Raw genomic sequence first — 252,613 nt, forward strand, 5'->3', positions numbered from 1 at the left:
ACACCTACTCTCTGAGCTGGGTTTTAACGGATAAATAGGAGCTTGTAGGTACTTCAGGAACAGGAGATAGTGCAGGTGGGAAGAGAGAATGAATGGAAACAGAGGTAGGCGGGTCTCTGTGAGTTCGAGGCCAATCTGGTCTACGGAGCAAGTTCCAGGACAGCAGGGCTACACAGAGAAACTCTGTCTCAACTCCCCACTCTCGAAAAGTATGTGTTCAGAGTGTGGGTGGGGAAGCCTAAGAATGCAGGAGCCAGGATGCCAAGAGCCAGATTGTTACAGGGCCACAAGCCTTTAGCAGAGGAGCTTCCATTCTCTTCAGTATCACTTAGGTCACATACACACTGAGCACCAGGCATTTTCTTCGACTTCTCCATTCCAGTGGGAGAAGCAGCATGCAATGAGAGGTGGGTGGGTGGGGGGATTGCTGAATTTAAGAAACCAAAAGACAGCTGGGAGGTGGTGACACATGCCTTTAATCCCAGCACTTGGGAGGCAGAGGCAGGCGTATCGCTGTGAGTTCGAGGCCAGCCTGGTCTACAAAGCGAGTCCAGGATAGCCAAGGCTACACAGAGAGACCCTGTCTTGAAAAAACAAACAAACAAAGAAACCCTCTGTAGAATTATTTGTAACTGTAACTTCTGTTTTTCCCTCTCCTGCATAGCAATCCCCAGGCCTCTTTCCGAGTGTCAGGAAGTACCAGCACGCCAGGCCAGCTCCCACCAAGATCAGATCATTGGAGCCTACCTGTAGCCTGGCACCAGCTGTGAGCATCTGGAAATCCAGCCTCCTCCTCTTTTAGTCACTAGCTGCAGGCAGCTCCGAATCCAGGGTCTTTTGCCCAGGCTAGCCTCAGTTTGCTATATAGCTGAGGAGGACTTTGAACTCCCAAGTTTCTTTCTTTTCTTTTTTTAAAAAATTACTTATTATGTATACAGAGATCTGTCTGCATGTAACTCCTGCAGTCTAGAAGTGGACACCAAATTTCATTGTAGATGGTTGTGAGCCACCATGTGGTTTCTGGGAATCGAACTCAGGACCTTTAGAAGAGCAGGCAGTGCTCTTAACCTCTGAGCCACCTCTCCAGCCCCCACTTCCCAAGCACTGGAATGACAAGCATTGGGCCCGATACCTAGCTTGTGTTGCTTTTTATTTAATGAGGCAGGGTCTCGTGAGGCTGGCCTGCAATGCACTGCATAGCTGAGGAGCACCCTGAGCTCCGTGATCCTCCCACCTCTGCCTCTCAAACCAAACGCTAATGGTTTTTCTTTCCTTTGGGCCTCCCATCTCTACACTTGAATTGGGTTTTAGATCTTGGGCCATCAAGGCTCACGCTGAGCATGCTTTTGGCAAGGGTTGGTGTATTAAAGAGATGAACATCATGACGTAACCACAGAACTTCTGTGGCTAATGGAGATGGCGTTTCTTGGCATTAACATGGCTGGTTTTATGCCAAAAAGCCAGCTCCTCCAGGAAAAAACAAACAAACAAAAGGACCACAAAGTTCCAGCTTGCCAATGTAGGTTTGGAAGGGCTTTGTTTTGTAAAGATTGTATCATCAAGACTCTATGAACCGAGGCTCTCAGGCTTTAATGAAGAAATCACGACAGGCAGTGGTGGCGCATGCCACAGAATGGGCTCCAGAATAGCCAGGTCTACACACAAACAAATGAACAAACAAGAAGTCACAAGGAGGGCTGGAGAGATGGCTCAGAGATTGAGAGCACTGGCTGCTCTTCCAAAGGTCCTGAGTTCGATTCCCAGCAACCACATGGTGGTTCACAGCTATATATAATGAGATCTGATGTCCTCTTCTGGCCTGCAGGTATACATGCAGGCAGAATACTGTATACATAATAAATAAATAAATCTTAAAAAAAAAAAAAAAGGAAGAAGTCACAAGGGGCAGAGGCCTAGAGAGATGGCTTAGCAGTTAAGAGCACTTATTGCTCTTGCAGAGACTCCAGGGTCAATTCCCAGTGCCCACATGGTGGCTCACAACCGTCTGTAACTAGTTCTAGAGGCTTCAACGCCTCTTCTGACCTCTGCAGGTTCTTGCATGTTTGTGGTGTACATACATGCATCTGGCTCATATATTTACATAAAATAAATAATTTTAGCCTGGTGTGGTGGCACACACCTTTAATCCCAGCACTCAGGAGGCAGAGGCAGGAGGATCAATGTGAGTTCGAGGCCAGCCTAGTCTACAAAGCAAGTCCAGGACAGCCAAGGCTACACAGAGAAACCCTGTCTCAAAAAACCAAATAAATAAATAAATAAAAGAAAAAGAAAAAAGAAAAAAGAAACGGAAAAGTCCTCTGAACCGAGTGCCGGTTCACGGTCACTCAAACAGTAATGCCCCTGGAAACATCCGTGTTCCGCTCAGCTCCCAGGGGATGCAGGCTTTTGCCACAGGTTGCAGTGGGCTCTGGGAATAGTAGGTGGCCGTCCAAAGTGACAACACTGCTTTGGGGCATGAGCTCTGCCCATTCTACAATATTCTGGCTCTGCTTTATCCTGTGTGGTGAGGCTGAGCTGGGCTTGTGTTGCTCAGGATTCCTGTGGGGTAACATAAAATCCTTGGGCAATTCACAATTATTAAGTCATTCAAATTTCATAGCCCATTTGAGTGCCAGCCACATCAGAGGGATTTTTAAAGGACAATGAAATGTCTCTGCACAAATGAATCATAATGGGTAAAGTGTACCAAAAAATTGTTGCGTGCCAGGGGATTCTGCGTAAGTACTGTGTGTTTATTCCCCACACTCCAGGAGGTGGAGTCTTTTTCACAGAGGAGGAAAACCTAGGCTCAATGAGTCTGAGAACTTTCTCTAGGGGCTGGAGCGATGGTTCAGGGGTTGGGAATGTGTACAGCTCTTGCAGAAGATCTGAATTCAGTTCTCTGCACAAATCTCAGGTGGCCTCACAAAAGCTTGTTAACTCCAGCACCAGGGGATGTGATACGGTCTTCTGATCTCCGTGGGCACCAGCACTCATGTGCACATACATACCCTAACACACACACACACACACTTTAGTGAAAATAAGAGCCTTCCATAAATACATACAGACATATTTTTGTTCTTTTTTTTAATTTTAATTTTAATTTTTTTTTTTTTGTTTTTGTTTTTTTTTTTTTTGTTTTTTTCGAGACAGGGTTTCTCTGTGTAGCCTTGGCCATCCTGGACTCACTTTGTAGACCAGGCTGTATTTTTTGGTTTTTTGAGACAGGGTTTCTCTGTGTTGCCTTGGCTGTCCTGGACTCGCTTTTGTAGACCAGGCTGGCCTTGGACTCACAGTGATCCTCCTGCCTCTGCCTCCTTAGTGCTGGGATTAAAGGCATGCGCCACCACCACCTGGCTTCTGCACATAAATTTTTAAAAATGAAAATAAGAGCTTCCGGGCTGGAGAGACTACTCAGCAGTTAAGAGCACTGACTGCTCTTCCAGAGGACCCAGGTTCAATTCCCAGCACCCACGTGGTAGCTCATAACTGTCTGTAACTCCAAGATCTGACACCCTCACACAGACATACATGCAGGCAAAACACCAATGCATATAAAGTAAAAATAAATAAATTATTAAAAAAAAAAAGAAAATAAGAGCTTCCATGAATACCATGAATTACTTTCACAACCCCAAATGTCTTCAAGATTTAACCTACATCCATGATCCTTCATAAACCAGGCTCATTTTTTTTTTCTCTATGTAATAGTCCTGGCTATCATGGAACTCTGTTTACTAGGCTGGCCTCAAACTCTCAGCAATCTGCCTGCCTCTGCCTCCGGAGTGTGAGTGCTGGGAATAAAGGTGTGTACCCCTACTGCTGGTTTTTTTTTCTTTCTTTCTTTTGAGACAGGGTTTTTTTTTTTTTTTTTTTCTATTTTAGCTCTGGCTATCCTGGAACTCATTATGTAGACCAGGCTGACCTTAAACTTGCAGAGATCCACCTGTCTCTGTCTCCTGAGTGCTGGGATTAAAGGTGTGTGCCTCCACTCTGGGCTTCCAGGCTCCTCTTTTATTTATTTATTTTTTTCTTTGTTTTTTAGTTTTACGAGACAGGATCTCTCTGTGTAGCCTTGGCTGTCCTGGACTCACTTTGTAGACCAGGCAGGCCTCGAACTCACCATGATCCTGTTAGGATTCGGCTTCAGTCTGCCTACCTGTGATGTCATTGCTTACCTGCCACAAGGGTGTGGCACTGCCCAGGGCCATATAAAAGGACAAACCATCCAAGTGTCCCCCCCCTCTACTCTCTCTTTTCTTACTCTTCCTGTCTCTGTCTCTCTGGGGTGCCCCTCCCCACTTTCCTTCTCTTCCCGTGCTCATTTAATAAACTCCTCTATAGCATAATATCTGGCATCTGGTACCTTTATTACCTTATTATCTTATTGCCTGATATCTTACTGCCTTAATTATTAACTAAAAGACCCACCAGCCTCTGCCCCCCGAGTGTAGGGATTAAAAGGGTGCACCACCACACCTGGCTCAGGTTCGTCTTTTAACCTTCCTAGCCACTTTAGTCTCATGGCAACAAGGTTCTCATCCCACACTCTCAGGTGTGCTCCTGCCACCTTCATTCTGACGGTAGGGTCTGGGGAGTCTTAGGTCATCACCTATTAAGTTATCTTGATTGCTGTCATAGAAAGCTCTTAGTGGCCAGGCATGGTGGTGCACACCTTTAATTCCAGCACTCGGAGGCAGAGGCAGGCTGATCTCTGTCAGTTCTAGGCCAGCCTGAACTACAAAGTGAGTTCAGGACAGCCAAGGCTGTTACATAGAGAAACCCTATCTCGAAAAACCAAAGTAAATAAATAAATAAAAAAAGTGGACAAGGTGGTGAAATCAGATCTTTTGTTTTGTTTTGTTTTTTTGGAGAGAAGGTTTCTCTGTGTAGCCTTGGCTGTCCTGAACTTGCTTTGTAGACCAGGCTGGCCTGGAACTCACAGAGATCCACCTACCTCTGCCTCCAGAGTGATAGGATCAAAGGTGTGCACCACCAGGCCTGGCTGTGAAATCAGATTTTTAAATGATTTTAATGTGTATAGGTGTTTTACCTGGTATATATGTCTGTGCTTGTGTGTGCCTGGTACCCATGGAGGCCAGCGGAGGGCATTAGATCCCCTGGAATGGGAGTTACAAAAGAGTGTGAGCTGCTCTTTTGATTGGGAATTGAACCTGGGTCCTTCCTCTGGGACAGCAGTCAGTGTTTATAAGCCATGAACCTCTCTTCCGCCCCTAAATCAGACTTTCTTGCCAGTATTTGTCTCTGACGGGAGAGTTGCTGTGCTGAAGGCAAGGTGTCTAACAGATCCCTCCACTTGGAAGCCACACAAATTACGTTTTCAGGTCCTTGAGACGTAATTTCTTTGCTGGTGAATGCGGTGTAATGCGCACTTTACAGTGTCCTCAAGGGAATGAGTTAGCCTATGAAAAATGCCTGCACATAGTAGGTGTTCAGCGTTAGCGGCTCTGTAGGATGTGGAGGTGTTGAGAAGGGTCGGATTCCCTGTACGTGCAGTACAGCTGCTCTGCGAGCACGAGACCATGGTGGCAGGGGCAGCTCTGTAGGAAACCATGATCCAGGGACCGTTGCCCTAGCCCTGAGGCTCACGCTTTTGGATGAAAGGCGGGCGGGATCTCCATGACTTTGCTCTCTGAGCTTCCCAGGCTTGACAGCCTGAGGTCAGAATCTTAGCTAGGCTTTAACATTATTTTGCCCAAGATCTGTCCAGCTTGAGAGCGATAACGCTTTCAAAAATGCTTAGCAAAGGCCAGGCACATCCTAATTGCATGATGCGAGTGGCTATCATTACGATTAAGAAGAGGAAGGTAGCTCAGAAAAGAATAACAATTAGGCAATTACCAATCTGTTGTCAGCCTAGTGTAAGCGGGAGAGGTCAAATCGTTCTGCTGGGAACAGATTTTGACTGGGACAAAGAAGCCTTCAATTGAGCCGGGCGTGGTGGCGCACGCCTTTAATCCCAGCACTCGGGAGGCAGAGGCAGGCGGATCGCTGTGAGTTCGAGGCCAGCCTGGTCTACAAAGTGAGTCCAGGATGGCCAAGGCTACACAGAGAAACCCTGTCTCGAAAAACCAAAAAACTCCAAGATCTGACACCCTTACACCAATGCGCATAAATTTAAAAATTAAATAAAAATATTAAAAAAAAAGAAAAAAGAAGCCTTTAATCTCTTTCATCCTAGAGGGAGGGAGCATCTGGGGCTTCCAGGGGTGGTCATGAATTATGTATTAACTACATGTAAAGCTTAAAAAAAAAAAAAAAAAAAGGCCAGCAAAACCCAAACAAAATCAACCCAAGGAGGCCATGGTGGTGAGCACCTGCCATCCCACCCAGTACTTGGAAGGTTTTGGCAAGAGGATCAGGAGTTCGAGGTCATCCTCAGGCACATAGGCAGTTGAGGCTAGCCTATGCTGCTTAAGACCTTCTCTCAAAAAACAAGCAAGCAAGCAATCAAGCAAACCCAGAAATATCAACCAACATCCCCCTACACACACACACACCTCATGCCAGACTTTTCCTGAGTGCATGCTGGGTCTTCACGTTTGAAAGTTGAGCATCGGGCCGGCCATGGTGGCACACGCCTTTAATCCTAGCACTCGGGAGGCAGAGGCAGGCGGATCGCTGTGAGTTCGAGGCCAGCTTGGTCTATAAAGTGAGTCCAGGAGAGCCAAGGCTACACAGAGAAACCCTGGGATTGAACGTGTGCGCCACCACTGCCTGGCTAGAGTCTTCATTTATAAGAATGGGTATTTACCTATTTCTTGGGACTACATGAGTTAATGAAGTACTACTCTGTGCATAGTTCAGAGATGCCTGTGGCTCCTTTTTAGTTAAAGTTACTGTGTGCTGGGGACAATGCTATTGAGGGCAGGTGTTGTGTGCAAAGTGTGAATGGAGGTGGGAGGAGGTGACCTTATCAACAAGTGTCATCCAAGCCCACTGCGGGTTGTAGCAAAAGGCTCCTCCAGTCTCCAGGAAGACCTTGGGAAGACATGCACCCTAGGTCAAAGCGTCCTAGGTCAAAGTTTCCGGTTAAGGCAGGTCATTTTGCATCCTAGACGGTCCATCATAAAGAAGGTGGAATTCAGATTCTGAATCCCAGCTGTTTGACCTTGGGGCAGTCACTTTCTTCTCCCAGCCTCCTCTGCAAATGGGGTTTCGTTTCGCACTTTGGGCATCAGAGGACGACGTGTCGACATAATGCCCGTGACTCGCAACGTCAAGGGCGGGAGAGTGGCATCTGTTATGTTAATAGTGCCTGCGGCGGGCGGGTTCCTATCAGTCTGTTTTTGCTCTGGTTTAGCGGTTCGCTGTAACAACGACTCGGTTTCTCTCTCCGCTGCCTCTCGACTCTTGCTGGCAGGTCTCGGCAGACCGCAGCCCCGGGTGCCGTTACTATTGTTCTTCGAAGCTGGGCCGCAGAGGAGACCCGGCACCGAGCCGCGGAGGGCCTCAGCATCCCGGCATCAGCGATCTCTCCCGAGAAACAGAGTCAGTTCCAGCGGCGCTCACGAACAGCGGCCGAAGACGCCCCCGAGCGCTCCCGAAGAACCCCGGCCGCTCGCAGTCTCCGGAAAGAGCCGAAGGAGCTTTCCTCCCTCGGCCTGCCGAGCCCTTCCGAAAAGGGCCGAAAAGCTCCGAGCGGCCGTCCTGCCGGACTGCTGGAGGCGGCCGCAGCGCCATGTTGGATGCTCTGCTCGTTGAGTGAAGAAAATCCGTCCGCATCGCCCGAGCCCCGCTACCGAGAAGGGCGCCGCTTCCCCCGGGGAGGGGGACAGAGACCCCCCCGCCGCCGGCCCATGAGGATATTGCCGTGAAAGGTCCGGTCTCTCCGCCTCCTGCCCCCGCCGGGTCCGGCCCCCCCCTCCCCGGGGTCGCGTTGTCACGGAGACCGGCAGCCGGTGGTGCTGGCCCGCGGGGCGGCTGCTGCTGCCGGCGGCGGCGGCGGCGGAGGCGGCGGCGGCGGCGGCGGAGGGCGTGTGTGACCGGTCCCGGCCCCCTCCTCCTCCTCCTCCCAGCCTCCCCCCGGCCCCCCGCTCCCGCCGCCTCCCCGGGTCTGCCCCCATCCCGCCCCTCCGCTGCCCCCGGCCCCTGCACCCCGGCGCGCCCGGTCCCGCTCTGGGGGGGTTGGTGGCTTCGCTTTGCCATGAGTTTACCGCAGAAACCGGCTCTGAAATCAGGCTCAGCGGCTGCAGCAGGAACCGGACCCGGCACCGGAGCGGCGGCAGCGGCGGCGGCGGCGGTACCGCCTCCTCACCCGGCGGCGGCGGCGGCGGCGGCGGCAGCGGCAGCGGCGGCAGCAGCGGCGGCGGCGGCGGCGGCCCCTCCTCACCCGAACATCAGGGCCCTCCAGACCCCGGCGCCCCAACAGTATCCTTTTCGCCTTCCAGCGGTCCGGGGCGACCCTTGGTGGGAGCCTCCTTGCCTGCCGTCACAGCAAGGGAAGGGACGGGCTGCCGCTCCGCTCCGGGCTTGGCCCGGGCTTTTGGGGTGCACCGCTGACAGCATTGCTGGGGACCCGGGGACCCTCTGCGGTACCGTGGACACTAGCTCCCCTGGGCCATGCCTCTGCAGCTCTTGTGGATCTGGGGGAACCGTGCCCTTGCTGCCCCCTCCCTTTTATTGGGCTGAATTTGCTGGTGCCTGGGACGGGCCCTGCAGGCAAGGCTTTTCCGACTGTTGGGAGGCCCTGCCTTCAGCGGGGCTCGGTGGCCTCCCTAATTATTATTTAGAGTACATAGTGAACTTTATTGGCAAATTCCCTGTTCGAAACGAATCAGCTCGTTCCTGAGGTAAGTTGGGTCTTCGGTCTACAGTGCAAGTGTACTAAAAGCGCTCCCCCTGGCTAATGGTTTTATTTTATTTTTTAAATCAATTAGAGTTGTGGTTTGTGGTGGAACCGGCTAAGGAGGAAATGTTATATTGGACTCTTCCCTGTCTTTGACCTTTTTAAAGGAAGAGGAAGTTAACTCACATTACCCAGCACCCCCAGAAGTCTTCCAAGACTTGTGTTATGCAGTACATTTTTTCTTAAACGGCTTTAGTAAGTTTACTCTTCGATAGGCCTGATGTCTGGAGGGTACCAGCCCCCTCTCCCCAGTAGCCTTAGTTTCGAATGTGTCTCGTGATGTAGAAGTTGGTGACTAGGTGTTTTAGTCGCAATAAAACGTCGAATTTACATTCTCATGGAGGGTTTGCTCGCTGTGTTTTTTTTTTTTTATTTATTGTCTCTCTGTGTAGCCCTGGCTGTCCTAGACTCACTCTGTAGACCATGCTCGCTTTTCTAACTCATAGAGATCCACCTGCCTCTGCCGTCCGAGGGCTGGCATTTAAAGGTGTGGGCCACCACCGCTTAGCAAGCAAGGTGTTTGTTACCTATCTGAGACTTAACATTTCATCATTCGCCCTTCTTCCCCACATCCCTTGTACTTGTGAATAATCAGCACATGATTGTTGGATCTCCACTGCACTGTGTGTGTGTGTGTGTGTGTGTGTGTGTGTGTGTGTGTTTCACTCTGTGTTTGAATTTTGAGAGATAGTAGCCGTGTTCAGCTGGTGAGTGAGTGGGGGTGAGGGCCTGGGATCATTTCTGCTTGTTTGATTCTTGTCTGTCTCGATTACTTTGAGAAGGGAAAAACATTTCCCTTCTTGGGTCACCTCAGGTCATTGTTTTCTGTCAAGTGTCCTTTCTGTGTTCTTTAAGTATTGTTAGTCCACATCTTTGAGTGTACTGATTTCATAATATTTTGACCCTGCACGATTCTGTTCAGTTACTCGCCACTGCATGTTTAGTGTACATGGAAAACCCAGTTAGTTACTTCTGACCCACATGCACGGCTGGCTGCTGGCCTGCATCAGGGTAGAATTGGTCGCTTCAGTCTACCTAGCTTTGCTTCATACTTAGTTGAGATTCCGTTCTAATTTTAGGCTTGTTTTTCTTGATGGTCTGTGCTTGTAGGCTTCTGTCTCGGGACCAAGAGAGGTATTCATTACCTGCCTCTTTAAGCTCCTAGGGAGTTAAACCCGAGGAAGCGCATGGTATGTGGCCTTGACTACAGCAGAGCAGATTGTATGTGACAGCACTTGGTGAAGTTGGTGGCTTCTTTGGATACAAAGTGGGGTGCCGAGTATCCCAAGTGTGCCTTTTCTCCTCACAGTCGAAGGACTGGAAAAACTTAAGGCTGGTTACAACTTGGGAGCAGTGGCTGGTGCCTCCAGTTTTATCTCCTCTTTAAGCTAGGAGATGCAGCTGGTAAAGATGAGTACGTTTGAGGTGCTCTTTTCAGAGGAGGTCATTGTCAACCCTTCGTGGCGATACTGGCTCCAACTTTGCTGCTTTAGGGTTGTGTTTGCTCCATGTCATGGCACCTGACAGTTTACACTTTTGGTGTATTCTACAATTCCTGCTTTACACTTGGCAGGATTACATTGCTGAAATGTAAGTATTTGTCTATAGTAAAGGAAGGCTAGAAGCTTCCCAGAACACATCAGTGGTAAAATATTGTCACCTGGTAATGGAAGAGGTCAGAAATGGATTGTAGTAGAGCAATTCTGCTTTTCAAGTTGGAGGGAACGTGGGAATTTGGGCTTGATGCAAGCGCCATTGCGCAGGAAGTTGGTGCTGTTGAAGCCCTGGGGCTGAGGTTGGCTCTGTCCATGGCTCCACTGCCTCAAAGTATGCGGGTTCAATGCTGCAGATCAATTAGCTCAAGCAGTATATTAGAAAACGCATAGGAACGGGTCGCGTGGCCAGATGTCCTTCATTTGTACCAAGTGTTCAAGTGTCCTTCGAAATGAAGTGTTGCAAGCAGGGGATTTGAGTGTAAACGCGAAGCTGTTTCTAAGCAGGCATCAGTCAGTGTTGCACTGCAGGACCCTCGTGGCCAGTTGAAGAAGAAATGGCCGCCTGGATGGCTCCTGGCAGGGCGAGGTCTGGGATAGCGGGCCTGGAAGGAGAATCACCCTAATAGGAAAAGCACTAAAAGCAAGGAGAATATACTGAGAATGCCCTAGCAGAGACCAGCTGGAAGCTTACACCTGGGGAGAGAGCAGCTCGGGAATTTTTGTCATGAGATGCTCAGCCTCCCCATTGAGGTTGAGGGGGCTCTGTTGAGAATCTTGATTTTCCTGGCTGACCAAATAACTGACATTTTGATCAAAAACTGTCCTGTTGAAGTTCTTTGGGGACTTAGAGGGTCCCCCATTAAAATCCCAGCTCTTTAGGTTGAGACTGCCTGCCCACCTTCCAGAAAATTCTGGATAAATGAACTTGAGTTAGGTGCCCTTTTGAGCAGAAAGAGTTTTCTGTGTGTTAGGAGTACAGTATTCTCTCTGTGTGTGTGTGTGTTGGGGGCTTCAGGGTATGATTTCTCTCAGGGCTGCTGACACTTCTGGGGAGTCATCTTACTGTTTTGAAGCAGCCAGTTAAGACAGTAGAAACAGAATTAGATGGAGACCTGTATCAACCAGAAGAGGACTTGTGTCTCTGGCTCCTTTGTCATAAGTGTTCTTTCTGTCTTTGCAATGTTCCTGTTGCTTTTTTTTTTTTTTTTTAATTCTCTTTCATTGGCTTTAAGTACAAGGCCCTGAGTTCGATCCTCAGCTCTGGTTTAAAAAAAAAAAAAAGACTTTAGGCTGGCTTTACTGGGTGAAGCTTGTAATAGTACCTCCTGCTCTAGAAGTCTACATGCAGGCTTCTGTTTAATCTTTCCAAGACTTTTAATAAGGTAGGTGCTGTCTGTTACACAGACACAGGAACTGATGTGTAGGGACCTTAGTTACCTTTCCAAGGTTACCTGTGTTAGTGGAGGGTGGTGTCTGAGCACACTAGTGACCAAGGCTGAAGCCCACGGTACCCCTCTCACTCTGCCGAGTGAGCAGCCTGCAATGGGGCTGGGAGGAAAAGTGAGCAGCCTGCAATGGGGCTGGGAGGAAAAGTCAGTGCTCTCGCTGCATTTGAGAAAAGCTATGTCGAGTGATCTAGAACACAGCTGTGGCGTCCAGGGGTCTAATTAGTTCACAGCCACACACTGCTAGACAAGTAGACTGTCTCCCCATCATTGAGCCTAACAGCAGAAAGGCCCTCTGTTAGGTGGAGCTCATGTTTCTGCTTGTCCAGGAGTCAGGAAGGCCTCCAGCGGAACACCATTACAGCTAGCAGCTGGGATTCTGAGGCTGCCGTCGTGGCCCGCATCGCTCCGTTCCTAAGCCATTCATTCATTCCATAAAGTGTCAGATCTTGAATGCTGGGAGGCAGAGGCAGGCAGATCTCCCAGTTGGAGACTAGCCAGGGCTACACAGCAAGACCCTGACTCAAACCAAACACATTTTGAGGGCAGGCAGATCTTCATAGATGGGAGAAAGGGAGAGGGAGACAGGTGCAACATGGGGATAAAGGAGAGCCTCCCAGGTGCCTAGTTAGAGCGCAGCCTCAGGCTGGCTGCCTGCTTACAGATTGGGTGGGGTTTGCCAACCCAGACTTTCAGCCACCTCAGGTTGCTTTTCTTTGTTTGTTTGTTTATTTATTTATTTTTGAGACAGGGTTTCTCTTTGTAGCCTTGGTTGTCCTGGATTCGCTTTGTAGACCAGGCGGGCTTTAAACTCACAGACATCCACCTGCCTCTGCCTCCCCAGTGCTGGGAGTACAGGCATTCTTTTCTGTATTGAAGTTTCTGATAACTCTTCAGAGTGGTTTGTTCTTTCTTATTTATTTTTTCTTTTCCTTTCTTTTTTTTTCAGAGTGGTTCTTTAAAATGATGGACAGTGGTATTGTACATGTGATGGAGAGAGTGATGGCATTTTGCCTGTCTCTTAGGGCTCTAGTGTAGCTTATGACTTTACTCATTTTCTTAGCATCTCCTGTGTCCCAGCCTGGGGATAGGTATAGGGTTGAGATAACCTTCACCCTTAGAGAGCTTGGTCCCAACAGCCAAATAGGCAGGATACAGTTGTGGTAAGACTTAGTGACCCCTCTGCTATGAGTCTAATCTAGCGACAGAGGAGTTAGAGCTTCCTGGAGAGAGTTAGATCTGTGAGGAAGAATTAATCCTTGTTCTGGAGCTGCCCCGCCAGCTGGCTTCGCTTGATGTCTGCCTCTCCCCAAGTTGTGGGCAGTTGGAGGAAGTACTGTGGGAAATGGAGTTGTTACAGATCCAGAGTACCTATGAGATGATAGAGCACGCATGTGCTTCACTGGGCCTTCACTGTCACCATTTTGTTTTTTTTTGGTTTTTCGAGACAGGGTTTCTCTGTGTAGCCTTGGCCGTCCTGGACTCACTTTGTAGACCAGGCTGGCCTCGAACTCACAGCGATCCGCCTGCTTCTGCCTCCCGAGTGCTGGGATTAAAGGCGTGCGCCACCACGCCCGGCCACTGTCACCATTTTATCCTGTAAGACATTATCGTTCTGAGGCTGGAGCTGCGGCTCAGTGATTGAGAGCACTGGCCATCCTTGTTTGGAGCCTGCGTATATTCCTAGCACCCAACTGGGGGCTCACAACTGTCTGTTACTTCGGTTCCAGGGGATCTGGTGATGTCTTGTGACTTCCACAGGCACTGCGCGCACATACACACACACACACACACACACACACACACACACACACACGCACGCACAGTACACATAAAATAATAAAAGAAATATAAAATAAATCCTTAAAAAAGACCATTACCCTTCTGATATTAGACTTTGACTTTGAAATGTTCTGTTAACCTTAAAAAACAAGATTAAGCTTGATAATATTCAGAAGTGTTGGGTTTGAATTTGGCAGGGTTGTGTAAGACAGAGTCTTGTCAGCCTGGTTGGCCTTAAACTCTCTGTCACTGAAGTTGATCTTGAACTTCTCATTCTCCTGTCTGTCTGCACTACTTTTCCATTTTAAAGAAGTGTTATATTGGAACAGTCACGTTAAATACCTGAAGTGAAGGGCTTGTGACCTTGAGTCCAAGGGCTGGGATTTTGAGGATGTGCTTGCAGGTGTGTTTTGCTATTACAAGTATAGGGCAGGGCTCACATGGACCAGGTAACGACATTTTTTTTGTGTCTGGTGGACAGTGACATGCTTCTGTGGCTGCTTACCTGTCTTCCAAGAATGCTAACATGGAACCAAAGGAAGATAGCTTGCTCATATAAGAGACCTCCACTTGGGAGGCAGAGGCAGGCGGATCAATGTGAGTTCGAGGCCAGCCTGGTCTGCAAAGTGAGTCCAGGACAGCCAAGGCTACACAGAGAAACCCTGTCTTGAAAAAACAAAAACATAAACAACAAACAAAAAAAGAAACCTCTAGGTTAGGGCTTCCTACTAGATTGAGCCAGAGACTGACGTGCCTGTGACGTCATGCTCTGTACTGAAGTTGGTTGTGGTATGGTTTGAGAGAAAAAAATAAGGTTGCCTCGGTGACAAGGCTCCTCTGGGCGATGACAGAGTTAGCTTGCTATGAAGTGTGAGGGGAAAGTGAGTTCTGGAATAAACTTATGATGAGACTTGTTTTTCTTTGGGGATCCTATTTTGATCTGATACAGTAAGAAAGGATTTCCTGATTATTAGCCAGGCAGATTACTTGAACAGTGCCGAAGCACAGCTGAGATTGCCATGGATGAAATGCCGCAGGGTCCCATGCGGCTTGTGAGTTCTCAAATGACTTCAGTTCTTTGGCTTGCTGCCAGTCAGGAGGAGCATTTCACTCCCCTGTAGCCTCAGCTGAAATCGGAGATAGTTCAGTCTATTTTAAGTGCATTTGAAACTTGTTAGTTTTTGTGACCTTTATTAACTAGTAGCTTCTTTGTGTGTTTGCGAGCCCGCTGTGTGCTTCCTGACTCTTAGGATGTTAGCGTTTGTTATGCTACAGAGAAGGATGTATCTCCTGTTCACCGTGGACTTGCTTAGTTTTAGGGCTAGTGTGCATGGCATCTCAACTTACTTTCAGCCGTCAGGGTTGTCCTGAAATTGTCCTGACACATGATTAAGTTGAGAGTCTTGTGTGATTTCCTTGTGGGATGAATAGTTCTGGCCCCGTTTATAAACCTGAAGTTGCTGAGGTGGGTTTGTGGCTTAGATAGTAGGGTTGAGGACTACGGTGTTCTACAGAGGCCACAGGCTCACTGTGTAGACTAGGCTGGCCTTGAACTCACAGAGAGCTGCTGCCTCTGCCTCTCGAGTGCTGGGATGATGAAAGGCAGTGTCACTGTGTCCTGCTTCAGCAGAAAATTAAAAAAATTAGAGACGGGAGTAAAAATGAAATACACGTGTGTTTTCTCACTTGGCCTCAAAAGACCTCCGCCCTGTGTGATGTTAGACTTTGGCTTCGAAACACTTCCTGCCAATCTTAGAGTGCAAGATTTAGATTCCGAAGGGTTTTGCTTTTTGGGTTTCGACAGGGTCAGCTTCTGCTTAGCCTTTTGTGCTGGGATTCCCATGTGTGCCACCATCCCCAGCTAACAACGGGCTTTCATAGAGGCTGGCCACTGAGCTGCCTTCCTGGGGTTTTATGTTTTGTTAATGTACTTGTTTCAGGGTTGTGTATCCTTTCAGTCAGTACACAAGCGAGCTTGGAATGGATTTGAATTTCAGTGGGCTCAAATTCTGTTAGCTTGTTTGGAAAATAAAGCCAGGTTATCTAAAGTTTTACATTTTTCTTCTTTCTTTGTACTATTCATTTTTGTTTTGTTTTGTTTCTTGAGACAAGAAACTGTTGTAGCCTTGCCTGTCCTGGAATATATTATATAGATCAGGCTGGCCTCAAACTCACAGAGCTCTGTCTGCCTCTGCTTCCCAAGTGCTGGGATTAAAGGCGTGTACTACCTTTCTCTGCTTCTTTCTTGGAATAGTTGAAATAGGATTTTGATATGTTTTCTAAGTTGGCGTCACACTCAGGGTGATCCTTCTGCCTCAGCCTTTATGACCAGCTTCTCCTTGATGTCATACTTGGTTTCAGGAAGTGCTATTGAGAAGGGGAGGGAAAACTTTGAAGGGCTCTAAGAGACAGGGAAACAGGGCTGAGGTGGGGACAAAGAGAAGTTAGGAAGGGTGAGGCACTTGAAAATAGTGTAGAGGAAATTTGAAGACTGGTCAGATTTGGGGGTGGGGCACTTGCTGCCAAACCCCACCTGAATTTGGTCCCATGTCGTGAAGAACTGACTTCCATAAGCTGTCTTTTTATTTTTTTTGTCTTGTGCATATGCATATACAGAAACACGCAGCAAATAAGTACTTTTCTAAAAGTAGAAAAGAACCCTATGAGCATATAAAGGGGGAGGAAGTCGCCCTCAGGCACAGTCATAGGGGAGGGGAGTAAGGGGAAAATGGGAGGGAGGGAAGAATGGGAGGATACAAGGGATGGGATAACCATTGAGATGTAACAAGAATAAATTAATGAAAAAAATCTTAAAAAAAAAATACAAAAGAAACTTGCAAGCTGGGTGTGGGGAGTGGACACAGGAGGATTAGAAAGAAATTAAATGAATCTTGGCTGCACAGTAAGTAGAAAGCCTATCTGAGATACATAGGGTATTGTCTCAAAGGACCACTACCACCTCCACCACCACCACCACCACCACCACCATGATCACCACCTCCACCGCTACCTCCTCCTCCACCACCACCTCTACCTCCACCACCTCCGCCACTGCCACCTCCACCACCTCCACCATGGTCTCCACCACCACCACCACCTCCACCTCTACCTCCACCACCTCCACCACCACCTCTACCTCCACCACCTCCACTGCCACGACCTTCACCACCACCTCCATCACCACCACCACCACCTCCTCCATCACCATCACCACTATGAGAAAACAACTCAAACGCAAAGGTGAGTATAAAGGAAAAGGGGTCAGGGTCTGGACGAGCAGAAGGAAATGAATTAAGAGTAGGGACTGCTATGAATCAAGCACAGCATATTCTGAGCTGTAAGAGTTTTGTCCAAGTGCTTGAAACATTGGAGTCTAGCAGGGGAATGCTTGAGAAAATGGATCTAGATTCTGAGGGGCTTAGAATGAGTATGAAGAAGTTAGGGTTCACCTGTGTCACGCCGTGTTAGAGATCAGATCTGGGGTTCTGCATACGCTAAGCAAGGGTTTTTTTTTCCTTTTTTTCTTTTTAGTTTTTCAGGACAGAGTTTCTCCTGTAGCCTTGACTGTCTTGGACTTGCTTAGTAGACCAGGCTGGCCTCAAACTCTGAGAGATCCTCCTGTCTCTGTCTCCTGAATGCTTTATCTCCCATGTGCCACCACACTCGGCAACTAGGCAAGGGTTTTACCACTGAACTATATGCCACCCCCAAGGTTTGAAACATCTTAATATTTTATTTGTGGTGTATTGTGCCTGTGCGCACATGGAAACCAGAGAGGGATGTTGGCTGTCTGGCTCTGTCACCATCCTTTTGAGACAGCTCTTTTCCTGCTCTTTTCCCCACAGTACTGGGGCTACACATAGCAATGTGACTGTGCTTGGCTTTGTATGTGCATGTATGTGCATGCATGTCACTATTCCTTGCTTTTTATGTGAGTTCTAGGGATTTGAACTAGATCCTCAAGCTTTTAGTCACGGTGCCATCTCCCTACTCCATATTTTTAGAGTTTTGCGTGAGCATGTGTGTGAGCGTGCAGGTGTGTGCACATATTTTGTGGGTATGTGCGTGTGAGTGCAAGTACCAGAAACAGGACTTGGAGCCCCTTAGAGCTGAAGCGACAGGTAGGTGAGAGTTGCCTGACCCGGGCACTGGAAGCCCCATTCTTCACAAGCATCAAATGTTAGTAATAGCAGTGCCATCACTAGTGCCACACGGAAACTTGTGTGGCTCTGTGTGTGTGTGCGCGTGTGTACGTCAAAGGACAGCTTCCAGGAGTAATTTCCTTTTCTTCTGCCAATGTCTGGTTTGTGGGAGTTGAACTGATGTGGCTAGGCCGGCATGGCAAGCGTCTTTACCCACTGAGCTGTCATGTTGGCTTCTTCAGTTATTTATTTGTTTTTTGAGACAGGTTCAAACTAGGTAGCCCTGCCTGGCCTGGAACTCGGTACATTCACTAGTCTGGTCTCAGACTCAGAGATCTGCCTGCCTCTGTTTCTTGAGTGCCAGAATTAGAGGTGTGTACCACCACACTGTGCTTGCTTTCAGTTTTAAGATCTAATGAACATGTGATAGAAATCACTCACTCAGAGACTACAGTCAGTAGCTCTGAGCCATTGAGAACCATCTCAAAGTTGTTCAGCCAAGGAAACAAGTTTCCTTATGTGTCAGTGAGTGTTTGCCTGCCTGCCTGTCACTACGTGTGCAGTGCCCATGGAAGCCAGAAAGGGTTGAAAGATGCTATGTGAGTACTGGAAATAGAACCCAGGTCCTCTGCAGGAGCAACAAATACTTTTATTTTATTTTTTTGGTTTTTCGAGACAAGGTGTCTCTGTGTAGCCTTGGCTGTTCTGGACTCACTTTGTAGACCAGGCTGGCCTCGAACTCACAGATCCGCCTGCCTCTGCCTCCTGAGTGCTGGGATTAAAGGTGTGCGCCACCATTGCCCGGCTGCAACAAATACTCTTAACCACTGAACAATCTCTCTAGCCTCATCACTACAGTCTTAGAGCATTTTTATCACTCACAAATGAAGCAGGTCACTAGGCCTATTTTCCTTAGTTCTTCTCGTCCTAGGCAATTGTTAATCCTTTTGCCTGTATATATTTACTTGTTTCTGGACTTTCTAATTATATTAGGAATGACATGAACTGTCTTGTCACATGTGTCTGTGTCTTAGTATGACACTTTCAAAGTTGATCTGTGTTGGAGCATGTGTCATATGTGACGTCTTTCCCATTGTTGAGTGATATTCTGCATGCCCCATCTTCTTTATCTACGTTTCCTGCTGGTCGATATTCGGGTTGTGTGAACCATTTGGCTATTGGATAATGAATAGCCAAAAAGTCTTTTTAGGTTTCTCATGGGTATACACCAGTAGAACAGTTGCTGGCTTCCATGAGGTTAACTTTGGGTTCCCATTTTGAGGAATTGACAGTTTCCTAGAACATACACACCACTGTTCTCTTGTAACTGTGTGAGTTGCAGTCTGCCTTTGTCAGGTCTTCCCACTGGCTATGCAGCGTCTTTTCAGTGTGATTTTGATTGCATTTCCCCAGTGGCTCAGGAACCTAAGCATCTTTCCATGTTGTATTTATTGGTCGTTTGTTATTTGTTAGAAATGATCTGCTTAGCCGGGCAGTGGTGGCGCACACCTTTAATCCCAGCACTCAGGAGGCAGAGGCAGGCGGATCGCTGTGAGTTCGAGGCCAGCCTGGTCTACAAAGTGAGTTCAAGACAGCCAAGGCTATCATAGATAAACCCTGTCTCGGAAAGCCAAAACAAAAAAAGAAACGATCTGCTCATCTTTTACCCAGTGTCTTAGTGTTCTGTTGCTGTGAAGAGACAGCGTGGCCATGACAGCTCTTGCTCACAGTTCAGAGGTTTAGTCCATTATCATCATGGCAGGGAGCCTGGCGGCATGCAGACAGACATGGTACTGGAGAGGTAGCCGAGAGCTCTACATCTGGATTAGCAGGCAGCAGGAAGAGAGACTCTGGGTTGGCTTGGGCTTTTGAAACCTCAAAGCCCATGCTCAGTGACACACTTCTCTAACAAGGCCACACTTCCTCCAGCAAGGCCACACTTCCTAGTGCTTTCAGAGTGCCACTTCCTGGTGAGCAAGCATTCAATTTCATGAGCCTGTGATGGCCTCCTCCACACCCCCCAGGGTTTTCTCTGTGTAACTTATCATTTCTGGCTGTCCTAGGACTCAGTTTGTAGACCAGGTGGCCTGGATCTCAAAAGATCTGCCTGCCTCTGCCTCCCAGGTGCTGGGAGTAATACCATACCATACCAGGCGTCCATTCTTTCTTCTGTATGTGGTGTTCCCCCCACCCCCCTCCACTCCCAGAGTTTGTCTGCCTACCCTGGCTGTTCTGGGCTAGCTATGTAGACCAGGCTGGCCTAGAACTAAAAAAAGATTGATCTCAGGTGGCCATTTTTATTCAGACTACCACACAGTTTTTTTTTTTTTTAAAGATTTATTTATTTATTATTATGTATACAGTGCTCTGCCTGCATGTACACCTGCAGGCTAGAAGAGAGCATCAGATCACATTATAGGTGGTTATGAGCTACCATGTGGTTGCTGGGAATTGAACTCAGGACCTCTGGAAGAACAGTCAGTGCTCTTAATCTCTGAGCCATTTCTTCAGCCCCCTACCACACAGGTTTTAGAGGTTTTTATTTCCCCCCTGTACCCTAGGCTGGCCTAGAATGTGAGGTCCTCTCCTCAGCCTTCTAAGAGCTAGGATTACAGGTGTGGGCCACCCTCTACTTTTAAAAGATTTTATTTTATACTTATGTATGTATGTGTGAGGGTACCTGAGGAGGGTGCCAGATCACCTGGAGCAGGTAGTTGTGAGTTACCTGATTGCCAGGAACAGAACTTTGGTACCCTGGAAGATCAAGAAACAAATGCTTTTAACTGCTGAGCCATCTCTCTGGCTTCCTTGAGGTTTTCGTTTTTTCTACATTCTGAATTTAAGGCTTCTGTCAAAAACAAGAATTTCAGAGGCTTGCTCCTGTTCGGTCTTCCCATGTTTTGACTTTGTGTACTCAGGAAGCACAGTAGAGGCAGATGTGTTCAGGGCCAGCCTGGGCTACACAGGGTGTTTGAAATCGATCTGGGCTGCCTAGTAGCTGCTCTTTCAGAAAGAAGAAAAGGAAGAGAGGTATTTTAATAACTTTGCAAGTTTAATAAAACATGGGTTTTATTTTAGTCAAAGATTTTTCCACATGCAAACAAAGCCTCTTCCATGACTCGATATCTGCATGTTAGAGCAGCAAGGTTATGCCTGCTTTTCACTAAGTCTCAACTGATACATGCAGAAGTGGGTCTTCATTAATCTGCAGAATTTTAATGTCATCAAGTACCTAATGATGAAAAATTTTGAATTCTTGAGGCTTAATAGAGGCAGATGATGCTCTCATTACTACATTGTTGAATAGAGTTTGGAACCAGTTCAGCTTCCTGAGGTAAATGCTGTTTCTAAAGCTGACATGAGCACTTGACCTTTGGCTGATTGTACTTGAAGCCGAGTGATGGTATGGGCAGTGGTGATTGCGTCTTGACTTTCTTTTTAAAATTTATTTTATGTGCATTGGTGTTTGCCTGGATGTATATCTGTGTAAGGCTGTCAGTTACAGACAGTTGTGAGCTGCCATGTGGGTGCTGGGGATTGAACCTGGGTCTTCAGTGCTTTTAACTGCTAAGCCATCTCTCCAGCCTCCCATTCTTTCTTTAAAAAAAAAAAAAAAAAAATTCCAGAGGGGTCTGGAGAGGTGGCTCAGTAGGTAAGAGGGTCTTTACCTTGGGTGCCTCACAACTGCCTGTAATGCCAGCTCCAGCAGACCCTACACCCTCTCCTGGCTTCCGTGCACCCACACACACATGTTTTATACATACACATATCTAAGTACAAAAATGAAGATAGATATTTTTATGAAACCATAAAGGTTTGATGTTTGAAGTGCGTTTGAGAGCTCTATGAGCTGGTTTCGTGTTTTACTTATTTTTATTTTATGTGTACAGGTGTTTTGCCTACATGCTTGTCTTAATGTATTATGTTTGTGCCCAGTGTCCAAAGAAGATGTTGGACCCTTGGAGATAGGGTGGTTGTGAGCTGTCCTATACTGTGGGTGTTAGGATTTTACTCAGGTCCTCGGCAGGAGCAGCAGTGCCCTTAACCACTGAGCCATCTCTCCAGCCCCTGAGCTGTCAGTTTTTAAGTTGGAAGAGAACTTCAGGGTTTTTGTATTCAGCTTTCCACCTCCTTCTTCCCCTTTGCTTCAGAGCCTTAGAGACTGAGGAAAGGTTTCTTGCCTAAGCATCACGTTTATGTAAATTCTAAGTGGCTTGAGAGCTTTTGTAACATTGACAACTTCCTAATTGGGTAGCCTCCCTTTTCTGTTCTGCGCCTGATTTGGATAGCAAATTGTATGGTTACCCCACTTAGTATCTGTTTTAGAACTCAGACACTTGGAAGCCTTCATTCTATTTCTAGATGTTGTTAAAATGCTTTGTGAGATAGCCTTTGCCCAATAAATTGTATTTAATCATTTATTTGATTTTTTTTTTTTTCAAGTTGTAAAGGTCTGTGGCATCAGCATGTGAACTTAAGTAGGAGCAAATTCTTGTTGACTCCCACTTTTAAAAAGGACTGTTGAGGGCTGGAGAGGTGGCTCAGCAATTAAGAGCACTGGCTGCTCTTCCAGAGGTCCTGAGTTCAATTCCTAGCTTACTACACAGCGTCTCAACCATGTATAATGGTATCAGAGCCCTCTTATGCCCTGCAGGCATTCATGCAAACAGAGCCCCCATATACATAAAATAAACAAAAAGCTACCGAACTAATTTTGTTCATTTATTTTATTTTTTGGTTTTTCGAGACAGGGTTTCTCTGTGTAGCCTTGGCCATCCTGGACTCACTTTGTAGACCAGGCTGGCCTCGAACTCACAGCGATCCGCCTGCCTCTGCCTCCCGAGTGCTGGGATTAAAGGCATGCGCCACCACGCCCGGCTGTTCATTTATTTTTATGATATTTATATATGATGTGTGTGAGTGCTGGTGTGTGTGTCTATTATCCATGTGGAGGCTGGAAGGTAGCCTCGGGGTCTTGACTTCCAACTTGTTTGAGACAGGAACTTTGTGTCAGACAGGCCAGTCCGTAAGTTCCTGGGATTCTTCTGTCTCCACCCCTTTCCCCATACAAGCAGTGCGGCAGTTGTGTGAGTTCTGAGAATTTGAACTCACGTCCTCATACTGGCTTTACCTGGTGAGCCAGCTATCTTGCCAGAGACTGATTTTTGATTTGGAGAAAAGTTGCTGAAGTACTAGGAGGCTCTCCTTGGCCTTAAGTTATGTCCTGTACCCACTTTGTTAATCTTAGTGTCTACATAACGATCATATGGTTATTAAGAGCAAGAAATTATGGGCTGGAGAGATGGCTCAGTGGTTAAGAGCACTGACTGCTTTTCCAGGGGTCCTGAGTTCAATTCCCAGCAACCAAATGATGGTTCACAACCATCTATAATGTGATCTGATGCCCTCTTTTAGCCTTCAGGTGTACATGCAGGCAGAGCACTGTATACATAATAATAAGCAAATAAATCTTTAAAAAAAGGAAGTTAACAGCAGGTGGTAGCACATGCCTTAATCCCAGCACTCAGGAGGCAGAGGCAGGAGGATCTCTGTGAGTTTGAGGCTAGTCTGATCTACAGAGTGAGTCCAGGACAGCCACACAGTTCTCTCACAGTGCCTCTGCCTCCCGAGTGCTGGGATTAAAGGCGTGCGCTACCATGCCCGGCCTATGCCCGGCCTCTGCCCAGCCTCTTCAAAAGGAGCCTAGTTAGCTTCTCACATAGTCTAATTAGGTCAGATTCAGTCCTGCTTAGGTCCTGGACTTGTGATCTTCCTGCCTCAGCCTCCTCAGGAGCTGGGGTTCCGGGCCAGCACCCCCAGCCTTGGGCTCCAGTTTCTTCAGCCCTCTCCCCTGTACTTACCCAGGTTTAGCTTTCATAATGTCAGTACTGGTGAAATTTTTTCCCCCCTGAGACAGGGTTTCTCTTTGTAGCTCTGGCTGTCCTAGAACTTATTCCGTAGATTAGGCTAGCCTTGAAATCAGACATCTGCTTGCCTTTGTCACCTGAGTGCTGGAATTAAAGGCGTGTGTCACCACCATTGGCCACGTTTTTTGTTGTTGTTGTGGTGGTGGTGTTGTTGCTGGGAATTGAGCTCTGGACATTACATGCCAGGCATCTGTACTACTACTGCACTGTGCCTGTAGCCCTGACCTTGACTTGTAGGACTGTTACCGGTAAGTTACTTTATAGGATGCTCCTCAGTTTCTTTGGTTAGTTTTTTTCTCTTGAGAGTAGTGAGGTGAGGCGCTCCTGCTCAGTGCCTCTTCCTGCAGTGTGGTGGCGATTTGCTGATTAAGTGGTATGTGTGAAGTGGCTTCTGCAGAGGCCTCCCTGCCAGTCCCTGTGCCCTGTGGAGATACCCCAAGATTGCATGTAGTGTTTTTCCTGTGACCCCATCTTTACACTTACATTGGTATTGCTTGATTATAACTTTCTCTTGCCCCTTTTCCTTCTGTATTGTTGTTCAGTCTTAGAACTTAGGAAGCGTGCTTGTATTTAGCTATTTGTTTGTATTGCCCTGGCCTTTAATGTGTTTGCTTCTGAGGGAAAACCTACAATCACTGTTGTTCTGTTGCCTGGATTGTCTCTGCTGTGGCTTGAGGTGGTCCTGCATGTCTGCACAGGTTCCTCTGACTGGTCAACCTTGAGAAAAAGCTTTACTTTCTGGCATTAAAGATGCCTCCCAGGGGCTGGAGAGATGGCTCAGAGGTTAATAGCACTGCCTGTTCTCCTAAAGGTTCCGAGTTCAATTCCCAGAAACCACATGGTGGCTCACAACCATCTACTATGAGATCTGGTGTCCTCTTCTGGTGTGCAGGTGTACATGCAGGCAGAACACTGTATGTAATAAATAAATACGTCTTTGGGAAAAAAAAAAGAAGCCTCCTAGATTAAAGATGTCCCTTACCAAGCTGGGTGTGGCTGCGTACTCCTTTAATCCCAGTACTCGGGAGGCAGAGGCAGATGGATCTCTGGGGTTCAAGGCCAGCCTGATCTACAAATCGAGTCCAGGACAGCCAGGGTGACACAGAGAAACCCGGTCTTGGAAAGCAAAATAAAAAACGATGTGCTTTACCACATTCTGCTTCTACTTGAATATTCTCTCTCTTTCTTTCTCCCTTCCCACCTCCCTACCCCCTCAAGATAGGTGGTGGAATTAAAGGCTATGCCTTCTGCTTGAAATCTTGTCTTTTTTTTGTTTTTCAAGACAGGATAGCTCTGGCTATTCTGGTACTTATTCTGTAGATGAGTCTGGCCTTAACCTCACAGAGATCTTTGTGCCTCTGCCTTCCAATGCTGGGATTAAAGGTGTGCATCACCACCACCTGACTTCTACTTGAAAAAAAAATTTTTTTTTTTTTTTGAGACAGGGTTTCTCTGTGTAGCCTTGGCTGTTCTAGACTCACTTTGTGAACGAGGCTGGCCTTGACTTCACAGTGATCCACCTGCCTCTGCCTCCTGAGTGCTGGGATTAAAGGTGTGCGCCACCACTGCCAGGCTTTATCAGAATTTTGAGAGCATAAGGTAGCTTGTTTGTTCTTCAACGTCATCCTTGGGCAGCAAAAGCATGGTGGTGTTAACAGTTGTTTGGCTGAAACACATAATTTATTGTATAGCTGATTTGCTGTTAATACTTTTGGGGGGAAATCATTGTTTTTCTTTTTTGCATTTGTGTTTGTGTTTGCATCTGTGTGTGCATGTGTGCACTCACCTGTGTGGACTTTTAGATACCATTGTGCACGTGTGAGATTGAGTACAATCTGCAAGAGTTGGTTCTCTTCTCCCACCGTGTGGGCTCCAGGATGCAACTCAGGCTTTGGGGCAAGAACCTTCATCTGCTGAGCCATCTTAACAGTCCTCGTTTATTTATTTAGCCTTTTGGTGACAGGGTGTTACTATACAGCTTTGGCTTGCCTGGAACTCACTATGTAGATGAGGATGCCCTAGAACTCACAGACATCTGCCTGCCTCTGCCTCCTGAGTGCTGGGGTGCCGACATGGTGCTGGGGGCTGAGCTCTGGTCCTCTGGATGACCAGCAAGTGCTCATGTTCTTGTTAGAGTTGTTTACAGGAGTGTTAGGGTTTGGTTCTAGGGCACCTACACCTCACTGTATGTGTGTGCATGCATGTAGAGGTCAGAGGCATGTGTCTCCTCAGTCACTTCACCTCCACCTTCTGAGATAGGATCTATGACTATACCTGCTCTCACCGACTAGCTTGCCTTTGGGGTCTGCCTGTCTCTCACCTCCCTAGGCTGCACTTACAGATGTGCACAGCCAGGCCTGCTTATTATTCCGCTGACGCTTGGTCTGCGCTTAGGCCCTCATGTTTGCACTGCTGGTGCTTTACCGACTAGGCCATTGCCCCAACCCCTGTAGTATGCTTTTGGAGTTCATCAGAGTGGTTAGTTTTCCTTATAGGAGATTTTTACCCACAATTTTTAAAGCAGAAAATTGTACTTTGGGAATTAACTACCCAAATTACTCTTTTACTCTCCTGACCTGCAAATGTAAAAATAATCCTAAAGGGATGGGAATGTAGCTTATGTGCTGGAATGCTTGCCTGAGTCTGAACCCTGTCTGGCACCATGTGAATTGCTTGTGACAGCACACTCCTGGGGAACGAACGAAGGAAGGAAGGTCGGTTGGTCGGGGTTCAGGGTTACCCTTGTCTACAGAAGGGGTTAGAGACCACGCTGGGTTAGGTCAAGTGTGGAATGGGTCTGTATTTTACTTCTTCCTCTATATCTTCTAAGTAAATGGATGTTTAGCGTTTTAAACGTCCATTGTTTCTTAAGGCATCTCTCTTTCTGTCCTCTCAGTAACAGGCTATTGACCATCAGCCCATGTGGAATATTGGGGGGACTTGGCCCATGCACCATGCACCGAGCTGTATCTCCAGTTTGTGTGTTTTTTGTTTTGTTTTGTTTTGTTTTTTTTTTTTTGAGATAGGTAGCCTTGGCTGTCTTAGACTTGCATTATAGACCCGGCTGGCCTCGAACTCAGAGCAAATCCACCTGCCTCTGCCTCCCGAGTGCTGGGATTAAAGGTGTGTGCCACCAGGCCCAGCTGCATCTCTAGTCTGAAAGCTGGATTTTGTTTTGTTTTGAAGCAAGGTTTTACTCTGTAGCCCAGATTGTCTGGAGCATGTAGCTAGGCTGGCTCTGTATAGGATGCTATTTGCTCAACTTCCCAAGTTCATTTTTACAGTGGAAGTCATTTGAAAATTAGACTTTTTCCAGGAGAATTAAACTGCTCATTGGTTGTGCATGATAATGGAAAATTATGTGATTTTTGTGTAATCCCTGTGCAGGGGCCATGCTGCCCTGTATCAGTCCAGTTTTAGTATGTGAGCTGCTAAAGGGAGAACTTTCTTTCTTTGAGCTCTCACTCACAGCCTAGGCTGGCCTTGAACTCACTAAGGTAGCCCTGGCTGGCCTCAAGCACTTACCTTACGTTCTCTCGAGTGCTAGGATTATAGGCACAGTGCTGTCTGTCTGGCTTCAGAACTTCTTCCTCCATGAATCCATTCATTTGTAAAATGACGTGTGTTTACTACTCCTTTGAAAGACTGATGTGAAGAGGACACAGTGGAAGCTCCTGATGCATCTTGGAGCTATAGCCTAAGTTGAGTTTCATACTGAATTTTTGGTTTTTCTTTTACATTCTTAGAATTTGAGAATTTGAAAGTCAGCTCAGATATTACCTGAAGTAGCTTTTTCAGTGAAGTTGGATTTCGTTTGTTTGTTTCGAGACAGGGTTTTTCTGTGTAGCTCTGGCTGTCCTGGACTTGCTTTGTAGACCAGGCTGGCCTCAAACTTACAGAGATACACCTGCTTCTGCCTCCTGAGTGCTGGGATTAAAGGCGTGCACCACCATGGCTGGCTCCTGAAGTTGTTTTTTATTCAAACTGCTTAAAAGTGCTTCAGAGATAGTAGTGGAGGAAGCTTTGTCATAATTGTACATAGCTCTTTTGAAAGGTTTTGTGTGTGTGTGTGTGTGTGTGTGTGTGTGTGTGTGTGTGATTTAGTACATGAGAGGACACCATTTGGTGTTGGTTCTCTTTTACCAGGTGGGTCTTAGGGATTGAACTTCAGTTTGACTGGATGATCCGTCTTGGTAGCCGTGGAATATTAATACTTTTGAACTTTAAAAATATTTTAATCTTTGGCTAGAAAGATTGCTCAATGATTAAGAGCATTGGTTGTCGTTTCAGAGGACTTTTTTCCTCCCGAGACAGGGTTTCTCTGTGTAGCCTTGGCGGCCCTAGGCTCACTTTGTAGACCAGGCTGGCCTTGAACTCACAGCAAGCCGCCTGCCTCTGCCTCCCGAGTGCTGGGGTTAAGGGCGTGTGCCACCACGCCCGGCAAAGACTGGGATTTGAATCCCTGCACCCACATAGTGGCTCGTAACTCAGTCCCAGAATATCTCATGTCCTCTTCTGACCTTCCAGGGCACAGGGTTCACAGACATACATGCAAGCAAAACATCCATACACATAGTAATAATAATAATGACGATAATAATAATAATAGCCTGCGGGCTTGGTGGCGCACGCCTTTAATCCCAGCACTCGGGAGGCAGAGGCAGGCGGATTGCTGTCAGTTCGAGGCCAGCCTCGTCTACAAAGTGAGTCCAGGACAGCCAAGGCTACACAGAGAAACCCTGTCTCGAAAAACAAAAAACAGAAAAACAAAACAAAACAAAAAAAATAATAGCCTGTAGAGAGGTTAAGTGGTTAAGAGCACTGGCTGCTCTTCCAAAGGACCCATGTTCAATTTTCAGCAACCACATGGCAGCTCACAGCTGTTTGTAACTCTAGTTCCAGGGAATCCCAGTACATGCAGGTAAAACACTAATGCACATAAAAGAAAAAGATAATGATGATAATGATAATTAAAAATATTTTAATTGATGGCCATGGTGATACATGCCTTTAATCTCAGCACTCAGGAGACAGAGGCAGGTGAATTTCTGAGTCTACAGAGTGAGTTCCAGGATAGTCAGGACTACACAGAGAAACTGTTTCAAAACAAAACAAAACAAAACAAAAAAACCAAACCAAAACAAAAAACTTAAAAAAAAAAAATCAACTTATGAGGCTGGTGTGGTGGTGCACGCCTCTAATCCCAGCACTAGGGAGGCAGAGGCAGGTGGATCACTGTGAGTTTGAGGCTAGCCTGGTCTACAAAATGAGTCCAGGACAGCCAAGCCTACACAGAGAAACCCTGTCTCGAAAAACCAAATCAACCAACTAACCGAACGACCCCCCCCAAAATCAACTTACATTTCTAAAATTGTAAAGCTAAAGATAAAAATTCTGAAGCTGTGTGAGTTTGGGTAAAGCTCATCACTTTAAAAAAAATATATTTAAATTTTAATTTATGTGCGTTGGTGTGAGGGTGTCAGATCTTAGAATTACAGACAGTTGTGAGCTGCCATATGGGTGCTGGGAATTGAACCCTTTGGAAGAGCAGGCATTGCTCTTAACCACTGAGCCATCTCTCCAACCCCCAAGCTCATCACTTTTTAGAGGTTCTGTTTTGCTATCTATAAAACAGGGAAGAGAGTTCATGGCTCCTTTTCAAAGGCTTGTAACTAATCAAACATTTATGGAGAGGTTACCCCCAGCCACGGTGTGTGGGTGTGGGTGTTATGTGTGTATCTGCCTACGTAGATTAGGGGTAGGCATTGGGTGGCTCTCGTCGATCTGTCTTCACCTTTACTTCAGGCGTCTGCCTGCCTTGTCTGCCTCTCATGGCCATTGTTTGGTACTAGGGATAGTTTCGCGGTGCTTGGTGCTTCGTTGGCACAGGGTTCTTTTTACTCAGCAAAGGAAACAAAACAAAGGCCTATTAAACAGTAGTTTGTACTTACTGTTGAAGGAGGTGTAAGAGGAAACCCTGCCTATAGGTATCAGGTAGACAGTTGAGAAATTTGAGGAGTTGGCTCCACTGGGAGTTGGCAGAGCTGAGTCTTGGAGATCATTGAGAGCTAGAGGACAAGGAGCATGATTTTAGTTTCCAGGACAGCCATCTACTGGTGAGTGAAACGCCACCAGCCTTCAGAGCGTTGCTTAGCACTAGAGATGGTGCATGGTGAATTTGCCGTGACCAGAAGACCCTATAGTGGAAGGCTTGAAGGTGTCACGCGTGGGGCAGTTTGGGAGGCCTCTTTGGCTGTCTAGTTGTATAATCTGTGCTTTTCTTCCATAGCAGTTGGGAGGTTATTTAGATTTTATTTTATTTTATGTGCATGATGTTTTGCTTCCATGTATGTACCTCATGCATGCCTAATGTCTGCAGAGGTCAGAAGAGGGCATTGGATCCCCTGGGCCTGGAGTTAAGGGTGGGTTTTGAGCAGCTGTGTGTGTGCCGTGACTAGAACCTGAGCCCTGCAGGAACAGCCAGTGAGTGGGTGTTCTTTGATGCTGCCGTTTCTCCTGCCCCCGACCCATGGCTTTTGAGACCGGAGAATGTTGCAGTCGTTGAACAAGTAAAGAAGATGTCGACTTTGATTGTGTTCATTCTTTGAGAGAAGACCGACGGATTCAGTTTAGGGTACGTTGGGCTTGAAGGGAGCGGAACATCGGATTCCTTCAGTACGTGGAGATAACTGAAGGTGTTTGCAAATGAGATGGAACAGATGTGTGAGCAGAAAGGGTTGGAAAACAAGTCTGTGATGATGTCAGAACAGTGGGTGGACAGAGCAAGGCGCTGTGGCTGGCGGTCTGAAGATGAGGAAGCTGCTGCAAGTCAGGGCACAGCTATGAACCCCCCAGAGGCTAGGTCTGGCCAAGCTGCTTCATGGAGTCTTGACAGTCATGAGACTTTATAGGAAGCTTAACACAGGTAAAGACTGGGGACTGACTGGAGAGCCACTAGGCCTTGTTTGCAACTCTGAAGCCAGTTTCTTTAATAGTTTTGTCTAACTGTGTCTTCGTTTCTACAATCACCTTATTTTATACTTAAAACTTTAAAAATAAATTATTTGATCCTGGGCAATAGTTATATATCTACATATAAAAGTTTGAGACAGTGTCTCACTATGTAACTTTGGCTGGCTTGGAACCTCTGTATAGACCAGGCTAGCCTCTGAACTTAGAGATCTGTCTGCTTCTGCTCCCTAGCACTGGTTATGTATGCTAGCAGGTGAGGCTGAACTGACCAGTTCCAAGAAACAGGGCCTATCCAGACTCAGTTGGCTTCCTGCCTCATGGTTGATGGCTGATTTCTAGGCCTTTTTAAAAATGGGGTCTGTGGGACTGATCCTGAACTCTGGGGCTCTTAGGTGCTCCTCTTCCCACACCCTCCCTAGTAGCCGGACAACAGGTGTAAATATCTGGATAAACCATTGTGTATGAAGTCAGTAGGAACTTCTCAGTCATTCTGTTGGAAGGGGCTGTGGGTTTGGAGAGGGAATCTTAAAACACAAGTATTCTTAAAGATGACCGTTTTGGCTCCGAGAAGTGAAACTGAATGGATCATATTCAAAAGCAGACCAAGAGAGTTTCTTTGAGTGGTTCAGGGTGCTCTGTGACAGAAAGTGGTTGTCTTGAAAAGATTAGCAATTCCCATCTTCCCCGCCTGTTTTCAGTTCCTCTCTTTGTACTTTAAGTATTGCAATGGCCTTGGCGTCCGTGTGTGTGTTTCTGAAGCTCATTTCCTTGTGTCTGAGAATGCGTGTTTATGTAGAGCTCAGGTTATTGCAGCTAGAGGCAGGCTTCTGGTTGTAAGGTTGATTTTTGAATGTTCAGTCCACAGATCTTCAGAAATGCTCTGTCCTTTGAGCCACTAACCTGATTTGGTGGATAAACACGCTTGGAAAGATGAGACTGTTCACAGCATTAGAAGAGCTACTCGCTAAGCTTGATGCTTCTTGATCCTTAACTAAGAAAAATGGGGGTGCCGACAATAGGCGGTTTTACAAGCCCAGGAAGCTGACCGCGTGTTCAGCAATGTAAACAATGGCAGCTGTCTTTTGCTGGCTTCTCTGTTGTCCAGAGTGTAATGAAACCACTTCTCAGCAATGGCTTCACCTGCTGACTCATCTGCCAGCCACTGACCGCTCACAGCACCCGACATTATTTCATGTCGGGATTGAGAATAAAAAGAGCCAGAGTCTTAGGGTTGGAATAGATCCGGAAAATCCTTTATTCAGTCTCCTCTCACATGGCCTCCGCTGTGTCCTCTCTCAGACCATAGCTGACTTAGAATTAGCACTCCTGGGCTTGAAAGCGCCATTGGAGTCTCTGATGGAGCCAGAACTTCCAACTAGGACCCTGGAGATGAGGACTTTTTAGTCTCGTCAAACAGTGGCAAAAAAATCACTCAGTAAAGGAGAAGCACATGGTTAATGCCTCTTGTATACCTCAGGAGGACTGTGGGATGAAGTAGAGAGTGACCACTGCACCTGAAGAAATATAAATACAACTAGAAAATTAACTTGAGAAAGGAGTAGAAAACAGTGGGACATTTAGAAATCAATAGTTATTGGCAATGAATGTATAAGCTTATTTACCTGGCAATTATTTATTTATTTATTTTTTGGTTTTTCGAGACAGGGTTTCTCTGTGTAGGCTTGGCTGTCCCGGATTCGCTTTGTAGACCAGGCTGGCCTCGAACTGACAGCGATCCGCCTGCCTCTGCCTCCCGAGTGCTGGGATTAAAGGCGTCCATCCATCCATCCATCCGTCTATATTGGTTTTTCTAGACAGGGTTTCTCTGTGTAGCCCTGGCTGTCCTGTGACTCACTCCATAGACCAGGCTGGCCTGCGGCTCAGAGATTGGCCTGCCACTGCCTCTGCCTCCTGAGTGCTGGGATTAAAAATGTGCCTGGGGGAAAAAAAAATGTGCCGGGCGTGGTGGCGCACCCCTTTACTCCCAGCACTTGGGAGGCAGAGGCTGGTGGATTGCTGTGAGTTCGAAGCCAGCCTGGTCTACAAAGTGAGTCCAGGACAGCCAAGGCTACGCAGAGAGACCCTGACTCAAAAAAAAAAGTGCACCACTACCTAGGTTTTTGTTTTTGCTTTATTTGTATGGCTGATTGCCTGGATGTTTATCTCTGTAGCACATACACACAGTATGTGAGAAGGACTGAGGAGGATATCAGGTCCTCCTGTACCTGAGTTCCACGAGTTAGGAGCTTCCATGTGGGTGTTGGGAGTTGAATGGGATCCCCTGGAAGAACAGGCTTTGCTTTTAATCATTAAAGCACCTCTCTAGCTCTAGGTATTTCTTTTTCTTTTTGAGGCGGGAACTCATTGTGTAGCCCAGAGTAGCCTGAACAAGGGACCCTCATTTTCCCTCTTGCTGGCTTACAGGTAAGCACCACTGTGCCCACGTCACCTGATCCTTAATAATGCTTATTAAAATTTATTAGCCCTTGATCAATCCTTTAGATTTTTAAAAAATTTTTGAGTTGTAGCCTGTGCTATCATCAAACTCCCCTCCTGGCTCCTCAGCTTCCCTGGTTGGGAAGTACACTTGTTGCTTTGAGTTTTACTGCGATTTAGGGCTGCTTGGTAAGTTGTCACTTCCAGATCTGAGTGCATTCAGAACCTCTTCTGTGCCCACATGGAGTCCTGGGTCAGGTTGTAGATTTTTAAAAAAATAATTTATTTAATTTTATGTGCATTGGTGTGAGAGTGTCAGATCACCTGGAGCAGGAGTTACAGACAGTTGTGAGCTGCCATGTGGGTGCTGGGAATTGAACCTGGGTCCTTTGGAAGAGTAGCCACTACTCTTAATCACTAAGCCATCTCTCCAGCCCCATAGATTTTTTTTTTTCCCGCTTTTTTTTTTTTTTTTCTTTTCTTTTTGGCTTTTTTGAGCAGGGTTTCTCTGTGTACCTTTGGCTCTCCTAGACTTGATTTGTAGACCAGGCTGGCCTTCAACTCACAGAGATCAGCCTGCCTCTGCCTCCCAAGTGCTGGGATTACAGGTCTGCACCACCACACCCAGTCCCTTTGCTTTTTGAGACAGGTTCTCACTGTGTAGCCCAAGATGGCAGTGAACTTGTATCTTGATTTTGTCTTTGTGCACGCTTGTGCTCATGTGCACATTGTGTGTGTGTGTGTTTAGTGCTGGGCATCACACCCAGTGCTCTGCATATGCCAGGCAAGCACTTTGCCCCTGTACCACACCCTTAGCCTCCTGGATCAGTTTTACCTCATCAGTGATTGATGCTCAAGATTTGGATATTGGCTTTTGTCTGAAGATAATCTGTGTATAATGAGTATCTGGCATTGGAGACTAAAGCAAATACCCAGTTTCCTTTCCCCCCGCAGGGCAGCTGAGTGACTGCTGACCAGGGCTTTTATTTATTTATTTGTTTTGTTTTGTTCCTGTAGATGATAGAAGAGAAATTGAACCATTATGTTAAAAATGTTTAGTACATACTCATCTTGACGTGCTGGGGATGGGCTCCAGGAAGGGGCTGACGAAGCTGGGCGAGTGCTCTACGACTGAGCAGTTCTATCCTCAGATGCCCTTCATAGTCTAAGGGATTGTTTCTGCAGTTGATTACAGATCAGCTGGTTTTGAATCCCCTGCCCCTCTCGTTCCTTAGGATTACACCAGGGTCTCGCTCTTGGTGGGCAAGTACTGTACCACTGAACAGTAGTTTACCCGCCCATCCAGCCACCTGCCCTTCCACACTTCCTTCCTTCCTTCTTTCTCTCCTTTCTTTCTTTTTCTGAGACAGGGTTTCTCTGTGTAGCTCTGGCTGTCTCTAGAACTCTGTAGGCCAGGCTGGTCTCAAACTCAAGAGATCTGCCTGCCTCTGCTTCCCGAGTGCTGGGATTAAAGGTGTGCACCGTCACTGCTTAGCCAGATACTGCTTTTTTTATTTTATTTTATTTTTTGGTTTTTTGAGACAGGGTTTCTCTGTGTAGCCTTGGCTGTCCTGGACTCACTTTGTAGACCAGGCTGGCCTCGAACTCACAGCGATCCACCTGACTCTGCCTCCCGAGTGCTGGGATTAAAGGCGTGCGCCACCACGCCCAGCTCAGATACTGCTTTTTAATCAGAAAAATGAATGTACTTTATTTTGAAAAATAAAGCTCAAGTTTGGCTCTGTAAGGAAGGGTCTGTGTTTGTAAGACAGATTAAGTTATATTGATTGTTACAAGAGAGTAAAGAGGATTTAAAATAATATTCATGGAGGTTCAGCAGGGAAGTGAGGGAGAGGAAGGCTTCCACGGTCCAGATTCTGCACTTGTTTGTTTTTCACTTTGGGTTTTAAGTGCTAGAAACATTTTGTTCAGTGTCAAGAGTGGGTGCTAAGTGTGCACAAGGCCCTGGGTTTGATCCCCAACCCTGCATTTCCACCCCAAAACAGTAGCAGAAAACCTGCTTGTTTATAAACAGAAACTCAGCTCACTGAGCGTCCTGCTCCTAAGCTGTGGGGTGTTCTGTATTTTACCCTAGCAGCCACACCAGTGCTGACACAGCTAGGAAGCGGCTGAGAGTTGTACATCTCATGGAAGAGACAGGAGGGCTCTGTGTTTTAATGACATGGCAGCGAATGCAGTGTTTGTGAGACACAGTCTGTTTAAGAGTGTCCTGATCGTGCTGTCCTGCCTTCCAGTTGGGGCTGCAGCAGAGCTGAACCAAAAATGGCTGCTACTGCAGTAAGGGTTGGTACAGGAACCCTGCAGCTGTGTTTCCTGGGATGAAGCAGGAGGAGGCGCCGAGGGGACAGTGCCCTGGGTCAGGCTTCTCTGAATCATTATTGTTGCCGGAATGGGGATTGCTTGAGGGAGAGTGTGTAGCAGATGCTGCAGTCAGGAGGAAATGCCACTAGTATTGGGATTTATAGCCTCAGCAAGGGACCCACCCCTTCTCTGCTGCAGCAAGAAAACTCAGCAGTGTTGGCTGCAGAAGCCGGCATACCTGTCTTGTCTGGCAGTTGATGACAGCAGTGTTCCGAATGATGCAGATTAGTCGGTGAATTGGGTGAGATGCAAATGGTTATTGAGCACCATGTGAATGACAAATGTGGCAGAAATAAAGAGGTCTCTTCCATGCAGCTTGGGTGAGGACTACGACCCCAGAAAGAAGCTTCAGGTGAGAGGTGGGTGTGGTTGGTGTGTGCCCCTGGGCCACTCCTCAGGGCTGGATACACTGCTAGTTCAGTAGAAGTGTTTTTGCCTGAGTTCTTGTACTTTCTGTCTGTGACTAGACACAGGCACGGTGTAGGACAGCTAGAATCAGCTGCTTAGTAACCAGGAAGAAATGCTATGTCTCCGTGGGCAGTAAGACACTGTCATCACTGAAAGAGAGAAAGAGAACGAGAGAGACAGACAGACAGACAGAGGAGAAAGAGAGATAGGAGAGAGAGAAAGCTTTTTCTCTTCTATTTTTGGTATGTGTGATACGTGCATGTATGTGCATGTGTTTGTGCCTGTGTGTGTGTGGGTCAGTTTCTTGGCCAGTGCCTTTGTTTATGGCTCTCCAAGGTTTTGCTGGGGCCACTATCTCTGTGCAGAATGGCTCTCAGTAGTTCAGATATTTCCTTAGTAAAGACTTCTGTGGCACAAAACCGTACAGCAGCAGTCCACACACTGTCTGTGCTATTCTCACTTCCCAGTGGGATCCCAGAGCTGGTTTTACAGTGCAACATTCTTACGCCACTTACTAGAATTAAATTGTGTGTGTGTGCTGTTGAAGGATCAAATCCACCCGTGCTCCATGGTGGAGCTGCTGCCAGCTGGGTTTTATGAATGCAGCAGTTAAAAGTGACACACTGATTGCGTTCACTTTTCTCGGTGCCGGGTGTAGAGAAGGCACGTGTGTACAGTGTGTACATTAGCTCAGGCCACAGCCCAAAGCATCCAGTTCTGTGAAAGTGACCAAAATATATTCATGTGCAAAATGTCAAGATGAAACCCAGTATTTTGTACACATGATAAATGGTTATTAAAAAATAAAAAGAAACCTGGGCTATTGTCCTTTAATCACAGCACTGAGGAGACAGAGGCAGGAAGGAGAATCTCTTGAGTTTGAGGCCATCTTGGTCTAGTTAGTGAGACCCTGCCTCAAAAAAGTTAAAACCAAACCAAACCAAAAATAAGATCTGGTCTTCTATATATGCTTATTAGTTATAATTATTTAAAATATGTGTTGCTGGCTGTCTTAGTTACTGTTCCATTGCTGTGAAGACACACCGTGGTCATAGCAACTCTTACAAAAGAAAGCATTTAATTGGGACCTTGCTTACAGTTTCAGAGGATTAGTCCATTGTCATCAGGACCAGAAAGCTTGGCTACACACACAGCAGCTGGAGCAGTGTCTGAGAGCTTCGTCCTCATCCACTGGTAGAGAAAGGTGGGCAGGCACTCTGGGCCTACCTAACCCAGGCTTTGGAAACCTCAAAGCCCAAATCCAGTGATACTCCTCTCCCAACAAAAGCCACACTTCCTAATCCTACTCAAACATTCCACTGCTAGGGAGCAGACATTCTAATATGTGAGGATATGGGGCCTTTCTTATTCAGACCACCACCCTGTGTGACCCTTCTGCCTCTATCTTCCGTTGATGGGGTTTTAAGTCTGTACCACTACATCTGAATTTTTGTGGTTTTGTTTTTGTTTTTATTTTGAGACAGATCATTCTCCATAGCCATGGCTGTCCTAGAACTCATTAGACCAGGCTGGCTTTGAACTCACAGAGATCTGCCCACCTGTGCCTTTTGGGAGCTGGGATTAAAGGCGTCTACCATCATATCTGGCTCTTTTTTCCTTTTTCTTTTTTTCTTTTCTAAATGTGTGTTCTAGGGGCTGAGCTCGGGTCCTTGTGAATGCAAGACAAGCCCTTATTGACGAAGCTCTCTCTGTGGCCAGAATCTATTATTGTTCTCAAGCGGCTGGATAGCTGACTGTGCTTTAAAGCACGCTGTTTCTGGAACTGTGCTGTGCCTAGTCTCTAGTCATGAGTCTGAACCTGGAGCTGGGGAGTTCCAGATCGGCCTGGCTGTGTCAGCTCCTCCATCCTAAAAACCTCACACATTACTTCTCTTTGGATGATTTTACAGCAGTAGTTTGGTTTTAGTAGCTGTTAACATGCTTTTATTTTTATTTACATAAAGAGTTTTATGAAAGCTTTAAATCTTTTAGAGAAATAAGTGGCCATCTTTCATCATAGTCTGTGCCTTTTGTGTGTTTGCTTTGCTTTGCTCTCCCAGAACTCAGTGTGTCCACCAGGCTGGCCTCAAATTCGTGGAGCTCTGCCTGTCTCTTGTGTGACCACGCCCACCTTTGTGGCTGCATTCTATCGATGCTCTATGGTTTGTAGAGTCTGGCAGTCTGGCAACGACTTTCTTACTTTTATGGTTCTTTAGCGGGTTGTTAAGTCATTGTGCAGACTGGGGTCATGGATCTTAGGGGAGGAGCTTGTCGCTGCACATGCTGCTGCCCACAGCGCTCAGTTCACCTTTGTGAGCTCTACAGATGCCTAGGCAGTATTCTGCCTTCCAAAGAAAAGCACTTATAACACTCTTGACAGGCCAGCATTTAACAAATTGTAGGACACTTTTCAAAGTATGAAAAATATTTAATTTCTTAAAAATACCAAGTGAAGTCCATTAACACTTTCTTAGACTGCAGTGGTCTAAGTAAGTAAGCTGTTACGGTTGTTTTCTTTTTCTGAGACAGAATTTTGCTGTGTAGTTGAAGTTAACCTTAAACGTGGAGTAACCCTCTTTAGTGATCTTGCCTCAGCCGCCTTTGTGCTAGAATTACAGGTGTGAACAACCAGATGTTATGCACTTGCAGTGTCACCATTTGGGAGGCTGCAGTGGAAGTCTGGGAAGTGGAGGGCACTAGGCTACAAAACTCAGTGCCCTTCCTGCAAAAAAGGCAGATTAATTTGGAGCTGCAGTTACTGGCAGGAAAAGATCTCTGCTTTAGAAAGTTAGAACAGAGCCGGGCATGGTGGCGCACACCTTTAATCCTAGCACTCGGGAGGCAGAGGCAGGTGGATCGCTGTGAGTTCGGGGCCAGCCTGGTCTACAAAGTGAGTCCAGGATAGCCAAGGCTACACAGAGAAACCCTGTCTCGAAAAACCAAAAAAAAAAAAAAAAAAAAAAAAAGTTAGAACAACTGTTGTGAGTTGGGCATCAATTTAGGTCTTAAATATTAAATGTAATTAAATTATTGGGGCTTGTGTAGTTATTTGGGTAATTCTTATTCTTTATTCTTTTCTTTTTCCCCTTGATTTTTCTAGACAGGCTGTGTGTGTGTGTGTGTGTAACAGATTTCTGACTGTCCTGAACTCATTTTGTAGACCAGGTTGGCCTCAAACTCACAGAGATCCGTCTGCCTCTGTCTCCTGAGTGCTGGGATTAAAGGTGTGGCCTGGATCCAATGCTTTTTTTTTTTTTTCCTTTTTTGTTTTCGAGACAGAGTTTCTGTGTAGCCTTGGCTGTCCTGGACTTGCTTTGTAGACCAGGCTGGCCTTGAACTCACAGCAATCCGCCTGCCTCTGCCTCCCGAGTGCTGGGATTAGAGGTGTGCTCCACCATGCCTGGCTTCTAATACTTTTCTTTTCTTTTTTTTTTTTTTTTTTTAGACAGGGTTTCTCTGTGTAGCCTTGGCCATCCTGGACTCACTTTGTAGACCAGGCTGGCCTCGAACTCACAGCGATCCGCCTGCCTCTGCCTCCCGAGTGCTGGGATTAAAGGCGTGCGCCACCACGCCCGACTCTCCAATGCTTTTCTTAAAGTTTATTCATTAAGCTTTTTTTTTTTCATGTGTGTTTGTAGCACATGTATACTTGTGGAGACGAGAAGACAGCACTGTGGAGTTGGTTCCCTTTTGTGTTTATCTGGTGAATGAAGGTGCTCCGAGCCACCTTGCCAGCCCTTGTTGCAATAATACTTTGGGAGTATTGAGTATTAGACTGACATAGTATTAATCTTATTTTTCAGTGGGTATGCCCTTTAACTACGTTACTATTGAAATAGGGTTCGTTAGATGACTTAAATATTCTTTTGGAATCTTTTGGGACCTGATGTGCAAAACCCACACTTCATGCCTGACATCTTACAGTTTAAAACATTCATTGCTGGTATGCAGCTAATCGAGTTGACAAACTGGTGGCCACTGGCAGCCACTGCCCATTTTCTTTCCATTATAAAGACAACTTTCTTTTCCTTTTGTGGTGTTGGTGGGAATCAGGCAGACCGTCCCACACGTGCCAGGCAGGCACTGAGCTCTGTCCTGTTGTGGGCTTTCTTAATTTAGCAGTCTTTTTCTATGGGGCTTTGTGCAAGTCAGTAAGACTAGCGTTATTTGAAATCTTTTGTTGTTTTCTTTTCTTTTTCTTTTTCTTTTTTTTTTTTTTTTTTTTTTTTTTTTTTTTTTTTTTGGTTTTTCAAGACAGGGTTTCTCTGTGTAGCCTTGGCTGTCCTGGACTTGCTTTATAGACCAGGCTGGCCTAGAACTCACAGCGATCCACCTGCCTCTGCCTCCCGAGTACTGGGATTAAAGGCGTATGCCATCACGCCTAGCTTGTTCTGCCAATTTGTATCAGCTAACAGGCAGAAGGAGGGCAGGGCAAGAGTCACCATGTGTATGCAGAACACCTGACAGAGCCTCTTAGACCCTTTTGTTTTTATTGAGAAAATTGGGTAGAAGCAGAAGTTGGGGCAACTAGCAGATTCGGGGAGAGGCGTTTGTTGAGAATGCACACCTAACAGTGATAGGTTCATCAGATGCGAGTCAGTGGGTGCCTGAGGCCTGACTCATTCTTTGCTCATGTATAGACTGTAGTCATGTTCTGCAGCTTTATAGAGATGACAAAGGCTCATGCAAGACCAACAGTTTCTTTCCAGATAAGCTTTAAAAAATTTTTTTTGGTCAGATACTCTTATGAATGAAATAGTTATACAGTGGTTCATTAAAATGGAAACAAAAGAAGCCTCTTGTGTATCTGCTAGCTATTGAACAGGGTTGTGAATGAAGTCGTCTTTTGAGATGTAGTCTGGTGAAATCCTTTTCTTCCAGCCCACATGCTCACATGTAAAAGAATTTTAAACAGTGTAATTGAGTCATAACCCAAATAACAGAATTATATCTTAATAGTGTATTTGGTTCAACCTTATGGTAGTTAGTAATTCACCACTTTGCTAGACTGTCAGGGAGCAGTGAGATGCCTAATAGTTCTGGGTGCAGATGCTTTTCAGCTTGTGCTTCTCAAGAGGTTCTCGCTGCCTGCTTTCCCTCCCACCCCAGTTCATAACTGTGAAGTTACTATTTATTTCTGGTCTGCCTGATTTTCAAAAATGTAATAGATTTTTTTTTTTTCTTTTCCCGAGACGAGGCTTCTTTGTGTAGCCTTGGCTGTCCTGGACTTGCTTTGTAGACCAGGCTGGCCTTGAACTCACAGCAATCCACCTGCCTCTGCCTCTTGAGTGCTGGGATTAAAGGTGTGCGCCACCACGCCCAGCTAAAAGTGTAATAGTTTTGAAATATAATTTTCCATTGTTTAAAAGATTTATGCTAGATAGGTATATATAAAAATGAATTATAGTCCTCATCTTTGTGTTTGCAGTGCTGGAGGTCACACTCAGGGCACTTGCTGGGCAAGTATTCCACCACTGAGCTAAGTTTCCCCTAGCAACCAGGTCTCACTGTATAGTTCAGGCGAACCTCTAACGTCTCTTCCTGTTTCTGGCTTCTGAGCCTGGGCTGGTCTATGCTTCCATCTTTGTTTTTCTTTTTTTCTTTGAGACAGGGTTTCTTTGTGTAGCCCTGGCTGTCTTGGAACTCACTCTACACTAGGTTAGCCTCGAATTCTCAGAGATCCACCTGCCTTGGTCTTGGATCCCTTGGCTGGGATTAAAAGCATGTACTGTTCAGCTTATGCTTCCATCTTAATGGCTTCCTCTCTCTTTTCCTTGAAGTAGCTGTACCGTACCAACCAGTGGTATGTGACACTGCCATTTAGAAAGCAGAATTTGTGCTTGACCTTAGCTGCTTGTAAAATGGGGCCAGCAAGATGGCTCAGCTGGTAAAGTTGCTTGCCACCAGTCATGACAACCCGAGTTCCATCCCTGGGATCCAGATGGTGCAAGGCCTGCACTTGTAAGACTCACTGAGCTATGGTCAGGTGTGGTACACTCTTTAATCCCAGCACTCAGAAGGCAGAGGTAGGCGGGTCTCTGAGATCGAGGCTAGCCTGGTCTACAGAGCTCCAGGGTAGCCAGGCTACATGGAGAAACCCTAACTCAAAAAACCAAAACCAACGAACAACCAACCAACCAACCAAACAAACAAAAAAAGCCCTGGGTTCAGTCTCTAGTGAGTTCCAGTCCACCCATACATGGTCAAACTGTCACTTAATTTAAAAGCCAACACATAGATATCAGCAGATCTTTGGTGGGGTTGTTAGCATCTGACATCTTCCAAGCTTCTTTCAGCCTCCTGAAGGTTCCTGTCTACCTTAGGGAGAGACTTGGATGCTTCTCTGTTCGAAGCTTGATTAGTCTGACCCCTCATCCTGTGATCAAGGACTGAACAGACATCTCTTGAAGGAGCAGAGACTGACTTTGCCCAGGGTGTGTCTGGCTTCGTCGGGAGGGTGTGGAGGAGCTGCTGGCACCTGAGCAGGCAAGGAGCAGAGTGGGCCAGTGGGAAGGTTTGTGGAGGGATACAGACAGCCTCCGGCACAGGGTCAGTGACCCACCTCCTCTAACCAGGCCACAGCCTCTTCACCATTCTCACTCTAAATGTATCCTGGATTAAACCAATTTACTATGTGGGAGTGGCTTACACCAATTTGCATCTTGGCACCACCTTCACCATCTCAGGTGTCACTCCTAGAAGTGACTGAAGCTGTCCTTTACGTTCCTGTCATTGTTTTGTTGGCGTGGTCTGTGGTCTAGGCTAGACTCAGCAGTGCTTGGGCAGCTGTCTTGAGTGTGCTGAAGGAAATAGTTTGTTGAAAGCTTTGTCCTACACCATGGATTTGAGAAAAAAAAGTATCTGCTGGAGGGTGTTGGATATGTTTCTAACCCTGCACTGCTGTTTAGACCATCAGAAAGCTGTAAGGCAAACAGGTCTCTGGGAAAGCCTGCTGGGAGTGTGCTGTTGAGTGTCTTGTCTGTGTGGCAGACTCTTGCTTCATTTTAACCCTCCAGAGAACTTTTTCTTCACAGAAGTTTGTCTTCTGCTTTTAAAGTAAAATGTCTGGGCTGGAGAGATGGCTCAGAGGTTAAGAGCATTGTCTGCTCTTCCAGAGGTCCTGAGTTCAATTCCCAGCAACCATATGGTCCCTCACAACCATTTATAATGTGATCTGATGCCCTCTTCTGGACTGCAGGTGTATGCGTAGGCAGAATACTGTATACATAATAATAAATAAAGTAAAATGTCCACTGCAGGGTCAGTTCCTGTTTTCACTTCAGTACCAGAAAATTGAAGTGTGATTGTTGGTGCAAATACAGATATTTTGATACCCTACAGAGTAGATACTGAGGCCTCTGACCTGTCTTTCTGTCCTTCTTCCTTTCTCTTTTTTGGTTCTTTCATTAATTAATTTTTTAAATATATTTTTTTGAGATGGAATCTTATGTAGCCCAAGGTGGCCTTAGATTGCCTAGGTTGACATCGAACTTTGGATTGTCCTGCCTCAACTCCCTTAAGCTTCACGCCTTACCTACCACGCTCAATTTTTGGAAGTGCTAAGCATCAAATCCTAGCTTTCATGTCAGGCAAGTACTCTACCAACTGAGCCACACCCTAGAAGGGTTTCACAATGTTCTGCTTTTGGTCCAGTACATGAGAGTGAACCCGAGGCCTCCTTCATGCTAAGCAGGTGCTCTTCCCCTGAGCTGTGTCCTGCCTCCTTTCTTTCCTTTTTCCTGTCTTTCATTCATCAAGGTTTTAATTGTAGCTCAGGCTAACTTGAGATGTGGGCTCCTCTTGCCGCAGCCTTCTGAAAAGCTGGGCTCACAGGCCTGCCTGGGCTGTGCTGGCTGGCAGGTATTGTCACTGTTGTTTTTGTTTGGTTCCCTTTTACTCCACAGTGTCTTCTCTTATTGGAGCCATTGTGACCCCGGGCAGATCAAAAAAAGGTTGCTCAGTGGTTAAGAGCACTGGCTACTCTTCAAGAGGGCCAGGTTCAATTCCCAGCAATGACATGTTAGCTCACACTTGTCTATAGCTTCAGTTCTAGGGGATTCAACACCCTCATACAGACATATGCAGGCAAAATACCAATGCATATGAAATAAAAATAAAAATTTCATTCACTCGTTCTTTTGACATAGGGTGTCTCTATGGAGCTTTAGCTATCCTGGGACTCACTATGTAGACCACGCTGGCATTGAACTCACAGAGATCCTCCCACCTCTGCTTCTGGGGTGCTGGGAGGAACCTCCACACCTGGCTGTTTATTTATTTATTTATTTATTCTCTGGCTATTTATTTTGTACATTTTATTTTGCTGTTGAGTCTGTTAGGAGATCAGAGGACAGCTTGCGAGAGTCATTCTCTTTCCACCATGTAAGTCCCGGGGATCGAACTTAGGCTGTCAGGCTTGGCAGCAAGTGCCTTTTATCCACTAGGCTGTCTCCAAATCCACTTTAAAAAAAAAAAAAAAGATTTACACACATTACATTGTGAACCACCATGTGGTTGCTGGGAATTGAACTCAGGACCTTTGGAAAAGCAGGCAGCACTCTTAACCACTGAGCCATCTCTCCAGCCCCCCAAGTCCACTTTTGAACTGAGTGACTTATGTTGCATGGCCTGGGCTTGTGTCTGGCCTCTGTCATCCTCACCTGGGCTTGCCCTAAGCTGAAGTGAGAGCATCGTGAACCCAGGGTTGCTGCTGATACAGCACAGTGACACTCAGTTCACAGGCGAATGCAGCCTGTTGGAGCAGCCCCCAGCTGATGTGCTAACTGCACTGGGAAAAAGTGTTTCGCACATTTAAATTGTGTTACTTGCTGACAAGAAACTGTTCAGTATTGTTGGCCTGGACTACACTAATTGAATCACAGTTGAACCTGAATTAGCACAAACTGGGATAAAAGCATCTCCTGTCTCACCAGGAGTATTTAAGCACTAGGTGCATGAAAGCGCATCAGTTAATCTGTGGTGTGAAAAAGGTCCCTCCACTTTCTCTTCCTCGTGTGTGTGTATACACACACACACACACACACACACACACACACACAATAAACCTTATATATACAATAAACCAGCCAACATTGTCACATGCTCGGTGTTCCCATTCTGCTCTGCTTTCTCACTGTGTGAGAAGACAAGTTGTTGGAATTCTTGTTCCTGCTTAATTAATAGTTGCAGTTTATTCTTCGATCTAAGGAGGTTTCTATCTTGAGCATCCAGAGTGTGTGGCGTGGATGCCCTGTGGTGGAAGGGAATCTCCTAGAAGGTCCTAAATGCTTGTGTTTCAGCCTGTTTCTGGAACACAGGAATTCATTCTAGGTGGAGGCAATAGAGGAAAGTGGCTGCGGGCGTGGCTGGGAGTGGTGCGTGGGTGACCTGAGTTAGCCGTGGCTGGGAGTGGTGCGTGGGTGACCCGAGTTAGCCGTGGCTGGGAGTGGTGCGAGGGTGACCCGAGTTGAGTCTGTGCTGAATGTCACTGGCCATGTGACCTGGGGAGAACTGTGTAACCACTAAGCTGTAATGTGGGTGCATTAACCGTATCATGTGTGTGTGTGTGTGTGTGTGTGTGTGTTTCTCTTTTATTTTTCGTTTTTTGAGACAGGGTTTCTCTGTGTAACAGCTTTGGCTGTCCTGGAACTCGATGTGTAGACCAGGCTGGCCTTGAACTCACAGAGATCTACCTGCCTCTGCCTCCCAAGTGCTGGGGTTTTTGTTTTTGTTTGTTTGTTTGTTTGTTTGTTTTTTGTTTTTTTTTTTTTTTTGGTTTTTTTTTTTTTTTTTTTTTTTGGTTTTTTGAGACAGAGTTTCTCTGTGTAGCCTTGGCCATCCTGGACTCACTTTTGTAGACCAGGCTGGCCTCGAACTTACAGCGATCCACCTGCCTCTGCCTCCCGAGTGCTGGGATTAAAGGCGTGCGCCACCACGCCCGGCGGGGTTTTTGTTTTTTGAGACAAGGTTTCTCTGTGTAGCCTTGGGTGTCCTAGACTCACTTTGTAGACCAAGTTGGCCTTGAACTCAAAGGGATCCACCTGCTCTGCCTTCTCGAGTGCTGGCATTCTTTAGGATTTTAAGTGACAGACGTGACTGTTGCCTGGAGAGAGTACGCTCCCTCTTCTTACCCAGCATCCATTTTCATGACTAGAGCAGACTGAGATGGAGCAATGACCATTTTATCTATCTATCTATCTATCTATCTATCTATCTATCCATCCATCCATCCATCCATCCATCTATCTATCTATCTATCAGCTTGGCTTCAAGTTTTCGGATTTGAACCCCTCCCTTTGTGCCGCTTGGCTCTTAGTTGAGGTTTTGAATTAGCACCTGTTGAGCATGTTTGAAGCAGATTACTTGGAACATTGACAACCAAACCAAGAAGCTTATTATTACAGTTTGAGCTACAGTGTGGCTCTTCCCCAGTAAAGATGTTATTTTTATTTATGACACGGTGTGTGGCCACCCTTGGAGGCCAGAAGAGGGCATCCGATTCTGTGGGTCTCTAGTTACAGACCATGGTGAGCTCTCTCATGTGGGGGCTGGGAATCAAGTTTTTTTTTTATCAGTGAGCCACAGCTCCAGCCTCGTCCTGCCTTCCCCACAGCTGTGGTTATGGGGTGGAGTTGGGCTAGTTAAGGTTGTTGGGCTGGGGCTCACTGGGCTTATGCACAGATGGCTATCATTAAGGTGGTGGGAAGGAAGCGCTTCAGGGCCACGTGCAAGGTGCTGGCCATGCTCTCATGTAGGACGTTCGGGGGCAGGATGAGCAGACAGATACGCTCTTGTATCAGAACCATCTGCGCTGTAGTTTCAGGTTTGTGACTTCTAGCTGTAATGCTGGCAGGTAGGCATGGGAAATGTAACACCACCAGCTAAACAGGGCAGTGTGTGCGTGCATGCTCCACTAGAATCCACTGTAAAATAGCCTGCAGGGCCCCCTCTGCTGCCTGAGGGTTGAGGTGTGCACTGTGGTCAAGCCTATGTAGGAGGGGAAGCCTGCTTGTACTTAAAACAAAAAAAGGACTTATTTATTTACTATATATATGAGTGTCCTATCTACATGTACACTTGCACATGCCAAAAGAGGGCATCAGATCCCAGTTTAGATGGTTGTGAGCCACCATGTGGTTGCTGGGAATTGAACTCAAGACCTGGAAGAGCAGACAGTAGTGCTCTTAACTGCTGAGCTATCTCTCCAAACCCTTACTTTTCTTTAGATATTTAAATTTAGCTTCTAATGTGTTTCCATATTTCTAAGAAATGTAACTGTCATCGCACATGTTTGCACCTGTAAGTTGAGGGAATGGAATCTATCTTTATATTAGTATCTTTAAATCACACTCTAGTCTCTCCTTAGTAGCTGCATTTGTGTGGGGCTGTGCTTCCTGTGAGCCTGTGATCCCAGCTCTTGGCAGGCTGATGCAAAAGGATGGCAGATTGCTGAAAACTTACGTTGTAGGGTCCAAACCAAAACCAAAATCAAATAATTTACGGCTACTGTGGGAGCTCCCGCTTTGAATGCTAACAGTATGCTAATAAATGCTCCCATTTGTTGACTATCTACTGTGTGAGCACACGGGAGCAGGAACACCAGCAGTTCAAGGACATCTTGATACCCAGTGACTTAGATGCAGCTTGGGCTAAGTGAGACTGTCTCAAAAACACTTGTCTATCAGTGGACAGTGTAGGAAATGTAAGCTTGGCAGTGGGTTTGGAATTGCAGTTCAGGTCTGACTTTAAAATACACATTTCTGCCCTTATACTTCAAGGCATCTTGGGTTATATGAGTTAGTGAGACTTCTGTACAATACTATATAGTCTTGAATGCCCCATCAGTCAGTTAGCATGTGCATGTTTAAACTGTTGGGGTTTTTGTTGTTGTTGTTTTTTTTTTTTGAGACAGGGTTTCTCTGTGTAACAGTTCTGGCTCTCCTGGAACTCGTTCTGTAGTCCAGGCTGGCCTCAAACTCACAGAGATCCACCTGCCTCTGCCTCCCAAGTGCTGGGATTAAAGGTGTGTGCCACCACTGCCCGGCCCATCTTGAGTTTTGATCTTCTGGGCATATTGTGGAGGTTATGTGTTAGTGTTTATATGCTGACTTTTAAACATGGGATTTGCAATGCTGCCAGCTTAGGGGCTGGTCTCATTCCCTTCATGAGGCTATGAGTAATGTATCAGAGCAGATCTGAGTAGATGCAGTGAAAGGGACCGGGAAAATGAGATCAGTTGTTAATGATTAATAGAATCTACATCTTGTCCAAAGGGACAGCGTCATTTATCTAGTGTGTATATTGTAGTTGGCACTGCTGTGTAGAAATAAATTCTGACCAGTATGATCTTTGTAGCTGGGATGGTGAACTAGTTAACACTTGGATAAATTTTCATGCTTCATTTTATCTTTAAAATATTTTCAAAAGTTTTAGCCCTTGCTGTGTGGCCCAGGCTGGCCTCAAACTCCTCCTGCTTCTGCCTCAGCATCCTGAGGCGTGGGAAAACTCAGCACCCCCTGCCCCATGTGACTGACAGCCTGTATCCTGCTGGTTTTGTCTTTTTTTTTTTTTTTCCCCGAAACAGGGTTTCTGTGTAGCCTTGGCTGTCCTGGACTTGCTTTGTAGACCAGGCTAGCCTTGAACTCACAGGGATCCACCTGCCTCTGCCTCCTGAGTGCTGGAATAAAAGGCGTGCGCCACCACCGCCCAGCTTCATTGGTCATCTTTTTAAAAAAATACTTATTTTATTATTATGTATGCAGTGCTCTGCCTGCACGTACACCTGCAGGCCACAAGAGGACATCAGATCACATTACAAATGGTTGTGAGCCACCATGTGGTTGCTGAGAATTGAACTCAGGACCTGTGGAGGCGCAGTCAATGCCCTTAACCTCTGAGCCATCTCTCCAGCCCTCATTGGTCATTTTTAATCATTTTAGAATGTCACTAATTTTAGAAGCAATCAGCCTTTAAAGGATGCTGAGATGTACAGTGTAGACACTCTCTGCAAAGATACAGGAGGCGGGCTCTGGGGATTCAGAGGCTGGGGCAAGTGCTTCCTGTCTCTCATCTTCCCTGGTGCTTGGTCACAGTGTGCTTTTTTTTTGTTTTTGTTTTTTGTTTTTTTTTTGTTTTGTTTTTTCAAGACAGGATTTCTGTGTATAATAGCCCTGGCTATCCGAGACTCACTCTATAGACCAGGCTGGCTTCGAACTCACAGTGATCTGTCTGCCTCTGCCTCCCGAGTGCTGGAATTAAAGGCGTGCGCCACCACTGCCCAGCTACAATGTGCTTTGTATGATGTGAATTTTTCCTCCAATGGTGACAGTAAGATTTAGGAAAACCCTGAGTACAAGTACAGGTACATGTCTGTAGAGCTTTAGACTATGGTTATAACTTTAGTTTTATTTTCCTTGTTTTTAAAATGCTTTTTATATTTTGTTTTTAGGCAGGGCTGATTGGCCTAATATTTGTTGTGTAGCCCAGGCTGGCCTTGAACCTGGGGTAGTTCTACATCAGCTTCCCAAATGCTGTAATTACAGACATGAGCTACTACACCTGTTTAAAAACACTTGTTTACCATGTAAAGACCATTGTCTCATTGTCGGTCTCTTACCATACTGCTGTATTCCAACAGAAATGCTGTTATGTGCTTAAGGCTGGACAATTGAGCCTAGAACTGTATATGCTACACAAGTGCTCTACCACTGAGCTGTGGTCTCAGGTGCCCCCACCTCCCTTTTTAAAAAAACTTTAAATGAGCACTAAGTTGTCCAGACAGGTCTTGAAATTGTTGTCCACCTGCCTCAGCCTTCTGAGCACTCACCAGGCCTTGCTGAAATACTGTTTTATTTCACAGGTCAATACAGCTTCATTGTCATTGGACATGTGTAGGAGGTGAATGCATTTGTAGGTCATGAAGCCTTAAAACTGATCTTGCAAACTGCATTGGCTTGGCTTTCTACTGTTGCTATCACAGAAGAAAATTGATTGTGAGACTTTCAGGGCTCACTTCTTTCTCTGTCCTTTTTATCCCTTTGCCTTGTGTCCCTCATTCAGGATCTTTTCCACATCTCTGCTGTAATTTTGTATCCATTTGATACCAGAAGGTGGAGTTCACTCTTTCTTCAGTGACAGAAGATTTTCTAATTGCCATTGGCCAAGTAACCATTAGTGTAATTTAACCTGAATTTACAACCTGATTTGTCTCACAAGTGAATTGTCATGTAACTGACTTTAAATTGACTATATGCATTCGTAAAATCTTACGGAGAGGCAGCCTGAAGATTTCCATCCATAAAAAGACAAATATGAGGCAAACCACCGTTTCTCTTCTTCTTCTTCTTTTTCTTTTCTTCTTTTTTGTTTTTTGTTTTTGAGACAGGGTTTCTCTGTGTAGCCTTGGCTATCCTGGACTCCCTTTGTAGACCAGGCTGGCTTTGAACGCACAGCGATCCGCCTGCCTCTGCCTCCCGAGTGCTGGGATTAAAGGCGTGCGCCACCACCGCCCGGCTTCTTCTTCTTCTTTCTTCCTCCTCCTCCTCCTCCTCCTTCTGGTGTTCTTTTGAGACAGGGTTTCTTTATGTAGCCTTGGCTGTCCTGAAACACTCTCTGTAGACCAGGCTGGTCTGGAACTCAGAGGCCTGTCTCTGCCTCCCAAGTGCTGAGATTACAGCTGTGGACCACTACGGCCAGCTACCATTTCTGTTCTTAACCTAATAGTAGAGAATGAATTTTTGCTTTGCTTGCAGTCCTAAAGGAAAGGACGTCTCTGCATGCTACCTGTACACATGCAAAGGTTCTCCCCCACTTCAGTAAATGTGGTGGCAGCTTTGCCTTTGTACTACTTGATGAAGATCCAGTATTGATCAGAACACTTGGTATTCACACCAAGGCTTGCTTCCTATTGTAAAAGTACTAAGGATAGTGTGGAGATGGCATTGGCTGGCTGTGCAGCTACAGCATCGAATCCCTCCCTTTTTAAAGAGTTTTTTTTTTAAAAAAATATTTATTTATTTATTGATTGATTGGTTTTTCGAGACAGGGTTTCTCTGTGTAGCCTTGGCTGTTCTGGACTCACTTTGTAGACTAGGGTAGCCTCCAACTCATAGCAATCTGCCTGGCTCTGCCTCCTGAGTGCTGGGAATAAAGGCGTGCGCCACCACGCCCACCTTTAGAGTTCTATTTGCTGTCCCATCAAGCAGAACTGATGAGGTTATCATTCCTGAGTCCTCCACAGAGGTAGACGAAGCACATCTGCTTTTTCTGAATGAAATGGTGAGTGGGAAACAGAAATACAGTTCCTAGAACTCTAGTGGAGAGAGACAGTATGGAGCCTTTCTTGCTGGTCCCTGTTAATAGACACACCCAGTATCTGTGCACGTGGAAAGCTTTCCAGTGTCCATTGACCTTCAGCAAGGCAGTTGAGATGTCCGCACAGAAGCAGATCCATCCTCCATGTCACTTGCCCTTTTTTTGTTTTTCTTAAACTATATACTGTGACATTGAAAGGACTTGTGTTCACCAAAGAGACAAAGAGTGCTTTCATGGTGCGGCCTCTGCAGAGCCGGTGTGCAGGGTGCTTATTGGGCATGCACTGGCCCTGCTGCTCACCACCCCCACCTCATTGTTTGCACTCCGCATCTGTGTCAGTTTGGGAAGTTCACCTCTTTATTTAACAGTACACAGTTGCAAAAGGGAAACCAAGTTCCTTGAAATAAATGTAAAGTGAAATCTTTCCTGTTATTTGGGTAAGGCACCTTTTGCATTGAAGTGTCACACTGTGAGCCTTGGTCTTGCTAAAAGTATCTTCTGTTACTTAAAACTCAAATTTCTTGTTTTTTATGGCTGCAGCTTTGTAAGGCATTGCTGTGCTTAATATTAATTCATGAAGTACAAGCATTGGTCACCAGTGTAAGTGGTATTTCAGTTCAGTTTTGGAAAAAAAAAAAAAAAAAAAAAGACGTGTGTGCATCTGGGCATTGAGTACAGGTGCAGTGGAGGCCAGAGGCTTTGGATCCCCTTGAAGCTGAGGTTCCAGGTTAGAGTTCCAGACTGCCCAGTGTAGGTGCTGGGAACTGAACTTAGGTCCCCTACAAGAGGACCTTTAGCTCCGAGCTCTGGCCTGGATAGCTCATGTTTTTATGTTATATCAGATAATGGGAAGTGGAGAGCTTATCTTTTAAAAATTAATTTTTGAGACAAGGTCTTGCTAGGTAATCCAAGTTGGCCTGGACTCAGGATCTGCCTCACCTGAGTGCTGGGATGATAGCTTTGTGCCACCAAGCCCAATTTAAAGATTTCTTGTAACAACGCAAATATGGTTGGGGTGGAGAATGCAACTCAGAATCAGGTGTGCTGGGTCTGGCCTGTAGTTCTAGTTTGGCATGGCGAGTTCCAGGCCAGCGTAGACTTCGGGGTGTTTGGAGCCAACTGAGGCTGTGTAACAGGACCCTGTCTTTAAAAAAAAAAAAAAAAAAAAAAAGGAAAGAAAGAAAGTAAACCAAATCAAAACATCTAAACAAAGAAACAAACAAACAGTCTGAAACCTGGTGGCGTGGCTGGCACTTCCCTTCGGATGGGATTATAATAGAATACTCACGATGGGGATTCACCTCCATGTTACACAAGCTAGTGTGGAAATGTGTGTCTGAAGCCCAAGGTAAAAATTGTTCTTCTGTCACTGGTTGTCACATTGGGCCTCGTTTTGATCGTTTTGCTGGAGAGAAACCATGTCTTGGACCTCTCAGTTGATCTAGTGTTTTCTTCCATGCCTTCTCTGTGCCAGCTGTTGACCGCTGCCCACAGTGCATCCAGCTCTTTGTACTAGGTGTTACTGTTTGCTGTGTTTTTCATGAATATCCTTAGAGTTTCTAGACACCAGCTGTAACTCCTGTGGCAGTCACAGGCAGTAAGGGCAATAACCGAAAAGCTGAACCAGATGTGCAGTAGGCACTGCTGCCTGAGGGAGGCCGCTGTGTTGTCAGGGGCTTTGTAAGTCTGTCTGTTAGTCTGGGACTGGTCTGTCCCATTTACAGTCTGGGGTTGCCTGTACTCACTCACAAACTGAAGGGTTTGGAGGGCTCAGGGGATCAGAGATCTTGGTCCTGTCAAGTTGTACATGGCCAATAGAAACACTTGGTAGCATGGCTGAGGCCTGGGTTAGCTACTCAGATTTACCACTGCTAAAGAAAAGGAAGAAAGTGGAAGAATGGAAGAGCAGCCTTCTTTGCTGGAGATTTGAACTGCTCTGAGGGCTGGGAGGTATGGGAAGACCCCAGGGGTTCAGGTGAAGCAGAATGGCTGCCTGAGTTGCCGCCCCAGGCAGACAGCACACACACACAAAAACTCGCCGTTGCCGCTTCATTCACTGAACAAGCCTCTGCAGAGCACGCTAGTGGACATATCAATCAGTTATTTTCTATAAAGAGCATTAATGAGTAAAATCATATTTCATTTCTCAAACACACAGTGGCTCTCTGTCAGCGTGAATGAAAAGCCTTTTGGATTTGGTTTGATGACCTCATTGCATGACCATTTTTGAGTTAATGTGGCATGGCATCATTGAACGGGGGCGGCTCTGATGCTTTTGCTTCCTGGAAAGTTGCTTCTGGCCCACTCAGCTAGGCTTTTCTGACTTGGAGGTACTGCAGATGCTAGAGCCCTGAGAGCACAGGAAGTTCCTGGGCAGCTTGTCTGCTGTGCAAGGACAGCGACAGAACTGTGTCAGTAGTTGCAGTAGGCTTGTTTTTTTTCTTTTCTTTCTTTCTTTCTTTCTTTCTTTCTCTCCCTTCTTCCTTCTTTCCTTTCTTTCCATTTTACTGGTAGATGCACTGATTTTGCAGATCAAAGAAAGGCTGGTAGGCTTGTGGGCACCTCAGGTCTTATTATGGTTCTAGGCACCAAATTGTACTGGTAGGGAATTACGTGATTTAGCCACATTCGTTCTCCAAAATGGATGAAACACCAGCAGCAATAAAAAGACATTTGAGTTTGCATCTAACTTTTGGGTGTACACGTGTGCCGTGTGTGTGCACGGGTGTGAGAATGAGACTGCTGTCAGCTATCTTCCTGAAGCACTCTTCACCTTCATTTTTGAGACAGTCTCTCACCAACTGCAGCTTGATGATTCGCTAGACTGAGGGCAGTGAGCCTGAGGTGCCTGCTGGGTTCCATCCCAGGCTCTTGGCTGCTGCTCCGCAGGTTGCTGAGGGTCAGTGTTTGAGGCCTCTTGCTTGTGTGGCATTTCTCCAGGTACCCTCCCCCTCCCCTTTTGTGAAACAGTGAGATAGGGTCTCTCTACATAGCCCTGGCTGTCCTGGAAATCATTGTGCCTTCTTGAGTGCTGGATTAAAGAAGTGTGCCACCACACCCCGGTTGCCCTTTGTTCTTTGAATTATGGGTTTACTGTGTTCCAGGATAGCCTAGAGGAATTCATAATCCTCTTGCCTTGGCCTTTGATTGCTGGGCTTCTGGGTGTGTGTGTCCTCAGTAAGCTCTTACACTTAATGTCTTTGATGAAACAGCACAAGCTATTAATTTTATTAAGCCCTGACTTTTGAGTATATACAATCTCTTTAATATTCTGTGCGGTGGGCTGGGTGTGGTGGCACACTCCTTTAATCCCAGCACTTGGGAGGCGGAGGCAGAGGCAGGTGAATCACTGTGAGTTTGAGGCCAGCCTGGTCTACAGAGCGAGTCCAGGACAGTCAATGCTAACACAGAGAAACCCTGTTTTGAAAAACCAAAAAAAGAAAAAAAAAGAAAAAAAAAAAAAAAGAAAGAAAAGTTCTGTGCAGTAGTCTGGGAGTTACATAAGGCACTGTTCAATACTGCTCTTACCTAAGATCACATACACCTGGCCATTGTGGTTCACACCTGCAATTCCAGTACTAGAGAGATGGAGGCAGGAGGATTTCCTATCCAGTCCAGCCTGGGCAACATAGATTGCATTTTAGCAAATCAAACCAAAACAATTCATCGTCCCGCACCCCCGTACCCCCAGACACCCTTTTGGCTCTGTGGCTTCCTCTCTCTAGATTACAAATGAATGGGCTTAAATAAACCGTTAACTGGCATGGTTGGGGTTGGCTTAGTCACCCTGATTTACTATTGTAAAACATTTATCATAGCAGTTCCAGCTAAGAAACAAAAGATAAAGGGGCAGGAGAGGGCGCTGGGCTAAGAGCACACCCTGCTGCAGAGGGTGCTGCCTGGAGCTCACCTTCAGGGAACCTCGGTCCTCTCCTGGCCTTCTAGGGCTCCCACACATAACTGGCACACACTCACAAGTACAAATAAACCTTAAAAAAATCTTTAAAGGAAAATAAACAGTCGTGCCTTAGGGTGGGGACACAGAGCTGTGTGAGAGCTGGCACTGAGTTGTAGGCTGGTGGAATCAAGTCAGCTCTGAAAGCACCCCACAACGCTCCATTCCGAAGCTCGCCTGTGTCTGAACAGATACCAGGCAGCGCTGACACGTCTAGATTTTTTTTTTAAGTAGAGAGGTGAGCTCCACTTAAAAAAAAGCAGCATGTTAATAAAATACCTGTTGAGATTTTTTTTTTCAAGACAGGGTTTTTCTGTGTAGCCCTGGCTGTCCTAGACTCACAGAGATCCTCCTGCCTCTGCCTCCAGATTAAAGGCGTATGCCACCACGCCTTGTTTAGATATTTTAAGAATTATAGTTAAAGTTCATTTTACTATTTGGTTTTTGATTGTGTGTATGTTCACCTGCACTTGAGTGCAGGAGCCAGAAGAGGGGATGTTGGAGGTGGTTTTGAGCTGTCTGGTGTGAGTGCTGGGAACCGAACTCAGTTTCTTGAGTGACCTGTAAGTGCTGAGCTAGGTCTCCAGCCCCCTTGCTTAGTTTTTAGACAAGATCTTTCTGACTAGTCTTGGCTGGCCTCCCTTTCTGCTCTGGGATTGTAGCTGCCACACCCAGCTCCTTTTTTGCGGGGAGGGCTGGTTTTCTCTTTTCTTTAATTGCTTGGACTTGATGTAAGGCTTAGGTTACATCACTCGGTTTCTATTTTACTGTTTTCATTCTTTTTTTCTATCTTTTTTAAAAAAATAGAACTGTAGTTTTGTTTTATATAGTCTATAATTTGTTGATAATTTGAATATAAAAATGAAGTTAGCATTTTTTATTTGTAGCATCAGAGGAAGAGTGTTTGTTCCTGTAACACGGCTCTCTAGCAGCCTATAATTACAGTCTTCTGGCTAGCAGAGGAACAGAAAGCAGAGGACTGAGTGGCTCAGCTTCTCAGGCAGAGAGAGCACTGGTAACCAGCTCCCTTGAGAAGGCTTCTCCCATCGTGAGAATTAGTCTTCCTGAAAAAGCGTTGGCAGTGCAGAAGAAAGCACGGCTTATTTCCATCTGCTGAGTGAACTGTGTAGCACAGTGTGAAGAGTTTTATTTCAGCTCAGCGCCCTTCTTTCCGAGAGAGCTGCAGGATAAATGATCAGAAGTCCTGGAACTTGTTAGGTTCCTGCTTTCTACAGTGTGTGTGTGTGTGTGTGTGTGTGTGTGTGTAGTGTGCTTTGTGTAGCATGAATATATACACAATGGTATGTGAATGTATAGTGTGATGTGTGGATTGTTTGTAGTGTGTGTGCTGTGTAGTGTATATAGCGTGTGTAAAGTGTGTGCTGTGTAGAGTATATAGCGTGTGTAGAGTGTGTGCTGTGTAGTGTATATAGCGTGTGTAAAGTGTGTGCTGTGTAGTGTATATAGCGTGTGTAGAGTGTGTGCTGTGTAGTGTATATAGCGTGTGTAGAGTGTGTGCTGTGTAGAGTATATAGCGTGTGTAGAGTGTGTGCTGTGTAGTGTATATAGCGTGTGTAGAGTGTGTGCTGTGTAGAGTATATAGCGTGTGTAGAGTGTGTGCTGTGTAGAGTATATAGCGTGTGTAGAGTGTGTGCTGTGTAGTGTATATAGCGTGTGTAAAGTGTGTGCTGTGTAGAGTATATAGCGTGTGTAGAGTGTGTGCTGTGTAGTGTATATAGCGTGTGTAAAGTGTGTGCTGTGTAGTGTATATAGCGTGTGTAAAGTGTGTGCTGTGTAGTGTATATAGCGTGTGTAAAGTGTGTGCTGTGTAGTGTATATAGCGTGTGTAAAGTGTGTGCTGTGTAGTGTATATAGCGTGTGTAAAGTGTGTGCTGTGTAGTGTATATAGCGTGTGTAAAGTGTGTGCTGTGTAGTGTATATAGCGTGTGTAGAGTGTGTGCTGTGTAGTGTATATAGCGTGTGTAAAGTGTGTGCTGTGTAGTGTATATAGCGTGTGTAGAGTGTGTGCTGTGTAGAGTATATAGCGTGTGTAGAGTGTGTGCTGTGTAGTGTATATAGCGTGTGTAAAGTGTGTGCTGTGTAGTGTATATAGCGTGTGTAGAGTGTGTGCTGTGTAGAGTATATAGCATGTGTAAAGTGTGTGCTGTGTAGTGTATATAGCGTGTGTAAAGTGTGTGCTGTGTAGAGTATATAGCGTGTGTAAAGTGTGTGCTGTGTAGTGTATATAGCGTGTGTAAAGTGTGTGCTGTGTAGTGTATATAGCGTGTGTAAAGTGTGTGCTGTGTAGTGTATATAGCGTGTGTAAAGTGTGTGCTGTGTAGAGTATATAGCGTGTGTAAAGTGTGTGCTGTGTAGTGTATATAGCGTGTGTAAAGTGTGTGCTGTGTAGAGTATATAGCGTGTGTAAAGTGTGTGCTGTGTAGTGTATATAGCGTGTGTAAAGTGTGTGCTGTGTAGTGTATATAGCATGTGTGTATAGTGGGGTGTGTATGGTGGGATTTGTGTAGAGTGCTGTGTGTAGTGTGTATATGTATGCAGTGTGTATGTGTACCGTGGCTGTGCATTTGGATAGGGTGGTGTGCATGTTGTGTGTGGCTTGTATGAAGTGGCTCCTCTAATGTTTCAGCTCCGTCACTTCACAGGCAGCATTTGCAGTGCTTTGTGTGGGGGATGTGGGCAGTTTATTTAGCTGTTGTGTGAGGTTGCTAGTGTAAAAACTGTCTAGAGACCGATATAGTCTCTTTAGACATTTTAATGACTAAAACACAGGGTGTGTTTGTTTTGTTTTCGGTTTTCTAAGCTGGCTGCTGGGGTATAAAGAATCTCCGAATGATTCAGACTTTGGCAACTTAGAGTCATTCTTAAAAAACAAGCAGAAACTGAACCTACCACTTTTGTTTTGGTTTTTAGAGACAGGGTTTCTCTGTGTAGCCTTGACTGTCTTGGAGTCACTTTGTAGATCAGGCTGGCCTCGAACTCACAGCGATCCGCCTGCCTCTGCCTCCCAAGTGCTGGGATTAGAGGCCTGTGCCACCACGCTTGGCCACTTTTTGTTTTTTCATTCTATTTATTTTTAAATATTTTTAAAAATTTATTTGTTTCATACACATGAGTGTGTTTTTGTGTGTGTGTGTGTGTGTGTGTGTGTGTGTGTGTGTGTGTGTATCTATGCAAACCATGTCATTTCTGGTACCTGTGAAGGTCAGAAGATGGAATTGGATCCCCTAGACCTGCAGTAAGGGATAGTTGTGAGTCAGCGTGTGGTCCTGGTGACCGAGCCCACACAGCTAGTGTTCTTAACTCCTGAGCTGTCTCTCCAGTTCTTTTTTCCTTTTTAAACAGTCTCACTGTATAATCCTGGGTGGCTTATGACTCTCTCTGTTGACCATTTTGGCCTTGAACCTTTAGTGATCCTTCTGCCTCTGCCTCCTAAGTGCTGGGATCACAGCTACAAGCCATCACATCTGTTGTTAGCTCAAAGCTTGTCTTCCAAACTCTCCTCAGTGAACTAGAAACATTATACAAGAAGTATTATTTGTTATGTAGAGGGAAATTTTTTCATTTGGGGTTTATGCTACAATAATTAAAAAAATAAAGAATTAGCCAGCTGGAATCAGGTTATAGGGTTGTTGGATATTTTAAAATATGAAAGTCAAATAATTTGTATCTGTTGTAAAAAACACATACTCCAGCTATTTAATAGCATCATGCCAAGACATGGCTGTAGTCTTGTCACTCTTACAGAAGTCAGACTGTGTAAGCATTTCTCTTCCAAAATAGTGTCATACCAGCTTGGACATCTCCTGTCTCCTAGTTTGATGTTGAATAAAATGGTTGTCTCTGATCTCTCAATGCAGTGTCTTCTTTGTGTTCTGAATATTTAAGTGAGTGCTAGAGAACCTTTTTTTTTTTTTTTTAAATTATTATTTTTTTAGAACCGGTTTTTTAAAATGGGAAGCTGGTGGGTAGATGTGGAGAAATTAGCTCAATTCAAAAATTTATAGAAGCAAACATACAGAAAACAAGGGGACCCTTGAGTTTGCTCTTTGTGTGGTTAGAACAGACTTGAGCATGGGCAGCAGTTTCTCCAAGTTATCCTCCAGCGGAGGCAGCCCTGCTTTAGCCTGAGGGTGCTGGGCGGTGGAGCAGGAGCTGCCAGCACTGCTCATTGGCTTTGCTTTCTTCGCTGTATTGCCTGCACTAAGGTTTGAGAACTCTAGCCATTGTTTTCATTTCCAGTGGATGTTTATCATGGGAACCAATTTTGGAGAAATTGAGCTAATCATATTAGGAAATTTGAAGTACTTGATTTTCCAGCTTTGTGGGAGGAGTAAGTGTAAGTATACAGTGCCAAAGGTTGCGGGTAAAGAGCGTGGGCCATTGGCAGAGCTTTCTCTTACAGCTAAGCACTTCCATTTGAATTCTCTCCTCCTTAACTCGCCTTCCAGAATTCCTAGAGGACCCGTGCAACAGCCTCTGGAGGATCGGATCTTCCCTCCCACGGTCTCTGCAGTCTACAGCACGGTGAGCATCCCAAGTGTCTGTCATACTGTCTGCTTGAATACCTGAGTGCTTGGTATTCCTGCCATGTGCTTCAGGTGGAAGGTTGAACCAAGTTCCCAGTAGAATTAGATGCACATTGTGTGACCTGGTGACCTCTGCTCACCTCTGTAATCTAATGAGTAGAGGTGAGGTGAACATTGTATGAGGGTCCCTTGGAGTTCCACACCTGCCCTTTGCTCTCTCCATAACTTCTGGGTTACATTGTTCATATTGGGGACATAGCCCAAGTCTTTGTGCATACTAGGTGCTTAGGCACGCTGCCATGGAGCCATGCTTCTACTGCCTTGGAAATTTGTTCTGTTAATTTAATGATATGGCCTAATGGATGTTTATTATTAGGCTTATAATTATTACGGTGGTATTACAAACCCGATTTCACAATCACTAAAGACACAGACACCTGATAGGCTTATATTACTTGGGGCATGGCAGATACTACCGGCTCAGCTACCTTCCATTGTCACCCAGCCTCTAACCCATGCCATCTGCTTTAATCATTTTCATGTGGGCTACCTCTCATCCATAATTTTATAAATGCTTGCTTATTCTTGGCTGGTTTTCTCCATTCATGCCGATACACCGATGTCTCCTCTCCATGCTAACCCAGTTGTGCTGGCTCTCTTCCTCCCCCAACACCTGTCCTTCCTCCCAAGATGCTTCTCTTCCCAAAACCCTTGAACCTTCACCATGCCTACCTTCCTCTGGCCCTGCCCGGGTATCAGCTTTTATTGGTCAAACAGGAATAATTCCTTAGGCGAGGTTTACAGAACAAAGACAGGTATACCTGAGAATGTGCTCCTCTGAGCAGCAGCTAGATCTTGGGAGCCAGTAATTAGCCTCAGAATGAATACATAGCACCAGACCAACCCCCAACAGAAGTTATTTTTTTACACTCATCTTAAATTCTCATTTTCTAATTATTTTTTCTGGGACAGGGTTTCTCTGTGTAGCTTTGGCTGTCCTGGAACTTGCTCTGTAGACTGTTGACCAGCCTGGCCTTGAACTCACATAGTTCCACCTGCTCTGCCTCCTGCCTCTTGAATGCTGGGATTAAAGGCATGCACCATTACTGCCTGGCTATTTTCTAATTTTTATTTGTTTTATGTGTATGGGTGCTGTCTGCATGTGTACCTGTGCACCTTGTGTGTGCAGTGCCCCTGGAGGCCAGAAGAGGGCATCAGATTCCCTGGGGCTAGAGTTACGCAGATAGTTGTTTGCTGCCATGCATGTGCTGGGAATCCAACCTGAGCAGTCAATGAGTGCTCTTAACCACTGAGTCTTCCCTCCAGCCACCTGATTTTAAATTGTCATTGAATGTTCTTCTATTGAAAAAAAATTCAGCCAGGCTTGATGGTGCACACCTACAAGCCCAGCAGAGGCAGGTGGATCTCTCTGAGTTCGAGGACAGCCAGGGCTACACAGAGAAACTGTCTCAACAAACAAACAAACAAATAAGCAAACAAAAACAAACAAACCAAAACGAAACCAAATCAAAATTGTCACAGTAGCTGCAGTATGGGAAGTGCCGGGAAGGAGCGTGGTGAGGGGAGGCAGGAAGGTCTGTAAAGACATTTTTCAGTTGTACAGACACAAGATGGTTATGCTATACTTTGAAGTGGGAGTAATAAATGCTTGTAGTATACTATGGTAAAGTCAGTAGGGTATAAGGACATCTTTAAAGTGCCATGAAAGAGAGAGAGTCTATGTGATGTCTGGGGAGTTTGGCTTGAAGAAGCCAATCCTATTTTTTGGTCTTATTCATTAGGGGTGATCTCCAAGGAAGATAATTTTTTGACACAAGTTCGCTTCCTATAAGAAACAATACTTTGGCATTAAAACATTAGATTGTTTTCATTTTTTGCTGTTGTCTGAATTTGTAATTTTTTCTGTGTTTTGGATGACTTTGTAGAATTTGAAATTATTAAATCAAAGATCAGGTGTGTAGCCCTTAGGTGCCCATAATCCCAATATTAGATGGCGTGTGTGACTGAGGCAAGGCCATGTGAGTAAGGCCAGTCTAGTGTTCATAGTGAGGTGCTCTAACTTAAAACACCATGTCATTAAGATTCCCTGTAAACAAGACGCTTGACAGTGTAGATTCATACTTTGAAGACAAGCCCATGAAACCCCCGAGTCTGTGACAGGAAGTGCCTAGAGGGAGGCTTCACCCACTGAGCCTTTCTTACAGTTTATAGAGATGCTCAGCTCCCAGCTGTTGGATTTCCTTGTGAGAGTTACTTGACTTTTACTCTTTAAAGTTTCTTTCATACACTTAACACGTGTCACACTGTATGTTGTACTGCTAGAACAACAAGGAATTTGAGGAATTAAATTTACTCTTAAAGCCGGGTGCGGTGGCTCAAGACTGTAATCCCAGCATCTGTGCGAGTTTTAGGCCAGTTTGAAACCAAAAAAAAAAAGCTACTCTTAAATATGATGTTCTCAGCCTGGTGTGGTGGCACAGACTTTTCCAGCATTCAGAAGGCAGAGGCAGATGGATCTCTATGTGTTTGAGGCCAGCCTGATCTACATAGTGAATTCCAGTCCAGCCAAAGCTTCATAGTGAGACCTTGTCTCAAAAACTCAAAACCAAAATAGCAGCAGTAACAATAATATGGTCTGTTCCCTTCTCCCCCCATGCCTTTGTTTGTTTGTTTGTTTTGTTTTGTTTTGTTTTTTGAGACGGGGCTTCTCTGTGTAGCCCTGGCTGGCTTTGGATCCAGAGATCCACCTGCCTCTGTCTCCTGAGTGCTGGGATTAAAGCCGTGTGTCATCATGCCTGACTCCCTTCTGTTTTTTAAAGTCTGGTTCTTCTTTTAGTGCCTAAGTAATCCTAAACTATTGGGTGAAGCAATCCTTCTGCCTTAGCCTCCCTAGTAGCTGGTTTCTTCTCCAATTTAAAAATGACATTTATTTTATTTTGCGACAAGGCTTTACTGTGTATCCCTGGCTAGCCTGGAACTTACAACTTGGAACTTGTGATGTTAACTCAAACATTTGTCTGCCTCTGCTTCTGGAGTGCTGGGGTTTCTAATAAATTACTTACATTCTTTCTTGTTTGTTTGTTTTTATGTTTTACATTAGTGGTTTGATTTGTATCCCTGACTGTCCCAGAGCTTGCTCTATATGCCATACTGGTCTCAAATTTACAGAGTTTCTCCTGCCTCTGCCTCCTGAATGCTGAGATTAAAGGCATGTGCCACCACACCTGGCTAATCATTTACATTCTTAATAGTTTACATTTCCCACTCCTGATGTTTATTTTGCAGTACAGGCTGTTAGCGAGTAGGGATGCTTTGAAGTCTTTAGTGCCCTGCCTTAGTGTTAGGATTCTGTATTTGGTCATGACTTGTCTCTAGGTTCATTCATCCCATTTCTCTGTCACCAAAGCAAGGCTACCTTCAGTTCATCTGCTGCCTCCACATGTGGTGCCCATATGTCACTTGAATTGAGTCGCTTAAATTCCTTGAAAGGCAGTAGTAGCACTTCCGGCCAGTTTTAAGAAGTTCACAGCACTCTCCCTTTTCAGTGGCTGGTCATCTTCTGTAGACTCAGACACACTGCACATCATCAGAAAGTACCCCGAGTTGGCCATGCCTTTGGAATGCCTTCATGTATTATGTTGTATTTGGTTATTTTAACTTGGTATACTTGTGCAAACTTGTCTTTGAAGTATTTATGAACGATAAGTCAAATTTGAGAGGTCGATCCTATTAATGAACCATGAACATTCAAACAAATACTTGAAAAACTGTAATAGTGTGTTCCAGGGTAGAGCAGAGGTGACAGTCAGTGTGATCCAGGGTAGAGCAGAGGTGACAAGTCAGTGTGATGGAGGGTAGAGCAGAGGTGACAGTCAGTGTGATGCAGGGTAGAGCAGAGGTGACAGTCAGTGTGATGCAGGGTAGAGGAGAGGTGACAGGCGGGAGGCATTAGCTAATCTGCAGTGTGAGCTGTGCAGTAAGCTTGCTGTGTTGTATATGTTTGTCTTTTGTATTCAGAGACAGTGGATCTTGTGACTGTAGTCATACTTAGTGACTGAGCAGTGGCCGCTGACAGGGCGGACTTCAGAAGGTCTGGAAGGAAGGCTTCCTGTTGTTTACTCAGGAAAGATTCCTTCGGGTTACTGAAGTTGCTCTTAAAGAAAAAATGACTTTGACGCTGTTACAGTTCTGATCCTTGAAAGCACTTCGCACTTTATATACCAGCTGTCCTGTAGCTGTCTGTAATGCTGAGGAGACCCGCAGCAGTGAAGGTCCTGCAGAGAAGCCTGGCCTGGCTCGGTCAGGTCTTGTTGGGCAGTAGCATCCAGCTAGGTGGAAGTGTGCTTGACTGTGCTTGCTGTCTCCCCACAGCATAACAGTCACTGTTTTTAAACCAGTTGGAGTGATGGTTTATATACACACAGTTTCATTGAGACAAAGATTACAGTGCGCTGCACACACTGAGAATGTACACATTAGTAAGTGTTGACCTGTGAGAACCCATGAGACGCCTGCATGAGGGAGGGCAAGGCTGCTGGCATCATCCCAAGACGCTCACTAAGTAGACAAGGCTACTGGAACTCACAGTTTTCCTGCTTCAGCTTCCTGAGTGCTAGGATTTGGGGTGTAGCCATGGGTCTCCTTTTGTCTTTTATTTTTATCTCCCTCCTCTCCCCTAGACAGGGTTTCTCTGGGTAGCCTTGGCTGCCCTGGGCACCCTCTGTAGATCAGGCTGGCCTCCAATTCACAGAGATCTGCTGCGTCTACCTCCTAAGTGCTGGGATTATAGGAGTGTACCACTATGTCAGGCATGGTTTGTTTTTAAGACACACACTGTCTATATGATGTATAGCTGTGGCTGTGCTGGGACTTACTATGCATACCAGATTGTCTCTGCCTCTGCCTCGGCCTCCTCTGAGTGCTGGGAATAAAAGCATATGTTCTTGGTTTCCACCTTGCCTTTTGAGGAGGTCTTTCATTTGAGGATAGGGCTTACTGCTGTGGCTTGACTAGCTGGTCAGGAAACTCTAGGAATGCCACAAGTGTTGGGGCTACAGATGTTTGCCACCATGCACTGCTTTTATGTGGGGAGCCAAACACAGGTCACATGATTGCCAGGCAAAGCCCACTCTTTCCCACCAACTCTCTGTGACCTGATGTCACTTTAAAGTACTCACGACCTTGCACCTTTGGGACTCGGTCTGGTTATTACCAGTCTGGGTCTGTTTTTCTGCTTGTCTTTGTATCTGCTAATTAATGACATTTATGAAAGTTTAGAGCCTTTGTTAATATTTCATGTTGATTTCTCATTAAACGTTAAATCAGAGACATAATTAAAATATTATTTAGTATGTATTCACTTGATTTTCCTCCTTCAGAAGAAGGATTAATGTGGAGATGTGAAGGAGTGCGCTGCTGGGAAATGCCAGCGAGTAACGGCTTTCAGGTTTCTCAGATGAGAGTAGAAGGAATCTGTGCCAGGCACTTTGCTTTGATAGTATGCTGCTTTAAGCTATGGAATATTCCACCCCCTGAGCCATTTTATAAAGTGTCCTATGAATCATTGCTCAGAAGCAAAGCAGTGCTGTGGAGCAGTAGCGGTCAGACAGGTCCCAAGAACTAGGACGGCTGTAAGTGGTCTGCTAGATGACGGTGCAGTTAGTTCTGGAGGAGGAGGAACAAGGCCATTATCTTGGGGAATAGATTTATTATTATCATAAGTTGGTGGCATGGATAGAAAGGCCATTTTTAACTGTAATTGGGTAGACACTGGCCAATGTTACCTGTACTTTATGCTCTCACTTTTGTGAGCACACCTGACTGTTGGGGACTCCTGCCTGCCAAAGCTTGAGCAGGATTGAGGCTTTCTCCATTGTGTTCATTGTGACTTTGGGGCTGGGGTCACAGTTCACAGTTGAGCCCTTGTTTAGTGTCTGGCTTTGAGTTAGGTCCCCAACACCCGAGGCTGAGTATGTACGTGTAAATTGTTTCTGTGGTTGTTCATTTCCATATAGAACAACCATACAAGGGTATTTTATTTCTTTTAAGTTTTACAGATTCTAAAGATCCACTGGATAAGTTAATTTTAGACCTATAAAACCAGTGGTACAATTTTACCTAATTTTATATTTTATATATGTATTTTATGTTTATTTTTCTTTTTCTCTTTAAAAAAAAAAAGATTTATTTATTTATTATTTGTACAGTATTTTGCCCACATGTGTGCCTGCAAACTAGTAGGGGGAACCAGATCTCATTACAGATGGTTGTGAGCCACTATGTGGTTACTGGGAATTGAACTCAGGACTTTTGGAACAACAGACAAGTGTTCTTAATCTTTGAGCCATCTCTCCAGTCCATGTTTATTTTTTCGAGACAGGATTTCTCTGCGTAGTCCTGGCTGTTCCAAAATTTGCTATATAGACTAGGTTGACCTCAAACTCACAGAGATCCACTTGCCTCTGCCTCCTAAGTGCTGGGGTTAAAGGTGTTCACTACTAGTGCCTAGCGTACAACTTTATTCTTTCAAGATGCATTTTTAAAAAGTTTGTGTACGCATGGGTCTATGTGTCCATACCACATATATGACAGTTTCTGCAGAGACTAGAAGAGGGCATCAGATCTCCTGGAGCTGGAGTTAATAGGTGGTTGTGAGCCTTCCCAGTGTGGATACTGGGGACAGAATTTGGGTCCCTATGGAATTCAAAGAGTAGCAAGTGTTCTCGCAACTCCCTTCATTCTTGTCTGTCTTGCTTTTTTGACATAGAGTTTCTCTGTAGTCTTGGCTGTCCCAGGGTTTGTAAATCAGGCTGGCCTCAAGCTCACAGAGATCCTCCTGCCTCTCCCTCCCAGAGTGCTAGAATTAAAGGTGTTTAGCACCACATTCCTTTAAATAAACATTCCTTTAATAATGGAAAAAATTTTTAAAATGTAATTATGAGCATGTGTGAAGTAATTATCTCCAACTTCCTCAAAGGAAGAGACTCTGAAAGTCCAGGTCAGAGGTTTGTGTGTGTGTGTCTGCCTACCATCTTTAAAAGTTTACACACACCTGTAACCCCAGCACTCAGGGAGTGGGTTCAAGGCCAGCCTGGTCTACAAAGCGAGTCCAGGACAGCAAAGGCTACACAGAGAAGCCCTATCTGGAAAACCACTACCCTACCACCCCACAACCCCAAAAACAGAAAAAAGAAAAAAGTTTTTTGTTTTTTAATATGCGCGCACATGTAAAAGAGGCTTAGTATTGAAGTATATGATTCTGGTAGGTTCTGGGTTGAGTAGGAAGCTTTATGGAAGAAAAATCATTACATTTTTGTAGTTGGCTAGGCATTTATCTGGAGTGCTAATTGCGTTCTAGTACAAGCTGGGCAATCACAGAAAGAAAAGGTTTGGGTGCCCGATTCTTTCCTCTTTCTTGTTTTTTAGGAAGGGGTCCATTATGTAGCCCTGGATAATCTGGAACTTGTTAGGTAGACTAGTCTGGCTTTGAGCTCTCAGAGATCTGTCTGCCCTTTAACTATCCAGTGCTGGGATTGACAGGCGTGAGTCATCACTTCAAGCTCTGTGCTTCTTTTGTTTGTTACATGCAGGGCAGGTTTCCTTAGAAGAAAAAGTAGTGGAAAAGGAGTTTACCTCAGCCCACTTAAACTTTAGCTGAAAACATCAAGTGCCCTCACATCAGGGGAAAGAAGAGCAGCTGACAGACTTGGAGGAGAGAAAGTTTTGTCCTCTCATGAAAACACAACAGCCAAAATCAACTAGCAAGGCTTAAACAAAAGCAGACCTCTGACAGAGACAAAGCAGAAAGGACTCACCATAGCCTGCTCCTCTGTTGCTTCTGAAGTAACTCTTTTGAGGTACTGTGCCTTCAAACCCCTTGTCCTGAGGGAAAGGAGAGACCTTAGTTCTGTAGAAGCAGACCAGCAATGCCTTTCAATTCAACATGGCAGCCCAGCCCTGGAGGCACAGTGTTGAGTTGAGGAAAAAAAATCTCTTGAGATGAGATTTAGCTTCAAATTGTACAGGAACAAAAACTGTAGTTGAAAAGGGTTCCTAAGCTTGTGACATTGGAAAACAGTTTGTTCAGGTTTGAAGTAGTGAATTTTAAGAGTTAGGTATGGCCTAAGTGCATGCTGGTCATGTACTGCTCTGACTCCACAAGTCTGTAGAAAACAGTGGGCTGTGGCCTTGCTCTTTCAGGACAAGTGAGGTGGGTTTCTATGAGTTAGAGAGACCTTGTCTCAAAACAAACAAACAAACAAACCCAAAAAACCTATGTGGAAAGCTTAGCGAGACATGAGGATGACTGTGTCTAAGAAAGTTCAGGCTACGTTCAGTGTACATTGTCAGAGGAGTGATCACACCGAGGGCATGATGCAGACAAGCTTCCTTGTTTGAGGAGGTGAGTTCCTGGCTATCTTAAAAGTTGGCTCTGTAGACTGCAGTCTTCCCTGGGGATTTCAAGCTTTTCTTGTATCCCAGTGTGAACTTTTCAGAAGGCAACAGAGTGCAGCTTACAGCAACGTAGACCATGGGAAGGACCGACTGCGGCAGCAAAGGAAGCTGGCTGGGGAGAAAGCGCCGACCTACATGCTTGTGGCAGTGGCTGTGCTGGTACACACTGGTCACGCAGCATAGCATGTGTGTGTCCAGGAGGCTGTAAGTGGCTGATTTGTGTTAGAGTTCTTTGGGCTGAAAACAGCATGCGGGACATTTGGGGGGCTGCGCCAGCACTGCTTCACAGCTGGCTGGTGCCTCACTCTTGGTAGGTCTGCATTTTCTCTAGTTCCCAGGTGATGCTGAGGGAACACACTGTGTTTGTTACTCTAAACCCCTCATATTTTCCCTGGTTTGAAAATAAAAATCAATAGAGTGTCAATCATTTCAGTCTAAAACTGTCATTCAAAATCTTAACACCAATAGTTTAAATGTTGGTAACAAAATTAACCACAGTCGCTACTGTGTTTGAACACTTTATACAGCATTGTGCAGTGCACATCATTTAGTGGATTACATAAATAAGTTCACATGATAACCTTTACTTTTTTTCTTTCTATTTATTTTAGGTTATGGAAAAAGTTTATTGAGTATATTGCAGGAGAGCAGTGGACTGGCCAGCCACTAGAGTCCTGCTTGTACCACAGGGCAGTGGGCTCTAAGAGTCTCAATTAGGGAGAAATAGTTTTAGGATTAGGGTGTTTATAGACACGTGATTGACACTATTTGAAGGTGAACAGCCCAGATTGGCCAGTGTACAGTTCTGCAAGGTCAGCTTGAGTTGCTGTGCAATTTTCTGCCGTGCAGATAAGAGCCATGCTAGCCACTCAAGCCTGTGCCATTGCAAGATAGTTCCTTTATCTCTTCTGCAGAAAAAGAAACTGGTTTTTAAATTTTATGTGTGTGAATGTTTGCCTGTGTGTATATGTGTGCATCATGTCCTTGGAGATCAGAATGTATCCCATCTCCTAGGACTGGCTATGAGTTAGCCACGTGCATGCTGGAAATTGAGCCCAAGTGTTTTTCCAGCCAGCTCCAGCCCAGGAAACTAGATTTTTGTGATCCTCAGAATGGGGACTTAGTGACATTTCTTCTGTGACATGTGCTATTCCAGAGCAATCTTAACTATGATTTTGATAACACATTTGATTATAATTTATTGCTGAATACTAAGCTCAGAGTTCCACTAATACCTTGGAATTAAAACCAACTGCCTTAGGTCAGTTACATAACTGGGACATTAGCAATGGAAGATCTGCAGAAAATGCAAAGCGTAAGTACAAAAATCACGTTTTAAGATGGGAATCGATTCCCGGGCAACCCTTACTGTATGTAATACTGCCGCCCGATACTTATGCAGCTCTGTCCTCTGGGGAAAGCTGAGACCCTTGGCAGTGAGCTTCTGACCTTGTGAAAGAGAATGTGGTCTCCCTGTTAGATGGGTGCACCCCTGGAATGCAGCTGAGGCAGAGGGAGCATTGTAAGTTTGAGGCCAGCCTGGGCTACATAGTTATAAGTTACTCAGACTATGTTGTAAGAACCTTGATTCAGACATCCAAAATCATCATAAATCAAGAGAATAACAACAGATCAGCTGATGTTAGATCTTGTGTCCACAGGGACAGCAAACAGAACAACAGCAAAGAAAACCAAACCAACCAACCAAAAACCCCAAAATCAAGATAGCCCTGAAAAAAGACATGGCATTGTCATTATCCACCTGTGCAGTGTGACTGTTTTCTGAGTGGCTGGGTTTAGTAAGGTTGATAACCTTCTTATCTGTTTCTTCTGGGCAGTTAGCTCTAGTTGGTCAAGATCTCAGATCAGTTGTCTAGGTTCCTATTAGCAGTGAAGGAACTGAGATGTTCTGTGCTGGCCTCCTCCGTGCTGTAAGGTCTAGGCACCTGAGGTGTTCATGCATCGCTAAGCTAAATAAATCATGTCCCCGTGTAGCCATGTAATAGGTAGTATTGTTTGTAGAATTAATACAATAGTGTAATAATAGTTATATCTAAATGCCCAAGAGACCACTTGGTGGCCAGCAGGCCACAGAATTTACTTTGTCCCTGAGGGCAGTATGGGTGGAGGCAGGTGATTGTGAGAGGGCTGCTGTTGGCTGTGCAGGATTGCATGAGGACAAAGGACTGTGGTGTGGGAGTCTGCTCTTGCTCACTTATCAGCTTATGCAGAGCATGTTTACCTGTTGGGTCGAGATTTTGCTGTGGAGTTTTATGCTGGCCTCTGTCTAGCCTCATATCCCAGGCTGGGTCAAACTTGTCACTATGTGTCCACCTCTCTAGTGCCGGGATTACAGATGTGTACCACCACCCTGGCATCTTACATGGAATCTTATAGGCTAGTGTAGAAACTGCCAAGTTCCAAATGGATTTGAAAAATGTGCGTCCTAGAAAAATAGAAATCCAGATTAAAATATAGGGGGGAAGTGCTGTACTGTCTGCTTTGTTGTTGTTGTTGTTATAATAATAACAACATTATTTTATTTTAGCCTGGTAAGATGGCTCAGTAGCTAAAATGGCTTGCCATGCAAGTCTCTTGACTTGAATTTGAGTTCCTAAACCCTTGGTAGAAAGAGAACTGACTTCTGAACGTTGTTCTCTGAGTGCCACATGATGCCAGGCCCCTGCCCTCACACATACTATATACACTGAAAAAATACTAAATGTTTCAGGTAGATACTGTCTATCATCCGTCCTCTACTTTAGGATGTAGTAGTTACTTGTTCCACCAGTGGACTTGTTTTTGTGATTATTTTACTGTCACAAATGTAATGATCAAATAACAGATTCGTAGTCTTACATTTCTTTTTTGATAAAATAGTAACAAAAACACCTCAAAACTGAAGAGAACAGAATTATGTTCTCACTTTATTTTCCACAGAAACACTTATATTTGGAGAGATGTCTTTTGTTCTTGTTTTCTTGTAGACATAGAAAATGCATCTGACTGTGGTGGTGCACGCCTGTGATCCCAGCACTCTGGGAGGCAGAGGTAGGCAGATCTCTGTGACTTGGAGGCCAGCCTGGTCTGCAGAGTTGAGTTCCAGGATAACCAGAGCTATAGTCTCTCATATTGTGGTGACCCCACCCCCACCCCCCCAACCATATAATTACTTACCCTGTGTGGTGGCTCATGCCTTTAATCCTAGCACTTGGGAAGCAGAGGCAGGTGGATCTCTCTGAGTTAAGGCCAGCCTGGTGTACAAAGCTAGTCAGGGACAGCCAGGACGGATGGACACGTACTCACACGCGCGCACGCGTACACACACATACACATGTGTACAAAGCTAGTTAGGGACAGCTAGGACACACACATGCGCACACACACAGTATACATACACACACACACATGTCCACACATATCCATCAAGCACACCATTGCCGAGCTCCTCATGCTTCTTCTTAGCTTGGATGTGCGAGCCTACCCTCTTGTTGATGAACTTGAGCACACGCTTGTTCTTGGACACCTTGAGCAGCTTCACGGTGCTGCCACTCATAGGGGGCAAAGCCGCACACCTCCCTGCGTGTGCATGTATGACTCATAAAATGTTTTCTAAATACTCAGTTGCTTCATGGTGTGCTTGATGGATATGTGTGGACATGTGTGCCATGGCACACACTGGAGGTCAAAGGACAACTTTTTGGACTTGGATCTCTCATTCTACTTTTATGTATGTTCTGGGGACCGAACTCAGGTTGCCAGGCATGTTGGGCAAGTGCCTTTGCTCACTGTGAGCCACCTTGGCACCGTCTTCATTCATACTTTCAAACACAACCTACATTTTACACTTTTCTTAGCCTGTCAAATGTTTCGTTTTATTATAGAATTGTGCCTCATGTAGTAGACCATGGATGTACCATATTTTTGGTTGTGACCCTAGCCTTTAATGGCTGAGCCAACTCTCCAACCCAGATGTACCATAAAATACTGAAATAACTCATTTCTAGCTTTTGGGCATATTGGGAAGATAAAGGGGGGCGGGTCAAGGAGTAATCAGTATCTTGCTGGTCTCCACTGTCATTCATCCTCCGGGCCTGGCTTTGGATACTGATAATTTTGCGTGTTAGAAGGTCTCAGGTTGCCCAGCTGGCCTCAATGACCCTGACCTCCCGATCCTCCTGCCTCAGCCTCTTGAGTGTTGGGGCCGTAGGTATATATCACTGTTCTGATTCTATACAGGGCTGGGATTGAACCTAGGGCTTTATGCATTTCAGCCAAGCACTCTACCAGCGGTGCCGCATCCCAACTCTTATCTCAGTATTCTTGCATTTGCAAATTATTCTATGTTGGGCAGCTTGCTTATAGGTCTTTGTTGTCTTAAGTCTTTATGCCGATCCTTAAGTACTTTTTTTGTCACATGTCCATTTTCTTAATGAAAATAATCAGAATAAGGGAATATATATGATTTGAACAAATAGTATAAAAGTTTGTTTTTTTTTGAGTGGCAGGAGGCATCAGTCCTTGGACCCTGCCTTCTTCCTGGCTGCTACCGCATTGCCGAGCTCCTCATGCTTCTTCTTAGCTTGGATGTGCGAGCCTACCCTCTTGTTGATGAACTTGAGCACACGCTTGTTCTTGGACACCTTGAGCAGCTTCACGGTGCTGCCACTCATAGGGGGCAAAGCCGCACACCTCCCTGCGCATGTCTCACTTAGTGCTTGGTGAGGCGCCTGCGGCACTGTCACTGGCACTGGCTATGCCTTGGCTTGCTGATGTTCTTCATCACCACAGGGCAGTGCAGGGCTGTGGCTGCTGTTCACTGATGTCCACCACAACAGGAGGAAGCATAAGAGGATTTCTAGTCAGACAATCCATTCCTACCCCATTCTTTTGTTTAGACAGAGCCAATTGGGAACACTTTTACTTTTGTCCTCTCTGCCATTACTTTTTTTGTGATAGTTTGAGTTTGAATGGTCTCCAAAGGCTCGTATGCTAAGGCTAAGCTAAGGCTTGCCAGGAAGGGATTATTGGGTCAGGAGTTCATGTTTCAGTATGTGGGTAGATACTGTAGTGGGCCGGAATTCTGTGTGTCAAACACCATATTGGATACTTTCCAAATGTATTGTTTTTACAAGGTAGAAAAGTGAAACTCCGTTGTTACATGGTTCATAAATGGTAGTGCTGGAATTAGGCCTACCTGCTTTTCCCTTGTTATCTTTGGTTGCCAAAGTGTGCCTTTAGGATTTCAGTTCTACTGTGTGGAAGATGGAAGGCAAGGTGGGTGTGCATAGCAGCTTAAGAACCATGCAGTAATATTTGCTGCTGTGTTCACAAAACTACTGCTCAGTGTAGTTAGTGATGGGAAGAGAGACTTGTAGGTTGGGGTTCCTTTCTTACAGTGAGAGACGATTCTTGGGTTAATTTTTAAAAAAGATTTATTAATTTATTATGCATACATTATTCTGTCTGCATGTGTGCCTGTATGTCAGAAGAGGGCACCAGACTTCATTATAGATAGTTGTGAGCCACCATGTGGTTGCTGGGAATTGAACTCAGGACCTTTGCAAGAGCAGACAGTGCTTTTTATTGTTGTTGTTTTTGGTTTTTGGTTTTTTGAGACAAGGTCTCTCTGTGTAGCTGTCCTGGACTTGCTTTGTAGACCAGGCTGGCCTCAAACTCAGAGTAATCTGTCTGCTTCCCGAGTGTTGGGATGAAGGGCGTACACCACCACGCCTGGCTGCAGACAGTTCTCTTAACCTCTGAGCCATCTCTCCAGCCCCAGGGTTAATTTTTTTTAAGTCAGGGTCTTAGGTAGCCCAGGCTGGCCTGGAACTCATGCTGTGCTGCAGTCTGATCTTGAACTCTTGCCAGTCACCCTACCCTAGCTTCCAAGTACTGCAGTGTCTGCTGTGAAGGGCCTTCCTAGCTTTCCTAGACACCCATGAGTGTCTTTTGTCACTGGAGTGTAGCTGCAGTGGCCCCCACTATCCACCTTTGAAATCGCTCTTCTTTCTCAAAGTGATCTTTCTGTTTTTTTTTTTTTAAGGTGATCTTTCTGAATTGATCATTTTGGGAAAATATCTCCCTTTGGTTAACCTGCTCATTTGCCCAACCCTGGCCTGTCCGTTCCCTTTTCTACCTACCCCCCTTATTTTTACTAACATGTAATTAATCACAGTGGCATACAACTCATGATGTGTACAGTTCAATAGATTGTAGTATATCCTGTCATCACTATAGTGAAAAGAGTTGGAGTTCTTTGAGTTGTAACTCTCCAGCCCGTAGCCCTAGGCACGTCTCTCTTCTGTGTTTTCCGGTTTTGGACATTTCATGGAGTCATGTGATCACTGGTACTCTTTGATGAACCCCTGACTAAGCAGTGTTTCAGTGACTGATATCCTGAAGGGGAGATAGGATGTGTTTGAGTTCAGTAGCGGCTGCATGTTTTACTCTTTGGCAGCAGTTAAGAATAATGCTGCTCTTTGCTGAGTGTCTCAGCAAGGAAACTGGCTTTCATAGTCTCGCCAGGATCTTCACCCACTTGTCTCTTTTTCAGATAGTTCTCCTCTCCATCCCTTCCACACAGACTTTTTTACCTTTTCGCAGAGCATGCCCTGTGTCTTGGCACTTTATCCTTTTCTTTTTAAAATTAGAACTCAGCTTTTCACTTCCCAAGGAACGTGTGAGCTCTACCTGCCTCAGACCCCAGAGCCGTTGCTGCTTTTCATGAGCACTTTAAAGTCACCCTGGATCATAGCACTGCCCATTTCTGTTTGCTGTGACCCCTTCCTGATGAAGGTTCTGGAAGGCAGGAACCCATATGTGGGGAAGGCCGATTGAGTCTCAATAGTGTGGTGGGAGCAGTTAGCCTTGTTGACTTGTAGACAGTTAAATGGCTTCCAGTTTCTGTTTGCTCTCAGGTGAAGGCCGCTTAACTTTTTGGACTGGTGAAATTGTTATAACTCTTTAATCACCTTTGTAGTTTTGAGAATTGATTTTAATTTTTTGCAGACAAATTATTCATTTATTCTAGTCTTCTTTATTTCTTGTATAATTTTAAGTAGAGATATAAACGCATTGATTACATGAAGTGAACATATGATCTTAATGGTTACAGTTAACATTGACCAGATTGATCCAGAAATTGTTACTCCTCTACTCTGTGTCATTTTCTTTCTTTCTTTCTTTCTTTTTTATTTTTTTATATTTACTTATTTTATTTTTTTCGAGGGGAGGTTTCTCTGTGTATCCTTGGCTGTCCTGGAACTCACTCTGTAGACCAGGCTGCCCTCGATCTCACAGCGATCTGTCTGCCTCTGCCTTCCGCCGAGTGCTGGAATTAAAGGCATGCCCCACCAACACCCGGCTGCTCTGTTTCGTTTTCAAAAGTCTTCGTTTGCCAGCTGGGCATGGTGGCACACACCTCTACTCCCAGAGGCAGGTGGATCGCTGTGAGCCTGGTCTACAAAGCGAGTCCAGGACAGCCAGGGTGACAGAAACCCTGTCTGGAAAAATGAAAAACAAACAAACAAAAGTCTTTGATAGTTCTGATAATTGGTTTAGATAGTATTTGGAGTACTAATAGTGAACCACCCTAGATTGTTTGCTTGGCCCCAGCTCCTCTCTCAAGCTCAGAGTTAAGAGACCCTCCAGTCTGCTCTCTGCTCCCATTGGACATGTAGTAGATGGTGCAGGCTTGACTCCTGGTCACACTTACCCCCCAAGTCTGCTCTGTTTTTCAGCCTCATCTAACATCAGCACGTCTCCAGACCTAGTGTTTCAAGCCATAACTTTCAAAAGGATTCCTGGTGTTCATTAAGCTGTTACTTTGAATGCGGGATACAAACCGGGCATAGGCTGTAATCCCAGCACCTGGGAGGCTAAATCAGGAGTATTGCTTCAAGTTTAAGGCCAGCATGGTTGCATAGTAAGTTGGGGGCCAATCAGGTCTACACACACAAGACTCTTAAGAAGAAGTACACTTTCAGCATCTTATGTCAGTGTGAGTAGCAACTCCATGGAGGTAAGGCTCTCCTATGGATACCACTCACTGTAAAGTCTGTTGGCACATACTTACTATATGAAAGAGCCATGCAGCCAGTCCTCATTCTCTTCTGTCTACTTCCAGTCAAATTGACCAAAACAATTGCATAGCCCTGTCTCTAAGATACAGACATTGGCACACTTGCTTTCACCTCTGTCTTTACTGCTGTGATTCTAATACCTTTTCTGCCCATTACCCCTTTTTATGTGAGAAATTTTAAACATAGTTCTGGGTGTATAGATATATAAAATAGCTATGTAATGAAGAAATTTTAAAAGAATTCTTTGGTGTAATACACACAGGTACATACACAGTTTCTCTATTTGTATTAAAGGCAAAAGCAAATTTACATGCAAATGAATGGTTGAACTTATTTTTATTTAAGAAATTAAGTCTTAAGCCGGCTCAGTGGCACACACCTGTAATCCCAGCACTCAGGGAGGCAGAGGCAGGTGAATCTCTGTGACTTCAAGGCCAACGTAGTCTATAGAGGACAATCCGAGCAACACAGAGAAACCCTGGCTTGGGGGCCGGCGGGATATTAAATCTTGTTTATCTTGCCTGAGTGTTTGACACTACAGGATATAGAGAACATCTTTAGTGTTTTCCAGAGTTGATTGCTATTTTGATTTGATGATCTGGTCTCATTGCTAAGAGCACTGCTTTGCAGCATTCCTTTCTCTTTGTTACCCAGTACATACTGTTACTAACAAACTAGACAGGTCAGCTGCCTGTTGGTTGCAACCTCATGCTTGAAGCCTGCTCTGAGTTCATTGTAAGCATGGAGTCGAGTCTCTTCAGGGCTTACATAAGACTAGAGGAACTCATGGAATTGCTTGTTTTATGGAAACAAATGTACTGGAAAACCTGGGACTGCAAGTAGTCTGACCTAATAAGAGTAGAACAGAAAAAGGGAGACAGCCGTCCTCCCCACCTTCTCCCAGCCATCTCTTCTTCCTTCCTGTGGATGGATGGGGATGTCAAATAAGACGTCCCAGTATCCACTGTACTGGTTCATTTAGAAAATATTATGTGTATACATGTTACATTTACTCTGTGTGTGTGTGGTGCATGCGCATGTGTGTCTGCTGTGTGTAGGTGAGCATGCTCCACAGCACACACACACAGAGGTCAGGGGTAACCACATGGGTCCTGGCTGTGAAACATGGGGCTCTGGTCTCTATGTGCTTCTGTCTACTGGCCATATCACCAGCGCCGTACTGTTTCCTGAGTGGACTGGCTTTTGTTATTTTCTAAAACTTGTTGGTTTGGGGAAATACATGTTCTTAGGGGAAAGCTAGGATGATAGGAAAGTAGTGAGGGCTGTCACATCTGGAAGCAAAGCTCAGGCGTTGTCTTGTCACCCTGGTTAATCGTGGCCATTTCTGTGTGGGACCTGCACTCTTTTTGTTTGCATGTACCTGTGTGGACAGTGTATATGTGTACTTCATATCCTCAGAGGTCAGAAAAAGGTGTTGGATCCCCTAGAATCCATTTGGAGTTGTGAGTCAGTCACCACATGGGTGCTGGCACCCCAATCTGGGTCCTCTGCAAATCCAACAAGTGCTCTTAACTGCTGAGCAATCTCTCCAGCCTTTGTCTTTTGTATTTTGTTTATTTGGCTTTTGGAAATAAGGCCTGATGTGGTCCAGGTTGACCTGCAATTCTGTGCATAGCCCAGGCTACCCTTCAATCTCTGATCCTCCTTGCCTGGGATTACGAGTGTGGCCTACTAACTAGGTTTCAGGTGTCTTCACTAGGGAAACTGTCTTGGAGTGGAGAAAAGTAATGGGTGGTGACGTAGAAGCCACATGCCGTTACCTTTATAGGAATAGTTTGTTGTTGAAGAAGAGATTAATTTACTTGACTAGGACGTTGTGTGGTGTCAGAGAGAGCTTTTTCAAGTAAATTTCTACTTACGGTGCTTAATCATTGTGTTTTCTTTAGGCATAAACACAGTGAGGGAGGAGGGCTTTGTGAGGGTCTTTACCAGAGCATCTGCACTGCCTCAGTTGGTGACCTGCAGAGCTGACCTCAGCTGCATTCACACAGTGATTGCTTCTGTGTTTCATGTACAGTGCGTGCCTCTTAGCTCACACTGTGACTGGACACTCAAAAGGTTGAATACAGAGTCCTTAGTGCTGGTTTCTAGTGGAAGTTGGAGGGATTATGTTGCTACTCCACATTCCTGCCGGCTCCACCGTTTGGGGGCCATTCTTCCTGGAGCTCTGTTTATGTCTGGCCAGCTACCCCACATCTCCTATGGAACAAGGATGCTCCCCTCACCACGTATTGTAATTATAAAATGGTAGCATGTCGGGGGAGTGCTCAATTACTGCATTTGATCAAATAAGTTAGTTCTGGGTAGATGAAGTGTGAACCTAATGAACAGTTTAATTTGTATTATCTTTATGATTTGTCATTAAATGTCATTGATTTTGTTGGAGATTAATTTTAGGTAGAAACCTTGAGTGAAAATTTACAAGTTTGCTGCAGTTTTCAGTAAGTCCAAGATTTTAGTATGTCCGGGGGGAAGCTAGGGGTATGTTAGATTGTGTGTGTGTGTGTGTATCTGTCTGTCTTTCTGTGTGCGTGTGTGGGACAGGGACAAGGGATGTGTTAGATTCTGTGTGTGAGGAGTAAGGGTTAGGGCATGTATTTGATTTTCTGTGTGTGTGTGTAGAGGTGTTAAGGTGTCCATTAGTGATTCTGTGTGCATGTGTGTGGATGGGGAACTGGTGTATCAGAGATTCTATGTGCATGCATGTGCTGGTGTGAATTCCTGCGCATGACTGTGGAGACCAGAGGCTGGAGTCTGAGTCTCTTAATGAGCCTGGGGCTTACCAGTTGGCTAGACAAGCCGGCTCTTGAGCTCTGGAGACCCCCCCAGTCTCCATGGCCTTCTCCCCCAGAGCAAGGTTTACAGGCATGAGTTACCCTTGAACTCCTGATCTTACAAGTGTCTCCCAAGAGCTGGATTTACAGGCCTGGGCCACCATACCTATTTCACATGCTTCCAGGGCTTTACCTCAGGCTTCATGTCGTGCTAGGCAAAAGTGCTCTTCCAACCTTTTTTCTCTTGCGACAACCTGTCTGTCTAGCACAAGCCAGTCTGGAACTCAGCATCCTCCTGCACACTGCTACAGACTGCTGGGATTCCATTATAGTTGGTGTCACCATACGAGGCTATCCTGAGAGTCTTGACAAATAGGCCGTTCGATTCTCACTCAGAAGAGCTATGTCATCTCCAAAGATCTCCTGGGTCTCTCTAGTCTCCTCTACTCTGGTAGCGATTTATTTCTTGTTTCTTTTACAAAATGCTTGCTCAGTTTTAAGTTTCATTTCATTTAGCGTGTGTTTTTGTTTTAGGAATTTTGGTTGTGAGATTATGCTTTAGGACCATCAAACAGATGGAGGTATCTGTGAGTCCTGACCTGGTAAGCCCCGCTCAGTCTAGAAGTTATACTTCACTATGCCTTGGGAGACACAGGGTCCAATTTTCAAAAACGATTTAAGCAGTTTAGCTGTACTGTTCGGCAGGTCACTAATCTACTGTCCTTTCATTTCTGTACAGGTAACACAGGTAGCGAGACAGCCGGGACCCCCGACCCCTTCCCCTTACTCAGCACATGAAATAAACAAGGGGCACCCCAGTCTTGCGGCCACACCCCCGGGACATGCATCGTCCCCTGGACTCTCTCAAGTAAGAAATGCAGGTTTTATGCTTCGTTTTCTTTTTAAAAGACAATTCCTCGTATCCCTTGTACTCAGTTTCTCTAAAGGTGATTCTGCTCACCGGCAGGTAGTGCGGAGCTCTTCAAGGCTCAGGCCGCCTTGTCCTGTGCGTCTGCTGGCAGCTGGCAGCTTATGCTTTTCATCTTGGAATGATTAAAAGACAAACAGTTTATATTTAGTTTTTCCTATTTGTTTAAGTCCTTTGCTGGGCAGGGTGGCTCATGGGCTTTAGTCCCAGCACTCAGGAGGCAGAAGCAGGCGGATCTCTTTGAGTTTGAGGCCAGCCTGGTCTACAGAACAAGTTCTAGGACAGGCAAGGAGGGCTACACAGAGAAACCCTGTCTTGAAAAACAAAACAAACAAATTGGTCAATGGTTCTAAAGAAATTTGTGTGCTCAGCCTTTTTAGTGGCCCTCTGGTGCCCTTCCCGTTCCTTTATGGTGGAGAGGACAGTGCTTTTGTGTTCTTTTCTATGGAGTAACTTGGGTGAGTTTTTTGTTTGTTGTTTTTTTTTTCTAGGAGTTTCTGGGGTTTGATAGCTTACTTCAGTGGTTTGACTGTCTGTATTGGGCGTTTCTCTGCGGCTTCATGGGCTTTAAGGCATCACCGCATCACCTGCATCTCAGCCTCTCTCCAGACACTGGTCACCTGGTACTTACCCCTGTCCTCATGCTGGCTTCCCTGTCCATGGGAAAGGAGCCCTAGTCCTCTGGAAGAGCCATGGGGGCTCAGAACTGCTGAGGCACCTCTCCAGGCTACATTTCATTTTAAACTTTTGTCTTCATATTCAAGGGTTTTTTTTAGAACTTGACTATTAGGAAGCTTCTGAAACTAATGAAATAATTCTAAAACTGGTGATTGTTATATTTGAGGATATTAGCCATAGTTTAAACTACAGAATTTTGGCAACAGGAATTATAATTTGTCATGGGCTCAGTGAAATGTTTGTTTTTATATATAATTGAACTTTCGTTTTAAATATTTAAACTCTTATTCATTAGGCTCTTGAGCAGAACCATTTGACCTGTAACTAAGGTGTATTAGACTGAATCTCATCAAGCGAAAAATGCAGCATCTTGAAGGAACATTGAATATAGTGAACTGAGTGTAGTGTATTGTAGTGGAGAAGGATTGAATGAAAGAATGGGCTCCCAGTGTGTAAGGAAGGCAGATGCACGCACAAGCCGATTCCCAGGGTGATGTCAACGTTGTGACTCCTCATGGCAGAGGGGTCTCCAGTGCGGCACAGCTGAGCTTGCTCCTAGTCTTTCCTCTGGAACCTGCTACAAGTTTACCCTGTAGAATGTTTGGAAAGCTGCAGTCTCTGATCTCTACACAGAGCTGCTGTAGTGCACATGAACAACACTGAGTGAATGGGTTAGGAGGTCCCAGTGGTGGGAATTGTCACCCAAGCTTTTCTCCCTTTGTCCTCTTCCTCACTAAAAGTTAACTTTATAATCAGTCACAGCTGGGCGGTGGTGGTGCACACTTTTAATCCCAGCACTCGGGAGGCAGAGGCAGGTGGATCGCTGTGAGTTCGAGGCCAGCCTGGTCTACAAAGCGAGTCCAGGACAGCCAAGGCTATACAGAGAAACCCTGTCTCAAAAAACAAACAAAACAAACAAAACAACAACAAAAAAAATTCAGTCACATACTCAAATATAGTATTGCATAGAAAATGTAGCCGTTCTAAGCCTTATGCCACTTTTAAAATGCAGTATATCAATTTGCTTTGATAAAACACTAGTCAACTTGAGAGGAATGGGTTTATTTCACCTTACTGCCAGGGCTATTCCACAGAGAAACCTGATTTCAAAAAACCAAAGAAGAAGAAGGGGAAAAAAAAAAGAGTTGCCTTGGTAATGGTGTCTCTTCACTGCAACAATACCCTGAGTCACTAAGACAGAGAAGCATTTTCTCAACTGACAGTCTCTATTTTGTGTTGAGAAACTCCAACTCCTGTAGCCCTGGCTGTCCTGGAGCTCACTCGGTAAATCAGGCTGGCCTGCTTCTGACTCATAAGTGCTGTACTGAAACTTAACCAGCACAAGTAGATAGATACCTTTCCTGTGTCTGGGAACACTGGCGAGTGGTGTGACCTGCGGAGTGGTGCTGGTGGAGACCTGCCCTGTGGAGCTTGTGGCAGTTCTCCCTTTGTGCCATTGAGGGAAGCCTGTTGGCAGGAAGGATCTCTGCTACACATCTGCCATGGGAGCTGGCTGGTGGCTGCCCAGCACTGCTACCTGCTGTACCATGCCGAGCATCTAGACAGAGCAAGGTGATTTGGGATCTGGGTGGCAAAGAAGCCAGGGTTTGGAGCGGCTGTGAGGACCACAGGAGCCAGAAGGCAGCGTTTCCTGCAGCATTGCTTGTGTAGTGTCCTCTGTGTGCAGCAGTGTGCTGGCTGAGATGCTGAAATATTTATAGAGACAGATCTGTTTTCCCATCACAGGCAAATAGGGCTTTTGAGCTGAAAGGCGAGCAACCGACAGTTGTAAACAAGGAGAGAGTGTCTTCCACTGCTGAGATTCTTGCTGTTTCAGTGTGTGATTTGACCCAAGCAGCTAAGCTAGGCCAGTGCTCTTCAATTTCCCGAAAGTCAGACCTTGCTAGGACTGCACAGTTTGCATTTAAGAAAGGATGTGTGCTCAGCAGTGTCAGTTGTGAGGCCACAAGAGCTGTCCATTTTGCTATTTCGTCAGCTCTCTTTGGATACTAGAACACAGGAGGCTAATAAAAGGGCTCTCAGTTACTATCTTGGGTTTCTTTGTGTGCTGAGAGTGCACCTGATTTGATGAGTGGAGTAAGTGTGTGTGTGTGTGTGTGTGTGTGTGTGTGTGTGTGTGTGTGTGTGTGTGTGTGTTTGTTTGTAAGCATAAACACATTTACTCTAGGCTATGTCCCCAGTCCTCTTTATTTATTATATTTTTAATTTTTATTTTTTAATGTGCATTGATGCTTTGCCTGCATGTATCAGTGTGAGGGTGTCAGATCTTGGAATTACAAAGAGTTGTGAGCTGCCGTGTGGTTGCTGGGAATTGAACCTGGGTCCTCTGGAAGAGCAGACAGTGCTCTTAACCACTGAGCCATCTCTCCAACCCCCTTTACTTCTTATTTTGAGGCAGGGTTTTACTAAGTTGCTCAGGCAGGTTTTGTATATAGCAATCCTCCTGTTGCATTATCTCCAATAGCAGGAATTATAGGTTTTTGCCACTAGGCCAAGCTTTTTATCTTTTTTTTTTTTTAATAATTTAACACAAGTCATTATTTTACTATTATATAGTATATACTATACACATAGTATATACTGTTATAACAGAAGTGTAGCTTCATGACTCTGGCAATTGACTGGATTAAATGGAGACAGTTCAAGCTTTATTTGTTTCCAGCCTTATCTTGTGAAATAGGTGAGTGTTGAATTTTCTTTTCTTTTTTCTTTTTTCAAGATAGGGTTTCTCTGTGTAGCCTTGGCTGTCCTGGACTTGATCTGTAGACCAGGCTGGCCTCAAACTCACAGAGATCCTCCTGCCTCTGCCTCCTGAGTGTTGGGATTAAAGGCGTGCACCACCATGCCCAACTATTACCTGCTTATATTAATGACAATTGCAAAGACAGAGAGATGGCAGTATTTATTCTAGCTAAACATGATGGTATACTGTAATTCCAGGATATCAGAGATGAGGCAGGAAGATTGTGGGTTCAAGGCCACGCTCAGTTATTTATTAAGTTCCAAGCAAACTCGAGCTACAAAAGACCCAGCCTCAAATAACAAGAACAAAAAAGTCAATAGTGTTAGAAAAGTTTTTCAACAAATGTATTTTTAAGTATGATAATAGATTTAAAAAACAATGGTTGGTACTACTAGGGCACACATGCTGCCAGGACTACGGCTGGCAAGAAATCAGTCCTCACAAGCCCCAAGGTGGCTTGTACATGGTCCTCCCTCCAAAGGCACTGCAGACGGAGGCAGAGGGACTAGAGAGATGGGTCAGCAATTAAGAGCACTTGCTGCTCTTGCAGCGAACCCAAGTTCCATTCCCAGCATCCCTACCAGGTGGTTCACAGTCATCATTAACTCACGTTCCAGGTGCTCTGACACCCTCTTCTGACCACCTGGACACCAGGTAGGCGTATGGTGCACATACACATATGTGGGCATGCACATGTGGGTCAACATGCATGCACATAGATTTAAAAGTCTCTTTTTTTTTAAGATGGAAAGGAAAGATAAGTGTAAAATTTTTTTTCCTTTTCTAAGAAAATTCAAGACTCACTGGGCATCGCACACCTGTAATCCCAGCACTCAGGGAGGCAGAGGCAGGCAGGTCTCTGAGCTTGAGGCCAGCTTGGTCTACAGAGTGACTTCCAGGACAGCCAGTAACTCTTGGAAAAAAGAAAAAAGAAAAAGGGGAGAAAAAAAAAAAGCAGATAGTATCCTGCTATCTTGGCTCATGACTGTAATCCCAGCCCTTGGGGGTGAGTCAGCAAGATCAGGAATTCTAGGCCAAGTTCCCAAAGGAGAAGGAAAAAATGAATAAGCTATAAATACCTGGACCAACCAAATGGTTGGTTTGTGGTGTGTTGCAGAGTTGTGGTGGTTATTTGTATTTGGTGGTGTAATGTGACAGAAAGACTAGGGAATTTCCACTGCCCAGTCACCTCTGTCTTCCTTTACCAGGCAGCTGCAGTTGTGGTTATAAAGTAGACTTGATACAGTGTGTCCATTAGTGAGTGCCTGGTCCCAGCAGTCCTCTAACTTACCTTGAACCCAAGCCTAGAGCAGCTTTTGGATGCTGATTTCATTGTGCTTTTCCTTGCATTGCACACAGCTGCAGAAATAGCCCAGGGATTGAAAGAGGCCCATGCTTGATTTTTTTTTTTTTCTTTTCTTTTTAAGTGCTGTTGTTAGACTAAGTAGGTATTACCCAGGTTGCACACAGAGCTCAAAGCTATACCATCTACACAGGTCGAATCCACATCAGACATCTCAAAGTATGAAGCCAGTCAGCCTTGTTAGGAAATGAAAGGACTTTATTATAAGACTCAAATTAATTCTCTTTCATAGGCATCCCGTTGTTGTCTTTTTCTGTGGGTTCCACTTTTGGTTGGTGCTCCTCATTTTCACCTAAATTCTACCAGGGCAAGGAATAGTTTGTTTCCGGACACAACTGGGGATTGTTGATGTTATTCCCCCCTCCCCTCCTTTCCTATCACTGGCTGGTTTTTTTATTTTTCAAGATTTACTTATTTATTTTTTATATATACAGTGCTCTGCCTGCATGTACACCTGCACACCAGAAGAGGAAATCAGATCACATTAAAGATGATAGTGAGCCACCATGTGGGTGCTGGGAATTGAACTGAGGACCTCTGGAGGGGCAGTCAGTGCTCTTTTTTTTTTTTTTTTTTTTGGTTTTTCGAGACAGGGTTTCTCTGTGTAGCTTTGGCCATCCTGGACTCACTTTGTAGACCAGGCTGGCCTCGAACTCACAGCAGTCCGCCTGCCTCTGCCTCCCGAGTGCTGGGATTAAAGGCGTGCGCCACCACGCCTGGCTCAAAGCTTTTTTTTTTTTTTTTTTTTTTCCTCTTTTGGTTTTTGAAACAGGGCCTCTCTATGTATTGTAGCCTTGGCTGACCTGGACTCGTTTTGTAGACCAGGCTGGCCTCGAACTCACAGCGATCTGCCTGCCTCTGCCTCCCAAGTGCTGGGATTAAAGGCGTGCGCCACCGTGCCAGGCTGCAGTCAGTGCTCTTAACTGCTGAGCCATCTCTCCAGCCCTCACTGGCTGTTTTGAGTAAGTTATTTTTTAAAAGCAGCCTTCCTTCCTTTCCCATGCAGGATTCCCCCAATGGACACTTGCACTTCCTGTAGCTCTGAGCTTGCTGCTCAGCTTGAGTACTGCCATTTTCTAGAAATCTAGTGAGACACTCAGATGTGTTATTTATCTATCTCTGGTTTCTGCTTTTGTTTTTGGTAGTTCCAGGCTTTCCTCTTTCCACTCAGACATCAGCACATGCAGGTGGCTCTTGAGAAGGAGAAATAGAAGTAGAGTCGTGTTCTGTCTCCCGTTGTGAATGCCATGCGTGGGGATCAGCATGTGATGCCGGCACTCTGCCACTGAGCTAGGACCACAGCCCTGCAACAGAGAACTAGAAAATCGATGGTTGGATTACTCCATGGTTGGTGCTCTGTCTGGCAGACGTATCCTGTGCATACAGACTGTGGGGTGAGCCAGTAGGGCCATGGAGGAGAGGTCAGCTGAGGGTCTAAGTGCCTCAGTCACAGAATACTGAGTGGAACCACAGTATCCAGGTTTGTTGGGAGGAGAGAGTTTGCAGGGATGCAAGGAGGGCCAGGAGAATTCAGTAAGGCCTGTTGGCTTTATAGGGGAGCAAATAGAAGGTTATTTGAAGATTCGTGAACTGTAAAGAGCAGTGTATAAAAGCTACTTTCTCCTTCCTTTCTATTTTCTTCTTTCCTGGTCTCTTTTTGATACAGGTTTTCACTGTGTAGCCTTGGCTGTCCTAGAACTTCACTGCTGGGATCATCGCCACCACATTGCTTCCCTTCCTTCTTTTTTAGAAAGTTTCTCATGGAACATAGGATGGCCTCTTAGTGAAAGCCTCTCAAGTGCAAGGGTCATTTCTAAACTGGCCACCAATTGATGGATCATGTTTGCTTCTCCTACAAAATAACTCTCAAGCTATTGTGTTGCACCCTCCTTTACTGTCTACTCAATAGATTTTTTTCCCCATAGATGACCACTAATTGCATTACATAGTAAAAGAAACTGTATTGCCAATATTTTGCCATATTTCACAGGTAAAATAATTTTTTTTGAATGCCAGGAGTTGTGGTATACAGCTGTAATCCCAGCAGTCGAAGGGCAGAGACAGGTGGATCTCTGTGAATTCTAGGTCTACAAAGAGATTCCAGGACAGCCAAGGATACACAGAGAAACCCTGTCTCACCAAAAAAAAAAAAAAGAAAAGAAAAGAAAAAAAGAAAAAAAATTTTTTTTGGATCACTGTCCCCAGTGCTCCGTTTGCAGGTAGTGCTCTATATTGCCAAAGCTCTGCTCTTTGTGACCAGTTCTAGGATTGCCCGTCCTCTTCAAGACAGGCCTCATTGTAGTTACCTCATCAGTTAAGAGCAGCATGCTGTTGACACAATACTGTTAGGAAAAGAAAAGCGATCTCAAAGAGAGAGGATTCAGACTTCAATTTATTGCATTGGCTGAATGATGAAAACGAGGCTGATGTAATCTGGAGATTAATACTGCAGGAAACAGCTGCAGAAGTGAAACAGAAATGGGGTTAGTGCAAAAAAGCTAGTTTGAATCAGAGTATGGCTAGGAGTGCAGTTTAGGCCCTAGGCACTGGGCCCTCTTCAGTGCCCATTGTCACTCCAATTGTATGCGCTCCCTGACCGCCACTGGCGAGAAACCCAAATTATTCCTTAGTTCAGAATGTGCGCTGCTCTTCTCTTAGTCTCAGAGGACGCAGGGGACATGGTGTCCAGGCTGTAGGTCCCTGTGTTCAGAGCATCAGTGCCTGACTTTGTCCTTAAGGCATCTGCTCAGGGAATGTGATTGCTAAAGAGGCAGTTGGCAGCACGTTTTGTTTTTTGTTTGTTTGCTTGCTTGAGAGTTTGCAGTGTAATGTAAGTTGGCTTGTATTCTCCATCCTCCTGCCTCACCTAGGGCTGGGATTTCGCTTGTGTGCCATGGTGCCTCTGCTTGCCTACTTCAGAGCTTTTTACAGTGTACACATAGGAAGATTTTCTTCTTTGAGGAAACTTGAGCAGGTTTAGCGAGAAATGTTTTGGGTTACCAAGCAGTTGATAGAAATCAGTACTGGACCAACAGCTGTCAGTAGCCACTCCCCTGGAGTGAGAGAGGTCAGCTGTCTAGTTGCCGTGTTTAGGAAGTGACTGGAAATCTGACTGCTGTTAAAGTTCAGAGAGTACTTCAAGGTTCACACTGGGAGTGGAGAAGTTGGGAACAGAAGTGGTGACTCAGAAGCCAGCTGGCTCATTTACATAACCATTTGGCAACCTTTAGAAAGGGAGGAAGTAGCTAAGGCCCTGGAAGCTAGCCTGGAGAGAGCTGATGGAGGAAGGGCGGACCTGCAGGGCTCTTGCACTTGGAGAATGGTTTTTGATAACTTCAGTGTCCATAAAGGTGGAAAGGTGAAATAAACTACTCGAAGAAAAATGCCAAAGTATTAGAAAGAGGGATTATAAAGCTCTGTATTACTTATATAAAAAAATCAAAACTATCAAAAAGGTGGATACGTACACAAAGGATTTTTGTCTTCTGCTTAGCTGGTCCTAACTCTAAAAGCTGTAAAGAATAAAGACTTCTTGGGCTGGAGAGATGGCCCAGTGGTTAAGAGCACCGCCTGCTCTTGCAAAGGTCCTGAGTTCAATTCCCAGCAACCACATGGTGGCTCATAGCCATCTATAACGTAACCTGATTCCCTCTACTGGCCTACAAGCAGACAACACTGTATACATAATAATAAATAAATCTTAAAAAAAAAAAAAAGAATAAAGACTTCTTGAAGCATGGCTCCTGTCTTGGATCTTCACACAGTAGTGCCATAAGGGCTCTCTTTTCTAAGGATGCTCAGTCTTCAAGATGCAGAAGGACAGGTTCTGCCACACACCAGGCCATTCTCGGTTCAGAGATGGGCGATTGGCATATGTGATTCTGGAAACATTAAAGTAATTTTAACTAAAAGCTGTTCTTCCCAGACCGCAGAGCTTGGATTGTTCACACAGAGCACAGGCCAGTGTTTATGGGTACTCCTGTACCAAATTGTCATTTCCAGGGTAGTAGATGGGCATTCACCACTGTAGGCTTCCAGGGTACCCTGTGACACAGATATGGTTATTTCCATCTTGTAGATTGAGAAGGATCGATTTGATAGATGGGATGTTTTGACTCATGTCTTCAGATAGCATCTTTGGCAATCGACCAGGTGAGCACACCAGTTCCCAGCTTCTGTGTCTTTTTTTTCTGCTACTGAGAATTGAACTTAGGGCATCATCTGTGTGGGACAAGTGATCTGCCCCTGAGCCATGTTCTCTACTTGCTCTTCCCAGCTCTCTTCCTTGTATTCTCATAATTCACTAGCATACTTGGATTCGGGTTCATTTTTAGATATGTGAGACTTTTATAGCTCATTCTGGAAACCAAAGTACCATTCACAAAAATGTCCTTTGAAATACTGTTTCTGGGCTGGAGAGATGGTTCAGCAGTTAAGGGCACTTACTGCTCTTCCTGGAGATGAAAATTCATGTCCCAGCACCCACATCAGGTGTTTCACTCCACCTGTAACTCTAGCTGCAGTAAACTCAAGCAAGCAAGCTAATATCCTCTTTTGGCCTGTGGACAACTGCACCCATGTGTGTATGTGTGTACACACACACACACACACACACACACACACACACACACACACACACTCTCTTAGCATTGGGAGATGCCTCTGTAGATAACTGTTCGCTGTAGAAACATGAGAACTCAGCTCTAATTCTAACCGGCTGTGATAGCATAACACCCTATTTCAGGCTCTAGATCCTGGGGGCTCATTGACCAGCTGTATAGCCAGTTGGTGAAATATGGGTTTGGTGAGAAACCCCTTCTCAAGAAGTAAGATGGAAAATGACTGAGGATGATAACCTGATGTCATCTCCGTCTTCCATAAAGGGACATATGTGCACATACACATGTATGTGCACACACTGTGCACACAAAAAAGAAACACTATGTCTCAGTTTTTAAGCAGTGAACTTGAAACACATTTGCTAAACAATAGGCCCGGGTGTGAGGGTGGGTCAAGCTCTTTAATCCCAGGCTTATTTCTGAGTTTGAGGCCAGCCTGGTCTACAGAGTTCCTGACAGGGCTACACAGAGAAACCTTGATCAAAAGCCAAAACCAAAAATATTTAGCTGTACAGTTTTAAAACACGAAGAAGGGAGTTCTGGGACCCTTAGAAGATTATTTCTACTGTGATGAATGAATGAATGAATGAATGAATGAATGAATGAATCAGTGAATCAGTGAGAGCCAGCTGCAGATAATTTTGGGCAAAAAGCATCTTAGAGACTAAATAAGGATGGGCTAGAGGGAGAAAGCAGCACAGATGAGAGAGGGTGGCAGAGCAGGTGCAGGCGGTGCGGGGTCTGGCCCAGGCCCTGACAAGCAGATGCTGGAGATATCTGTGGGTGCCTGGGGGCTCAGGAGGCTCTTGTTCTGGCACCTGCTGTTCAGTGGTGGCAGAGAAAGGACTGGAATGCTGTACTGTGGAGGGTGAGCTAACCCATGAGCAATCCAGTTACTATTGTGACACTACAAAACGCCTCAGGCAGAAATGAATGCCATCCCTTTAGATGAGACCACCAAGGCCCAGGGAAAACCGTGGCATGTCACCTTGAACAAATTCTAAAGAGCTCAGAAATGGTGGTCTGGGCCCCTCCCTATGATGTCACTGCTTAGAAAATGAGACTCATCCCAGCTTTCTTAGTCCTGTCTTCAGATTAGAGTCAACTTATGCTCACGTTCTGCCCCCCCCACCAACACTCATTTCATTGTGTGGGTCTTGGCGTGGGTGACTTTGATGGGTGCTTGGGCTTGAGAAGGAATGGCTGAGACGTGCCTGTTGCTCCTCACTGCCAGAAGTGAGCTTCCTGAAGAGCAAACAGCTCCTGCCCTAGAGCCCAGGCAAGTGAGGGAATCGGCTGTTTGTTCATCTGTAGAGAGTGCCGCTGACAGAAGCCATGTTTGTGTAGTGCTGCAGTGTCCCTTCCTGACTACTTTAGTCTGTAGCTTTGGTGATGGAGCCAGACAGGTGGCTGGTTCAGGTACCTTCCTTCTGTGCATCAGGTCTGCATGGGCTTCAAGCTGAGGTACAGTGGCTCCCAGACCTGTCAAAGCAGTGGGACAAGCTGTCGTAGTGGCGACCTGATCCTGAATCTCTCTGTCAGTGGAAGTCAGTTATAAATGAGAAATTGCCAAATTATTTCCTTGATTATTTAAACAGAGTGAATACTTTATTTGGGGAAAGGGAGGTGTTTCCTTTCCTGGGAGCGATAAGCTGAGAAGTGGTTTATTTTGTCCATAGAAATGTAACTATGAAAGGCTGAGGCCGCCCATGGAGATCTTCTGAGGAGGTAGGGGTTCTTGAATCTCTGTGAGGACTCACAGGAGTTCCTGAGCTGGAAAATGAGGAAACTGTGATCATGACCTGGAGAATGAATTAACTTTTTCTGAACAAGTGGGCTCTTTCTGAACTTAATGTTTCCAGAACACAGTCAACAAATAAGCATTTGTGGAGACATGGGTGGTGTTTCCTACCCACCTGGCTGATTTTAGAGTATTTAAAGAAATAAAGCACAAGAGACTAGGATTTTTTGTTTGTTTGTTTTTTCGCTGTTATTAGGATTCAGTTTTTAGAGTATGGTGTGAGATCAGTTTGCTTTCAAAATTGCCACATTCTAGGATCTGTTGATAATGATAAATATTTTGACTTTGGTTGCTGGAGGTGACAAGTAGAGCTGTTGCAGTGGGTGCTTAAGAATGACTAAAGCTTTTTCAGTCTTTTGAGGGCAGCGCTCATTAGCTGTCTGTAACAGTAAGAGTGATTGGATGGCTGTAATGTGGACTAAGTGCATACTGTGCCTTAAGGGTCGAATTGCCTAAAATATTCATTCAGAACTTTCCACAAACCACAATTAAGGAGAGTAGTATTTGTGGCAGAGAGTAGTATTTAAAACACAGCCACAGTGTCCCTGGTGTTGAAAAGCATTTCTTTCAGAAATGAATGACCTCTCCACTGGAGTGCTGTGTGAGCAGAGGCCTGGAGAGGAGCAGAGCAACCGCGAGGGAAGAGTTTCCTTCTGTTAGCTAACTAAAAATTCTTTGCGGGCTAAGGGGCCCTCCAGCACGTCCAGAATATAAGAGTTCTCAGTTTCCTGTGGCACAAAGGCAGCCTTAGGTGCTGTGTGTGCTGGTATATGCTTGTAAGCCCAGCACTCAACAGTTGTCCTGAGTCATAGGCCTACTTGGACTAAATAGCGATACCCTGCCTTTAAAACAAACAAAAACGCTACATAATCGCCTGAGTGTGGTGTCTTGAGCCTGTAATCCCAGCACTGAGGGAGGCAGAGGCAGGAAGATCTTGTGAGTTCAAGGCCAGCCTGGTCTACAAAGCCAATGCCACACAGAGAAACCCTGTCTTGACAAACTAAAAAAATAACAAATAAAAAGTAAAAAAAATTAATAAAAATGCATGTCTGAAAGGGAGGCTCAGTTAGCATTTGACTGACTGAGTCATTTCCCCAGCACCTCATTTAAAAAATAATTAAGTGGGGAGGCTGGGGTCTTGAGGAGCTCAAGGCCAGTTTGAGTGCTGGCCTTAAAGCCAGTGGTATTGAATTTCAATAGCAGATTTCAAGGGCGTGTTTTTTTTTTTTTTTTTTTAAATGCTTTATTTTTACTACAGGCATTGATGCAATTTTTGTTGTTTCATGTTGTTTGTTAATGTGACTCTCACTGTAATTGCTGTGTATAATTTGTTTCTTAATCATGTTTCTAATTTTGTATGTACATGCATGTTGTGTGCATGTGTAGGCTCAGAGGAAACTTTCTGTGTTAGTCCTCCCCCTCCTTTGTGTGGGTCCTGGGGATGGAGCTCAGCTTTTTGTGTGCAGAGGCCTCTTCTTTGGTGCTGTCAGTTTGTGCTGTTATTTCTGAAGCCATAACAGTCCTCTCCAGAAAGTTGTCAGTCTGTACCAATGTCTTAAAAGTGGTTTTGTCCCCTACTAGTGGTCTGAGTTTTGTATATCTTTTTTTAAAAAAATTATTATTTATACAGTGTTCTGCCTGCATGGACACATGCATGCCAGGGCAAGCACCTTCCTACTGCCACTTGTTGAAAAAGATCCCAGAACTCACCCTTCAGGCAAAGTCCAGAAAGTCCCTCAGGAGGTCACACAAGTAAGTGACCTTGGTGCATCTCGTAACACAAGGAGGTTAATCGGTGAACTTTTTTTAGAACCGCTCAGTGGCCTTCATTAAGAACACCATAGAGTCCATGTGCAGGGGGGGTCTGGCCAGTGGCCCCCTCTGCTCTCTGCCTCTCTGTGAGTCAGTCCTTAGTCTGTCTGTTGTGTGGATTTGGAATTAGTCCACTGCTAAGCAGGTAATCAGCTTCTGTGGATATATATGCTTTTCTGAGGTGTTGGGGGTGCACATGGGGAGGCCAGAGGATGTCTGTGTAGTTGACTCTCACCTTCCATCATTACGTGGTTCTGAAGGTCACCAAGGCTGAGCAGCAGCTGCCTGACATTTGGAGCTATCTTGCCATCCCTGGTTGAATTGGCTACTTTTTGATGTTTGAAATTATGGGAGACTGTAGGCTGGGTTCACACTGTGTTACGGCTTCCTTTGTGTCCAGAGGCCTCTTCCTTGGTGCTGTCAGCTTGTGCTGTTGTTTCTGAAGCCGTGACAGTCCTATCCAGAAAGTTGTTGGTCTGTACCAATGTCTTAAAGTGGTTTTGTCCCCTACTAGTGGTCTCAGATTTGCACATCTTTTTATTAACTATCTATCTATCTATCTATCTATCTATCTATCTATCTATCTATCTATCTATCTATCTATACAGTGTTCTGCCTGCATGGACACATGCATGCCAGAAGAGGGCACCAGATCTCATTATAGTTGGTTGTGAGCCGCCCTGTGGTTGGTGGGAATTGAACTCAGGACCTTTGGAGGAGCAGATAGTGCTCTTAATCTCTGAGCCATCTCTCCAGCCCCCTGTAGATCTTACAGTTTGCTGTTTGGCCCATTCAAAAAAATTTTTTAAAGATTTATTAATTATGTATATACTGTTTTGCCTGTATGTATGCCTGTGTGTCAGAAGAGAGTACCAGATCTCACCATAGATGGTTGTGAGCCACCATGTGGTGGCTAGGAATTGAACTCAGGACCTCTGGAAGAGCAACCAGTGCTCTTAACCTCTGAGCTATCTCTCCAGCCCCCAAATAGTCAAAGAATGTGTTCCAGACCTTTTGTTTTGTTCTGTTTTTTGAGTCAGGGTTTCTTTGTGCAGCCCTGGCTGTCCTGAACTCGCTTTGTAGACCAGGCTGGCCTCGAACTCACAGCGATCCGCCTGCCTCTGCCTCCCCAGTGCTGGGATTACAGGTATGTGCCACCACCGCCTGGCTGGTGTTTGACCCATTTTGAGTTAGCTTTTGTGTGTGGTACAAACGAGGTAGAGGTAGATGCCTGTATTCATCTTTTCTTGGGTTGGTGGGCATTAGCATGGGGACCCACTCATCCACTGCGCCAATCCCCAGCCCACACCATCACTATCATGTTTGTGCGTTTCTACTTCACGCAGCATCTTTTTTTTTTTTTTAAATTAAAACAACAACAACAAAACAAAACCAAAACCAAACCAAAACAAAACAAAACACTGTCCTTTCCTCTTTGAATGGTCTTGGTACCCTCTTCAGAAACATTTCCCATGAATAGGAGGGTTTTTTCCCAGGCATCTCACCTCAGTCTTTGTCAGTGGTCTTATTACTAAAATAGCATTACTCTGATGGGTTTTTATAGATTTATGATAAAATTTCAAGTGAAGGAGGAGCATGAGCTACCCAGCTTAATTCTTGTAGCCAGCTTTAGTTCTTTGCTGTTTGGAGTCCTTGGACACTTTGCACCAGCACTCAGATGAGCTTACTGTTTCTAGAGAGCACGTCACTGGACCTTGCTGGCAATTGCATCGAATGCGTAGATCACATGGGTGAGATTGGTGTCGAGGTTCGTCAGATGGGAGCGTCTTTCTGCTCATTCCTTAACTTCTGTTGGCAACCTTTTATGGTTTTCTTTGAGTCTTTCATTTTTTTAGTTTAGTCACCACTTTGGCATTTTATTTCATTTTATTTTTATTTATTTATTTATTTATTTTTTGGCATTTTATTTTTTAAAATACTTTGTAAATGAAGCTTTCTGTTTTTCTCTTCAGATAGCTGCAACTCTACAATCGTTTTGTATGTTGACTTTGTACCCCACTTAACTGATGTTTTGTGTGTGGAGTGTGTGTGTATGGGGTGGAGATAGAGCAAGATACCTATAGGTAGCCCTTCCCCTCATCTATCAGGACTTTGTGATAAACTGCAAGCTCTGTACCTCTGAGATGCCTTTTTAAGCCTTTCTATGATTTTTCTAAGATGTATCCACAGCCTTTCTAAGGTTTCCAGCATATGAAACTTGCTCACCAGCGAACACATACATTTATGTTGTCTTTTCTTCTGTGGGATTTCTCTCCAGCTCTATAAAGTGGCTTTTTATACACTGTATTTTAAGATTTACACACCACTACCATGGGATTTATTTCTGGGATGCAAGTGTGATTCAGTATTGAAAACTGATCATTGCATGCAGCCTATGCCATGAGCATAAAGAGCGACAAACAGTGGTCAGTTCAGCTGACACAGAAACATTTCCCAATGCCTGCTATGACAAGAAAGCTCAGTTAACCAAAAGTAGAAGGAGACTCTACCTCAACATTATTGAAGCCACAGTGAGTGTCTTCCTTAATGATGAACCTGTACTGGCTGGTTTTGTGTCTCAGAGAAGGAGGAGTCTAAGATGAGGAAATGCTTCCATGAGACACAGCTGTAAGGCATTTTTTTAAATTAATGATCAGTTGGAGAGGACCCAGCTCATGGTATGTAGTGCTGTTTCTGGGGGTGGTTCTGAGTTCTATAAGAAAGCAGGCTGAGCAAGCCAGTAAGCAGTATGCTTTCATAGCCTCTGCATCTGCTCCTGTCTCCAGGATTGTGTCCTGTTTGAGTTCCTGTCCTGACTTCCTTCAGAGGTAAACAATGCCTTGAAAGTGTAAGCTGAATAAACCCTCACTTCCCCAACTTGCTTGTTGGTCATGGTGTTTCAGCAATAGAAACCCAGCCTAAGACAGAACTAAAATGATTAGGAACAAGACAAAGATTCTGTAGTCACTTCATATTTCCTCACTTAGTGAGTTACAGGACAGCTACCTAGCCTCAAGAAACCTTGCCTCAAAACAGAAACCAAAATTCATAGAGACTTTTGTATAATTAGATATGTACCTGTCAGGAAATAAACTCAATATTCAAGGAATTTATGTCTCATTCTTTGACATCATCCGTCTTCCTACTTCATTGTAATGTTTTAATTACACTTTATTGGTTTTTTTTGTATGAATATGTGTGTGCATGTGCCACAGCCTGTGTGTGGAGATCAGAGGACAACTTAGGAGGGGAAGGGGGTCGTCAGTACTGTCCAGTGAGCCATCTGCCTGCTCCCTCATCGTACTCTAAAGTTTTTTTTTTTTTTTTTTTTTTTTTGTGCCTAAGTGCCCCTGCGCCTGTAGCCTCTCCCCCCCCCCCCCCCCCCCATTTGCTCTTGTTCCACATATGGTCCATTTCTCCAGTTTTTGTGGGGGTGGATTTTGTTTTCACAGTTAAAGTTTAACATAATACGAATAGGTTTATTCATTATCTTTAAGAAATCCACATCAGGAACGTGGTCTGCTGAGAAGGCCTCAAACCAGAAGGATTCTGATGTGCTCTGGAGAGCTAGGCTGGCTGGACAGTGGCACCAGGCCAACGGTCAGGAGGGTTCTGGCCTAGTGCTTTACTCTTGGTCATTCAGTTCCATGCTGCCCTCACGGATGTTAGGGCTTGCTTGCTGAGAGGGTCCTCCTGCTTTAATACTTAGAGTTTTCTGTAGGGGAATGTTAAATTCAGAGCATGGCTGCACTGGCAAGAGATGACATCCAAAGACCTTCTGGCTGCGATCCAGCTGGAAAACAGCCACACCTTTAATCCAGGAGACAGAGGCAAGCAGATCTGAGTTCAAGGCCAGCCTGGAACAGAGCAAGTATCAGGTAAAGGAAAGCTTAGGTCCAGGTATGGTGGTACCTGCCTTTAATCCCAAATGAAAGTAAAGTTAGTTTGTAGAAGGAAACACCCATGTCTGACAGTAATTGAGTGGCAGAAAAGGTGACAAAATCAGAGAAAATCTGACAGAATTCGCCCAACTCTCACGAGAAGAGAGGAAAGGGATGCTATGTAAGAGGCAGTTTGACCAGGACAGTAACAGAGAGATGGGCTGCAGAGAGAGAACTCATGTGAAGAAGGAACAAACCAGAAACTGAGAGGAAGCCAGAAGATTCGAGCAGATTGCTGAGTTAGTTTGAGGCCAAGCAGAACAATTCCAGGCTGAGAGAGAAGCCAGATTGAATAAATCAGCTTGGAGAAGAGTTTGAGCCAGAACAGCTGACTTGAACCAGCAGCCCAGAGCTCAGAAAGTTCAAGTAAGGGTGAGCTTATTAAGCAGTTAATTCTCAGAGTCTGAAAACATGGTAGGCCTTGGTTAGATTGTACAGAGGCTAGAAGCTTCCAGCACTAGGCCTAGGTTAGCAGAAGGAGGCAGCAGGCCTCCCAGACAACAGTCAAGCCAGAATACAATTAACATTTACAGTTCTCAGCTTTCAATGCATGAATGTGTTTCTGTGTGACACATACACCTTATATTTTGTGTGTTCCAGAGATTAAACCCAAGTTGTCAGCAAGCTCCTTTATCTGTTGAGCCATCTTGTTCACCCTACTTAGTATATTATTTATCCTCTTCAACTTTTTGGTCCAGGTGCACTGCAGGTACTACATACTTGAACTACCTACTATAGCCTTTTATCGCATTCCTATCTCTGTCCTGGCTTAGCTTTTGTGTGATAGTTCTCCTCATTAAACACATCTGAGGACAAGAAATGCTGCTTTGCTGAGCATCTTCTGAGACAATTCCTGCTTCCCTTGACACAGGATTTTAGTTTGGCCCTAAAACCTCATTCTCCAGCTTCACCTCGGTCTGCCTCATTTACTTCTTCCCCTGCCCTGACTTGGTGCTTAGGTGCCATATTCTCCTCTTTTAGACCTCAGTGTTTTGTGTGGCACCTTGTGCCTCCCCAAGATGCTGCTCTCCGACACTGAAGACTGGAAGGTCATTGTTTGCTTTGATGTCATTGTTGAAGCTGCTTGGAAACATCCCAGTGAAAGTCACTGCTTTGTACGTTTTAGAAAAGACTTATGTATATGAGTGCTCTGTCTCCATGCACAGCACAAGAGTGAGTCAGATTCTATTACAGACGGCTGGGAGCCACCATGTGGGTGCTGGGAATTGAACTCAGGACCTCTGGAAGAGCAGGCAGTACTCCTAGCTGCTGAGCCATTTCTCCCACACCCTTTGTACATTTTTACTGCTTCACCACCGCCTGCAACAATTTACATTTTACAGGTGTGAATAGCTTGTACACCTGACATCTTTTTCTTCATCTCACTGCTCTCAACAACTGACCACAATTCTATACACTTGCCTGGAGGCCTCTCTTACTCTGACCTGAGGAAGAAGATTTTGTGAACTAAATGCTGCTTACTGGTGATGTAATGAGAATCCTCAGGGAAAGGGAAGCAATTTTGCTCCTCAGGATGCCTGGAATGAATCTTTAGGGATGTATTGGTCATGTTCAAAGTGACAAGCCATGCAGAGTGCCTGATACTTGCCTCCAGGTCAACTCCAAAGTAGAGAGTGGCCTGGCCAGCTCTAGTGTGCCTAGCTGTTTTTGTATTGCTAAGATTGGCAGAGCCCTGAGGTGCTTAAGCTGATCTTCACAGAAATGATGTGTACCATTTTGGGCCTGGTAGGAAACTGACTTACTGGTGGGAATGGGAAGAGCAGCTGAAAGTTAAGGAATAGTAGTTGTTGCTTCCATCGAGTTTCTGGGAATCAAGTGGAGAGCCAGGGGTGAGTGACTCAGCTCTTCTCTGAACCTGCTCATGTGATGTCTGCTTTTCTTAGGGTGAGCTCTTCGGGAGTCACATTACACCGCAGGCTCTGTGGACTTAGCTCAGCCATGGTCTATATATAACTTGTGCGGGGTTTATTTTGTTTTAATGTTTTTTTAGTATTGCAAGATGGAGGTCATAATGGAAAGCCCGCAGCGAGTGCTTTCCTGTATAAACAACCCTGTATCCTCTCCTGTACTACTGCTCTACTGTTGACGTTTGATGGGAGCTTTGGTATTTAAGTACAGAATGGGAGTACAATATATCCTCCTTATTCTCTAGAAAGCAATTAGGTACCATATCATTTTGTTTTCCACTCAAATAGACATTTTAGTGCCATCACTGATAAATTCATTGTTAGATTTTTGTGTGAGAACTTCTTCCTTGTTAAGAGGATATAGCAGGCGCAGTTATGTGTTTGCTGGATTTCTTTGCTACTGAAGACTGGTAGGAGTGCTCATGCTGTGATTCTCATGCGCTTCCCTGTGTGGAGGGGCCCTGCGCCATGTGCTGTGGGGTGTGATTATGCTGGTTTGGAGGGCAGGAACCCTGAGAGCCAGAGCTCACAACCGCCCTCCACTCAGTCTGGGAAACAGAGTTGTTATGATTGACACTCTTTTGACACTTGGGTGTCTCTACTCTCTGAGGTTCACCATGTATACCCCACTAACATGAGTTCCTGATTATCTTGAAAGGCAGAGGCCACCTGGAGTCATTAAGAGGAAGTGCAGTGTTGTGTGTTTGCCTTGTGCTTGGCTGAGTGGGGATGTTGGCGCTCCGTGCCAACACCATGCACAGTGAGTGCTTGATGCTGTGTAGAAAGGCAGCACAACATGAACTGTACAGTGTGTTTTTCTGAGTTATTATTCTATTTCATTTAAAGACAGGGCTCTCCTTGTGTGTCTCTGCCTGGCCTGGCCTCATTATGTAGACACAGAGATCCACCTGCTTCTGCCTCCTGAGATCAGAGGCACAAGCCATCATGTACTGTCTGATGTGACTTCTATTGCAGTACTTTGTAGTCAATACCATTCCATAGAAATTTTTTTTGTTTGTTTGTTTTTTGTTTTTTGTTTGTTTGGATTTTTTTGTTTGCTTGTTTTTTGGTTTTTTGGTTTTTTGAGACAGGGTTTCTCTGTGTAGTCTTGGCTGTCCTAGACTCGCTTTGTAGTCCAGGCTGGCCTCAAACTCACAGCGATCCGCCTGCCTCTGCCTCCCGAGTTCTGGAATTAAAGACGTGCGCCACCATGCCCAGAATTTTAATTGCATGTAATCTGATTGATTTCCCAATCAGTGGGACCTACCTGACTTGGACACCACTGGAAAGGAATTCCAACAATGCCTATAGTTTAGCTGTGATCCTGCATCTACTTCTTTCCCACATTGATAGATCACATACTGATCCTATTCGATTATTAAAATATCTGAGCCTGGGGAAGCAAGATGGCTCAGTAGGTAATGTGCTTGCTGCCAAGCCTGATACCTAGTCAGTCCTGCACCCACATGGTAGATGGAACCAACTAACAGCCACAGATTTTCCTCTGAACTTGTCATATGCCATGGTGTGCACACGGGCATACATGTAATAAGCACATACATTTTTTTTAAAGGTTCTAAAAAAATGTAGGGTTAAACATTGTTCTGAACTAAATATTTGTTTTAAAGAACAAATAATGAGCTTTAAGTGTCAGTAAGTTAGTTGTTCAGACTAGCCTTAAACTCATTTTATAGCCCAGAATGGCCTTGAACTCAAGGTTCTCTTCCCCACAAATCCACATGCACATGTACCTACTTCTTAAGAGTAACTCTCTTGACAGGCATGGTCACACACTTGTGTGGTTTTGTTTATCTCATATTCCAGTGAAATTGTTGAAACCACTGTTTTAAAAATAGTTGTTAATAGGCTTAAAAATTCTATGTAAGTGACTAAGGATTTCTGTGGCTGGCCCGTCTTCACTTGCACTGTGTCAGCAGTTGATTAAGTCACACACCAGTGTTCATCGAAACATTAAACTAAGGAAAGTCTTAGTCATCCTCTGTAGGGACTGTGGGTTAGGTTCACTGTGCACAGGAAGTGCAGTGCGCCTGCACAGTCCTTTGGGAGGACTGGACTACATAATTGTGATGGATCTGATGTGTAGTACTTCCACCCCTATATTCTAGTGTCAGATATTAAATCTGAGGGTCTTGTGTATTCCAGGCAGTTGTCCTACACTGAGTTTGAGCCTGTGAATGTCCTGGGGTGGCTTCGACAGTCTTTATAAAGGGAGGGAGTTATCAAAATCATCAGTAATTCTTGAAATGATTCCTCATTAATCTGTCCCTAGCCCTCTATGCAGTTGCTATTAGGCTCACCAAGCCTGATGGACGAGAGTTCCCTTTCCAGGATACACATCGGGGGAAGAGAGAACCAACGTCTGACCTCCACATGCAGGCAGTGACACAGGAGCACATGCGGGAGGAATCCCACACCCTAGAATAAAGAAACAAGTTAAAATTCAAGAACAGGCTACTTTGGAGTTGGAGAGAGATCAGTGGTTCAGAGCACAAACTACTTTCGCATAGCATGGAAGGGTCAGTTCCCAGGACCCACATCAGGAGGCTCACAGCTACCCATAATTCAGCTCCAGGGTGTCCAGCACCCTTTTCTAGATTCTACAGTTAACCAGATTCACACATGCATGCACCACACACAGACACATACTCACACAGTGAAAAATAAAGTGAATATTAAATAGGATGCTGAAGTGCTTGCATAATTTTTAGTAAAACAGTAGTGAGTTAAGTTTGTCAAATAATTGGATTAATCATTCTTTAAGTATAGAAAAGAAATAATGGATGTGGAGGCTTCTGCTGCTAACACTGCTCAGCTCATAGTGGGAGGACAAACGCTCCATGAGAGAGCTGTTAGCCGAATTCTTTTACCCAGCACCACTGATGAACAACACCACATTGCTGAGGGCACAGGATCTTATGTTGTAACAGAACAGTTTATGTGTCTGCCCCAGACACTATGCTGTGTGTGTGTGTGTGTGTGTGTGTGTGTGTGTGTGTGTGTGTGCGCGCGCGCGCGCGCGTGTGTGTGCCTGTACCAGCCACTGTGCTATACTTTTAAACAAAAGTGACTTGTATGCAGCATGAGTTGGCTCTTTCCACACATTCAGTCTATATGAAAAGGAAAAGGATTTTTTTGATTTTGTTTTTTCAGTATGTTTAGAGCAGAAGCCTGAAATACTGGAAAATAAAATTATTAGTGTGGTGTTATAATAGGAAGTGTTGATGCAGTTTTGTTGAGAACAGCATTGACAGTTCCTCTGGTTAGATGTGTCCTGTTGTTACTGAATAAAAACGCCTCAACCCTGAATGCTATTTCATGTTCTTCTCTTCTGTTGGCTGTGTGTGCCCTTTGTTGCCCAGGGTATTGAAGACATTATTAAAATTTGGACAGGCGAGTCACTAATGACCATCAACATATTTCTAGCATAGTCCATGAAAAAGCAGTGTGTGGGGTTGGGCCTGGTGGGATGGCTCAGCAGTTAAGAGTGCCTCCTGAGAGCCAGGCGTGGTGGCGCACGCCTTTAATCCCAGCACTCGGGAGGCAGAGGCAGGTGGATCGCTGTGAGTTCAAGGCCAACCTGGTCTACAAAGTGAGTCCAGGATGGCCAAGGCTACACAGAGAAACCCTGTCTCGAAAAACCAAAAACAAACAAACAAAAAAACAAAAACAAAAAAACCAAAAGAGTCCCTCCTGCCCTTCTGGAGGTCCTGAGTTCAGTTTCAGAAACTACATGGTGACTCACAACTATCTATAATGTGATCTGATGCCCTCTTCTGACATGCAGGTGTACATGCAGATAAAGCACTCAAAACCCTAAACAAATAAACAAATCTTAAAAAAAAAAAAAATCAATAGGTTCCTTTTCTGTGCTCTGAAGAGTCTGTGGTTGAGCAATAGAATGTTTTTGTCTGTTGATACATTGATACATGGCATCTTATATTTTTTCTTTTTCTTTCTTTCTTTCTTTTTTTCAGACAGGGTTTGTCTGTGTAGCCCTGGCTGCCCTGGACTCTCTTTGTAGACTAGCTTGGCCTCGAGCTCACAGAGGAGCTCACAGAGTCTACCAGCCTCTGCCTCCCGAGTGCTGGGATTTAAGGCGTGTCCCACCATGCCCGGCTGTATCTTACGCCTTTTGAGACAGTTCTTGCTATTTAGTTCAGGCTGGTCTCAGACTCCCAATTGTTGCACCTACACCCCTCAAGTATGGGATTTAATGTTTCGTCACCATGCTGGCTTTGATATTTTCAAACTATGTTTAAATGTGTGAAGACATAACCTTTTTGATCTGTATTAGCTAAAACTGATAAGAAATTGCATACCTTTTAAAAAAGTTGATATGATCAAGCCTTTCAGTGTAGTATGTGATGAAAATAATTTTTGGTTAGATAAACAGTAAAACCTGAATCAGTTTGTAGAGTTTCATCTAATTATTGACTACTTAATACTCAGTACTCGTGACCAGGTAACTGCCCCGTTGTTCAATTTGTGGCTAGGTTAAATACAATTTGAATAAGGAAATAACTAAAGGTAGTGTTTGGCCTTCTGTTTCTGGTGGAACTGGTTGGGGAATGGGTCACTGTGCAGAAGCATTCATTGCCCATCAGCCGCTGGCCTCCACATGCATAGCCCCTCCCCCACAATGTACACACACACGCACGCACGCACTAGAAGTTGATGAAGTTCCAGCGAGTCCACTGCACTCCTGGTTTGTAAAATTTGTACCTAAATTTGGGTTGCTGATAGCTGTCAGGAGGCTCACACTGGCTCCTCCCATCTGCTGCTCAACATTATGATCACCTTGAAACTTTAAAAACAGAATTGCAGACCCCAGTGCAAACCACTTCTATAAGCTTTAAAAAAATGTTGGATTTTATTTGGTGTGTCATATATATATATATATTCTTAATGTTTTTTCCCCCATTCTCTGACAGACCCCTTATCCCTCTGGACAGAATGCGGGTCCAGCTACATTGGTCTATCCTCAAGCCCCTCAGACAATGAATTCACAACCTCAGGCCCGGTCTCCGGTAAGTAAGCAGAGGCAGCTCTGGCTTTTCTGTGTAGCTGCTGTGGTCTTGTAGTGAATGCTCACTTTGTTCTGGGGAAGACTCCCCATGGTCATCATCACTGCCACCACACTGTCACTGCTGTTACTGGTTTGCACTTGCACTTGGAACAGCTTGGACGCAGTGGCCATTTACATTTCTTAGGGAGGAAAAGGTCGATCTGTGCCATGAAGTTCCTTCTACACAGTCTGTTATATCAGGTTTCCCTCCGTGAAGTTCTTCCTGCTTTACTTCCACTGTTCAGAATCAGAAAAGTGAAGTATAGTGACATTAGCAGCCAATTGGGTTTGACGGGCTAGCCTCAGACTGCTGTGGGAAGTAGGCTTTCTGACCCAGGGTCAATAGACCGATCCAGCCGTTGGACAGTCTGATCACATGCATGATATCTACCCAAGTGTATTCGTTCCTTCAGTGGTAAATTGATTGTCACACAGGTGTACGTGCAGTCATCCTCCTTGTTCACCCTCATGTGCATTGCAACACGTGCTGAGATGGAGTCCAGGTCACCCTTCTGCCTCACAGCGCACAGTGGCTTCTGCTGTCCGGCCCTTAGTGTTGCTTCCTTCCCTGCATGAGTAGCTTTGGGCAGAAGGCGTCTCTGTAACATCTCATTGTGCCTCACGTCCTCTTTGTTCTTGAGCGCTGTGTATTCTTGGAATACAGGGATCTTCTTTTTGCACCCCAACCCCGCTTTTTGCTTGTAGCGCAGGAAGGTCATTGCATTAGCTCCTGCTCATTTGGTTTCATGCATGAAGTTTGAAATGTTCCAGAGACTTGCTTAAAGAACCAGAGTGTCTAGACTGTCCTTCTCACCTCTTCCGCCTTCCTCTCCCTCGGTGCCTTCTTCTCCAACACCTGTTCTTAGATCCTGGTTCTCCCACTGGTCGGAGAAACCATTTTTAGAGTTGTGGAACTCAATTCCTTGTTGCCTGTTTGCTTGTCTCCTTTTTTGCTGAAACGGTGAACCCAATGTCTGGTGCAAGTGTTGTTCTGAGAGCGCTGTGGGGATGTGGATACTTGGCTATTGGAGTGGGCCTGAGATCCCAGCACATCAATATAGGTAGACCCCACCCTGTCCTGACTGTAAAACATGGGATGCCATGGTAAGCTCTTACTACAGAGAACTCTGCGGCCCTCTCCCTCCTGTCCCCGTTTTAACGATTGGGGAAGATAGTCAGAGTGACAGTCCACGGTTAGAGCTTGTGCAGGACCTGAGTGAAGAGCTGCATCTCTAAACCAGTTTTCTCGACAGCCCAGCAGAGCAGTGCCAATACATTGCACAGACAACTGGAAGAGGAGGAAGGTTTTGGAACAGACTCCCGTTTACAGGTCCTTGGCTGGAAGAGGCTGGATAAAATACTGCATTGTAAGCAATATAACAAACTGTACTTCTTGCAGGCAGCGGTGCCTCTGGCACGCACTATTTCTGACCACACCCACACATTGGCTGATGAACAGAACTGCATTGCTTGCTTCTTCTCCAGAAGCCCAACCTGGCGTGCTAGTTTCTGCCAGGGGCAGTGGGAAAACTCTAACCAATTGGGTGGGTCCTCTATTGGGAATTAGACAGGAATAATTTGGGCTTTACACTTCTCCCCTTATTTTAAATGTGAAGTGGAATATCCCTTTCAGATTTGAATCTAAACAATAATTTGAATTTAAAAGATAAATTTCAAGGCTTCTTGTCTACCCTTCCCATTTTATAATTGATTATTAAGGGAGCAATTATCTGTAGTTATCAGCCATTTTTCCCCTGTGGTCATAAACTCTTTCAGCTACTATCCTGTTTGCAATTTTTTGCCATTTCCTCCAGTAGTGACCATTACCACCACTTTACTAGAAGCCACACATAGCACATTCCATTACATGCCCAAAGCAAGTGCAAGACTGGCAGAGCACAGACTATTCTTGCATATTGCTTTGGGTCTGATAGCTTTTATTTTATTTGTGTTGGTGCCGGGAGGGTAAAATCGGGCATGAAACTTGGCAGGAGTGCATTTTCTGTTTCCATTCCGAGTTGCCATGGTCTAGTCCCGTTCATCCTTCAGCTGCTGGCCCGGCAGGGAGAGGCTTGAGGCTGCGTTGAGGGCCCTGCAGCTTGTTGAGCGATGGCAGCGTACCCCATTCTCTTCTGCTTCAGTAGGCCAGTGGCAGTGCATAGGCTAGCCTTTTCTGTTCTTCTTGGGCACCTGCTTTTTCAATCCTACTGGCTTCAAGTGCCCCCTTCCTCCCTCAGGTTCTCTTCCCGTCTGTATTTCTGATCGATACGTACTGTCCAATTTAGGTTCATAATATGGAGACTATTGTTCCACATTTATAAATGTTGACAGCTGCCCATCTGCTCCACTTTCTTGATGGAACTGTAGTTTTTGTTTTTGTTTTTTTAATAGTCTGAGAAAAATAGTGAAGCTATTAGAAGTCTGACTTGGGGCAGGAACAACTTGGCTTTTGTAGTAACCTGTGACTGTTCCATTGGCCATCCTCAGCTACCAACTCTGCCCAGCAGGGCGTGGACACCCAGGTGGTCTTAACCCTGGACCCCAGTTCACATGCAGCTGCTCTCCTTTATACCTCCAGTCCTCACCACCTCCAAGTGCTGCCTTTGGAAAGAAGAAACTTTTGTTTTTAACATGAGCCAGCAGTGATTACAGTTTGTTCTGTTGCTTACAGCCGTCCCTAGGTCAGATTGGTAACACTCCAGAAGACAACCCCACAGCCCTCAGGACCAGTACAGAGCAGTTCAGGGACTCCAGGGCCTTTGCACTGCCTTAGTTAGGGTTTTCTTTTCACATATATGCATACTTTTGTAAGATAGTTCTTTCTTGATTGGAACTTGGCTGTTGTCTAAAGTTGAACTTTTTTGTTAGAACCTTGGAAATGAGGACCTTTCTTCAGAGCACTAAGTTGGGCACCCCTGTGCTGGACTCGGTGTTTGAAGTGGCCGCTGTCTCTTGTTTTCCTCAAATGTGTCATGCAGGGATCTCCCCCTTCTGACCTCTCTTTTCGTGTCATGTGGATGGTATTGCTTAACCTCAAAACTTGGTGCCCATGGTGGAGGAATGATCCATTCTGTTCTATGAATTTAAAACCTGTTTCTTTGAAGAGGAGAAATTTCTAGAAGACCCTAGCTGCCACCTTTTGTCATCCTGAAAAGCCTATTTGCCAAACTTAGGGTCTTCTCTCAACACACCCTGAGCAAGCACAGACCATCAAGGTGCTTTTCTAAACACTTGCTGACATTGTAGTTTCTGAAGTAGGATTTCTTTTGTCAGTGGGCTCCATGCTGGGGCGGTGTGCTCCACAGCTGTGTTAGGTATTTTCACTGTGGAGTAGCCCAGTGGGGAAAGTTCCAAAGCTGCACGGTCTGTTTTGTGGATGGATGAGTGAACTGCTAAGTGGAGGTGAGCAACACTCAAGTCAGTCTGCAGCCTGCTTCCTCTGTGGTTGTGAAGGCACAAGGGCTTCCAAGACACACATATTTATGTAGTCCTTAAATATGGTGACGAAAAACCCTGCTGCTTTGTACTCAGAACAGCTCTCGTGGTGTTTTCACTGCTAAAAAGGGTAGTCCACGTGGAGTCCAGCAGGGATTGCCAGCAGGTGTGGCTTCATGCTGCATTTTCTTTGTCTTTTTTAGTTAAAATTATTATTAGGATCCAGATTTAGCTTTGATAAATTATTTAATTCTAGAGGTTTGGTTGTTTTGTTGTGCTTTAAATTCTGATTGAGGAGTTGTTGTAGGAGGCCGAATGGAAGTGCATGTCAAGTGCTAGAAGTAAGAGAGGGCTTGGGCGCTCCTCCTCCCATTGCCAGCACTGGGTGTCCAGGCAAGCAGGCCCCTCAGTCGCAGAGTCGAAATTTCGCATTTCCTTCCCACTCTCCTCCGTCCTATAGTAATGCCATTGACTGATCACATTAGAGAGCAGTCGTCTTTACTGGCTGTTTGCTTTGACGTGCTGACTGTTCAGTTTTACTAGTTAACTGCATTGCAACACATGCGCGCGAGCATGCACATACACGCACTCTCTGCCACACTCACGTACTCACACACACACTCTAAGGCTGTGTATTAGACACCCATTTAAGGAACAATTCAGTCTGTTCTTTGACATGTATTTCTATTTCCTGAGGACATAAATATCTACTGTGTGTTTGTAATCTAAAAACATTTCTGGTGCCCTCCAACTAGATATAGTTTCATGCAGCATATTTGATTTCCATGTTTGTTTCAATACAACCACCTATTGTTTCAAACTTTGCATCCTTTTTTTTTTTTAAAGAATTTATTTACGCTAGTCCTGTGAGAGAGTACCCAGATGCTAATAGCTAACAGCCTTTTCCCAGCTTCTAAATGACAAAATATCTGGGGGTGAGGGTGGGTTGTGGTGGTAGCTGGTGGGTCTTGGTGCCTGTCTGTCACTGTCCTACAGCAAAGCCTTTACTGTTTTGTGTTTTTATTTTTACTCTTGTGGGTTTTACTTTTTCTTTTGTTGTATATTGTGTAACTTTGGTTTCTGTTGTGTTTCTGACTCTTTGTGCCTTTCCTTTTGTGTCTGTTTTCCCTTCTCCTCTCAGTTTGCAGCGGGGCCTCGACCTGCCCATCATCAGGTACTGTACCCTTGCCCTTCACTGTCACCCTGACTAACATGTGGGGCTTTGTAGCTGCTGACCCTTAGAATGCTGCCACCCTGTGTGAGCACACTGATGGTTCTTCGTGAGCAGTCTCTGTCTAGTCAGAGTTGCTTGGCTTTATTTTTAATTCGTTTAACATTATTTTTTAACAAGCCCATTTGCCTCTGTTTATATAGCAAGCTTAAAACATTGTTTTCTTCCCTTGAGAAGATACTTTGAATTTAGACGACTGTCAAACGTTAGGTATATTACGTCCTCACAGGTTTTGTTAATGAATTTAAGCTATTGGAGCAGGCAGCATTCTAAGGGTTGCGTTAACACTCTGCTGTAACTGACACTAATGAAAAGAGTAGCTTTCTAAAGCCATGTGTGAATCACTAACTCAGACTCATAACAAATTGGTTAACAACAAGGAGCATTCATCTGCTGCATAGAACTCTTCATATACCATACTTAACCTGAATGTTTAACCTATTACTCTATAAGATGAGGATGTGATAGGAATTAAAGTTTAAAAAAATCAGGAACCACGTCTGCATTACTTTGCATATGTGTACTAAAGGTGACCCAATGGGGAAAACTAAAGACTCCAGTGGTGGTGCACGCTTTTGATCCCAGCACTTGAGAGGCAGAGGCAGGTGATTTGCTGTGAGTTCGAGGCCAGCCTGGTCTACAAAGTGAATCTAGGACAACAAAGGCTACACAGAGAAACCCTGCCTCGAAAAACCAAAAAGACTCCAGTTATCGCCTTGTCCCCGCTCTAGCACCGCATGGAGTGTTCTGAGACACTTTCCCTGTGGTGTAGTAGGAACAGCCCAGGTTAGAGGCTGACACATTGGGGTGCATGTGACCAGTGCACATAGGCAAGTCTCTAAGCTTCAGCCCCCTGCTGTATAAACAGAAAGCAGACTTGTAGGAACACACAGCACCTGACACAGATGAGCCAGTCAGACACACAGTGCTCCTAAATAAGGTGTGTTTAGTCAGCCTGTTAGTGTTGAGAGACATGAGAAGGACCCTTCCTGTGTTTACCCATGATACTGTTTTGTTCAGAATTTTTATTATTCATTAAACTGGTGTTGTCACTTTAAATCTTTCGTTATATTGAGTGAATTAACACAAAGCTCTATTGCTTAAAATAATAGTCTTAACAATTTGGAGGAGACAGGGCCACCAATTTCTAAGGTGTTCCAAGCTTGGATATGGCATGGATGTGTGTGTGTGTGTGTGTGTGTGTGTGTGTGTGTGTGTGTGTGTGTGTGATAGAACTTGGGTATTTTTTTTAGCTTGACGATACACTTCGGAATATTGGCAGGAGCCAGACATAGGTTTCATTCCCTTATTAACTGAGGGTTCTGGATAAGTTACTATCCTCAGCTTCAGCTTTCTCATCTCTCAAATGGAATTGACAGAGATACCCTAAAAAGGAAGAATGTGAAGAAGAAGAAGAAGAAGAAGAAGAATGCAAATGAAGTGGTCAGAGGGAGGACCATGTGCTTGCTACTACTTAAATATATAGTTCCTTTATCATTGTTTTTATATTTATCATTTTTCCCCCTGCTTGTATGGCTACATTTGTGTGTACTGTTGTTTTTGGAGGCCAGATGAGGGCACTGGACCCCTTGAAAGTAGAGTGACAGCTGGCTATGAACTACCTTGTAGGTGGTGGGAATTGAATGTGGGTCCTTTGGAAGAGCAGTCAGTACTCTTAACCACAGAGCCATCCCTCCAACTCCAGAGTTAATATAATTTTAAAGAATTTATTCAAGTCTGCAGAGACAAAGTTTATATTTTAATCAAGGTGAGATCAAATACTCCTAAGAGAGAAATGAGGACATTTCTGCCCAAAAAGTAGAGTGAAAGGGAAGTGGGATTTTGTGAATTAACTAGCAAGAAGGAAAACACCTTTTGAGTTCCTTGGTAAGGGGTAATGTTAAGTTTCTTCACTCACCTCTGTGTTTCTTAAACATTGGTTTTTCTCAGGGAACACCGCCAGTAGCAGTAATTAGGAATGCCTTTGGCCGCTCTTCTCCTCCTCTTTTGGTAGGTGGTGCGAATTCTGAAACCAGAGCAGTGACAATTTCCTTAGGATGGTTGATCTAAAAAGCTCTCTGTTCTTGAGGGCTGGAGCAGAAACCGAACGGCTCTATGTTTCTGCTACCTGGGGTCCCCTATAGTGGCCCTCAGCTTGGGGTGCTGTGCCGAGCGCTTACAAACATCAATTTGCACAGTCATTTTAAAAACTTTCTCATGAGGTATGTGACTTGCTTTCAGAGACTTTTGTGACATAAGATTGACTTTAGTAGCCATGCCCCTTGTGTCATATACAACCTTTTCTGATTGCTTAAAAAAAATCTCAGGATGATATTCTCAAAGAGTAAATAAAAAAAATATATTTATAAGATAAGTAATTCATTAAAAACTTTTTCCTGCTAAATAGAGAATTATACCTGTGTGTTGCATTCATTAGCAAGAAAAGGCTTGCTTTGGTTTGATCAAATGGGTTATCTGGTAGCTACCTCAAGTTGGCATGTAGCCTACTCTATAGCTGAAGATTACCTTGTGTTTGTTTTAAAGTATTATTTGTGTCAGAGTGTGCCACAGTGCATGTATGAGTCAGTTTTTTCCTTCCACCTTTATCTGTATCTGAGGGACCAAATTTGGCTCTCCAGGCCCAGGACTTGACCTTCCTGGTGCTGGTATCGTAAGCAGGTGCCCCACACCTGGTCTGCATGGTGCTTGAGCTTGAACCCATGCTCGGGAAGTGTGCAACTAACTAAGCTGTATCTTCAGCCTCGGAAAATATTTTCTTAGGGTCATTTTTTGAGATGAGTTTTTGGAGTGCAACATGGGAACCTAGAGTATTACTCTTGAGTACAGGCTACTCTTCCTGGCTCAGTGCCACTTAGGGTCTTTTTGTTCTATTTCATTCTACCCCATAGAGTTCAGTGAATAAGGAAGTCTTGGCAGACACAGTGGTGGAGATTGAGGTGGGAAAATTTTGTAGAGTCAAGGCCTATGTATGTGACCCAGTAAACAAGAAGTAAGTAGTACAGTCTCCTTAGCTCCCACAGTAGCAGTGATTTCTGTGGAGATAGAAAGCAATGGAGCAGCAGTTCCAAGCAGGAGATGCTTGTGCCAGTGCTGACATAGTGGACGTCAGTCGAAAGGAAAAGTTAGCTGTTTTGCCTTCACAGGAAATCTGTTTTACTATAGGGAATGTGTGGGGTGATAAGTTGTGGAAAACCATCCTTTATATTGCAGTGTATGTAGCACTCTTTGCCCTCCAATTGCCAGTCAGTCCCACCCCACTTGTTTCTAGACACTCCATGGAAATGGTGAGACTTCCCCTTTGAGATTTGATGAGTCTATGGGTCCCTCCTCCTCACCTGCAGAGTCAGGTAGAGACAGCTTTGGAGAGTTGGTGAGGAGCAGGTGTTCATTACACAGAACAGGACATGGATGGCAGCATAGTGAAACTTCTTCAGGGACAAAGTCCACACACACACACATTTAAAACAAAACCGCATGTCCATCTTTGTCCTTGGGTCTTAGCGGCTTGTACTTCAGGTTGAATTTGAAGTCACAAATTACTTTTCACCTATGGTTGTTTGCTTTGGCCCTATATTCTTTGTTTTGTTTTGCTTTATTTTGTTTTTTAGCCAGATATTTTAAAAGCAAGACTTAGAATTAGCTTCGAAGCCAGGCATAGTGGTGTTCGCCTAATCCCAGCACTTGGGAGGCAGATGCAGGCAGATCTCTGAGTTCAAGGATAGCCTGGTCTATTTACACAGTTCCAGGACAGCAAGGGCGACAGAGGGAAGCCTCTCAGCCCCTACCCTCACCGCCAAAAAAAGACTTAGCTTCAGGATTGGCCAGGAGCTACATGTTGCCCTAGTGCTTGGGTGGCTGAGGCAGGCGTATCCCAAGCTATAGGCCAACCAGAGTGCACGGTGGAATTCTTAACTCAAAAAGTGTCCCCAAGCCACCCAGCCCAAGATGTCGAGACTAGCAATAAGATTTCTTGTCTCTCTTTCATTAGTGGCTACTTCTTGTCATTTATATCCTTTTACATTTTGTAAAGAAATCTACATCAAGTCGGGCAAAGTAGTGCACACCTGCAATCCCAGCAGCTGTGAAGGCAGAGGCAGGCAGAGCTCTGTGAGTTCGAGGCCAGCATGGTCTACAATTAGAGTCCAGGACAACCAAGGCTACACAGAGAAACCCTATCTCGAAAACAAACAAACAAAGAAAGAAAGAAATCTACATCAGAGAATATTCCTTATGAATGTGGGGCATGCCATGCTTGGTAAGTGTGAGGCAAGTGAGTTGTCCTTTGCTAACCATTTGGAGGGATCTTTGTGAAAAGAAAACATCGCCCCATGTAGTTAGAAGCTACACTTTTTTACCCTGTGTAAAATGGAGTTGTGTGAATTGGGGCAAATCCCAAGACTTGTAAATATTGAACATGTTGTTGTTTGTTCTTAAGAGAGACAAGAGACTGCTGTGGGGTCTGCTTTGTGGATTTGCTTTTGTTTCCAAGATCCTTAACTATACTTGGCACGCTGGAGTTAACTTTGCAGTTTGGTCAGGAGGGCACTGCTCCATCAAGGCACGCAGCAGCAGCGTGCATGTGTTTGGATTGGTACAGGCAGGGCCTCATTTGGCCTAGGTTTTCCCATCTTTTCATTCTGTAACTGCCGCCCTTTCACCATTAACCCTTTTCTTCTATGGAAGAAGCAGATGTATTCTGAGCCACTATAGAGTGATGTTGGCTGTCTTTCCTTCTTGTTGAAAATCCCAGTATGATGGATGAGAAGCTGAGAGAGTGGAAGTGCACTTGGATGAGCACAATCCACTAGGTGGGATTTGAACTCTGCCTTGTGGTAGTTGTTCGATGTATTGGATTACTGAAATTTGTGTAGTGTGGTTTGGAGTTCCCTATGTTACTCTCCTCGTCTTGCTTTTGGGTTTCACAGCGAGATCAAGTATTACTTTTTTTGTATTTTGTGTTTTTGTTTTTTCCGTTGAAAGATGCTCTCATTGTGTTGCGACACTCCAGCCTCCCTCCCTCCCTGTGGTCAGTAACTCACTGTAGATAAATTGACTTCCACCTATTGCTGCTTTCTGAGTGCTGGAAGTAAAAAGGAAAGGTGTAGAGCTCCATGCCCGGCCCACAGGTCTTTTGATTAAGAGAAAAACAACGGGGAATTGGTATCTCAAAATGTTCCCAGCATAGAATCATTCTGCACTGGTTACATGCTCTTTGTGTGTGTGGTATTGGCAAATGCTGAGTAGTATGTCATGTTCAAAGTGGCTGGCTATTAGTATGGACGGACTATGAGCTAGCTGAGTGGTGTGGGACAGTCTGCACTGTAGAGGAGCGCTGAAATGTGTCGTTCCTGTGGTAGCTCGGTTCGTTTTGCTGGAAGAGAAAAGCCAGTTGCCTTGTGATTTTCTTTTTCTTTCTTTCCCATCACAGGCTTGAAGGCTTTTCTACTGAGAAGTGTACTGTTGAGATAAGTGTGTCACTGTGGACAGGTTCGTAGATAAAGGAACGTAAAGAAAGGCTTCAGGCCTGCTCTGAGGCCACACCTGGGCACACACTCCTAACAATTGATCCAGTCCATTCTTGAGCTAGAGTAAAACTAGGGCTGAAGTCTTCTTGGAGGATGTTCACTTCCAGACTCCTCCTCCTGACAGAGCAGATCCTCCTGGCAGGGCTGGTCCCTTCTATCTGATGCAGCCCTCTGTGGCAGCATGTCAGTAGGGTTTACTATGGTAATGGGTGCTTCCCCTCACACCTTTTGTTACTGTAGCTCCTGGCTGCATTTGGTACTGGCCACTTGAAATGTGATGGCAACTATCTTTTTTAGAGACACCATGACTGGGTAGCCCATATAAAGAAAAGTATTTAACTGGGACTCACTTATGGTTTCAGTGGTTTAGTCCCATCTTATGGCAGGAAGCATGGCGGCGTGTAGGCAGCAGCAGGAGGCTGCTGCACTAGACCTAGCTTGAGCATATATGAGACCTCAAAGCCCACCTCCACAGTGACACACTTCCTCCCACAAGGGCACACCTACTCCAACAAGGCCACAGCTTCGAATTGTGTCACTCCCGATGTGCCAAGTGTTCAAACACACAAGTCTAAGGGGTCCATTTCTATTCAGACCAACACAGCAATTTTTAGATAACTCTGACAATTGGTAGTTACACCGAAGGATTCGACTTAACTGTGGTGTTTAGGGATAGACAGCAGAGGAGGGGTAGATGGTGCACACTGAATACTTTGGAGCCAATAAAAAGAAAGACTTACCTGTTTGACACTCATTTAAGTATCAACAGTTTCATTGCCCACCTGGTGGCTTTCTGCCATGCCCACTCATCTGAAAAATAGCCTACATTTCTTGCATCACTGGTAAATAGAATTCATATTCCATTGAGTTGTTAGGAAGGGGTGTAGAAAAGAATCTTGACCTCTATTTGTATTTCCCAATTCTCAGTTTTCTAGTTGTGTACATGCGTGTGTATCTATTATGAATGTGTATATGTGTGTGTGTCTGCCTATGTGTATGTTTAAGAGGACAGAGCAGCTCAAAGTATCCTGTTTTTACAGTGTCAATTCAGTATAGTTTGAGTGGGTCGTTGATGACGTGTGGGAAGTGTGTTTATGCATGCGAACACATGCCTGTTTATTTACAGGGCACAAAGGTATTTTCTGGAATAAGAGACAATGATTTTGTGAAGTAATGAGTGCCTCCTTTGTCTTACAGTTGTCAGTTATGATTAAAGATGTGCTTTACAGAGCTGGGTGTGGTGGTGCACGCCTTTAATCCCAGCACTCAAGAGGCAGAGGCAGGCAGATCTCTGTGAGTTCAAAGCCAGCCTGGTCTACAAAGTGAGTCCAGGACAGCCAGGGCTATACAGAGAAAAACTCTGTCTTGAAAAACAGAAACCAAAAACCAAGATGTGCTCTATATTAGTGTACTGGGTAAAGGTCCCACCAAGTCTCTTCTGCCTTTGAAATGACTAGATTTCTGATGGTTGGTTACTTTCTATCTCATGAGAGATACTATACTCAATAGCCAACAGTCCAGACCCAGAGCCTGACTGTTTAAACTACACATGAGGGACCCCCAGCCCTCTAGTCAAACGCTCTGCTTCTCTCTTTGGATCTGTGGTGTCAGCAATAGTGCATGTCTTAGAGACCAGCTGTGAGAGTGAGTTAGTGTGATGCCAAGGCTTGGGCCAACTCCGGTAGTCCCTTAATGCTAGAGAGAGCTCACCTGTTGGCCACCTGCTGTTACTTAATGTGTTTTTACCCAGTTTCAGAGTTGAAACAACAACAACAACACAATGCCTCTTACCAGCATAGCTACACATTCTGTGGTGGCTTGACTGTGCTTACATCGGGAATTTTATTAGAAACACTTGGGTTCAACATGACTGAAGGAATAAGTTATTTTATTGGGCAGGCTGGTTAAGAATACCATCAGAACAGTCGAAATACTGCTAAGAACCCTCACTGTAGGATGCAGGGGAACTTGCCCTGTCTGCTGTCTATAGACTTCTTTGTGAGCAGAGTAGAGTCTTGTCTTCTCCTTTGCCACCCAGCACATGAATCTTTAGGGGGGGTGGGAGTGTGTAATGTCAGTTGAGGAGCTGGCAGAGGAAAGCGCACCTCTGGGTTTGTGGCTTGCTGGCTCTTCTTGTCTTGACTGCCTCTAGACTTGATGGAAAGGGCTCTCACAGCGTGGATCCCTTCGTTCTTTCTGTAGCCTGCGGTGTTCAGTAGTTGAGCAGCTGGATGGCCCCCTCCTTACAGCTTGCTATGCTCCTGATGCTTGGACAGAGGAATAGAAATGCTCGTGTTTATTCTAGAAATGTGTTCACAGCACAGGTATAAAAGTGTGAATGTGTCTGCTGGCTGCAGGTAGGGTCACCATTTTAGCCTTCCTGTTTGCAGCCCCCACAAATTCTACCTGTCCCCTGGCTGTCAGTGGAGATAGACAACCAGGGGACTTTGTTAGACTCATCTCCCCACCAGTTCCTAAGATCTCACCAACTTTGCCTCCTGTGCTTTCTTTCATCTCCATCACCCCCTCCTTTTGACCTCCCCCATTGATTCCCCACACAGAGCATTCTCCTGCCTCAGCTTTCTAGCTACTGTGGTCTAATCTCTGTAGGGCTTTCCCTTGTACAAAGGTTGAATGGGAGTGAGAATTGGGCCCCACATTACAGTTTTCCCACTTTAGCACAAGATGATTAGTTATGTAGACACCTAGAATGCCTGTTAACAAAAGGATGGAATAAGCCCTGAGAGGGTCAGAGGTCAATTGCAGCACTCATGTCCAGAATCAGGAGGCAATTCAGGAGCTTTCAGAGCCAGACCAGCTTTTTTCAGCTTGGTATTAGAGCTCTCTGGTTTAGAGCTGTATGAGAGGATTTTGTTTTGTTTTTGTTTGTTTGTTTTTTAATGCCCTAAGATAGGAATTAGACTGTTAAAAAATAATTCAGAATCATGCAGTTGGGCATTTAAGAGCCAGAATTAAGACTCGGTAACCCCAACTGTACTTTGACTGCCTAGTAGTTCTTTTGTAAGGTGTTAGAGAACCAGAAACGGATAGTAGTATTTTTGTTGCTGGCTTTTTTTTTTTTTAAATAAATTTTTAAAACTAAATAATTAGAACTTTGATTCCATGTGTGCTTGAGTCTCAAGTGGAGAAATGTCATTCCAGTTTTCTAGTCTTCACTCTTCTCCTGACTTACTACTGAACAGAAAGATGTTTTTGTCACGCTGCATGCTACGTCCTACCCTTCCTACTGATCTGTAAGCTTCTCCATTGGCTTTCTTTCTGTTCCCTGCTGCTTCTTGCTTCATAATTGAAGGGAGGATTCAGACCCATCCAGGTAACAAACTTCCAGTTCTGCATGGCCTCTTTATTACTCTGTCCTCTTGTTATTTTACAGTGCGGTTGCTAATGAGTAGGCATAGGCATGCTGGAATCTGGCTCTAGGGCCATAGCTGGGAGCGAGCGCACTGAAAACTGTGCCTATCTACAGGAACAGCTGCCGTCTGGCAGGGAGCTGAGCCTGGCTCAGCTCAGACTATTCCAAAGCTTATCTAGGCTTTCCGCTTTTATTGCAGAGTATTGTAGAAAGCAAAATTTGGTTCAGTTTAGGGTGTGGTTGTATCACCATTTTGACAGGCTTCTTTCTGTATGTGACAGCCTTACAGAGATGGTTTTAATTTGGTTAATGGGCTTGAATGAAAATGCTTATGTTCTTGTAGATTCTTGTTCTCTTTAGCACCTTACCAATGGCTGGTAGTATTGTTTTAGGTTGACCACTTCTAATTTTTAATGATTTGATTTTTAGCTACGCTTTCTTTATTCAGAAGTCACTGATTTTTATAAAATAGAACATTTAGAGAAATACCAGTTACTTCTTTTGTTGTATTTGTTACAGATATTACAATGAATAGTTATGGTGCATGGCTTATACTTCTAAATAGCTGAGGCTTAAGCACTGAGACTGCCCTGGTTTTAATGTGGGATATGTTGATCAGAACCTGACTCAGTGTGGAATATATTCTGTGAACTTAGTTATTATATCTCCAAGTAGTTTTGTTTAGTAGTGGGGGAAGGAAAAAAACCTCGATACTAGACCTATATATAATTCTATGAAAAAACCAAAAAATGTTCTCCCTATCTCAGTTTTTCCAGAGGCCTCAAATCCAGCCTCCCAGAGCTGCCATCCCAAACAGCAGTCCTTCCATCCGTCCTGGTGCGCAGACTCCCACTGCCGTGTATCAGGCCAATCAGCACATCATGATGGTTAACCACCTGCCCATGCCGTACCCAGTGCCCCAGGGGCCTCAGTACTGTATACCACAGGTAAAGGGAGAGCTGGCAGTCGAGGGGGCTGGAGGTGGAGGCGGGGCAGTGATCCATAGCCTAGATTTTAGCTATGTGTGAGTTCTGTTTTGTTTTTTTAAATTGATTATGTCTAGCCATTTTTTGTCAACTTTCATAAAACTATACAAAGATTTTTAAACATCTGTTACAATTTCACAAGTTGATGGAGACATTATCTCCTAACATAATCTTTCTTCCTTGCAACTGGCTGCTCTAAAATGGACTCAGTTATCACCTTTCCTGTAGCATCGTTCGTGTCATTGAAATCTGCCAGCCTGAAATCCCACTGTAGTGAGCCTGGCCTGCTGTGCACTGACGCACAACTACAGCCAGGAAAGACCTTTTCCTTCACTGTCCCTGTCTCGTAGGCAAGCAGGCATTTGGAGTGTGTTTAACAACCACAGCTCTGTGTCCTCCAGAAATTCTCTTCATGTGTGCTCTAGTTCTGGACATCCCTCTGTGTCATCCGCATGTGTGCTCTCTTCCAGTACCGCCACAGCGGCCCTCCATACGTGGGGCCCCCGCAGCAGTATCCGGTTCAGCCTCCGGGGCCGGGACCTTTTTATCCTGGACCAGGACCTGGAGACTTTGCTAATGCTTATGGTGAGTAAAAAAATGCTAAGCCATTTCTGCTCGTTTGTCATGCTCATCTTATTCTTTACTGGGTCACATTAGGTGTTACCACTTAGAGGCTTGACGGATTTTTAAATAAAGTCTTACAAACTGTTTTGTCTTGAGAGCTTTTATAGAGAGTGGCTTATGGGGAAATGATCATAGAAAGATGTGTAGTCAGTGCCGCCTGCCGAGGATGCTCACCCTGTTGAATCCATGTGGTAGGTTTCTACCTCCTCCCACCAAGTAACTAACTGCCATGGAGTTTTATGTTTTGTTGGTAGTATAAATTTACCTCCTGTTCTTGGTATTTTTTTCCTTCCCTCAGAGCTTTTATTCTCAGCCCACTCTATCCCCCCTTTCATGTGATATTTATGAAGCCCTAGCACAGTGAGTGGCAGACTCCGGGGAGCAGACAGGGGCCACTGTGGTTCCTACCTGCAGCTTTCAGGCAGAGCTGGGGGTGTTCTGATGACTAGGTCAGGTAACAATGCTTTGAAAGATGCTCCTGGAGGGAAAGCAGATGGGGAGACAGGTTCTCACTGGGTAGCCCAGCCTGTCCTTGCATCAGAATCCTCCTGCCTCAGCTTTAAAGGTGTTCTCAGTGCAGCTGCAATGCTAGTTCTTGCCATGTAGGTTTATAGGGAACTCAAAAGTAATGCAGAGTGCTTGCTGAACACACTTAGTGCATGTGACACCTGTTTCATCTCACAGAAACTGGAACTGGGGAGGAAAAATCAGTGGATACCAGGAAATGAGGCTTTGAGATTCAGTCGGTGGTGGTCCTTTAGAGTGCTGTCTGAGCTTTCTTTACTTGGACTGGGGTAACTCTGAGTCTCTTGTGATGGCAACATTCTTAGAGGCTAAAGCTTGACCATTCCATGGGTCAGCACACCTTATGATGCTGTTTCAAAAGGATTCATCTTCTAATCTATAAATATCAAAATCTCAACGACTTCCTCCGATATATAGATCTTTGTAGCTTGCATTCTTATAATAAATATTGTTATCCAAAATTTTCTAAGTAGAAAAGCTTAGATTTTCAGAGTAAACATGCTAAAATCATTATTCCTTTAAATTCCATGTAGCGAAGGGAATACATTCTAATTGACAGATCTGTTTTCAGTGATTTCTCGCTGAATCCCAGTTTCCTCACAGGTTACTAGAGTGATCTTTGACTCTGAATTGTCATACTAAATTCTTCCTACATGTTTGAGCCAGTTGGCTGTTTTTCTTGTATCATATGTAGGACACATGTAGCTTTCTTTAAAAAAAAAAAAAGATTTATTTATTCATTATTATCTATACAGTGTTCTGTCTGTATGTACACCTGTAGCCAGAAGAGAGCATCAGATCACATAGAGGGCTGTGAACCATCAGTGGTTGCTGGGAATTGAATTAAGGACCTGGAAGAGCAGTCAATGCTCTTAACCTCTGAGCCATCTCTCCAGCCCCCTGGAACTGTGTAGGTTTGAATCTGTCATGTTAAACATTGATTGTTTTAGCTGGACAGTCCCACCACTTAGGAGGCAGAAGCAAGAGAATCTCTAAGTTCGTGGCCAGCCTGGGCTACCGAGTGAGTTCCAGGATAGCCAGGGTTACACAGAGAGCCCCTGTCTGAAAAACTCAGAACAAAACCCGGGAAACACCGACTTTTCTTTCTCTTCCAAGTGTACCCTTTTTATTTATCATTGTAAAGCAGCGCTGTGCTGACGTACAGTTTCACTGCAGGTGTGACTGACGCCTGTTCCCTTTGAGGGCTCCCTTTCTCACAGATTAATTAATAGGCTTGTCCTATTGTCATCTATACTGAGACAGTTTCCTACGTCAAAAGTGATCTCATGTCACTTTGCAGATAACCAAGGCACTGATGGAAATTAAAGAACAGAACGCAGAAAGCTACAGTAGCTCAGAAATAACACGGAACAGTGTGGTTCTTTCTTTTTCATTTATCACAAGTGGACACTTAACTGTTTCTAATACTATAAAATTAGAAGATTCACGTCTTTCTCATTTCATAATGTGTTTGCAGGCACATTTCCATTTTGTTACTTATGTGTGTGTGTACCCTGCCTTGTGCCGCCACCCCCTCACCCCCGCCCCCGGTGTGTGTGTTGGGGGGGCATGTGTACCATGGCACATGTGGAGGTCATAGGTCAACTTATAGAAGTGGTTCCTTTCTTCCACTTTATAGATTCTGGTGATCTGGTTATCAGGCATGTTGGCAAGCACCCTCACCTAGCCATCTTGCCCCTCCCCTCCTTCCCCACCTTAAAAAAACATCAGTTATTTGTTTTTTTTTTTTAAACTGTATAGTCCATTCTTGGGATGAATTGCAGTTATCCTCACATCCTTTAATCATCTGGACAGATCCTTCTAGTTGTTAAAAAAAAAAAAGGTGTTAACCAGTTAATGTGCTTTTATCTAATTCATGGTTCTGTCTGGCCCAAAGTTGCGTTAGTTCTAGACACTTCACCAGTCTCATGATGAGGCTGTGGCATTCTTCCCCCTCCCTCTTCTTGGAGCCTCTTTCTGTGACCTTGGCACTGCCTTTTCTCTCACCAGACGCTTTTTAAACACTGTCTTTTCAGCCAGTGCCTTAGTGAGTTGGTTTCCTGGTTTATGATTCTCCTTCCTCAGCCTCTGGGAAAGTATAATTCTTGAAGTGTTTTTGCACTTTTGAGGAAAGTAGAGGCCAGAACACTCATAGGCCAACCTTTGGGAGTGCTGTCCAGTATTGACAGAAATGTTAGATTCTTGGTATGTTTAGTGGTGGTAATATTGATGAAGAAGAAGAAAATAGAATTTGCCATTTGGCTGGCTTTGCTAGTGCTACTTCAGTCCAGTGTCTCACGCGTCTTCTTTGTTGGTAGGCTTCAGCTCCTGCGTCTGTGTGGTCTTTTCTTGAGCCTCTGGAGAACACTGCCTCATTGAGCTGCTAGGAGCCCTGTAAGCACGTTTAAGCTGCGCTGTGAGTGGGAAACTGGTCTCTTAAGAGACCAGCTTCCCCCCCTCCCAGCAAAACAGTCCTGTGTTTCAAGACATTTATGTATAGTGATATAACTGAGGTAAAATTATCTTTTTATTCAGTTGTGGCAAACTGGATAGTTAATTAATACATTATCTTCATTTCTATGGCCAGTGCAATTTCTTTCCCCCAGAGCTGTGATGTGTAAGGCATGGTGTTAGATATTTGGTAGGATGTAGATGTCAAAGGTGTCTCTTCCTTTCAGCATCTCACATATACTTGTTTGAGTCTTATGCTTGGGATTTACCATAAAATCAAACTGTACACACTGCCTACCTACATCAGTAGTGCCCAACCATTTCTGTATACTAGGAAGCACATGACCAGAAAATAAAATAAATCACTGAACCAAACAAGATTATTACATTTTTAATTTTGCCAGTAAAGCCTTAAAAAAAAAAAAAAATCCAAAACACCCCAAGCTATTTGTTGTCTGTATTATTTTTGTATTGGAAGGCTATTTCAACAAGAGCAGGGCTGCAGTAACTTAAAAATAGCAACGGTCGTTTCTAAAGACGTCAAGCTGAGAAACATCCAAGGGTAAATGAGTAGCTTTGGGTACAGTACAAAGTCTGTAATCCCAGCATTCCAGGCGGCCCAGGCCAGCCAGTCCCCATCCCAGAAAAATGAGGGCTGTGACTGTGTACTCTTCAGTCTTGGTGTGGTCATTTCCTCACCCCACTTCTACTCCATACAGTCTGGGTCAGGTCACACTGCTGGGATACAGTGGCTTTGGCAGTTGGTCCCTGAAGGAGCAAGGGTTGAGCATCTCTGGCTTTAGAGGCTGTGCTTGCTGCTGGTCTTCTTGTCTCCCATGCTGCAGAGAGTAGCTGTGCAGAGGTGGAGGTGTCCTCCAGTAAACACCACTTTATAAAATAAATGGTAGATTTTGCCCTTAGGCTGCGGTTGGCCGAACCCTCTTTTGAACAGCCCTAGCCCCTTCCCACACAAGGACCTGTGCGGTCCTGAGACTTAAGTAACTTAAGTGATACAAGTTTGGTTTTTTTGGAGGGGGGTGAGGGGGTCTTCTTTGAGACAGGATTTCTGTGTGTGGCTGTCCTGGACTCGCTTTGTAGAACAGGCTGGCCTCGAACTCACAGAGATCTGCCTGCCTCTGCCTCCCAAGTGCTGGGATTACAGGCTTGCACCTTTGCGCCTGGCTAGATGTTATCATTTTTGATAGGTAGATGTTCCTAAGTGTTCTCCGCTGTCTCAGAATTAAAAATTTGGGTTGGCTTATCAAAAGAAAACTACCCTTTGCTGCAGTCTGTTTTCTGCTCTGCTGGGGCCCACATGTTTACTAACTGTGCTGCCTACCCTCTCTGAGATAGGTGGTTTGTGCCCAGTTGTGTGACAGAGCAGCCTTCTCACCAGTTCTGTTCACGCAGGTCACCTTTTATATCTTATTCCACTTAGCTTGAAATGTCTGGCCAGGTGAGCAGCCTGTGCTGCTGTCCAGCAGTGTGTAAAACAGTATGAGGGTCTGTCTTGTGTTGGAGCTGATGTGCTCGCTGTAAGGGAGAGTGGATGCGTGTCCTTCCCAGTGAACTTTCTCAAGTTGTAGTCTTGCCCTCTGTGTCAATCTTCTCCATACTGCCTCGCCAGATGCCAGATAGCCAAAGAGCCTGGCCCCGGGCCACTGCTGGGAAGCTACACTTGGAGACGATTGCACTGTGATGATAGTGTAGACTTAGGTTGATTTCCCCCTCCGTAGACGTTCGTTCCTGTGCACTGGGCGCCAGGCCACCCACCACCCGCAGACAGTGCTCTAGCACTGCTCTTTCTACAGCATTACTTTGAGACTTTTGCTTTGGAAAGTCACCAGGGAGGGGGCACAACATGTACACCCACAGTACTTAATTATAAAGGGGGCGGGGCTTCCAGCATCTTGTACAATTACGGCATGCTGCTCTCCTCCTTTTTCAGTAAACTTTACACTTAAAAGGCTTTAAAGACAGAGGCTTTAGTGTTGGAGGCTTTTTGTGTGTGTGGGGGTGGCTTTTTTGGGAGAGGATTTCTCTTGGCTGTCCTGTACTTACTTTGTAGACCAAGCTGGCCTTAAACTCAGAGATCTGCCTGCTTCTGCCTCCCAAGGGCTGGGATTACAGATGTGCACCTCTGTGCCTGGCCTGTAGGCTTACTTTTTTGGCTACTTTATTTGGTTCCTATGTTTATCACCCTTCTGCACCCTAACCCCTTCTAACCCCCCAGCACTAGGTAGGCAAGAAAGGAGGTAAGAGGGGAAAGGGGACCCAAACCTCTTTAGACTTCCTACTGGCTGGGGCAGTGGATTCCTTTGTTGGGATATTCAGTGTTTTCTTCTCATCTCTCTGTTGGTAATTACTTGATAAAGGCCACAAGCTGCAGCCAGGCACATTAGCATTAACAGCAGCACCAACACCCAGGGAGCAGCTTCCATTTGGGGACCCGCTCCACTCAGGGTGTTGATTCCCCCCCCCCCCCCGAAAAGTTTCCAGAATTCCAAAGGTCACACACTGCAGCTGGGAAAATCACACTCCTTCTAGTGCACAAGACAATCTGAAGCACCCCATATCCCACAACTGGGATTTAAACAAAAATACATTCTTACAACACAACTGGTGGTTTGTTTTTGTTTGTGTTTTTTAATAGAAACCAAATTTCTCACAACACTGTGTGGCCTTGGCTGGCCTGGAGCTGTCTGTGTAGACCAGGCTCACCTGAACCACGTGTTTCTGCTTCCCAAGTACTGAGATTGAACTTGGACACTGTCCTTACTGCCTCCGTAAACTTTTTAAGAAAAAAGAATCATCCTCACAATCTTGTTTCTTCCTCTCGCTGTTGAGCTTCTACCCAGGCAGCTTTGATCCAGATGCTTTCTGCTCAGCCTTCCCTTCATGCTTGCAGAGCTGCGTGTTCTCTTGGATCTCTTTGCCTGTCTCAGTTTCTGAGACAAGGTTTTACTCTGTAGACCAGGCTGGGCTTGAACTCTGGATCTTGCAGCCTCTGCTTCTGAGTGCTGGGATTACAGCATGCAAAACCTCTCTGCCACCCCTCAGTTCCGCCTCATATTTTAGTATCTCCAACTGTTGCCTTTGCTTCCCCTTCCCCTGCAGGTATTTCTTCCTTCTGTGACCCCTAACAAGAGTGTGATCTTGGGCTTCTTTGTCCTCATTTTCTGACTTGTCTACTCCCGTGGTTCTGGAGTTAGTCATTCCAGAAACCTTTCCTATGCGATGCTGTGCACCTTTACTCCAGCACCCGGGAGGCAGGGGCAGGCGGATCTCTGTGAGTTCAAGGACAGCCAGGGCCACACAGAGAGACCTGTTCAAAAAACCCAAAACCTTTGCTAATTTCAAAACAGACAGGTGTAGAAGCTGGAGGCGCCTGCTCTACGCGCGCAAAGCCCTGGGGTCCACTGTGAACACTTTAAAGCAGGTGTCCTGAACAGGCTTCTAACTGCAGCACTGTGGATGTGGAGATGGGAGGGGCAGAAGGTCGAGGGCTGCAGTGACCACATAGATCTGTGTCCGCCTTCCCTCCAGGATACCTGGGATGAGAGCAGTCAGACATAAACAGGGGAACTAGTTCATGCACGTCTCTGCACTGCAGGAGGACTAATCATCTCACACAGCTCCAAATGAAGTCTTCTGGGCCAGGCCCTTCCTTCCATGTTCCATGTTTGCTCAGTAGTTCCTCTGTTCTTTTCCTCAGGTAAACAAAAGTAAAAACAAACAAACAAACAAAAACAAAAGCAAAAGCAAAAAAAGAAAAATATTTCCCTAAAAATATTTTCTTCCATACCATCCTCCAGCCCTTTGATAAGTCTTTTGGCTTTGCTTTCTAGTTCTGCGCCACTTGTCCATCCTTGATTCTCTGTACCACAGTTTGCTAGTAATTAGAACAGTAGTCTGCGTTTTGGATAGTAATGGACCCTGCATGTTTAAGTCTGGGGAGAGGATAGTTTTGGCAGTTGGGCAGTAGAGTCAAAGTGTGAACAAAGTCCGTCTTCTCACTTTGGTTGATGCCATGGTGATGGACAAGGGGCGGGTAGAAGGGAGATGTATGCAGCCTTGGAGTGTGCAGAAAGTGGAAGCTAGCTTGGAGCTTGGTTCTTCTTGGGACTTTGTCTTCTTTCTGTCTTTTGTTAAAGCTCTTCACTTAAGGGTTTGTGAGGAGTTTTACCAGTGGCTCGTCATACTGAAGAATTCAGATCACCTCTGCCCCCAACCAAAAGGCCCAGAAAGACAGTCACTTTAGCCTTTGTTTGAGAACCACTGTTGTAGGCTGTGGGCCCCAGAATAAGATTCTTTTTGAAAGCAATTATGTAACTAACCCAGGTTGTGTTTGAGAAAGATAATCCCGGTGTCACTCTGCAGGGCACTGAGATATTTTTGTATTAAAATTTTATGGAATTTGGCCATACTACATGTTTTAGGGATTATTTCTTGACCACTTTGGTAGCTGGAGGAGAGCTCATGGGAAGAGATCATTAAGGATGCTGTTCAGGTTTGCAGTGGTTCATGCCTGTATCCCGTCCATCGGGAGGCAGAGGCAGGGGATCTGAGTGCAGGTCAGCCTGGGCCACAGAGCTGAGACCTGTTCCCGAAAGAAGGAGTCCTTAGTGGTTTGCTTTCGTTTCTCCAAGAGCCGCTGAGGGACAGCACCCCGTTGGCAGGCCTGTAGTATTTGACGAAATAACTGAATGCTTCTCATTTTGTTCTGATTCCTTAGGAACGCCTTTTTACCCAAGTCAGCCAGTGTATCAGTCAGCACCTATCATAGTGCCTACGCAGCAACAGCCCCCTCCAGCCAAGAGAGAGAAAAAAACTGTAAGAGATCTTCATTGATTTGTCGTAAATCGAAGCATATAATCATTTCTCAAATAAGCATAACCAATCATTATTAACTTCAGATTACAAAGTGACTGTGCCATTTCTTCCTCTCCCTGTATCTCCACCTTCACCTCAGCCTAGAGTGTTTACACAGGCACACTTGACTAGAATCTGCCTGCTCAGTCCCTTAGCGTTGCCTCCTCCCAGCTGGGTGAGTTGCAAGGTTGGCTTATTCTGTGGGAGGAGCTCCAGCTCTTTTCTCAGATCCTGAGTCCTCTTTACTGCAGTGCTGAGCAGCAAGTACGAACTGACGAGGAAATAGCAGCACCAAAGTCAACGGTGCCACCGTCTCGAAAAGTCACGAGTGGGAAAGACCTGGGACGAGAGGAAGGAACACAGAGCAGAATTTAATAAATATGTTTGGGTTATATGCAGAACATTATAAAGACGTTGTCTTTGCCCAGTAAGACACACCCTGGAGCCTAGGAGCCTAGTGACATGAAAGGGAACTGTGAAGCTGTCGTAGAGGAGGGCTTCCCGCCTCTTTCCCGGCAGAGCACAGGCTGTGATGCTGACGGGCAGGTGCTGGAGCTAGGAGTGCCGTTGTCCAGGGCTCCCGAGGCGCTCTGATCTAAAAGTCAGGCATTCTGATTTGGTCCTTGCCTAGAAACAGATTATTTAGGAACATGCCACAATAAACAGAACACTAATTTAGCATGACATCTGTAGGCAAGAAGTTGGAACTTTGACCTGTTAACTCAGGATGGTAAAGTTGACTGAATGGTTTCTGCAATGCAGAAAGGAATGGTGCTGACAGAAACAGAAGGGTGTGATGATAGATGTCATTAATAAGAAAAGAGCAAGCTAGCTGAACATGGCAGCACACACTTGTTATCTGAGCTTTGGGAGGCTGAGACAGGAGGATTAACTCAGAGAGCAGCCTGTGCTATTTACTGAGTTCAAGGCTAGCCTGGGCTATGTAGAAAGACAGTGTTAAAAACAAACAGAAGGGCTGACAATGAACAGCTACTTCCCCGTAGCCTTCCGTATATCCTGATGTTTTTTGATAGTGAGTTCTCTGAAGTTCTCAAGAAACCAGTGTAAGTTTAATGCATTAAGCTGTGCAGGTAATAAACATCAGAAGGGACCCTTCTTAACTCACCAGTGTCCCAACTCTGAGTTCCTGGACTCAGGTATTTCATCCTCATTGTAGCACCATCCTTTTTGACACTGTAAGCTTGAAGAGCCAGTGGATGCTCAAACAGGAAGCACGTGCCACGGTGCAGTGTTCACTTTCTAACTTAGCAGTAAGCTTGGCGGTCCTGTGTCAACACATTCAGATCTGCCTCATTCTTCCTAGTGGTGCTTTGATAATTTCAATGTAAAGGTGTAGGACAGTACTGAACTGTTCTGTTGTCAGTTCGCTCGTATGATGTGTCTGTGCCTTCACTCGGGAAAAGCAATAGCACAGCCTGCATCCTGACAGACGAGCACATACTGCAGCTGCATCCTGACATATGCACATGGTGCAGCACACATTGCAGCCGCATCCTGACAGATGTGCACAGAGCATACAGAACATACTGCAGCCCCATCCTTACAGGCATGCACACGGTGCAGAGCACACTGCAGCCACCATCCTGACAGATGTGCACATAATGCAAAGCACACTGCAGCCACCATCCTTAGAGATGTTCACAGAGCACGCTGCAGCCTGAATTCTTCCAGATATGCACACGGTGCAGAGCACACTGCAGCCAACATCCTGACAGATGTGCACATAATGCAAAGCACACTGCAGCCACCATCCTTAGAGATGTTCACAGAGCACGCTGCAGCCTGAATTCTTCCAGATATGCACATCGTGCAGAGAACACTGCAGCCCAAATCTTTATAAAAGTATATAGAGTTGTGCTTAGGTGTTGTCCCACTGCTAAGTCATAACAAATGCACACCTTAATTTTGTTAGTAAACTTCAGAGTACCGTTTAGAGCATTTTGGTTTGCTCATGTGCTGCGTTATTCTTAGACGATCGCTGGCTGTCATTGCTTTTAAGAGTTGTAGGTAAAAATCAGTGTGTCTGGCAGTCTTACACAGCATTGATGTTTCACTTTTTGGCCTAGAAATTCAGTCAGCTCAGTTCTACTTTCTTTGCTGCTATAGTTAGTTCCTGTCACAGCTCGTTGCCTATAGATTTTGGAATGACCTTGTATCTTCTGTGACTGAAGTGCAGTCACTCTAGTATGGAGGTTAACAAATTTAATAGTTACCTTTGTGTATACCTTTAGTTCATCATCTAAACCTGGCACACAGACACCCAGATTTACACTTAACCACTTATTTAATTTTATAGATAAGAATTCGAGATCCAAATCAGGGAGGTAAAGACATAACGGAGGAGATTATGTCTGGAGGCGGCAGCAGAAATCCCACTCCACCTATAGGAAGACCCACATCCACGCCCACCCCTCCTCAGGTAAGTAGAGTGAGCGTGATGGTGACGGTGGATGCTGGGCACTTACTCACTAACCTCTTCTGGCTCTTTTCCTGTAGCTACTTTCTGTACTTTGCACTTCCGTCAGTTGTCTCATATTTGAACATCTGAATGAGGTGTAGACAGACATGCTTCTCTTTACAAGTTCCTTTAAGGTATTGATGTTTCTGTGTCTTAGCTGACCATTCAGAGCACAGTTGCTGCCCCTCTTTCCAAAGGATCTGTGTTCCTGTGGAAGCCACCTAATTAAATGAGCATTTTATGAGTTCACGATGGAACCTTAGGAGTAAATGCTGTGGGACAGGGTGATGTGGAGGTTGAGAAGTTAAACATTTTAGCAGGCTGAGGCTTCACATGGTTGCTTCTGTTAGAGTGCGTTTGGATGGCTCACAGGCATTTCTCACCTTTCAAGACCTGGGCAGATGTGCTTTCTGTGTGGAGTGTGTCATTCCTTGTTATGCCTGAGAGTTGTCAGGACTGGTGAGGAATGTGATGGTGGTCTTGGAAGAAATCAACATCCCAGGAGGAGCTAGCTTTTAGCAAACTGTGACTTGTGATAAAAAATTGGCTTTTCAAATTTGAAACTTTTTACTGGGTAACTTTTCCAATTTAATCAGTCACCTAGAGTGCTACAGAAGCAGCTGTTAAGAGAAGTAGCTCGCTTCTTCTCCTGTGGCGTATTTCACCTGGAAATGATCCTCTGTGTCGTCCCCAGTACAGAGAAGAACATGTGGCCACCTAGAGCAGAGTTTCAAGATTGTTACAGAACATTTTTTTCATTGCCACCCAAACCATTCCAAGTGGTTTGGATGTGGTCTCTTCTCTAGAGTTCACCTTGCAGGATGCTGAGGTTCTCATTTAACATGACCTCCATAGGTCACATCAGATGGCCGTGTACAGTGCTAGAGCACAGTTTGCAGATGTTGATCTGGACATTCATATTTTATTCTGTTTTCAAATAACAGCTAAAATAGGATGTAGTTGACAGCATCTGCTGATTGTTTTTAACTTCTCATCTTGAAAATATTTTTGCATTTATATTATCTGTGAGGTGTGTCTGGTTGGCTTTTCTTGTTATTTTGTTTAGCTTAAAATTTTTTTTTTAAGTATTTATTTTTAGTCATGTATGTATGTGTGTTTGCATGACTGTCTGGCATGTGTACGGGTGTCCTTAAAGGCCAAGAGGCACATCTCCTGGAGCTGGAGTTACTGTAGGCTGTTGTGAGCTGCTTGATACGGTGCTGGGAACCTTACTCAGTCCTCTGTAGGAACGGGATGCTTTCCCAGCTCTTCTTCAGTCCTTCCCATGAGCACAAACACAGTGCTGCTGTCTGTGTATCCTGAAGCTCGCTGACTGTAGGTGGAATAGATAGACATGTAGCCAGTGATTGTAATCGAGTGCTTCTTTTTGAGTGTTGCCTCTTTCGTGTTGCATAAGTGTCTTTTATGTGACAAGCATTTGGATCTACACATAAGAATCTTGTGTCTGTCATGACAGTCCATGGAGTTTGTGGGATGGATGGATACATAGCCTTTTAATGGATATGTATTCTTTTACTCTTAAAAACAACAGCACATACATGACAGCTCCTGGCTTCATATTCTGGGAAGTCATAGAAAGTTGTACACACAGACAGGGGCTGCTGACCCTGGTGAAGAGAAGTTGGTCATTGTTACGTTGTGCCAAAAAATACCGACTCGATATGTGAGAAGTTGTTTTACTTTCTCCCCTATGGCTGCAGGGTCTGAATGTTGCACCTGATTCTCTTGGTAGAAAGCATCGGGCCTAGAGACTATTGGCCAGAATTCCGTACCTCTTCTTTGTTTCCCCCTTTCCCTTTTTCTCTTGAGACAGGGTCTCACTCTATAGCTCCATCTTTCTTGGAACTCACTCTGTAGATCTGGCTGGTCTTGAGCTTGCACAGAGCCTCTGTTTCCAGAGTGCTGGGATTAGCAGTGTGGGCTACTGTGCTTAGCCTGCAAATCCATCTTGAATGGATAGCCTTCTGTGTCAGCCTGTAGTGCCAGGAGTCTCTTTAGTCTCACAGTGTAGCTGCTTTTTATTTTATTTTTTCCATTTAGTCAGTTGGAGTCTTTTTGCTCTGTTCAGAATAAAATTGTAGGTGCACAAGCTGTTTCTGGAAGCTCATTTCCCTGAGTGATTGAGAGCAGGTGGTGCCCTCTAGTGTTCACACTCTTTGTGTGCCTAGAAAGTCTTTCTCTTTTGGTCTTGGCCCTCTACCCTCCCATGCCATCTTCCTTTCGCCTGCTGCCCTGGCTGTTCTTGAACTGTTTAGCTGCTTTTTTTTTTTTTTTTTTTTCCTGTCAAGCAGCCACTGGCTGCCTCTCCTCTTCTGCTACGTAGCCTGCCACCTATTACTCATCTGTTGTTGGCATATTCCTACTGACACTCTCTGCCATTTAAGATAGTTTGTTGGCTCTTTTTTTCTTTTTTTTAATTTAATTTTTTTGGTTTTTCGAGACAGAGTTTCTCTGTGTAGCCTTGACTGTCCTGGACTCACTTTGTAGACCAGGCTGGACTTGAACTCACAGCGACCTGCCTGCCTCTGTCTCCCGAGTGCTGGGATTAAAGGCGTGCGCAGCCATTCCTGGCATGTCTCTTTTTTTCTTGTGAGCTCAGTAGGCAAGGTACAATTCCTCAAGCCTTTTATTAAACCACCAGGAAGGATGACCCTTGAAAGCATCTACCTGTAGATTCAGTACTTGAGCCTGAACAGCCCTCTTATGTAGCTGGATGAGAGTTATTTGAGTTGAGCACAGCTCACCTTGCATGCAAAGGAGAGTTCAGGCCAGCAAGTGAAGTGTTTCCCTTGTGTCCCAGATGGAAACGGCTGCAGGGTCATCTGGAGTCTCTCAGGCTCTGTGCTAGCACAAACTGACAACTGGAGCAGACCTGGTGGCTATGTCTTCAAGAGCTGGGGCACTCATCTGTACTGGAGTCTTTTTCAAGGCATCCATGGAGTGTTCCAAATGGCCATTGCTGATGCACGGCCAGTCTACCTGGCTGTTGAGCTGACCACCCTTGAGTTCAGGGTAGCCAGGATATCAAAGGCGTGTCCACAGCTCCTGCACAGGGAGTCTACTTGTCCCATCCACAGCATCTCCACTTATTTACCAGGAGCCTCCAAAGGAGTATTCCCAACAAGACTGTCCAGTACTCACGCCCAAGGGTGACTTTAACTGGTTTCTTGTTGTTTTCTGAATTAGGTCTTGGCTGGCCTCAGACTCAGCACACCTTCTGCTCTGCCTCCTAACGTTAGAATGGCAGGCATGCACACTGCACCTGTGACAAATCATGACAGTCCTTTAACCCTGCTCTGTATCTCACCAGCACCTAATGGCAGTTGCTTGTGCTGCCATTGCACAAGCATTTGCTGGCTCTGGGCCCTCCATGCTTTGTGTTCAGTGGTGTACAGCATAGAGTAGACAGACTCTCAGGGTAGCAGGCCACAGAGACCTGTTACTGCTGGTTCAGGGGAGATGAAAAGGGGTTCCTGAGCATTGGGGAAGGGGAGATGGACAGAGAGCCAGGCTCTTCGGGACAAGCTTCACTGTTCATGGTAAGATGTAATTTCCCCCCTGGTGTAGTCTCAAAGGCTCTCTGCTAAGGCAGATAGCACAGTCTAGTTTGGCTTGGTCTGTGGGTCAGCAGAGTGAGGAAGGGAACCCAAAATACCTGGATTAAAACATACATTGCTCCTGGATCCTGTAGGTATCAGAGATTTGGTCAGTAGCCCACAGGAAGTATAAATGCATCACAGAGCTTGGCCAGTGGGCTGAGAGAGCAAGACAGACAGAGGGGGTGAAGACTGGACCATGCCCTCTCTAAGGCTTTCGTGTTCTCCGTTAGGCATCTCCATGGCGTGTAGTAGTGACTAAAGAAGACTGTCACAAATGAGCAGGTTCTTTTCCTGTCTCAGGCTGTATTATCATCATCTTAGATTTGTTGGCTTTTCTATCAATGAGATAAGGACCATGAAGCCTCTGTCATAAACAGACACACATGGAAGTTAATTGGACAAAGCTAAAAGAGTTAAGAGTGGAACTCGTGTCAGGCCTGTGTCGTCTATGGCCATTAAAGACACCTCTGAGAGTTAATTGAGGGGAATGACTTGGGGTCCACATGATGAAAATAGAGAAGTCAAGGAATTTTTACTGCTGCTGTCTGCCCAAAAGAGTCAATGGGCCTTAACTGTTTTCCTTACTAAGTTATAAAAGGAGCTCTTATGTGACTCCTGCAGATGTTATATATCATAAATGAAGGAAGTATACTTCCTGTGACTATGGGCCTGACGAGAGGGTCATGATGGGTGCGTGTAGGTGCAGGGACAGGGTTAGAGCAGCGGGACACGTGGTCTCTGCTTGGTGGGACCCTTCGATGAGAACATTAGGCCTTTTCACCTGGGAAGCAAAGCTCTGCTCTCAGGGCTGCCTATTTAGTTCAGCTGTTACAAAGGGGGAAGAAGAGCTGCCTTTACGCTCCTTTCCTGCCATTGTTAGTGGTATTGGTGACCAGGAGATGTTCCTGTCCTTAGAACTGGCAGCGGCCTAGCAGCTGGCATCTGAAAAGAAAGAAACCAAGGACACTGGGTGGATAGGAGTTTACAAAGTGTCCACGCACAGTGGAATAGCTAAAACATCAGAAGTCCTTTAATAATATATCTATTTTAAAACATTATTTCATGTGTATGAGTATTTGCCTATAGGTATTCATGTACACTATGTCATACCTGATACCAGTGGAGGCTAGAAGACGGTGTTGGATCCCCTGGAACTGGAGTTACATACAGATGCCTATTAGCCACCTTGTGGGTGCTGGGAATTGAACCTGGATCCTTAAGTGCTGAGCCAGTTCTCCAGCCCCGAAATACATTTTAAAAATGCTGTTCATCTTATTCCCTCTTCCCCTCCACCCCCTTCCCCTCTCCTTTGTTTCTCTCACTCTTTTAGGATCACCCTTAGAGGAAATAATAGCTATAACTTGGGAAAGGGTCCTGTGCCAGAGAGCATGGGTCAAAGGAAGGTTGGAAACTGAATTGCTGGCACATCTTGAAAGGTAAATCCTCTTCTGTAGTTAGGGGGATTGCCAAAACCAGCAGGCGAGTTGCTCTTTACAAAACTACTCTACACACGGCCTCTGGGAAACAGAAATCTGTGGCCATTTCTTAATACGTCTTTTCATACTTTAACAGTTAATTGTTTCCTTATGTTGGGTGGGGGTATAGGTACAGTGCTGTTTGAGTCATTAGTGTATAAAATACAGTGAGGAGGGAAGTTCCTGCATGTACAATTTGGAGACAGAACAATGTAAAAAAAATCTTGCCTTAACTTTTAAACTGAGCATCTTGTCATCCATGTCATTGGTGTTGATCACTCTCTTCTGTGAAGTGTGTTGTTGTGGTTTTTAGTGGTGGCTCTAGTAAAGATGGGTGTTACTAAGTTAAACCATGTTGTTGTTCTCTTCAATATAGGAGTGTTAGCACCAGCCCTTGGATTAACGATAGCACTATTCAGTAATGGCGAGCATTAGGGACTAAGCTGGTGTGCATTCTTTGTGTTTCAGTGAAATGTCGTGGTGAACAAGGTGTGTTGCATGCTAAACTGTTTTGTTGTTTAGAGTGGATTGTACCCAAGAGATGACATTCACTTGATCTGTTTTGATAAAATGTCCTTTTTTTTTTTTTTTTTTTTTTTTATTTTTTTTATTTTTTAAAAAAGGCGGTTCTTTTATGTAACTCTGGCAGTCCTAGAACTTGCTCTATAGACAAGACTGGCCTCAAAACCACCTAACAGGTTTAGCTGCTGGGTTGGCAGTTCTGCTTCCATCGCAAACCTCACAGACAGGATCTGTAGCAGGGACACTTTTTTCTTCTTTGGTAGTCTTCTTTTAACTTTACTAATGGTCCTTTTTTGATACATAGACATTTTAAAATGCTTATATTTAGAAACGTTTATCATTCCTTGTTGTTTGTTTTTGTTTTAAGGCATGGTCTTACCTCTGTATCTATGGATACATATCTGTAGGCCAGGCTGGCCTTGAAGGCGCAGAGATCCTCTGTCCCTGTCTCCTGCTGAGATTAAAAACATGTGGAACGTTATGCCTGACAGTCTACCTTTTCCTTAATGATTTGTGTTTTGGAGTGTTGCTTTGACTATCCCTCTCTCTCCAAGGTAGCACAGATATGTCATGTATTACAGTCCTCAGTGCTGGGAATTCAGCTTTTTGCTCATTGTCACTTTATTGCTCTTGGTGTTATTCATTGCTGTCACTCCCAGGTTAGGAAGTGACTGGTTGTGCCATTCCATATAGCATTGGTGGCAGCCGGTTCCTTGGCCAGCTTTGTCCTTACTCTCTATTATGTGGTGTCCTGCATCATTCCAAGCTTAAAGATTGAATCCATGGTCTTTTCCTCCCACCCTCATATGTGACAGAACCCAAATCTTACTGTCTTCCTTCTCACATTGGTGTCTTCATGGAGCCTTCCCAGCATATCCGAGCCCTAAATTCCAGCGAGATTAACGCACAGCTCGCCATCACCACCCAGACGGCTTCCTGCAGACCACTGACTGCATTAACCTCATGGATGACTCCTGATGACTCCTCCTCTGCTCAATCCTCCAAGACTAGTCAGAATTAATGTTTGCTTTTGAATTTTTAAGTGTTTTATATGTATGGTTTCCTTGCATGTATGTATTTGTATTCCATGCCTGCTTGCTGCCTGTGAAGGCCAGAAGAGGGCATAGATCCCCTAGGACTGAAGTTACAGGCTTCCGTTACCCAACATGTAGGGCTGGGAACCACCTGAGTCCTCTTCAAGAGCGGCCACACATATAACAGCTGAGCCCTGGAGTTCATTTCTGAAGCAGACTCTTCTCTCTCCCATTGCTGGGTGTAGCCTATAGGTCCTTCTGTGTTCTGCCTTGCCTGCCTCCTCTTACAGTAGCTTGCTGGGCCTTCCTGTTCTCTTCTGCCCTGACAAGCTGGTCAGTCACTTCATAGTCTTCTGCTCAGATCCCCTGCATGAACTTTCCTTCTGCCTAGGATTTGGAATTCATCTTCCTGCACTTCCTCACCAGGGACTCCCAGGGGTTCTCATTCACGTCCCCGCCCCCCACCCCCAGCTTAACCTCACGTTACTTCCTCAGATACAGCCTGCACAGCAACACCCTGACTGTGCTATCTCTGAATGTTTTAGCCCTCCAATATTACACTCCTAACCAGCTGAGTCCAGTGATTGTTTTTGTGCTCTTTATCTTGGTATTTATTTCCTTTTGGATTTTTTTGTTTGTTTGTTTGTTTATTTATTTTTTGGGGGGTGGGGAGCAGGGGGAGACATGGTCCCTTTGTGTTAGCCTTGGCTCTTCTGGAGTCACTCTGTAGACCAGGCTAGCCTCAAACTCAACAGTGATTCGACTGCCTCTGCCTCCTGAGTGCTGGGATTAAAGGCATGTGCCACCATGCCCAGCTGTTTCTTTTAACTAGAGAGTAGGTCCATAAACTTGTGCAGACTTTGTCTTGGTTCCCCGTTGAGTCTCAGTACACATAGCTGACTGGCTAGACCATTCCATCTCATTTATGGAAGAAACCTGTTCTCTTTATTCCTCACGGCATCAGTAAATGTGCTACTCTGCTATTTGACTTGGGTGTTTCTCAGTGAGGGCCATACTTATTTATTCTCTGGATCTCTGTATGTTAAATGTATGAGACATTTTGTATGGCGATTGGCCTAAGGTTACTCAGTGGGCCTTTAAAACAAAGCCCTCTGTTGGGCTCCTAGCTATTGAATTGAGATTATGCCAGACTACTAAAGAACCAGATTAAAATATTTGCTTTGTTTTATTTTCTTGATATCATGAGGTATAAAATGTTCAAGTTGAAAGTAGCTCAGACCTTTTAGTGTTTCTTGATAACACAGCTGAGCCAGTGACAGCATTTCCTTAGTGCTTGCGGAACTTTCCCAGTAGGTGCGTGGACCTTGAATTCCTGCTTTCTCAAGATGTTGTCTTGGTTGTGTGCTCCTCTGTATGTATGTGTGTGCATGCCAGAGTGCATGTTTGCACCTGAGTGTCCGTGCTATTTGTTAATGTGAATACTGTACATGTGTGTGCAAGTGGCCATCATGTATGTGTTAGGAGTCTGAGGATGGTGTTGGGTGTCTTCTCATGATCAGTATCTGTCTTATTTTTTTTCTTTTTAATTTTTTTTTCATATTTTTTGATCATATTTTTTCCCATCCCCAATCTTCACCATCTTCCCACAACCCTGTCCACCTAACTTCATTTCATGCTCCCCACCTCTCTCTCTCACACACACCCCAATAACACACACAAAACAATGTAAGCAAAAAGCTCCCCATCCTGAGATCATAGGCAGGCCTCCCCCACCGCCACACCCAACTTTTACACAAGTACTCAGGACTTTGTGCTTGTGTGGCAGATGGCTTTACTGACCCATCTCTGGCCTCCCTTTCTTAGGACTCTTGTTTTAGGCTGTTACTTTTTGGTTGTGTGTTGTAGGGCTGGGAATGGAGTACTCACCCTCGTGCTGGAAGCCAGGATCAGGTTGCCAGCTGTAGCTCAGCCAGTGAGTGGGGCTGAGACCTGTGGACTGTTTGAGTTCAGGTCTTCAAAACCAGCCTGGGCATTAGACAAGAGCCTGCATCAACTAAGGGGCAGAGGTTCTTTCTTCTGCAGTGCTTTAAGCATTTCAGTGGGAAGTCCTTGGTTCTAGAGACTGGTGTTTCTAAGTAGCTATTTACTGTCCTAAGCAGCTTTGTGCCTTGTTAACCTGGACTATATACTTCCTGATCTTCTGGGCAGTTGAGCTGGTATTGTCTTTCTTTCACCTTACAAAGCTTTCCTCCTGTTAACTGCTTAGTCCAACTAAGTAGCTTGAACTCTCCTTTTCCCCTTGTTGTCATAGAATTGAAAAGAATCAGCAATCAGCATTTTTAGTTTGGGCCATAAGGCCTTCCTACCGTGTGTGTGTGTGTGTGTTTTATGAGACTCAGATTCTCTGTGTAGCCTTGCCTGTCCTGGACTCACTTTGTAGACCAGGCTGGCCTCGAACTCACAGCGATCCGCCTGCCTCTGCCTTCCAAGTGCTGGGATTAAAGGCGTGCGCCACCACCGCCCGGCTCTAATTTCTTAACATATGTCTCCCCTGAAAAGAAGAATTTAAGATGATTGTGGTGGTTGCCATTTGTTTCTCTGTGGTTCACAATAAAAATAGCAACTTCGTCTTGTAATATAATCTTAGTAGCCATCATCAGGAAAATAACTGTGCACTGTGAACATTGCCATGGTCTAACACATGTGCAGAATTGTGGCGTTATCTCCTTAGGGCTCATGATATTTCATCCTCTGTACATAAATTTAGCTGGGTATAAATTACATCTTATGCATGCTAGAAATGATCTTTTCCATTTATAGTTCCACTTTTTTCCCCTCCAAAACAGGATCTTTAAAATTTTTTATTTATTTTATTTGTTTTGTGCAGGCAGAACTTAACTCTGTAGACCAGGCTGGCTTCGAACTCTGTCTCCCTAGTGCGGGAATTAAAGGTGCGCACCACCACACCTGGCTAGTTCCACTTTAAGAAGTTCAAGTAAGACACTGAACTGAAGCTTTTTTCCCTAGCCCTCAGCTTTACGTGGCCCTGTCAACCTAAGCACACCCATGCCTGAATTGTCTGCAGTGCTCCCCGCCCTGCATAAAGTAGCGTAGGACTTGTGTGGCAATCCTTGTGAGCTACCATAAACGGCTGTAGAGGAGAGACTCAGCTTTCCTCTGTGGCTTTTGTGTGACCCTCAAGTCCAGATGCACACCTGCCTGGAGTGGGACAGAGAGTGTGCTTGTCTTTTCTTGTAGAATGCTCTTCCCCTCTAAGTTGCACAATGACTGTAGTTTACTGAGCCTGGTTGATCCAATTTTAGCAGGCATTTTTTCAGTCCAAGAGGTAGTCAAGTGTAAAATGAGAGCTTCTCCTGTCCTGAAAAGCCAGAGACCTTACTTGACTTTGAGATTCGAAGCTTCCACCAAGCTGACTCCATTGTGAAGGTGGCTGTGCCTTCAGCTGCCTTGCACAGCGCTTCTCATTTGAGGTCGTGAAAGCGGTATTAGTGATGCTGACCTTCCCACGTCGTCGTTTGAGTGACGTTTAAACTCTTTGTGTGCTCCATTCCCCCTGCTTTGGGCAGATAAAGTGCCTTGCTCGATATTTTACAAGTGGAGCTGGCCAGTGTAGCCAGTCTGGGAGGACATGAAATCCTGTCCTACACTGGCAGCCATTACTGCCATAAGTCAGCTTGTGCTTGGAAGGAACACTGGAGTGGATGTGCGGGTGCCTGTGCTGTCTTCTCTAGCTGTGGTTAATAGTAATCATTTCTTCTCCTCCCTTCCCTGCTGCCTCTGTCCTCCTCTCCTCTGCTTTTATTCAGTTGCCCTTTCTACACCCCACCCCGCTTTTCTTTTAATTTTGTGACCTCTTGTCCCCTCTGTGTCCCCTCTTTGCTTGGGTTCCATGTTGCTAGTTTTTATGTTCGCGCGCTCATTATCACCCTTTTTTGTACTTCAAATCCCAGCAGCTGCCCAGCCAGGTCCCTGAGCACAGCCCTGTGGTTTATGGGACTGTGGAGAGCGCTCATCTTGCTGCCAGCACCCCTGTCACTGCAGCTAGCGACCAGAAGCAAGGTTTGTGTACGACTGTTTCCTCCTCCTTTAGTCTCAATGTGTTAAGTACATTGCTGAGGGTCACTCAGACACCTGCTGTGTAGCAAATCTAAGATGCAAAGTGTGCTTCTGGGAAACTAGGGGAAAGGGCCTTACAGTTCTCCTGCCTTGCTGTTGGTATCTATGTGTAAGTAAACGCTTAGCTGCCTTCAACTGTTCAGTTGTTTGCTTTTTTTTTTTTTTAATAAAGTTTGGGAGGGGGAGATTAATTAAGTGTATCTCTATATAATATTGCTTTAAAAGAACAGCACAGATTTATTTTTTCACCATTACTTGGGGGTAGTTCCTATTTCTTTTCTTTCTTTCTTTCTTTTTTTTTTTTGTATTGCATATGAGTGCTTTCTCTGCAGAAGAGGGTATCAGATTACATTACAGATGGTTGTGAGCCACCATGTGGTTGCTGGGAATTGAACTCAGGACCTCTGGAAGAGCAGGCGGCGCTCTTAACCACTAAGCTGTCTCTCCAGCCCCCTAGTTCCTATTTCTTATAGAAAATAATGTGTTTGCTGTAAGCGTGAGACATCAAACCCCTCTAGGGAACAAGGAATTGGCGCTCTGGAGCCACACAGCTGTTTCAGTTGTGCTGTCCTGCTGAGGCCTCCCGTCTGGGTTTTCCATTTTCTTTACTGATGTGCCAGGGCCAGGGTCCTTGTGAGGACTCTCTCACCTGCTTGTAAATGACAACCATTATTGCTGATACTGGACTCATAGTGCTGCTCCCTGACCAGTTGCTAGGTGTTTGTTGAAAGCAAATACAGTTTAATCCCAGCACTCAGGAGGCAGAGGTAGGTGGATCACTGTGAGTTTGAGCCCAGGACAGCCAGGGCTACACAGAGAAACCTTGTCTAAAAAAAAAAAAAAGAAAGAACGAAAGAAAGAAGAAAAAAAAAAAAAAAGCAAATACGGTACTTTTTAAAAAATAGAAACATAAACCCTTGAAAATGAGATGCAGTCTTACCTTTCCTCACTAGTGGATTTTAGCTGTACCTTTGCTGCACTAATACCTAGTTCTCCATGTGGACAGGGAAGCTGTGGCGATGAACATGTGCTCTTCTGAGTCTAGCTTCAAGTAGAAACTGTGTGTGCTCTCTGCTTTCTTGAGGCCTTCATTCATACAAGGCCCCTCTACTATATATAGGGAGCTGTTTTAAAAAATACTTTTAATTTTTAATATTCTTTTAAAACATTGTTTAAAATATACTTGGAATGGCCCTTAAATAGCAGTATTTTAGCAAATGTTTTTAATTTTAACATGATTCCATTTTTTTAAACTTTTTTTTTTTTTTTTAATAAGGTTTTCAACACAGGGTTTCTCTCCGTAATGGCCCTTCCTGTCCTAGAACACTCTTTATAGACCAGGCTGACCTCAAACTCACAGAGATCTGCTTGCCTCTGCCTCCCAAGTGCTGGGATTAAAAGGATGTGCCACCACCATTTGGCATTTTTTCCACCTTTTGTTGTTGGGATTTTTGTTTGTTTTTTGTTTTGTGTTTTTGCTTTTGTTTTTTTTTTTTTTTTGTTTTGTTTTGTTTTGTTTTGTTTTGAGACTGGGTTTCCCTATGTAGCCCTGGCTGCCCTGGACTCCCTTTGTAGACCAGCCTGGCCTCGAACTCACATCAGTCCACCTGCCTCTGCCTCCACGTGCTGGGATTAAAGGTGTACACCACCACGTCCGGTCCATATTTTTCCACTTTTTAAAAGAGTTTTGTTTCACACAAATTACACTGAAACTTCTGAAAAGTGGACTTTTTATGTGATTTCAGTTTGTTCTTTTGTTAGTGGGTTTGTTTAAAGAAAGTTTCATACTGTTGCTTGGGATGTCCTGGAACTTGCTATGTAGTACATGCTGGCCTCCAAGTCCAGCATCCTGCCTCAGCCATACTTCACTGTCTTCAGTCTTTTCTACAAAATGAAAAGATACTGTGAAATCCAAGATCCTCTTCCCCACTGGGTATTGACAGTGGCATTAAAACTTTGATAATTTTAAACCAAAAGATAAGGAACAAACCTTTAGGTGGGATGCTTCTAAAGGCTGTTACGCCAGCAGCAGTCAGAGAGGTAGAAGGCTCATGTGTGCTTAATGCTGAATTCTGAGTATCAGTCGTCAACCTTCCAGAGGGTGTTGTGGGCTTGGGGGAAACTACTTTTTCTCTCCGGTAATTAAAGCACTTTAAAAAACAAAAATTGGAGGCCAGGTATCGTGGCGCACACCTTTACTCCCAGCACTTGGGAGGCAGAGACAGAGACAGAGGCAGAGGCAGGCAGATCTCTATGAGTTCATGGCCAGCCTAGTCTACAAAGAGAGTTCCAGCACAGCCAAGGCTACACACAGAGAAACCCTACTTCTAAAAAACCAAACAAAAACAAAAGAAAAAGACCAAAAATTGGAAACAGGATCTGATTTTGAAGCCTAAGTTGGAATCTTTCTGTATAACCCAAACTGATCAGACCTGTGGTCCTCCTGCCTCTGGTTGCTAGTAGTGTGGCTCTGCGCCGCCGTGCCTGGCAGCACCACATATGTGCACATCTGTGAAATACTTCTTCCTCGCATACTTTTCCCACAACTATGCTCAGTTGTAAAACCTCTGTAACATCCTAGATAGTAGTAGTTCAGGCCTACCTAAAAACAGCATTGCTTGAATTGGTTTAGTAAAAAGAATGCTCAAAGTTTAAACATAAGAAATATTTCTATTTTGCCACTTTCAGGTCTGTCTATATTTTTCAAGAAGGGAAAATGGAGAATTCTAGAATCACCTCAGCTTTTTTCTTTTGCCTAAAGGAAATTGGAATTAATAGCAATATTAAATTTTTTTTTTTTTTAGCCTGACATGATACAGGTGTTGGGGGATTGGCAAGTGTCTTAGACTGCCTTGAAAATACTGTATTTTGGGCTGGAGAGATTGCTCAGAGGTTAAGAGCACTGGCTGCTCTTGCAAAGGTCCTGAGTTCAATTCCCAGCAACCACATGGTGGCTCAGAACCATCTATGAGATCTGGTGCCCTCTTCTGTTGTGCAAGCAAAAATGCGGTCAGAACACCGTATATATAATAAATCTTTTAGAAAAGACAAGACTGTATTTTAAGTCCATTTTATAGCACTGATGAGCAGCTTTGTGAGTGCTGTAATAGTCATACTGAGTACGCACATAGATTGCAAGGATGTGAAATAATTTTCAGACTAGGTGGGTTTTCTTTGGGTTTTGTTTTTTGTTTTGAAGCACGGTCTCATGAAGCCCAGGTTGGCCTCTTGCTTTGTATATACCTGAGGATGACTTTGAACTCATGATTTCCTGCCAAATAGCGTAGGTTCTTAAATTAGAGGTATACACCTCCTTGCACTACTTATTCATGTGGTCCTGAGGAAGGAATCGTGGGGGATGTTTGCACTATGCAGGTTTTCTACCCCCTGAGCTACACCCCAGACTCAGAGGAGCTCTTTGAACCATATACCAGTACTGTTGGCAGTTCAAATACTTCTGGAAGGGGCTCACTGCAGTTCTATCACTTTTTCTTTATACTTGCTTTTCAGACTGTAAATTCCTTTTAGGTTAAAGAAGTATAGAAGAGTGCACTTACTTAAAAGACTTGTAACCTGGTGTGGTGATGCACACCTTTGGGCAGAGGCTGGCAGATCTCTTGGCTTCAAGGCGGCCTCCAGGCCGAGAGCTGTGTAGGGAGACTTGCTGTTACTGCTCTCCCCACAGTGCTATGTGTGCGGTGCCCCATGGGCTCTGTCTTATTAAGGGTTTGTCGCTGATGAGGTTTGCACGAAGTCGCAGAATGTCCCTCCTGCTTGAGCCATCTAAGTGCTGCTATTTTTCCTAAGCCTTCTCACCCTTGATTGGTAAATGTGAGTTTTGAAATTGCCCTTCAGCCCTTTGCTCTGTAGACAGCTTCTGGACCAAGACTAATCTCTAAGTATAGTTTCTTCTTTTGTAAAACAGGGTCTCTCTCCTGGCAGGGCTAGGTACTTAATAAATGTCAACTGCCATTATTAATATGGTTTCTCAGAATCCCTTTACATAAGCACACAGATGCACCATTTTTCGTTTCGCCAGCATTTTATAAAGATAAGACAATAGTACATATTTGTTTCTAAACAGAAACATTATTACATGCTCACCTCTGAGAGCACGGACAGCTAAGGAACTTTCCGCTTCATTCACTGTAGGCTGTTGGAACTAGGGTATTGGGGGCTGATAGAGTTGGGCACAGCTCTCCCCACAGTCACTCGTAGTGCTTTTTGGAAAAGCTTGCTGAGCGTTCAGAACTGGCCTTCTGTTATAACTTCATATCTTACTTGCTGGGGTTCAGTTGGCATTCAGGCCAGGACTGCCCCTCAGATAGGGCATGCTTGCCATTCTTCGTCTCAGCCTAATGTGTGTCCGTGACACCTTCCCTGTGGTCATGGACATGTAATTACAAGATCTGTGTAGGCCACTGGTTGATCATACCTGAGGATCAGTGGAAACAGTTTTGTTCTTATAATTACGATACAATCATTGGAGAAACTGGATGAGTAAAATGGAGGGGGGGGGAGTGTCTCCAACCCTCAGATGGGAGTTACTCAGAGCTCTGTTATAAATGGACATCTGTTAAACATGCTGGACAGAGAGCACATGCATGTATAATGAGTGCATATTTCCCGTTTACTTTTGGTTTCTGCCCTGGCATCTTAATCTGAAAATGTGGCAGTGAGCACTTCCTACTCTTACCTTATGAGGCTGAGAAAGAGCAGACTTGTAGATGCCCTTGTAGATACTGTGCCTATCGCTTTCAGTGAATTCCAAAGCTGTATAGAATTCACCTTAGTGTGATGTGCTCCCTCTGCTCTGTGTGACAGTGTTCTCCTGCACAGACATACTGCACCGTAGTCACTTTTGTGGCTGCAGCCTGCATTGAGAGGAGAGTCTCTCAGCCTTGGCTGTCTTAGGGGAGAGCTGGATGCTTAAGGAAGCCCAAGCTGGGGACATCAGGGAGTTCCCCTCCCAGTGATTTCCCACGTCATTTACCTGGATTCAGATAATGAAGTTGTTAACACTCCTTGTTATTTCACTTGTGCCACCTTTATGGTTATCCTTTTTTGCTTTTATTTTCTCTGTACACAGATTATACATTGTGTATATATATATGTGTGCACACACACACATACACATATACACAATAAAACACACATATGATATAAAACACACACACACACAATCTTTTTCCACACAGAGGTCCAGCGAAGGAATTACTTGACCTTACCTTGGGTTCCCTTTAAGGAACTGCTTTACTTTTGAAGTAACAGATGATCGTGTTTCCACACTGCTTGTGTTATTGGTTAGAACCTTTTCTGAGAAGTAAAAGTTAATTTTGAAATTATCTTTGATGTTCAGTTGTCTGATGTCATTGATCATTAAAAGGGAATTTTAATAATTTAGTTTCTGCTTCTTTGCTTTGCTTCTGCCTGGACACAGGTGCACCCTTGCTAGAAACATAGTCACAGGGAGCAAGGCGGAGAAGAGCAAAGGTTGTTGCTGCTCCTAAAGGAGGTTGAGCCAATGTGGGTGTGGTGGCTCATGCTTCTAATCCCAGCATTCAGTAGGCTGAGGCAAGAGGAGCCAGAGCTCAGGGTACATAGTAGACGATTGGGAAAGATTTAGCTTTAGTTTCTGTAAGGTGTCCTCTTGTACTTGGGCCATCATTTGTGAATGGAATCCCTCTCTTCCTGCTAAATAAGCATCAGTGTCCTGGGGGCCAAGGACTAGTAAGTGTGACAGGAGAACAAGCAGGGCAGTGTTTTTGGAGTCCAATATTTTGGTCTGTCTCTTGCTGCCCCTAAGTGTGGATAAGAGATGAGAAAACTTGGCCTAAGGCAATACCTCTGTGGTTCAAAATTATTCTTTAAATTCTTTTTCTTTTCTCCCAGAAGAAAAGCCAAAACCAGAACCAGTGTTCCAGTCTCCCTCCACAGTCCTTAGGCTCGTGCTTAGTGGGGAGAAGAAAGAGCACACAAGCCAGATGCCCGAGACTGCTGCTGGAGAGTCCACCCCGGAGCCTCCTCGGCCTCCATCGCCCACCACCCTTCCTCCACTTGCCAGGAGTTCAGTTCCTTCCCCCACTTCTGCTGCCCTCAGCAGCCAACCACTATTCACTGCTGTTGTCGAGGACAAGTGTGAACTTTCTTCCTCAATAGAAGATGCACTTCCTGTGCCCAGCCCCACATCTTGCACAGCAGCCTCAGACCCTGCACTAACAGATGACAGTGATATATGCAAGAAACCCTGTAGTGTAGCACCTCATGACATTCAGCTGGTTTCTAGTACTAACCTAATTAATGAAATGAATGGAGTTGGTGAAAAATTATCAGCCAAGGAGAGCATTGTGGACATGGTGAGACAGGAGGTGCTGCCCTTGACTCTTGAATTGGAGATTCTGGAGCATCCCCAGGAAGACATGAAAGTGGAGTGTACTCCAGCTCCTGTCACCCCTTCCATGCTGCCTGCCTTCTCCCCAGCTCCTCCAACTCCCCCAGCTTCTCCTCCTTGCACCCCTGTCATCATTTCTGCCACTGCTCGTCCTCCTGTTGCTGCCACTGCAGTCCTGAGAGCCGCTGAAGAGGGAGAAACCATAAGAGCTTGCCTTAGCGAGGATGCAAATGAGCTACAGAACAAAATGGAGGCTGAGTCAGATGGGCAAACGGAAGAGCGTGTGGATTCTCAGAACTTAAGTTCCAGAAAGAGCCCTGCCCCAGGTAAGCTCTTCTGCCCTTAATGCTTTTATGCTTGCTGGCCATGAAGAAGAGGCCATGACGGAGTTATTTTTTAATTGGCTACTTTCCTTGACTTCCAGAAACATCAAATGAATGCTGAAATTCCTAGTCTGATTTCTTCAGTGGTGTGTTTGTTTTTTAGTACAGCCTGCAAAAGAGTTACTTCATTGTCTAAAATGCAAATGAGAATTCCCAAATACACTAAATGTCTCCAAGGTACATGTCGCTATACATATTGAGGATTTTTGTTTTCTTTTGTTTCGTTTTTAAAAAACTCATCCTTCAATGGGTTTTGTTCTTGTTGCTTGTTTTTTTGTTTTGTTTTTCCTTTTTTTTTTCTTTTTTCTTTTTTCTTTTTCTGTTACTACAAAGCTGGAGTGGAAACCAGCCTGGTCTATGGCTCCCAACCTATTCTTCTCAGAATTTCAAACCAGCCAACCAGTCCGTGACTGAAAGTCCTCCATGAAAGAGCTGCTGAGGGCACAAGCACTAGCACTGTTGGAGCATAGACCATCCCTTTGATCAGATGCCTTAGTCTTTCACTTTAGGCTGACAGTGATAGCATGTACCTAGAACCCTAGCACTCGGGAGATGGAGGCAGGAGGGCCATCACCTCAAATTCGAGCTTACCCTTTCTACAAAGTGACGTCCAGGCTGTCAGGGCTATATAGAGAAAAACCCCTGTCTCGATTAGACTGAAAAGAAAAAAAAAGGTTCTATTTTTGCTTTCAATTTTTATATAGTCGTTTTTATTCTGAAACTTTTATAGTCTTCCCCAACTCACACTGTTTTTTAGTAATCTCATCTAGGATCTGATGATTGCATGTTTTTTGTTTGTTTGGTTTTGTGTTTTTGTGAGTTTTTGTTTGTTTGTTTGGGTTTGATTTGGGTTTTGGTTTTTCAAGACAGGGTTTCTCTGTGTAGCCTTGTCTGTCCTGGAGTTGCTTTGTAGACCAGGCTGGCCTCGAACTCACAACGATCCGCCTGCCTCTGACTCCTGAGTGCTGGGATTAAAGGCGTGCACCACCACACCTGACAAGAGGAAGGCTTTCCTTTCTCTTTTCTTGATTGCGGTTTTTATCAATTAAAAAAATTAACATTTCTTTTTGGGTAAGAGTGTTTGCCTACATGTGTGGACGTGTACCCTATGCGTGTCTGTGGTGAGAAGCCGGTGTCAGACCTCCTTGGAGCTGGAGTTACAGATGGTTGTGCGTCTCCATGTAGGTGCTGGGAGACGAACCCCAGGTCCTCTGCAAAGCAGCCAATGCTCTTAACCGCTGAGTCATCGCTCCTGCATGAACCTTCCATCAGATTTTAATTCAACCTTTCAACAGTTTTACCACCAAAGTTTACCTGGAGCTTGTGGTCTGGTTCCACAGGGAGCAGCCCAGAATATATAAACACTGACTTATTGGAGTCAGCGCAGCCCTGTCCTGTGCTGTGTGTGTGGTCTGTGCTCAGTGCACTGGGCAGGTGAGAGTTGTTTTACTTAAGGTAGTTGGAGTGTTCCCTGGGCCTGGCAGGCCCCTCTCTCGCTTATCAACAGGTCCCCAGTTCTGCAAAGCTAGGTGCCACTTGTCTTTTCCTGAGAGCTTAGTAAATAAACTCAGTAAGAAAACTGGTCATGTCACACCCAACTTGTTTGTGCTTCTAGAAAGCACTTGATTGCACTGTTCCCTTGGGGCCCTGAGTGCATCAGGAGGCTGCAGCCTGTATAACTGAGAATTGCATGTGTGTCTATAGACTCAGACAAGTAGCAGAGACTGGCCAGAGTTTGTATGCATATTTAACTTGATTGGCAGACTCTTTGCTAGTGGGGTGCTCTTTGGCAAGTCTTGGGAGTCTTTATGTTGGTTTCTGGGTTTTTGAGACTGGTGTCTCAGAACAAAGCTCAGCTGCCCTCAGATGCACTCTGTAGCTGAAGATGACTTTAAAACTCCTAATCTTCCTGCCTCCACCTTCCAAGCACTAGATTTGCATGCATGCATACCCACACCTGGCAGTTTTTGTATAGTTGATAGTAAAAGTAGGTGGTTTCTAATCTGAAAAAAAAAAAAAATCTGTGGTACACCCAGAAATGGGATCGGTTTTGTGGAGAGCCAGCAGTGCATGTGATTGATGCCATTAACTTGAACTTGGCCCTTTTAAAACAAGTGATTTTGATCGAACCATTGCTCGAAGTTTTGCTGCAGGGAACTTTCTTTTTATCATCAGTTAACCTTATAGTGCAATTTCTCTGGATTTTTTTTTATCATAAATTTGTAAACTCGTTTTCAGGTTAAATTTTTCTGGTTGTAGGTTGAAGGAAAGTCCATCTGACCCAGTTGTGTTGATTTCACCTGTCACATGTCCTAGGGAACAAAGTATATCCCTAATGTACATTCAGACCTCCTCAGTGAGGCCTTCTTTAAGCTAGAGAGGGAGGTGGCCTCCCCTGTGTTTGCTCTTTCTGCTATAGGAGCCCCTCTTTGGCTAGTTTCCAGGAACTTGAGGCTCCTGTCCAGCAGAGATTGGGTTTCCAGGTTCTGGGAGCTGTAAAGTGGAAGGCATATTTACTATGTGGAAGTAAGATCGAGTGTTTGAAGACATCAATCACTGGCTGTTTGTGCTCTTTTTGGTTTGAACTTGTATGAAAGAGAATATTGTAACACAGAATGAAGAATAAGTAATAATATTGCCTTAATTTCAGCTGTGAGAAAATATACATTCCGAGAAATAAAAATAAATCAGCTTGACCAGTGAAGGTGAACTACGGCCCTAAGGATTTCTTTCTTTTCCTTACCTTTGCCTGTCTTCCTCAGATAGTATTTAATGTGTCACTGAACGATGATTCCAAGGTGTGGGTCCAGTAGTAGAGGAATTTTAATTCAGAACATGGCTGCTTTATGTGATCCGGCTGGCAGGAGATCATATCCAAAGAAAGAACCAGGTCTGTGCGATCTGGCTTGACTACAAACACGCCTTTAATCCACGAGACGAGCAAGCAGATCTGAGTTCAAGGCCAGCCTGGTATTGAGCAAGTATCAGGTAAAGAAAAGCTGAAGTCCAGGCATGGTGGTACCTTTAATCCCAAACAATGAAGGGAAAGTTAGTTTGTAGAAGGAAGCACCATGTTTGAAAGTGAAGCTTAATTGAGTGGCAGAAAAAAGTAATGAATCAGAGAAAAAAAAAAAAAATGAGAAAACAGGATACACCCAACTCTGAGGAGAAGAGAGAGGAAAGAGAAGCTACTTACAACGTAATGCAGAGAGGAAGAGGGTTTTATTGGGATGGTAATAGATTGGTTGTAGAGGCAGAACAAGCTACACTCAGGAGAAGACCAAAGAGCCAGAGGGGGAGGACGAGCCAGGGATTAGAACAGATTGCTGGAGTTATTTTGAGGCCAAGAAGAACAATTTAAGAGGCCAAGAAAAAAAAGGCTGATTGAATAAGTTAGTTGATATGGCAGCATGCTTGTAATACCAACAGTTAGAAGGCCAGCATAAGGTGGCTGCAGGTCAGAGTCCAGCCCTGACTACATGGCAAATTCTAGGTCAGCCAGTGCTACATAGCAAGATACTGCTTCAGAGAAAACCAAACCGAGAAATGACGGTGAAAGACGGTCTCATAGAGACAGTCCGTCTTTTCTTGAACTGTTTTTTACAGGAATTTGGGGAGTGGTGGTGTTTGAGATGTCTCAAACTATATTCCTGGCAATTACAGAAATCATTGTGTAGGTCAGGCTGGCCTCTCACACAGATCATCCTGCCTGGAATTCCACATGTGTTAATGGATCTTTGAATAATTGCCGTGGCAGTGGAGAGTATGTTTTTTTAACAAAATCTCAAATGTCTGAATTTACCAATAAAGATGCTGGAGCCAGATGCTGGGTTGAAAGCCTGCTAGCTCAGAGGGGCAGAGAAAGCACCCAGTGACTTTCCTCCTCAGCCAGCGTCCCAGAAAGAAGAAAACCTTTTTCCCCACACCATTTCTAAAAACCTTTGAACTGAATGTCCCTCCCTTTTACTTCTTGTTCATCTGTCCATCCGTCCTCCTGACGTCTCTTACTCTGTTTTTTTCCTATGTTCACTCCCTGTCAACTGGCTGCTTGCTCCACCTTTTGACCTATGGTTGACTTTAATCTTGTTCAAGCAGAAAGCTCTTGGATTAAAGGTGTGTGCTAAGGCTGAGTCACACCACAACTAGACAGAGACTTTTCTAGTAAGCACCACAATCTTGAGGTTCACATTGTAATCAAAATATCCTGCAACAAATATGTCCTTTAGCATGCAGATGGGCTTATAATGAAGCTACACGTGTCTGCAGTCACTCCTTTTCTATTTCACAGTAATATACCTAACAATTTTGTGTCTTTATAAAGCCTTCTCTCCGGTATTATGCTTGCTGATGAAGCATTTGTTTCATTTTCCTTTTTTTAAGTAGGTAGGATCATTAGGTATAATTTATATGTGATAAGATATACACTTCTGACAGTTTGTAATGCCACAGTCATGTGTATTCACCACTGCTGCCGGTTCCCCCCCCCCCCCCATAAACTCTGACCTTCCTTGATGGTTATCAGATATCTCAGGTGTTACCTCCAGAAGCTTGTTGACTGACCATTCCTGATGAAAACCCCTTCGTGATGGGTCTTAGGGTTTCTGTTACTTTGACAAGCAGCAATAGGAACTCCGGGGGTGGGTTTTTTCAGATTGTAATTCATCATCCAGGGAAATCAGGGCAGAAATATGCAGAATCTAATGCAGAGGTCATGGAGGAGAGCTGCCTACTGGCTTTTCATTCCTGGCTTGCTCAGTTTTCCTTCTCATGTTCCCCAGGACCAACTTGGCCAGGAGTGATGTTACTACCAGGCTTTCACACATCAACCACCTAGAAAATGCCCTGTGGGTTTTCCCATCGGCTAATCTGATGGGGACATTTTTCTCAATTAAGGGTCCCTCTTCCCAAAAGACTCTAGTGTGTGTCTGGTTGACTTAAAACTAGCAGCACATATTAGATCTGTGGTTTTATTTTTTAAGATTTATTTATTATGTACGCCCGAAGAGGGCATCAGATGACATTATAGATGGTTGTGAGCCACCATGTGGCTAACTGGGAATTGAACTCAGGACCTCTGGAAGAACAGGTGGTGCTCTTAACCACTCAGCCATATCTAGCCCCCTGTGGTTTCAGGGTTATGTTATGTGATTAAATGCAACTTCAACAACAACAGCACCAGAGCCTTAAACTCCTAACATGTATTCTCCTCATAACGTGGGCCTGCTGAGCAGTCTGTCAGTAGTTTAGTACTTCGTCTTTCCCTTGTATTAAGGGCCGAAATATTTTCTTCTTGCTGATAATGTACAAAAGTGTGAAATTGATCCCTTTTGAAAAACAACTGGATGCAGGGGCATTGACACAGTGTCTCACTTTGTAGCCTTGGAACTGCTATGTAGACCAGGGTGGCTTTGAACCCAGAGATCCGCCTGCCTCTGCCTTCCGAGTACTGAGATTAAGGACTGGCTCCTGGAAAATAGTAATCTGGCAGGAAGAAGTGAACATAAATCCCTATAATATTGTGACTTTGATTAAAGGTTTTCTACACATTATGTCATTTTAACATCACAGTAAACTTATTAAGCTGACATCTGCTTCAGAAGGATCTAGAAGGTGTGCAGTAGCATAATGAATTGTTTATTCAGACCTGAAAGGACAACTCTGGATGAACCTTGAAAACATGCCAAGTAGAAAATGTCACAAAAGACCACTTATTACTACATTTATAAGGAACATCCAGAAGAAAATGGAGTGTTACCAGGTTTGGGGAGGCAAATAGTGTTTTCACAATACTGTGAATATAATACAAGTCATTGTAGTTTACTCCTAGTTTTATGGTACATGAAAATGTGGGGGTGTACATCTGGTTAGGGAAACTGTAGCTTGGCAATACAGGAAATGTGTTGCATGAGTAACGCCATGAGTGACTTACCTGAAGCACAGCCAGGCCCTGCCATTCCACACGTGCTGTGCCTGAGAATCCTTACTCAGCTCCAGAGCCCAAGAGCCTTTCTCCTCTCTGAGGTAGCTATTGAGTATTCCCCTTAAAGACACCAATAGGCTGTGATCTCACAAATGAGGGGCTTGATGGGGCAGGAACGCAGCAGTAGTCCTTGTACTCAAACCCAGAAGGCTCTGTCTTTGGAGAAGCGACGAGTGCCCCTTCCTGGGCGTGCAACTCAGCCCTGTGTGTTTGCCTTGGTTGAGCCACCCTTCCTTCTGCTCAGCACCCATGCTCAGTGACTGAGAACTGTGTCCAGACTGCCTTTGTCTTCTCAGATTTCTTGAAACATTTTCAGTACACATTTCCCAGGAAAGCCTTCCATATAAAATGTTGCTTCTGGATGTATCTCTGTCTGGTAGTCTGAATAGGAATGCCCCCCCCCCCCCCCCGACTTATGTATTTGAATGCTGGCACTTGGGGAGTGGCACTAGCAGGAGGTGTGGCCTTGTTGGAGGAAGTATGTGACTGTGAGGGCGGGCTCTGAGGTCTCCTATGCTCAAGCTCCACCCAGTGTGGAAAACAGTCCCCTTTGGCTGCCTGCACATGAAAATGTAGAACTCTCAGCTCCTCCAGCACCATGTCTGCCTGCACGCTGCCATGCTTCCCACCATGATAATGGACTAACCTGGCTCAGTCTGCTTCTTAAATTACATCTGTATGTAACCGATCCTCTTAAATCACATATCCTGTAAAAGAAATTCTAGACTTCTGCCATCAAAATTTTAAATTACTAGGGGATTCGTGGGAGTAACAAGGGTGCAAGGAAGGGTAAGAGGTGGGTGGGGAGTGAAAGGGCGGAATGAGCTGGAAATGCATTATATACATGTGTGAGTGCCATGAAAGTACTCATGTACCACTAGCTTATGTTACTTTGAATTCTTTCAGAGGCCTCTTGAATTTGAGGCCTACATAGTGAGTTTCAGGACAGCCAAAGATACATAGGACAGGAAAGCTACTTAGTGGGACCTTGTCTCAAAGCAAACGTCCCACCCCTCTAAAAAAAAAAAAAAAAACAAAAACAGTTGAATAGACAGAAGATGTTGGTAGTTAAAAGTCAGTTGTTTCCCACTGTACATTTCAAAAGCATAGTAAAGACTTACTACAAACAATTCTGTGCCTGGAAATTTGATAAATCAAGAAACTAATTCCCAGAGAGATACAAACTATCAAAATTTACACAAAAAGAAATTGGTGTGTAAAGGGCCATGTCTACTAAATATATTGAGTCAATGATTTATAATACTCCAAATAACAGATAACAAAGAAAATGTTTTCCAGGGAGAATTTTCAGCATCTTAATAATCTGTTCGTGTTGGTCTTTTCTTAATTATTCTTCTGCTGTGATAAAGCACCTCAGCCTTCTCGCAGGAACTGTGCTGACCCTGTGTGTCCAGTTTCCCATTGATGCCCAGCCCGTGTGTGTAATGCAAGTAGCACCTGCTACTTACTTAGCACACTAAGGCAACGAATTAAAGCAAAATCGTTCCTGTGTAAGGGTGCTTAGTGTTTCCTGAGAGGCACAGTGCTGCCTAGGAGCTATTATCCCTGCTGTGACCTGATAGCAGAGACTATTCCAGAACTGCTACGTTTTAATTATCTTTAGCATTGGACTCCAACGAATTTCAGTGGTGTGTGAAATATTTAAGGGGAAAACCAGTTTATTCTAACATTCCTCAGACCTGCAGTTTTTATATGTGACTACATTATGTACACTTCAGTGTTACGAATGGGAAAGGTGTAAGCATTCCTCAGAAATGTGTCTTGTGTATGGTTGGGGTTTTGTTTTTGTTTTGGTGGGGGGAGTGGCGCACTGGAGGTTGAAGCTTTCTGCTTGCTAGTTACCAAGTTGCCTCCTCCTGCCCAGCATTTATTTTGTGTAATTGTTTTGACATGTATAGATTCTCTCAGTTGAATTTATATGTATAGTTTTTGTTATTTGTGGGAGGAGGGGAAGGGGGAGAGATGAGTGAATGAGAGAGAGGTCACAGGACAGCTTATCTCCTTCCACTGTGGGTTCAGGGAATGGAACTCAAGTCAGCAGGTCTCCACAGCAAGAGCTTTTAGCTGCTGAACCACTTGCCCCTCAAGTCAAACTGTTGATTACAGCAAACACTTACTTTCTTAGATTCATGGTGTTGTATTGTTTGTTTCAAGAAACAACTTGAGCAGCTGCCATTGCATTAAGTGGTGCTGGCATTTCCTGCAGGTCTGGTGACAGCATGGGCTTCCTGGCAACTGTAGGCTTTATTGGGTATTGAGCTCAACCTGGAGTCCTGTGCGTGTAGTCTTGTGCTCTCCTTCTGAGCTATGCCTCCAGCCCCTGTTTATTTGTAAATACATTAGAATAGCTTTTGGTTCCCTCTTCTCACCAATATTTAGGACATAGGAGGAGAAAACAATCAAATTTTATACTGTCACAAAACCCCAGGGATCCTGGTGGCCTGACTATATGACTGTTACTAGATCCATGCTCATGTCACTTTGTAGAAAGTCTGGGATTAAATTGAATAGCAATCTGATTTCATTGTTGCCCTTACCAAATTTCTTACCTTCTGACCTTTGAACTCCTGAAGTGACTGAAGTCCCTTTCCTCTGAGTGGTTTTCTGTAGAGACAGGTGTATGAATCCTGAGACAGGCAAGGTAAAGAGCTGTGGGGTGCTGGTGACCTTCACTGGGATGTATGGTGCTTCTGAAGGCTGGTGACCTCCGCTGGGATGTGTGGTGCTTCTCAAGGTTTCTCTGAGTAAAAAGTCTTGACAGCCTGCACTTTGTATGGCCCAGGTGTGGAGTCAGATGAGCAGAAGGGACGGTTTCCCATATGGGTTTCCATATTTGTGGTGTCCATCTCACTCAGAGATGGAGAGCATCTTAGAGGGAAGCTGATTATCTGTGCTGCAGTCTCTTCTCTGAATTACAAGTTGATGCTGGACTCACCCTCTCATCTGCATCTGAACTAGATTTTACCTTGAATTAAACTGCACTCAGGGGGTTGGAGAGATGGCTCAGCAGTTAAGAGCACTGTCTGCTCTTCCAGAGGTCTTGAGTTCAATTCCCAGCAACAACATGGTGGCTCACAACCATCTATAATGAGGTCTGATGCCCTCGTCTGGCCTGCAGCACATGCAGGCAGAAAACTGTATATGTAATAAATGAATAAATCTTTAAAAATAAATAAACTGCAGTCAATTTGGTGGTGGTAAAAGGAGCACTAAAGTACTTATTAAGTGCAGACAAGCCTAGGAAGCTGCCTGAAGAGCTATAAAAATATGCAGAGACTTCAGAAATATTCCAGTGGTCCAGCTGCAGTGATCTGAGGTCTGACTAATGGCAGAATTGCCGGTGGGTTGCTCTTTGCTTCGCATTCTGGAACAAACCCGCTTTGAGTCATGTTACCAGTTCATTTGCCTAAAGTGTGCCATAGGCTAACAGGCCAAGCATACTCCTCACACTTTTCTCCTTTGCCGAGTTCCATACCCCACCTTCTGCCAGTAACAAAGATGAAGAAAGCAGGCTGGAATGGAGCTGGAACTCAGACCAAAAGAGCAAGAACAGAGGAGAGGTGTGTGATGTGTGGAGGACAAGGCTTTTGCAAGTAAAAGCTGTGTGCTTTAATTCCCACCCCACGTTTTACTACCGGGGCTATTCTGTTTGCTGAAGATTCCTCACTCTAAAGTAGCGATGGGTACATTGTAGCTGTGTCCATCTGTCTGTAACAAAGACTCAGCCAGCTACCGCCTTACATGTACTTTGATTGTAAGTCACTCCTTTCCTGGCTGCAGGAGGCACAGGCTGTTCTTGGCTAGGTGCTGGTTTAGATGGGCTGTGGCTCACTGCAACACACTTAAAGTTGCATGCAGACTAGTAAGGACACAGTGAATGGCACAATAGAGTGGAAAATGGACCTGATAGTTACCCAAAAACAGAAGCTAAATTTTCAGCTGATGTGCTTCAGCAGAGAAATGAAGGGTCTTGAAGAGGAGGTCCTAAGCTTAGCACCCTAGTGGTTTGTTTCACTTTCATGTGAGTGAATTCATTTCAGAATTAATCCTTGTAATAACTGTGTAAGATTAAAGGAATCTTACACAAGACTTATGAGTCCAGTCAACTGAAATTGTTACTTAACAGTCCTGAAATGGAAAGCAGAACTCTGTGCCTGTTGGAATGCAGTCTGAGCCACCTCAGTATTGTACACTGCAAATACAGCCCGACTGATATTCAGAGGATAGACGGTAATCAGGGAATGGAGCTTTTGATTAAAGTGCTTTGTTTGGTACTGTCAGTTAGATGCAAACACCATGGATTGGGGGAACATGCCATGAAATGAAGAGCTAACGCCAGTCTCAGCCATGTAGCTAAAAGGGACTGGGGAAACGGTCCCAGGAAGTTGCCAGGCAGAACAGGCCTGATGTACTTCAGGCTGTGGTGCCTGTGCCAGCTCCTCCTGCTGCTCCTGTAACTGCTGCTGCGGGCAGTGGAGTGCTGTGATGAGACACACGCAGATGCAGCAGTAAGCAGCTATATGTACGTGACTGCAGAACTCATGCTGGGGTCCACTTGGTGGCTGGGGACTAATCTGCCTGAGATGGTAGTCCTGTGGCCTCATCATGGCGTGGAACCCAACAGCTGTTGTTTGGGCACTGGGATCAGCTTCTATAGAGAGGCCACTACAGAGGTGGTGTGGCAATTCAGCTTACATTTGGAATTTCTTACAGAGTAATGATTTTCCTACAAATTAAATTGCCCAATATATTCTTTACGTTTTCATGCTCTCTCAAATACAAATTACACACATTTTCATCACCATGTCTGTTTAGATGATCCCAAAGGCCTGTTTCCAGGAAAAGCAGAAACATGGGCTATTTAAGATGAGCGTTAATGAAGCCAGGTGTGGTGGTGCAGGCCTTTAATCCCAGCACTAGGGAGGCAGAGGCAGGCAGGTCTCTGAGTTCGAGGCCAGCCTGGTCTACAAAACGAGTCCAGGACAGCCAAGGCTACACAGAGAAACCCTGTCTCAACAAAAACAAAACAAAAAAGGTCACGTTATACAGCAGGTGTAACAATACAGGGTCTCTCTGTGATGTAGAATCATGGATTCTAAAGCAAAGAGCCATGGCATAAAACACACCTGCTGTCTTAGGGTCTCTGCAGGTCAGGGCTTTGAGGCTAAATGGAAGCAAAAGCAAACCCGAGACCTCCTTGTTTTGGTCAGGACAGAAGAAATAGAGTAAACGAGAATCTGATGATTTTTGCAGTAATACCTGAACCATGTAAATATTCACAAAGGCTCATTTTGCTTAGAATTCTAATTCAGTTCTCTTTACAAAATAGCTTAATTCAAAGAAAACACTTCTATGAGGGCCAGTGAGATGGCTCAACAGGTAAAGGGGCTTGCAGTGTGAGCCTGGCAACCTGAATTTGATCCCCAGAACCCACCTAATGGTGCTAAGAGAGAAAGAACCACAGAATTATCCTCTGACCTCTGGACACATACATTTGTACTCACACACAATAATAAATAAACAATTTAAAGTGATTTTTCAAAGCTATTAACTTTCTGTACTTGGAAATTGGTACTATGTTTCTCTCTGTGGACCAGTGTCACTCAGGCAGCCCCCATTTTTTGTTGCCTTTCTGTGGAACATGCCTGCTTCCCCCACTCTGATGTAATTCATTTCTTTGCCTTTTCTGCAGAGCTATCAGTAAGCTGTCCATTCATTAACAAAAATTAGGGGAAATGCTTGTTTGTTTGTTTGTTTTGTTTGTTTTCCCTTCTTTGAACCAGATAGCTCACATGTAGCTCTGACTTGCCTGGAACTCACTATGTAAGCTAAGCCTAGCTTTGAATTTACAGATATTTCCCTGTTTTTTGCCTTCCAAGTGCTGGTTTAAACAGTGTGCACAATCAGCAAGTAAATATTTTTTTTACTCAAGTGTCCACTTGAAGATTAATTCATAGGGATTTTCCAAGAGTTTTACTACTTTATCAAAATGTTATGCAGTTGGTCAAAATTGTGTCTGTCAAATGACCTCTTTTCCAGTTTTAATTGTGCAGCTTCTCCAGTTATCTCCGGAAGGCTAGCTATATCCATCACAGTACACCATAGGGTTCCCGGTCTCCATAGCCCCATCATCAACAGAAAAGAACCTTCTAGCAGGCTTCTCTAAGCAAGGCTTTGCCTTGTTTCTAATAGTTCTTTATGATCTCAACATCTGTAACTAGAACAAAATAGTAGCTTACCTGCCCCGCAGGCGATCTGGGTGGCGTGGGCTCCTGCTCTTCTGAGCACACCTCTGTGTAGCCTGAGCTGGTTTGGGGCTTGTTCTCCTCAGCCTTCTGAGTGCTTCAGTCCCACCCCTGACTTTTATTTCATTTTTCCCTTAAAAGTATATTTTGTAAAGATAGCATATATTCATTGGTGAAATATCTGTATAAAGTCATGGTTAGTAAGATTGTGTATTTTGTCTTGGCAAAAAGGACATCAGGAAGCAAGAAGTAAAGTTTACCGCTCCGGGCAGTCGTGGTGCATCCCTTTGATCCAAGCAGTTGAGAGGCAGAGGCAGGTGGATCTCTTGAGTTCAAGGCCAGCCTGGTCTACAGATTTCTAGAACAGCCAAGGCTACACAAAGAAGCCTTGTCTCAAAGCAAACAAACAAACAAACAAAAGATTAATTACTGCCCACATGGTGGCACACAACTTTAACCCCAGCACTTAGGAGGCAGAGGCAGGCAGATCTCTCTGGGTTTGAGGCCAGCCTAGTCTACAAAGTGTGGTCCTCTGGTCTGCTTACAGGCATGCACCCTCCCACACATGTGCACCATACACTCCGGTACCCCATGCAAACAACAGCCATAGAATGCGTATTTGAAGATAGTCATTTACAAATCCTACAGCAAGCCCCAGTGAGTTCGCCTTGAGATTATAACCTGCAAATGAGACCAACTCGTACATTCTCCTCCCCTACTTCAAGTTCCCAGAGGAAAAAGCCACCCGTGTTAAAAGGCTCTACAAGGCAAACGGAACTTCCGTGAACAGGGAAAACTGAACGTGGCAGGCTCCAAGCCAAGCTGCCCTGGACTGTCTTTAACTCTCTTAATAAACTATTCACTGTCCACCTCTGTGTTTGACCTAAGTTCCTTGTGACCATTAGGGAATAATTCTGGGATGTTTGAACCAACCATTATCTTCTACTAATCCAGGGGAAAGGATGTCATCAGCCAGCCAGTGGAGCTTACCTAAAATCTCCATCAGTGTTTTTGAAGAGTGACATTCTTTTGTTCTTTAAGTACAGAAAAGTCACAGAACTCAACCTGGCACAGAGAAACCCTGTCTCAAAAAATAAAAAACTAAAAAATACAGTATTACCCTCGTGTGTGTGTATGAGTGTGAGTGTTTGAGAGGGGTCGGTATCTCTTGACTCTGCTTAACTTTTGCTGGCTTCTATCTCAGAGATCCAGCTTGCTTTGCCTTTGCTGAGATTAAAGGCATATGTCACTATTCCCGTCCCCTCATTTTTCTTTTTTCAATCAATTTTGAGAAATAGATTATTGAATACCCCTGAGAGTAGGAGAAATGCAAAAGTTATGTGAAATAGAATGTAAGTTTAGCTTTGGGGTAATAAATACAGTAATAAAAATGAATACATAAAAGGCGTGAGGTGTGCTTATTTTGTTTCTCTTGGTGTATTTCCAGAGTAACATTGGAGGTATGAACAAGTGTGTGGTTTTGTAGCAAGAAAAACAGCAAGTCATAAGGGTTGTTCAAAGGGGATGGTGTGTACATCTCTGGAACGCTGTACTGCTGTTCTAAAATATAACTATAGATCCCTCAGAGCTAGAGTTGCAGACATATGTGGGGTGCCTGGCATAATAGGTAGGTGCTCCGTTCTGCAGGCTCTTAACCTCCAGCCTCGGGGATACTTTTTTAACAACTGAGGTGAAAAACAGGTGTCTTCCTAATTTGCCCTCGCTTACACACAAGCAGTGTGTGAACAGTGTGTGTGAGCTGCCAAGTAAACTCTGGGTCCTTTTGAAGAGCAGCAGTGCTGCTAACCACTGAGCCATCTCACTCACACCCAAAAGGCCTTTTTGATTACATGTTGTCTAGTGGGCTCCTGTCCATCTGAAGAGGCTTAATTTACCATACCACAAGGGCACTTTTGCCATGCACAGGTACACAGGCCATAAGGCTGAGGCATGAGCACTTTGGGTGAGGTTTTATTCTGCATAGCATACTGCAAAGCTGGAATTTAGATGAAAAGTTAAAACACGAATTGAATATATTGTGAAAGAAAAGTATCTATATTGTTGCCTCAGCATTCACCTTCGGGAACTATTAAAAGACAATAAAATTAAACTCAAAGGGGAAATTTAAAAGAAAATTAGAGGTACAATGTAAAATACAGAGAGAAAAAATCCTAAGGTTGTTATTGAAAGTACCTATAGAATTCACCTAGATGTTACTCTAGTTAACTTTGGTGACCGGCCTGTTAAAGCAGGAGGTGAAAACTCCATTGTGTTTAGGGTCTGCTTTTGGTAGTCCCATTTTATTAGGCTTACTAATTTTGTTTCTGGAGCTCAGCCCCGAAAGGCCTTCAACAGAACAAGGAGTAGTTACCAACCTCAAAGGAGGAGGAGGAGCATCCTGGGTGCTTCAGTCTCTCCCAGTCATCCTCCATGCAGCTGCTCAGCTCACCGTGATTCTCTGCAGTTCTTTTATGTCTTCCCTGTGTGTGGTTGGTGTTTGTTTTGATAAGGTCTCACTTTGAAGCCCTGGCTGTCCTAGAATTCACTGTAGACCAGGCCAGCCTTGAACTCACAGCCACCTGCCTCTGCCCTGCAATGCTGGCATCAAAGGCGTGTGCCACTGTGCCTGGCAGGCTCTGCTGTAGTTTCTCTTCTCTTACCCAGATTTTCCTTATTTCCAAGGTAATTTGATTTCTTTTTTTCTAGAGTCCTGTGGGAATTTCTGAAACAAACAAAAATGTCAAGGGTGAGGTTAAAAATAATGTCCACAGCCAAAAGAAACCTGGCAGAGGCACAGAGCCACCTGAAGGGCAGAGCGCTAAGAGGAGAGGTGATATGAACAGAAGTCCTGGGTGAAGGAGAAGGAACGGAGCTAGGTGTCTAGGGTGGGAACTCTCAGAAAGTTCCGTTGCTGGAACATTCTACACTGTTTATGTGTAAGCTTGTGACAATGGACTTGGTCCCACTCAGCGGTGGTAAAGTGCACACTTAGTTTTGTGTCGCCTGAGTCCTGAGCCCTGGACTCTGTACGGATTAGTCTTTAAGTGAGGATAATTCACCCCAGAGTCCCCAGAGTGGAGAGGGAAAAAAGGAACCTCTCATAACTGAGGCTTTCTCAGCTGGCAGCCGCCCTCTCTTTCTCATTACCAGGTTATGACTAAAGAATAACATCTCCTTGCAGTCTAAAAAATTTCCAGAAATACAGAAAAGCAGCAAAAACAGTTTATCATTGAACAAGCTTAAGCTCTGGACTGAGCACTGTAGATAGTCCATGACCGAGACCTCTGAGTTACAAGAGCCTGCAGCTGCTGATTTATCGACCAGGCTTCCCCTCAAATCCACATGCTGAAAGGCAAGGACAAGCTACTTGTCCTTTGACCTCCATGAGCACCCATGCTCTCATGTGCTAAATAAGTAAATAAATACCTGTTTGAAGATGTAGCTCTCAGGCTTAGAACATTCTGTGCCATTAGTTGTTGGCTGTAATTTCTGTTTGTGGTAGTAGCAGCAGTAGCAGTTGGCTCTTGCAGCAAGCCTTTCCTGTGTAGTTCATCGGCTTCAAACTGTGTCCTCTGTGGTCTTTGGTTTTTTGAGACAGGGTTTCTCTGTGTAGCCCTGGCTGTCCTGGTCTCACTCTGTAGACCAAGCTGGCCTCAAACTCACAGAGAGCCGCCTGCCTGTTTCCCAAGTCCTGGGATTAAAGGTGTGCGCCAGCACCACCCGGCACCACGCTGATTATAAACCTAAATTCTACTACCACAGCCTCCATGTACCATCCCCTTAAGCCGAATTTCTTCTTCTTCTTCTTCAGAATTTAGTGCATCCTACATTCTGGTGATTTCGGGGGCCACCTGTTTTTATTCAAATGAAAAGTAGAACTCAGGTCTTTATGACAAGTAACTGGGTGAAAAGTCCCATTGTGACAGGAAGACAAAGCTGTGGAGGCAGCTTCTTGGCTCGGAGCTGATAAAATACACATCCCCGGCATGTTGGTGTAGCATGGGTTTCATGGAAAAGTGCAAGAACCCCACTGCCCGTCATGCCAAGACGGGGAATGGTCAGGCTCCTAGGACGTGCTAGAAAAGACCTGCTGGCCTCGTCTTGGATTTGCAGTTTCAAAGTTAACTTCCTATGAGTTTGGACTTTCCATGGGCTAGTGCGACACTGTATTTTGTTCCTGCCTTTTGCTAGCTTTTTAAAACGTTTTGTTTATTTTGTGTGAGGGTGCAACCCTGTGTGTGTGGCTATCAGAGGTCAGCGTGTGGGAACTGATTCTTTCCTTCCACCTTGTGGGACCTAAGGCTTGAACTCTGTTCATCTTGCTGGGTGACAAGTGTCTTCACCAGAGCCATGTTCTGCTTCTGAAGTGGCTCTTAATTAAATGGCTTGATTTTCTTAGTTATGTACCTTTAGCTCTTTTATTTTATTTTATTTTTTTACTATTATATCTTAAACCTCAATTATGTCCCTATGATTGAATTACTTTGAAAAATTACTTCCCCTCCTCACAGAATGAACATGAACTGCAGTGTTCAGTGGATGAATATGTAGGAATTTCAGCAGTTACTAGAACTTTTCACAAAAAGACCAACACAATAATGATTTAGATTCTTGTTTAAAGTTCAAAAAAAAAAAAAAAAAAAAAAAAAAAACAGACTGTAAACTAAACACAAAATATGTGTGTAGCTGTTATTTTTACATTAGAACAAAAAAGATGGCTAAAATGCCTGTGACATTTCAGAATGAGATGGGTTTGTGCTTTAGAATGGCCTCCCTCCCCTTCCCCATCTTGCTAGGAATCCTGTGAAAGGTGCCTTCTGACCTGTGAGTCAGGATTCCAGCCTCTGCTGTCAGCTTTGCTGTGCACTTGGCTGCCTCAGAAGCACGATAGCGATCAGTAAGGCTCACTGCTGGAGCTCTTCCATCCCCCACCCCCAGCAGGTCTGCTCACTGACTATAGCTGACTGACTATGCCTAGGGCCCAGGTGCAGTGAGAAGGTGAAGGAGGGGACAGGAGCTGCTGCAGCTGTGCCTCTGGCTGCTTCCTGGCCACTGTGATGCAAACTGCCCTGCTACCTCACATGCTTTTGCTCCCTTGCGCTGCTTTGCTCAGATTTTTGACAAGTGTGATTTCCTCCCAATTGGTTCTCAAGCATTGCGGAATGGAATTTGGATGCATTTTTAAAAGCTAGAAAGGTTGTAGAAGCTGCAAATAGCACTTGGAGAGGGCTGTTGTGGTAGTGTAGAAAGCTACGCCGCAGGCATTGTCAGTGCACATAGGGACAGCTGGCCTCGTAGGTTTTGTGATAAGGATGAGAATATGTGAAAATGTGTGTATGTTGCATCAACCTGGTTTTTATATTTTGCACATGCCCTGAGACTCTGGTCTGATTCAAAGGTGGCTAATCAGCCTGTTAGAGGGAGTGTGCAGACGGCTTAGCATCCTGTGACACAGTTGGTACAGCCGACTTTTCCTAGACAAGTCTAGAGTGAGATTGGGAGCAAAACCAAAGCAGAATACCTGAAACCGCATTTAAGGAGCTGAGGAGGCCAGGACTTAGAAAGCTAGAACCAAGAGACAAGCCAGAGACAGGCCTGGTCTGTACCTGGAATGCAGACCCGGAAGACTTTTGTGAGCTCAGGGCCGGCCTGATCTACACAGACAGTTCTAAGCCAGTTAGAGCTACTTAGTGAAAGCTTGTCTCAGAATAGGGAGGGAGAAAGGTGACCAGGAAGGCGACCGAGAAGCCCCTAAGTGCTTTACACTGAGACAATAGGAAAGATGCCACCGGGTATGTAATGATTTGTTGACCTACATGACGCAGTTCTAGACTGTGAGGTTTGAACTTGTTTGAATACTTGGCTTTTTTTTTTTTTTTTAAGTACCTCAGGAAATGTGTTCCCACACTTGGCCACCCAGAGCCCAGGTCAGCAGAATACACAAATGTTTTCATTCTGCAGAATGAGAGGCTAGCTACTGCTCAAGCCATAGGTTCACCTTGGCATCGTCCAAAGAATGCTGTTCTTGAAGGTGTTCAGAGTTGAAGAGCTACAAAACCAGCTTTCTCATAAATCTTTGAGGAGCAGGATATGGTGGCGCACACCTTTAATCCCAGCACTCGGAGAGGAAGAGGCAGGTGGATCTCTGTGAGTTCAAGGACAGCGAAGGCTACACAGAAACAAAACAAAACAAAACAAAAACAAAACCCTGTCTGGAAAAACTATAAAGAAGAAAAAGGAAAGAAAGAAAGAAAGAAAGAAAGAAAGAAAGAAAGAAAGAAAGAAGAAATCTCCTTTGAAGGACTTTATCCAGAATTCAGAGGAAGGCCCAAAGCCAAGCAATGTGATACAGGGTCAGGCTCTCTGTAAGCAGCCTCTCAGGGTGGTGCCCCAGGCTGTGAAGGTGAAGATGAGGGTGCAGTAGAGACGTCAGGACTGTAGGGGTCCTGGGAACATGGGACGTCTGTAGACGAGCAGCATCAGCCCAAGAGAGTGATGTGTGGGCTGTAAAGGCAACGCCAGTATCTGATTTGGGTGCTGGGCATAGAGCTATAGCATTCTGTGTTTTCTCTGTTAGGTTTTGTCTTGCTTTGTTTTCTTCTTCCTAAGCCCCCATTGCTCCCCTCTGGAATCAGAAGGCTTCCTCCGTGCCTTTGTACCTTGGAAGCGTGTGTCTTGGTCTCGGTCTCCAGGGGTTCCTAGCTAAGAGCTTACATTGAGGCTCAGTGTAGACTGAATTTGACTCTGAGCTGTGGCTCTTGCTGCTTTGGATATACTGGGCGGTGGATGAACAGATTTTCCATATGAGATGAGCATGCGTGTTGGGAGGCCTGCACTCGGGATAGTGTGGTGTGAGATGTGTCTGCATAACGTTGACAAGTATGGGTTTGTGGTGTTGGGTATTGTCAGCTTTGTTAGCTCAGGAAAGATTAGGAAGCATGCAGCTGGGTTATTCTTTGAGAATGTACAAGAGAGAATCCCGTGACCTTGAGAACACTTGCCCTGTGTGTACCCACCAGGAACTGGGGGCCATGATGGAACAACGGACAAGGAGGCGGCAGTCGGCCAGCACAGACGATAGGTGCTTCTTGTCCACCACATCCTCTTCAGTCATACCTCCAGCGGGGCTGGAGAGACTGTTCCATGGCCATGAGCACTGGCTGCTCTTGGAGAAGACCCAGGTTTGGTTCCCAGCACCCACCTGGTGATTCACGACCATTGTTCACATCAGTTCTGTGGGATCTGCTGCCCTCCTTAGGTCTCTGCAGAAACTAGGCGCACTCACAGTACACATACATACCTGTAGGCAAAACAGTCATGCATTTAAATAAAAATAAATAGATTTAAAAAAACTATACATGAACCAAAATAACTTCTCCTTCAGTTGGCTTCGCTCTGGTATTTGATTGTGTCAGTGAATTGCCCAATTTGGTCAGGAAGCTGAAAGACACAGGTCAGCTATTTGGAGCTAGTATTCCTTAAGCAAAAAAGATATTTTAATCACCCAGCTCCTCGTGATGCAGGATATGCGAGGCTTTTAGTTACTCCTGTCTGGATCTATAGGACAGCAACCATGTATGGTTTTTCTAACTATTTTAACTGCCTCGAGCTTTGGGGAATGTCATTAATAATGAATGTGGGGGCAGGCAAGGTTGAGGACAGGTAGATCAAAGTCAACTTCAACTGTTCAGTAGTGTCAAGGCCCACTACGGCAGACTTTGTCTCAAGGTAATAACAACAGAAAGAGGACGGGTGGGCCTAATAACAGTCAGCACAGTGTGAAGATTATCTCCTCAGCTTTGTAAAGAGAGTTAACTTCTTGTTTGTTTTTCCTTTTTGAGGTGATGTTTACTATAGAGTCTTGAATGGCCTAGAAATCACTATGTAAACCAGGCTGGCCTGACACTCACAGACATCTGCCTTCAGAGAGCTAGGACTAAAGGCGTACTCCACAACACTGGGCTAAGACACCTCTGGGAGAGCAGCGCTTGGCTCTAGCAGAGCCTACAGGAGAAATCATTTAAAACCACCACTACCCACTAGCGCAGCTCATTCTGTGCCTTCTGTCGGACCCGGGAAGATAGATGGGGATGCTGTGCCTCTTCTTTCTAAGAAAGAGCCTTTGACCCATTCGATGTGACACAGCATTTAGGATCTGCATCCTGTGCCTGGGTAGGAGTTGAAAGTGGGAATGTGCTTGATTTAATTCAGCTTCTCACTTAGATTTGAAACCACCAGAGAAGACAAGAGTTTCTGTGTTCCCTTGAGTTTTCCATGTGTGTCAGTGAGTTTCTTGGAGAAAAGAATTTTGGAGAGGGGCTAAGAGATGGCTCAGTGGTTAGGAGCACTGGCTGCTCTTCTTCCATTGGACCCAGGTTCAGTTCCCAGCAACCACATGATGGCCCACAAGCTGATTTCCTCTTCTGGTGTGTGTGAAGAAAGGGAAGATATATAAAATAAATAAATATTTTTTTTTTTTTTTATTAAACAAAGAACTTTGGGGGCTGGGGAGATGGCTCAGGGGTTAAGAGCACTAGCTGCTTGTCCAGAGGTCATGAGTTCAATTTCCAGCAACCACATGGTGGCTCACAACCATGACTATAATGAAATCTGATGCCCTCTTCTGTCATGGGATCATACATGCAAATAGAGTACTTATATACACAAATACACAAATAAATAAATTTTAAAAAACTTTGGAGAGAAGAAAATGGTTTTCCCTTGACCTTGTCACAAGTTGAAGCATAAAATGATAAATGTGGGTTATTTGTGTTTACTGTTTTACATTATTGATTATATACACCTATAGAAATGTATCTTGTTTTTTAAGATAGGGTTTCACTGTGTAGCCCTGGCTGTCCTGGAACTCACTCTGTAGGCCAGACTGGCCTCAAACTCAGAGGTCCCCTGCCTCTGCTGGGATTAAAGATGCGTGCCACTGCTACTGCCAATACCACCACTGCGTCCACCTTTGGGCAGAAATGTTTGTCTTATAGGGAGCAGCTGGGGCATCTCTAGGCTCATGTGACTGGGAGTGCCTAGGAGTTTCCACTGCCTACTCAGTGTTCTTGGAAGATTAGTAGAAACCCCATTTCTGTCTTTGATGTCAGAAACCCCTCCTTCAGGCTGCCACTGCAGCTCATTGGTGCAGCCTTGGTGGGACTGGAAGCACCACAGAGAGTAATCACAGTGTGCCTCTTCTCCACAGAGCCACAGTGGACTAGCCTAGCCACAGTGGACTGCCTTCTTCAGCCTAGTTCACAGTGTCTTGCAATCAGTCTGCATCTCCTGTCTCTCCTAACTTCTTTCCCTTCATAGCTAGTTGCTTCTCAACTCCCTTTTACTCTGCACCCCAACTCACCTGAGTTTACTGCAGCCTGTGAGTCATGGTAGACGAGCACCCACTTGCTTGAGCGAACCACTCTGGTTTTTACAGTGGTGTGTTTTTTCTTTCATTCACCGCCCAGCTCCACTGCCTCAAGGTTAGTGCTTCATAGTCTTTAAATAATGCTTTAGCTACCTGAACCAAGGGGCTAACCGTTATTAGTAACAGTTTTTACTATTAAGTGGCATTTGAGGAACAGTCTCACTGTATTTCATAACTCATTGGAATAAATGTTTTCAATGCCTCCTGGGTGGGTATGTTTGGGTTACTTTTGACACGTTTATGTGTGTTGCTTTGTTTTGTTGTTTATAGAAAACAAAACACACACACACACACACACACACACACACACACACACACACACCAAAATCCGTCATGTCCTTCCATTTTCCACGAAAGTAATTTAGGACTGAATTCAAGCCTATATAAAATAAATGAGATTTCAGATGTTGAGATTTTCTCAAACTCTGTGTCTCTTAGTAAGATGGAGGTAAATTAAAATAAAACCACTCTGGAAGAGTGTTTAAAGCCTGCTCTCTGTCAGACCAAAAGGTCCATAAGAAATGGTAACCCAGAGTGTACATACATCCCCCAGCCTCTGTACTCTGAAGAATCCTGTACCTCAGGTAGGTCAAAGGAAAAATCATAGTTGGCCTAATGTTCTTGCTGACTATAGTCCCTGAAGAAAGAAGAATAACGGTAAATTGGCTTGCAGATGTTGATCACAGCTCTATGGGGTTTGTAGCATTTCTTCCCCCCCCCCCCCCCCCACAGGGTTTCTCTGTGTAGCTTTGGCTGTCCTGGACTCCCTTTGTAGACCAGGCTGGCCTCGAACTCACAGCGATCTGTCTGCCTCTGCCTCCTGAGTGCCGGGATTAAAGGCGTGCGCTACCATGCCAGCGAAAATTTGTAGCATTTCTGTGACGTTAGTTCTGAGAATTTTGAAGGTCACTTCCTTTTCTTTGTCCCCAAAAGAGTTTGTGTGCTGACAGGGTCTGTCGCAGCAATGTGGAGCTCTTTTGCTCTAGCTTGCATGTTCTGGTTGTTTCTATAAAGTGGCCTTCCTTGATTCTCTCACCCATCTTAACACTTCTTTCCTGCCTGCTGGCCTATGGCTGCCTTCTGTAGGTAGGGTGCTGAACATTTCCTGCTTACCTTGTAATGGTTAAATTACAGATGTAGTTCATGTCTGTGTACTGAGTAGTTCTGAGAGATCAGTAAGTCTGATGACTATTTTTAAATCTTTTATTAGTGTGTTCCTGGCTTTAGTCCTCCACACCACCACCAAAAACAAGTGAACAGCCTTTGTGAACTCAGTCTTTCATTTAGAATTTTGATCCAATAGAAATACCTGGTAAAAATTAACTTTCATCAGTTTTTTCCCCCAGTACCATGAAAGACTTGGCTGCTGGTATTGGTCTTAAATGAAGGTGGGTATTGGTCACAGCTGCCTGCCCTAGAAACCTTACAGAGAGCTTTTGGAGCCTAAATTCCAAACAAAATCTTGTCTTAGCTAGCCTCATTCTTACGCTTCATAGCTGACCGCCACACGGGATTAAGCAGTGGTGGCACACGCCTTTAATCCCAGCACTCTGGAGGCAGAGGCAGGAGGATCACTGAGTTCAAAGCGAGTCCAGGGCAGCCAAGCTGTCTCTCTGTACAGGGAAACCCTGTCTCAAAAAAAAAAAAAAAAAAAAAAAAAAAGTGTCTCTTGCTTAAGACCTCACAGTTGCCTAGGAGGACCAGACTCAGGCCTGGACTTAGCTTTCAGGCCAACCTGTGTTGCCATGATCTGGTTTACTGGGAACTATAGCTTTTCAGACCTCAGGGTTCCAGTTTGGAAGTGCGTGTACAGACGTGACCAGAGGAGTATCCTAACCCAGATATCAGGTGCCTCAAACTCCGACTTCAGGGGCTGAGAATGATAGCACGCCTTTAGTCCCAGCCCTAGGGAAGCAGAGGCAGGAGACTCTCTCTCTGAGTTCAAGACCAGCCTGCTCTACCTAAGAGTTCTAGGCTAATCAGTGCTTCATTGTTGAGATCTTGTCTCCAAAATAACCCGCCAAAACAAAACTTTAGCTTTTGGATTTTTAGATCAGGGATGCTCTGTCTCTGCTGAATCACATGCTGACTCCTCACGCCGTGGTGGAGTGTGCAGGCCCCTGGTAGAAGGCTGAGCTTGTGTCTAGCACACTTACATTGTACAGTAGCTGGGCTGCTGTGCACGTGCTCGCATGGGCGCCGGCTGGCTCCAGGCTGTAGATGACTTTTGTGCTGCTCGGTTTGAATGCAGGAGGTTTTGATTTGTTAGTGCCCGGCAGGATGACAGAGGTCAGTTAACAGGACTGCTCTTATATTTCAGTGCAAACAGCCACCCCTGCTCCAAAGACGTGGAAGAAAACAAAAGATCGGACCCGAACCCCAGAAGAAGTGTTAGAGGCAGAGGCGGAGGTGAGTGACTGTCTCCTGAGTGGAGAGACATCTTCATAAAAACATTTTCCATTCAGTTCTCGGTCTGTCAAGCACAAAAATTATCTAGGGTGTTTTGTTTGTTTGTTTTGAAGACCTTTAATAACATGTTTGATTTCCTTGAATAATTGTTACTCTTCCATGAGAATACTTCTTCTAAATAGTCAACTTGTGGTGAACTCCCTCAGTTGAGAGAGAGAGAGAGGGTGTGTGTGTGTGTGTGTGTGTGTGTGTGTGTGAGAGAGAGAGAGAGAGAGAGAGAGAGAGAGAGAGAGAGAGAGAGAGAGAGAGAGAGAGATCTGTGTTGGTGTGGATGTCTATCCAGGTACATGCATGCCCATTGATGTGTATAGACCAGAGGCCAATGCTGAGTGGCTTCCTCTGTCATTGTCAACCATAATTGTTGAGACCTTCATCACTGAACCTGGCTCTCAGCCAGGGCTGCTGCTCAGTGAGCACAGGGACCCAGAGTCAAATGTCCTGTTTGCCCAGCACCTACAGGTTACTAACTGGCTGCCTTCAGCCCCATAAGCTCTTACTTTGTAAAATGGCCCTGAAGGTACACTATGATAACACTAAATAGATGTTACTTTGGGAGGGCTATATTTTTCTTCTTGGTAAAGGGAAAGGGCTTATCTACAACCTGGGCCTGAACTGGGGAGAGAACTCGCAACTTCTCTCCATTGAGGTAGGTTTTACTTTTGTGTGTTTGTCTGCCCACACTTATGCCTTGGCTCATGTGTCAGAAACCAGCCTTGTGGAGTCAGGTCCTTCCTTCCACCTTTCTGTGGATTCTGGTGACCCCACTCATGTCATCAGCCCTTCAGGGTGAGCAGTACCTATTGAGCCCCCTGCTGCCTGAGGCAGTCTTATGAGGTCTTTGTAGCTAATAAAAATTTGCATCTTGCTCTCACAGCTATCAGTATCCTTTGTTGATTCCCCTGCTGTCATTTTCCTTACACAGCGTTCTGTTGATGTCACAGTGAGTTCCATGGCAACCACTGGAAAGGCATATGAGTGTGACTTCCTTGTGCTTCTGAGGGACAAGATTTAACAGTTAGAGAGGTGCAAATAGTTGGTGCCTACCTTGAAGCTGAACAAGAAAATGCTGTTCCTACAGAGAATAAGATACTTCCTAGAGGCAGGGGAGTCGCACACAGTCCGGGTACGGCTTGAGCTTCCTTCACAAGTGAATTCTCCTAAGACTCGGCTGCGTTGAGATCATTCACTTGACTTTTTGTCTTTGCACACTGGCCCCATTTCTAAGGGAGATTGAACACTGACTGGGTGGAGCACCGTTCCCGCACCTTCACGGACCCGTTCTTTCCTGTAGCGGGAGGTCGCAGACCTCTTCATTTCAGGTTGAGATTGTAACTACCTGAAGGCCAGTGGGTCGACTGTGGCTGGGCTACAGTAAACTTGCTGGTGGGCACTGAAGTTTGAATTTGTATGTAAAAGGGGGTCACATGTTTTTGGGTTTTCAACCATTGCGAAGCTAAAATTTATCCTTAGCGTGTACAATTTATGAAAATAGTTGGCGAGCCAAAAGGAGATGGTGGGCCAGAATTTGTTATACCCTTGTGTGAGCGTGTTTGTGAGTGTGGGAGCACGGCTTCGACTCATCGAAGCAGCCCCTCACTCTCTAAGCACACAGTGTAAAATCTTAGGTAGTGAGGCTAGAGAGATGGCCGAGGGCTTGAGGAAGTGTGCTGCTCCTCGAGAACACGCGTGGTCCCTAGCACCCATAGTGGGTGGCTTATAACCATGACGACTGCTTCAGTTCTAAGGGATCTGATGGCTTCTTTTGGCCTCCATGGACTGCACTCATGTGAAAGCACGGTCTTGCACATACATACACACATGAAATATTTTTATAATTCTTAAAATACTTTTTCCATGTCTTCACTCAGAAATCTTAGTCCTGTGCCTTTCCTAAATTAATGATCATTAGAACAGCTTATTAAATACTAGAGGCTTTTGCCTTAATTTCCACTAACTATCCTCAGCCTTTAAAAATATAATTTAAGTCAGGTATGGGCATACCTTTAATCCCAGCACTGAGGAGGCATATCGCTGTGAGTTTGAGGCCAGCCTGGTCTACAAAGTGAGTTCAGGACAGCCAAGGCTACACAGAGAAGACCAGTCTTGGGGGAGAAAAAAAGTGTAATTTGGGCCCCTTGATAGTCATGCACGCCTCTAATCTCAGCACTCAGGAGGCAGAGGCAGGAAGATCTCTGTGGGTTCAAGGCCAGCCTGGTCTACAAAGCGAGTCTAGGATAGCCATGGCTACACAGAGAGTCTTTGTCTCTAAAAAAAAAAGAAAAAGAAAAACTCAAGACCAGCATAGTAAGAGAGAACTGAGTCCCACATCCCACAAGTTGTCCTCTAACCTTCGGCCCGAAAGTATGCTATTTGCACTCTCAGAAGCACACACCTGCCTATACACGTGCATGCACACAGTAATATGTAATAATAAAAAATTAGGTTTGCTAGTTGAGGCATTTAAACTAGGTTTTAAATTTTAGGCCATTTGGGCTATGAATATAGCTTAACGTTGGGCTTGCTTTAATATGCAGGAAGTCTGGAGTTTAGTCCCCAACAGCACATAAAAATGAGTACTGATGCTAGCTGTAAACCCAGCACTCAGAAGCGTGTCAGGATTCCAGGGCAGCTCTTCCCCATAGGGTGTTCAACATTAGATCTTGTCTTTAAAAAACGTTCAGGCCCTTACGCAATCACTAGATACACGGCTGTCATTCTGACTTTCCTGTGATTGGCAATGTTAATACTCTTGTGAATAGTAGTGACAGTGTCATAATGGTATTCTTTTAAAGGTTTTTAGAAATATGAGGGTTTTCATTATTATTTTATATGCATTTGTGCTTTGCCTGTGTATATTTCTGTGTGAGGATAGCAGAACTTCAGGAACTGAAATTACAATTGTGAGCTGCCATGTGGGTGCTGGAAGTTGAACTCTGGTGCTTTTAACTGCTGAGCCACCTCTCCAGTCCCCATAACAAAGGTGGTTCCTTCCCACACCCCATCTCCGCACACACCTCCTGACAAAAGTCCTGGCTGTCCTAAAACTCACTCTGTAGACCAGGTTGGCCTCGAACTCATAGAGATCTGCCTGACTCTGTCTGCTAAGTCCTAGGATTAAAGGGGACCACCTCCATTGCCCAGCCCATAATGTTATTCTTTCATCTGGTCTTTTACTATTTTTAAGCCCCACCTCCTCCCCAGAAAAGGCCTCACTTTGTAACCCTGGTTGGCCTGGAATTCAGTATGTAGACAAGACTGGCCTTGAACGCTCAGAGATCCAATTAAAGTGTATTCCTTCAGCCCTGCTCTATCAGATTTGTTTGAGTAAACAGTTTGCACTGTTCATCGGCTTAATGAGCTTCACTCTGTTCAAAGAGATACATCTACCTTCAGTTTTTCTATTGTTGAGCACTGTGGCCTTCTGTCTCGCTCCTAAACTCTGTGTAGCTACATTGTGGTTTACTCTTCAGGCTACAAGAATCTCTGTGCTTTTGTGGTTACAAACTGAAATTCCAGTGTCTCTGTTTGTGCATTACCTGCTGCTGGTGTTTGGTTTTTGTTTGGTTTTTTGTTTGTTTGTTTTGTTTTGAGACAGGGTTTCTCTGTGTAATAGCCCTGACTGTCCTAGAACTTGCTTTATAGACCAGCTTAGCCTCCAACTCAGAGATCACCTGCCTCTGCCTCCCAAGTGCTAGGACTAAAGGTGTGCGCCACCACAACTCGACTTAGCTGTTGCTGATTTTAGGAATTGGCTCTTTACCTCCACATTTTGCAGGGTCTGAAGTAGGCATTTTAGGAATTCAGTGCTATAGGGCTTTGCTCTTTAGAGCACAGTGAGAGGTACCATGTCCCGACCACTTTGAGCAATTCAGTCAGGATGAAGAAATGTCCCTGGTGAGCTGCACTGTTGTATTTCAAGGTCATTGTCAGTTTACTCAGAGCAAACTAGAGTGCCAGATGCAGGCAGCCCAGGCCCTGTTCTCATTCAGCTCAGCATCACCCAATATTCTTTTTACAAAAGGTGGAAATAGCCTACTTCAAAAAAATATTTTTTTTCTAAGTTATTTCCTTGGAATTAGATGTCTGTGTTTGAATGTTTAGGGTTTCTTTGTTTTATTTTGAGACAGTGTCTCGTGTATCCTAGGCTAGCCCTCAAGTCTCTGTGGTTACCTGCTACTGATTTTAGAATATTTGCTATGTCACCTGTGATGAACTTGAATTTCACGTGCGTGGGAGGTGTGGTTGTCTGTTTCATGCATGTGCCTGAGGGAAGCCTGTACTTAGGTGATAAAGTTCATGTTTGAGTTTAACAAAATTATGACATAAATCAGGAGGTAAAGTATCCTGTGCGTGGGGCAGTGCTCCCTGTAGCCACCCATGGTGGATCGTCTGCTCAGCACTAAAGTGTAGAGTACCATCACCATCCTCTCTTGTGAGTGCTGCTCGCGTAGGCTTGTCTGCTGAGTGCACCCTTCACCAGACACGCTTCATTCACAGAGAACTCAGATGCTCATGAAAACCTTTGAAATGTTTAGCTTGTTCCTCATCACCTGGACTTTTGGTAGAAATAACCTGAGGGGAATTACGTTTCTCTTAGCCTATAAAATAGACTTCCCTGTGAGAGTCTGAGTGTTCTGGGTAGTTTTCTGTAAAAGCTTCTGTGTGTGTGTTTCTCATACATAGGCACAGGTTCAGATGAGTTAGATAAATAGATTTCTAACTAGCCTGTAGTCTCCTTGTAATGTAGAATGGTTATCTTTGTAGGAAGTTAATTCTTTAATTCTCCAAAACTTTGTTTCAAAGCTAGAGGCCAACAGGGGCCTCTGCCTTCTAGGGGCTCTTGCTTTTAAAGAGCTGTGGTGGCAAGAGGAGTGTGCCTGCTTAAAGTTCTGACCAGGACTACTCCTTGGCCGCCACCTTTGAAGAATTAGCAAGTCTTATCTGGTGGTGGCGCAGGAGGCAGAGGAAGGCAGAGCCTTGAGTTCCAGACTGGTCTACATAGTGAGTTTCAGGACATCCAGTAGTACACACAAAGAAACCCTGTCTTTAAAAAAAAGGGGAGGGGGAGGAGGAAGAGGAAAGACTTTGCAGTTTTTTCACACTGACATTGGCTAGTCTAACATTTAGACTCCATCAGTCTCAGGCCAAAACAGTTCAGTAGCTGTCTGCATTGTCTGTGTCATGTGGTAGAATGAAATAATTTAAGCCTATGGTTCTCATACTGTATGCTGAGTGCAGACACGGTCATCTTGAGGAACGTGGTTTCCTGTGTCTTCTGGCCTTTGTATATATTTTAATGTAGCTCTGTGTTTACCTGCGCTCTAGCCTAAAGCCGAAGAGGAGCTTTCAGTTGACAGAGGGCTTGAACCTGAGCAAGATAAGATGAGCCAAGGGTTTCACTTTGAACGAGACTCCTCTTCCCTGAAAAGAGTGAAGGCTGGGGAAGAAAACGGAGAAGAGGCTGAGTCTCTGCGCAGTGCTGCCGAGAGCGCCTCTGAGGGCGAAGGAGGGGATGCCAACTCAGGCTCTACTGATAGTTCTGGTGATGGTGTCACGTTCCCATTTAAAGCAGGTATGTTGGTCCCTGGTTTCCTGTGTCCCTTCTTGTGTAGTCTTAAAGAAATGTCTTCATAGAAATGCTGATGGCAGAAGCTTATCATACAGTAAGGATTGTGGGACAGGTAGGTTAGCTCAAGGTGCATTTAGTGACTAGACCTTTGCTGCCCCAGGACAGCAACCAATGGGGACCTGCAGAGCAGGTTGTTAGAATTCTGTAAGGCAAGTCTGCTGTCTTCAGCTTAGTTCAGTCTAAGGGGCATTGGAGTTGTAGCCAGTGCCCTGAAGATGGGTATTTCCATGCTTTGGATTCAGGTGTTTTGTTTTTTTCCCTGGCTGAATTCTCTCTTAGAGCCTGAACATGTGCACAGGCCAGCCAGGTAGAATGGATGCACCTCATTCTTTTTTATTTAAAGACTTACATGAGTGCTCTGTGTGTATATACACCTGCATTGCAGAAGAGGGCACCAGATCTCATTAGAAATGATTCTGAGGCACCATGTGGTTGCTGGGAATTGAACTCAAGACCTCTGGAAGAACAGGCAGTGCTCTTAACCGCTGAGCCATCTGACCAGCTGGTGGTGATGTACATCCCTTTAATACCAGTGCTAGGGAGGCAGAGGCAGAAGGATGAGCTTTGTGAGTTTGAGAAACCCTATCTTGAAAAACAGAACAGCAACAAACAGCCTTGCCAGCATTTCTCATGAGGATGTGTGGAAGATGTTTGCGCCTTGCTTCAAGCTGCTTTTTTATTTTAAGGTTTTTCTGAAGATGAAAGAACTAAGGCCAGTTTGGAATCTTCATTCTTTCAGCTGTCATCCTGGCCTAACTTTGGGTTTGCTTCTTTGTCTCCTTGAGGAAGTAAAGTAATCACTGAAACAGACTTGAACAAATGGTTTCTGCTTGTGCCTCTCTTTTAGAGTCCTGGAAGCCGACAGATACAGAAGGCAAGAAGCAATACGACAGGGAGTTCCTGCTGGACTGTCAGTATATGCCTGCCTGTATCCAAAAACCAGAGGGCCTGCCTCCTATCAGCGATGTGGTTCTTGACAAGGTAAGTCAGGTGTTCTGTACTGAGAGGTGCAGTGTGGATAGCTCTTCGGAACTGTTAGATCACAGGCATTTAAATTAAATCAAATATGTAATGCTTGAGCGAGGTGTTTCCAAATTATTGATGTCGTTTAAGTTTATGGGAATTCATGTATAGGCCCTTTCTGCAGTGTTGTATTTTTGTTGTTGTTTCTTTTAGATTGTATTCCATTTATGTGTATGAGTGTTCTGCATGTGTATGCGTGCATGCAGTGCCAAAGGACATCAGAAGAGGGTGTCAGCTCTCCTGGAATTGGAGTTGAGGATACTTTAAACCACCACGTGGGTGCTGAGAACTGAAGCCTGGTCTCCTGCAAGAATAAGTGCTCTTAACTGCTGAGCCTACTCTCTTGCCCTGGGTGTTAGTTTTTAAACTATATTAGTATGTGTTTATTGTGCCTCTTTTAGTGACACAGTAAGCTTCCTGTGACTGAGGAAGCGAGCTTTTGTTCATGGAGCTCTTTCCCCGAGTTCCTAAGTTTGATTTTGGAGTGATAGCAGCAACAAGGCGTGTCAGAAACCAGAGGAGGAACTTAGAAGAGGAAACTTGAGTGGCAGGCAACATAATTCAGATACTGTATATCTCAAAAATTTCCCAGTAGTTCTCCAGTGATTAAAGTCCCCAGTCCTTTGCATTAAAGATGGTTGTCGCTCTTGTTTTGAGTTTTTTTTTTTTTTTAAGATTGATTTATTTATTATATATACCCAAAGACGGTACCAGATCTCATGACAAATGGTTGTGAGCCGCCATGTGGTTGCTGGGAATTGAACCCAGGACCCCTGGAAGAGCAAGCAGTGCTCTTAACCTCTGAGCCATCTCTCCAGCCCCTGTTTTGAGTTTTTAATGCGTATTACTTTATGTATGTGAATATTTGCCAGCATGTATGTGTATCACATGTGTGCCTAGAATCCATAGAGGCAAGAAGAAGGTGTCAGATCCCCTAGGATTGGAGTTACAGATGTGGTGAGCTGCCATGTGGGTGCTGGGAATGCAAGTCTTCTGCAAAAGCAGCAAGTGCTCTTAACCACTGAACCATCCCCCCTGCTCCAGCATAATTCCTCTTTCCATTTGGTTTATATGGTACACGATGGAAATTAGTGCAGTTGGGACTTGTTTCTTTTTTGGTTTTTCGAGACAAGGTTTCTCTGTGTAGCCTTGGCTGTCCTGGGCTCACTTTGTAGACCAGGCTGGCCTCAGACTCACAAAGATCCGCCTGCTGGGATTAAAGCTGTGTCCATCCGGGACTTGTTTCTTAAGTGTAGGGTGTGGAGTAGGGCGATGGGTAAAAAGCACATGCCCCACACATCTCTGGGTGGTCACCACTCACAAACCCAGGTGGCTCAGGAGTTCGTGCTCTGAGAAAATCGTGTTTATCCCATTAGCCCACAGCATCATTGATGTCTGTGTTAACTCTCGCACTGAACACTCAGGGACATGGGTGCTTCAAGCTCTTCTGTGCTTCTTCATGCAGATCCACCAGCCCAGATTGCCAATGCGAACCCTGGATCCTCGCATTTTGCCTCGCGGGCCCGACTTTACCCCAGCCTTTGCAGATTTTGGAAGGCAGGCACCTGGTGGAAGAGGCGTACCTGTAAGTGCCAGTTCCTTACCACAACCCAGGCAGTTAGGAGGCTGCAGGAGACATCTGGTCTATAGGCAGGGAAGGACTTCTAAACGCTGATTCCTATGATCAATCGTTTATAGTGCCCATATGCACATTAAAGTGAGTGCGCGGTGCACCTCTGCAGTGACCTGACCTGGTCTTCGTTTATCTGGTCTGTTGGAGTGACCTGTACATGCTTTTGCTGTAGAGCCAACCTTGGTAGGATTCTGAGATGTCATGGTATCCTAGAGATTCCAGTGGCACTCAGCTAATCCTCTCTGTCTTTGTTCCTACAGATGCACAAAGTGCAGAGCAGGCATGGATTGCCAGGTCTGGAGCTGAGCACAGCCTAGGCTGCACTCCACCAGCAGTGTCTTGTCTCTCACCCCTGAAGAGCTTACCTGTAGGGATGCACTTTATGGCTTTGTTTTTGTTTTTATTTACTTACTTACTTACTGTTGTTGTTGTTTTTAAGACATGTCTATGGGTCTATGGTGATATAGTTTTAGGATTGCTCTTATTTTCTATAAGCCATGAAATTTAAATTTAGGCAAATAACGTCTTCAGAAGTACAGTATTGGTAACCTATAGGTCGCCGTACATACAATAGCAGGCTTTTGGGTGGAGGCAGGGGCATCCACAGTGGACCTGTGCTGGGCACCGCGCTGCCAGATGCTGCTTCAGAGCAGCAGAAGCACAGGGATCATTGGTTAGTCCCTACATGGTGGTCATGGGGTGCCCCAAGGGTAAAGCCCGCCAATAAGCCTTGTCACATGGTGGCATCTGTTACTCTGTACTGCTTAGTTATTCATAGGTTGTTCGTGGAAGGTACAAATCCAGGTGTCTCCTTGCAGTGTGCCTTCTGGTTTTACCAGCTTGTTGTTCATTGTTTTCCTATAGTTGAACCAAAGGAAGCCATATGAGTCGAACAAGCTGTATCTCTTAATAAACTACTGAAAGTAGAATACGAATTTTGATTGGTTGGTTGGTTGGTTTTGGTTTTTTGAGACAAGGTTTCTCTGTATAGTCCTGGCTGTCCTGGACTCACTCTGTAGACCAGGCTGGCCTTGAACTCAAAGAGATCTACCTGCCTCTGCCTCTCTGAGTGCTGGGATTATAAGCGTGCACCACCAAAGTCAGCCGGGAGTTTTGTGACATTTTTATACTAAAGAAAGGTCACTCTTCGAAAACACTGATGAAGATTTTAGGTAAGCCCCACAGGCTGTCTGACATCCTTGTCCCTTAGATTAGTAGAAGATAGGTGTTGGTTTGTACATCCCAGAAGAATTCCCTGGTGGTCAAAAGGAACTTAGGTCAAACACAGAGGTGGACAGTGAATGGTTTATTAAGAGAGTTAAAGACAGTCCAGGGCAGCTTGGCTTGGAGCCTGCCACGTTCAGTTTTCCCTGTTCACGGAAGTTCCGTTCGCCTTGTAGAGCCTTTTAACACGGGTGGCTTTTTCCTCTGGGAACTTGAAGTAGGGGAGGAGAATGTACGAGTTGGTCTCATTTGCAGGTTATAATCTCAAGGCGAACTCACTGGGGCTTGCTGTAGGATTTGTAAACGACTATCTTCAAATATGCATTCTATGACTGTTGTTTGCATGGGGTACCTGAGTGTATGGTGCACACATTTAAAAGGGGTAGCGCTGAATGGTAAGTGAGACACAGTTGTGACTTTTTCTTGCCTCCTAGAATGCTCCTTAAATAGTGTCAGTATTTGCAGCATTATCAGGGTGATCCAGGTTGTTGGTGTGCAGCAGGCTTGAGAGGTCCAAGTGTCCAGCCCCTGAGTAATCTTAAAAAGTAATGCTGTGAGTCCAGTAACAGAAGCAGGCCCAGAGCCCTAACTGCAGGGGATCCTGCTGTGGCCCCTTGAATTCCAGTGAGTACAAGGCCAGCCAGAGCTACATAGTGAAATTGTTTCAAAGTGGGCAAAAAAGTACAGTTCAAAAACCAAGAAAGGAAACTGACATAAAAACTTTAATAATTTTACATACAAAATGCACTTTAAAATTTATTTATGAGTTTTAGAAATAGCATATGTGTCTCTACATGTGTGTGGTGCATGTGAATGCAGTACCTGCCGAGGATGGAAGGCGGCAGCATTGGCCCCCCATGGCGCTAGGGTTCTTGGGTGCTGGGGACTGCAGCAGTGGGCCCTTTCCCCAGCCCTTTAGCATCACATATTTGTGGGTGCACATGGATGCATTGAGCACCAAGGTGCTCTGGATTTACAAGCAGTAGTTGTCAGCTGCCCTACCAAGAGTGCTAGGAAGGAAACTGGGCTCTTTTTTTTTTTTTTTTTTTTTTTTCTTTTTTCTTTTTCTTTTTCTTTATCTTTTTCTTTTTCTCTTCTCTCTTCTCTCTTCTCTCTTCTCTCTTCTCTCTTCTCTCTTCTTCTCTTCTCTTCTCTTCTCTCTCTCTCTCTCTCTCTCTCTCTCTCTCTCTCTCTCTCTCTCTCTCTCTCTCTCTCTCTTTCTCTCTCTCTGTCATGGCTTCTTGTAGCCCTGTGTCCTGGAACTCACCATGTATGTCAGGCTGGCCTCAATCTCATAAAGATCTGCCTGCTCTCTCCCACGTGCTGGGGTTATAGGTGCATATTACCATGCCAGGCCACCAACAAACATTAGTGACTCCTGAGCCGTCTTCTCCAACCCTGCACAGCTTAGTCTCTTGCTGTAACAATACTTCATTTGGCCGTTGTGTTCCTGGTGCATGCTGGTATTACTCCATGTATCGGGGTAGGAAGGAAGGGAAGGGAGAAAAACTTTTTTTCAGAGAATAATTGAGTTCCCCTTGCAATGATGAAATTAGGTACTTCCAGGTCTGCCTGAAAAGTGCGTATCTGTTACAGAGAATTTAATAATATAGTGTTATTTAAATTTTACCCTTAAACTTCACAGATAGAGTTGTGTTTTGATTTCTCTGTGTGTGTGTGTTGTTGTTGTTTGTTTCGTTTTTGTTTTTGACACAGGGTCTCACCCTTAGTTCAGGCTATCCTAGAACGCACCTTTCTAGCTCCTGTCCCATGTCCTGGAGTGACAGGCATGCAAGTGTGGGCTCCCACAACTAGTACAAATAGTTTTTTCTTTATTTTCAGAGATAATTTTGAAACAGATTTGTAACTGGTAATTGCAATTGTGAGTGTTTGTGGCACAAGAAGTAAACGGTCCTTGTCATAGCCCTGTTGTGGCCCTCGCGGTGGCCTGTGCCATGTAGTGTCCGTTGAGCACAGACTTCCAGGGTGGGAATGGTGGTTAACCAGACACCACTGTTTTGATCCTTGTGGCCCTTTTAGAGGAAAAGATGTTGTAATGATGGAATTCTGAGGCTCTTTTTCTCCCTCCTAACACCTCCAGGAAGATTATTTCTAACTTGAACATCTACTACCTGGTCTTTTCATCTAGAAGTGTTTGGCGTGAATGTGAGGTTTGAGCAGCCCTGCAACTGCAGGCTGCTGTCAGGTCTCTGAATGGATGTACTGTTCCTGTCCTAGTTGTTGAATGTTGGACCTCGAAGGTCCCAGCCTGGCCAGAGAAGGGAGCCCAGAAAGATCATTACTGTCTCCGTAAAAGAAGATGTGCACTTGAGAAAGGCAGAGAACGCCTGGAAGCCCAGCCAAAAGCGGGACAGCCATGCCGACGACCCCGAAAGCATTAAAACGCAGGTGAGGAGGGCGGCGCCTGTGCTCTGTGCGGTTGTACTGTAGTGCGAGCCTTCCCTGGTAAGTTCTGCCTCCTCAGTCTGTGGAAAGGTTTTGTTTCTGACAGGGCCCTCCCTGCCTAGCCTGGAACTCCATATAGACCAATTGGAGACTGGATCCAACTCATTAAAAGTGCTGGCCACCATACCTGGCTTTTTGTCCTTTGTTCTAATGGCATTGTTCTGTAGGCCTCATGAATGATCATCTATTCTGTATTGGTGGCCCTAAATGTTACTTCAGTAAAGGTTTACCTAGCATGGGCAAGGTGCAGTCTGATCCCCACTACTACAAAGCTAAAAGAAAGAAATCACTGTGTCCTGTTCTGTAGCTCATACTGTGTTCATATGAGGCTTGTCCAGCGGCCTTAAGCTTCATTCTTTCTTTTCTATTTTTTGGGGGTTTTGTTTGTTTGTTTGTTTGCGTTTTTATTGACATATCATTGTACATATGGCTTTCATTACGTCATTTTCATGCATGTGTTTTATTTTGACTATGCTCACTTCATTTCCCTCTGTTGCCCCTTCCCTCGCCTATTGCTGTTTCCTCTTTCCCCTTCTCTTACAGTCCTTTGTGAGTGTGAGCCGATGAGCGCTTGCTCTCCTTTAGAGTGCAGCCCTAGGCTCCTGGTGAGGAAGCAGCTCGCCTGATCTAGACAGGACATCACTGGGGCCTGGGTTAGGCATTGCTTTCTAATCCAGAATTCCGAGACAACTTTCTTAGTTATCTTTGGGGGTCTCTTCCTTAATCTTGTTCTCCCCTCCCTCTGTGATTCCCCGTTCCTCTATTGCGTTCAGATCAGTCTACCTGAAGCACTGACTTTCGTCTCAGGTTTTAAAACGTTTGTCTGTCTGTTGGTTTTCTCCTTCTATCATGTGGATCCCAGCAGGCTTAGTCATAAGGCTTGAAGCCAAGCACCTTTCTCTTCTGAGCCTGCATCTCAGCGCCTTTTCTTTTGTGATGAGGTCTCTGTATGTAGCCCTGGAAGTAACTGACTGTGTAGACCAAACTGGCCTCCAACTCAGCCTTTTACCCTAGTGTTAAAGATGTCACTTTGATTATTTGTATGTCACAGAACGGCTATGTTTTGTTTACATTGGTGATGAGTCTGTAACCTGATGAGTGTTTTGTCTGCTTATGTGTCTGTGCACTGTATGTGCCGTGTGCTCCCAGAAGCTAGAAGAAGCCATCACATCCTCTGAAACTAGACAAATAAGACTAGTGAGCCGCCATGCATATGCCGGGAAATGAACCCATTTGGGTGTTTAGTTTTGTTTTGTTTTTGTCTTTACATCTATTGTATGGAATGAACGCCTTGATATGTTTGCCAAAGGAAAACATAGAAAGTCTATATGGATTAGGATTTGGATTGAATTGTAGGTGACTAAGGCAACAGCTCTTAGACAGCCCTCTAGCTACCATGTTAGGCTTTCAACTAAGTATTAAGTAGGTTAGTGCTGTTGCCTATGGTCCGTTTTCTTTCTGGTTATCCATTGCTAATGTAGATATACAGCGGACAGCTGTAGTTGCTGCAGGTGCCACACACGTGAGCTGAGCCGACAGCAGCTGTGTAGACTTGAAATCCCTGCTCTGAAGTTGCTGCAAAGTTGTCAGTTCCATGCCTGCCTATGCTTTGCAGCAAGATACTGTCTCAAACACAGGAAGGAAGGAAGGAAGGAAGGAAGGAGGGAAGTGGGTATATTCTGACCGCTCTTGCAGCTTGCTGTTCCACTCTGAGGTCAGTCGTGGGGCTGGCATACCAGGAGCCTTTTTAGAAACTCTTGCAGGCTTTATTTGCAAAATGCAGTGCCCTTTGTAGGTAGGGCTTGGTTTCTCTCTTTCTAGTGTGTTGGTCTTTGTTTTTCTTTGCCCTTTTACACCAAGGAGCTTTTATGGGGCATTGAATAGCATTGGTAAAAATAGACATGTGGGGTACTGCTGCTCATCTTGGTCCACTTTTTCAAAAGAACATTCTTCTTTCTAGCTCTAATTCAACTTTGTGTGTGTGTGTGTACGTACACACGTACGAGACAAGGCTTCTCCTAGAACTCACTCTGTAGACAAGGCTAGCTTCGAACTCAAAGACATCCACCTACCTCTGACTTCTGATTAAAATCGGCTGCTGTTGCTACCATGTGGCTCTAATCTAGCTGTTAACTGCTTATTCAAATCAAACCAAAGAGTGAGCATTTCTGATTGTTAGGAGGAACAGCCAGTATTTTTGTGCCATTACATAATGTTATAGACCCATTTTTGCATCAATCATCTTTCTTCCATTTCTAGTCCAACATTTCTACATTATATTAAAGATTTTACCCAGTTATCCATGCCATAATTTAATACTATATGTTAGACACATTTATAATTGTACATAAAATTTATTTTCTGTAAAAGGTTCTGTCAGAAGTTGTGTCTAAAATTCTTTTACCCATGCTAGGTATCACTTAGTGGGTAGAAGCCCCTAAGCCATATTCCACAGGAGCCAAGCATAGTGGGACTGGAGGGACGTGCCTATGATCCCAGCACTGAGGAAGCTGGCCCAGATGATTCAAGGACACAGTTAGCTATATACCACACTCAAGGACAGCCTGAGCTACACAAGATGCACTATCTTAAAAAAATTTTTTTTTCCAAGGCTACACAGAGAAACCCTGCCTCGAAAAAACCAAAAAAAAAAAAAAAAATTTTTTTTGAGAGGCTGGAGAGATTGCTCAGAGGATAAGAACAATTCCCAGTGACCATCTATAATGTGATGTGGTGCCCTCTTCTGGCCTGCAGGTGTACATGCAGGCAGAGCACTGTATGCATAATAATAAATCTTTTTTTAATAAAAAAAAATTCAAGTAAAGTATTTTTACTTAGTCCTAATTAGGAATCATGTAATCCTTCAAAGGTAGCATCAACCATCTTAACCCTTTAGAAGCTCCTCCTCATGGTGCTCTGAGAAATGCACGGGGAAGGCGAGGGGATCATCCTCATTTGAGCCTGCATAGGATACTGGGAGCCCCAGGTGGAGGTCGTGGTGCCTGCCATAGGAGAAAGGTGGGAAAGAAGCAAAAATGCAAGCAGTTTTGTTGACTTTTAAGTGACTGAAGTCCTTTCTTCTTAAAATGCTCAGTAGCCAAAAGTAGGTGTTGGAGTTCTCCTTAGTTGTTAAAGTGGGTGCATTTAAGACTAGTTAACACCCTTTATTTTAACCTTCCTAGGAACTTTTCAGAAAAGTTCGAAGTATCTTAAATAAACTGACACCGCAGATGTTCAACCAGCTGATGAAGCAAGTATCAGGACTTACTGTGGACACGGAGGAACGGCTGAAGGGAGTCATCGACCTGGTCTTTGAGAAGGCTATCGATGAGCCCAGCTTCTCTGTGGCGTACGCAAACATGTGTCGGTGCCTAGTAACGGTAAGAAGAGAGGAAGCAGTAAAACCAGAGTCGCCAAGAGGTATATTCTCCCCTCGCTGCACATTCTTCCCAGAGTGTTATTGGGGCAATGGAAAGGGGAGAATATATTGGTAGTGCTGATGGATACTATCCTCACTGGTTAAAAAGAATCTTGCTAAAGTAATGTCTTTGCCCACCTCTCCGGGGTATGTGGAGACTCACTGGAAACGGGCATAAGGCGAACGGAAGACTGAGCAAGGCTTAGGTTAGTAGTGTGGAGTTACATCATAGGAACAGCTTCATTCTGGAGTCTCGTCTCACAGAACTAGAGCAGGTGCTAACTTTAACATGAGCTAAATTTGGGTTGAACTAACTGCCTAATTCTGGGCTCTGCAGATGAAAAGTAGTTGTCTGTCACCAAAAATGTTCAACATCTGATCACTTCCTCTCTTGCTGGGCATAGCAGTTCACACCTGCAGTCCTAGCATTCAGGAGCATGACCTACCTACGATGCAGAGTAAGACCCTATCTCAATAACAACAAAAAGCATATAAACAAACAAATAGTTCCTGTTCCTAACCTGTCCATAGACAGTGACCCAACCAATAACATACATACACATAAATAAAAACTAAATCTTGCCGGGCGTGGTGGCGCATGCCTTTAATCCCAGCACTTGGGAGGCAGAGGTAGGCGAATCGCTGTGAGTTTGAGGCCAGCCTGGTCTATAAAGCGAGCCCAGGACAGCCAAGGCTACCCAGAGAAACCATGTCTCGAAAAACAAAACAAACAAACAAAAAAGAAAACAAAATACATCTTATTTCTAAAAAAGAGAAACAAACTGAGTACAATTTAAAAACAGTGTAAGCATAAGACTCCTACTTAGTCTTCTAACTGCCAAAGACAGTTATAGAAAGAAACAGGATGCCGGGCGTGGTGGTGCACGCCTTTAATCCCAGCACTTGGGAGTCAGAGGTACGTGGATCGATGTGAGTTCAAGGCCACCCTGGTCTACAAAGTGAGTCTAGGACAGCCAAGGCTACACAGAGAAACCTTGTCTCGAAAAACCAAAAAAAAAAGAAAGAAAGAAAGAAAGAGGATGAGGAGAGTGTGAGGCAGGATGGGGCTGGCTCAGTGTGTGCCCCAGCAGCTGAACCCTCCCACCACTCAGTCCTACTGGGTCCCTATGTGACCATGGGTGCATGTGCACACACCACAATCAGATTTGTTTATTTCAAAGCACAGACACAGTCTCATAGTTCTACAAGTTCCTTAAGACTGAATCAGGACAAATCGTGTGCACACATGAGCACGTAGGCCTGGGAGGCCAGAAGAGGGCATCAGATCCCTTGCATTTGTGGACAGCCTGAAGTGGGTTCTGGGAACTTAACTCTGGTCCTCTGAAGTGTAGCAAGTGCTCTTAGCCACTGAGCAGTCCCCCAGTCCTCAAGCATTATTCTTGCTCAATTGATAGAATCTTATCCCCAGCACTGAACCGGACCAATCATCTAGAGACACCAGAGCCCAGGTCAAGGGTGCTGCTGCACACTTGGTGGGGAGTGCAGGCATGGACAGACTGACAGCAAAGAGCTTTCCGGCCCAAACAGCAGTGGTATTCAAGAAACCCTAGCTGAGTGTTGCTGTCATATTGAGGACAATATGGATTCTCATTATTTAGAGGAATGCTTAAACCTTTTTTTCCTCCTAGCCTTAGTGCCATCTACACAGCTTGTATACCACACACCCACTTACTGTCTTTGTTTGTTTGCTTGTTGCTGTGGTTTTGGTGCAAGACATGAAGCCATGGGCCTTGAACGTGCTAGGCAAGCTAGGTTGTCAGTGATCTACCTAAGCCTCAGCATACCTCCAATGTCAACCCTTCTTGGTGACTGGAGCCCACCCAGCACTGCTAAAATGAGTGAATACATTCTCATGTACTTTGCGTTGATTAGGTGACTTCTAAACATCAGAACGGAGTAACTTTTTTCTGACATTAGATAATATTGAGAAAATTGATGACACTTCGTTTACAAGCCACACGTTTGTCCCTGCTGCCTTTCCCTACCACATTGTGCTCACGCAAAGGATCATAAGAGAGAAAGCTGTGCTTCTGATATCATAGCTTCTCCCAGTTGAGTTCGAAATGACTGAAGAAGCCTGCAAGAGCCTCTGCAGACTGCAAGGCAGATAACTGGGACTTAACACCTTTGGTACTTTCCTGATAAAACCTGATCAAGAGAAATGTCCTGTAGGCAAGTGTGCCTATAGATAATGGTGACTTCTAGGCAGGAGCATTGTTGCAAATTTGATGCCTGTAAGACCCTGTGTCAGCAATAAAAGAAAAGTATATTAGCCAAGCATTGTAGCTCTTTCCTGTATCCCAGCCCTCAGGAATAGATACAAGGAGATCATGAACCGTTCAAGGCCAGCCTGGCTTATGTACTGAGTTCTAGGCTAGTCAGAGCTACATATAACAGCATAAATGAAGAAATATAAATAAACAAATTGTTAGTTTTAAAAAACCAACTAATTTTTTAACCTTAAGTTGCCATGCTTTGTTTTAGTTAATTATAGTCAAAATGAAAATCCCCATTTCAGAATGCTTCTAAATTATACACCGCTCCATCCTCTTGCCTGGATTGTACCTTTGTGTGTAAGAGAACGAATGCCTGAATAGAAAAGTGTCTAACTTCATGCTGACTTGACACAGGTAGAATCATCAGAGAGGAGGGAGACTGATGCCTTTATAAGACTGGACTGTAGGCAAGCCAGTTAATGACTGATGTGAAAGGGCCCAGACCATAGTGGGTGGGCCACCACTTGTCGTTCTATAGAAAGCAGGCTAAGTACTGCTTTTAATGATGAACTCTGAGTAAAATAAGCCTTTTCCTCCCCAAGTTGCTTTTGGTCATGGTGTTTTATCACAGCAGTAATAACCCCAACTAAGACAAAAAGTAAAAAACTTGAGCAGGTGAGATCCAGCAGGCACATCAGGAGGCCAAGGTCCTTAGCTATATAGCCTAGGATACATGAGACCCTATCTCAAAAAGTCAGGAGGAGGAAAATAAAGCAACGTGAAAACGCTCCTTTGACGCCCTGTGAGAAGTTCTCTTGCAGCTTGTCTCTGTGGCAGGTGTGTGTCTGTAGCACAATGAGGTCGAAGCCTTCGGGTGTTAGGTCACACCCGGAACTTAGTGTCCCACCGCAAAGGCTTAGAAGCAAAGGGCGGAAGGACGACAGGCCTGAGACTAGGTTAGACCCAGCAGTAATGAGTAGAATGCCGGGGAGGTGATGCACACCTCTGATCCCAGCACTTGGGGAACACTCACAGCTTGGGGCCAGCCTGGGATTGGAGACCAAACATCTGTCTTGGACAGTCGGATGTGGCTGGAGTGAGCTGGCTGAGGGAGCATGTACAGCGTGCACAGTGCATGAAGCAGTCCCTGGTGCATCCCTCGTGTGTGTTTCTGGTGTGTCCGATAGAGATGGCTTTTCTTGCTGCTGTGCACACTGTGTTAACCTGTTGTACACACTGGCCCCTGAGATAGAACTAGGTCAAAGGAGCTACATTTGAACTATTGCTATACAGTCGTTCACATTTCAAAGTGACTGTCCCATAAGACTGGATGGTGGGTCAGCACAGAAGTGCTGAGCATTTACATTTCCTCAGACCAATGTGTGCTTCCTGGGAAGAAGATTGCTGGGTAATGGCTTGGCCCATTATGTCTGTCTGTGTCCTGCAGCAGCTCTGAGTGTCAGGAATAGGGCGCCCAGCTGCCCTGCGATTTTCAGTTTCATTTGAGCACTGTAATTATTACACAACCTTCATGTGTCTCAAGAGCTTTGTCCTTCTAGAAACAAATGTCTTCTCTCCAGTCCAACATGTGTGCCAGGACTCAAGTGCTCTCACTCAGAGAGAGTTGATGCCTGACATTCATGTCCAAGATTGCTGGCCAGCATCACTACAAGGAGCGATGTTGCTCGTAATGGCTGCTTTCTCTGTTAACTCGGGCGCAGGGCTTCTTGGCTGAGATGTTGATTGTGAAACTTTGCTTAGGATTGCCTTGTGTATATGTAGCAGGAAGTGAATCTTTGAGCCCTTACTCTGCTCTTTGAGCCTAGCTTTAAATGTTTGCCTGGGCTTAGAGCATAGGGCTTTCATTTCTCCCGTTTGCAAAGGAGTGGGGGGGGGGGTGGTGGTTGTTGTTGTTTTAAGACTATTATAGCGTAAATCAAGTTCAGACTCACTCTGTAGCTAAAGATGGCTATGAAGTTCAGATCCTTCCTCTCATCTGTACCTCTCAAATGCTGGGGTTGCAGGCCTGTGCCACCTCACATGTAGCAGCCATGCTGTCTCTCAGCTTCAAGACTGATAAGCTCGGGCCTGGTGTGGTAGTGGAGTGGGGCTGACTGCACTGTAGTGTCATTGCTGTTCTTTGTGGAGGCTGACAACAGGGTTAGGGTAACTCCTCTAACCTGTAGGTCCTGATCTGCCCTGCTTCCCAAGCTAATATTTGCAGCTGCAGTGTTGGCCCCCGGGCTGGTCAGAAGATGCACTAAATGATCTTTCTGGCATCATAGGAGCACATTGAGCAGTGCTCTGTCTATCACAGGCCTGTCCTCCAGTTCCTCCAGCCCTGCAGCCTTGATCAGCAGGTGTTCCTGTGCCTGTAACCCCAGCACTGAGGTGCCTTAGGCAGTAGGATTCCAGATATGAGGCCAACTTGGCTTTTCTAATAAGCCCTAGACGTGCCTAAAGTGATGCCACCTTGTGTCAAAAACAGCTTAAAAATAAAAAGTTGATTTTCACCCACTTTGTGATCCAGAAAAGTCCTTTTGCATGTTGACAGTAACTGTGCAGGAGAGTTTCATGTTTTGTTAGAATGGATGCTCCAGTCTGCTGTCTAAATAAATAGAAAAGTGAGATGGCTCAGTGGGTAAAAGTGCTTGATGACCTGAGTTTGAGCCCCATAACCCATGTAGAAAGTGAGGTTCCTCCATGGATGTGCGTGTGTGCGCGCAACACACACACACACACACACACACACACACACACCCTCTCTCTCATATAAATACAGTAATAATAAACAAGGTTTAAACAGGCGGATAACCCTGCACCATTAAGAGTCTAGGTATATGCAAGAAACAGCTGCCCTGCTAAGAGATTCCATGTCAGTTTGAAGCGTATCCACAAGAGGCAGGAGGTGTGAGTGAGTGTGTGTCTTTTCTGCATAAAGTCAAGACAACTTTCCATTGCATTGTAAATGACTGAGGCTTCATTGTTCTTAGAATGCTGACCTGTGTGTCTGTCTGCATCAAGTAATCTGGCTGCCTTTGTGCTTTCCTCTCTGAATGCAGCTGAAGGTGCCCATGGCAGACAAGCCCGGTAACACAGTGAATTTCCGGAAGCTGCTGCTAAACCGCTGCCAGAAGGAATTTGAAAAAGATAAAGCAGATGATGATGTTTTTGAGAAGAAGCAGAAAGAACTGGAAGCTGCCAGTGCTGTAAGTACTTCAAATCAAATACTGTCAGAATTGTTGGCAATACAGCTAGCTATGGCACTGGGAGGGGATGTGTCAGCTGCGTGTGTGCGTGTGTGTAGGTAAAGGTGTGTCCTATTGGTGTCAAGGGAAATCCTGTTGCCAGCATTAGGGGTGCTGGGGGGCCACCCATAGGAGCCAGTCTACTTTTGGGGCTTAGAAAGGTTGCTAGGTCAGAAGTCTTGGTGGATGGACACTTTGGTGTGTAAGTCTATGTCAGAGCCTCAAGGGGCCTTTGAGCCCAGAAGGAGTAAAGCTCTGAATCATAGGTGCTGTCCACCCCGCTTTTACACAACAGCCGGAGGAGCGAACAAGGCTTCACGATGAGCTGGAAGAAGCCAAGGACAAAGCCCGGCGGAGGTCCATCGGCAACATCAAGTTCATTGGGGAACTTTTTAAACTCAAAATGCTGACAGAGGCCATCATGCATGACTGCGTGGTGAAGCTGCTAAAGAACCACGACGAGGAGTCCCTGGAGTGCCTCTGTCGCCTGCTCACCACCATCGGCAAAGACCTGGACTTTGAGAAAGCAAAGGTAAAATCCCAGAAGGCTGTGCTAAGGGTTCACCGTCAAGTGTAGAAATAGGCGGTCAAGCACAGGACTCCCACCCACATCCCAGCAGTGCCTGGTCCTCCCGCGCTCCTCACTGCCAGGGTTTAAGTGACAGTCCACTTGCTTTAGATCTAAGGTGAGGAGGCCTCTAGTTATACGCAGGTCCGTTTATAGATCTAGGTTGTTCGGTCCTTCTCTTTCTTTCTCATAACCATTTTATAGGTTGTAAGGCCTGAAAAAGAGTAAAGAAGAGCTAGTAGGTTTGTTTGTCTCTCTTGAGATAGGATCCCACTGTATATCCCAGGCTGACCTCCCTGGGGAGGCATGGGCGCATCACTCTGCCTGCCTCAAGTCACTGCCTTTTTTGTTGTATCTTGTTTTTTTGAGATAGGAGCTGACTATGTATCTCTGGCTGTCCTGGAATTCACTATGTAGACAGACTGGCTTTGAATTCACAGAGATCAGCCTGCCTCTGCTTCCAAGTGCTGTGGTTAAATGCATGGGCCACCAGCCCAGCTTTTTAAGTTTATGCACAAATTAATGACATGGCCACCTAACTTTTAATTAAGACATAGCCTGGTGCTGTCCAAGTAAGGTAAACAAATTAGAAATGCTTCAGAGGGCTGGAGAGATGGCTCAGAGGTTAAGAGCACTGATTACTCTTCCAGGGGTCCTGAGTTCAATTCCCAGAAACCACATGGTGGCTCACAGCCGTCTGTTAGGTGATCTGATGTCCTCTTCTGTCCTGCAGCTGTACATGCAGGCAGAGCAATGTATACATAGTAATAAAGAAAGAAAGAAAGAAAGAAAAGAAAAGCTTCAGAGAAATAATGTCAAAGATGAGTCACCTAGGGAAATGTGTTTGTATGTGACAGAAACATCCTAAATACCCGAGTAAACAGGTAGTACAGGTCAGCAGCTTCCAACGTGGGGGTGGGGGGCAACAGAGACAGTTCGCTGCCTGAACAGTTAAACAAAACTCTCTATAATGTTGGAGCATCATCTTCAGACTTCTGGCCCAGTGTATCTGACAGACATCCTTGTGTGAGGCAGGGACTATTGAAGACTTGCTTGCCTTTCTTGGCAGAGTTGGCTGTCGAACTCTGCCTGCATCCAAGCTTGCCCACTTTTAGGTCTCTGGTGGGGTTGAAGACCAGATAGTTTAGTTTTACAATTAAGCTTACTTGTTTAGGGGTTTAGATGTTTTAAGTTGATAGAGATGAGATATGATAGATACAGATTTACATTCAGAATGTGAGACTCACCAAGGTAGGAAAGATTTTTTTTTTAAAGATTATTTATTATGTATACATCCTGCGTGCATATGGGCCTGCCTGCCAGAAGAAGGTATCAGATCTCATTATATATAGCTATGAGCCACCATGTGGTTGCTGAGAATTGAACTCAGGACCTTTGGAGGAGCAGCCAGTGCTCTTAACCTCTGAGCCTTCTCTCTAGCTTCCAGAAAGATGTTTTCATTAAGGTTGCCAAATACAAATAGCCAAACACTATAAATGTAACATTTATATAATTCCTGATTATTTCATAGTTCTTCTTGCTATATGTAGTTAATTATATGTGTGTGTGTAATAATATAAATTTATATGTAAAGAAAGAAAGAAGGAAACCCCCAAATACCAGTGGTTTTGCAAGATTGGGGTAATTTCTCTTCATATATAACCAGAGTTCAGGGTTAAGGCCATTGGCTCTCAGCATCCTACAACTTACTCTGCTTTCATTAGATTCAGCAGAGATTGTAGGAAATAGAGCAAAAGACAGAGTGGTGTCTCTCCCCCAGCTGCAATATAACACGCAGGAGCCTAGCAAATGCGCCGAGTACTCATTCTCCGTTAAACGTCATGCTGTGGCCGGGGAGATAGTTGAATGGCTGCAGGTGCTTGCTTGCCAGGCCTGTCATCCGCTACTGCCACAGACGCTACATACAAACACCATAAAGTGTTAAAGGTTTCACTGTCACTTTCAGCCATAAGGTGTTGTTCTTAAATCGCCTAAGATCTACTGGTGCCTGAGTGAGGAGCCACTACATGTCTGTATGCCTGCATGCAAGAGGCTGAGCCAGGACGATCACAAGGTTCTCAGCCAGAAATGATGGTGGTTTTATGTGTTGCAGCCACGCATGGACCAGTACTTTAACCAGATGGAGAAAATTGTTAAAGAAAGAAAAACTTCGTCAAGGATTCGATTCATGCTTCAGGATGTGATAGACCTCAGGCTGGTACGTTACGTTTCTATCAGTGAATGTCATGACCAAAGCAACATGGGAAGTAGCTGGTTTATTTCAGGTTTTACAGCACAGTCCGTCACTGAAGTAAGTCAGGGCAGCAGAGGCCGTGGAGAAACGCTAATTAACTGGCTTACTCAGCCTGCCTCTTTATTTTTATTTTTATTTTATTTTATTTTTTAAAGATTTATTATGTATACAGTATTCTACCTGCATGCCAGAAGAGGGCACTAGATCACGGTGGCTATGAGCCACCGTGTGGTTGCTGAGAATTGAATTTAGGGTCTTTGGAAGAGCAGCCAGTGCTCCTAACCTCTGAGGCATCTCTCCAGCCCCTCATCCTGCTTTTTTTTTTTTTTTTTTTTTTCCCTTAAAAACACAACAGGACCACCTGCTCAGGAGTTATACACGCCTGCATTAATCAAGAAAATGCCTGCAGACTTGCCTGTAGTCAGGCTGGGTGGAGGCATATTCTCATGAGGATCCTCTTCCTGGGTGACTCTAGCTTGTGTCAAGATGACAAAAAGAAAAGAATAAGTCCAAAACTGTGATGAAGTCGCAGCTGATTTAAAGGGCTTAAATGAAGAAGACAGTGATGTTTGTGTGGATGAAAAGTTGTTTTGCTTCTTGCCTGGCACTGAGCTGACCTGAAAGGTGCTGTCTGTTGAGTCTTTTTTATTTCCCCAGTTACAAACCACAGTGCAGCTCTGACACTGGTCATCTGAATTCAAGGTGGTCAGTGAGAGAGACACAGTGTTTGTGACCTGTCTCGCCTCCACAGTAAACAGGTTTCACTCCTAAGCCTTGTGTTTTGTTTTCACAATGACACTATTGCTACCTTTCAGGTCTTCCTAAAATTCAAGGAGATAAGTGTGTTTGATGTGGACTCATGGGCGTTGCTATTCTGCACTCTGTGCCCCCTGTCTCACCAGCTGTGGTGACTTGTCAGGCCTCCTTTTTCTTGGTATAACAGCTAAGTTGACTACCTCTTCCCAGTCAGTCCTCACGGCATCAGTGAGGCCTCTTTGTCTTCCCAAACCCTTGAGGGCAAAAGCTGTGACCAGGTCATCAGAGCTCACTCACATGCTAACTAAACTCAGCCTGTTTTCCATGCATATCTTCACCACATATGCTCATTTTAACCGTTGAGATAGTGGCTGCGATGTGTGAGGCAGCTCCTGTCTTTTGAGATGAGCAGCTTTGTGTGGCATTCTAAGAAGGGTTCCAGAGTCACCTTTGACGTAGAATCCCTGTGACCCTTGGCGTGAACTATTAGGCCTTGGTGTTACTTAGTCCTTGGGGGTGTGGGGTGGGGGGGGGTGGCGTCCTCATTCTTCCTGGTCCACACCCTCTCCTCTCCCAGTGTAGACTAGAGTGGTGGCTGCATCAGATACTCCTTCCCTCTGACCTTTACCCGCCGGTGGTTGTAATGTGTGCTGCACAGCCAGCTAGAGTTGATCATTTCTTAGCATGACTTCCTACAGTACACATATTTACAGCAAGCTCAAGAACCTAGTGTAAGTCTCCATTTAGTACATGCTTTTATATGGTTCCCGAAGTGAAAACTAGAGGCTTTTTCTTTTTTCTCGGGATGTTGGGGCTGTTGAGACAGGTTTCTCTATGCAGCCCTGGCTATCCTAGAACTCACAGGGCTTCACCTGTCTCCCCTTCTTAAGTACTGGGCCTGAAGGTGAGCACCACCACCACTCAGCAGAAGTGTAGGCTTTTAATTTGTTTTCACCTGGAAAACTACTATAATTACTGTTCTTGTGTGTGGTGCTGAGGACCAAATGCTGAGCCTTGCACATGCTGACCAAGCCAGATTCCTGCCCTTTTTGTAAAATTGTGCATTGTTTGACTAGTAACTTTATTTTCTGCTTTTGTAGTGTAATTGGGTGTCCCGAAGAGCCGATCAGGGGCCAAAAACTATTGAACAGATTCACAAAGAGGCCAAAATAGAAGAACAGGAAGAGCAACGGAAAGTACAGCAGCTGATGACCAAGGAGAAGAGAAGGCCAGGTGAGGGCAGAGGTGGCAGGGTGGGGTACGGGGTGCTGGGGACTGTTAGGTAGGAGCTGGAATTAGGTCACAAAGAACAGAGAAGTGGTTGTCAAGCAACACCAAGTCACCTGAGACTAACCATTGAGCTAGTACAGGATGGGAATGTGCGTTGATTTGTGCAAAGCCAGGCATTCCCAGGCTTGCAGTGCGTAGCTTCCCTCCACACTGTCTGCGAGAGGTAAGAGAAGCCGTGGGAAATAGCTCTCTTGGAACTGTGACGGCATGGGGTGTCTTCAGGTCAGATGTATTCTTTATTAGCGTTGTAAAAGTTTAGACTTAAGAATAATTTTCATTTGAGGGCTGGAGAGATGGCTCAGCCATTAAAAGCACTGTCTGCTCTTCTTGAGGTCCTGAGTTCAATTCCCAGCAACCACATGGTGGCTGACAACCATCTGTAATGTGATCTGATGCCCTCTCCTGGCCTGTAGGTGTACATGCAAATAGAGCACTCATATACACAAAATAAATAAATCTTTTTTTGTTTTTTGAGACAGAGTTTCTTCTTGGCTTTCCTGGACTCATTCCGAGCCTGCCTCTGCCTCCTGAGTGCTAGGATTAAAAGCATGTGCCACTACGCCCAGCTACATAAATACATCTTAAACAAAAAAAGAATGATGTAAAGTTTTTGAGGGGACAGATGGGAAGCAGAAGAAATCGTTATGTGAAGGAGGCCTGGCCTTACTGTGTGGCTAGTATTTGAAAGAATTTTAGTTGTGAAATGAAATAAATCTTCACTTTCAAAAGGAATAAACAAGGCTGGCTGGAGCGCAGTTTCACTGTTGAGATGGAAAGGACTGTTTGCTGGGAGAACTGAGTCAAGGGCTTAGTGTTGGTCTCTGCCAGTCTTCAGTCAGTGTGTGGTGTCTAACAAGAGACTGCCTGACTGACACTCATTTTGTTTTATGTTGGTTTTTCTTTTGGTGCTGTAGGTAGAAGCCACGGTCTTCTGCATGGCAGGCAGACATGCTACAGTTGATCTACTGTGAGCTCCAGGCTTGTGGCTTATTGCACGAGTCAAACTCCACAGTGAAACTGTTCGTAAAACCTGTGTGTAAGGAGCTGAGACCTTACCAATAAAAATAAAAAGGATCAGGACGGGAGAGATGATTCAGTGCTTAAGAGCACTGGCTGCTCTTACTGAGGACCCAGGTCCCTTCCCACCACCCACACAGCTCTTCACCACCATCTGTCTCTCCAGTCCCAGAGCTCCAAGTGTCTGACCCTGGTCTCTGAGAACACCAGGCATGCATGTGGTTCGTAGACATGCCTGTCGGCAAAACAGCCATACACATATGATTTAAAATAAAATTTAAAAAGAAATAACAGATAGGACTGGAAAGATGTCTCAGAGGTTAAGAACACTGCCTGCTCTTCCAGAGGTCCTGAGCTCAATTCCCAGCAACCAAATGGTAGCTCACAACCATCTATAATGTGATCTAATGCCCTCTCTGGCCTGCAGGTATACATGTAGGCAGAGCACTGTATACATAATAAATAAATAAATCTTTAAAAAAGAAAAGAAAAAGAAATAAACAGGGAACCATGTGAAGGACAAAGCAGAAGGTGCTTGGTGCCCAGAATAGTCCTCTGACTAAAGTCTTAGAATGTCGGAAGCAGAAGCCTTTCCAAAATGAAGGGCACTTTTGTGCTTGTTACAGGTGAACATAAGTCTTCTTAGTTCACCCTGTGGCATCTGGCTCATAGTGAGCCTTCAGATTATCCTGCCTGGTATTTAACAAGAACACAGTGCTGCCATAATAGAGCTGCCGGGAGAGCTGCCTTCACCCAGGACTTTAAGTAATGACTGTCCTTTACTGCTGAGCAAAATGGAGAAAGTATCAGAGTTGTTAAGGCCTGATTCATAGATGCCCGCATGGGACTGAAAGAAGTGTTTAACAGCAGAATGACTGGAAAGAGCTAGGATGTAGCTCTTGAAAGATGAGGTGAGTGTGTTGATGGCTGCTGAGGTCAGATAGCAGACAATCTAGGAACATGTGGTTCAGGTCAGCTTTCAGAAGGCAGCGATGTGCACATCAAATTCCCAGGGCCTGTCACTTAATGGGGACATGGGCTGGCAGCAGAAAACTAATACTGAGATAGAAAATATCATTTATTCAACAACTTTGTTCTGTGGAACAATTGAGAAGAAAGAACTGTGAGGAATTGAAGGTTTAAAGGGTAGAGGGTGCATGTTTTCTTTAACATGGCATGCCATGGGGGTCAGAGAACAACTTGAAGAGCCCATTTTTCCTTCTACCATGCTGGTCCCAGGACTGAATTCAGGCTGTCAGGCTTGGCAGCAACTGCCTCTGCCTGCTGTGCCACATCACCAGAGATTGTTGAACAGGAAGACTGGGGAGCCAGCTCATATTGGTGCCGCGGAGCCAACCGGAAGCAGGCGAGGGTGGGAAGTCCTGTGCATGTCTTTGGAAGGAGGGACATGAACAGAGGGAAGAAGAAGCACAAAGGCCCAGCAGCAGTTCCTTCTGAAACAGAAGGAACCTGTGGTTAGAGCTTGGGCCTGGATGGGAAGGGGCCACACTAAAGACGGGGCAGAGGCAGTGGGGACCAGAATACTGAGAGCTCAGTGTAGACCATTTGTGAAGTATCTTGTCTTTTTTCTTATTGGTATGCTGACAGCCAGATGTGTCTCAAATAGCAGAGCGGTGAGATGTCTGCACTGGGTAATCACACGAGTGGCCTCACTGAGAGCAGGAGCTGGAGGCCACAGGGGATGCTAAAGGTCTCCACCCTGCATTATAATAATGGTTTTATTTATCTACTTTTTTATCTTTTGTTTTAAAAGCATTTATTTATTTTACATATGGCTGCTCTATCTACATGTACACCTGCAGGCTAGAAGAGGACACCAGATCTCATTATAGATGGTTGTGAGCCACCATATGGTTGTCGAGAGTTGAACTGAGGACCTCTGGAAGAGCATTCAATGCTCTTAACTACTGAGCCATCTCTCCAGCCCCTTATCCTTTGTGTTTCGGACAGGGTTTCATCGGGTATCTATAGCTAGCCTGGAACTCACTGTAGCCTAGAATTCCTGATTCTCCTGCCTCTGCCTCCCAAACTCTGGGTTGACAGATATGTGCCACTGTTATCTGACTTTGCATATATTTTAAAGGTGGCCTTGGCAAGATCTAACAATTAGACATGAAATTTTAGAGAAAAAAAACTCAGGGTTTTCCTCCTGATTGCCTAAGGGTTGGAGAGAAGGGACAGCATGTCCATTCCACAGAACCGTTGGTTTAGTTAGTGAAACCATCCGACTCCTGCCAAGGTCAGTGCGGCCTTTCTTACCACAGATGTCACACTTAGCCCACTTCAGCCACTGCTTAGCGGTCATATGTGTTTGCTGCTTTCGTCTAAGTGATGTTTCTTGAGAGCTAGGTGCTTGTGCTTTGAATTTTCTCAATGTGCAGATTAAAGAGACTCCAGGCCAGATGTAGTGACACACCTCCATATGTAGCCACCTGGTCTGTCTCAAAAAAGAAAAATAAACTTGCTCTTAACAGAACTGCCATTAATACTTGAAGTTTGTTTGTCATCTCCTTGGTTTTAATTGTCATTCCTCAGTTGACAGTATTGTTCACTCAGTGACAATCTGACTTGAGGTGCTGAGAGATTGACACATCCTATCTTTCCTGCAGGCGTCCAAAGAGTGGACGAAGGTGGATGGAATACCGTACAAGGGGCCAAGAGCAGTCGTGTGCTGGACCCCTCCAAATTTTTGAAAATCACTAAGGTGAGTATGATATTTTAAAGAATTTACAGTGCTAGGTGCTGCTTGGAATCCCAGTACTTAGGAGGTAGAGGCAAGAGAATCAGAAGCTTAATTAAGGTCATCCTCAGCTACTGCATATAGCTGTTAGCATGCAGAAAGCTAGCCGAGGCAGATATGAGACCCTGCCCTGCCAACCCTCAACTGTGGGTGTGTTGAAAAGTTAAAACACACACACAGTATTTCTGTTTGTTTGCTTTGTTTTGTTGTTTTGTTTGAAGACAAGGTTTCTCTGTGTAGCTTTGGCTGTCCTGGCAGCACACACCTGTAAATCCAGCACTTAAAAAGTTGAGGCAGGATAGGGCTGGAGAGATGGCTCAGAGGATAAGAGCACCGGCTGCCCTTCTAAAGGTCCTTAGTTCAAGTCCCAGTAACCACATGGTGACTCACAACCATCTCTGATGAGTCCCGTGCCCTCTTTGGGCCTGCAGACATCAAAAAAACAAAGAAGAAAAAGAAGTATAGACAGGAAGATTGCTGTGAGTTTTGTTTTTGTTTTTTTGTTTTTGTTTTTTTTTTTTGTTTTGTTTTGTTTTTCAAGACAGGGTTTCTCTGTGTAATCCTGGCTGTCCTGGACTTGCTTTGTAGACCAGGCTGGCATTGAACTCACAAAGATTCGCCTGCCTCTGCTCCCAAGTGCTGGGATTAAAGACGTGCACCACCACTGCCTGGCTTACAGTGAGTGTTTAGCCATCCAGGCATACATAAACTACCATAACTGAGCATTGTTGTATAAGAAGAATCACTTGAAGCTCTGTGTCTTATTTGACAAATTAGTAAGCCATGCTGAGCAGAGGACCTGATCACACTCTAGAAACCAATGTGGCCTTCACCCTGTTCTGTGGAGCCTAATCCAAGGAAAGGCTTGAAGGCCCAGGGCTCACACCTCAATGAACACAGTTGCCATTTATGGTTGGTTGTTTTATTTTTGAGTCAGGGTACCCTGGCTAGCCTGGAGTTTACTTTGTGAACTAGGCTAGCTTAGAGCGTTGCCTCCCAAGTGCTGGCATTAAAGGCTTGTGCTCCCTTGCCCATCTAAGGTCACATTTCTTAAACTGAAACTCCAAACAGAAATGCGTTGCTAAAGTTGGTTGTCACTGCACTGAAGAAAAGCACTCTAGAGTCTCCTTGTGGATGACCCGTGGCACTTTTGTTACAGCCCACCATTGATGAGAAGATTCAGTTGGTTCCGAAGGCACAGCTGGGCAGCTGGGGCAAAGGCAGCAGCGGTGGAGCTAAGGCCAGCGAGACTGGTATGTGTGGAGGGCCCTTTCTAGCCACCTGGGGCTCTAACGCCGTTGCCTTGCAGTGCTTTCCCAGTGTCCAGAGCTGTGCTGGGAAAAGGTCTGTGGACTAACCTGCCTGGACGGCCCTAAGTGACTATCAGTAACATGACACAAAACCTCCTGTTTCTATAGGGCTCTTTCAACACTTACAATTTTTGCTAATTTCAGATTAATTTTATCAGTATGAGATTTTGCCTGCACGTTTGTATGTACACCAGATGTGTGCGTCTTGCCTACAAGATCAGGAACAGGTCTGGAATTTGGGATCTAGAGTTACAGATGGCTATGGGCCGCCATTGCATGCTGGGACCCTGATGGAGGTCCTATAGAAGAGCAGCCATCGCTCCAGCCCTCTCCATGTTCAAACCCCACCCCACCCCACTTTGAGACGTCTTTCTACAGCTCCGTGTCCTTGCTATCCTGGAACTCACTCTGTAGACTAGGTTGGGATTAAAGGTGTGCGCCATCACGCCTGACTGATATTTAAACTTTTGAGAAAATATTTTTTTAGTTAAGCTGTTTATTGTATTTTTATTCATTTTGTTTTTGCTTTGTTTTGTTTTTGACAGGATAGCACTATGTAGCCCTGACTGGCCTAGAACTTAATACAAGGACCAGACAGACCTGAAACTCACAGAGATTGGCTTGCCTCTGCCTCCTTAGTGCTCAGATTAAAGATGTGCCATGCCAGTATCGGGTGTTATTTTCAAATGCTAACACTCAAGAGGCTGACGCAGGAGAGCTGCCATAAGTTTGAGACCCTGCACAGGCAACATAGTAGGTACCAGGCCAGCCAGAACTACAAGCCAATAAGACCCTCCCTCGAAAACAGCAACATAAGGCAGGCTGAAAAGTGTGGCTCAGTGAGAGCACTACCCTAGTGTATACAGGGCTTAACAGCTGGACTAAGGATGAGTACAGTTTCTTATCTCTGACATTCTGATACAGTATTATCATCTACGGAGCTCACATGGCCGACGCTAATTGAAGAGCTGCTGGCCTGTGCTGGCCTTTAAGGGAGGGATAGTCCATTTTCTTTAAGTGTGTTGCCCCTGATAGGCCTGTCGTGATCCAGTGGAGGGCTCCATACCCACAAGTCTATGGGCAGCACAAGGTGGGCTTGGTGGGATGGGGGGAAGTTGAGGGTAATTAGGCTTAAAATACATTGTATGAAATTCTTTTTTGGTTTTTCAAGACAGGGTTTCTCTGTATAGCCTTGCCTGTCCTGGACTTGCTTTGTGTAGACCAGGCTGGCCTCGAACTCGCAGTGATCTGCCTGCCTCTGCCTCCAAGTGCTGGGATTAAAGGTGTAGCGTGTGCCACCACTGCCCGGTTGAAATTCTTTAAAAAAAATTAGTAAAGTTCGCACTCCAGGGCTAGAGAGATGGCTCAGTAGTTAAGAGCACTGACTGCTCTTCCAGAGGATCTGGGTTCAATTCCTAGCACCTGCATGGTAGCTCCCAACTGTCTGTAACTGCAACCTTACAGAGACATACATGCAGGCGAAACATCAATGCGCACCTAAAAAATAAAAATAAATAATTTTAAGAAAAAAAAATGTTTTTAAAAGTTCATACATGGCAGCTAAGTGTGGTGGCACACGCCTTTTATCCCAGCACTTGGGAAGCAGAGGCAAGCGGATCGCTGTGAGTTCGATGCCAGTCTGGTCTGCAAAGCAAGACTAGGACTGCCAAGGCTACACAGAGAAACCCTGTCTTGAAAAACCAAATAAATAAAAAGTTCATACTTGGGCTGGAGAGGTGACTCAGTGGTTAAGAACGACACCTGTTCTGCCAGGGGTCCTGAGTTCAATTCCCAACAACCATCTATAATGAGATCTGATGCTGCCTTCTACAGATAAAGCACTCCTATACAATAAATAAATGAAAAAATAAAAAAGTTCATACTCAAGATCACACACTTAGCCAGGCAGTGGTAGCACACACCTTTAATCCCAGCACTCGGGAGGCAGAGGCAGGTGGATTGATGTAAGCTTGAGGCCAGCCTGGTCTACAAAGTGAGTCCAAGACAGCCAAGGCTACACAGAGAAACCCTGTCTCGGAAAACAAAAAATAAAAAACAAATGAACAAAAAAAGAACACACACTCTAATTGTCATAATATGCAAATATCTCAGACTGTTTTCAGTAAGATCATTGTTTTTGTCTCGGTTCAAGTTCACACCCTCCAGCATATGTGACCAGATTGGGAAAAACCTGAACCATCACAAACATCTCAAAAACTAAAGCAGCACAGTGATCCAAAGGAGAACTAAGGCATTTCAACAGTTTTCTTGGATTATTCACAAGTCTACTGTCATCTTAGTATATTTTCATCCCTTTACACAAATCAGCAGTATGTGCTGTGCAGTGTCTTGGTAAGATTCCCTCCACCTGCCTCCAAAACCTGTTGGTGCCCTGCGCAGGGTAACTTACATGCTTAGAGGGTTTTTCTATAGAAGTTTTTGTGGTTGGCTGGCTGGCTGGTTGATTGGTTGGTTGCTGTGTGTTTGGATTCCATGTAGCCCAGGCTGGCCGGAAGTCACTGTGTAGTTGAATATGACCTTGAACTTGTTGACTCTGTCCTGACATTACAGACTTGCCACCACACCTGGATGAATATGTCTTTAAGGATAGAAGTTGTGGTTACCAAATGTCAGAACCTTACCTGTAGTGTACTTGTCAGAACATGGTAGGCTTCACCTATACTAGTTAGAAATTACTGCCTGCAGCCGCATCACTCCCGGTAACATGCCTCGGCTTGCCTGATGTTAGGTTAAGCAGCTCTGGGCCTGGTTAGTACCTGGATGGGAGGGATTTCTGGTCACTTAGCTTCTAACCTTTGTTGGTTCTCTGCTTGATGAACTGTCTCTCTGCTCTGCTAAGTCACTGCTCTCAGGGCTGGGGATGTGCTTCAGTTGGTAGAGTTTCTGCTTAGTGTGCACAGAGCCCTGGGTTTGAGCCTTAGTAACTCAGACAGCGGGTGTGGTGGAGAATGCCTGGGACTCCAGCATTCAGAAGATGGAGAGAGACCTGAAGACCTGAAGACTACATAGTGAGTTCCAGACTGGCCTGGCCTGTATGAGATCTTACCAAAGAAGAACAGGGAGGGGGTGGAGGTGGAGTCACCTGTGGTCCCACCTACTTGGGAATTAGTCCAGCCCAGGAGCCGGAGCCAACCTGAACAACATAGACCTGCTTCAGATTTTAAAAGGAACAAAATTCCTGGTCTTTTTTCTTATTTCCAGAAAGCAGGAAAACTAATTTGCATATTAACCATGTAATTTGTGTTTTTTTTTCTAAATCTACAACACCTATAGATGCCTTACGGTCAAGTGCTTCCAGTTTAAATAGATTCTCTCCTCTGCAACCTCCAGCACCTTCAGGGTCCCCGTCAGCCACACCTTTAGAGTTTGATTCCCGAAGGGCATTAACCAGGTGAGAACTTACATTTCATGTTTCCCAATGGTTGTCCTGCTTGTATGTCCTGGTGCACATACAAACTGTCTCTAGCACATGTGCCTTATGGTGATAATTCTTGTATGTATTCTTGTCATGCCTAAACGTAATGTCTTTAATCTCTAATTTCCAAGTAGGAATGTAATCAGGTGGTGGCTTTGGGGTGGGATGGAATGAGGGGAGAGCAGGTTATGTAGCCACACCCTGCTCCTTAGGAAAGCCTGGCCAGCCAGGGAAGAGCCCTGTAGTCATGTCTCTAGGCCTTGTCACACTTCCTCCAGCACAGGAGGCATGTTAATTAAGGAACGTGACAAGCCACCGCCCATCTGCTTCTGTCTTGATGGTCTTCAACTTACATAATGCTCTCTGTTAGCTTCTGGACTGTGTCACTCACTCCTCAGTCACCAGCCAGCTACTGAGCAGCTAGACCATGGCTCGCTGCTGTGGACTCTGCTGGTTCTAATTTTCATGTGTTTGTGTATTGACTCCTGTCCATCCCAAGTCATTCCCCTTCCTCCCTTTATTCCGCTGCTTCTGAGTTACCATGCTGAAGATTTTTCTCGAGTAAGTCAACAGGGAGACAGACTTTCAGACTTATCTTAAGACAGTTAAGCATAGCCTGACATGGTGGCCACACCTGCAATCTCAGCACTCTGGAGGCAGAGGCAGGTGCAGGCTGGTCTACAAAGTGAGTCCAGAAAAACAGGCCTACATAGAGAAACCCTGTCTTGAAAAACTTAAAAAAAAAAAAAAGAAAGAAAGAAAGAAAGAAAGAAAAAAGAAAAATTTTGAGCTGTGCCATGCAGGCCTGTGGTCTTCTCACTATCCGGGGAATCTTGACTTGTACGTGATAGGCTCAGGAGAAAGGGCCCTATGTCATTCATACTTTCACTTTACTTTGTACTTACTGTGCTTGTGTGTGAATTACATGGGTCAAGCACATGGCATGGTTTGTGTGCGGAACTCAGAATAACTTCAGAGAATCTGGTCCTGGACATCAAATTCAAGTCATTAGGTTGGCAGCAAGCACCTTTACCTGCTGAGCCATCTCCCCACCCCCTTCTTTAATGGCTTTTTCTTAATTATTATAATATATATTCTTTGGTCAACTCATAAATAAATACAGTGTATTTAGATCATATTCATTTTCCTGTAAGCCCCTGGACCCTCCCCCATATCCTCCTCCCAACTTTATTCCTCATCCCTTGTGTGTGTGTGTGTGTGTGTGTGTGTAAATAAATAAATAAATAAATAAAATCTCCTTTGGAGAGTTAGAGCTGCCCATCCCATGTGCCCACTGTTTAGGGGATGCACTGGAGCATGAACATAGTGTGGCTCACAAGGCAAGCCAACTCTGCCTCATCAGCCAGCGGCACTAGCTTCTCACACATGAGTTTTTAGGCTGCCTTTTATCCTTGAAAACAAAACTTGTACTGTGTGTGTGTGTGTCTGTGTGTGTCTCCTTGTGAATTTTTTAAAGTAAAAATTCAAGGAAACTCAGATTTTGAGAGTTAATATACTTTGAAAGTATCTGTGCCTTGTATCTGAAGTCGCCTAGGAGGCTAAAAAATGAGTCAACTGGTCCAGTACTTTCAATTAAGGGTGACCCATTCAAGGTCGAAGATATCTGACAGGTTGCCCTCTGTCCCCCACATATATGCATGCAAGGTTTCTCAGGAAAAAGAGTAAGATTTAAGATAGTTATATGTTGGAAGTCTGCGGTTTCAGTGATTGTTGGCAATACTTAATGTTGTTCTGTAGGTTGAATATGAAGCGGGGACATTGTCTTTTCAAATGTGTTGTTTTGTGTTTAAGTCGTGGGAGCATGGGCAGAGAGAAAAGTGACAAGCCACTTCCAGCTGGAACAGCCCGTCCCAATACTTTTCTGCGGGGCAGCAGCAGAGACCTGCTGGACAATCAGTCTCAAGAGGAGCAGCGCAGAGAGATGCTCGAGACGGTGAAACAGCTGACTGGAGGCGTGGACACCGAGAGGACCAGCACCGAGGCTGACCGAATCAAGCCGAGGGAGCCAGGTGAGAGGGCTCTGGGACACAAGGCAGACCTAGATGTTGACATTAAATTTGGAAGCAAAATAGAGACAGGACTAGAGAAATGATTCAGCAGTTAAAATCGGCACCTGCTCCTCCAGAGGACTGAGTTCCCTTCCCAGCACCCAAATGGCGGCTCACAGCCATCTGTAATTCCAGCTTCCACAGCCTCTTCTGACCTCTGAGAACACAGCACCCATGTGATGCAGGCACACTCATGCACATAAAAGAAAAGAGAAGTAGTAATAAAAACTACCAATACTTTGTGTACCTGAGTAAAATTGAGGGACGACACCTGGCAGCATGCCTGTCTCATGCTGTCGGTCGCTTTGCAGAGCTGTGCCTTCACAGAGCTTTCAGTCCTCCTGTCTCTGGAATGTCAGGATGGCGAGGTCCTCTTCCTTCATGTTCAGCATCCTGCCTTTCTCACAAGTCCTTTCACCACATCATTGCCCTTGTCATTAGAGTGTCTGTGCACAAGTGCCCACCTCATTCCTGCTTAACAAAGGGAAGGAAGGCATCGGACTGTCTGTTCCAGCCTCCGTCTCTCTAATCACTTCTGTGGGTTGGTTTGTTTTTCGGGGGTGTGCACTCAGGCTCTGCACTGGGGATGCTGTAACACTTCCCTTGTGTCTTTAATCTGAGTTGTAGTTTTGTTTTGTTTTTTGTTTTTTATCCACTCTCCGACACCCTGCACAGTTCTTAGAGAAAAAAAAAAAAAAAAAGAGCATGCAGAAATTCTTGGAACAAAAACTAGTAGATAAAATGGTTTTGAGTGATCTGAGAGGCCATGGTGACTAGCAGAGCTGAGACAGGCTCACAGAGTGGCGCATTGCTGCAGGAGTAGCCAGCACAGAGTTGCAGTGGGGTGTCAGTAGGGGAGACCAGGGTGTGTGTGTGCGCAGGTACCACACTGGGCCGGTGCAGCCAGTACTGGGTCAAGCAGGTCCCAGCCCCTGTGCTTTCTAGAGGCCTTTGTGTGCTCAATTTGAAGCAATTGCAGGGAAATCAAAATATAGAAACTGCCAAGCTGTAGCTCTAAAGGTGAAAAAATCCCAACCCCAACTCCTGTTCCTTGCTGTAGCACTGGCTACAGTGTTACTCTGGGCCTCTCTGTCCTAAAGTAAAGGGCTTCTTGATTCTGCTCTCACATGTCTGACTCTGTCAAACCAATATCTGTAGAAGTCTCCATTGAAAAACCAGTGTAAGAGCCGTATGTGGTGGCGCACTCCTTTAATCCCAGCACTCAGGAGGCAGAGGCAGGCAAATTGCTGTCTACAAAGTGAGTCTAGGACAGCCAGGGCTAACACAGAGAAACCCTGTCTCAGAAAACCAAAAAAGAAAAAGAAAAATAGTGTAAAAGCATTTAAATATCACAAGCCATGATCCTACTTGACTGACTTAACCCTTGTTTGTTTGTTTGTTTGTTTGTTTGTTTGTCAAGACAGAGCTTTTCTGTGTAGCTCTGTCTCTCCTGGACATTGTAGACAAGGCCAGCCTTGAACTCACAGAGATCCATCTACCTCTGCCTCTCCCTCCAAGAGTGCTGGGATTAAAGATGTGTACCACCATGGCCTGTCTGATACTTATTCTTTTTGTCTTCTTGCTCCCCTTAATCTCATTCACAGTGAAATCGGAAATGTGCTCAGTGTCAGCCACTGACAAGCCTGCACTGTCCGAAGAAGAAGTGGAGAGGAAGGCCAAGTCCATCATTGACGAATTCCTACACATCAACGACTTTAAGGTAAACAGTGACAGTGAAGTCAGCAACTCTGAGGCGGCCCCAGTCAGAGAGTGTGGTAACTTGGCTTGGTCTGACAAGTATCATAATGAGTGGCTAAGACATGCATTCTGTAGTCCAGCCCTGCAGGGCTCAGTTTGCTGAGCTCATGCATTTCTGCAAAGTACTTTATTTTAAATTGATGGTGTCTGTCATTCACAAATTTAAGGATGGGAAGAGAGAATGGATTCCAGGCCGTGTAGCCAAGAGGAGACTATAAACTGATTGTGGCATTAAGAAGCAGAGTACCAGCCGGGCATGGTGGCACAAACCTTTAATCCCAGCACTCAGGAAGCAGAGGCAGGTGGATCGCTGTGAGTTCGAGGCCAGCCTGGTCTACAAAGTGAGTCCAGGACAGCCAGGGCTACACAGAGAAACCCTGTCTCGAAAAACCAAAAAAAGAAAAAAAGAAGCAGAGTACCACTGTGGCTACTCCTGTCTGTGCCCTTAGACATACCTTCATTCTCACATTGACCTGAATTATGGCTGCCATCACTTTTCCTTTATTTTTTAAGTGGGAAACCGAGGCACAAAAGGACAAAGAGTGAGTGTTCAGGATCAGACAGCCTGAGGCATTTCAAACCCTCCTGTGAGTTTGCCCTTGTAATTTGTCCTCCCCCTAGAATTTAAATGGTGATTGGTAGGATTGACCTCCTGCCTGACAAAAGCCCAGTCCAGAGACAGAGCAGCACAGGTAACCCCAGAAACTCCCAAGATAATGTGACACTGATCTGGAAGTGTCACTTCTGTTAAACATTTGTCAGATATCTTAAATACTTTTGCACTGGAATTGTTGAAAACCTCTTACTTATTTTTCTTTACAATTAATTATTATCTGCTTTTTGTACACAAAATCACTTTATGTATATCCTGGCCTTTAAGCCCTTATACCTCTAATATTATCCAGAATTTGGAAGTAAGAAAAACTTTGCTTTAGTTTTGAGGGGTGTTTGTTTTTGTTTTGTCTTGTTTTCAGTTTCTTTTAAGCCACAGTCTCATGCAGCCCAGGCCAGCTTCAAATGCAAGGCTGATCTTGAACTTTTAATTCTCCTGCCTCTGCCTCCCAACTGCTGGTCATGTACAACCAGCATAGGGCTTGTTCTATAGATAGCCCAGGCGAAGTTTGAACATACTATGTAAATTAGGCTGACTGTGAACTCTTGGCAGTCTTCTGCTTCTGTTGCCCTTTTCCTGGGATAAGTCAGGGCCCCGAAACACAGCTTAAAAACAGATTTTAGTGTTGATAAAGATAAAGGAGTGTTTTTGTAGAAATTTGACAGTGGAACAGAATAAACATTGAGTGAAAAGCAAAGAAATAACTACTGAGCCACCTTCCTAGAGAGCGATTGCCTTGTGAGCTGAGCAGGCACAGGAGAAATGTGACAGACAGGAGAACTCAAAGAGCTGCTGTAGGTGGCAGCAAGTCAGGAAGAGGGAAGTGGAGGCTGGCTTCAGACTGAATTTGAAGATGTTCAGAGTTAGAGAATGACACAGCTTTGGTCCTGCAAACCAGAGGCATACTGAGACATCCTTACTAGAGCTCAGGAGGAGGTTTGCAGGGCAGGTAGCTAGTCAGGCAGGCCTCGCTGTGTGTGCCGTTGGGTTCTAAGAACTGGTGGCCCACACCTGTAATCCCAGTACTCCAGAAGCGGAGGCAGGGTAGATCCCTGTGAGTTCAAGGCCAGCCTGGTCTACAAAGCTGTCCTGTCCTAAGAAACACTGTCTAGGGCTGGAGAGATGACTCAGAAGTTAAGGGCACCCACTGCTCCTCCAGAAGACCAGAGTTCAGTTCCCAACAACCACATGGTGGCTCACAACCATCTATGTGATCTGATGCCCTCTTCTGGTGCACAGGTGTATGTGTAGGCAGAGCACTATATACATAATAAGTAAATAAATCTTAGGAAAAGTACACAGAGAAACTCGTCTCAAAAAACCAAAAACAAAGAATAAAATAAAATAAATTAGAAAAAGCGAAAGCAAAGCTGAGCCAGTGGCTGCCCTTCTCCCTGTCTTTTCTCAAGAAGAATAGCAAGCTTCAGAGAGTAAAGTGAGGGGCAAAGCTGCAGCCCTTGTGGCTGAGGGTAGAGAGCGGCGCTGCCAGCTGAGCATGCTAGGCTGGCAGGCTTCTGGTCTCCAGAGTCTTACCGACGAGATATCACTTCACAGTATGGCTTTCTGTAATGGACACCCTCTTTCATGGAAGGCTGTGCCAGCGCTGGCATTCCAAGGTAGGATAACCCTAGTTGCCACATTAAGTTCTGTTTGTTTGTTTGTTGTTTTGGAATTTTTTACAGATAAGGTTTCTCTGTAGTAGCACTGTCAGTCCTGGTACTCACTCTGTAGACCAGGCTGGTCTTGCCTGCCTCTACCTGACGAGTTCTGGAACTAAAAGCATGTGCTACCACTCCCAACTTTAAGGTCTTTGAATCTTGATATTGAGTTTCTGTTTCATAGTATTTTGTTTTCAGATTTCCCCTCCCCCACAAGACAGGGTTTCTCTGTGTAACAGTTCTGGCTGTCCTGGAACTCTCTTTGTAGACCAGGATGGCCTCAAACTCACAGAGATCCACCTGCCTCTGCCTTCTGAGAGATGGGATTAAAGGTGTGCACCACCACGCCCTGCGTGGAGTTTTTGTTGTTGTTGTTTGTTTGTTTGTTTGTTTTTGAGTTATTTTAATAAAACTGCTAACCTAGGGCTGTGGGCATGGTTCAACAGTTAAGGGCACTTACTACCCGTGCAGAGGACCCATGTTCAGCTCCCCGCACCTAGATGGCAGCTCATAACCCCCCTCGAACTCTAATTTAGCAAACCGGATAATAGGCTCCTACTTGCATATGGTGTACATACATATGTTCAGGTACATGCACATATGTACATACATGCATACATACATGTAAAATACAAAAATAAATCTAAAAACCCCTCAAAAGCATTGACAGTCTGAGGCTATCCCCTTGGAGTGGAAGGGAGCGCAGCCAGGGCTACAGGTGTGCTCCACCAGGGCCTTGTGCTCAGTGGGCAGCGCAGCCAGGGCTACAGGTGTGCTCCACCAGGGCCTTGTGCTCGGTGTGCAGCGCAGGAGCGATTCAAACTCAAAAACCACCCTCCTGTCTTACTTAGCCTTTTTAGTACCTAGGTCAACATTTTTTATTTCCTCTCTTTTTATATTCTAGAAATTTGCATATGGCGGTCTTTTAACATTAAATAAGAAAACTAGCCGGGCGGTGGTGGCGCACGCCTTTAATCCCAGCACTCGGGAGGCAGAGGCAGGTGGATCGCTGTGAGTTCGAGGCCAGCCTGGTCTACAAAGTGAGTCCAGGACAGCCAAGGCTACACAGAGAAACCCTGTCTCGAAAAAAAAACCAAAAAAAGAAAAAAGAGAAAAAATAAATAAGTAAACTATTAGATTTGCAACCTGTCTTGTTTATGAAGCTTTGTGGTGCTTTTAATATACGTAGATTTTGAAGTTACCATTACGTCAGATTCTGGAGCAAGCCTTTCTTTGTTTGAACAGGAGGCCACGCAGTGCATAGAAGAGCTGGGCGCCCAGGGCCCACTGCATATTTTCGTGAAGGTGGGTGTGGAGTTCACCCTGGAAAGGAGCCAGATCACCAGGGATCACATGGGCCACTTGTTGTATCAGCTGGTACAGTCAGAAAAACTCAGCAAGCAGGACTTCTTCAAAGGGTTGGTATCCTCCGTGCTAAGTTCATCTTAGGTTCATCTTTTCCTTCGTGACATTTAATGTCGTGTGCGGTGTTGTTTGATATCACGGCAACCCGTAGACCAGGCTAGGACATGCAGGTTATCTTCTGATTTTCTCAGAGACCCTCATCATGGGATCTGCAAAGTAAAAGATAGGATGGAATAACTGCAGCTATTATCACACTATCGCAAGATATGAAATGATCTGGAGGTCCCAGGGACTGACTTGAGACTGAAGTCCTTGCCGTGTAGCCCAGCCCAGTCTGACTTTTTGCTCCCGTTCCCACTGCCTCTGCTTTCCAAATGTTGGAGTGATGCGGGGTTGACAATGGTGGGTAGTTAAGAGAGCGCCCTCTGCTGGAAGTGCCGCCTCTGTTGCATGGTCGCTTCCTGTACTTCCCTTTGCAGCTTCATGGTTCGCTGCAGTCCTGTTTGTCTTGGTGCTGCTTAGGTTGTCTGCACCCTGAGTCATAGCCAAAAAAGGACGCCTAGATGGGCACTGCGGAGCTGCTAGGCAGGCACATCCTTCTGGTGCTCCAGGTATCCATGGTCCATCTGCTTGTTTATTTTCACACATTAGAGGATCAGCCTGTTCTGCTTATGGAAACCTAGCTTTCTTGCTATACCCTCTGAGGACAGTCCTGCCCCCACCGTGTGTTCTTGCCCCTTTGTTGACCAATCGTGTGTGTGGCTTGTTTAAGTATTCTCTTCCATTGATCAGTGTGTCAATTCTTACCCAATGTTGTTCTGTTTTGCTTACAACTGCTTTATACTTTTCTGAAATCACAGGTAGTTTCTATAGAGGCATGCCTTCAGCTTTATTTTGTTTATATTTGTTTTCCTGGCTTTCCCCTCCAACATTATTTTGACTATTTGAGCTCTTTTGTGGTTCTAATGCAGTCTATATTCTAGGCTTCTCCGCTCCCTCACCCCCACCCCACCAGACAGGATTTCTCGGTGTAGTCTTGGCCGTCCTGGACTTATTTTGTAGACCAGGCTGGCCTTGAACTCACAGAGATTGGCCCATTTCTGCCTCCCAAGTGCTGGGATTGAAGGTGTGCGCCATACATGCCCAGCAAGTTCTGGGCTTTTCAAATCCCTATTTTGGGATATGTATGAGATTCTGATGCAGGTTGTGTGGGGCCTGTGGATCACTTATGAGTGATAGCGATGTTTTAGGCTAATTATTCTAATCCAGTGGTTCTCAACCTTCCTAACACTGCAGCCCTTTAACACAGCTGCTCATGTTGGTGACCCTCAGCCATAAGATTGTTTTTATTGCTACTTCCCGACTGTCGTGAATTATAATGTTAAAAAAAAAAAAAATCTGTGTTTTCTGATGGTCTTAGATGACCTCTGTGAAAGGGTCATTTGGCTCTCAAAGTGACCGTGACCTACAAGTTGAGAACCGCTGCTCTAATCCATTATCTAAGATGGCCTTTCTTTTCTTGGTTTTTATCAGTGTCTAAGGTTTCCCGTGTGGAGGTCTTCTTCTGGTTAGACTTTGAGCAGGGCTTCCTTCTTCAGGAATTTGCTGTTTGTTGTTCAGAGCAGTTTCCTATGGCCTGTGCAGCCCAGTGGTCACTGCATCCATGGGCACAGGGCGGGCCTGCTCTCTTCTTCACTCAACCCACAGAAGACACTCCTGATGAGCAGTGCAAATGGAGGCAGTTTGCGTACATAAGGTTTTTCTTCCGGAAGGATTTTATTAGAACTTAAATACCCATGAGCTTGTTCTATGGAAACCCTATGTTTCAGGGGAAGAAAATTTTGTTTGATCAGCAGTATGGGTAGATTACCAACTGTGTTTTGTAAGCTGCTCCATGATAAACTGGCTCAGTGCAAAATGGAAACACAAGCCAACAACAATATGGTTGTATTTTAGTTGCGATATGAGATGAAACAATGTATTGTTGATTGGCTCCCATTGTCTACTGGGCGTTTACAAAGCTCACCCTATGCTGAGCACCCATAGAATGTGTCCCTCAATGACACATTAACAGCCAAGTGTGTGCACATAATGAGAGCACATGCAAGTCTGCTGCACTGCAGGTGGATGGCAGGCACTGCAAACGGTGAGGACAGAACAGTGACAGCAGGAAGCCTGAAGACCACAGTCCTGCCATGTATCTGCGCTACAGAGAGTTTGAAATAGTAGCTCAAGAGAGACGCCCTGCCCGGTAGAGAGAGCTCCTTTTACGCAGAAATGAAGCAGTATGGAGGCCCCTGGGCTGAGAGTGGACTCCTGACTGGAACGTAGAATAGCAGTGGAAAAGCACAGGTGTTACACAAGGACACGCACACCACTGTCACACAGCTGTCACCTGCTCCTGCCTTGCCCTTCATTCCTCCTCCTCCTCCTCACATGACTAGCAGAATTGTGTGTGTGTCTTCTCTCTGGTTTGTTCTTTTAAAATCTGCTGCATATGAAAACCATTTGAGCCTGGGATTATTTGCACTAAGTTAGTGGCTGCAGTTTTCAGCCCACTCAGACTATGTATACACAGACACATGCACACGCATACACACTCCACAAGTCTATTCTTTTGGGTTGCTTTCTTTCTGTGTTTTTGGGCCACAATCAGGCTCTGTTGCTCAATTTGAACTAACTGCCTCTTCCCTTTTAAACACTGGGCCCAGCTGCCTTCCTATATTTTTCTATTTAATTCCCTTTTATTTTACTTCCCCTTAAAAAAAAAAAAAAAAAAACCTACATTTCATAGCACGAGAACCTGGAAAACTTTAGACAAGTGTAACTTATAATCTATAATATTGTATTTCATTCTTCCAGCTTTCCCATTGTGTGGGTCTCTAAGATGAGACGCCTGTTGCTTCTTCCTGTGACTGGCTACGTGGTAGCATGTGTTTATTCCAGGGTGTTAGGACAGCTGTTCCCCACACTTACATGGCTGTCTCCATATTTCACAAGTCATTTCCATACAGATTTATTCTGTGCCCTCTGATGCTGTCAGTCATGCTCTTCAAGGCGTTTGCTTCTGTCCGCAGTTTGCTTTACCAATGCTGGTCCTCATCTCCTCACATGAGCTCCAGAGTGCTGTGGCTGTTTATAAGTTCCTCCGTGCCTGGACCAGTGCCTTCACTTAGTGCTTAATGCATAAAGCTGTTGCTTTACTGATTTTTGGTCTCTATCTAATTTTAACTTTTAAATTACATTTTCAGTGAATTTTTTTTTCTTGTTCTTTTTCAGTTTTTCCGAAACCTTGGAATTAGCAGATGACATGGCCATTGATATTCCCCATATTTGGTTGTACCTGGCTGAACTAGTTACCCCCATGTTAAAAGAAGGGGGACTCTCCATGAGAGAGCTTGTTGTGTAAGTTGTATTTGTTCTTTTTAAACTCAAAACTCACCTACACCGCTGCATGGTGCCATTTCGTTGGTATCCCTGGGACTCATGGACACAGTCTGTGACTCTTTTTTTTTTTTTTTTTTTTTTTTTTAAATAAATCTCTCTTTGGTTTATTTATTATGTATACAGTGCACATCAGATCATATTATAGATGGTTGTGAGCCACCATGTGGTTGCTGGGAATTGAACTCAGGACCTCTGGAAGAGCAGTCGGTGCTCTTAACTGCTGAACCATCTCTCCAGACCCCAGTCTGTGACTCTTAAGCCTTCGTTTTCCTCCCCCCCCCCTTTTCTAAAAATAATTATTTTTCTTTTCTTTTTTTTTTTTTTTTAATTTTTTTTCTGAGCATTAATTGGTGTTTTATCTGCATATATGTGTGTATGAGGGTGTCAGGTCCCCTGGAATTGGAGTTACAGACAGCTGTAAACTGATAGTGGGTGCTGGAAATTGAACTTGGGTCCTCTGGAAGAGCAGCCAATATTCTTCAGAACTATTTCTCTAGCACTCATAGTCACCATTTTCAAGGGAAAATTATTACTTTGTCGACCCTGGGGATATCTTGAGGCTATGAGAGCCCTATGGTCCTTGGAGGGTGGGTGGTAGTCACTGCAGACATAGCTGAGAGTCCAGGAGGTGACTGTATCTGGAAGTTTCTTGCTAGTCTGGGCTTGGTCTCCTTTTACTGAGCTCTACTTCTGCACTATGAATTCACACTTATTTTATTTTATTTATGTTGGTTTTTCAAGACAGGATTTCTCTGTGTAACAGCACTGACTGTCCTGGAACTCAGTTTGTAAACCAGGCTGGCCTGGAACTCAGAGAGATCCACCTGCCTCTGCCTCCAAGTGTTGGGATTAAAGGTGTGCACCACCATGCCCTGCTGGCCCAGGTTAGAATAGCAGCATCCTAAACTGGGTTTAAACGGGACCAGTGCTGCCTTGTGTTCCTAACTAGTCTCAGAGCACTGCTGTCCTTTCAGTGGTTCATGCTGTCAGAGCTGCAGTCCACAGCACCTCCCTCTTAAGCAGTCACAATAGAACCCTTTTTTGAGGAATTACAATATTGGCCCTGGAGAACTTAATTTAGAAAGACTTGATTAGACTAGGGAAAGATGGTTTCTTTCTGCCTCACTCAGAAAATACCATACAGAAAACTGTCTTAAATGTACTGTGACTGAGCCTTAGATGAGCATCACTCTTTTGTTTGATGCCATAGGTAAGTAGAGGGAAGTCTTTACCATGTCAGTCATTGAAATGCATAAAGAGAAAGACATAGGGGCTGGAGAGATGGCGTCACGGTTAAGAACACTGACTGCTCTTCCAGAGGACCTGGGTTCAAATCGCAGCACCCACATAGCACCTCACATCTATCTGTATCTTCATGATCTGACACCCTCACACAGACACACATGCAGGCAAAAATACCAAGCACATAAAGTAAAAATGAATAAATAAATAAAATGTTTGAGAAAATAAAAAATGACGAAAATAGATCCAGGAGCCGGGCGTGGTGGCGCACGCCTTTAATCCCAGCACTCGGGAGGCAGAGGCAGGCGGATCACTGTGAGTTGGAGGCCAGCCTGGTCTATAAAAGTGAGTCCAGGATGGCGAAGGCTACACAGAGAAACCCTGTCTCGAAAAAAAAAAGAAAGAAAAAAAGAAAAGAAATCCAGGGCTGCTCCTGCTCCTCCACTGAGCCCCAGGGGACCAGAAAGTCTGATTAGCCGGCCTGCATACTCTGCTTGGCACTCAGCATTTGTCTGCTGCTGTGGAACAGGAACACGTCAGTATTTACCCACTGCTCCTATCTTTTACAGAGAATTTAGCAAGCCTTTACTTCCGGTTGGAAGAGCTGGGGTCCTGCTTTCTGAAATACTGCACCTTCTATGCAAACAAATGGTGAGTGTCAGACCCTTTGACAGCGTGGTAGGAAGGGCAGTGATGGTGACCTTCAATTTTTTTGTGGCAAGTTCAGGCCGCAGTGTGCAAATAGTCTATTCCTTAGGAGGAAGGGTGTGGCCACTGCTAGGCCTTGTTTCTGTGAGAGGTGCATTTGCCTTCCCTTTTTTTCTTTTTCTTTTTTCCTAAAGAACAAGATTTAGGTGTTTATTATTTGTACAGCATTCTGCCCGAGCCTCAAAATAGATGGTTGTGAACCACCATGTGGCTGCTGGGTTTGAACTCAGGACCCCTCTGAGCCATCTCTCTATCCCTCCCCCTTTCTCGAGGGGGTGGGGGTGGAGACAGGGTTTCTCTGTGTAGCCTTGGCTGTCCTGGACTCACTTTGTAGTCCAGGCTAGCCTCGAACTCACAGCGATCCCCCTGCCTCTGCCTCGCCTGGCTTGCATTTGCCCTTCTGTTACCAGTAAGTTGCCCAATATCAATTAGTGTGGATTGCTGTGCTTCTACAGACTCTCAAGATAATGTGTTATTTGTGGCTGTGAGTTTTGTCATTGAAACAAAATCAAACTATTACTTACAATAGATTCCAATAAAAAAAACTCTGAGAGTGGGGTGACTCTCTGTAACTCCTGCTCCTGCAGTTCTGATGCCCCTTCTGGCCTCGGCAGTCAAAACACTCGTTATTTCTAAAATGAAGATCTACAGATATGGTTAGTTTTTATTACTTCTGACTAATAAGGTGCTAGTCTAATCACATTAGAATTCGGCAATAAAAATGATATTGAGTTATTTTAGTTGATTTCAGTTAAATATCTGTTATTCAAGTGTAACTAAGCCTTCAAAATGTGTAGGCTAGTGAGGGGAATAAACAGGTGTGAGCCACTCATGAAGAAGTGGGGTAAGCCTCATCACAGTGATGTCATTTAGGAAGAGGATGTCAGTGCAAAGCAGAGCCCTCCAGAAGATGCTGGAGGGTCCTGCTGTGGTAAGTATAAACTGCAGGTGCTGGGTAGGTTACAGTTTTGTAGCTTTGCCTTTTTATTTCTTGAACCAGGCTTTCTCACCGCAGAAGCCCTTCTGTACCCCATTTATGAGGCTTGTGTGAAATAGAGTGATGCATTCAGCAGCCCACTTTTGGTGACTTCTTGTTTTGTGATAAATCTCTTTGTCTTATGGCACTAAAATGTTTACTGAACTATTCTTTTAGATGCGGTGTTCCCTCTTCAAACTTCTTTAGTTCTTACTTAAATTTTAATTATTTTCTAATAATTAATTATTATTAGAAATTAATAATTTCTAATAACAGAAACCAAATTCGCACTTCTAAACAAAATCAGATTTTTGACAAATTTTTGTTTGGTTTTTATGTCTTGTTTTTTTAAAAGATTTATTGTTATACAGTGTTCGGCTTCCATGTAACACCTACACACTAGAAGAGGGCACCAGATCTCCTTATAGATGGTTGTGAGCCACCATGTGGGTGCTGGGAATTGAAGTCAGGACCTTTGGAAGAGCAGCCAGGGCTCTTAACCTCTGAGCCATTTTTCCAGCCCCTTACTTGTTTATTTTTATGGTTTTAAAAAAAATATTTATTCATTTATTATGTACATCATGTTGTGTCTGCATGTTCAACTGCATGCCAGGAAAAAGGGCACCAGACTTCACTATAGATGGTTGTGAGCCACCAAGTGGGTGCTGGGAATTGAACTCATGACCTCAGAAAGAGCAGCCAATGCTCTTAACCTCTGAGCCATCTCTCCAGCCCTCTATTTTTTATGATTTTGAGACAGAGTCCTAAGGCACAGCCCAGGCTAGCCTCAAATTTATGGCTGTCTTCTTGCCCACCCTCCCAAGTAGTAGGATTACAGGCAGGTGTCACACTGCTCAACTGAAACCAGCTCTTCTCTTGGTGGACTGGATGATGTCATTGGCCTTGAGGCCTAATGTCTTCTGTTACATCCTCTTTATGAGGCAGCAAGGGTACCTGCTTGTGTGTTTCCAGCTGAGCCAGACTCTCCCTGCTCAAGTGGAAAGGTGGTCCCTGAACAGGGATGCCACTGAGGCCTGTGCCTGGCTCTGTCAGTTGTATATGCTGAGCAGTCTGGAAGCAGGAAACAGAATTTGTAAACATGGTGTCTTAGGATGTGTGGTTATCGTGGGCAGTTTCCTAAATTAGGCATCAGGTAAATGAATAGTTGACTCATAAGCAGTTATGCTAAATCATTTTCCATTTTATTTATTTAGTTAGATACTTAACTAATTTTTAGGTTTGAGAGACAAGGTCAACTCTGTAGCCCAGGCTGTCCTGGAACTCATTATGTAGTCCAGGCTGGCCTTGAGCTCAAAATGATTGGCCTCAGCCACCTAAGTGCTGGTGTTAGAGTGCGGCTACATGCCAGAATCACCATTATACTCACGTGCCTTCAGATGTCTCAGACTGTAGTCCTGTGATTTGGGGGTTTATTTTTTTAGTCTCTAGGAGTCTGTACTTTTTATGCCAAGTGAACCTTTTTCCTTCTTGCAAATAAAATTGATGGATGGGTTTGTCTCTGTTTTAGAGCCATAAGAAAGTAGGCGCCTTATGGAGGGAGGCTGACCTCAGCTGGAAGGACTTTTTACCAGAAGGGGAAGATGTACACAGTTTTCTCTTGCAGCAGGTGAGTCACAGTCTCTTGATGCTGTTGGATTGATGCCCTGTGTAGCATTGCTGAGGCCTGGACCCCACCCAGAGCAGTGGAAATGACGCCAGTGCCAATGATCAGTGAATCAGGAGTGCAGCTGAGAGGCTAGGATGATGGCCCAGTAGGAGAGCCCTGGGTTCAACTCCCAACATTTCAACAACACAGAGGAAAATGAGAACCTCAGTGGAGACAGCATTTAATCCTTCTCTATCCACACAGTCAAGAAAGTTTAGGTGTCAGAGGTACCATGTTCAATATAGCTCAAGAACAGATCTTGAGCTATAAAGTTTCATTTGCGTGGCCTGGGCTCTCTAGAAAATACTGATTGCCGTAGCCAGGCGTGGTGGCACACACCTTTAATCCCAGCATTCGGGAGGCAGAGGCAAGTAGATCACTCTGAGTTCGAGGCCAGCCTGGTCTACAAAACAAGTTCTGGACAGTCAAGGCTACACAGAGAAACCCTGTCTCAACAAACAAAAAACACTGATTGCCTTTTATATGTATAGGTAATTTGCCCGTGCATGTGTGTGCTTGTGCACTCCAGGCGTATGCATAGTACCAGAAGAGGAGGTCATATCTCCTGGAACTGGAGTTACAGATGTGGGTGTGAATCGAACTTGAGTTTTCCAGAAGAGCAGCCAGTGCAGTGCCCTTAACCACTGAGCCATCTCTTTAGCCCTTGACTGACTTCATAAAGAGCTTATGGCTATCATCTTTTGCTTCTTCATGTGACCTATGAGAGACAGGATGTTTACTTTACCAACACCAAGTCAGAAAAAAAAATGTTCGTAATGTTCCAAACCTGAGAGAAAAGTATTCGTTATGAGTGTCGAGTCAGGACAGTGACTGTGACAGAGTGCTTCTAGAACACATTCCCCAGTCTTGTCCCACTCACGCCCTGCAAGAAGGGCAAGGGCGGGGGGGGGGGGGTGATGACGTGTAAGAAATAAAGCATTGGGATAAAATCCAAATGAGTGGATAGTTTTTCTTTGTTTTTGTAAGTTTTTAATCAGTACCAAATTTTTAAAAGCACCGAAGAAAATTTGTGTATGATCTCCAGTATCCGTGTGTTAGTCTTTGTGGTTTTTCTGTAAAAGTGTTGAAAATCCAAGCAGAGCTACGTATCTCATTGCCTGACTGAAAAGTGCCACATTTTTGCATACAGAGCTGTCATCTCTTCGTTACTGAAAAGGGTTGATACCTTTGTGCTCAGCCTAGTCAGGGTCCTGAGGGCCTAGAGCTGCCACTGCTCTCCTCAGGACTAAGACCAGGCACAGCTTACAGATGGGCTGCAGGCTTAGCCCTTGAGGGCTTCTGTGTCATAACCACCTGCAAGGCTGCAGCTCACAGTGCTCCAGAGGCAGACAGCAAGGCAGAGAGAGCTGCAGCTCACAGTGCTCCACAGGCAGACAGCAAGGCAGAGAGAGCTGCAGCTCACAGTGCTCCACAGGCAGACAGCAAGGCAGAGAGAGCTGCAGCTCACAGTGCTCCACAGGCAGACAGCAAGGCAGAGCGAAATGGAGCAAATTATTAGCTTGTCTGCTTATGGAGAATCAGAAATGCGCAGTATAAAAAGCTTGAAAATTGGGCTGGCAAGCTGGGTGCAGGTAAAGGCACTTGTTCCACAAGCCTCGTGACCTGAGCATTCTGGAGGACCCACATAGGTTGGCAGGACAGAATCCCTTCCACAGTTTGGGGTGTAGCGATAGCTCAGCAGGTAGAAATGTGTACTGTCCCTGGAAAGTTTAGTTCTGGGACCCATGTTAGGCTACGCAGCCACCTGCAGCCCCAGCTCTAAGAGGTCAGATACGGCCACCCACCCACCCCGACATTTGGGAGCACCTGCTCTTGAAGGTGCACTTGCCCGTAAAGGCACTATTAAAAATAAAATTAATTTTTGAAAGTTATTCTCCGACCTCCACATTTGTGCCATTCACGTCATGCACACACATACACACAAATAGTAAATAGGTTATTTTAATTTAAAAGTATTTTTAATTAGGTGTTTGTGTCTAGAAGTGCAGTTGCCCTCTGGCTAGAGGCAACAGATCTCTATGGAGCTGGAAGTTACAGTGAGTTATGAACTACCCTAAGTGGGTGCTGGGATTCAAACTCAGGTTCTCTGGAAGAGCAGCCTGCACTCTAACCCCTGAGTCACCTCTCTGTCCCCTAAAGACAAGAGTCTTGAAAGGTTGGAAATGATGAAGTGGCAGCCTTTCACAGCTCCATCTAGAGTGCCGTCTGCTACCCATTTCCTCTCAGGCAGAGCGAGCGCATAGCTGGCCTTCCTCTCCCTGCAGTCGCCACAGTGAGCAATATCAGTGTTTCATATTTGGTTCCAGAAATTGGACTTCACAGAGTCCGAAGGCCCCTGCTCCTCTGAAGCACTTTCAAAGAAAGAGCTCTCCGCCGAGGAGCTGTCTCAGCGGCTAGAGAAACTCATCACGGAGGACAAGGCTGACGACGAGCGGATCTTTGACTGGGTGGAGGTACAGGCACCGACCGCGCTCTGCTGTCTTGCTGGAGATGGCCACTGGGTCCTCAGAGTGCACGCACATGGCAGTCCTTTACCCTTCTTGCACTATGGCCTTTGTGCCTCTATGTATACAGTGTATTTGAAAACCAAAGAGCCTTTGGAAGGTTTTCATCAGTGCTGTCTTTTTTATTATTTTTATTTTTTATTTACTAAGTTTTTGAGACAGGGTCTCATGTGTATTCCTGGCTGGCCTGCAACTTGCTAAGTAAACCAGGCTAGTCTCGACTTCATAGAAATCTTCATGCCTTTGCTGGTGTATGCCATCATGCCCAATAATTTCAGTCTTTAACAAGTAAAAACCTATTCCGAGAACAATCCCATTTCTCTGGGTCTCATTCCATTAGAATATATTCCATATCCTGTCACTTATATACTAGAGCCCAGTTAAAATTCCTAGGCAGCATGCAGTTGCTGTGATACACACACGCGTGCGCGTGCGCGCACACACACACACACACACACACACACACACACACTGGCTCACATTTTCAAGTCAGTGACCTGGAAGTTTATCCCTTAAGTGTTACAGAGTCTGCTTGTCTGTTAACGTGCACGTACATGTGTCTCAGGAGGTCATAGAGGCGGAGTTGAGTCTAACTTAAGCAGGGCTGCCTCTTGTAAATCTCCTTCTGGAGCCCCCATTATACCGCTGTAGCAACTGTGGTCTTTAACCACTCCAGGCATCGAGAAACGACACTGCTAGGTTTTGTCCCTGTTTCTCTCCTTTATCTATATAGAGTAATCTTTTCATGAAGTCTTTTTTTCTTGCGGTGTGTGTGTGTGTGTGTGTGTGTGTGTGTGTGTGTGTGTGTGTGTGTGTGTGTGTGTGTGTTTTGAGACAGGGTTTCTCTGTAGCCTTGGTTGTCATGGACTCATTTTGTAGACCAGGCTGGCCTCGACCTCATAGAGATCCGCCTGCCTCTGCCCTCCCAAGTACTGAGATTAAAAGCATGTGCCACCACACCTGGCTTTTCTGTCTTTTTTCATGTTTTTTGGTTTTTCGAGACAGGGTTTCTCTGTGTAGCCTTGGCTATCCTGGGTTCACTTTGTAGACCAGACTGGCCTCCAACTCACAGAGGTTTGCCTGCCTCTGCCTCCCAAGTGCTGGGATTAAAGGTGTTGGCTACCACCACCCGGCTTCTGTCTTTTTTCATCACTGTTTTTTTTTTTTGTTTTTTTTTTTTTTTATATTTTCTATGTGATGTGTGTTTTGTCTGCATGTATGTATGTGTGTATCACATGCATGCCTGGTGCCCTAAGAGGCCAGAAGAGTGTCAGATCCCCCTGGAACTGGAGTTAGAGATTATTGTGAGCAACGATGTAGGTTCTGAGAATCAAACCTCAGTCCTCTGCAAAAGCAGTAAGTTCTTATAGCCACTGAGCCACCTGTCCAGCCCTTAGTCACTGCTTTCCTTATTATTTGTAGGCTGCTGTTAGCTGCCCAGCATGAGCACTAGTGTCCAAACTCTGGGTTTTTTTGGCGGGGAGGGTTGTTGGTTTATTCTTTATTAATTATTTTGTATACAGTGCTCTGCCTGCAAGTACACATGAAAGCCAGAAGAGGGCATCTGATCCCATTGCAGATGTTTTTGAGCCACCATGTGGTTGTTGGGAGTTGAATTTAGGATCTCTAGTAGAACAGACAGTGGTCTTAACCTCTGAGCCATCTCTCCAGCCCTGTTGGGTTATTCTTTTGTTTGTTTTTGGTTCTTTGATGTAGGGTTTCTCTGTGTAGCTTTATCTGTCCTGGACTCACTTTGTAGGTTGGCCTCGAACTCAGAGATCCACCTGCCTTTGCTTTCCTAAGTGCTAGAATTAAAGGTATGTGACACCACCACTACCTGGCTAAACTCCATTCTTTGTAAGAGCAGGAAGCACACTCACCACTAAGCCACCTCTCCAGATCCTCCTGAAACCTCTATGTCCAGATCCTTATGGGTTACTCTTTCCAGAAACACCCAGGCTTCCGCATTCCTTTTGAAGCTGCTTGTGCTGTCTGAACTGTTTATCACAGGCGGCCAGCATAGGCCATGAGGTATATTGCATAGCTTTTGGGTTTTGTTGTTTTGAGACAGTCATATGTTAGCCAGGGTGGCCTCAAGACCCATAGTCCTCCTGCCCCATCTCACAATGCTAGGTAAGAATGTGTGTACACCACCATGCCAGCCCTGTCTTGCACTTTCATTTGGGGCTCTGCCCTGAAGCCCTCCAGCACTGAACACAAACCTGTTCTCAGATGCCATTTTAGTCTGAGCACACTCCAAATTTGCACTGAATCATGTGATCTGCTGCCGCCTGTACATCCTTGCTTCATCCTTGAATTTCATTGATAGGCCGGCCTTGTCCATCAGGTTCTGAGGGAGCATGTGAGTGGGTTGGTCTGAAGACAAAACTGCAAATTGTCTGACTGTTGGCTTTCCCTTCCCTGGTGACACTACTGTCCTTTAGCTTATTTCTTGTCCTCCACTTGGCTTGTAGTTACCATTGCATCTCACCCACATGGGCAGATCTGTCAGTAGATCATTTCAGATGCCTCCCCGGAACTCAGATCATCTCTGTCTGAGGCGCCCTGCACTAATCTAAGGAAGATTAAATGCTCCTTTACCATGGCTACTTTTTCTTTTTTCTTTTTTTCTTTTTTCTTTCTTTCTTTTTTTTTTTTTTTTTTTTTTTTTTTTTTTTTTTTTTTTTTGAGACAGGGTTTCTCTGTGTAGCCTTGGCCATCCTGGACTCACTTTGTAGACCAGGCTGGCCTCGAACTCACGGCGATCCACCTGCCTCTGCCTCCCGAGTGCTGGGATTAAAGGCGTGCACCACCACGCCCGGCTTATGGCTACTTTTTCTGAGTGTCATTTTCTAGTGAAACCTCAGGGTCTGTGACCACCACAGCCAGCAGAGTGACAAGGAGACAAGAAGGTAGTTCGGCTCAATATGACTAAGTAGCTGGTGTTGGTTTAAACTTTGGGAGTTTGACCCCAAATACTTTGTTTTAGGCATAGTTAAGCACAGCACAATTTGGTGAAGATTTTCCTAGTAAAACTAACTCTGTCTTGTGTGCACAGTAAAGTGTAAAATATGACATGGAACCTCTTTGTAAAGTGCATGTAGCATCTATGGTAAAGAAAGGTTGTATAGGTTGGCAGGTTCATAGTAAGGGCTGCAGGAGGAACCCAAAAATCAGCAGGCTGTTAACCACTTTCACTTGCAGCTTCTGGGTGGGTAACAGGTTATGTATCCCTCCCTTTGAAGGAACAACCATGTGTTTAATAATCCCGGTTCCTCCAGTGCTTAGGTGTGAGCACAGGACCTCTAGCCTCCCACAGTGTAACCTTCCTTTCCTAAGCTTATTTTATTTTTTAAAGATTTGTTTATTTATTTGTTTGTTTATTTATTTATTACATATACAGTGCTCTGGCTGCATGTACACCTGCAGGCCAGAAGAGGGCATCAGATCACACCATAGATGGCTGTGAGCCACCATGTGGTTGCTGGGAATTGAACTCAGGACCTCTGGAGGAGCAGTCAGTGCTCTTAACTGCTGAGCCATCTCTCCACCCTCCTAAGCTTTTTGATCCATATGCCACCAGTACAGCTTATTCTTGAACTCAGTGTAGCTTTGAGCCTTCTGGTGTGTGTGGTAGCACATACCACATGTTACAGGCTTTCAGTTTTGAAAGTCAGGCCATGACTCAAATATTTAGATTATTCCCTTCATGACTTTTCATAGATGAACAATATTGTCAGTGATTTGAACTTTCATTTTACAGTTCATTACAAATTTATGGTAAATTTGCCTTTTTGTTATTGTTGTATTGTTATTAAATTATAGAGCTTTATTATAAATTTAACTTTTTTGTTTTGTTTTGTTTTTTGAGACAGTTTCTCTATATAGCCTTGTCTATCCTGGGCTTGCTTTGTAGACCAGGCTGGCCTCGAACTCACAGAGATCCGCCTGCCTCTGCCTCCCAAGTGCTGGGATTACAGGTGTGTGCCACCATGCCTGACCATTTAACATTTCTTTATTTTAAAAAATTACACATATTTGACCACTGTTAGGTTCTGATGCACTAATATTTGCAATAATTTCTTTAGAATACAAGTTAAACAGTCACAGCAAAAATAGGGTTTTTTTTGTTGGTGGTGGTTTGGGTTTTGGTTTGTCCTGTTTTGTTTTGAGACAGGGTTTCTCTGTGTTATCAAGCCCTGGTTGTCCCAGACCCGCTTTGTAGAGCAGGCTGGCCTCAAACTCTCAGAGATCCGCCTGCCTCTGCCTCCCATAATTAGAGGCATGCGCCACCACATTTCATCATAGTCTTCATGCCCCTCCCCCAACTCTCCTGAATGCTGCTCTAGCTCTCGCTCAGCTTCATGGGGTGTGTGTGTGTGTGTGTGTGTTTGTTTGTTTGTTTTGGTCTTTTAGAGCCAAGTCTCTCTATTATGCAGCACTGCCCATTCTGAAACTCAGTCTATAGACCAGGCTGGCCTCAAAATCCCTGAAATCTATCTTTCTCTGCCTCCAGAGTACTGAGATTAAAGGGGAAACCACCAAGTCTGGGTGGCTTCATATTTTAGACCAGAGTCTGTTCTGGCAAGAAGGCTCAGCAAGCCTCATGACCTGAGTTCAATCCCCAGAACTCACGTGATAGAAGGAGAGATGAGCTCCTGCCTGCAAGCTGTTCCTCCACAGACAGTGGTACAGGTGCCCACCCTAACCAAAATAAAGAAATATGTGGCAAAATGATCTGCTTAGGGTTTGCTTTTTGTTTTGTTTTTTGGTTTTTGGTTTTTGTTTTGTTTTTTTTTTTCCGAGAAGACAAAATTTTGTTGAATGCTAGGTGTGGTAGCACATACCTTTAATCCCAGGCAGAGGCAAGCAGATCTCTGAGTTCATGGCCAGTTCCGTCTACAGACAGAGTTCCAGGACAGCCATGGCTACACAGAGAAACCCTGTCTGGGGGAAAAAAATTTTTTTTGAAACAGTTTCAACAAATGTAAAATTGTACTTAATAAAGGTAACTTCTTAAAGTCAAGGAGAGCCAGAAAACCACATTAGTAGCTGAGCTCGCATGCCCGTGTCTGGCTGCTTCCCAGAGTCTGGCTTCTCTGGGCTGTGCTCTGTGAGTGTTAGTGACAGCTGCCGGCTGACCCATCTTCCTCCGTCTTCAGTTTTTGTTATAATGCTTGTTTTGTTTGTCTATACTTTTGCTTAACTTGGAGTCTTCTTGGCAGTTTTCTCCAAGTGTTTTCTACTGTTAGATGCTAGAATTAGGCTAATTGTACATAGAATTAGGCATTTGTACAAGGAAGGAGCAGTTTGGTCTTTTGCAGCTTTGGGAAGGAATACTCAAATGGTTTAGAGGTGTTGTCAAAGTACATTCAGTAACTGGTTGGGTTTGCTTTGTTTGCTTGAGATCTGATCCTTTGTAGACTTCAAGTATTGTTCCTTGCTTAGAATTGGTCTCCCAACCAGTTTTTCAACAATATTGCTGAATGACCCAGCAGTGGTGGTGCAAACCTTTAATCCCTGTGATCAGGAGGCAGAGGCAGGCAGATATCTTAAGTTCATGGCCAGTTCCATCTACAGAGAGAGTTCCAGGACAGCCAGGGGTATGCAGAGAAACCCTGTCTCAAAAAATGTAAAATAAAAAATAATTTTTTGTTTGTTTTTTGAGACAGGGTTTCTCTGTTTAGCCTTGGCCATCCTGGACTCACTTTGTAGACCAGGCTGGCCTCGAACTCACAGCGATCCGCCTGCCTCTGCTTCCCGAGTGCTGGGATTAAAGGCGTGCGCCACCACGCCCGGCAAGCCCTAAAAATATTATTGAACAAAAAATAGTATGTTGTTTTCAAAATAACACCCTTTTTAAAAAAGATTTTTTTAATATTATGTATATGGTATTCTGCTTGCATGTATACCTGCAAACCAGAAGGCACCAGATCTCATTATAGATGGTTGTGAGCCACCATGTGGTTGCTGGGAATTGAACTTGGGACTTTTGGAAGATCAGGCAGCACTCCTAAACTCTGAGCTTTCTCTCCAGCTCCCCACCCCCAATTAATTTTTTCTGTTACTTATTCTTCAGAAATAGTTTTTCTAACTTTGAAGAAGTAACTGAGGTTTGCCTTCAATCCAAATAAAGTTGTTTGACTTTTTTGTTTGTTTGTATTTAGGTCAGTTATATGGGTTTTGTTTGTTGAGAGATGGTGTCTCTGTGTAGACCAGGCAGGCCTGGAGCTCCCAGTGTTCCACCATGCCTGCTAAGCACTTTTAAGGAGCTGTAAAGCAGGCACAACACAACATAGCCCAGCACAGGTTCTCAGCATTGCTCATGGCATCTGCTGCTCCTCACATCCCCTCCCCAGATATGGCGTCTGCTCCATGTGCTTGCTGACCTGGCCATGACACCTATGGCAGAACAAAGCCCTTCCTTGCTGTGGTGCTGGTGTCCCAGAGAGCTGGCTATCACACAGCCTGCCCTGTGGTATTTGAGGGCAGGGGGTCAGGCCTGGCTTATAAAACAATCAGCACCAAGCTGTCTAACTAACTCTATGTTGACAGTGACATCTTCAGTGTCAGACTGACTCCCCAGTGGAAAGACGATGGGAACGAGACATCGATTCTGTTTCTCATCCCAAGAACATGATATTGAAATACTTGGAACGCTTGCTTAGGGATTGTCTCCCTTTGCATTTGTCATTTCCTGCTGCTGCACATCAGCTTAGGCTCATCCTGAGCAACACGGTCCATGCAGTGGAATTAAACTTGGTGTCCCTTTGACTTCATTTGACATCTGTTAACACACTGTTTCTTGCATCTTTAGAAAAGAGGACTAGGAGGTTTCCCAACCCTGAAGGCTTTGTTTCAGCCAGAGCTGGAAATGAGCCCCATTCCTTGTGGACTAAGGTGAAGCAGCAGCAGTGTTGGTCAAGTTCCCAGTTGCACAGTGCCGAGAACATGGTCTAGGCTGCACTGCAGTCTTGGTGAGGCAGCTGGACCTGGCCTTGAGCTCACTTTGTAGAAGATTAATAAGCTGTCTAAAACTCAGAGATCATCTGCCTCTGCCCTCCCCAAACACCCAGTGTGCAGTTGCTTTTAAATGTGTAGGCGTAGACGGGCCTTCTCTCCTGGGCTGTCATTCAGAACTGCTGCTGTCCAAGGGTTGCATATTACATGGTACTGTGTTGATTGCATGTAGAGTTAGGAGCGTCCAGACGCATGCAAGCACCTCACCCTAATAACGTGGTCTTTCTGCTTTCCTTCCCAGGCTAATCTAGATGAAAGCCAGATGGGTTCGCCTGCATTCCTTAGAGCTTTAATGACAGCTGTTTGCAAAGCAGCTATCATAGGTGAGTAGCATTTGTGAGCGCAGCTCCAAGCACCGGAAGCACAGACTGGGCTGCACACTTCATGACCTGCTTTTATATTACCTTAGAACTTGGAGTTTCTGTACAAATGTTGCCATCATGGCTTGTGACCTGCTGTTTCAATCATGGGGCAAATAGTTGATCTGTCAATAAGAACCAGGTCTGAGCCTCACCAGCCTACATCACGTTCTGCAGTTGATCAAAGTCATTTAATGCTCCTTGGGTCCGCATAGATTTTTTTTTTTCTTCCTCTTCATCCTAAAGGCTGTATCTTCCGTTCACGATTAGGTTGCTTTTTTGTTTTTTTGTTTTTTTTTTTTAAGGTATGGGCTAGCCTTAAACTGACTGTGTCGCACAGGATGGCTTTGGCCTCCTTACTCTCCTGCTTATTCCTCCCATGTGTTAAGTTTTCAAGTACATGGAGCCCAGCATGGTGGGGCGCACCTTTAATTCCAGTACTCAGGAGGCAGGGGCAGGTGGATCTTTGAGAGTTCAAGGCCAGCCTGGCCTACATAGCAAGTTCAGGACAGCCAGGCTCTGTTACACAGAGAAACCCTGTCTCACAAAAACCAAAAATAAATAAATATTATAGTTGCATGTGACCAGGTGCGGCTTATGGGTTCAATAGGTATGCTATATAAACACGAGCACTTAACCAGCAAGCTCTAGCTACATCTCCAAATTTTGCTTTATTGCGTTTTTAAAATATTCACTTGAATTTCTACATTATTAATTAGTAATATTTTAATTGGCATTACAAGTTGTAATTGCATGCATTTCTAGGGTACAATGTCATGTTTTGATAGATGTCTACAGTGTGGATAGTGTTTAAATCAAGCTAATCAGCATCTCTGTCAGCTCTGAGACATTTGATTGATGCAGATCTCTCAAGTTGTCATAAAACCTTGGTACTGTTCCATGATTACAGATAAGTAAATGGATAAAATGGAGGGAACTCTGCACTCAACATACATTTTCTCTTCATATCTTGTATCATTTTTTAATAGAATGTACCATTAAAAATGTAGTGTCCGGGCCGGGCGTGGTGGCGCACGCCTTTAATCCCAGCACTCGGGAGGCAGAGGCAGGCGGATCGCTGTGAGTTCGAGGCCAGCCTGGTCTACAAAGTGAGTCCAGGATGGCCAAGGCTACACAGAGAAACTCTGTCTCGAAAAACCAAAAAAAAAAAAAAAAAAAAAATGTAGTGTCCGAGGCCTAAAATCCCTGCTGTTTAGGAATCGTCAGCAGCAGATCAAAAGATAAATGTCTGCCTGAGCCACAAAGAATGTTTAAGGCCTTTCTAGCAACTTAGTGAGACCTTGTCTCAAAATAAAACATCCAGGGGCTGGAGAGATGGCTCATAGGTTAAGAGCACCGCTTGCTCTTCCAAAAGCCCTAAGTTCAGTTCCCAGCAACCACATGGTACCTCACAGCCATCTATCATGAGATCTTTTAAAAAATAAAATAAGCCGGGAGGTGGTGGTGCCCGCCTTTAATCCCAGCACTTGGGAGGCAGAGGCAGATGGATCACTGTGAGTTCAAGGCCAGCCTAGTCTACAAAGTCAGTCCAGGACAGCCAAGGCTACACACAGAAACCCTGTCTCAAAAAATTAAAATAAATAAATAAATAAAAAAAAATAAAGTTGCTAGGGTGGTGGCACATGCCTTTAATTCCAGCACTTGGGAGGCAGAGGCAGGCAGATCATTGTTAGTTTGAGGCCAGCCTGGTCTACAAAGAGTGCAGGACAGCCAAGGTAACACATAGAAACCCTGCCTCAAAATAACAAAAATAAATAAATAACATTAACGTAACATAAAATGTCCAGAGAGGACTGGAGATGCTAGCCCAGTAGAAAGTGCTTGCCTGTTGTATGACACTTGGTCCAGTCCCCAGTGCCACCAAAAGAAGTGTGTGTAGTTGCCAGTCTGTGTTGCCCCTCACTCACCATTCAGACGTAAATGTGCCTACTGTGCTCAGAGCTGGAATGGTCTGTTAACTCCTGGCTTTTGTGTCACTCCAGCTGACTGTTCGACCTTCAGAGTGGACACTGCTGTGATCAAGCAGAGAGTGCCGATCCTGCTCAAGTACCTAGACTCTGACACAGAGAAGGAACTGCAAGCACTTTATGCACTACAAGCGTCAATAGTAAAACTTGACCAACCTGCCAGTAAGTTCCCATCCTGGTACCCTGAGCCCAGCCAAGTGAGGAGAACTGTAAGCCTTGAAAGAGGATTTGGAGTTTGGACATGGATGACTTGCAACAACTTGTAGAATCAGCAACAAACCTGTGTGAGAAAATGTTAATAAGAAGTCTAGTTTAGGGCTGGAGAGATGGCTTAGTAGTTAAGAGCACTGTCTTGATCTTCCAGGCGTTCTGAGTTCAATTCCCAGCAACCACACAGTGGCTCACAACCATCTATAATGTGATCTAATGCCCTCTTCTGATGTGCAGGTGTACATGCAGATAGAACACTCATATACAAGTAAATAATTATTTAAAAAAGAAAAAAAAAAACCTAGTGTGTCTGGGTAGTGGTGGCACACACTTTTAGTCCCAGCATTAAGTAGGCAGAGACAGTTCCAGGACAGCCAGAAACTCTGTCTCGAAAAACAAAAGAAGTCTAGTTGAAGGGCTAGACTCAGTGAGTAAGCATCCTGGCTGCTCTTTCAGTGGAACCAGGGTTTAGTTCCCAGCACCTACACGGCTACTCAAAACCATCTGTGACTACATTGCTAGAGGATCCAGCACCCTCTTCCCGTCTCCACATCCACCGCACATGCACATGATGTCAAGATATACATACATGCAGGCAAAACATCCATTCGCATGAAAACAAATTTTAAAAATACGAAGTAGGGGCTGGAGAGATGGCTCACTGGTTGGCAGTGCCACCTGCTCTTCCAAAGGTCCTGAGTTCAATTCCCAGCAACCATATGGTGGCTCACAACCATATAATGTGATGTGATGCCCTCTTCTGGCCTATAGGTGTACATGCAGACAGACCACTGTATACATAATAAATAAATAAATACCATAGCTTAACTAGTGGGGTAGCTCTCCTCCATCATCTCAGCATATGGGGGTGGTTAGGGCAAGAGGACCAGACTTCCAGGCCAGCTTGGACTAAGTGTGAGAACATACCTTAACCAAAGAAAAAAGTAAAGCTGGTGTATAGAGTTGGCCGTCTCTATAGGTCAGGTCTGAGGGGCCGCCTGCCATGGTGCATGCACTACTCAGTGTGGCAGCAGCCTGGCTACCCTGAGACGCTTGTGGCCATGGTGCAGACTGAAAACTGAATTTTCAATTTTCTTTCAATTTCCATTTAAGTAGCCAACTGTGGGCATATCAGGTGCACATAGAATAGCTGTGAGGTGGTAATGCTCTTGGTGTCCTAAGCCACTGGCGTTTACCACAGCGTCAGCTGCCACTCTCCAGTGGTAGATGCTGGCAGAACACTGAAGTGACTGGAGCAGGCTTGTCTGGTGGCCTGGTCCCAAGTGGTCCATAGACACTTTGCTTATGTTGTAGTTCCTTCTTTGGAACTGAAAATGCTCCTGAACCTTCCTGGGATAAGAAGGGACTAAAACGAATTATCTGCAGAGCTTTAATTAAGAAGCAGTTAAGTCTGAATCTGAGATTGTAGCTACATTTCCTTCTCTCAAGGTCATGTCAGGTCCTTTCACAGGATGCTGACCTTCTCTGAGTTGTTGCAGGAAGGATACACTAGATTCTCAGAAGAGATGTTGTGTGAAGAAGTTGGTACTGTGTTGGTGTTAGGTATCAGCCGCTGTCATCCTTGGAGAGCTGGTGGTTTGGAAACCTGCTACTATCAGACCTGTGGCCTTCTTCTGCATTTCCTTGTAGATCAGCCAGGGTTTTTTGTTTTGTTTTGTTTTTGATGGTGGAGGTGGGGTAGGGTGGTCTCACTGTTAAACTAATATAGTTACAAAGATTAATTTTAAAAAATCAACTATGGCTCTCATATTATTGGTGTTTATTGTTCATTTACTGCCTCCTCCATTCGTGTGATGATGAGGAAGCTGGCTGCAAGTGAATCTTGAGAGCCAGGTGTCGTGGTGCACACGGTTATTTCAGCTCTCAGTGGGCAGAGGCACATGGATCTCAAGCTTGTGACTGGCCAGGGTACATAAGAAATCCTGTCCCGCCGGGCGTGGTGGCGCACGCCTTTAATCTCAACACTCGGGAGGCAGAGGCAGGCGGATCGCTGTGAGTTCAAGGCCAGCCTGGTCTACAAAGTGAGTTCAGGATGGCCAAGGCTACACAAAGAAACCCTGTCTCGGGGGAAAAAAAAAAAAAAACCATAAAAGAAATCCTGTCCCAAAAAAGGAAAAAGAGAAAAAAAAAAAAAGAACAACATGGGTTAGAGAGATGGCTCAGTGGGTTAAGAGCACTGGCTGCTCTTCCAAAGGTCCTGAGTTCAGATCCCAGCAACCACATGGTGGCTCACAACCATCTGTAATGTGGTCTGGTGCCCTCTTCTGGCCTGAAGGTGTACATGCAGGCAGAACATTATATACATAATAATAAATGAATAAATCTTAAAAAAGAACAATGATGACGCTGTGCTAAAGCCGTTCTGCCCTCTCCCTTGCAGCGCTGGGCTTGTACTCAGTTCTTTGCACATACTGGGCATGTGCTCTGCTCTGAGCTGCACTCTGGTTCCAAAAAACTTTTATGTATTTATTTACTTTAGATTTATTCATGTATTTAGCCATGCATGCCTTTAATCCTAGCACTTGGGAGGCAGAGGCAGGCTGGTCTCTGTGAGTTTGAGGCCAGCCTGGTCTACAAAGAGTCCAGGACAACCAAGGCTACACAGAGAAAACCCTGTCTTGAACCCCTCAAATTAATTAATTTACTTATTAAATATACAGTGTTTCATGCTGGGTGGTGGTGGCGCACGCCTTTAATCCCAGCACTTGGGAGGCAGGGGCAGATGGATCACTGTGAGTTCAAAGCCAGCCTGGTCTACCAAGCAAGTCCAAGACAGACAGCCAAGGACAGCCAAGGCTACACAGAGAAACCCTGTCTCGAAAAAACAAAACAAAACGAAAAATATATATACAGTATTTCACCTTCATGTACCCCTGCAGGCCAGAAGAGGGCATCAGATCCCAGTATAGATGGTCGTGAGTCACCGTGTGGTTGCTAGGAATCAAATTCAGGACCTCTAGAAGAACAGATAGTGCTCTTAACCGATGGGCCATCTCTCCAGCCCACTCTCCCTTTTTAAAAAAAATAATTTATTATATGTTCTTTGTTGTGGGGGTGTCAGTTCCCTGGGAACTGGAATTACAGACAATTGTAAGTTGCCATTTGGGTGCTGGGATCTGGACCAGGGTCCTTTAGAAAGCAGATGCTGCTCTTAACCACTGAGCCATCTATCCAGCCCCCCAAAGAACTTTCTTAAGGGAAGAATAAATACATTTAAAGGAGCTTAATATCTCTACCAACATTACTTTGTTTGTTTGGTTTGGGTGTTTTTGGTTGGTTGGTTGGTTGGTTGGTTGTTGGATTTTTGAGCCAAGGTTTTTCTGTGTATCCTTGGCTGTCCTGGACTTACCTTGTAGACCAGGCTGGCTTCAAATTTACAGTGATCTGCCTCCCTCTGCTGAGATTAAAGTCCTGCCCCACCCCGCCTGCCTAACATTGCTTTTTTTAAAAGTAGTAATAGAAGTCTGCACCGTGAGAGCAAAATTCCAATTATTCAGATTGTTGAGCATTTAAAATACCAAAATCTAGAGATCACGTCTGCCCCTGTTTTCCATATAAAGTCACTCTTTTGTTTTTATTATTATTTTTTTTTTAGCAAATTTTATTTGCATATGAATGCTTTATCTGCCAAAGAGGGCATCAGATCACATTATGGATGACTTTAAGCCACCATGTGGTTGCTGGGAATTGAACTCAGGACCTCTGGAAGAGCAGGTGGCGCTCTTAACCACTGAGCCATCACTCAAGTCCCCACTCTTTGTTTTTAAATGCAGCCTTAGAAAGGGGAAAGTTTAATCCCAACAGAGGTAGGTGGATCTGGGTGAGTTCGAAGCCAGTTTAGTCTACAGAGCGGAGTCTAGGACAGCCAGGGATACACAGAAACAAAAATAGAAAAGAAAGGGAAAAGTTGTACCTATTTGTGTTGTTTGTTTTTCATGACGGTGTTTCTCTGTGTAGCCCTGGCTATCCTGGAGCTCACTATGTAGACTAGGCTGGCCTTGAATTTAGAGAGATCCACCTGCTGCTGCCTTCTGAGTGCTGAGACTAAAGATGTGTGCTATCATTGCCCTGCATTATATTTATTTTTTATTTATTTATTTATTTATTATCATGTATATAGTGTTCTGCCTGCATGTACTCCTGTAGGCCAGAAGAGGGCATCAGAACACATTACAGATAGTTGTGAGCCACCATGTGGTTGCTGGGAATTGAACTCAGGAACCTTTGAAAGAGCAGGCAGCACTCTTAACCACTGAGCCATCTCTCCAGCCCCTATATTTAATTTTTAAGTGTTTGATTTGATAACTACATAATAGGAAATAGCTTCCCTAGTATCTGAATTTAGTTGAATTTGAATAAAATAATAAGTATAAAAGTAATGTAGACTTCTTGGGTTTTTCTCTGCAAAAGACTAATGTGTTACTCATTCTTACGATGGGGTACGTGGTCCTAAGGAGTGACTGGCACTGCGCTCATTCATCCACACGTCTCTGCTTTCCCTTGCAACTGCAATGCTCAAACCAGTGGCCGTTTTCACGCTCTTGCAGATTTGCTCCGGATGTTTTTTGATTGTCTGTATGATGAGGAGGTGATCTCAGAGGATGCCTTTTACAAGTGGGAGAGCAGCAAGGACCCTGCAGAGCAAAATGGGAAGGGCGTGGCCCTCAAATCTGTCACAGCGTTCTTCACCTGGCTGCGGGAAGCAGAAGAGGAGTCGGAGGATAACTAATACTTCAAATACACAAACGAAACAAAGAAACAATTGAAGTATTTTTTTAAAAAGTTTCACGTCTTCGCCAATCACAGTGCAGCAAGGCCAACTCTCGCAGAAACCCCACGTGTGCACGAGTGGGAGAGGGGAAAGGAAACGGGTGATCATGGAGGATAAAGGTACTGGAACAAGGCAACAGCAAACCTGAGGGCGGGAGCTCGAAAACCAAAATACATGTACTATTTATAGAAAATATTTTGTTTTAATCTTTTCTTTTTAAACGAGGACTCATACTTAAAAAAAAAAAAAAAAAAAGACACATTTAGCAAAAAAAAAGAAAAAAGAAAGAAAGAAAAAGAAAAAAAAAAACAGTTGAACTTTTAATTTATTTTAAGGACTGCAAATGCCAGTGTGTAATTTTTTTAATTTGCAGTTTCTGTAAACAACTTGTATAATAGAAAAGCAGAGAAATAAATTTCCCTTCCCTTCAGATGCACCTCACATTTGTGTTAAGACATAGCTGTTAGTCCAGATTTGAGAAGGTTTGGGGTGAACAAGGTAAGAAAGATCCTTTTTTTTTTTTTTTTCCCTCCGTGTCCCCCTTCCCCACCCCCCCCCTCCCCCACTCCCACCCCTGGCATCAGATCTTTCTGCCTGCCTCTCAGCTTGCTTCAGAAAATTTAAAAATCACACTAGTAATCACAACATACATAACCTTGGAAGAGAAGGAAGTACTGTGGACCAGAAAAATCCAAGAATTGTTCCAAAAAAGTGCTACCCTGGAAAATACCCTCAATACCGTTGAAATCGTTAGAGCAATTTTAAGGATTGTAAATACATAGAACAAATATTTAAAAACATAAAAAGGAATTGATTCAATACTATTTCTTTTCACTTTCAAAATATAAGGAACAAAATAAAGACAAGCATTGCAAGTTTAAAATAAAGATGTTTCCTTTTGACAGCCGTCCCCTGTGAGCCCATCCTGGGAGGTGCCGTCAGGCTGCTACTTGTCAATCCCAGTCGCTTCTGACTGTGTTGGGTGACAGTGTGTGTGCGTGCCATGTGTGTATCTGTCCAGTATGGATACAGAGAGTGCCTATGCTTAGATGGCAGTGCCCTTGGGGTCCAGAGCAAGCAAACCCCAAACAGTCTAGCTGTATGTATTAAGACTCTGGGCAACAGATCACTCCAATAATACCACTGATTTTTAAATCCCCCATCTATTATTGCAGTAGTTAAGAATCTCAAAGGAGGGGCTACAGAGATTGCTCAGTCGTTAAGAGTTCTGGCAGCTTTTTCGTAGGATCTGTGTTCAGTTCCCAGCACCCACGTGGCAGTTCAGCACTGCCTGTAGCCCCAGCTCTATCTGGCTCCTTCACACAAACATACATGCAGGTAAAATACCAATGCACATAAAATAAAAAATAAATCGTTTTTGTTTTTGTTTTTAATTAAAAAAGTACCTTTGGTCGAGCCGTAGTGGCGCTCACCTTTAATCCCAGCACTTGGAAGGCAGAGGCAGGCGGATCACTGAGTTCAAAGCCAGCCTGGTCTACAAAGAGAGTCCAGGACAGCCAGGGCTACACAGAGAAACCCTGTCTCAAAAAGCAAAACAAACAAACAAACAAAAAATACCCCAAAATCAAAAGGTACCTCTGGAAGGAAGTAAAATATTGGTCCAACAAGATGGCTCTGCAAGGGGAAAGTGCTTACTTCCCAATATGGTGGCCAGGGTGTGGTCCCTGGGTTCCCATGGGAGAAGGCCAGAATCAATTTCTACAGATTGTCCTCTGACCTCCAAACATAGGCAGATGATGGCGTCTGCATGGAGGTCCTCATCACTCTACTGCAGCATCGTTCGGCCTGTTCCCTGGGTGGGAAGCTCCTCGTGACCCTGCTGGGTCTGGTGTCCGCGCGGTGGCTGGTGCTTCTCCTCCTTGCCCACCCTTCATGAGGTAGACCAGGGGATGGAGTTTGTCTCTGGGCTTTTACCGTATAAAGTGTGTTTATGAACACAGCCAGGCTGATCCCAAGTAAACATTTGGATGTCATACTCATGGCATCTAAGGTTTGTGCTGTCTAACAAAAGTGTTCAGAGGAGGAGGAGACCTGTGGCCTGGAGAAGCAGAATACCTCTCTGCAGTTTAGTCTCGTGCTTTCCTGAACCCAACTCCGAGCGCCAGCGTATGTGGCCACGGAGCCCATGCCTAGTGGTAAAGAGCCATGTGGCGAGAGTCTTCTTGGCAGGCACCAGATGGCACCAGTCATAATTATGGACTTGGGAAGGAGTTTGGGAGGGTCTGGGTGCCTTGGGCTCCTCAGTTAGGAAAGTCACCTGGTTGAATGACTTACTGTTGCCTCCAGGACTCCCGTGTGGAGGATTCCCATCCAGGGAACTCGTGCTAGATGCAGGCTTTCCGGAAGCTCTGACGACAGGCTTTCCTGGGAGCAGATGCAAGGAGAAGGCAGGGTAGACGCTGCATCTTGAGAATCAGTGGCTGCTGTTTGCAGACTGGCCCATTCCCCACTAGTTTAAATATGGACCAGTGTAAAAATTGAGAGTTTCTAAGTTAAGGGTTCATAAAAAAATAAATTCTTAATATCTTTAGCACAATAGCAGAAATACTGTTTGAGACGTCATCCAGTGCGAGACCATTAACTGCAAGGGCACCTTTCAGTTTCTCGATGCAGTATTGCAGTGTTTGATAAAATTAGAGCCATTTCACTGGGCATAGTAATTTTTTAATTCCAGCACTCAGGAGGCAGAGGCAAGTGAATCTCTGTGAGTTCAAGGCCAGCCTGATCTACAAAGTGAGTCCAGGACAGGCAAGGAAACCCTGTCTTGAAAACCAAAAACAGAACAAAACAAAAAAATGGAGCCATTTCCCAAACTGTACTCAGGGAGACCAGAGTATGACAGTCTGAACTATATAAAGGGGGAGGAGGGCAGGCTCTCTGCAAAGATGGCTCAGTAGATGAGACTTGCACAAGTATAAAGACTTAAGTTCAAATCCCCAACACCTCCATAAAATGTAAATTGGGTTGCATGCCTGCCTGTAACTGCCACACTGTGGGATCACTGAGGCCAACTTCCAGGTTCAGTGTGGGACACTATTGGAGAGTGATAGGCGATCCTTTTCTGCCCTTGGGGTGCACATGCGCTCATGCAAAAACTAGGTGGGGTGATTCTTGGGAGACTGAGACAGAAGACTTGCTTTGAGCTCAAGGTCATTCTAGACCACACAAGTTGTAGTTTCAAAAACACAATAAGTGAAGTTAAGAACAAAGTTTGAACAGAGAACCAGTGTATTTTGTTAGCCAACTGCACAGCACAGGGATTGCCACCCTTCTCAGGCCTCTTCCTGGAAAGTACTGTTTGGTGGGATCCAGTTTAAAAATGAGCGATGCTTGGGTGTGCTTAGTTCATGCCTGTGTTTCTAGGACAGTGAAGCTGACACAGACTTGCTGCAGATTCAAGGTCAGCCTGGGCTAAAGTGAGATTCTATCTTATGGGAAACCAGGGCTGAGATGTATTGGCAAAGGCACTTGCTCTGCAAGCTTGGGAACCTGAGTTGGAATCTCCAGCCCCGACGTAAAAAGGTGAGCATGATTTTGTGTGCTACAGCCCCAACACCGGGAAGATGGTGGCAGCATGCTGACCCAGAGAGCTCACTCTGGCCAGCTGCAACATTGAGCAGTTTAGTGAGAGATCCCATCAGAAGGCAGAAGAACACAGCTTCCAAGACTCCATGCGCCCAGCTTAGGCCTCTGCAGATACTGCCCGGGTGCACTTACCACATTTGTATGCTTGTAACATGTAACATGTACACAAGCATAAAACCTTAAAAAGTGGTAGACAACAGGCTCACCTTCACGGTGAGCTTCAAGACACACTAGCTCTCCTGAGAGCTGGGGCTGTGACACATTACTAAAGGGCATCATGATCTAGCATGTAAGTACCTCACTAGTTCATCAGTGTCTCAGGTGCACCGAAAACATTTGGCAATTACTCAGTAACTTGAACGATGTCTTTTTTTAGGGGGAGAAGAAATGAGCCAGTTTTGAAAATAAACTAATTTTAGACTCCTGGGTAGCCCATTTGGGTCATGAGGTAGTGAAAACACAGGTGGGGGTGGGGGGGTTGGGGGGGAGTGTACTTAGCACAGTAAAGCCCTAGGTTCAATTTCCATCACCAACTAGAAACAAGAAACTATTTAGCATCTAAGTGCCAAAGCCTCTGCTTACAGGGAGTTCCCTCCTGATCTGCATAGAAACCAAGCTTAAGGTTCACACTATAGTTTGAATTATAATTTACATCATTGTTTTCTTATCTTAAACCTCTGCGTGGGCTCATGTGTCCCCTTGTTGTCTGACACTCTTTTGTTCTTGGCACTTAAATTATATAAGGTGCCACCAGCATGTCTTGTATTTTCCCCGCCTGGACTCTTGGATCAAGAAGGGCTGGCAAGCCTAGTTGTGGTATCACACTCCGTTAATCCCAGCATTCGAGAGGCAGAGGCAGGCGGATCGCTGTGAGTTCAAGGCCAGCCTGGTCTACAAAGCAAGTCCAGGACTGCCAGGGCTAACAGAGAAACCCTGTCTCGAAAAACCAGAACCAAACAAAAAAAGACCTGGCACTGGGTGAGAATGGTTTTAGACACCAAGGTTTCAATGAGCTCGCTGCTCTTGGGCTTTTTTGTGTCTGAAACTCCATCTTCATCACTCACTTAAGAAGACAGCTTGCCTTAGCCGGGGTGGTGGCGCATGCCTTTAATCCCAGCACTCAGCAGGCAGAGGCAGGCGGGTCTCTGTGAGTTCACAGCCAGCCTGGTCTACAACGCGAGTCCAGGACAGTCAAGGCTATACAGAGAAACCCTGTCTTGAAAAACAAAATTAGCTGGGTGGTACTGGCACTCACCCTTAATCTCAGTACTGGAGAGGCAGGTGGATCTCTTGAGTCCAAGGCTTCGCTCTACAGAGCAAGTTCAAGGACAGGGCTACACAGAGAAACTCTTGTCTCAAAAATCAACAAAATTGCCGGGCAGCGGTGGCACTTTAATCCCAGCATTCAGGGAGGCAGAGGCAGGTGGATTGCTGTGAGTTCGAGGCCAGCTTGGTCTACAAAGTGAGCCCAGGACAGCCAGAGCTCACACAGAAACCCTGTCTCAAAAGAACCAAAACAAAAATAACAAAATTAGTTGGGGGCAGGGCTGCTACAAATGCACCGACAGTAAGAGCAAACATCAAACAGGTGCAAAGGAAATAGTGCTTTGGGGTCCTTTTTGTTTAACAGTTTTTCAAAAGAAATGGCTTAGGTCGCCAAAGAAACTAACAGAGAAAATTACCTAGATGGGAACCAAGTCTTTGTACAGAAAAGAATGGGAAAGCTGGAATAGAATGGGCTTCTGCAGGTGTGTCCACACTGTCCAAAGATGAAGAGAGCTGGCCAGCAGATGGTGAGGGTTCACCCGTGGCTCCAGACCAACTGGAACAACCCTTCGAACACCAGTCCAGAATGGGCCCTTCCTGAGGAAGTGAGAGGACTCTGGGAGGCTGGTGTGCGGTGGCCTGTCCAACACCGCTGTGCATACAATGGCGCTGACAACCCCTAGTGTTCTATAAATATTAAGATTCATTTTTATTATTTTTATTTTTTTAAGAGTCATTTTTATAGCCTGGTCTACAAAGTGAGTCCAGGATAGCCAGGGCTACAGAGAAAACCCCTGTCTCAAAAAAAACCCAAGATTCATTTTTATATATATCAATATCTTGCCTGCGTGTGTGTGTATGTGTGTGTGTGTGTGTGTGTGTGTGTGTGTACGCTCCACATTCATTCCTGGTGCCCTTGAAGAGCAAAGAGTATGTTGGATTCGAAGTTTTCAAATGGTTATGCGTTGCCCTGTGGGCGCTGGGGATTAAAGGAGTCCTCGGGAAGAGCGGTAAGTCTTCTTAATTGCTGAGCCATCTCACCAGCCCAAGATTTTGTTTCTCTATTTATATGTATACTTCTCAGCAGAAGGCGGGGAGTGTGCTTGAGTGCAGGCCAGAAGAGGGTTTCGGGAGTTGCAGGCAGTTGCAAGCTGCCTGATGTGAGTGCTGGAGACCAAACTCTGGTCCTCTACTAGACCAGAATGCACTGTTACTCTCCAGGCCATCTCTAGCTCCCTCGCCCCACAGTTTTAGTGTACTTTTTCTATGCTTAGGTATGTTTAAGTGTACAGACACTTCCGTGTTAGCAATTGCCTACAGTGCTGGAGCATGCAGTGTGCAGGGGTAGAGCCTGGGGACAGGAGGCTGTATCACAGTACAGGTGTGGCGTAAGCCACCCCATCTGGGTTGGCACATTTGTTAGAACACATCCCCTGCTAGCGTCACACCACTGTCCTCTCTAGAGACCAGCTTTTTTACTTTTTGCTTTTTCGGAGACAGGGTTTCTCTGTGTCACCCTGGCTGTCCTCAACTCACTTTGTAGATTAGGCTGGCTTTGAACTCACAGCAATCTGCCTGCCTCTCTCCCAAGTACTGGCATTAAAGTTGTGTGCCACCACACCTCGCTAGAGACCAACTGTTTGGGGCGGGGGGGGGGGGGGAGGGGGAAGAGTTGAGACAGGGTTTCTCTGTATCCTTGGTTATCCAGGACTCACCTTGTAGACCAGGCTGGCCTCGAACTCAAAGTGATCCATATGCCTCTGCCTCCCTCCCGCGTGCTGGGATTAAAGGTGTGCACCACCACGCCCAGATAGAGACCAATGCTTTTATTATTAATTTTACTAATTTTTTACCTTTAGAGAGAGAGTATGTATGTGTGTGGGGGCGGTGTCATGGTGCATGCATATAGTTCAAAAGACAGTTTGTAGCAGTTTGGTCTTCTATCATGTGAATCAAACAGAATATAACGGTTTGTTGGTTGGTTGGTCAATTGGTTGGTTTTCCATGTCAAGGTTTCACTGTGTAATTTTGGCTGTCTTGGGCTCACTTGGTAGTCCATGTTGGCCTGGAACTCACAGCAATTCACCTGCTTCTGCCTGTGAGTGCTGGGATTAAAGGTATGCACCACCATGCTGGCTATTTTTTGTTGTTGTTTTTTTTAAAGATTTATTTATTATGTATACAGTGCTCTGCCTGCATATACACCTGCACACCAGAAGAAGACACCAGATCTAATAGGTGGTTGTGCGCCACCATGTGGTTCCTGGGAATTGAACTCAGGACCTTTTGGAAGAGCAGCCAGTGCTTTTAACCTCTGAGCCATCTCTCCAGCCCCCAAAATAAGGTTTTGTATCAGATGCTTGTACCTCATGATCTTATCTTGCTGGCGGCTCCAGTAGTTTTACAAATAAATTCTTAGCAGAAGAAATGATGGTGCTCTTTTGTTGTTGTTGTTTTTCGAGATAGAGTTGCTCTGTGTAGCCTTGACTGTCCTAGACTCACTTTATAGACCAGGCTGGGCTTGAACTCCCAGAGATCCACCTGCCTCTGCCTCCTGAGTGCTGGGATTAAAGGCCTGTGCCACCACGCCCAGCTATGAAGGTGCTCTTAAAAACCATTTCCACGTCTGGCGTGGTGACGCATGCCTTTAATCCCAGCACTCGGGAGGCAGAAGCAGGTGGATCTCTGTGAGTTTGTGGCTAGCCTGGTCCACAAAGCTGGTCCAGGACAGCCAGAGCTACACAGAGAAACCCTGTCTCGGGGTCTATAGAGGTAACCACATAGGCTCTTTGGAATGGGCGGTTATAGGAAACACCTTGGAGCAGGAATTGGACCAATGGCATCAACATGGGTGAAGTGATAAGCAATGAAAACTCATAGACCACAGCCTCCAAAACCGGAACAAGAAGAGGCACAGCAACCCACTGTCCTTCCGGTGACTCCCAGGTATACGGGAACTGGAGAGATGATTTCCTAGGGCTGGACGGACGTGCAACACAGTGGTACAGTGCTTGCTAGCATGGGCAAGGCTCTAGGTTCCATCTTAGGCAAACCTGCCCCTCAAAAATGACTTCCGAGAATGATCCGTAGCTCTGGCAAGTTCCTCAAGGTTACAGGCATCTTCTCTCTGTAATGCCAAAACAGTACCCCAGCTCTCCAGAGGACAAGGAGTTCAGGGCCAGCTGAGGCTACATACTGAGACACAGAGCAGAAAAGTAACACAAGGCTGGAGAGATAGTTTATCGATTAGGAGCACTGTCTTCCAAGGGATCTGAGTTTGATTGTCAGTGTCTATATCAGGTGCCTCACAACCACCTCTAACTCCAGCTCCTGGGGGATCCAGAACCCTCTTTTACCCTCCATAGGTTCCTCCCGCACAAAGACACACATGAAAGACTACGACAAAATACATGAGAACACTTGGTAACCTAATTCCCAAAGTACTGCAGGCTGCCATACAGTGTTCTTCACACCAGCTCGTGACATATAAGATGCCACTGCTTTCTTTTGCCAGAAACTGTCCCTGCCACGTGCCAGCATTTTGGTTTTGGGTTGTTTGTTTTTGCTTTGTTTTTGTTTTTGGCTTTTTGAGACATGGTTTCTCTGTGTAGCCTTGGCCGACCTGGACTTGCTTTAGAGACCAGGCTCAAACTCACAGCAATCCACCTGCCTCTGCCTCCCAAGCATTTTGGTTTTTTGAGACAGGGTTTCTCTGTATAGACCTGGCTGTCCTGGAACTTGCTCTGAGGACCAAAGCTGGCCTCAAACTCAGATCTGCCTGCCTCCATCTCCTGAGTGCTGGGGTTAAAGGTATGTATCACTGTGCCCGACTACCCAAAAACATTCTTTCGTTTTGCTTTTTGTTTTTGTTTTTGTTTTTTTGTTTTTGTTTTTTGTTTTGTTTTTGTTTTTTGTTTTTTTGTTTTGTTTTGTTTGAGACAGGGTTTCTCTATGTTATCTTGGCTGTCCTGGACTCGGTTTGTAGACTAGGCTGACCTTGAACTCACAGAGATCTGCCTGCCTCTGCCTCCCCAGTGCTGGGATTAAAGGCCTGTGCCACCATGCCCAGATGCAAAACATATTCTTAGTCTTTTTGAAAATAGTTATCACATCCATTTGGTGTGCATCTATAGGTGTCCTTGTGCCATGTCATGAGTTGTAGAAGTCAGAGGACAGTGGGCTGGAGAGATGGCTCAGTGGTTAAGAGCACTGCCTACTCTTCCAGAGGTCCTGAGTTCAATTCCTAGCAACCACATGGTGGCTCGCAACCATCTATAATGTGATCTAATGCCCTCTTCTGACTTTCAGGTAGAGAACTGTATGTGTATTAATAAATAAATCTAAAAAAAAAAAAAAAAAAAAAGGACAGCTTAGATGAGTTCAGTTCTCACTTTCCACTCTATGGGTACCAGGGACTGAACTCGGGGTGTCAGGCTTGGCAGCAAGTGCCTTCACCTACTGAGCCACTTCACTGGCACAGAATCTTAAATTTACTCAAGGGTCACCATATCTACAGAACAAAGGTTGGGACAGAGAACTCAATTTGCTAGACTTTCCTTGATTTATAAACTTACAGTCTAGCCTGGCATGGTGGTGCACCCCTTGCACTCAGGAGGCAGAGGCAAGCAGATCTCTGTGAGTTCAGAGTCCACGACAGCCAGGCTACACCGAGAAACCCTGTCTTAACCAAAACAAAACAAAACAAAACAAACAAAAAACCCCACAACAACAACCTCCCTCAAAATAAACAAACAAAGCAAAAACAAGAACGTAAAAGTCTGGCCAGGCATGGTGGTGCACCCCTTTAATCCCTGCACTCAGGAGGCAGAGGCAGGTGGATTGCTGTGAGTTTAAGCTCAGCCTGGTCTAAACAAACCTCTACCACCTGTGCACTCCCACACTCCCACATTCAAAGCTGTGAATATATAAGGACAGTTGCTCACACTGGGTGCCTCTGAGCCTACTCACTGTTTCTGGTCGCCCATCACAGGCTGGGCTGCTAAGCTTCCCAGCAAAATGGACCTGAACAAACGCTCAGTAAGAACAGAAGAATAAGGATGGCATTGGTGGCACTTTTTTTTCTTAAAGATTTGCTTATTTATTATTATATATACAGTGCTCTGCCTGCATATACACCCACGGGCCAGGAGATCTCATTATAGATGTTATGAGCCACCATGTGGTTGCTGGGAATTGAACTCAGGACCTCTGGAAAAACAGACAGTGCTCTTAACCCCTGAGCCATCTCTCCAGCCCCATGTTGGCACTTTTACTTTCTATTACACAGTGAAATCAAAGCTAGGCCTGCTCTAGCAGACTCAGCCAGCAGGGTCTTCCTCTGCTCAAAGGCAGGAGGAGAAGCTTACTGGACAGACTAAGCCCCCATGGCCTGGGCCCTAGAATCTGAAAGATAACATCCCACCTGTTTCTTTCCTTCTTTTTATTTATTTTATTTATTTATTTGAGCCAAGGTTTCTCTGTGTAGCCTTGACTGTCCTGGACTCACTTTGTACACTCTGCCTCCCGAGTGCTGGGATTAAAGGCATGCACCACCACCACCTAGCTCTTTTTTTTTTTTTTTTTAAAGATTTATTTTATGCACTAAAAGAGGGACTCAGATTCTATTACAGATCATTGTGGGCCACCCTGTGGTTGTTGGGAATTGAACTCAGGACCTCTGGAAGAGCAGACAGTACTCTTAACCACTGAGCCATCTCTCCAGTCCCCCTTTCTCCACCCCCCACAAGTTTCTTACCTTTAGGGCAGAACTGTAAATTCTCCCAGATGTAAAATGCTACAAATTAGTGTGTTGGAAAGCCTGTCCTAGAGCTCAGGGTGTAGCTCTGTGATAGAGACTTGCCTAGCACAAAAGCATCAACAGCCCTGTCCTCGCAGTGAGAGGAGAGTCTTGGCCGTTTCTCTAGAAGCCCTCAGGTATCCCCCTAGGTGGACATGTGGGGTCCTGCTGCACACTGAGTCATGGTCACATGACGGAGTCACGCTGATACCCACCAGGTATCTGTCTGAACCGAAGGCAGACGGTTTCCATGGGCTACAACATCATAAGGTAAATGTCACTTTGTAAAACCCCATTGGTTTTTAGACCAATGGTTCAGAAACCATTTATTTCTTGTCTCGCCCAGGGCCTCAGATCAAGTGCTCTCTGCAATTTTTTTTTTTGTTGTTGTTGTTTTTTGTTTTTTTTTGTTTTTGTTTTGTTTTTCGAGACAGGGTTTCCTCTGTGTAGCCTTGGCCGTCCTGGACTCACTTTGTAGACCAGTCTGGCCTGGAACTCACAGCGATCCGCCTGCCTCTGCCTCCCGAGTGCTGGGATTAAAGGCGTGCGCCACCACACCCGGCTGCTCTCTGCAATTTTTGATCTGTGATTCTTTGTCCAAAACTATTGGGAGCAGATATTTCAGAATTTTACATTTTTATTTATTGGGATTCATGTGTATTTGTGTGAGGTTCAGAAGACATGGAAGTCACTTCTCTCCTAACATACGGGCTTCCGGGTCTCCAGCTCAAGTGGTCAGCTGAGCTATCTCACGTGGCCTCTAGAATTCTGAATATTTGTGTCTATCTATCCCTTCACCCTACTAGTTGTTGAACTTTCTCATGCTAGACAAATGCTCTACTATTGATATATAATATATTGATATATAATTATATATTTTCGTATCTATAAGATATGTTTATAGAGCCAGGTGTGATGGCGCACGCCTTTAATCCCAGTACTTGGGAGGCAGAGGCAGGTGGATTGATGTGAGTTTGAGACCAGCTTGGTTTACAGAGCAAGTCCAGGACAGGTAAGATAACATAGAGAAACCCTGTCTCAAAAAACAAAAACAAATAAAATATATATAAGCATATATAATATATATTATATAAACATTTATTTAAATATTCTATATTATGTAATAATATATATGCTAGGCAAATACTCTACTACTGAGATAAAAAATATATATATATCCCTATCCCTGGAATTAAAAACTTTTGAGAAAATGTGTCAAAGTTGATTACCATGCTAAAAGGAATTATAACTGTTGCTACTAGTCAACAGAGGAATATGTAATGAGGGAAGGGCTGTCCAGGGATGTTGTTTATCTTAGCATCAGTAATATCACAAACAATAACAGAGAAAGTTCTTGGGGACACGTACTATGGCTCCTTTCCCCAGCTTCCATTTTGTTATCATCCCATCCCAAGCAAGATTGAGAATAACTGTCCAGTCTTCTTCTTCGTGGACACCTGGAAGATCAAATCTCACACACACACACACACTCCCACCTACACTGTTGGTTGTGCACAATCTGAAGGGATCCAAGCCTGCTGCCTGCAATCCTTCAGCCAGGACCCTTGGAAAGAAATTAGCAACTCTATCATAAACAAAAGCCTTTCCCTGCTAGCCAATCAAGACTTGTTCTTCAGCTTGCATGGTGGCTCAGGACTTTAATCCCAGCACTCGGGAGGCAGAGACAGGCAGATCGTTGTGAGTTCACGGACAACCTGGTCTACAAAGCCAGTCCAGGACAGCCAGGGCTACACAGAGAAACCCTGCCTCAAAAACCAAAAACCACAAAAAGTTTTGGGGTTCTTTTTTATTTAATAATTTTGGTTTTTCGAGACCCTAGACTCTGGGCTGGAACTCTGCCAGTCAGTCAGCAGTTGCTTCGACTTTACCCATCTCTGCCTGATTCCAAAGTCCCTGCTCTTTTATTTCTTTCCTGCCTATCTGCTTTCCTTCCTTCCTTTTCTTTCTTTCATTCGCTTTTGGGAGACATAGTTTACTCTGTGATATCCCTGGCTGTCTTGGACTCACTTTGTAGACTAGGCTGGCCTCGAACTCATGAAGATCTGCCTGCCTCTGCCTCCCGAGTGCTGGGATTAAACACGCCACCAAGGTGGGCTTCCCCTGTTCTTTTCTATACAAACATGAAATTTTCTTCAGTCCAAGAGACTTACGTGTCATGCAGGTGAGCAGCTGAGGACCAGGGAAGGAAACAAAAGATCTAGTATTGCTGATAAGCATTCTTCTGCCGGTGAAATGAGCTAATTCAGCCGGGTGTGGTGGCGCACGCCTTTAATCCCAGCACTCGGGAGGCAGAGGCAGGCGGATCGCTGTGAGTTCCAGGCCAGCCTGGTCTACAAAGTGAGTCCAGGATGGCCAAGGCTACACAGAGAAACCCTGTCTTGAAAAACCAAAAAAAAAAAAAAAAAAAAAAAAAAAGAGCTAATTCAAGACACGTTAAAGTATTTAAATGCAAGTTTATTGGAAGCAGCTCTCAGTAGGTTCATCAGTTCCAAAGAAAGAGGCCAGAGAGGCGGCCATGTAGAGGGAGGGGTTGGGCAAGTGCACACTCAGGGAGAGAAAGGGGGGGGGGGACCAAAATGTCTGGATTATATAGTGAAGATCCTCTGGGGGAGGGGAAGCCCCCCACGTGCTCCTAGGCTGGAGAGCTGGAGAGTTCAGAGCAGAGGGCAGCATATGCCAGCCACACCCAGTAGAGGTAGGGACTGAGTGATACTGGAGAATCTGGCTGAAGAGGCACCTGAGCCGCTTGTCCCAAATCTGAAGCTCACACTGTATTTACAACAAGCTGGAGGTGCTGCAAGTTTTGCTGGATGCTGTTAAATACACCTGAGCTTTTGTTGAAAGCTACGTATGACACAATACCCTTCCCAGGGTTTGGTTTGTGTAGTTTTTGTGTTCTAAGGCCAGGACGCTCTACAAAGCCCTGGCTGTCCTGGATCTCTCTATGTAGACAATGCTAGCCTTGGACTCAGAAAGATCTGCCTGCGTCTGTCTTCTGAGTGCTGTAATCAAAGGGGTGTGCCACCACAACACCAGGTTGCAAGTCCTTTTTGTTGTTGTTTTTTGTTTTTTCAAGACAGGATTTCTCTGCATAAACTTGACTATTCTGGACTCGCTTTGTAGGCCAGGCTGGCCTCAAACTCAGAGATCCATCTGCCTCTGCCTCCAAAGTTCTGGGATTAAAGGTGTGCACCACCATGCCTGGCTGCAAGTACTTACTTGAGATTTACAACTTCAGTGTTTTGTTTTGCTTTGGTTTTCCAAGACAGGGTTTCTCTGTGTAGCCTTGGCTGTCCTGAACTCACTTTGAGACCAGGCTGGCCTCGAACTCATCAATTTGCCTCCCAAGTGCTGAGATTAAAGGTGTGTGCCACCAGGGCAGGCCACAACTTCAGTTCTTCACATTTTTGTTCTATCATTTTGCTTTCTTGTAAACAGAACAAGATTTAAAAATCTTTTAGGCATAAAAAAGTTTTAGACGTAAATCTGAAGACGTAGTAGGAAACAGCGGGCGGATCTTGGTGATGGAGGGCAGCCTGGTCTACATAGTGAGCTCCAGGCCAGGCAAGACTACATAGAGAGATCCAAATATAGGAAGTTTCCAAGCATATCAATACTTAAAAGTGGTATAGGGGACAGAAGGTGTCTCAGTGACTAAGCCCCCGTGTTCTTGTAGAGGAACTCGGTTTGGTTCCCAGCACCCACATTACGCAGCTCACAACTATACTCGATTCCCATTGGTGTAGACCATCCTCAAACACCTGCACACACCTATACACATATACATGAATAAAAACCTTTTAGAGATTTTTTTTCAAGAGGAATAGAAACCTTAAGAAAGCAGAAATCCTCAAAATGACCCAAATCCCTTTTCAATAAATTTTTCATACAATATGTTGTATCATGTCGATCATGTTTTCCCCCTACTCCAAATCCTCTCAGATCCTCCCATTACAAGCCTACGCCATCACACTGTGCTTTATGAAGGGCTTTCTTCATACCAGACACACACTATTATTACTCCAGTCCCAGGAATTACAGTTTTCAACAGCGGTGGTGTGTAAATTGCCTGAATAGGTGGATCTCAATGTAAAATACCAAGTCAAAGGCAACTCCCTTC

The 252,613-nt window shown here is 45.0% G+C and overlaps 1 protein-coding gene across 21 annotated transcripts; it reads left to right on the forward strand.

The window, feature by feature from the left end:
* The first annotated feature begins 8,312 nt into the window (after positions 1-8,312).
* Positions 8,313-238,072, forward strand: Eif4g3 (eukaryotic translation initiation factor 4 gamma 3). Of its 21 annotated transcripts, XM_051171468.1 has the most exons (36): positions 8,313-8,394; positions 59,599-59,674; positions 79,770-79,898; positions 103,817-103,912; positions 105,204-105,317; positions 108,527-108,559; positions 117,476-117,496; positions 118,303-118,482; positions 118,992-119,106; positions 126,857-126,954; positions 129,311-129,433; positions 140,056-140,164; positions 146,114-146,938; positions 170,989-171,077; positions 176,463-176,709; positions 177,614-177,747; positions 179,255-179,374; positions 182,885-183,055; positions 186,295-186,492; positions 191,830-191,976; positions 192,311-192,547; positions 194,697-194,801; positions 196,694-196,826; positions 200,531-200,625; positions 201,821-201,914; positions 205,266-205,383; positions 207,220-207,437; positions 209,081-209,196; positions 212,751-212,923; positions 216,150-216,275; positions 218,129-218,210; positions 220,772-220,870; positions 223,237-223,383; positions 230,696-230,777; positions 232,817-232,963; positions 237,580-238,072. In XM_051171468.1, exons 4-36 carry the CDS (start codon positions 103,883-103,885, stop codon positions 237,759-237,761), a joined length of 4,908 nt encoding a protein of 1,635 aa, XP_051027425.1. In that variant the 5' UTR covers positions 8,313-8,394; positions 59,599-59,674; positions 79,770-79,898; positions 103,817-103,882; the 3' UTR covers positions 237,762-238,072. The 21 variants fall into 21 exon arrangements, 20 of the variants coding, with proteins under 20 accessions (XP_051027425.1, XP_051027426.1, XP_051027427.1 ...); XM_051171469.1 differs by lacking the exon at positions 79,770-79,898; XM_051171470.1 differs by lacking the exons at positions 105,204-105,317; positions 108,527-108,559 and having other exon boundaries at positions 140,059-140,164.
* Positions 238,073-252,613: the final 14,541 nt, after the last annotated feature.

This window comes from Acomys russatus, chromosome 29 (genome assembly GCF_903995435.1).
Source record: "Acomys russatus chromosome 29, mAcoRus1.1, whole genome shotgun sequence".
NCBI lineage: Eukaryota > Metazoa > Chordata > Mammalia > Rodentia > Muridae > Acomys > Acomys russatus.

Coding starts and splice junctions, on each gene's coding strand:
- Eif4g3 (XM_051171468.1), top strand. CDS start 103,883: ATGAATTCACAACCTCAGGCCCGGTCTCCG. Junction 183,056..186,294: donor CCGAAAGCATTAAAACGCAG/GTGAGGAGGGCG, acceptor TAACCTTCCTAG/GAACTTTTCAGAAAAGTTCG. Junction 230,778..232,816: donor TTGCAAAGCAGCTATCATAG/GTGAGTAGCATT, acceptor GTGTCACTCCAG/CTGACTGTTCGACCTTCAGA.